The 254,482-nt window shown below is 48.9% G+C and overlaps 2 protein-coding genes, 1 non-coding gene and 1 pseudogene across 17 annotated transcripts; 1 reads left to right on the top strand and 3 right to left on the bottom strand.

The window, feature by feature from the left end:
• Positions 1 to 41,660: 41,660 nt before the first annotated feature.
• Positions 41,661 to 43,940, bottom strand: LOC144162215 (cullin-1 pseudogene; annotated as a pseudogene).
• A 27,946-nt stretch (positions 43,941 to 71,886) lies between these two features.
• On the bottom strand, positions 71,887 to 71,958 carry Trnac-gca (transfer RNA cysteine (anticodon GCA)). Its single transcript has one exon. It is a non-coding gene; the product is annotated as a tRNA-Cys (tRNA).
• A 3,070-nt stretch (positions 71,959 to 75,028) lies between these two features.
• Positions 75,029 to 141,181, bottom strand: Atg10 (Autophagy-related 10). Of its 4 annotated transcripts, XM_077692732.1 has the most exons (7): positions 141,030 to 141,181; positions 140,566 to 140,805; positions 94,092 to 94,232; positions 90,277 to 90,403; positions 81,969 to 82,066; positions 79,161 to 79,246; positions 75,029 to 75,579 (listed from the first exon to the last, which is right to left on the bottom strand). In XM_077692732.1, exons 2-7 carry the CDS (start codon positions 140,656 to 140,658, stop codon positions 75,453 to 75,455), a joined length of 672 nt encoding a protein of 223 aa, XP_077548858.1. In that variant the 5' UTR covers positions 140,659 to 140,805; positions 141,030 to 141,181; the 3' UTR covers positions 75,029 to 75,452. The 4 variants fall into 4 exon arrangements, with proteins under 4 accessions (XP_077548858.1, XP_077548857.1, XP_077548856.1 ...); XM_077692731.1 differs by lacking the exons at positions 140,566 to 140,805; positions 141,030 to 141,181 and adding an exon at positions 95,735 to 95,887; XM_077692730.1 differs by lacking the exons at positions 140,566 to 140,805; positions 141,030 to 141,181 and adding an exon at positions 95,086 to 95,263.
• A 229-nt stretch (positions 141,182 to 141,410) lies between these two features.
• On the top strand, positions 141,411 to 237,786 carry Ssdp (Sequence-specific single-stranded DNA-binding protein). Of its 12 annotated transcripts, none has more exons than XM_077692725.1 (21): positions 141,411 to 141,611; positions 142,103 to 142,175; positions 163,052 to 163,113; positions 179,353 to 179,437; positions 194,886 to 194,927; positions 202,490 to 202,576; positions 204,476 to 204,577; positions 210,535 to 210,624; positions 212,161 to 212,221; positions 213,516 to 213,545; positions 213,738 to 213,814; positions 214,962 to 215,035; positions 216,205 to 216,247; positions 218,042 to 218,080; positions 219,012 to 219,075; positions 222,024 to 222,083; positions 225,681 to 225,751; positions 227,857 to 227,947; positions 228,178 to 228,287; positions 230,517 to 230,577; positions 236,284 to 237,786. In XM_077692725.1, the coding sequence occupies exons 1-20, from the start codon at positions 141,556 to 141,558 to the stop codon at positions 230,565 to 230,567; spliced, it is 1,368 nt and encodes a 455-aa protein (XP_077548851.1). In that variant the 5' UTR covers positions 141,411 to 141,555; the 3' UTR covers positions 230,568 to 230,577; positions 236,284 to 237,786. The 12 variants fall into 12 exon arrangements, with proteins under 12 accessions (XP_077548851.1, XP_077548850.1, XP_077548845.1 ...); XM_077692724.1 differs by having other exon boundaries at positions 236,278 to 237,786; XM_077692719.1 differs by lacking the exon at positions 230,517 to 230,577 and having other exon boundaries at positions 204,479 to 204,577; positions 236,278 to 237,786.
• The last annotated feature ends 16,696 nt before the right edge of the window (positions 237,787 to 254,482 follow it).

Raw genomic sequence — 254,482 nt, 5'->3', positions numbered from 1 at the left:
CCGGACTGAAGCACTTAAATTTCGCCACAAAGGTCAGACACTTCATTCTTCTACTGCAGTTCTTTTTTCTTTGGTTGCAGGCAGGGAGGCACGACCGTCTTTGCCCCCCAGGCGGACCGAGCTCGCACAATGCCAGGCGGGGCTCCCCTGCTCGCTCCCCTCTCCAGCTCAGGAAGAGGGCTTTCGCGGCCGTGGGTGGCACAACATGGGGGAAGAAAGACAGGGATTATGGACAGTGGGATTTTGAGACACGGGGGGAGCGGGGCGGGAAAACTGCGACGGGGGTAATGTCGCATGGGGAAACGTGCTACACCCATGACGTTGTCTGTGTACAGCAAAAAGTATAAAATTACCTGCTGGTGATGTGCGCGGGAGAGCAAAAAAATTACATTTGTGTGCTAGCACAAATACACGTTTTCTGGCGTTGCTTGTTTTAATCGCTTGGGTTAGGTGCCTACGATATAAGAGCTTGTTATTTTAAGGACGGCGTGAAATTGTTCTTGTTTATCGAAATAACCTTACTTTGCCGTTCCTTTGAAAGCATTGTTGAGTGCACACGCCAATCTAATGACATTTATGTAAGCTTTCTACTGCAATCCTGCCCATGCATTTTTAAATTGTTTCGCTGCGCTATATTTTTAGAACGTAATCCCCGAAGAAGGTGACGCCGAAATATGGAACGCATAACAATAATTGTAGTTAATAAGATTACTGCTTATCTTATTTTATTAGCGTCCTGTGAGGTCACCGACCAGTTTTGTCCAAGTTAGTTGAAAAACTAGAATTGCCACCATTTCAAGTTAACTCAAGCGCCTAAGAAAGAGAAGTAGCATAAAAGAACTCTGTTGCATGTTTGGTAACGTTGTTATCTTAGCTCTGTCTTTTTTTTTCATAATTTTCGCTCATTTTTATCCCTAGCCTCCCGCCCCCCCACCCACTATTTTTTTCTTAAAAATGGTATTGAAGATCCGATGCCGCATGACTATATAAACTATGCTTACCATTACATAAATTGTCTAACGTCCTTAAAAGGGGAATTGTTTTCAAGGTGGGTTTTTTTTTTTCTCTGAAGGGGAAACTAAAAAATCCTTGCTCGCGAGGGACGTTGGCACGGCTAGAGAAAAGGCCTGATTGATTTGACATTTATTTGCCTCTAAAAAAAGCGTTTCACTAATATTTTCATATTTTCTTTTCACTGCAGGTGCTGTTGAAATTTCCCGCGTGGAGAATCCGAAGTACGAAGACTTTGATGCACAACGCTTCATCTGCGCTGGCTACCGAGGTGGCTGAAGGGCATTCATTCCTGCTGCTTAGTAATGGCAAAATTGGCCACTCGACTGAGGTGTACAATAAACAACTTTCAAACTGCCAATTTGTGCGCGTACATGCTGTTCCTTTCAGTCATTTGCTGGCCCGCATTCCGAGCATGGCCGGTTTACATTTTCACAATGGAGCATACCTTTAGCCTAATGCCTATTAAACTTTCTGAAACCACAATATGATAGTTTCTAGTTGAACGTTAACAATTCCCCCTAAGACACATTGCCATGGCATCTCAATGTATTTAGGTTTTATTTAGTATACACTAGTAACACATTTTGAGTATATTTGAAGCAGTATTTTCTGTGCATTTAAAATGCATTACTAATACATTTTGCACGTATTTAAAAATAAATTTCCTGAGCATTTTTAATGCATTTAAACTGCATTAAATATATATTTTTCATGCACTGCTTATGCATTTTTGAGGTACATTTTAAATACATTGTAAATGTATTCAAAATGCATTTCGAATGTGGACAAAATAATGCAGAATAAATACGAAGTTAATATATGTATTAAGTGCATTCAAAATACATTAAAAATACGGCATCTTTTCGCTAAGGGATGTTCGGACAGAACTGACATGTGGCATGATATTGAGTAGAGAACACAGCGTGGGAGAGTGTCATCAGCATCATAATCATCGTCATCGTCATCATTATCAGCCTGTGTGCGCCCACTGCAGGGCAAAGGCCTCTCCCATAGATCTCCAATTATCCCGGTCCTGTGCTTATAACTGCGACCAATTTATCCCCTCGAACTACTGAAACTCATCTGCCCATCGAACTTTCTGCCACCCCCTGCCACGCTTGCCTTCTCAAGGGATCCTCTCTGTTACCCTTAATGACCAGCGGTTATCTTGCCTTCGCACTACATGCCCTGCCCACGTCCATTTCTTCTTCTTAATTTCTACTAATATGTCTTTAACACCAGTTTGCTCCCTGACCCACTCCGCTCTCTTCTTGTCCCTTAATGTTACACCTATCATTTTCCGCTCCATTACCCGCTGAGTCGTTCTCAATTTATGTAGAACCCTCTTAGCGAGCCTCCAAGTTTCTGCCCCGTAGGTGAGTTTCGTTAAGCTGGAACTGTCATACACTTTCGTCTTCAGGGACAATGGCAGGCTGCTATTCATTATCTGAGAGTGCCTGCCGAATGCACTCCACCCCATACTTACCCGCCTTCTAATTATCTCTGCCTCATGGTTGAGGTTCGGGGTCACAACTTGGCCCAAGTAGATATATTCGTTTACCGCTTCCACTGCGTCTCCACCTAACCAACACTGCTGCGCCCTCCCGAGGTTATTCAGCATTACTTTAGTTTTCTGCATATTAATTTTCAGGCCCAAGGTTCTACTCTGCTTGTCCAGTGCGGTAAGCATGCTTTGCAATTCGTTCCCAGAGTTACCTAGCAAGGCAACGTCATCAGAAAATCTGGGGTTACTAAGGGTTACTGGGTTTACTGGGATTACTAAGGGGTTACTGGGGTTACCATTAACGCTTACGCCCAGCCGTTCCGAATCCAATGTTCTGTATACCTCTTGCAAACATGCTGTGAGTAACATAGGAAAGACTGTGCCTGCTTGCCTGCACGGTCTTCCTTATTAGCACTTTACGGTTCTCCTTATGGAGGACGATGGTGACTGTGGACCCATTGTAGATATCATCTAGTATTCTTACGTAATGCTCGTGTACACCCTGGTTCCGTAATGCCTGAATGACTGCTGAGGTTTCGACCGAATCAAATGCTTTCTCATAATCCATGAAGGCTATATATAGGGGTTGACTGTACTCCGCGCATTTCTCTATCACATTGATGGTGTGAATATGATCTATTGCAGGGTAGCCGAAACCCTGTTTATTATATGGGACCAGAAGCATTGACCATCTGCTCCGAGGGGAGTAGTAAGAGGGGACGTACACTCCCCCCTGCCCGCACCCGCCTCCATGTGGTGTCCCACGGGCAATGTCCGGCTCACGAGCCCGACGGCTAAAGGGGTGCGCGGCAACCGGCCTAAGCGGCCGTGGGGTGGAACCAAGGGTTTCAGGAGCGCCGGGCCAACTCAGCCCGGCGTCCAACAACCACACACCCGGGGTGCGGGTAATCCCGGACTTGACAACCACTTCGGCCTAGCCGGGGTGGCTACGGACTCGACCTACCCACCTAGCGGCTCTTGCACAAACTGTGTCACGGCTGACCTCTACCCCATCCGGGACCCCGGTGAGCAATCGGCCGGAGGTCTCCGTTCGGGGGAATGCCCCCCCCCCCCCCTAGACCAGTTGGCTCGTCTGGTATGACAGAGTTCGCGAGTGGTTTTACTCGGCCCTGAACACTACGTGGGTTTACGCCTGAACAGTATATGGGATGCGTCAGGTGTCTGGGTACTACTGCGCGCGCACTGGGAACTCTGCTGGAGGCTAGTCCTCAACTGCAAGTCTTCCTTTGCGCAGCCGTACAGGGAGCGCGTTCCATATTGCGTGTCCCGAGTAAGAGACGATGGGTTAGCCCTGTCCCTGCGATTCGGCAGGTGCGACTCCGGTGGGCAGTGCTGGCGCTTCGGGCAGCCCCCACCTCCACGATTTTGACCCCCGCACCCCAAGCGACCAACAACGATGTTGGCTGTGAGGTTTCCACCCATTTCCATTCAGGTGAGCGTATCTTTTTTCCCGAGAGTCTTGTGCTTCCGCCTTACCCATCCCAAATGACCGGTACATGGCATCTGGTTGGGCAGACCGGTCTCGTGGGTCCTCCTCGAGCCGGATTCTTTCTCACCGCGGGTGGTCTCCGCATTACAGCTCGTCGCTGCAAAGCGGCGGGCACATCAAGGTACTAGACTGAAATATCATGTGGCAGAAATTCTGAGTGTATTGTGGGGAAAAGTGTCTTTCTGAAGCCGTCGTAGTTTAACTGCGTCAGTCCCGGAGAAAGTTTGGCAAGGAAATGGATAGGTCCGTCAAAGTGGGAGGAAGATAATACCACCCTTTGTTTCTAACGCTTTGTAAAAAGGAACTGCACGGAAAAAATCAACTGCCTCTCTGTCGAAACGACAAGAAGGGAGAGCGAAACTTTCAAAAATCAAGTCCAGCACCACAACAACAAATCCAGAGGCAAGCGTACAGTTTACTGCACTGCGACCAGCGCTTTTCTGATTCGGGCATTCCATGGCTTTCCCTAGCGTTCAACCATCGTCGTTGTTGGACGGAGGGTGCAGGTTTTTTCTGCCTAATTTTGCACGTCCATGCAGCCGTCTCCAAATCCGAACTGATTCGACCGTACTTGAACGGCTCAACCGGATAGACGTCAGCTTCATAACGCGAGGGACCCAGTTTAATATTTCTTCAGTGTGTTAATATTTCTTCACTTCACCCACGATCATCACTGATGATGATGATTTCTATTGGTTTCCCCTTTGTATCGGGGTGATGACATGTCATCTGACCAAAAAGGACTAATATACCATCTACCGTCAGAGAAAGTTCGTCAGAGAAAGTTGGCTATCGTCAGAGAAAGTTGGCTTCCTGCAGTGCGTTGTGGGTGGACTACAGACGACATCTGTGGGAGGCTGAAAGCTTCTCTTTAAAAGGTTGGATACCAATGCTCCCCTTCTCCCCGCCCCTTCCATAAACGACTTCGCCCGCGCATGCTGGCTTGACCTTTCTGCCGGATCACTGCCTCAGGCTGATGGACGTTTGCTGCTCTGGCAAGTAGGTAACCGATATTTCTGGGAGCGCCCCAAGACTGTCTCTCCCTGCCACTCGTCTTTGTTCTGAACTTCAGAAATAAGGCTGATGATTGCTGACAAAGGGCGTGGAGCTAGTCATGACTGGGGTGCACAGCCGGCGAATAGAGAACAAGAAGGCGCGCTGAAATTCCTTATATTCACAGGATGAAGTTCATACCCGGTAATCGGAGTGCAGTCTGCGTCAGCTGGTCGAGAGGGCTGTAAAGGCGGCCCGTGCTCAAGGTGTCCTGGACGGCGGAAGCCACCCCGAAAATACCAATGTGTTCTCAATAACAGGGTTATCCTCTCTTTCTTTTTACGTCTTTTGTGACCGGGAAGTTGTGGGGTGTGCACGGCTTGGCATGGTAGCGTCCAGGTAAGCTCAACACAACTCGACAAGCTCCAGCCCGATCTATGCCTACTAGGCCCAGAAGGAACCGCGGTACAGGGTTAAGAAGTGAGATCACGTGCTTCCCGCTGGGAGGAGGTCTAACCTCGGGGTCACAAAAATAATTGCAGACCACTTTTTCATGGGTCTCTATCACCAAGGTTCTTACTCCCCTTTTGTTCAAGCCAGCCCTTCCCGACCTTTGGGTCGCGAAGTCTGGGTCGGTCTCTGCTTCTTAAATACAAGCACCGAACTTTCGATCGAAAGGAGCTGCTTCGGAAGCAGCATATTCGGCCAGAGCTCATTCACCTTTTTCTTTTCACCCTCTAGCGCTAAAACCACCCGCTCTCGCAACCGGAATTGCCCCGAAAGTTAGAAAAGAAGGCTCTTATTTTAGTTATGCACAGTTTCCTCCATATGTGCTGAACGGACGCTGGCTTACGTTGCTGGTGGTACCCGTCGACCTGGGCAGATTCCGAAGGCGCGACGGTAGGGTTGGCGGGAGCGTTCTCGACAGGCGGATTCCTGGGCCTCGATCTTTTCCACTTCTTCACTTTACTGTGGAGCTTCTTCACGTCGAACCGAGGCTTCGACCCGTCCACCTCCTCCTGGGCTATCCCTCGTCTCTTTCCGGGCTTCGGGGGGGTCGGTGGATTGAAGACTTCGGTGTCAAGCCGAGGCTGGTGATCGGACGAAGACACCGGCGGCGCTTCGGCTAAAAATTGCTCGAATGACTGTGCTAGGGACCCTCGCCACGGCTCTTTCTCGACCGATTTCTGTAACCGGCCTGCGGCTTCTCGGGAGGGCTGCTGTGGCGCAGGTCTTGCAGAGAGTAATGTCGCTGCAGGCTTTACAGGAACCGGGAGGGGCGCTGCAGGAATTTGCTTCTTGGAAACGCGAGAGCACTTGGAGGATGGTTCTGCATCCGAGGCTGACGGCTCCTTCTTTGCCGATGCGGCGGCGGTGGTGGCAGATGAAGCAGCGGGTTTCTTTGTTCCGGAACGAGATCGTGTGCTCGACACGCGGTGATGTTCTCCCGGAAGAGCAGGCCTCGCAAATGAGGTCGCGTTGGCCTGCGCGCGCGTTAGTACGCCGGCTTCACGAGGTTCTTGCCCTGCAGGAACTCCCCGAACTTCGGAAGGGGCATTCGCCGGGACGGCTAAGCCTTGAGGCTCTGCTAGTCCCGGCGCTTCGGGTGGGGTCGAGAAGGGAGTGCCTAGAGGACCCGGTAAAAAAGGGGCCGTCCTCTGTGCCGGGCCAGGGCCGAAGCCAAGTAGTCCGGGGACGGACGGGGCTAAGAGTGCGTGAATTTCATCGTGTGGTTCCTTCGGAAGGTTGCGAGGCTTGGCCGCTTGGAGTCCTCTAATACCGCGGCTGGTTGCGTTGGGCTCCGTAGATTCGCAGCCTATGGCCCTTCTGGGGACTCTGGTGCTCGAGGAAATCGTCGCGGCTGGTTCTGCAGCGGCGTAGAGGGGACGACGTAGGAGGCGGGTCTTCGGAGCGTCCGCTTCGGGCTTCTGTTCGATGGCGAATGGCTCCCGCTGCTCGAGTGGTGGCTCGCGCTGAGAGTCGTGAGCCATCGCTGGTTCTTCTTCTTCAATTTATCATTGCGCAATTCCCTGGTGACAGTTTTATAGCCATTCATGGCTCGCTGTTTAAGGCAAGAACTGCCGTAGGCATCCTCTCCCCTGTCAACGAAATAGAGCTCATTCTTCGTCATGGTGGCTGAACGCACAAATGCAGGGTAAGACTCACTGTCGCGATGCTCTCGCCTTAAAAGTGGCGACGACGACGACTACAATAATGATGGGGAGGGGAGGAGGAGGAGGACGTTTGTCCAATTGGCGCGTTCGCAATAGAGGAATTGACCAGTAAGGGTTTAAAAAGCATATTACTCGAGTTAAAAAAAATAATTTCCTGTACCATTAGGCCAATTGTGCTTCCGCTTGACTGCCTGTACCCCCGAGCAGTATTGTCGAAATGAAGGGGTTCTGCTCAACTACAATAAAAAAAGTAGTTCGGCACTTTTTTCTTTCAAGGTTGAGCTATTTCTTGCAAGAGTGGCTGCTTGAACGAGTTGCTCTGACATCATGGTTCCGGAAAGTACGAACTATGAGTACTGACATGAAATTTTAAAGCTGCGATACAAGGCTTCCTTTGTTACGGAGATATCTTCCAGCAAGTGTAAACAGTAACCGTTTAGTACAACATATTTTAAATCCGGTTCAATTTTTGCGCGAACGAGGAAGCTCAGAACGGATACTTTTTCGCAGTCGGCATCAGCATGACGCCACCTGCTCCTCCTGGCCCAAAACTGCCGACGTGAGGGCCCCCGTCACGTGACCAACGTTCTTGCTGCGGTTGGCCAACGCGCGCTACTCCGGTGTGTGGATCACGTAACGGTTCTGGGACTGACGTCATGCTGCCCGGGTGGGTGGACATGGTCCAGCTCGGCAGTGGTGCGACCAGCACAGTGACGTCCCGAGCACCGTCAGCCACCTCGGCGTTCGTTTCATCGAAACCGAAACTGACACAAATAAACAAGGTTGCAAGTAATTATTTAATTAAGCGGTGACCAACCGTATAATCTTACATTCTATAATTAGTGGGCTGGTAAGCACCCATATCAGCGAAGAAAAAAAACGTAACACGAAGATTTCGTATCAGTACATTTTGAAGTTCCGTTGAAGAAGGTGCGTCACGGTCTTGAAGTGGGACCGGTGCGCCGCACTCATTCGAACGGCTCGTTTTACAGTTATGCGCCGGCTGTTCAACGCCGCGGGATATTCTGATAGACTGATGGATGGAGTACTGGACTAAATTGCGCCTTATTGACTATTGAATTAATAGGTACGGATGCATGGTGGTGGCGTAGCCAGAAATATTAGAGAGTTTTAGCATAGCGGCTAGGGGAGGCTCACGCTACGGCGGCGGGATAGCGGGACCCTACTGCGCATGCGCGCGCGGGGAGGTGAGGAGGATGAGGAGGAATGCGCGGGCATGGCGCTGGCTCGCGGAACTAATCCCCCCTACCGGAACGAATTCCCGCCTGCCCGGTTGAGCCCCGCTACCGACCGCCGTGGCGTTAGCTGACGGAGCCCGCCATGCTAAAACTCTCTATTTTTCAGGTGGTGTTATACGCCGCCGGTAAACAAACAAACAAAAAGAAAGCGATCCCGCGCCCCCCAAAATTTGTCATTTTTCGCGTTTAATACACCGACGCCCTTTTTACTTTCGTTTTTTATCATCGTCGTCGTCGTCATCGTCATCGTCATCATCATCATCCTCAGGTGCCCTGCAGGACGAAGGCCTCTCCCACTGACCTCCAGCCGCTCCTGTCCTGCACTGCACGAGTCCACAGTTTACCCGCGAAGTTCCGTATTTCATCCCTCCATCGTGTTATTGATGTCCCCTCCCCCTTTTAGACCCATTTCTTGGTATCCACTCTGTTACCCTAATTGTCCACAGGTCGTCTCAGTTCGCCTCACCACATGAACAGCCCAAGTTCATTTCGTTTTCTTTACTTGAACTATGATACCTTCAACTCTACTTCTCTGATCCAGGTAGCTCGTTTCTTGTCCGTGAGTGTTATTCCTATCATTATTCGTTCGATGGCCCGTTTGGCCGACCTAAGTTTGCTGTGTAGTTATTTAGTAAGGTGCCAAGTTTCAGCTGCGTATGTCAGCACCGGCATTATGCACTGGTTGTAGTTTTTTTTTTTTTTAGTGACAGAGGTAGCTTAATTTTTATTATTTGGTAGTGATTGCCAAGTGCTCCCCAACGCACTCCTATTCCGCGCCGGATTTCTCTGTCGTGGTTGGGGTCAGCACTAACAATCTGTCCAAGGTAGTTTAGTTATTTTTATTTATTTATTCCAAATACCTACAGCGCCCGTTGGGCATTTTTGTAGGGGGGTTAATTATTAATCACAAAAACAACAAGTAATCATAGAAATGCAAGCTATATAATGGGAATACAGGTTTGTCTCTGTAATCAGAACGCAGCAGAACATAGCAACAGAACATAATTCAGAACAAAGCAACAATATACGGTCAAAAGCAGTAAATCAAATGTTAGCATTCAGGAAACACTTTCAAGAGCAGTCAAAACATTTGGCGAGCGCACAATTTCATTCGGGAGCACGTTCCAATCGTTAATTGTATTGGGAAAGAAGGAATGCTTAAATACATTGATGCGGCACTGGAACGGTTTAATTTTTTCTAAATTGTCTCTTCGTAGTTATATTCTTTTACTTCTTATGGCGCTTCGTTTCCTAAGCTCAACAAGGCATTTGTGGCACGCTTATTCCTCATTGCTTCAGATTTATTCATATATATATATATATATTTATCTCCACGGCCGTGCTTTCTGGTTGTAGCTTCTTTTCGTTTTGTAGTTCACATTGTTTGCATGTGTTTTGAGTCTCACTCTGCAAGACTGGGTAGTCCGCAAACCTCAAATAACTCAAGTATTCCCTTTTCATCCTTAATCCTGTTTTCCCAGTCAAGCTTTCGAAAAACGTCCTTCAGACATGCTGTGAATAGCTTTGTAGAGATGGTATCTCCCTGTCGTACTCTTTTTCGGGTTGGAAATTTATTGCTTTGCTTGTGGCGGGTTATCCTGCCCGTTCATCCCTTACACATGTCTTCTAGAAGTCTTATCTAGATCACCTCTATTACCTGGTCTTTTAGTACTTATAAAACAGCTGCGATGAGTGAAGAATCAAACGCTTTCTCGTAATCTACAAATGCCACGCAAAGGGGTTTAGTGTATTCTGCGGATTTTTCTATCACTTGGTTGACGGCATGGAAGTTATCCGTGGTTGAGTACCCTTTCCTAAACCCAGCCTGCTCTCTAGGTTGTTGCAAATCCAGGCTGTCACCTGTGCGGCTAACTATTACTTTGTTAAAGAGCTTGTAAAGAACGGAGAGTAGGCTGACGGGTCCGTAATTCTTGAGTCCTTGGGATCTCCCTTCTTATGAATCAGAATAATGTTGACGTTTTCCCAGGCTGTGGGCACTTTTTAACTCTTCAAGCGATCCGAAAATAGCGCAGCAAGCTTTTCCAGTACAATATCTCTTCCCTCCTTCAAAATATCTGCGGTTATGCCGTCTTCTCCGCACCTCTTCCTGTTTTCATGCTTTTGAGAGCTATAGCCTTTCCAACGTAGTCTTTAGTTACTAGTGGGACATCGCAATTTGAGTATTTACTCTCAGTAGTTTCCGCTGGTCGAACGTAGCTGGCATACAACCTAGTGTAGAATCGTTCCGATCCGTTTATTACCTCGTCCAAGTTGTGCGTAATGTTACCCTCCTCGTCTGTGAGTGCGTACATCCTGTCTATGCCATTGGCTAGCTTTCTCTTAGTTGCTTTCAAGCTTCCCCCTGTTTGCAGCATTTCCTCAAGCACTGCCATGTTATATGCACGAATGTCGTTTGTTTTACTTTTGTTAATTAGTTTCGACGGCTCCGCCAATTCAATCCTATCCACCGTACTTGACACTTTCATGTTCTTACGGTTGGCAATTAGTTTCTTCGTTTTTTGAGTTTTCCAGTTTGTTCCCTACTTGATGCCTCTCCCACAGCTGATGCTGATTCACTGAGTGCCAATGTTAGGTTGTCACTTAGCCTGTCTACACTGACCTCGTTCTGGTTGTTCAGACGCAAAAATTTGTTTTGAAGAGTGTTTTTAAACTTTTGTCATCTGGCTTTGACTGACTCCATGCGGGTTTTCTTAGTTTTCACGAGTTTCCTTCTTTCACTTTTGAGATTCAGCCGTAGCTTACATCTAACTATCCTCTGGTCGCACCCACCGCGGTGGATCAGTGGCTACAACGTTGCGCTGCTGAGCACGAAGACGCGGGTTCGATTCCCGGCCGCGGTGGCCGCTTTTCTAGTGGAGGCGAAAAACAAAAACACCCGTGTGTACGAGATTTCGGCGCACGTTAAAGATTCCCAGACGGTCGAAATTATTCCGGAGCCCTCCACTACGGTGCGCCTCATCGCCTGCGTTGCGTCAGCGCGTTAAACCCTTAAGTCAATCAATCAATCAATCAATCCTATGCTCGCTGCTCCGAATCTTACTTAGCACCTCTTCGTCTTGCACGATGTCCTGGTTGCGACTTAAAGTGAAGTCAATTTCGTTTTTGGTTGTACCATCGGGACTTTTCCATGGATGTCCATTTCCTGTTCTTTCGTTTGTAGATGAATGTGTTCAGCAGGCTTAGGTTATTTCTATCTGCAAATCCCACCAGTGTATCTCCTCGGCTGTTGCGATTGTCTATTCCGAAGTTTCCCGCTGACCTTACTCCCATTTGCTTTTTCCCGACCTTTTCGTTAGTCTCCCACCCCAATCGTGAACTGCGTTGTGGCGTTCTCCATTGCTGATTCGACGTCATCGCAAGAGCTACCTTCAGCTTCATCGTCACTCATAAACCTCTACTATATCTTTAACGTGTATCGCTTGCTTAGATTGATCACAACAGCCGCGACTCTCTCGCTAATGCTGAAAAACTGCTCCACGTTTTATTACTCTGTGGATTAAAAATCCCACCCCGTGCTCTTTGTTCGCTTGGGGTCCACTGTAGCATAGAATATGCCCGCTAGTGAGCTCCATGAAGCCTTCTCCTGTCCTCCTAACTTCGCTTAGTCCTATAATATCCCACTTAATGTCAGAGAGCTCCTCTAGCAGTATACAGCTTAGCTTCCCTCACTAGACATTGTAGTGTATTATATAGTATAGTATAGTATAGTATAGTACATTATAGTATATCTATTCGGCGTATAACTAGCATAAGCTAAATAAGGGCGAAGGAGGGAGGAGGTAGGAATGCCGCTCTCAGAAAATTTCGGGGGTGTGCTCTGTCACCGGAGCACCCCCCCCCCCCCTTTCCGGTCTACGCCCCCTTTACATGGTGAAAGGTATGCAATCAATGAAGTGCAAAATTTTGATGAAAATGCTCTCAACTGAATAAGGTTGATTGAACTTTCTGTTAGGAATAAACTGATGTATGTAATCATGCCTGAAGGACACTCAGATCGTATTGGCACACAAAAGATAGCACAAAAGCGAAAATAAACCCAATGAAACATCGTCGACACGGCGTCGACCTAAACGTCACGGAAGGTGCCAATAAAAGGGCGTCCTTTGTCCTGGTGAGAGCGACAGAGGGTTCACCGACGGAGACATTGTCGTTTAGTACCCGTGTGTGTATAGTGCCATCACCTGCATCTCAGGGCGAGCAGACGGATGAGAACTGTGAAAACACAATGAAGGAACCTTCACTTCGAGCTCGGAATTCTACACCCGCCACAAGGTCTAAAGGAAGTCGCAACTACGAGCGGCTGTATACGTGTGAAGCGTCCAGACATTCCTCAGCATTGGCTCAGGAAATGGACCACTATCGTTCACAGGATTAGAACTGGGTCGGCAAGAACACCGCACTTTCGCGCTACAAGATACGGCAGTCTAGATGATCCCTAGTGTTCACGGTGCTCAGCCAATAACGACATTGCCCATATCCCGTGGGACCGCCGTCGCTTTGCCGACTGTCGACAACAAACCTTCAAAAACGTAGGATTTGCAAGCCCGCCCAGCCTTAAAGGCCAACTGCACTCAAATTTCACCTCGGCCAAATTTATTTTTAATGCGTAGTAAGTACCCCCAAATAAGCTGGGACACAAGTGGTAGCCCCGTGAAACGCCTCGTTAATCAGTCAGAAGTGTTTAAAAAAGCTCCGCCGCAGGCCACTCTGCACCTGCCGGCGGATCGCGTAAACAGCCATGACGCGCCTGTGACGTTGCAGCCGACGGTGGCTTTTTCCTCTGACCAGCCACGCAGCGGGAGAACCGGTCGAGCTCTGCTGCCCCGTGCGCGCGTAGAGCTTGCACGCAGACATTCTCCTGAACTGCTGACCGTCCGGCCGCTCGCTGGACGGCTGCAACGTCACTGCAATGGCCGCGCTCTCCTCGGTTTCGGTTTCAAAATCGCCGATTTTCGCTGGCCGCTTGCGGCGTCTATGTGCGTATTTCAGCTGTTGTATTTTGCATGTTGCTTTCTTTTTAAGCAGACTATACGGAAATAGGGTTTTCAAGAAGTCGAAATTTTGAGTGCAGTTGGCCTTTAATGACTGGCTTTATCCGTCTTCTCAACCAGAGCTAAGAACGGCGCCTACTCACCGCTCTAACTGAAACTTCCTCGAGACATGTGGCCTTCACCATTTCCTTTAATTTCATACCCCATTTTATGTATCATACTTTTTCCCCAACTCCCATTACCTGATACCTCTCCACCAGACACACAAATTCGCTAAAGCGTAACATGGTGTTTTACTGCAAAGCAGTATTTGTCTAACCCCCCGGTTTTCATTCCGGTGTCATCGATTTACTCGGCGCCGCTCCGGGGCTACTCGTCACCACAGCTGGCCCCTCTCTCGCAACTATTTTCCCCCTCGCCTCCCGCGATGCCTCTTTGGCAAGTGGCGCAGTCGGCAGCTAAAGGCGGTAGTGCGGTTATGAGATGTTCGCGAGAAATAAACAGAAGCCCGGGTGGACGCAAAAAAATGCACTTACGATTACTACACTCCCTAATATAAAATTTGTGCGCAGCGCGAGCTGCAGTCTTCTCGGTCACGGCGCATTTCTGCTGCTTCTCAGGAAGTGTTCGCGTGATCAGCGAACGTGCGGCGGCGTGCGCAACTCAGCTGCTACCTCGCAGTGCGCCGCCGCCGCCGGCCAGTATGTTGCCAATCGTGTTTGAACCTCCCGCGCAAACGTCACGTGGTTCGGATTAGCCCCGCACAACGGAGCAGCGTGCATGTTGTTGCATATCGTGTTTGAACCTACCGCGCAAACGTCTCGTGGTTTGGATTAGCGGAGAATGGAACAGCGTTTGGGGAGTGTCAGGAGGAGGGTGCTCCTTGGTGGCGACGCATGGGACATATGTGAGGGAAAGGCAGTGAGAGTGATGACGCCGTAGCCGCACATGTCGTACTCCACTTCACCTTTCGATAGACGCTCCTCTCCGTTTTCTTTCTTTCGTCAGTGCTGCGTTCGCTCACTCGGTTACGCGAAAATAAGCTGATGCCGCTCGCGCGAAGCCCAGGGGCGGTATTCTCGTAACTGTCCCTTTCGAAAACGTCCCTTTTGCGTCCCTTTCATCGTGGCGTACTTCCGGTTAAGCAGTGGGCCTTTTATTCAAATAGCGTAACTGTTCTTGCAAACGCATTTTAAAGAAGTGAAACCGTATCAGAGTATCTTTTATGCGTTTATTGTTCCGCGAGCGAACTGCGACGAAAAATCGTCTGCTCCAAATCGTCTGCTCCGAGTAGCCACGGCTCATAGCTCCGCCGTGCTTGCATGGCGTCACATCCGGGTGTTCGCTTTTAGCCAATCAGGGCTCGCTCAAAAGGGACACTTTGAAAGGGACACAAAAGGGACAAAACACGGGAATACCGCCCCAGGTAACGGCTGACAAAGGGCTGCGCCCCCTAAAACGACCGAAACCCGCCGTCACCGTTTCCGCTCCAATTCACTTCGCCAAGTACCTGTGAATTCCTCCAGTTAGAAGAGAAATTTCCCCAGTTGGAACGCCGGCTTGAGCCCATATTTCTTTTTCAGCTTGGAAGGCCTCATGAGCGACATTTTCGCCGGTGTCTTTCACGCCTAAGTGTTCGTTTGGAGGAAGAAGAGCAAGAATTGAAGCGTTGGCCCGACCAGAAGTGTGAATGGGAGCAAAAAAAAGCGCCGCTGTTACCGCCTCAGCTCATCGAGTAGCGGTGAATCCCTCTCGGATGAACAGCGACTTGCCCGCTTGTAACGCCGGCTTGAGCCAATATCACTTCTTCAGAGGGTTTTCAGGGGATTTTTTCGATGGCGTCTGTTACTTCTAAGCACGCGCACATGACCGGTTACCGGTCCATGCGTGCGCAGGTTTATAGTAAATAGTGGTAGGGAGGAGGCGGGCGTGCACGCGCAGTTATAGGTTTCATGCCCGTACTGACGGATGGCATGTCCGTTGTGCTGGTGCGAGTTTGAAAAGCGGACGTTAAACGGCCCAATGGGACCTATCCGAAGTCCTTAGGGGTACAGCGGATTGGGTTTGCGTGTTATGTTATGTTCAGACTACCGACGCAAAAGCCGTATCGTCATCTACGGACCTAAAACAATAGCATGTCACGCAGTTCGGTTGGCTGAGACGTGAAGTGGCGTCATTCTTTACAATTATTACAACAGTTGCGGCAACAGTCTGAATCAAGTCTTACACAAACGGTAAGATGCTTACGACGCGGGAAGGACAGAGGCAGTTGCATGTTTAGCTGCAAAAACAAAGCTTGGATCCTTCAGAGGTTCATTCAGATAATTAGCTACAGAAGTGTGCTCCATCGCAAATTACAATAAACTTGTTTTGTTTCGTGCACTCCGTGGACTGCGTCCAGCTTTGCAGGTCATCGTTCTTCAGAGTGGAAGGGCAATAATTATTTGTATCCCTTGTACATAAAATAAATGCGTGTTACCACCACCACCGGTAAATCAGCTCCATGTGACAGAGCGCCGCTATAAACTGATATTTATTGAAAGCCAACACACAATCCACATGCCTCACACGTGAGAGAGAGAGAGAGAGAGAGAGAGAGAGAGAGAGCTCTTTACTAGAAGAAAGCAGAGAGGTCTGCAGGCATGTATTCGCCTACATGCTATAGTCTGCGGGGATGGGGTGAAGGGAATAAAGGCTCCTAAAGGGAGCAGGGCGACAGAGGGAGAAAAAGAAAGAGGTAAAAAAGAAGGCAACATGGAGTGTTCCGTGGGTCACGTAAAAGTCCAGGTGGACTCACAGGATGACGATGCATAGTTCTACATTGTCTCTGCGACGCCGATGTCGTGTAAATAATCAAACAGTGCATCTAACACTTTTCGCTGGGATGATGGAGATGACCATGGTCCAAGAAGAGCTTTCAGTGATAAAAGTCCGTTGTTGAGGCACTCGATCTGCGCGGCAATATACCCCTACTAAGCAGCCTCCTGCTGGCTGTTTCTTGTCTTCTCAGAGCCATAACGACGTGATCGTGCCTGCTGTCACGGCCTGTCTCGCCGCTACGGCAACATATGTAGGCCCTTCGTGGTATAGGCACTTCAGTGTCTGTACGTAATATACTTCATTCGAACAAACCGAATGAAAATCTCCCATGTTTACTTCTATCTGGCTGGCCATGCAACCTTTTTTTGCAGTGCAGAAAATTCCTACATGGGAGATACAGTTTGCGTGCTGAAATGCTATCTCTGGCCGTTATTCTGATCCCGTGTTTGCTGATTTCGCAAGCGACCCGTCCTTGTCAGCAAAAATATAGAGCAGATTCCGCCTTTATACACGAGTGCGTCGACAAACCGTCGCTGCAGCAGACAGCGGAGGGTCCGCTTCCTCGGCTTCGTTCGCGACGCATGTTGGGATTGCAGCCCGGTGCTCCATCGGCTATCTCGGTGCGTGACGGGGCAGCCAAAAAAATGAAGGAAGCTCACACTAACGCGTAAGGCTTGAAGTTAGCGAAGCTGTACGCGGCATTCCCGACCACCCACGAAGGTTTAAGTCCACGATTGCAGTCGATTTGCTTCCCATTCGCTCCCGCAAAAATCTTTACTCCATCATTTTTGCTGTAAGTGTGAGCTTCCTGCTTTTTTTTTTTTTAATGCGAATGCATTTCTTAGTCGGGGGTTGTCGTGCTCCATCGGCGTGCGCCCGCAGGTGTTATCTCTCCGCGCTCCTCCTCGCCCCTAGCGACAGCTGTGGCGCGCCTAGCAACCGGAGCAGGTGGTAGCTCGGGCGGGAGTAGCGGAGTGCAAGGCGAGAGGAGGAGCGCGCTCGGGCGTGTGAGGGCGCTCGCATCGCGGAGCTCGGGCGGAGTAGCGGAGAGTGAGTGGAGAGGAGGAGTGCGCTCGGGCGTGTGAGGGCGCTCGCATCGCGGAGCTCGGCGGGAGAGAGAGCTCGCGCGCGGGGCGGGCGTGTTGCGCGGGTCTCTCTCTCCTCTCCGCGTACCCTCTCTCCGCTCGCTGCGCTCAGAAAATGTATATAAATGCAGTGGAGCGCGCGCCTCTCTCCGTGACTGCTTGCCGACTGGCGCCTTGATAGCGATGGACGCCATTAATAATAATTACTCGCAGCGCACTCATCGGTGCACCCAATGCATTCGCATTTCCGCACGATCCCCTTCGGGGAGGTGGGGGGAGTTTTTTTTTTTTTTTTTTTTGAAGTGATAATTATTGGACATCACCTTGGAGGACGTACGCTATGACGTGTCTTTCTCGTTCCGAGCAACCGTTGCCCCGGTTACGGCGAACGCTGGAGTTGTTTTTTGTTTGTTTTTTGCCAATCTTGGCGGCCAATGCCACTAACTCGCTATGCCTGGCTTGACAAACGTGTGTTGGGGACGCTGGGCGGTCACCGCGAGGCACGCGCACACGGGTGCTCGTCATTATCTTTGTTAGTTTAACTACCGGGTGGCGTATTTCCAAACGCTTCGCTGCACAGAGCACCCACTTGACATGTCTGTTCGCGGGATGGAGAACGGTAATCAAACGCCGTCATTGGCTGCGCCCCAAACTTAAAAAAAAAAGAAAATAAATTTAGAAAAAAATTAGCGATGGGAAAAAAACTAAGAGGTGCACCTGCTGGGGCTCGAACCCAAGCGACAGCGCCATTACACGGTAGTCTACATCGAGGCCACGGAGCCAGAATTGTGTGCTTGTTTTAGCAGGCGCTCAAAAGAATAGCGCGCGCAGTGACATCACACATGTCACGTGGGTTCTCTGTGCAGCGAAGCGTTTGGAAGCACGCTACCGGGGTGGCCACCGCGAGGCACGCGTTCATGGAGGAAGCAAAAAGTTCACGCGTTCACGTGCGGTCGGCATTTTCTTGCTATTTTAGGGCGCAGCCTTTTGGCGCCCGTTCATTGGCGCTGAGGGGCGTCGCCGTTGGCAAGTCCGAAGAGTGAAATAAAGCAAATGAGGAGAGAGAGAGAGAGAGAGAGAGAGAGAGGAGAGAGAGAGAGAGAGAGAGAGAGAGAGAGAGAGAGAGAGAGAGAGAGAGAGAGAGAGAGAGAGAGAGAGAGAGAGAGAGTTTTATTTTTAACCAAAAGAGGGGAAATGTCTCTGTCGGAGAGCTTCATGGAGTCTGGGTGCCTCCGTCCAGGCTCCCACTGATGGCCTTCTCGATGAAGTCCACCAAGCCACGTTGCTCGTCCTTGGTCTTCTGGGTGGCCAGCCACTCTATAGTGTAGTGTCGTCTAATGTGTGCATAAATGGGGCACTCCCATAATATGTGTTGTTGGTTGGCGATCACATTACAGGTGCGGCATAATGGGGGTGTATCTGTCTTTCTACTTTGCATGAGGTGTAATCTAGCAGGTGTGTGTAGTGTACCGGCTTGTGCTTGTCTGAATGTAGTCTGCTGGTGTCTTTCTAGGTGTGGGTGCGGCTGCGGTAACTGCTGCCTGGCTCTCCTGTAATCTTTCAGGTGAAGCTGTCGTGGGCTTGATTCGGTTTCACCGGGAGTTTCGCCGCCGTTCCTGGGAGCCCGGTAGTGCGCTTCTCGGGCGAGTTCATTTGCTTTCTCATTACCCAGTACGCCAGCGTGACCCGGAATCCAATAATCTTTACAGTGCCCTGAATATATCGAAATAGATGTGCCGCAATTTGGGGGGTGTGTCCTGATGCTATAATTCGGCAGGCTTTCTTGCTATCTGTGTATATATTTAAGGGACGGGTTGGTTGACTGAGGTGAGATATCGCTTTTCCAATTGCGTAGATCTCTGCTTCTTCTGCCTTCTGGAAGTGCATGTTGCTCTGAGTGTAAGTTCGGTTGAGTATGTTCCAATATGTTACTGTCCATGTGTTGTTGGCTCCTGCCGCGTCTGTGTAGGCGTGCATTTGGTCCAGCTCCCTCTTCGGTTTTAATGGATCTTCTTTCTGTGTGCCGGATTGGATCCATATTATTCGGTATGGGGGCCACCTTGATTTTTTTTCAGTCTCGTGGGTGTATTTTGGCAATAGGAGGGGCCGCTTGGCTGACCCTGTATCCTAGAGACTTTAGGAGTTGTCGAGCGGCTGTGGTTTGGTTCAATCTTGTTAATTGGTTGTGTTTATGAACAGCGACTATTTCATCCACGGTCACTGTTGTCCCCATTTTGTCAAGGACTGTGTTGCTCGCACTGATAGGGAGACCTAACGATATCTTGACGGCTTTGCGGATTAGGGTGTCTATTTTTTTAAGCTGTGTCCTGGTAAAATTGGTGTATGGGGCTGCGTATCTTATTCGCGATATGACGAGGGCCTCGTGCAGTCTCAGCAGGTCATCCTCCTTAAGTCCCCTTTTCTTGTTGGAGATCCGCTTCATAAGTTGAAGAACCTGCTCCCCTTGCTTTAGTATCTGGTTGGTTGTGGCTTGTCCCCCTCCATCTTTTTGGAAGTAGTGTCCCAGTACTTTGATAGTGGATGGAGTTGGAATATTGTTGCCGTGCAGGGTTAAGTTAATGGGAGGATGTTTCCACCGTCTGTTGGCTACTGTTAGCAGTTCTGTTTTTTCTGCGGAGCATGATAGTCCTATTGTTGTTGCTGCTTGTTGTGCTCGATTGAGTGCTTCCTGTAGTTGCGTCTGGATGTGTCCAGGTGATCCAGTTGTGCTCCATATAGTAACGTCATCTGCATATATGAGGTGTTTAATGTCTTCCACTTGCGATAGTGCCCTATGGATCTTGAGTGTCGCTAATGTGAAGAGAGTTGGGGATAGCACCGCTCCTTGAGGAATTCCCCTCTGTGGATGAGGTATTGGTCCTGTTTCGTGATCCCCTATTGCTATAGTAAGAATTCTTTCTTGAAGGAATGCCTTTACGTAGTTATACATATTCGGTCCGCATTTTGTCGCCGCTAGTTCTTCGAGTATGGCGTCGTGGTCAACGTAGTCGAACGCCTTCTTGAGATCCACCGCCAGGATGGCTTTGAGTTGTGCCGAACTCGGTTCTGCCGTTACTTCCTCGTGGAGGGCAAGGAGTGCATCCTGCGTCGATAAATGTTGCCTGAAACCTATCATGTTAAAGGGAATTATGTTCATCTCTTCAAGGTGGTTTTGGAGTCGCTGGAGTACCATTCGTTCCATAAGTTTTCCTACGTTTGATGTGAGCGTTATTGGTCGCAAGTTGCTGACGGCTATTTTCTTTCCTGGCTTAGGGATGAATACCATCTTGCCTTCTTTCCACGTGATATGGAGAGGCTGCCTGCCTGTCCACACATCGTTCATGTTTTGTAACAGGAGTTGGCGATCTTCTTCCCTAGATTCCTGAGACACGGTGTGGTCATCTTGTCCGGTCCCGGTGCCTTGTTGCCAGTGCATTTACTGATTGCTGAGTTTAATTCTGCCAGGGTGAACTCGTCATCGAGGAGGGGATTCGCTGGACCGACATATGCTTGATACTCAGGGTGAACCCGAGGGGCTACGTAAGTTTCCTTTATAGTTTGTAGTAGCTGTTCGGGATCTTCAAATTCTTGTGTTAGTCGGTAAATTTTCTGTGTTGTCATAGTTTTAGTAGTAGTAGGGTTAATGAGGGCTCTTAGTAGGTTCCACGTTTTTCTCATTCCCATTGTGCCTTGGAGCTTGTCGCAGGTTTGCTGCCATTGTTCTTGGTATGCTCTTGTAGTGTACTCCCGGATGTGTCGGTTGAGCTCTGCTATTCGCTTTCTGAGGTTTCTGTTTGTCTTGCGTTGCTTCCATCGTTTGATTAGGCTATTGCGTGCTTCCCAGCAGTGGACGATGTGTTTGTCTACCGGTCCTTCGTTTTCATACTGCGTGATGTTCTTGGTATGTCGGTGCACAACTTTTAGCAGCTGCTCGGTCCAGTCTTGAATGTTATGATGTGGTTGATTAATGCGCTCTTCGCGAACCTCGTCCCATTCTGTAATGCGCGTTGTCTTCCACTTTACCCGTTTAGGAATGATATTGATTTTTACGCTGATGATGGCATGGTCGCTCCCTAGATATTCGTGCGTATTGCACCATTGCACGTCTACACCGCTTGATGATAGGGTTAGGTCTGGCGTTGTGTCTTTTTCTACTGAGTTGCCAATGCGTGTAGGCTGCTGCAGTTCATTATGTAGAATGTATTGATGATCTTGAATTTCCCTTAAGAGGCGCTGACCCTTCTTGGTATTTCTAGAGTAACCCCATGCTGTATGAGGTGCGTTGAAGTCCCCCAGTAGTACGTGCTTGCTCTTGTTGTTTGGAGGGTGCATTATTGTTTTTATATCGATTAGGTCATCCTTTGGGGGGCTGTAGAGGTTAGTAATGTGTAGTTGGTTGCGATTTGGTCCTATCTTGATGGTTAGGCTAATATCATTGGCGTCTTCTTGAGATGCTAAGAGATCTTTGCGAGTTAATGTTGCTATCTTGGGGGATGCTTGATGCGTGGTGTATCCCAAAAGCTTTGGGTTGTTGCCTGGCTCTTGCAGCGCAATAATATCTGGTTGGAGCTTGTTTCTTGTGAGCCATGAGTAGAGTTCTCCTTGCTTCTGCTTGAAACATCGACAGTTCCATTGTAAAATTAGTAGATTATTCTTACTGTCCATAAAGTTTCTGCATAATCATGTCGAGTTGGCGTCGCACGGCTTGTATTTGTTCTTGGAGCGGGTGGCATCGGTGGAAAATTTTTCCGTCACTCTGGCTTCTATCGTGTGGGTAATTTCTGTTACTCGTTGGTTCACGCATTGCATCTCGTAACGAATCTCCGTCATAAAGGATTGTAGGGTGCAGTTTAGCTCTTCTAACGTGACACTAGTGGTTGTTTCATTGGTTTTGCTGCGTTTGTTGTCGGGTTGGCTGCTGTCGTTCTCCTGGTTGCTCGTTTCCATAGAAACGTTGTCTGCGAGCTGTACGTTAGGAGGGGGCGGGGGTGCTGTACCTATGTGTTGTTGGTACACTTGCGCATTGTAGATCGGGGCTTTGGGTATAGTTAGGTGTGGTGTGAGTGCCTCTCTGTATGTCCGGTTAGCTTGTTTGTCGGAAAGTGGCTGGCTCACCTTTTTGGGCTGTTGCTGTTTATGGCGGTAAGGTCCCTTGTCGAGTTGTTGCTGCCTGTTGTGGTTGGGATCCTTGCTGGGCTGTCGTTCTCCGGGAGCCGGTTGACCTTGATGGGATTGCTGAGGGCTTGCTTGTTGTTTGGCTGTCTGGCTTTGAGCTGGCTGCTGGGGCTTCTCAGAAAGCTGTTGTTGGCTTCTAGATGACGATTCAGCGGCATGCTTACGTATGTTGAGCCTCTTGAGGTATGCCTGTTGCCGCACCACTGCGTCGGCTTCGAGTTTCTTTGAGCAGCTGGCGTCGTCCGAACGATGCGGTCCCTGACAGTTCACACATTTGGTGATACACGTGTGAGCTTCGTCCTTGTTGGCGTATCCACAGTTGGGGCAGCGAGCAGTCGTTGCGCGGGTGCACACATCAGCTCTGTGTCCTAGGCCGAGGCATTTGAAGCATATTTGTGCCTTGGGACGGTGCGGCTTGCATCTGTGGATGGCACCACCCAGGCTCACTGAGAGGGGTATGTATGTTCCCTCAAAAGTTATAATTGCCGTCGTGGAGCCTCCCATCATTCTTGCCGCGACAATGTTGAATCCGGGTGGGGCAGTAAGTAGTTGCATCAGAGTGGCAGGATCGGTGTTGCGCTCGACTTGATGGATGACTCCTTTGCACGTTTCTCGAGCGGCCGGTGCGTATACACTGACGCTGTGGGTTGTCTAGTCGTGGGTGATTTGCGTGATCATCAGAAGCTTGTTAATCGTTGATATGTTATTGCTGGTCATCACGACGATATTCTTGAAGGGTTCCACAGTAGTAGTCATACCTGCCGCTTCCTCTGCGGTGAGGTTGCTTGTGAGGACTAACGTTCTATGCAAGGCGAGTGGAGTAATCTGGCTAAGTTGGAGACTGCCTGGAGCTCGGAGAATGAGTTTGCGCGGTTCACCTGATTGGGTTTGTCGTACTGGGTGGTGCCATCCGTCTTCAGTGGTGTAGTACTTCATCGCTGGGCGTAGTCGGCGCCGGGTGGCACCGGGCGGGTCGGCGTGTTTGGTTAGGCTTAGCTCGGCCTCCCACGTCGGAGGCCGAAATTCGCCCTTAAAATCCCGGGAAACGGGCCAATATTCACCAAACTTTGTAGAACGTCGTCGGAAGTTGTTCCGTACTTGGTCGCGATGGTCTGGTGGGCTTCCAAGGCGTTCCTCCGGGATTTAGCAGGGATTTCTTTCAGAGCGAGACGCATGTAGACTGTCGAGAAATCGGGAGGGGAGGGCGGTTCGCCGTGGCAGCGCGAGACGCTTCTCCGAGAGTTTGCGGGCGGGAGGGAACACGAGACGCTTGACTGCGCGACACTTGGCGAAAACGCGAGGGGGTGCGCGTGGCGATGATGTGCTCCCGCTTCCTAAAACGCAGTTCGCGGTCTCTTCACCATAGCCGCCGTCGAAAGAACCCACGAGTGAGTGCTGCCTCAGCGCACTGCAGCCATCATGAGTGAGTGCTGAACTGCGAGTGACGCAACCGGTCGTGCGCATCTGCAGCGGCTGTGTTGGAACTTGGAACGCGTACATACGCTATCCCCGAGTTCCTACTGGCATGATCGATGCAACTGGTGGAACTGCGTCGTCTGCCACTGCTACTTAACGAGCTGCCAGAGCGGAGACTCCGCACCGCCGGCGCCAGAACTCCCGAGTGAGGTCTGAACAACGAGCGAGGCAACCGGTGCGTGTGTTTCGTCAGCTACAGCGAATACAAGTTTTCTGTAACTATACAAATATGTCCGTGTGAAACCTTTGCCTCAACATACTTCGCACAGTCAAAACAGCTAACAGCTGCGCCCCAAAGTATCGCACTGGAGTATCGTAATCGTCATCCAATTTTTTTAACTGAGGAAACAAAAACCAACGATTTGCTAAACAGCTTCGCTGTTAAAATTTCCCCGCGACGGTGCTCGCCGGTTTATTGAGGACAGATGGTGCGCACCGGTGCGGTTTATCGAGTATGGTATCCTCCATAAACGCGCACCGGGGTTGCCCCCAAAACCGGCGCGGTGCACAGTGCCCCGCGACGGTGCACTGTTCGATTCCGGAGCGGTGCACGACAACTGTGCAGAGAAATTTATGTGGTGCCTGTGCTCTGCACAGGGTATACTTACTACCTTCGATCCGCAAGGTAGCCTATTCACTGCACCGGCACCCAGTTCGTTCGAACCTTGCAGGTTTTATTTTAGCCGCACATATATAGGAATAAAGTTTTTTTTCTTACAGTAACCTACCCACAGGGCTTTATAGCCTCCTCCCTGAAATAAAGTCATTCATTCATTCTTACAGTAACTTGCCCGTTAAATTAAGACAACGCCGCCGCTGCAAATGGTGGAGGGAGGAGGGCGGCCATTTCGATTTGATCTGCTAAGTAGCGGTGTAAGATGGTAGCAGAAAGTCTTACGAGCAGTTTGCTCTCACAGATGAGGCACAAATGCTCCCCTTCTTATTAGAATGCTCCATACGCGCTAAAATGACTCCTCCTCCCAGTAGAAGTAGAGCACTACAGCGGAATCACTTTTTGCAGCGATGCTGTTAGCCCATCGTTGGGCGGGTTTTTTTTTTTTTTTTTTTGGGTCCACGTGTGCAGAAGATAGGCGAAAGTAGAAAGGAAGGGGCTGAGAAAGCGAAGAAAAAAAAAACTGTGACACAGGACTGGCATGCTAGATTTGCCCGCCCAAGAGGGGGACCAAGGGAACACCCAGAACCCGAAATCATCGAAGGCCACGCCAGGAACACGCGGACAGCCTGCCCCCCATACGTTCTATCACGGGAAACGAAACGTTGACCGTGAACTGCGCAATGAGTTCAGTCGTCTTGAGAACCACATGTTCTCATTGTGACCATTAAGATGAAGGGTATACTCAAAGAATCCCACTTCTGGTCGCTTGCTCTACTCAGTGAAGAGATTTCTCAGGTCTTAGATAGTTGCTGGGCTTTCGCGACGTCAGACCAGTACTGACACAAAATTTTCGTGTAACATTTTTTTTTCGCTGCTATGGGTGCCCACTAATCATAGAATGACATGTTATACGGTCGATCGCGGCGTAAATAATCATTTACGGCGTCGTTTATTCCGGTCAGTTTCGGTTTCAACAAAACGAGCGTCCGCCATAATAGGAGGGTGCACGTGACATCACCATTCTTGTCATACAGCTGACGGTGTGGACGGGGACGCCCTCTCCGGCCAACAACAGGTCGGGGTCATGACGTCACTGGTAAAAGTCACGTGGCAAAGACCTTTTACGTCACTTTCTTTATAATTTCACCCATTGTTTTGTGCGTTTTTTTTTTTTTTTTGGTACGGACGCTTCGGCGTTTGGCGTCTGAGTTGGTTTCTCTCAACGTAGATGCTATTCGCATAATACGTTGTCGTGGCCGGTTACTTAAATCGAGTAAGTGCACCGTCGAGCTATTAACACTCGTCTTCGAATTGTCTGCTTCCCTGAGCCAGCTGAGGCTGAGGCGGCGTGCTGAGCCCTCGCCGGCGAAACGGCGACAAAATGACACTGATCCGAAGTTTGTCACCACTAGTTCTGCACTCCCTATCCTACAAGCATGGTACGTCATGTTACTCTAGTCATGTTGCCATCAGTAGCAACGTGCACCAACACGCCGCAGAGTTCACCGCACGAAGATGTGCACGAAGAAATGCGGTGATGCGGAGCAGGTTAAATGCGGAAATGTGATGTGGTCGAGTTCACTGTGTCTACCGAGTGTACTCTGATATCGCCCTTCATAGGTCGCCCTTCATGCCAGCTCGCTCGGCGGCTGAGTGTGATGCTTGCACAGGCAGCGATTGTTGCAGGGCGCCGTTGTAGGCAACAGGCTTTGCTGCAATGCACTTGTGATGTGCGGGTAAAAGACAGGAGGAAAGGGCTGAAAAGCAATGAGCGCTACAAAAACAACGTACGCGAAAAACGAATGAGAATGGCGTACTTGTCGTCCTTTCTTCTCGTACTTTGTTTTTGTAGCGATCTTTTTTTATTATTTTGTCAATACCATAAACCAACTCGACCAAGAGCACGTTTTGAAGAGAAATGTGCTTTGGAGGAGCGCTTCAATTTAAGAAGATTTGTTCCTATTAGGAACTTTTCAAACAAAACAGCTTCAAAAGCAGAATCGTTCGCGCTCCCTCCCTTATTTTGTACAGACACTCCTAAAAATATAAAATTGAGAAAGTTGCGGGCTTTTAGTTCGAACATTTTGTTTTCAGTTAAAACCGCTCCTATTTAGTGGATGCAAATAAGACTTCTATAGTTTGGCAGACTTTACAAAAGAAAAAAAAACAAGTAGCAGAAAAAACGAAAAAGGGAGTAGCAGCAACTTTGACAACCTGATTTGATGCTGCAGTTAAAGTTGGGTCACGTTGCTTGGTTGTGGCAAACTTTATTAGCTCACGCTTCATCGTTTTGCACAAAAACGGAACCGATGGCTAAGTGAATGCCCTCCCCTGGTTTACTACGCCTACTTTGCATTCCGGCTGCCTATTTGTGAAATTTATCCTGGCATACATATTCTAATTCCTGAGTGGTGGTAGTGTTGTTTCTCGTACAACAATATTGTAACAATAATAAAGCCAATATGTAGGTTCCTACATAGCCCATTTAAAAGCATCACATAAGAGTCAATGAACGACAACTTGTGCCTTTCGAAATTTGCACTGCGGACAAAAATTAAAATTTGCCACAATGTGCTGCAAACACCTCAAAACACGTCAGAAGGTGCAGGTACAGGAATATTAAAGGGATCACCGATAGTTTTTATGTGGTGTGTTGACAATAGCTGACTTGTTTTTGTACCACCGTCACCAGTCATAATGAGACTGCATTCCCAGAAGGTAAAGCTAGCACTGCATGCAGTTTTTGTTTCTAATAAAACTTTTGCACTTTGTTGAGTGTAGGAATCATCACAACTGAGAGCCCACCCGCTTTGGTGTCAAGACAGTGCTGTGCTTTTCTTGTCAGCTCAAAAATGAGACAACCTTCGGTAAAACTTCACTGAAACAAACATTGAAATAAAGTTGTGGTCTGAGATCATCTTGCGCTCGATACTAACATTTTTTGGTAAATTTCAGTCCAATGAAGTTTTTGCCCAAACAGCCTCATATTGTTTTTAGTTTATTTTGTGCATATTACTCCTTGCTTCTGTTTCACAGATTTTAACTCTGGGTGGCTACTAATCTTCGTCGCACTTGCAGCTTATGGTCGATCTAATCTGGGAAGTACTGGATTTGTCATGTAGCCTTTTAGGCGAGTTTGTACTCAATTCCGCACACGTAAAGCACAACATTTGGGCGAGAGACAAAGGAGGGTTACATGAACAAGTGCTACTTCCAGCCAAGATTTAGTGGTAAAGATCACTCACATACATACAAAAACCCTGTGCACATCAGTAAAAAGGCATAAGTTTCAGCACACAAAACCAAGTATGCATGAGCGCATAATATTTGTGACACAGCTCATGCCCTGATGTACAAAATTTAACAACTAGAGATAGTAACCTTGGACAAAATGCCTAATTTTTCCTGGAGTTCCTATCGGGTCTTTTCAACCTATAAGCACAAACTGCGGGAATTGAAACATATCAATCGACTGTTTATCATGCCTATAAAAGCCTATTTTTAGGTTCGTGCATATATCGGCTTTTTGGCGCCTGAAAATGACTTCCTCGGGCTTGTTGCGTCCATGTTGTGCAATGTTGCCCCAAAATATATCATCAGAGTCCCCTCTTCACAACGTAGGCCTACTATTAATGTACAATAAGACGTCAGAAACTCTTCACAACCTATGCCTGCTGTCAATGTACAGTAAGATTCTAGGAAAAGTCGGAACTCGGTGAATCATACATACGGATTTCAGTGGACACGACAACAGATGCAACCGGAAGAGTACGTGTTTATTTCGTATTTGAAAACATTGACGCTGAAGGGAGAACAAAAGCTTTCTTGGTATGCTCGAAATGACAAAAAACAAGCATCCAGACTACCGCTTAGTTTGTGAACTCGACTGTTAAGGTATTGCACCCTTGCAGAACCCACGGCAATTTAGTTTGGCTGCTGCACGCAGATGCGGCATATTACATCTACAAAGCTGCTGTTTTTCTTAAGGTTTTTATAGCGAAACTGTTAGCCTCCTATTGGTCTCATGTAGTCAATGTGCAGAAAAAAGGTGAAGGTGAACTAAAATCCAGAGAGCAAAACAAAAAATCACCGAAAACCAAGAATACTTAAAATGCATCAGGTTCCCATTCCACATTCGTGAAGTTGTATCATATTTTTTTCTTGCCTTCGGTATGTAATGTGTGATGTGTATTACTTCATTGCTCCATGAAAGGTTCGAACTGTTTATTTGGTTTGTGCACCTATTTCACGAAAGTGTTCATCATGCGTTGGCCTCAGAGCCGCGTCTTGAGGATTGGCTTGCCTTTCACACCTTGCTCTCGGTTCAGAAGCCCAGAATACAGCGTTGGTTCTACGCCATTTGCAGGCATAATCCAAACATTGTGCCAAGCATGCCGAGACGCAGAAACATGCAGCCGCTGCCACCTCAACTTGACGTTACCCTGAGCAGCTAGGTGGCCATAAGCGCGAATGCATCACCACCACAGCCAATGTGGCCACCGACTCGGTTTGAGGTCTTTTTTAAGCACACTACCTCCTCGGTTCTATGTTCTTACATTGGTCTGTGTCCACAGCTTGACGGCAAATGTTTTTGCTAGTGTTCCCATGCATTGCTATTGCAATAAAAAGACAAGCAAGATAATGAACCCGAACAGCCGTGCACGTGCCCCTTAAGGGCAAATGCACCTCCCGGGAGACTCTGACGTGAATGTCTGTAACGCTGGCAATGAACCCGTGCACAGCCGGCCACTGATCACGGGGACATCACCAGCTGGGAAATCACCTGCAGCACGCAGATGGAACGGAGACAGAGTAATGGACCGAGCAGCTCGGCACCTTACCAGCGGTCTGGTTACGACGGCGGCTGTGCAGGGTAACTTTCAAAGACGTTTCGCAACCTAGTTCTACGGGTTAGCTGCAGACCCTTGTCTGCTGTCTAACATTGTTAGCCTGTATACAGTTACTGATGGTATCGTTCCCAACAGCTTCGCTGGCCATCCATTTCTGTAAGACATGGTGACTCCTCAATCTTTTTAGCTGGAACGAACAAATCGCTGCAGGGAAAGATGCAAAATTTAAAGCGCATTTGTGTCTTCGAGAGCACCCCGGAAAGCTCGGCTAAGGCAGTGGACTGCCTTCAAACACTGCTTGTACTAACAGCTTTGTAGCCGATCAGAGAATTGCAGCCAAGCCTGGGAAATCACCACATGAACCTCGTAACTTGCGCCCAATTGACATCTACGCTGTGCAAGCTGTTAGAGCGAATGCTTGCCACGCGTCTTCAGTGGTGGCTTGATACTTTTCAGTGGTATCACCCGGCGCAAATCGGATTCAGGCCTCATCTTGGTACTGATGATGGCTTGGAATACCTGTCATTTATGGTTTTGGTGGGAGGCCGTTCTCGCCGTGTGAGGACTGTGCTAGCCATGGACATATGCAAGGCGTATGACAATGTTAGCCATGCTGCCATCTTAGAGGTTCTAAGTTGTCTCCGGCTCCCAGACAAAGTCTGTGTCTTTGTCCTGCACTTCCTACAACACCGCTCTTTCTCCGTACGCATCAACGGTGGAAGTTTCGGCTCCTTTACACAAGTGCGCGGTGTGCCGCAAAGGTCTGTTCTGTCTCCACTACTTTTTAACATCGTCTTGTTGCCGCTAGCCTGGCACCTGGCCACTATTCAAGACCTGTATTTCCTCATGTACGCGGATGACATCACTGTATGGACAGTCCATCCAGACCTGCCAAGACAAGCTGACTGCCTCCAGCAAGCGTTAACAGACTGCGATAAATGGTGCGAGTATGTGGGTCTCACCCTCTCTCAAGAGAAGGCTGCTGCACTTACAGTCGCCAACGCATGGGGCCGTCGCTTCCTTGCAGTATCGCCGATCGTTTTACAACTGAAAGGTACCGCCATTCGCCATTCCCAAAGTGCGAGGGCCACCCTACTACAAATATTTGGAGAGGAACTTCCTCCTCCCGGGAACATTTCAACGAATGAAGCAGTTTCATCAGCAAATTACAGGGCAGACGTCTTTGAGCTAAAAAAAGTGAAACAACCTGAAAGCAGTGATTTGGCAAGCATTCAGGTAAGGCGGGCGGAATATGTGGCTCGCAAAGGGATGAACATTCAGGCTGTGTCCTTGCAATCACTGCATAAAAATCTCGAACTGTGAGCACGAATACTGTGGCGGACTCAAAGCATATTCCTGTTCCAGTGCTTCACTGTGCTGATTGAACTAGTGTACACGTGTGACCCTGTGTCGGAGAGCATCCACAGTTTTGACAGCACAACGTACAACGTGGAGTTCCAAAAACAATTGGAGTGCCGATTGAATGAGTACACGTGCCGTTTGACATCTCAATTGGCCAGGCTTGCAAAAGTGACTGTTCCTTCTCTCAGTGGAATGGCTGCTTCTGTGTGCAGCACGAAGTGGGCCTGAGAAACAGTAGTCATAGGTGTATGACGCCGTGGGAGAAGGTGTTTTGGTCAGGGGAGGCTAACCGTAGAAGTCAGTATACAGCTACGATCGCTCACAACAGGATGAACTTCACTTCTTGGCTCTGATTTACAAAGTCTGTGATGATGATGAGATGGGAGTGTTCCTGCACTAAGGAAATAGAGGGACACCAAAGTACCGCGTCAGTGCAGCTGGCTTATCTGTTAGTACCCTCATCTTGTAACGTCACTTGCTGTAATTAGGTCAGGTAAGGCAGTAGTGGTTGTAGGCTTCATTTGTTCGTGTGGGAAACCCTGGCGCGTTGATGCATCTTATTAGCTGATGGCAACGTGTCTTGTAAAACAAGGAGCACAGAACTAGTGGTGGCAAACTTAGTTCTCTGATGCTGATTTGATTCTTTAGGAGATGCATCGGTGCCTTCGTGTTGTCTCCGTTCTGGCGGCATTGTTCAAAGCAGTGCTGTCACTGCGGAGCTCGCCGGCGAGAACCCAGCACGCTGGCTTCACCTGTGAGTTGCCTCAGGCGAGCACGCAACGCGAAGACGAGCGCTAACAGCTGGATGCTGTACTTGATTTAAGTAACCTGCCACGACAACATTATCACACGCACAGTATCTACGTTGAGAGAAACCGACTCGGACGCCAAACGACGAATATTCTCAAATTGAAGCGCTCCCCCAAAGCATGTTTCTTTTAAAAACGTGCTCTTGGTAGAGTTGTTTTATGATATAAACAAGATAAAAAAATTATCGCTACAAAAACAACGTACTAGAAGAAAGGACAAGTACGCCTGTCTTATTCGTTTTTATCGTCCGTTGTTTTCGTAGCGCTCATTGCTTTTCAGCACCTTCCTCCTGTCTTTTACCCGCACATCACAAGTGCATTGCAGCAAAGCCTGTTGCCTGCAACGGCAGCCTGCAACAATCGCTGCCCGTGCAAGTATTGCCTCCGCCGAGCGAGCGGACTTGAAGAGCGATATCAGCGTGTAATCAGTAGATAGGCCTCAACACAGTATACTAGACCACATCTCATTTCGGCGTTTACCCTGTACCGCACCACACCATTTCGCAGCTATCATAACGCCCCGATGCACACAGTCATTTCCACATCACTGAATCGCAGCACAGCATATCTTCGTGTGGTGAACTCTGCAGCGCGTTGATGCACGCTGTTGCTGATGGCAACATGACTTGTACCATACTTGTAGGACAGGGAGCGCACGACTAGTGGTGACGAACTTCGACCTCAATTCTTCAGGAGGTGGGCCGGTGTCATCTCGTCACCGTTTCGCCGGCGAGGACTCAGCACGCCGGCTCACCCGTGGGCTGGCTCAAGGAAGCAGACAACTGGAAAAGGAATGTCAACAGCTCGACGCTGCACTTACTCGGTTTAAGTAACCGGCCACGACAACGCACGCACTACGCGCATAGCAGCTACGTCGATAGAAACCAACTCGGACGCCAAACCCCGAAACGACCATAGCAAAAAAAGGGCCCATCTCCCCGCGAGGGGGACTCGAGTAAATGCGTCGCATAGGGGGTGGGTGTATTGCGTTAACGTTTAGTGTTTGGGGAGTTGGTGGTAGTGAATGCGTTGTATTAGCAGCTTCTTGACGTGGTTTGAATGAGTCAAGGATATAAGGCGCGTTTGTAGCCTTTCATTCTGGGTCGGTTTTGTGGCGCAGTGGGAAGAGCACCATGTACCTCGCGTTCCGCCCACAGGTAGTGAATGCGTTGTATCAGCAGCTTCTTGACGTAGTTTGAATGAGTCAAGGATATAAGGCGCGTTCGTAGCCTTCCATTCTGTGTCGGCTTTGTGGCGCAGTGGGTAGAGCACCATGTACCTTGCGTTCCGCCCGCAGGGTCGTGGGATCGAAACCAGGCGCCGGTAAGTACTATTTTTTTATATAGTGTAGGGGGAGGGGTGCGGACCTGTTGTTGAGAGCGAGGAGGGTAGCGTGATGCGGGAGAGGAGGAGTGGGGGAGAGAGAGAGAGAGAGAAACACTTTATTGGTGAGACACCGGGTTCAGGTTGGGGCGGTGGCCTCAGCCCAGATGACCGAAGCGACCTGCAGCGCCCGTTGCGTCAGGGTCCGTTGATCCACGAGGCAAGAGCTACCTAAGGCCTGCTCCCAGTGGGTGGGGGTGGGGAAGGGGGGGTAAGGGTCCGCGGGGCACTCGCACAAAGAGTGGTATAGCGTGTCGAGGCTGCGGCATCTCGGACACTCTGCGGAGAGGAAGAGGTGTGGGTGGGAGTGCTGTAACTGCGTGCGATGTGGGAAGGAATGGGTTTGTAGAGTGCGCCACATCTGTGCTTCCTCTATCGTAAGTTTGGCGTTGGGCGGGGGTAGTGTTCTGCGGGTGAGGCGGTAGTGCTGTGTGATGTCTCGGTATGTGGTGAGGGCGTACCCAGTGAACTCGAGTGCGGATCCATGCGTAGAACCAAGAGAAGTGCTCGCCCGGGGTATTAAAGGGGTACTGACACAAAATTTTGAAGGCGAGATAACTTCGGAGATAGATTGGTTGGAACACATATACATCATCTGCAAAATATCAGCGGCGAATACAGCCTAGAACATATTTAAAATCAATTTTAAAGTGTGCGAAACGCAAACGAGCAGCCAGCAGAGAACCGCGCGCAATCGACATCCCGAGGATATTGTGTAAATAAACAACATACAAACACGTCACGAGTTTGTGTTTGCCGCTCCCGAACTGCCGGCGTTTTTCGCCGGCTCGCCCGGCTCGCCGCTCCAATCGGAGGGCCGGAGGGCGGAGCTTCTGCTCTCGAGAACGAACGACCCGATCGTTGGCGGCGGAGGCGCCGTGATTTCGTCAGCTCATCGGGCAGCTGGCCGCGACCAAAGTTCTACCGCGATTCCAGGCACTCTGTTTCTATTACTGTTTATTACCATTGGATGCGAAAACGCGCCGGAGGCACGAAAAGCCCACTGAGCTAGCTGCACGGTCGCTGTGCAGGCGGCGGCCACGGCCGCGAAGTGGCCCAGGCCGGCGCAAGTAGCTCGAGTGATAGCTTGTTACCGCTGCACGAAATTGTCCCCAAGTCCCGACCGTGGTGGCTTACATGAGAAAGGAGTTAATGATGCGATGGCGGGTTGCATTAAAAAATGTCATCTGCACCGTTTACGAGAGCGGCACTCGAATATCCGCCGCAGTGCTAAGCCGAACACATCTGTAGGCGGACCTATAGGCAGACCGGCCGGCTGCTCCCAGCGCGCGTCTCGCCACCCACCGTCTCGAGCGTCGCGCGTCGTTCTTTAGCCACCGTAACATTTGCACTCGCAGCGCCTGCGTCACATCCACGGTCGCTTTTTAATTAAGCGTCTCACGAGATCAGTACGTGGGGGCATTCGCAGAAACTGCCGTCGATGTGGATTCGACAGTGCTACGGCGGCTCTGCTCTGTGATATCCCTCCGACGACGTGGTCAGCTTTGTTCACACAAAATCCATCGTTTCGCGGCACTCGCTGAAACCGAAACTGCGACTGGCCGCATTTAAAATGCCTCTAATTAAACAACCGTCGCACGCTGAACCAAATGAGGTTTCTACAGGTTATAAGTAGGCCACTAGCTACTTCTCGCAACAAAAAAAAAACAAGATGCGAAATTTTTGTGTCAGTGCCCCTTTAATGCTCGGGCCTGTTCATTAGCTACCTCGTTGGTTCCCACGCCAGTGTGAGCCGGGGTCCACAGCAGTATCACGGGCTGGTCGGGAGGTCTTTTCACGAGAATTTTTAGGGCTGAGGCTGAGATGTTGCCCTTTCATAATTGCGTAGCGCCTGCTGTGAGTCTGACAGGATGACGGTCGGTGTTGGCGTCTTGGTTATGGCGAGAGCCAGGGCCGTTTCTTCTGCAGTGGTGAGGTTTGCCGTACAGATGGAGGCTTTGATTGTTGGTTGCGTTTCTGTGGCGGAGGCGATGCCTGCGATTGCGAAGGCTGCTCTGCCGGGGTACCGTGCCGCATCCACATACACGGTGTGTTTGTCTGGTGGGTAGTGCTGCGAATGGTACTGCGCGCGTGCCTCTCTTCTTCCCGCGTGGAAGGTCGGGTGCATGTTTCTGGGGATAGGTTTGACTTTGATTAGGGCTCGGATGTTTCTTGGTATCCTGGCCGGAGTGGAGTCGGTGTTGGGCGGTTGAATTTGGATCCGCCGCAGTATGGACCTGCCCGTCGTGGTCTGCGCCAGCCTGTGTATCTGTGCTGTCCGATGGGCATCGATTATCTCGCCTACGGTATTGTGAATGCCCAGGTTCGCAAGTCTGGTTGTTGAAGCAGAGTGGGGAATGTGCAGGGCCGTGCGGTAGGCTCTCCGAAGTAAAGCGTCGAGCGAATCTTTGTTCGATTGGGTTAAGTTCACATAAGGCAGGTGATAACTGAATCTGCTGACTACGAAGCCTTGTACGATCCTTAGTCTCTCTTCCTCTGTGAGGCCACGTTGCCTTGAGGTTATTCTTCTTAGCATTGAAATTGTTTGTATCGTGTGTGATCGTAGGACGCGTACCGTCTCGGTTGTTCCTCTGTTGGCCTGTATCCGTAGTCCTAGTATTTTTATGCTTGAGACGGTGGGTATGTTTTGTCCTCCGATGTCGACTTTGATGGGCGGTTGGATGGCCGGTTTCCTCCTGGGGGGATGAAGGATCATCAGTTCGGATTTTGTCGTTGAGTAAGTGAGGCCCGCCTTGGTTGCGAGTTCCGCGATGATTTCGGCGCCTGTCCTTAGTGTCTGTTCGATGCCGGCGTCGCTGCCCCGGTCAACCCAAAGGGTGATATCATCTGCGTATATAGTAGATCTTAGTCCTGGGATGCTGTATAATGCTTTGGCCATCGGTCGGATTGCGAGGTTGAAGAGCAAAGGTGAAATTACGGCTCCCTGGAGGGGTCCCCTTGTCTGGCATCTTGAAGATCTGTGTTTGGGACGTTCCTAGCTTCATCCTGGCCATCCGGCCTGTGAGGAAGGATTTCACGTAAGCGAATGTTATTTCTCCTAGCCCGAGCGTGGAGATTTCTGTGAGTATTGCCTTGTGCGAGACGTTATCAAAGGCTTTGTGGAGGTCAATGGCTAAAATGGCCGCGTTGTCTTTTTTCGGTGGGTGGTCCAATAAGTCGTGTTGAATCTGTAGAAGTGCGTCCTGAGTGGAGAGCCTTGGTCTGAAACCGAGTTGGTTGTGTGGTAGCATGTCGTTCGTCTCGAGGTAATCTACTATGCGGGAGTTCACGACCTGTTCCATGAGTTCCCCCACGCACGACGTGAGCGATATTGGTCTGAGATTTTCTATTTTTATTGGCTTGCTTGGCTTTGGAATGAGTGTTATGTTAGCGTGCTTCCAGTCAGGGGGCACTTCCCCCTCCCACCACACCTTGTTAAAGTAGTCTGTTAGAGTCTGAATCGCCGTCTCCTCTAGATGTCGTAGTATCTTGTTGGATATCTTGTCTTCTCCAGGTGAGGTCGCTCTTCTGAGTTCTCTAATGGCGGCGTGCACCTCTTCGAATGTGAATTCGGCGTCTAGCATTTCGTTGCTCGCGCCAGAGTCCTTCAATACTTTACTGGTCACGAAACTTCTCCGTAACTCAATGGGAGAGCTTCATATGCTGCGTTTGGCCGCCGCGCGGTGGCGCCACCCTCTCACTGAGGTCACTCGTCGGGCGGCGTTGCGCTGGCTCGAACGGCGGAGCCGCGGCGAGTTGTTTGTTTTGTGCGGGGAAAAAAATGTAATGTGCATTTCACGCTCTCGCGATGCGACTTAATTAGTGCAACGACGATGCCGAACATGTGTTGCGTCCTGGGATGTCGTTCCTTGTACAACGATACCACAGAAAATGTTTCCTTGTTCTGTTGACCGAGCGACGGGCAGCTGCGTGAGAATTGGAGGCGTGCCATTCCAAGGCAAGCAACGGGAGATTTCAGCTTCGATTATAAGTGTGCGACAGTGTGTGGAAATGCACTCTGTGTGAGAATGGAAAAAGCAATGTACCATTTTGAGAGCATCGTTGACCTAGAATTTTACAAGGCTAACTTAAAGCCGGATTTTTGTCATATCAGTCAGGTTGTAGCGGTGCTTCATTACCTGTTTGCAAACTGTATTACCTTGCGCTCAGGCTCGCGTGTAAAAGAGCTTTGGGACGTCCTTGTGCTTTTACTTTTGATATTTCCACGAATTATCCCTTAGGGTTCTTTTTTTTTTTTTTTTTTTTTTGTAACCGCGCGTGGCCGGTTCCGGTTTCTTATGTGGCGTTTCAACCGGAGCGCCCATTTGCACTGTTTGTCGTACGGCCCGTCGGGCAATATTGTTTGATATGGGAAGGATGCCACCTTGTCGCTAACTTGATTTTTTTGTTTCTTCGACAATGTTCTCGATCCTATTTCCATGGATCTCAAATTAATAACGTTCCGAGAGTAATGCATGCATAGCAAACGCCGCGCAACTCACTTTATCGACGTTCATCTGTGCACGTCATACTGCGGACAGCTTCTTCGACGTTTGTGTTTCATTCTAGTCTTTTGTAGTGCTGGAGATCGCTAGCTGGCTGCGTTCAGAAAAGCTTTGCTTCGTTCTTGGCTACGCGGAAACATTCTTTTTCCTCCGTGTGCTGCACATCGCAGCGCGAAAAAATAAATTTTTGTACGCTAGACCACGCTCTTTTGTCTCCCTTCGTAACATAAATTTTTTGTTGCGTGTGATAAAATCAGTTTTATTCTTTTTTCGCTTCCTGTTTTTGCAAGTATTGCAAAGCGTGGATGCAGAAAGACAAATGGTGCAATATATATCTCTTCGTGTTTTGATCCTTCGTGTTTGTTCAGTGTTTTTAGATATTCTCAAGTATGTACCCATTCATCGAAACGACAATACTATTGGGCTGCCTCTTTTAGCGTTCTGTGCATTCCAGAGCAATCAACGGATTCATGAAGCGTAGTCTGAACGACGCGTACTTGGTTTCTTTCAGTTTTTTTATTGTATTATCGATAGGCCCGCAGCAGTCCGTGACTAGACAGCTACCGTATATGTGGTAATTACAACTTTGCTTTAAGAAAAGAAGCAAAATAGATTTTAAAATCCGTAAACACGACGGCGCAGCGCTTGTGCCAGAACACACAGAAGCCGTTGCCGTTCGCGGCCGAAGTCTACGGTAATTTACTTCGAAAAATAAAACCCGATTGAAGGCAGGTGATATACACGATGACTGGACTATTCATCGCTAACTACTACAAAAAAAACTTAATCAGCGCGCAGACACCAAAAGCAGCAAGCGTGTGCACGCCAAGAGCTGGCCAATACGCCGCACGCGCGGAGGCTGGATGACCTTCGTGCGGCGGTGGCGCCTGTAGTGGCGCGCGCGGTCCCTATATGAAACGAGCGCCGAAGTTTCGTGACCAGTAAAGCATTGAAGGACTCTGCTCGCGCCCATATAATTCGGAGGGGGAGAGCGCATACTATTATTTTGCGTTGCGTATAGTTTAATAAGCTCCCCATGCATTTGTAATTCCGAGCCCTGGTAATCTTGTATAAGTTTCGTGATCTTCTTGGCCGATTGTGTCTTGTTGTTACTGGGGTCGAATAGTTTCCGTAGGATCGCCCACGTGCGCTTCATCGATAGTGTGCCGCGCATTTCGTCGCACACTTGGAGCCACTGTAACCGCGTCAGGTAGTCTGCGTGTTTGTAGCTTTCTTCTCAGTGCTTTCCTGTGCCGGTGTTTTTTCCATCTCGCTTCGATGCTGCGATACGCGTCCCACATGTGCTGTAGCTTAGAATCGACGTACGGGGCCGGGATCATGGGGTCTATTGGTGCGTCGCTGCCTTCTTTGCATTTTAAAATGTTCTGCGTCCATTCTCTGATGTTGCTTTCTGTAAGTTCTTTGGGTGGTTCCACTTGCGCACATTTCTGTCTGAATAGATCCCAGTTGGTGAGGGGTTTCCTTGGTGGCTCATGTGCCAGCCGCGTCGTGTAGTTGTCTTTTAATTTTATTATGTTGTGGTCGCTCCCAATGTTTTGAGAGGTGACCCTCCATTCTCCCGATACTATTTTGTGCGTTAGGGTTAGGTCCGGTGTTGTGTCCCTTTGTACGCTGTTTCCGATGCGGGCTGGGGTTCCTGGCGTATTGTGCATAGTGAGACCCAAAGTCTGCATTAATTCCTCTAGTTTCATGCCCTTGCTTGTTGTCTTATGGTATCCCCAAGCCTCGTGTGGAGCATTAAAGTCTCCTACTATTATCAGGGGTTGCTGTCCGGCTATTCTCAGGGCTTCGAGCAGAACGGGCTCGAAGTTGTGGGTCGTCTGTTTTGGAGGGCTGTAAACGTTGAGCACGTGGAGCGGCTGTTGTCCTTTCTTGACTGGCAATAGAGTGGTGAATATGTGCGGTATATTTGTGTTGGTGATTTCGCTAGTGGACGTGCATATGTTTCTGTTTACGAGTGTAGCTAGTTGCGGGTGATCGGGGTGTGTGTGTGCTGTGTAGTTGAGAAGTTTGGTGTTGGGTCCTGTCTCCTGTAATGCAATGACCTCGGGTTGTTCATTTAGCGTGGACAAGTGGGCTTGCAGCTGGCTTCTCTTAGCTCTGTAGCCCCTGCAGTTCCACTGCCATATGGTGATTTGTCTAGAAGTCGGCATCTTGCTCGATATCTATTGGTAGAGGGGTCATGCTTGCCTGGTCGGTTGGGTTGCTTGCCGGTGCCTTCGCGCTCGCCAGACCAAGTAGTTCCGCGCGCAGGGCCGTTATGGATTCTTTTAGGGTGGCGTTAAGTGATCGAAGCATTTCTTGTTTGAGTTCTTCCATGTCTACGCTGACCGTGTTGTCGTCGGATTTCGGGGTAGTCGCCGGCTTTCTCATGTTTTTGCGCTTAAGTGGTGGCGGGGTGGGTTCTGTCTCCGCGGCGTTGCTGGTTGTCAGCTTCGCTATCTGCGCTTTAAGGTTACTGTTCTCTGCCCTCAGTTGGGCGTTCTCGCTTCTAAGTAGGGCTATGTCGGCTCGCATATTTTGCATCTCTTTTAGAATAAGATCAAGTTTGCTATCCTGAGCTGTGGGGGGTGTAGTATGTAGGGGAGGAGGGGTGAAGTTGGGAGCGAAAAGGCCCTGGGTACTCGCCTGTGCTGGTGTAACCATTGTTGCGGTGCTGGTCGCTCCTTTGAGAACTTGGATGTAACTCCGCTTTTGCCCCAGTGGTGGCAATTGTTTCACCTGCGTCGTCTTCTCGGGGGGGTTGGTAGTCTTGTGGTTGCGGTTCCCCTCTGTCTGGGGTGGTTTGCCTTGGTTGGTGCTTCTCTGTTGATTGTTGGTTAATACCTTCGGCGTCTCGTTCTTGATGTGTGGTGGTCTACGCCTTGCTTGGAAGCGGCGGGGGCAACCCGCGGCACCCGTTGGGTGCGCCTCTCCCCACAGGATACAGTTCGGTTTGCACGGGTGCTGTTCCGGGGCTTGGGCTAGGCCGCACGCGGGGCATCTTTGGGTTGGTGGTTGATTGGGGCAGACGTCTTTTCGATGGCCCGGCTGCCAACAGTTGAAGCAGGCCTCTGATTTCCGCTTGAACGGTGGCAGCGGAGGGTGGCCGCCCTGTAGCGGACCCAGAATGGCACGTGGGGTCCCTGGAACAGCACTTGGACCAGGGTGGAGTTCCTCAGCCGCTTGGCGTCTAGTATGTGGAGGTCGTGGTTGTAGGCACGCCGACAACGCCGGGTGACATCGTGAGTTAAAGAAATGCTCTGCATTTAAAACAAACGCTCAAAGGAATCGGGTGAAAGTATGAAGGAAGTGACGAAAAGGTCTTTTCCACGTGATTTTTAACAGTGACGTCATGACCCCGACTTGTTGTTTGCCGGACAGAGCATCCCGTCTGGACGCGCGCGCGAGCGAGCGCACGCGCGCCCAGACCGGCCGAGGCCTTCACCCTCCCCACGCACCCGGGCAGCATGACGTCAGTCCCAAAATCATGGCGTAGTGCACACAGTGAACAAATGTAGCGCAGCAAAAACACAAGGGACAGAAAGAATACACACGGACGATTGTATTCTTTCTGTCCCTTGTGTTTTTGCTGCGCTACATTTGTTCACTATGAATTACCAACTAGCCCAGTCTACAGCTTTACGTAGTTCACACGGCGTAGCAGCGCGCGCCAACCGCAGCCGGCGCGTCGGTTACGTCACGGGAGCCCCGACGTCCAAGGAGGTTATAAGTTCTAGTATAACCTCCTTGCCGCCGTCGGCAGTTTGGGGGAAGTAGCAGATAGTGCCATGTGACATGTCGGCCCTCTGTGGGCTTTCTCGTGCGAGCAAAGATTAAACTGGATTTAAAATATGTTATACTAAACCGTTACTGTTGAAACTTGCTGGGAGATATCTCTTGATAAAAAGGAAACATTGTACACAGTTATCTAAGCTTTGAAATTTGTGTCACTACTCCTTTGAGTGCCAGAGGATTTTTTTTCCGAAATTTATTGTAGCGATCAGTGTAGCAAGAAAGGGTCACTGCTGCCGGCGCGAGTCGCACTCTGCTGCTGTGTCCAGGACTGAACGGGAAGGTTACGGCTCCGCCGATGTGACGATTATGCAACTGTCAAGGGAGGTAAATGCACGTGTCAGGCACGCCCTGCGCCCTCTCGAGGTACTCCTTATCTATCAGGATATGCACACATTCCTTGATCACGGCGACACTCGGTTTAAACTTCGAGCAGAGCTGGCTTATGACTTCGACGATGAGTTCCTGGTGGTGCATCGTGCGGCGCGTCTTCATTATTCGTACGATTGTGGCCTGTATGACCAGCATCCTGTCCCTGTCGACCTTCCTCTGGGTGTCTTCATGCTCGCCCTTGGCCTCACTCTTGAGTGGCACATTGATGTTGATGCGTAGCCTCTTGTTGTTGTAGCCCTCAAACAGGGATAGAACGGTGTCGCGCTGAAGTGGACCCTCGGCATTAGATTCCTTTTCCGAGCGAACCAGAAGCTTGCTTTTCAGCAGCGTTTCCAGGACCGGCTGCAAGACTCCCATTGCCAGGCCCGTACCTTCTTGAAGTTGCTCCACCGTGAAGGACAGACCGAAGTTGTAGTAGAGGAGCACAGCCATCTGAAAGGTCGACGCCTGGATGCTGTACCGATTCTTGAAGCAGCCAGTCACCAGCTCGCCCTTGGACAGGCTGTACAGCCACTGCAGCTTTCTAGAGGGGTGCTTACCACGGTAGAACTGCGTGAAGCGTTGAACGCAGCATTCTAGTTCCCGGGGAAGCGTGAGAGAGGACGACTGCGCGAAGGGCCACACGCCGGAGGTCAGAACCTGGATGTTAAAGTCCACCCCGAGTGTCTCGCCGGAGCTCTTCAGCCAGGTCACGAAGTTTTCGGTGACGCCTTTGCTCACCGTTATGTCTTGAAACATGCGCTGCAGTGCCCAAACGTAGTCTAAGCCGCAGGCCAACTTGAGCTTGGAGATCATGCTGGCCTCGGTGTCATCGCTGGCTGACAGATGATGCACTAGTCGCTTGGCCAACAGCTTGGCGTAGAACTTCTGGAAGACATCTTTGTCCTCGATGTAGCCGAATAGCTTCACCAGCTCGTCAAGCTTGTCGTCCAGCTGTACTCCTTCGTGGGTTGCAGAGCTTTCCCTCAGCATCATATCGGAGTACCTGGCGAGTAGCTCGGGAGACTTGCGAGATGACTTGGCCAAGAGTGTGGCGGCATTCTCATTTATGAACTTTGTGCAAGCCTTGTCTAAGAACTCGAGAAAGCCCTTGTCTTTGGCAAACGCCATGAGCACGACTGTGTTGTACTTGCGATAGACTCCGAGGATAGCCTCCACATAGAGCTTGGGGTCTTGGCAACCAGCCTCACCGAGGCGATCAACGGCCGAGAGACCTTGAGCACAGACGTGGTCCTCGAAGAGCGCTCGCAGCTCAGCAAGTCCATTGGCTGTTAGCGACACCAGCTGATACACTCGCGCAATGTCATCATATCTGTCTTCCCTTAACAAGACCTTGAACTCGGCGCAGAAATGTTCCAAGTGATGTTCAACAAGAACCTTCTGAAACGTGCCTACCAGTGGAGCCAGTGTCGACTCGTGAAGGTACATCGAAACCCGGCGCTTCTCTTCCTTGAGGCGCTGTTCAACCTTTTTTGTGTACTCAGTTGCGGAATTCCGGCTGAGAAATTCCGTCCCCTCCTGAATGTAAAAGCGCTCCGTGTCCTCCAAGAAGGCGCCTTCAAACGCAGTCTTGTACAAGGTCAGGCTGGGCCTCTTGTCGGAAGCGTCCTCTTCGTTCACTCCGAGCTCGACATAGCACTGCAGCACGCCGCGTATCAGCCGTACGTTCACCTGTGCGCCACAACGCTCAAGTTCAATCAACTTCAGCAGGGCCTTGGTCACCTTGGCATGCAGGGTCGAGGAGAATACTTCCTTCCAGGACGCCAGTGACAACTGGTACGTGTCCAAGACGCTTTTGTCGTACTTCCGTTCTGTGGCAAGCCAGTTCAGGTTGTGGAAGGAAAAAACATTCGCGACCACTTTGCTGGAGAACCGGAAGCGCTGCCATTGGTCGTTGTAGAAGCCCAGCAGTTCTTCGTTCGACAGGTTGTCTACCGTGCTGAACAGGGCCACCAAGTAATCTTGGAGGAAGGCCTTCAGCCGCCCGCACAGGTCGTATCCTGCAGAACGAGCACTGTCGCTCTTAGAGGCCGCCGGCGTGTTCGCTGGTGTGGATCTCGTGCTGAAGTCGCACACTAGTGTGTACAAGTGCATGTACGTGGTGGTAGTCATGGCCTGCTTGTCGGAGTAGATAATTTCGATGCCGTGCTTTAGGTCGCGCCACACTTTCTCCCGATCCACGGGCGTCATGGCAAAGGTATCCATCTCCTCGAGGCGGTGATGGTTCTCAAGGCTGTCCCTTCGTGGCTCGAACAACTGACTTTACCTCTTTTTCTTTCTCCTCCTTCTTCTCCAGCCTTATTTGAGTGAACTAGGCGGTTCGAACGCGCGGTAAAAACGCCAGCCAAAAAAGTCAAACCGTTCAGTGCCGCGATGATGATAACTATCATCATCATCACCAGCCTATATACGCCCACTGCAGGGCAAAAGCCTCTCCCATTATTCTCCAATCATCCCGGTCCTCTGCTAACTGCGACCAATTTATCCCCACAAACGTCTTGATGCCATCTGCCCATCTAACTTTCTGCCGCCCCCTGCCACTCTTGCCTCATCTTACCCTTAATGACCAACGGCTATCTTGCCTTCGCATTACATGCCCTGCCCACGTCCATTTCTTCTTCTTAATTTCTACTAATATGTCCTTAACACGCGCTTGCTCCCTGACCCACTCCGCTCTCTTCTTATCCTTAATGTTACACTTATCATCTCCCGTTCCATTTCTCGCTGAGTCATCCTCAATTTAAGTTGAATCCTCTTAGTGAGCCTCCAAGTTTTTGCCCCGTAGGTGAGTCCCGGTAAGATGCAGTTTTCATACACTTTCTTCTTCAGGGACAATGGTAGGCTACCTTTCATTATCTGATAATGCCTGACGAATGCACTACACCCCATTCTTATCCTTCTAACTATCTCTGCCTCATGGTTGGGATCCGGGGTCACAACTTGGCCTAAGTATATATATTCGCTTACCACTTCCACTACCTCACCACCTATCTCAAACCGCGCTGTGCTGTCCCGAGGTTATTGATCATTACTTTGGTTTTCTGCATATTAATTTTCAGGCCCACGGTTCTACTCTGTTCGCCCAGTGCGGTAAGCATGCTTTTCAATTCGTCCCCCGAGTTACTTAGCAAGGCAACGTCATCAGCAAATCTGAGGTTACTGAGGTATTCTCCATTAACCCTTACTCCCACATGTTCCCAATCCAACGTTCTGAATACTTCTTATAAGCATGCTGTGAATAACATTGGATAGATTGTGCCTCCTTGTCTGACACCCTTCCTTATAGGTATTTTACTGCTCTCCTTATGGAGGATGATGGTAGCTGTGGACCCATTGTAGATATCCTCTAGTATTCTTACATAATGTTCATCTACTCCCTGGTTCCGTAATGCCTGAATGACTGCTGAGGTTTCGACCGAGTCAAATGCTTTCTCATAGTCTATGAAGGCTATACATAGGGATTTAGTATACTCCGCGCACTTCTCTATCACCTGATTGATCGCGTGAATATGGTCCATTGTTGAACCACCTTTACGGAACCCTGCTTGTTGTTTAAGTTGACTGAAATCTAAGGTTCCAGAAATTCTGTTAGCGATTACCTTGGTAAGTACCTTGTAGACGACTGACAGTAGGCTGATCGGCCTGTAATTTTTCAAGTACTTCATGTCACCTTTCTTATAGATTAGGATGATGTTCGCGCTCTTCTAAGATTCCGGTACACTTGCGGTGATTAGGCATTGCGTATACAGGTTTGGCAGTTTTGAAGTACAATCTCTCCGCCATCCTTCAAGAGGTCTGCTGTTATCTGATCCTCACCAGGTGCTTTGCCCCCTTTCATTTCTCTCAAAGCCTTCCTTACTTCTGCTGTCGTTAGTGGTGGGATGTCTATCTCCTCTGAACTATTTCCTCATTCGGCATTATCTTGGATGGCCTGGCTACTGTGCAGATCCCTATAGAACTCCTCGGCTACTTTGACTATTTTATCCCAATTTGTGATGACATTGCCTTGGTTGTCTTTAAGTGCATTCATCTGATTTTTTTCCACGCCAAGACGCCAATTCACTGCTTTCAAGCTACCTCCGTTCTTTACAGCGTATCCGATCCTCTCCGTACTATACTTCCGTATGTCAGATGTCTTACGCTTTTTGATTAACTTCGAAAGCTCCGCTAGTTCTATTCTGTCAGCTGGGGTGGAGATTGTCATGCTTTGCCGTTTCCTAATCGATCTTTCGTCTCCTGGAAAAGTTTACCAGTATCCTGTATAGCCATCGTGCCCCCGACTTCTACTGCACACTCCGTGATAATGCGTGCAAGTTTATCGCTGGCTTCCTGTATTGTTAACTCTGCTTCCTCGGTAAGAGCGGAATATCAGTTCTGCAGCGCGATCCCGAATTTTTCAACTTTACGTCTTACTGTTAACTCATTTATCGGCTTCTTTCGTACTAGCTTGTTTCGGTCCCTTCTCAAATGTAGCCTAATTGGTGGTCACTACACCTTACCTTTCCGAGCACTACCACATCCTGCACGACGCCAGGGTTATCGCATAATATAAAGTCTGTTTCATCTTTATGCTCCCCATTAGGGCTCCTCCACGTCCACTTCCGGCTCTCCCGCTTGCAGAAGGTATTCATGATGCGTAGATTATTCCGTTCTGCGAACTCGACTAGTAGGTCCTCCCTGCAATTTCTACAGCCCAGATCATAGTTCCCAACTGCCTTGTCACCAGCCTGATTCTTGCCTATACTTTAGCATTGACGTCTCCCATAACTACGGTATACTGAGTTTTTACTTTAGCCATTGCCGATTCCACATCTTCATAAAAGCGTTCCACTACCTGGTCGTAGTGGCTGGATGTGGGTGCGTAGCCCTGTACCACCTTTAGTTTGTACCTCTTATTAAGCCTAATTACAAGGCAGGCTACCCTCTCGTTAATGCTATAGTATTCATCTATGTTGCCAGCTATGCTTTTATGGACTAGAAATCCCATTCCCAGTTCTCTTTTGTCCACTAGATCCCGGTAACATAGGACGTGTCCATTTTTCAGCACCGTAAAGGCTTCACCTGTCCTCCTAACCTCACTAAGCCCTATGACACCCATTTAATGCCCTCTAATTCTTCGAACCACACCTCTCTAGATTCGCCTGGCTAGATAAAGTTCTCGCGTTAAACGTTGCCAGGTTCAGATTCCAATGGCGGCCTGTCCGGCTCCAGGGATTCTTAGCACCCTCTGCTGCGTCACAGGTCTGACCGCCTCCGTGGTCAGTTGCTTCGCAGCCTCTGGATGATAACTACATTTTGTACAAAATTGACGGGAATGAGAAAGGGGACGCGGGAGGTTTTTTTTTTGTATTATTCCTCCGTTCGGCGCGAGCGGCAGCTTCGGCCAGTTCGAGTATACTTTGAGTTCTGCTTCGGGGTCTGAGCTGAGTGAGTGTGCCTGGATGAATGAATGAGTTTACTGATAAGAAAATGGAAAGGAAGGTCCAGCATCAGGCGTAATTTGACACACCTTGGAGTCGACACCAGAACGCCTGCTGGTGCGGGTAGGGGGGAAGGGGGCGTCCGAAAGGTACATAGAACAGGAACGGGAGATACAGGCTGCCCGATGATGCTGATGATGATGATAACACGCCCACGCACACACACACACACACACGCACCAGGACAGTTAAAAACAAAAATCGTGCACCTCTCCCTAAGGCTCGCACAAATAAAGTTTATTCCTCCTCCTCCTCCGTCTAACGACGAAGATGGTTGAACGCGAAGCTTCTCCTGACGGATTATTTGGTTGGCCAATCTCACACTGCGAGTATATGGTACTCTGGGATGCACGCATCACTTTTCTAGAATAGAGAGAGAGAGAGAGAGAGAGAGAGAGAGAGAGAGAGAGAGAGAGAGAGAGAGAAACAACTTTCGTTGAGCCCATTTCAGGTGACGCTCGCAGGCGTCAGACGGGGTGGAACCCTATTCACGAGTCCCATATGAGTCCAATAGCTCCTGGCCCCTGGACACGAGCTCCCCAGAGCGACTCTCGCGTGTGTACTCCGTAGGCCTAACGTTTGGGTATGTGGCATGTACCCACCCTCAGTCCGACAATTGACCGCCTCCTCATTCCGACTGACGGAAGAGGAGCACCGGGAGGTCCTCCTCCAACACATTGAGGTAGTTCTTGGGGGCGACTGGTAACAGCAGCTCCTTCCCCCAGCAACGCAGAAGCCTTTATAGAAGGGCATATAAATATGTTTTCTCTCTCTCTCTTTCTCTGCTGGACGTTCAGTGAGCAATTTTTTGAGTGGGTGCCGGTTTGAGGTGTTAAACCCCAAGATGCGATGTTAGGCCTAACATGCTAAACCTTAAAATGGGAAGTTAGGCCTAAGGCCTTGTGGCTAAAAGCCCTACGGCATGCAGAGCAATGCCACTCTTCTCGTTAAAGAGAGAGAGAGAGACGTTTATTTGAGCTTTCCCAAGCGGGAGTGGTTCCCTATTCCGGCAATCCATGAGGTGAGCAGAAAGCCTTCGCTCTGGACGCCAGGAGTTGCTGTACCTCCAGATGACCGCTGTTCACCAGGTTCTCCCACCGCTAAGGGGTGGGAAGAGGGGACTGGAGAGGCGGAAGTTTGGCATTCTGCTCACACTGTATTATAATATGAGGTAGAGTTCCGACAGAACATTCTGTGGTTGCCGCCCGAGTTTTCCAACCCGCTTCGACCATGTCGAAAACGCGAGGGACCCAGGTCCGATTCCGGCCACGAGAAGCGTTTTTAGGTGTGAAGCTCCTTAGGCGCTTTGTCCATGCCTTGGCGTCCGTGCACACAGCGTTGCGCATGCGCGAGGAGCATTGGATTGGGTTAAATTGGATTGGATTGAATTGGATTAGATTGGATTGGATTAAATTGATCGTATCGGATTGGATTGGACTGGGATTGTATATACTGTACATATGCGTTGTATCTCATTTACATGCGCGAGTGGGCAATGCCACGGGTTATTTACGCTAAGAACGATCCCCAGCGCTTCGCCCTCTCGTCATGATTCACGTCGTGGAGATGCGTGAATTTTTTTTCTTTCACTTTACCCACGACCATTCATCATCATCGTCAGAGAGAGTTGGCTGTCCTACAGAGTGTATTGGCGTCCTACGGCATCAGTGAGGACACTAAAGTTTCGCTTTATAACAAAATGAAATTTGTCACTGGAGCTTGTCCCACAGTCTTTGGCCCCTAGCATTCCCCTAGACACTGGGCATCGCCTCCTCTAAAAAGATGCCTGTCACAGCAGCCGCTGCCGCCCCGCCAAACCCTCTCCTGTTTCTCTCTCTTTTGGGGGGGAAACTGCCGCCAGAGGCGCTGGCGTCTGACACTATCCAGCCCACGCCCGGCCATAGGGGCCGCGGTGTTGTCGGTATTTTAAAGTTCTCCTCTCGCTGTGTTTTAGTTCGTCTTACTTACGCTGTGTTCACTTTGTGGCCGTAGCGACTGCTACGAGCGTAGGAGAGGGAGCAGCGGGACCTTAGCAGTGCAAAGCCGCTTTGGACGGCACGCCAGGCGGACGCCGCGACGCACACGCACACGTGCGCTCGCAGTTTTCGGTCTCCGCCGGGCGTATTTGTGTCGCCCTAAACAGATCTGCTGTTAAAGGGGCCAGGTGTCTTCTTTTACGAGATTCCCGCTGGCACTGACACGCACTAAAGATGATAGTGGTTTCCTCTCATGGTTGTCAGCAGTGACCGAAAGCACATCCACCCGAACAATATGTTCACGCTCGCCAGTTGACGACAGTAGATGATGAGAGACTGGAATGGCTTGAACTTGTGTTCCTTATAGTGGACCTCGAAGATGACAGTTGGACAAAAAAATTCCCTGAGCAAAGATGCACGCAACAACACAATCAAATGTTGCGTGCATCTGTTTTATTTTTGCTCACCGAGAAGATGCAATTCATCCTCCTCCGCTCCACTCTTTCTCACTTGGGCTGGTTGATTTACGCTCTCGGATTCACCGCGGACAACCCGTGCAAGCAATCCGGCATTCGTTTTTCAAACATATTTCTATGCCGTGTGAAATCTTCGGGCTATCCGTGGTGAGTGTGAGACTAAAATCGAGGAGTTACTTGCCTTCCCCCTCTTCCACTGCCCGCGCCCTCTCTATATTTTCTGGTTATCCCACGTCCGTTCAGAAGGCCGGGGCCTTGAATTTTTCAATTTATTCTCCGGGTTGGCTGCTGTGGAAGAGCGAGAGCCCGCAGTTCGTTTTTCTCGCGTAGCGACACATCACTTAATTTCATGAGGAATGCCAGATCGTCGTTGACTTTCTCTAGGCGGGCCCCTCGGGAGCCACGTGAGCTGCCAGAACCTCCAGAAGGTTGTTTGCCTGGCCACGGCCACTCGATAACGGGAGATCGAGCGGCCTGGTAGCCAGCGGGCTCGAGCCAAACGCCGTAAATCGGAAACTCGGTGCGCACTAACCTGCAGACGTGTTAGTGGCTGCTCGAGTGGTAAATGGGCAAATCAAAATTTTCGTGTTCACCTAGCCCAAGAAAAACTATTGAAAGTGCGTACCTGGGCCAGCTGTACAGCGCCGATTCGTGCTACACGCATGGGAGAACAGCCGAAGGTAGTGTCAGACGCCAGCGCCGCCGCGTGGCAGAAGAGCGCACCATGACGGCCGTCTCTCTTCAATGGGCGACCGGGCGAGCTGCCAGGCATCTTTTCCCCTAGACACTGGGCCATGAAGCGGAGTGCAGGAATGATTCCTGATGCGGACCAGGTAGGAGCCCAGGGCCGACTCCGCCCAGCGTGGCTCTCTGTGTGCACCCCTTTCAGTGACCTTTGTGGAGTTCTGAATAAATGTGGCTCAACCGTTACAGGATTAGGGAACGCATTAGCCTGTAGTCGACGCCAAGCTACAGACTAACGTCTAGTAAGCGTGGGATGCGCTGCGGGATGTTTCTGGCGCTCGATGCGATAACGTTGAGTGTGTCCCGGTAGGCCACCATCCTGTCTCTGGCCCCCTGGCGCAAGCCGGCAGCGTCGTCGGGGCAATCTCAGGAACTGAAACTTTAGGCCACCTCATGAGCTAGCTTGTCGCCTGGGAGAGATGCATGGGTCAGCGTCCAGATTATTTGAACGTTGCCCACCCGAAAGGCCGGACGGAGAGTTACTCTAGTTACACGGTGGAAGTAACCGCAGATAGGCTTAACCGTGGATACTGACCTTTAATTATGGTTATCGCAAACTGCAGTTTTTGGCTGTTACCAGCGAAATTCGAAGTGTGGTGACAGCGGTCACGGGGTTGTGAGCGTAACAAAATTAAATTAAGAAGTTTTTAACCTCACGATAAAATAACAAAAGAGAAGCAGTTTAGACAAAGGGAAATATCGTTAAAACAGTTGCTTCCGATCCAAACGCAACGCGTTAGTGCGCGGCGAATTTTAGTAGAGGGGCTTCCCCAACAGCTCGCAACCGGGGGCCGAATTCTACTGTGTGCCAGAAGGTATCCGGAAGGGCGCCGGAAGATAACCGGCGGGGTTATTTCCCGCGGGATCTACGTGACGTCACCTAATTATAGTCAAAACGTATTCACGTGACGCAGGCTGGATGGCGTTTTCGCTCGGCGCCAATCGCGTGAGTGTGTCCGTTTAAAGGGGGATTCACGCGACGGAGAAATCCAGACTTTCTCGTCCGCGGATCCCGCTCACGTGACCAGTTTTAGGCCCCGCCCCTCGGCTGAGAACGCCCGCGGATGCTCCGGGAAAGAAAATGCGTCCACACGTTTTCGCTCGACAGCGGCGGACCTCCGCGGCGAATGGAACCTGTTTTTGGCACTGCGCTCACGCCATTTTAGGTTGTACCAGGTGCGCTCCCTCTATTGAGAGCTTGGGTGTCTCGATGTGTGCCTCTCGAAAGCCGCCTCGCTTTCTCCGCGCTGTCGTCTGCTAGTTGCCCCGCACGTGTGGATGCGCCGCCAAGCCGGACCATCCGGTGACGCTGTGTTGACGTCACATGTCCGTCCGCCTCCTCGGGCCTCCTCATCCGTCGTGTGAATCCCGTTTAAATGGATAAGTGTGCCCGTGTTACTGTTCGACATGCAGTCGCTCGCGGCCGTAGTTCCGGAGAACGGCTCTGGATTCACTCACGATTGTTCTTGACGTGGTGGAGGCGCTCCCATTTACTCATTGTTACGCGTGAAATCACCGCATTGATGTGAGGTGGACGTGTGCCTGCAATTATATTTTCAAGCCTGCGGGCATCAAGTGCAGCTCCTGGTGCCAAGTAGGCAACAATAAATGTAAATCCCTGAGTCCCGAGCATAGTGGCGGCACACACATATTCCTCAGTGCCGTGAGGTTGGACGGGTACGCCTGCTGCTTGTACATCTCTCCGAAAACCAATGAACAACCGACTTACTCCCGTTAGGCGGTGCGAGTGGAGGAAATAATAATTTCTTAGCGGAAAGTGATCGCACACAATGAAATATGGGGAAGTGCACATACCAATTCTCGTGGAGCAAGGCTTGCTAATCTACTTATCAATTACGGTATCGAACCTCTCAATGACGGCAGCATCACCCACATAAAAAATACAACAATCAGCAGCTGTATTGACCGTTCCTTCGTGTCAAACAGCTTCATCCAAAAATTTGGTTGGCATACAAAGTTGGAAACGAGAGGCACAGATCACTTTCCGATTTTAATATCTTATCAATATGCAGCTGTGCGTCGACGTGCAACACTTTATACTTGAAGGTAACTCATTCCAAAAGGATATCGCACTGAAAGCGGAAGTTTTTTTCCCATAATTGGTATGAACCGGGGGTAACAGGAAATTTTTATTAGCCGCAAACCTGGTCACATTATTATTCTGCAAAGGGTCAGATGCGACGCGCTATCAGGTGACCATATAGATGAGGCGAATTCTAGCTGCGGGCGGACGAATGCGAAGTAAGACAATTTACGCGTGACTGATGGCGCGTTACGCAGGTTACGACGCAGGTGTCCCAAAGTTTTATATGCTTTTGCACAGATTGAAAAAATGTGAGTGGACCAGGAAAGTGTAGAAGTGAAATTGATACCTAAATATTTGTAGGTAGTGGCTCGTGATATTGCTGCGTTATTTAGACGGTAAGTGAAATCAGAGTGAGCATGCTTACGAGAAAAGGAGATAGTTTTGCACTTAGTTGTGCTTAACATCATTTGCCAAGTCGCGCACCAGGAATTCATTTGGCCGAGGTCTTTTTGCAAGGTAATGTGATCTTGGGCAGTGTTAATGACACGATAAATGATACAGTCGTCTGCGAAAAGCGCGCACGCATGATGAAATGTTATTTGGCAAGTCATTAATGTAAATTAAAAACAGTAATGGACCAAGGACGCTGCCTTGAGGTACCCCTGAGGTGACGCACGTTATAGTTGAAAAAGAATCCTTCACGACGGTGAACACCCTACCAGGCTTCACCTCTTTGACCGGACACCTTTTTCTCCACTTTGCCGCTTCTGCGAAGAGCCTAGTACCCTGAGACACATAGTGGGCGGCTGCGACAAATCTACCCTAGACCAAGGGGGAGACGGGGTACGGAAGGGGGGGGGGGGTCGTCGGAAGCACCGGGGCTTGGCCGACTGGTCAGGAGGCTGCGTGCTTGCCTTCCAGAAGACTGAGGCGAGGACGCATTACTTGGAGACGAGGTGCGGCCCGTCACTGGTCGGCAAGGGGGTGGAGCACAAGGCGGCACAGCGGCTTCTACGTACTATACAGCCATGTTTCAGAGCGCAGCTCTTAAGCGACTGCTCCCGTGATTTTGCGTACTCCCTGAGCGTCGGCATCTGTTATGTTGCGATCCCACCACTGCCAACCAGTTGTTACATTCAAGAAAGCGTCCCCAAACCAGGCGCCGTTGCTTCCGTCATGCGACGTAGCGTGGTGAAGAGCGGCCACCAAAAGTTGGTGCTTTGGTGATGACGACAAGGAGCAGAAGACAAACTTAACTGGCTTACTTCATGGCGAGAGATGAGCCGAAGCAAGACAGGAACAATGCCCTTACGGGTGAGGTTACAGTACAGGACTCGTGCAGAGCGACAGCATTGATTCGCTGTTTCAAAACAAATGAACTTCTGCGCTCGGGGCCCCGTATTTTGTGCCCAGAGCGCTAACGGTCAAACAACGTTCCCCCTGCTTTTGCACACGGCGCGAAAATAGTACAGACACACACAATGCTCTTCCCAGAGTTCGTGAGGCGTCGGTAGTAGCGGTGCACGCTGAGTCTGAGAGAGGAGAGAGAGATCTCCGTTGTGGCGTCCCCGTCCTTCGGCAAGTCGCTGCACGCAACGACAAAGCTCGAATCACCGACATCGATGCGCCCTTGCGCTGGCCGTTCTGCGGCATGTTGTGATCTGTCCGAGGCAAGCTTGCATTCGCAAAACTTTGCAGGACGCGCGGACGTGGTTGCGGCGCGCAAAATCGTATCACGTCGTAACCGAGAGAACGAAGAGGCCACCGAAGATAGAACGAGGAAGAATGTGGAAGATGAAAGTATGACGAAAGTGTGAGGGGGAGGGTGGAATTCCTACACCGCGGGAGACATGCTCCCCGGGGGGCACGCGCTACGAGATAAAGTACAAGCATAGCTTCCTGTATAGCGCGCGCTGTCATGCGTTCGCTGATTTCGCGATCATTTCCTGAGGCGCGGCAGCTATGCGCCGTCGCCGAGATGATGATGATGAAAAACTTTTATTTAGTACCAATCAATGGGTTTTTTAAAACCGTTGCTAGGAGTCGGCCAGTATCCCTTGGACCTGGCGGGTGCCTGAGCTTGATTGATGATTTTCCGTTGGGCATCTAGGTCTGAGCTATCCATCAGAGCCTCCCATGTGTCTATGGCGTGTGTGCCGTCGGTTATCTATGGGCCCGTCCATATCATGTGGACCATGCTTGCCAGGCTTTCGCAATGTTTGCATTTGGGTTCAAATTGACCTGGCAGAGTTTACTAAGCAGTAGCGGATTTGGGTAGGTTCCAATCTGTAATTTTCGCCAGATTGCATCTTACTTCTTGCTGAGTTTGCGGTCTGCGTCCAGGTATTCTTTTCTTGTTAACCTGTAGTAATGCGTTATTTCTCGGTAGGTGAACATCCTGTCTTTTCCAGACAATATGTGCCCTGTGGAAGGGGCGGCTGAGCCTGCCTGGAAAGAGAGTCCTCGGGCGAGCTCGTTTGCTCCTTCATTGCCTCTGAGAGCCTGATGGGCCGGGGTCCAGATTAGTAAAATCTGATGGTCCATTGGGTTTTTTGCAAGGTTTTTCCCGACTGCCTCAGCTGATATTCGTCCTTTGTTATAATTGTTTCTGGCGTTTTTGGAGTCGCAGATAATTACTTTGGTATTTTTGAACGTAGCGCTCTGCCAGCGCAATCGCCACTTAAGTCTGTCATAGGATTGTCACAACGGCGGAAGAATTCTTCCGCCGTTGTGACAGACCTATTTCTGATCGTGCAGTATGCGCGTATGATCATGTTCTCATCGGACGCTACCGCAATCTTGTCTTTTCTGCGATGGTATTCCGCAGCACCAGTGTATAATACATCGCACCGTCCTCCGTACTTCCTCTGTAGCGCTTCAGCCCTGCTCTGTCGCCTATCCTCATGGAACGCTGAGTTCATGTTCTTTGGAAGAGGAGGGATTCAGATATTGTTTCTTATGTCCGGGGGAATATCCTCTTGCGGGTCGGCTGTACGGGCTGTGGTTTCATGAGGGATACCCAGTCTGCTCAAGATATGCCTGCCTGCCTTGGTTGACAACAGTCTTTCGTGCTGTGCGAAATTCTTGCCGCCTCGATCAGCGCCTCTATGGTGTTGGAGACGCCTAGTTTCATGAGCTTGTCCGTGGAGGCACATATGGGAAGTCCTAGGGCAGTTTTGGTGCTTCTTCTGATGAGCGCGTCTAGCTTGCCCTTCTCGTCCTTGGTTAGATTTAGATATGGCAATGCGTACATGATTTTGCTGATCCCGAGCTCTTCAACGAGTAGGAGGAGGTTGTCTTCTTTCATGCCTGAGTTCTTGTTTGCAATTCTGTGAATGAGCCTACTAGTTTGTGGTGCATTGCAGTCTCTACGAGTTGTTGTCTCATTATTTCTGCCGCTGGCTTGAAGCCATAGGCCCAGTATGCGGATGGTTTGACTGCAGTTCGCGCTGCACTCAAATTTCACATTAGCGAGTATCGTAATCGTCAGTCAATTCTTTTTAAGTGCGAATGCACTTCTTAAGCGAGCCTGAATCGTCCGCCGCCGTCGTCCGCATAGCAACAGCTGCGGGAGCGCGCGCTCCTCGTCTTCCTCCTCGTCTTCCCTAGCAACGGGGGGAGATGGGCGCACGCTACTCTTCTCCTCCTCGCTCCGCTCAGTGACTGCGGGTGATGGGCGCCTCCTCTCCACTTCGGGCGGGAGAGCTCTCGCTCGCGTAGCGGGCGCTCCGCATTCCGACGCGTGAGGGCGCTCATGTAGCCCTCGCCGTAACGGCGGGTGCTACTCTCCTCCTCCTCTCTCCGCTCAGTGACTGCGGGTGTTGGGCGCCTCCTCTCCACTCCAAGATCACGATATCCACCGTAATCGCGCAATCAACAACCGTGCATTCGCACTTACACACTCTCCCCCTCGGGGAAGTGCGAGGGAATTTTTTTTCTTTCCTCAAGACAACAACTGCAGGGCGTGAAACTGCGGGTTTATGTGAACGAATAAAATTAACCTAAATTTTAAAAATGAATGAAACTAAATTAATAAAAATAAACTTGCGGACACAACGAGTAATGTATACCTTCACATTCACACACAGCGTAGCAATCTTATGCCGCCTGTCTCGAGTGTGAGTTTTCTCCGTCCAAATTTCTTGTTTTTTTTTAATCCTGTCCGACCGACTATCTCCAATTACGCTATTATTACGATTGCAGCTGTAGCTTTTGCGAAATCTTCATTATTGTGGAAATGTAGGGTGTTACACGGTTCGCCATTTTCCGTAATTAATTTATATTCAGTTTTTCCTTCAGTTTTGAAAATTTCGTTCTACCAATAATGTCTATTTACGCTAGTATAACGATTACAGGTGGAACTTGCGCGAAATCTGCATTATTAGGCAGTTTTAGCATATCGTTACCGAGTTTACGTTACCGTTTAGCGTTTGCGGGAGTAGACTGCGCAGCGCAGCGTTACCGCGAACGGTAACTTACCGGCACAGGCTTCACCGTCGCCAGTGCTTCCGGTAACACGGTAAACGGTAACGCAAACACGGTAACGATATGCTAAAACTGCCTATTGTGGAAATGCCATGCGGTATACGTTTTTCCATTTTCCGTATTTTTTTATTCGTGTTATTTTTTTAGTTTTTCAAAATTTCGTCCGACGAATTATCTCCATTGCGTTATTACAACGATTACGTTTAGAGGTTTCCCGAAATCTGCATCATTGCGGAAAGGCAGGGCGTTACACGGTTCGCCATTTTCCGTAATTATATTATATTTTTCTAATTTTTCAAGTTTTTCAAAATTTTCTTAAACCAGTATGTCTATTTACGCTTTATAACGACTACAGGTGGAACTTTCCCGAAATCTGTATTATTGTGGAAATGGAATGCGGTATACGTTTTGGCATTCTCCGTAACTTTTAGATATTTTCTTATTTCTTAGTTTTTTTTTATTTTAATTTCGTTCGACCAATTATCTCCATATACCTTTGGTCTCCTCGATTTGGCTACACTTTCTGCACCAGTTGAGGCGGTGTAGCACTCTCGCACTCGATTCGCCAGTGCAGCTCGCGCCACCTACACTTCGGCCCTCGATTTGACGCAGTGCTGCACGAGTTCTTCTACACTTCTGCACTAGCCTCTGTGCAAGTTCTCGTCTCGTGCAAGGTGCAGCGTGCTTTGGCGTGTTTTTGTTTTTTTTGTGTGTGTGTGTGTGCACAGTAGCAGACGGCTCTAACATGATACTTGTGTCAGTAAACGGAGTAGAAACGACAGCGTTTCCCGTTTTAGACGAGAATGGTAGTCACGTGCAACGAGATAGTGCATTTGTGTACGAAACACAAGGTGAGTGCAGGGTGATGCCATTAAAAAAAAACGCGAGCGCGCAAACACGGATTGCAGCAGACGACGCTTGTGCACTTTTGCGACTTTTGCCCTCGATTTGGCTGCTGCACGGAAAGCGCTAGTGTACGGCTGCATTCGCGCTGAAAGAATGGCGCTGCACTTGCACGACACTTTTGTGAACTAGTGCACAAAGTGCAGCCAAATCGAGGAGACCTCTTATTGCGACGAGTACATTTGGAACTTTCACGAAATCTGCATTATTGTCAAAATGCAGGGCGTTACACAGTTCGCCATTTTCCGTAATTATTTTATATTTTTCCTATATTTTTAGTTTTTTCAAAATTCGTCCGATCAAGTATGTCCATTTAAGATATTATGATGATCGCGGTTGGAACTTTCCCGAAATGTGCCATATTGTGGCAATGGCATGCGGTATACGTTTCGCCATTTTCCGAGTTTTTTTATATTATTGGCATTTTTTTCAGTTTTTCAAAGTTTTGTGTGACCAGTTGTTTCTATTTACGCCATTAAAGCGATTACAGAACTTCCTCGATATATGCATTTTTGTGGAAATGTAGGGCGTTACACGGTCCTGGCTGTGGGGGTTTTTTGTTCTGCGGTTTTTTGTTCAGTTGAGTTTACAAGACACAAAATACCCGGCGTAGGTAAAACCCTACAGTGCAAATCGTGATAGTGAAAGCACATATGCTACCTATGAAGCCAAAATAGCATCTGCTGGCTGGTATTTTAGCTGCATGCGCTACTCAACTACACAGCTTCCAATACGTCCTACCTTTTTGTGCTTTTTGTGCGTGGTAACGAAGCGCGCATCTCACGCGCATATGTCGGTGATATTATTTAACCCACTGTTCAAGCCCGAGCCTGGCCCGGGCCCGATAAATTGCGTGCTACCCGGCCCGAGCCCTGCCAGCGGGCCGGGCCGGGCTCGGGCTTTCGGGCCGGCCCGGCAGCGTATTCCCAAACCATATCCCGTAGGGGCCCAGGCCGACCACACCCCTAAAGCAGGGGCGCAGCCAATGAGGTTAAAAAATTGCAATTTTTTAACCTCCTTTGACGCAGCACCGTGACGTCTCTACCTATATGTGCGCGACTTCATGCGAGGTGGATTTTTTCTTTTTTAAGACGTGTGTCCCAACCCCGACCACCCTAAGTGCCCTGACTGCGGACTGAGTGACCCCCCAAAAGACCACACGTGTTCACCCAACTGCAAACTGTGCAATCTCCCGCACACCACAGCTGGCAAAGACTGCCCCAAAAAACTGGTTCCAGCTCGCCCAGTGTCCAAATCTCGTGCCTCCTCTTCCGGGGGCGCCCCACCATCCACTAGAGCCGACGACCCACAACAGGTGAGCTGGTCAGCCATAGCATCAAGCACTCCCACTGCTCATGCCTACCCTCCCCTCCCTACACGTTCGCTCCACCCTCCGCCTGTCACCCCTACCCCCCAAGCTCCCTCCGCAATAGAGCAGCTACTAGCGGAAATCAAGCAACAAAATGCCACTATGCTCGCACGCATAGAAGCTCTCGAATCAGCCAACCGCACCTCCCAGCAATCCCCAAATGACGCTCCAACCCCCGCACTTGCTACCACCTCCCCACATCCTCTAACGCCCGACCTCGCCACACGTCTCATCAACGAGAAAATCACAACTGAAGTCCTTCCCATGGTAGAAAAGCATATAACGGACGCACTGCTCACCATCAACAAAACGTTCAAAGAAACCACCGACTCCCTACTTCGTCTTACAGAATCCATCACCCAACGTCTTACTGCGCTCGAGCTAGCCAACCAGAAGACCGTCCATCCCCAGGTCAAGAAAGCCAAGCTCTCCCCAGAATACGATGCCAAGTTAGCCGCCAACACCCCCCTCCCATCTGATGGCCACTAATATTAACACAGTGACCATCTATCAATGGAACTGCCGTTCTTTCAACAGTAAAAAAGCCCAACTCGGTCACTACGTCACCCAATCCCCACCCGACATCATCGCGCTTCAAGAAACGGATACCCCAAAACCCCAACTATCCGGCTACGCCACGTTTACCCATGACCCCGGACACCGGACGGCGGTTCTGGTGGCGAAGGCATTAACCGCCCAAGAACATCCCATACCCTCGTCGATTGCCCATACTTTTGTAGAAATCATTCCTACGCGACCAGGGCAACCAAGTTTATTCATCCTGAACATCTACAGTCCTCCTCAACATCCCCTCCGGGATATCGATCCGCTCCTGAACGAATCAGCCAAGAGAGCCGGTCCAAACCCCCTGCTTTTGCTTGGCGACTTCAATGCCCCCCACCATTCATGGGGGTACCCTCAAGCGACCAAGAAAGGCACGGCACTCCTTCATGCAGCCCAACACCACATGTTTACACTCTGCAATGACCTCACCCTTCCAACTCGACTGGGAACAAGTGTCACTCGCGACACAACGCCGGACCTTACATTTGCCCGCAATGCACCCCATCTAGAGTGGGCACGCTTACCAGACACTCTTGGAAGCGACCATTACATCCTAGCCCTCGCCTTGCCCAGTCTTCCCCTTCGACGACGCATCGGACAAGCAACGCTCGTAGACTGGTCATCTTTCCGCAAGGATCCTACATCCCTTCCTCCTGCGGACGAAGATCTCGAACAATGGACGGCCCGGCTAACTGCTCTAGTGCGAAAACATACTAAAATCATTCCCCTCACAACTGCCAATCCTTCAGTCGACTTCTATCTCGATCATCTGTGGGGGGCTCGGCGAGGCCTCGTCAACAGATGGAAAAATAGAAAACATAACCGCTCCCTCAAACGCAGGATTGCGGAAATCACCCAGCGGGCCGCTCAATACGCTGAGGAGCTGAGAACCCAGAACTGGCGATCTTTCTGCGACAAACTTGGAGGCACGTTGGGCACCAAGCGCACATGGCATATTCTGCGCCACCTCTTGGGGTCCAAACCCTCCAAAACAACAGCGCAGCAGCAGCTACAACGGCTCATTCACAACCACCCGCATCCACATAACCACTTACTAGATGCAGTTCGCACAAAACTTTTTGGTTCCCCTGAAAACTCGCCTATTCCCACGATCTTGCCATACCTCGGCCGTCCTAACCCCGATCTCGACGCTCCCTTCACAATCCAAGAATTGGAGCAAGCCCTCGCTCGCTTGACACGCAACACCACGCCGGGAAAAGACCGCATAACAAACAAAACGCTCCGAAACCTAGATGATGAAACTCTCTCATCCATCCTTACCCTCTTTAACAAACACTGGGAAGCCGGAACCCTCCCCCAAGAATGGCGGCATTCGGACATTATACTAGTACCGAAGCCCCACAAACCTGTAGCCATCGACAACCTTCGGCCGATTTCTCTTACTTCGTGCCTGGGTAAGCTGTTCGAACATATGGTGCACTATCACCTAACAACCTACCTCGAAGACAACGATCTCTATCCCCATACCATGTTCGGCTTCCGTGCCCACCTATCCGCTCAAGACGTACTCCTCCAACTAAAAGAACAAATTATCGATAACCTAAGCAAAACCCAGCCCAGCACCATCCTCGCTCTTGACGTCCAAGGGGCCTTTGATAACGTCACGCACGAGGCCATCTTGCAAGGCCTTCAAACAACGAACTGTGGAGCGGCGACGTATAACTTCGTCCGAGCCTTTCTGAGAGATCGGACAGCCACAATACGCCTTGGAACCATACAGTCTGACCCTTTTCCCACGCCGGCAAAAGGCACCCCTCAAGGATCCGTCATTTCCCCCTTACTTTTCAATATCGCCCTCCTCCAACTTCCAGCCAAACTCTCCACAATCCCCAATCTCCACCACGCATTTTACGCTGATGACTTGACAATGTGGACCAACACCGGATCGGCGGGACAACAGCAAGACAATATACAGCAAGCCATCGACTACACGCTCGAATATCTACAGCGCCGAGGCCTCACCTGTGCACCCCAAAAATCGGCATTGCTGGTTCTTCGCGCACGCACACGCGGCCGTCCTCCACAACCAACCCCTGACCCGTCCGTCACCATATCCTCCGTTCCCGTCCCGCAAGTGACCACTCTTCGAATTCTCGGCGTTCCCTTGCAAGCCGACGGCTCGGGAGCCGCTCTTCTTCCGCAACTCCATCTAACCGTCACGCAGCTTACGCACCTCATTCGAAGAGTCTGCACTCAGCACCATGGCCTCCGAGAAAAAGACACCTGCCAACTCATTCATGCGGTCCTGATAAGTCGCATCATATATGGGGCACCGTACGTCCAACTGAAACCAAAGGAACACTCCAAACTCGACGCACTCATTCGCAGAACATACAAAATTGCTCTTGGACTCCCTGCATTCACTCCTACCACGCACCTACTCCGACTCGGCCTCCACAACACACTGTCTGAACTCCTAGAGGCACAGCAAGTCGGCCAGCTCGCTCGCCTTTCCCTCACCCCCACGGGACGCACCGTTTTGACACACCTGGGCCGTCCCGCTCCTACTGCATTGGACGCACCACAACGCATGCCCACCCAAATCCGCGCACACATCAAGGTCTCGCCAATTCCGCGCCATATGCACCCTACTTACAACGTGGGTCGAAGACAAGCACGCGTTCGTCTCCTGGAGAGACGATACTCCAACGATCCCAACACCCGATACACGGATGTCGCAACCTACCCAAACCGAACAGCCCATACAATGGTTGCCCTCAACGCTCAAGGCTCTATCCTGACATCCGCCACCATCGCTGATACCAACACCACTACTGCCGAAGAGACAGCCATAGCCCTCGCCGCCACCACAGCACCTACCGGCTATGTAACCATTCTTACCGACTCACAGCAAGCTTGCCGGAACTTTCTGACCGGATGCATTTCACCTCCCGCCCTCAAGCTTCTCCAGACAATAAAGACCCTGCCCTACATCCAAGTTGTATGGACCCCAGGTCATGCCTCACTCCCAGGGAATGAGGCGGCACATGCCGCTGCCCGCGATATCTTACTCCGGGCATTCCCATCAGGGGCGGGCAACTCGGCTGCATCGTCCTCCAACCTTCCCGTTCCCAGTCGCTACACTGATATACTGCACCACTACCGTCAGAGCCGTCTCCATTACCCACCCCCTCATCCCTCCCTCAGCACTTGCGACGCCCGAATATGGCGCAGACTCCAGACGGAAACTTATTTTAACACTCGTATTCTTCACCATATATCCCCCACTACCTACCCTTACAACTGCCCTACCTGCTACACTCCCAATACGACGTACCATCTTGTATGGGAATGCGCCGACCACCCGAACCCCCTCCCTTCCCCCACCCCGGAGCAGTGGGAGTGCGGGCTGACCAGCTCTCAGCTCGGGACTCAGGAACGCCTGACCTCCCGGGCTAGAGCAGCAGCAGTCGCTCGCGGCTTTCTGAACTGAGAAGAGGCCACCCACCTTCTTTTTTTTTTTTTTTTTTTGTCGGCTCAAATAAAAACGTTTTTTCCTCCTCCTCCTCCCCTCCCCTCGTTTCGGCTGCTCTGCGGGCGGCCGATGGTTTCGCTCCGTGGGCAACTTGTGTTGTACTATTTATATTTTTATTCCCGCTATTTCTTGTTTATACATTTGTATACCTTTTTGCGTGTGTGTGGCTTACAGTTGAGGCACGAGCTGTGACACAATGCTGGCGAATTAAAATGCCAGACACTACAGAAATATATATATATATATATATATATATATATATATATATATATATATATATATATATATATATATATATATGTGTGTGTGTGTGTGTGTGTGTGTGTGTGTGTGTGTGTGTGTGTGTGTGTGTGTGTGTGTGTAGCTAAAACTGCGTCGCAGGAAACAGCCACAAACTGCTCATCTATACCCATCAGTGGATCTCTAAAAGTGACAATTTTTTTGCCGCTATTTGGCCTCCCAGATAACTATCGCAAAAATAGTGCGCCAAGGAGATAACTTTTTTACTTAGTTTTATCTCTGCTGCGACTACCGTGACTTCAAGCTCACGGGCAACTACTCATTAGTCCCAGCGAAAAGAATATACGTATCTGAGTGAGTGTAACAATGCATTGAATGAGAGGCCATGGGGCCCTGGGGGAGCAAGGATGAGGAGAAAAGGGGAAGGTCACAACTCGAACAATGAACACAGTTGCAGTCTTGTGGTCCTAATCGCAAAATGAACACCTTAAAATCAGTCAGTGGCAGCAAAACGCACAGTTCCCACTTAAATGTACAGTTCACACTGTGAACAATGCGGTTCACACTGAAAACAGTGCACGCTGCAGACAGTTCACATTGTATACCGAACGGGGAAGTCGGCCAGGCTGCTACACCAATTTGTAGAGTCTGTTTTCAAGGGCGTACTCGGTAATTGCTTCTAGTGCGGCGGGATCGTCACGGACCCGACGAACATGTTCCTGTTCAGTCGTAGGGGCGGGACCTAGAGTTAAAAGCTGGTGGCGATTACGGTCGAATAATGGACAGAGCCAAATTAAGTGGTAACGATTTTGTGTGCCTTCCCGATTACAGGGGGGGGGGGGGGGGGGCATCAGCACCATCCGGATCCTGCTGGAGCTGTCTATTTATAAATAACGTATCTTATGCAGCAAAATCTCTGTGTGCATGAAGCACAAATTGTTGAAAATAACTCATCGGCATTGGCAACAGCGTAAGTGGTAGCACGCATGATTACTGATATCAAACTCGGCCTGATGGCTTCAGTGAAGAGACTGTGGTCAATAGCCCTGTACAGAAGACATATATCAAACTCCTCGAGTACTTCAGTTGCTGTACAACCCAACTATTACTTAGCCCTTGGTTGGTATATATTTTCGATATTGTTTCCCTAAATTGTTATGACCAGCAGTGCAAATTATGCCGAATTCATGACCGAGTGTAAAACGTGTACGTTTGAGCTGGTGTCTCTCCTATCAATGTATCATCCTTGCAAGAACGATTCACACCTTCCAGTGCTGTTAACAAAATGTCAACGTTTTCCTTAGTGGCACTGTTCCTGAAAAAGAATAATGCAATGAAGTTAATGTTAACGAAATTCAATGTAATTGTGCTTATGAAAGTGACAAAATGTAGCAGCTCATGCAGCTGTAATATTTCGCAAGAGTAGGACAGTTTCTAAATGTAGTCAAGGGTAATTGGCTGCCTTTCTTGTAATCCTTACCTGAAGCACCGAATCGTGTTTTGAGGTGTGTATATAGTGAAAGAGCACCCAACTCAATTGTATACCCTTCTGTGTGCTGTAGGATGAGCTTTGAATGAGGGTGTTTGCTTTCCGGACCGTGTATAATTGCCACATGCGCGTGAAAGCGTCCATCCGCGCGCGCGCACTTCGAGCACCGAGTCGAGCGCTTATCTAGGAACACGATCGGAGGTCAGCGTCAACTTGCAGGTGCGCAAGAAGAGCGCGGAGAGATCAGGGGCTCAGGTACAAAAGGTTAGGTTCTACCACATGTGCGTCAGCTTCCCCAGCGCTGCAGGCCAGCCCCGCCCACGGAGCGAAACCACCGGCGGCCTGCCAAGCAGTCGAAACGAGGGGAGGGGGAAAAAAGAAAAAATCCACCTCTCATGAAGTCGCGCACATATAGGTAGAGACGTCACGGTGCTGCGTCCAAGGAGGTTAAAAAATTGCAATTTTTTTAACCTCTTTGGCTGCGCCCCTGCTTAGGGGGTGTGGTCGGCCTGGGGGCCCTACGGGATATGGTTTGGGAATACGCGGCCCGGCAAGCTGCACTACAGCCGAGTGCCAGCTGCGCCGCTTTCTCCCGGATGCCCCGCACCAACAGGGAGTGCGAGCATTTTAATTAAACGGTCTCACTATTCATGATTTGCACATCTTAAAATCTGTTGACGTAGGAAGCAACGTATATAACCGCCTTACTTGGCCTAGACACTCCTTGCATAATCGAGAAAAAAAAAGGAAGGGGGCACCCGGGTTTGAACCGGGGACCTCTCGATCTGCAGTCGAATGCTCTACCACTGAGGAGTGCGAGCATTTCAAACGGTCTCACTTTTTTTTTTCTTTAATACATGGAAATTTTAGAGAGAAGTCAGCCAAGACAATTGACACACAATATAAACACTAACAGACAGAAAAGGGTAAGCCCGTTAGTCTAACAAAGGTCGGCACCAATTCAAAACTCAGGCAAGCAAACGCACGCATCCAAAAGATGCAGCCACTCTGGTGGATCACTCTGCGCGACGTAAACGCTCCGTACCAACGCCGCCTGTTCCCGAAAAATGACCTTGGTCGGCCTAGGGGGTTCAGCATGCCGATCAGTCATGCGGCACTTCCACAAGCTAAACAAACCTAGGAGCACAAAAACGTCATACGGCACCCGATTAACGTCCTCAAATGGCAAGAAGCGAATGGTGTATGGGGTGATGTCAATGTCCTTTTTTAGTGTCCGTTGCAAAACGTCCCAGAAAAACACCGCGTCACGGCACAGCACAAAACAGTGGTCAATAGTTTCTGGTTGGTTGCACAAGCGGCAATTGTCTGACCAAGGGATCGACATTCCTTTGTCTCGCAGCCATGTTTTAACTGGAAGCGTTTGCGAATGAAGCTTAAAGAAAAACGTTTTAGCATTTGGCGGCACGCACATACGCTTGACACGGTCTAAAACATTATTCGTATGGTCCCGCAAGTATGGCTGGCGATAAAGAGGCACGGGGAATAGATTATGAATTAAAGTGTTCGTCATAGCTGTCCTTGAAAGACTAAACAGGTACTCCAGAGAAAACCGCGCAGTAAGGAAATGAAAAGTATCTACAACTTCTTTTAGAAAACCCCATGGCGGCTTTTGGTTGACCTCACCCGTAGAAACAAGGAGAAACGGCAAATGGTAACTTATGCGCTCTTGAATTACAGTACGTAAAAATGGATGCTCCGCCGACTTGTAGAAGAAAAACCGAGACACAAGTTGGTGCACAAACAAATGCATTAACCCAACACCACCAGACCGTAAAGGAAGAAACAAATTATCTCTGCGCATTGGCTCCCATTCAGATCCCCACACGAAGGTAGCAAACACTCTGTGTAGAGCCTGGACTTTCGCCCGCGCACAGTGCAGTACCTGAAGCACATAAACAAGCTTTGCTACCAAGAAGACATTGCAGACTTGCGCACGGGCAAATACAGAAAGTTCTCGCCCCATCCATGCCTGCGAGGCACGCTTGACATGCGTGAGTGCTGAAGACCAGTGTGGTCCTGAGTTCCTTATTTGGTGCAAAGGCACGCCAAGGTACTCAAGCGGTGTGCTGTCCCAATTAATACCTGCAAATTTGGAAGGTTTGGTTCCCCACAGGCCAAGCCAAAACCCCTTAGTTTTCTCCATATTCATGACCGCTCCAGACACGTCACAAAACTCCTTAGTCAATGCAAGGGCTTCGTGAACACTACGCTTGTCAACACAAAAATAGGCAATGTCATCAGCATACGCAAGAACTTTAACTTCACATGACGCTAACGAAAAACCACGTACTCTTTGACTCTTTTGTATGCTAACACAAAGAGGCTCTATGTACAGTGAAAACAGTAGCGGCGATAGAGGACAGCCCTGTCTAACAGACGATCTGATCTGAACTGGCTTCGAGAGGATGCGATTGACGACAAGTTGTGTAGTGCAATTCTTGTAGCAAAGCTGAATGCCTCTATATAGCACATCACCTACATTAGCCGCTTCCAAAAGTGCAAATAAAAAGTCGTGAGACACCCGATCAAATGCTTTCGCAAGGTCAATTTGGATAAGGGCCACCTGTTCAACCGAATCAGACACGCATTCCAATATAGAACGAGCAATATGTACATTCGTTTGAATACTTCTGTTCCGAATACCGCATGTTTGGTGAGAACCAACTAAACTAGAAATTACGTGTTGAAGACGGTTAGATAAAACTTTGGCGAATATTTTATAGTCAACATTGCAGAGAGAGATTGGCCGATAGCCCTCTACAGATCTCAGCTTGTGTTCATCCGCAGTTTTTGGTATTAACACTGTGTGCCCTAAGTAAAAGGTAGGGGGTAAAACACCGTGATCGTATGCGGCTATGAATATGTCCAAGAGGACTGGAGCGAGGATATCAGAAAACTTCTGATAAAATTCCCCGCTCAGTCCATCCGGTCCAGGGGTCTTGTTTGTCTTAAGCGAAGAGATGGCAATCTTAACCTCTTCCAGTGTAATAGGGCCGGAAACCCCGGCACACTCATCATCCGCAAGCCTTGGAAGTGCCCCAATGAGAGAATGAAAGCCACGCTCTTGACCCACGACATTGGACCCACCAAATAACCTGCTGTAATGAGCATGGAATGCACCGGCAATATCAGCTGAGTCAGTATACCTAGTACCATTATAATTAATCTCAATTATCTCCTTTGCAAGAGCCGATTGGCGCTCATCACACAGCGAACGGCGAGTGGGATAACTGTCATAAAACCTTCGTGTTCTGGACCGAATTAATGCACCGTGGTATTTTTCAGTAACATATTGCTGCAATTGTCCTTTAGTTACGCCAATTTCATCTATACTTGATCCAGGCATTGCTGCCTCCAGTTCGTGAAGGTCCACCAGTGTACGGGAAAGTTCACGAACATGAAAGCGTTTTAGAAACGCAAGACGAGCTGACTCTTCTATAGCCAAGTTTCGCACCTCTTGCTTAAAAAGATCCCAATGTTGATATAATGAAAGCTCAGCTATTGCAAAAGTGTTGTGTAAACACTCCGAAATACGTCTGCAAAAGATTTCATCGGCCAATAAGGAGACGTTGAGCTTCCATAGATCCCACTGAGGCAGCACACCACGCGGCTTTGAGCTACCGAAGTAAACAGATACCATACAGTGATCGGTGAAAAAAATAGGGCGCACAGTATAGTCGGAAATCCCAGAAACTTCTTCTGCAGAAATGTAAATTCGATCCAGGCGTGCATTCGAGGTACACTGAAAGTGAGTGAAGTGCACGGAACTCCCTTTCCTCTCTCCAACATCAACAAGACCATGCTCGTGCACTAGATCAGCCAGGATGGCTGCGCTGCGGTCATATTGCACGCTAAGCCTAGAACGATCCTGCACATTACATACACAATTGAAGTCCCCCATGAGGAGGACTTTTCTTTGCGTACGTAGAAAATCCCGAACCGACAGAAAAAACGACGTACGCTCACGACAGTTCACGGGGGCGTAGAGGCAAATGACACGCCACTCAACACCTGCAATGACAAGGTCACAGCAAATAAACCGCCCCGAAGTATCGGTGCTACACGAGAGACAAGAAAACCCTATGCCCTTGCTGATGAAGACAAAGCATCCCCCAGACAAGCCTGCGGAGTGGCTAACACAAACACTGTACTGCTCTAAGAAGGGCTCTAATGCTGCCGATATGTCCTCATCTCCACAGAGCTTTGTTTCCTGAATGGCCGCAATGCTCACGTCCATCCGTTTAAGGAGGCGCAAAAGCTGGTACTGTCGTCTCCTGTTCCTCAAGCCTCTCACATTAAGTGTGGCAGCGTGCAGTGCTGTGACACTTGCCATACTGTGGGAGCATCTCACGTGTCCTTGTTACCTCCAGATAAACCACCCTTGCGGATGGCCTTGGATGACAGTACCTTTCCTGGCTTCTTGGAACCAGCCAGCGGCACAAGACCACTAGCCAGAACAGCAGCGTCGGAGGAGTCCAGTACGGTGGACGCCTGCTTTTTGCCCGCGATGGATGCCTTCTCGCCATCCACAGGAGCAGGCCTTTTCATCGGCCCGCTGCTACCACCCGGAACGTCGTCAGGCAAAGCCACAGCATCCGCCCAAGATGATGAAGCAATCTCCATGGGGCAAGTAACGGAAGCATCGCCCCCAACGTCACCGGGAGACAAGTCGCTCCTCTCATCATCGCTGGCAGGCAGTGGTACTGAAGCATGGTCTTCCTCCAAGGCGTCAATGGGAGTCGCGGAATCCATGCCAATCGGCTCCCCCTGCTCATCACTTGTCGATCCACTTATCACTTGACCAGGTGGCACCGTATGGGGCTCCACTTGCTCACTCTTCCCCGCTGCAGGATTTGTTGGCACAGCCTCGGGAGGTCCAGCCAACACTGGCTGGTTAACTTCCCCCGATGCGTCCACTACCTCCGTGACATCCATGATATGAGCGGACACATCTTCATCAGTTGGTAATTCGTGACCTTGTCGGAGCTTGTCCGCATATGTCATGACACACCTTTCTGCGGTGTGGCCATACCGACGACACTCGGTGCACCGTGGGGTACGACACTATTCATGATTTGCACATTTAAAGGGACACTGAAGTGAATTTGTGAAGCTCCCGTTTTTGCTTGCACTGCGTAGACTGGCTCAAATTAGCACACTTTTCATCATTTATCCGGTTGACTAATCGGTAATTATTTTACAAAGCGCGAAAGAAGAAAAACTACCATGCGCGGTTTGCGGCGGCAACACCAACTAAGCTGTGACGTTGGGAGGAGGGGGCACCGTGATTGGACGATGCCCAAGGTTAGCAATCAAACAAGTTTCGGTTTCGGTTTCGGTTCTGTAAAACAACATGTTTGACATCCGATGGCATCGTTGGATGGGCATTCTCAATATCACAGTAATCGTAGTACCACGCTTCTGCCATGTTGTCGACTGTAAAATGCATAAGATAAGCCTCCCAGGACGGCTTGGAATCGTAGCATTCATTAGCTGAGCCCTACGCAGTGCATGAACGCCCTCCGCGTCCCCGCAGACGCTCAAATGCATGCGCTTTTCCCCCATATTTGGAGCTTGCCTCACTCATGCCTGTATCGTAAAAAGCGTGTTCGCACCAGTCCAAGGGTCTATTGATTCTGGCCTGGGCCCACTGACTGCATGCAGTCGGTGCATATGGCAACAGCACGCCAACGAGAACTCGCTAGCGCGCCAGTGCCATCCTGCGCGAGTTCTGTGGACTAGTTCGTGGAGCAATGAACGTTGCGGCCCAAAAAAAGGTGAACCCAGTATAGAAAACATCGGCGAAAAAGGAAAAAGTGAAGTTATAAAAAAAAAAGTATTACCCGCGGGGATTCGAACTTGTGACTGGCAAAATAACTCGGGTGCCATACCTAGCGCTCCAGACCACTGGGCTACAAGCTTTTTTTTTTTAACGGGCGATCCCGGTGGTAGAAATATTAAGCTATATAATGTATAACCAGTTTACACTTTTATTTAGTTTTAGTATTTCAAGCAGCTTAGGTGACTATTTGTTGTATTGCGCTCGTGCAGTAAGCGTCCCCCGAGTTTCCACAATAGCTCACGTCTAGCAATTGCATTTCGTAGACGGAAAAGCGTTCGCAGATGCGTAGTCGTGCTGCTGACCGCTGTGCTTGTTCGCCCAGCGCAAAAAAAGTGCTTCCCGCAACCTAGTTTTACGCTGTACGATAAAAATATCAGTTGATTTTATTTCCTTAGTACCTATATTGACTTCGCTGACTCTTCTCCCCCTTCAAGAGGCCTTGTATTTTCCTACTGGCGTACCAGTCAGCGAAGCGTCGCATGTGCGCTTGTGCAGCGCTTGTGTTAAGCGACCTTGACTTGGAGCTAGATACAGTGTACAAACTAACGAAGAAAAGAAAGGCACATTCTTCCATTCCCAAACGTGTTGTGGCTTAGTTTCAACTGATCGAGCGAATTGCGACGATCCGTCGGCGGCCGGCGGACTAAACGCTGGGCCGACTGACTCGGTCGCGGACAGTAGCGCAGCGCGGACAGTAGCGCGGACATTAGCGCAGCCAATTGCCAGCTCCTCTCTTGCTGACGTCACACGAAAACGCCACAGAAAATGGGCGAGCGTAAAGAGAGGAGGACAGCATTTTCGAATTGATTTTTCTACTAAATAAATTCGCGTAAACGCGCTCAGAGTGGTCGAAACAGGGCCTAGGGACTCCGGACTGCAATTGCAATTTGCGCTCGTAATCCTGCATTGTTTACAAATCACTTCAGTGTCCTTTTACAATCTGTTGACGTATGAAGCAACGTACATAACCGCCTTACTTGGCTTAGACACTCCTTGCATAATCGAGAAAAAAAAAAGGAAGGGGGCACCCGGGTTTGAACCGGGGACCTCTCGATCTGCAGTCGAATGCTCTACCACTGAGCTATACCCCCGGACGTCCGTCAGGCTACGAAGTGGACCGACCAAATCGTGCACAAGTTCATATATATGTGTGCGATTGTCGCATGGGCATAGATTTATTTCGTTGTTAACATCAAATTGCTGCAGTCACTTGTAAAGCCTGCTGACTCAAGCGCACAGCTCGCTTACTTGCGGGCTCTATCACCACTACAACAAAGCTTGTACCAATAGTCTAAGAACGTTAGCTTGTACAGGGTTGGAACTTCTACGAGCTAGTTTTATTTGTGCATGATGGTCAAGGTTACACGCTGCCTTATTTTGCTTGCGAACGGACTGTGTACAGGGTTTGTTGGACTGGAATGAGCTTGCGGGTGCGGCAGCGACAACGCTACCATTCAAGGTAGCATAAGCAAGTTAGGCAAAGAGCGGTTCATTCAAACGCACCATCGCGTCACGTTGCTTCCGAGTAAAATATTAAAACTGAGCGTGGCATTATTATAGTTCACCGAAACTTCCTTGGTGAATTCAGCGGCGGCAGGATTAACAGCAGCTTTAAACTGTAATAAGCAGAGCTAGAAATATTTTCGTACAAATGTCACATGGCCCTTAGCAAAAAAGTTCGCGTAAAAATTTTATTTCCATGAATTTACTCCGGAATGGAGACAAGGGGACGCAGTACTTCAGTCGATGCGTGGCTTCTCTGCTGTGCTGTGGCCATTACGCGCAGGGTCCTTTCTTGTCCATCTGACGCTAGCGATCAGGACGACGCGCGGTCCTCACGAAAGGACTCGCCGCTCTGCGCGAAGGAGAAAGCCGGCTCACCATGGCGAGAAGCACGTCCCCCAACAACGAAAAAGTTCTTGTAATAGCTGGCAGGAGTATGTCGTGGGGACCCGGCGCCGACGCGCCGTTGAAGCGTCTGACGCAATCACACGGCTCCTCTGTCGCAACCGGTACCCACAGCTTCACCATGTCATCGGGTACCTGTGGCGTAAGCCTGGCTAGGCCAAACTCTCGCCAGGTGTACGTGCGCGCTGATGTGACTCAAGACTATGTTCGCATTCTCTCACATTACACCCTCACCAAAATTAGCCAAACTGCAAGTTAATTAACCCATCTCGATCTATATATCCCATACTGGTCGTTCTGATTTAACTAAACTTGGCCGCACTGCACGGACCACTAGCGAAGCCCCCACGCGCATCCGCTTAGACATTAGTAACATTAATACACTTGTCTCGCCTGTACCGGAGCACATGCACCCCACCTAAGTACAACCAAGGAAAACGACAGGCTTGCGGTTTGGTCTACGTAAGTCAAAATATTGCACCAAGCCTGACACTCACCACTAGGACGCTGCTTAATCGATACCCCCATCGACTGGCACATGCACTGGCCGTAAACTAGAACAGTAGCGTCAGAACGGATCACCCTTCTAGATGAACACCTCAGTCACCACTGGTGAAAAAACAGCCGCAGCCTCCACAGACTTCATGACCATTCTTACAGACTCGCAGCAAGCAGGCCGCAACTTTCAGACAGGTCGCATCTTTTCCTTGGTTCTAAAACTTCTCAAGGAAAACAAGAAGCTTCCCCACCAGAAACTGATAAGGACCCCCGGTCAATTCCTTGAAAGGAATGAGACGGCTCACGCTGCTGCCCACGTCCCAACGATCTCGGCAATTCCACCCTCCCATCCCACCCAATATATTGGAATCCTTTACCATTACTGCCAGTCTAGACTAGAGTACCCTAGTGCCACTAGGTTAGTCATTCGGTGGGCGAGACTACAAACCAATACTCCTGTACTCCCCAACGTCTCTGTTTCATGCCCCTACGATTGCCCTGCCCGCAATGTACTGGGACCCACATAACACCTCGTGCACTATTGCTCCCCCCACCCACATCCTGTACCCATCCCATTCCCTAGAGCAATGGGAGAGCAGGCTGACCAGCTGGCGACTTGAGGAGGACAAGGCATTCCTGGTCAGTCAAGCCTGAGCAGCAGTGGTATACCGTCTCATTTTCCCCCCCTATTCCTCCCCACGTACGTGGCGCACACACCCACGCTCGGATCCGAGATCAAAAATCTTCGTGAGCCATTCCACTCCGTGAAGGTGAATCACCAGAGAAGCCTGTTAGCACACGGCATAGAGGTTACACAGAATTTAGCCAAAAGGTATAAGGAAATTTTCTTTCTCTTGAGCGTTGATGGCGGTCATCCCTACGCGCGTGCATACGTGCACACGCACACACAATTTATTGTGACTCTTGCTGATTTTGAAAATGAAGCGTCTTATTACCCTAGCCTTATAAGCTTCCCCGAAAATTGGTCAAACTTGACATCTACATGCTATAAAGGTCAGCCTGTGCACTTCACCGATGGAAGATTCACTTCTCCATTGCATGAAGCAAACGGCTTCCTTGAATCAAGGCAAATTCTACTTGTGTGTGCATGCGTGTGCGTTTGAGGATTATATATTTGTATGTATGTATATATATATATACATACAGACACACACACATACATATGAGGAGCTTTTTTTTTCGAAACGAGTCAAATCCACCCGAACAGAATTTTAGAAACAAACGAAAATGTAAAACAAGTCATCTAATAGCTTCGACAGCATTGAATTTAGGCGAAGTCACCAATTTTCGCTTGTTTCCGAAACTCTGTATAGGTGGATTTGACAAAGCTCCTCGTAAATATCTACGTACAGTGAAAGCTCGTCAATTTGAACTTCAACAATTCGAATTTATTCGTAGTGCAAACTGTACAGTTTGGTCCGGCCAAGTCTCCGTAGAAGTCTATGCATGAAGAAGCCCATTAATTTAAAGTGCTGACATGCCCCATTCCTTCCCCCATTGCAGTGTACTGTTGTTATTGGTCACTTTCATTAGTTCAAACTTTCGTTAATTTGAACTGAGATGTTGTCCTTTTGCGGTTCGCATTAACGAGTTTTGACCGTGTATACATATATGTATGTATATATGGAGGGGAAATATGCGGGGGAACGTGCACTGATGAACAACTAATGCAGTACGCGTTTGCTGCTTTTGTATCTTACCTTTTTTGCTTTGCGAATATAGAAGAAAGGAATGTGAAAAAAATAGTTTTTTATTCGTAACTGTACAATAAACTTGCCGCACGGGCAAGCAAGTTTTCATCAGCAAAACAAGGAGAAACCGAGAGAAAGGAAACGGTTACAATCAAATGAATTTTCAAACGCATTCTCGTTGTCCCACAGAAGAAAAGCAATGAACGAAGAGATACCGCCAAGCACTTCAGTGCAGCCTATTTTGCTTCCCAAACCCAGAAGGGACAACCATAGTTTAGAATGCACAGCAGTTTTTTTTTTTTTTTTTTTTTTTTCTGTTTTTTTCCTCCGGAACTGGTTTCGTTCGGATTCCTCGCTTCCCAGCAGCGCAAAGAACACACGGTCGACAAGAGAAACATGAATTTGTTTCGGGCACCCCAAAGCGCATTAAAAGTCTCACTGGCCGTCTAATGGCCGACCAATAGCCGTCACGTCCGGTTGATGTCACGTCCGGCGGCAGCAAGGCCGGCAATTGTGGAATACTGGATGGGCATTTCAAGTCCGACCACAGGAGCTATTGTGCTGAGCCAGGTGACGAGGTAGTTGGCGTGCTTACTGCGAGAAAGGAAAAAGAGTGAAAGGATGGAGAATGGAAGCAAGATGCACACCACGCCACCCCATTGAAGGCGGGATATGGCTCTTAGACAATTTCTTTTAATGGTTAAGCAAGCTCTGTGAAACTTGTCAGTCGTGGTGCTTTTGCCGCACTGATTTCAAATATGGCATTATTTTTTGAGTACGTCAATTAGTTACCCAGATAATTAGAGATAATTATCCATTTTCGGAGGAAGAGTAGACAAAGCAGGGTTAGTCATAAAACTGTAATCTTTGCATTTTCCAATACTATGAACCCGGGTCAGTGCAATGTAAGAGAATCTGTTTTTTGATGCACCGCTTGGAACTAATTTTACAGCTCATTAAACTTTGGTGTTCGAAATGCGCACTCAAAATGGTTCCTTTCCACTGGTGCCGCCAAAGTTTAATGAGCTTCAAAATCAGTTCCAAGCGGTGCATCGAAAAACAGATTCTCTTACATTGCACTGACCTGGGTTCATAGTATTGGAAAATGCAAAGATTACAGTTTCATGACTAACCCTGTTTTGTCTACTCTTCCTCCAAAAATGGATAATTATCTCTAATTATCTGGGTAACTAATTGACGTACTCAAAAAATAATGCCATATTTGTAATCAGCGGGGGAAAAGCAGCAAGACTGGCAAGTTTCACGGAGCTTACTTAACAATTAAAGGAAGCTGTTTTAAGAGTGGTGCCTTTAAAAGAGATTATGAAGATAGCAAACAACTTTGCTTCAGGCAAAATACACTCGTGGCAGGATAACAAATGCGTAAAGTTTACCGCAAACTGCATTTAATAATGCTGAATAGTTAGTAAAGCCGAATATAGAAGGCGACCCCTTCAGCCATTTCCACCCTAGCTGGTTAATGCCACAGGGAAATGTTCACTGGCTGGCCTGTACGGGTCGACTTATGATGGCATGAATGCAAACTTGAAAGGTGGGGCCAAGGACACAGTGTCGGCATTGTGACAAAGTGACATGAATGCATTCATTCATTCATTCATTCATTCATTCAAGATAAAAGTTCAGAATGGCCTGTTGGGAAAGGGGCATCAAGGTTCAAGGAAGAAGATTCGAAATAATGTCTGTCCATGGTACTTCGAATGTGCACTTGATTGCGCACTTTAAGGCAGGTTACGCCCACCCGGAAAAAAAAAATCAGGAAAGCTTAGAGGACATTTTTTCAATAACACTAGTTGAGTGCAGCCGCTCAAAAGTTGTCCTAGCCAAGCATAAAAAAATTCTGAGCTTGCCGGTTCATCGTTGGAAATGGGCACCGAACCCGTGGCCACCGATGAAACGTTCAACTGGGGTCAAACAAACGGCGACAATCCGGCCGGATTGCAATTATTCGCATCTAGCCGGCATACCCACTGTCAACCTTTGTCTGTGCTGCCAAGTACGTCACAAGATTTCTTGTAGGTCATAAGACTATTTACGAGCAAGTACTCTTAAGCGCATTCCTCCAAATGCTAATTCATTTGTTAATCAAAGCATTGCTTTGAATGGGAAAAAAATCTATAGTAAGTTATTAGTTGCACAATTTTTCGAATAAAGCGAAGTTGTATACTGTCTTTTTGGCACCTTGAGTTAAGCGCAAGTAGAGCAATTTATTTCGTGATCACCTCTGCAAACATCCTAACAACAACTATTACATTTTTTTTTTTTTTTTTACAAAAGTGACCCACTGGCTGGTGTCCATGAAAAGATGTTCACAAAGCAGCTAACCCTCAGCACGTGCTCATTCTTAATTGGCCAGAAGGTGTTCCATACCAGTGTGTGCATAAAAAAACGTAAAACACCAAACGCTGAGCACATACTCAGTTCCTATTGGCTGCATCGCTGATCCACAGTTGGCATCAGAGAAAATAAAATAGAAAAAATAAAAAACACCACCTTACACACTCGATTCCCAATTGGTGCACCGCGTTACATAGTGTGTGCATCAAAGAAAATAAATCACACATAAAAGTGCATGCGTAACAAATCTCGCTGGAAATCCCGGTTTACCTCTAGCGTCTGTGGAGGCTCCGTTACAGTAGCCCAAATAGTGATTCTGCAACAAGTGGGTGCAGCGAGAGTCTGATTTGGAGGTTGTACGTTACAGCCAAATCTTCTCCCAATGTTATAACAATGGGAGAAGATTTGGCAATGAACCTATTGCCAAAAGACCAGATTCCACGCTCTCATCTCATCAGATCGTGCCTACAGATCCTGCAACTTTTTTGTTGGCATGAGGTGCCCTGCAGACAAAATACACGTTTGTTTTATTCGAAAGATTTTGTGTTTTTAGTGCCCCATCGCTTGCCCGGCACCAAACGGTGCCGTATTCAGTGAGAAATCAATCAATTTGGGTTAAAATTTCGATTCTCCCGCCAAATCGACTGTTTTCGCGACGTTAGCAATGAAGTCGTAAGTGCGCGTATTCAAATGAACTTCCATTGCGTCATTCGGCTCTGCCGCCTTGCTTGCTATCAATCCTCCCAGATGGCGCTACCTTACACTCATCCAAGGAACAATGTCCGCCGTTGCTTTGTTTTTGACCGTACTTGCACCTGGCTTGTTTTTGTTACAATAGAAAGTAACCATTTCGTGAAACATGGGGTATCCTCGACAAACAGGCTGTCACGTAAGAAAACGTCGCTTAAACCAATCGGGCACTGTCGTGTAAAACAACTCCAAAGCGGCGGACTGCTGTGCAGCTAAAACAAGCATAGCGTGCCCAGTAACAACAACAGTGCGCATCGGTATTTCTATACTTGCGTGCATTTTTGTAACTTTTCTTACTGCTGTAAAATGAATATGCATTACATTTAAGCGCAAATCGCTCATGCGGCAAGCTTAAGAGCCGTGCCTAATTTGCGTTTGCTTTTGCCAGCCCCAGCCAATCACACAGCTGGGCACGTATGACATCACAGGTTCTGTTGCGGGAAATGGGCTAGTGGGTCGCATGGCCATTCCCTTTTTTCCTCATTACATAGCTCATTTGAGTGAAGTGTGTGTTAAAAGTGGTGTCAGTATGATTCTAACGAGGCAATCTTTTGAACGAATCAAACTTGTGTTTTGTCTGCAGGGCCCCTTTAAAGACACGGTTTTTCAAAAAACACATTAGGTAGAGAAAAATGAACCCATACTTCAGGCGAACTACTGGTGGTGACTGTTGACATTCGGACGAACACGCAAGTACCCTGCCCTCATTCCACATAAGGGCACATGGCCAGTTAGATGCACAACAAGATGAATTTCCAATCTCTGATGCACAAACAGTGTTTGCACCAAACTTCTGTAAAGTCTGCAATCCTTGCCAAGTTTTTGTCATTTTGATTCAGTTAACTTTTCAAACTGGTTGAGTCTGTTCAGTGTTATGTCTGGCTTTGCTTTTCATGCGTGCTTCCTTAATTTCGAAGCTGCCGACAGCGAAGCAGCAGCGCAGATGTCCCAGGATACCACTGTTTGAACTGCAGTTTCCCTTTGTCCCCTCTTCAGGTGTAAACATGGTCGGGGATAGGAGGAAAATTTAGGGGCACACGTGGGGTTGCGAAGCTCTGGAAGAGGCTCACGTGTCTTTGGGCAAAGTCTGTTCCATGAAGTGGGCCGTCTTGCACGGGTGAAGCTGGAAGTAGGGAGTTCCCTGGATAGGGTGTTCCTGAAACAAAGAAATCCGGAGTGCAATGTAGGTACGCTATCTAGGTGCCGTACACTACCTCACAACTTCACTGAAACTTCAGAGGTATGTGCATTCATTGCTACTGGAGCCGTGACAGTATCCAACGCCAGCGAGCATTCGTAGCCGTGATCACTGAACATTGAGCTGATCCGACTGGCTGTTTGAATTTGGTGCTCTTTAGTTAAAAATGGAGGAGGAGGAGGAGGAGGAGGAGGAGGAGGAGGAGAAGAAGAAGCATTTATTGGAGCAGAAAAGACTGTTGTGGGTGGCCTTCCTGGTCCAGATAGCCGCCCAAGACACAAGGTTAACCTGCGTCTCTAGCAAGCAGCTGGTCAGTTTGCACTGCAGGCAGCCATGGCCGGACATTATTAACCCCCTCCTTTAACCCTGCGGCCTCGAGCCATCCCAAATAAAAATATTTGTCTGTGTCTATTAGCACTGCCACTGCTCCGAGGAGGGGGAAGGGATGGGGTTTGGGTGGTAGGGGCAAGCACAGGCAACGTAGTATGTGGTGTTGGGGATTTTGCAGGATGGGCATTCATTGGGGTACATGGTTGGGGATATGCTGTGCAGAATTGTTGTACTGTAGTACGTCTGGGTTTGTAGTTGTAGACACGGATGACAGGAGGGGTAGATGGGGCAATTTTGACGGTAGGGGTATAAGATGTTGGTGTAACGACTCAGGACTGGGAGGTGATTGAGGGATTCTGGTGGGTCTTCTCTGGCTTCAGGGAATGCCGGGTAGTTAATGCGTGGGCAGCAGTGTGTGCCGCCTCATTCCCTGGTAGGTTGGCATGACCTGGTGTCCAGACGATGTAGTTGGAGGGCAGCTTGTGTATGCGTCGTAGTATGTTGAGGGCTTGAGGTGAGATACATCCTTTTTGATAGTGGTGGCTTCCTGAGAGTCTGAGATGATGATGATGTGACCTGTCGTGACTGTGGTTGTGGCTAGAGCTATGGCAGTTTCTTCAGCTGTCCTTAAGGTGGTAGTGGGTAGCGTGGCGGACGTCAGGAGGGTTTCTCGTGTGTTGAGGGCCACAAGGGCGTGAGTTTGGCGGTTATGGTATGTAGCTGCGTTGGTGTATCTGGTGTCGGAGTTCTTTGAATAGTGTCTCTGGTGATAGCGGATCCGAGTTGCTCGTCGGCCTTTGTTGTAAATAGGGTGTAATGGGGGCTACTTCAATGTTGGCACAGATGTCGGGATGAATACGAGAGGGTGCTTCTGTTGGAGCTGTGACGTGGCGGCCAAGTCTCATGAGAACAGTGCGGCCTGTAGGTGTTAGAGACAATCGCGTGAGTTGGTTGTCTTGTTGGGCTTCCAGAATCTCTGACAGTGTATTGTGGAGGCTGAGTTTCAGGAGGTGCTCAGTCAACGTGAAGGCCAGGAGTACAAAGGCTATTTTATATGTCTTTTGGATCAGAACATCAAGTTTGGAATGCTCTTTAGGTTTCAACTGAACATATGGTGTTCCGTATGTTATGCGGCTGGTCAGCAGTGCTTGGACGATGCAGCATGTGTCTTGTTCCTTTAGGCCATGGCGCTGGGTGCAGATGCGTCGAATTAGATGAGTCAGTTGCGTGGTTGTGTGGTGTATCATTGTAAAAGTGCCGCTCCTGATCCAGAACAGAACTTGTAGAAGTAAAAGGGCATTGACTTCCAGTACGGGAGCTGTGTTGATTGTTACGGATGGGTCCGGAGCAGGTTTGGGGGTCGACCGCCTGTTCTGTCCCGGAGTACGAGAATGATGGATTTGTTTCGGGCCCGGGTGAGTCCTTGTTGCTCTAAGTATCTGAGCATCACGGGAAAAAAAAATTTTTTTTCACTAAAAATGCTGCGCAACAAATGTGTTTGAAGCCCCTGTGACTTTATAAATAAAAAAACAATCCGATGCGTTTGCATGTGGCACAGTAGCCACCTTGTATGTTCTAACAGGATGAAGAAAAAAAAAAAAGAATGGGCCTGATGGGGGAAAGATGCAAATAGGACTGTTTTCCAGCCATATTGAAAAAAAAAGTAGAAGAAAACCACGAAAGAACAAAATACAGTCGCTGACCGATTTTTCGGAGACACTATTTTTTGGCCCTGTCAGAATATCCAGACTTTGCCATGGCACTGCGATGGGCTCCATAGAGGCAATTTACAACGCTGACCAAAATTCTGGACATTTCAAACCCAATTGCCGCTCGATTTTCTGGACATTTTCTTTTAATCGAGAGTCAAAAGCTGGTGACAAGGCAAACATTGCTGCCATTTTGTTTTTCTGGAGCCTCCAACCCACACTGCTTGCGTATTGCCAGCTGATCTCGCATACAGCCTCAATAGCAGGCACCACTTGCTGCATTGTCCCGTAAGGCGAATTGAGGAAGGAAATCAGTCATCAGTCTTCATGGTGGCCGTTTAGTTGCATATGGTCACAGAATGTCACCTTCGCCGACGTGCAAGCTGCCCTACATATTGGTACAGCAACCTATTGCCTCGCAAAAACGGATCGACAAGTTTTTCAAGCTGCTTGGTAAATAAAGTGACTTTTTTTGTGTGAATTCGTTTTTTCTGACTGCTCGATGTTCCGGAGATGCAATTTGGCCCCTTGAGGGTCTGAACCATCGGCTGGCAACTGTACAAAAGTACGAACTGCGTGCAAAATCATGTGCAACAAATCTAAAAAAGTTCAGCAATGAAAGTATTTGGTTGAGCATGCACCTGCTGCGTGACAGTGGTCCAGCGGAGCTGAAGAAGTTGCTCTTGCAAACAGTCGGGCATCAGGGACCAGATGTCACTTAGCGGGAGCAAGCTGCCATCTGCATCAGTCACCGGGAAAGCAGTACTAAGCATCAGGATCTCTTCAACGCTCACCACTCAATGCATCAGGTAACGTTTTCCGATAGACTCTCCCTAACGACGACACTTGTCATGGCCACACTAGTGCACTGCACGGGCCCGGGCCAGCCCAAAAGCCCAAGCCCGGCCCGGCCCGTGGGCCGGGCTCAGGCCGGGTAGCACCCAGTTTCTCGGGCCCGGGCCGGGCCCGGGCTTGAACCAAAATTTGATCGGCCCGAGCCGGCCTGGGAAGGCCCTGAGGCCCGGTAATCCTCTGCCACAAATTCTACATTGTTCACAACAAAAGGATTTCTTGTTGATCGCTCAGGGTTAAGTGAAAACAAAAAAGTGAAGGGCAAATTCACTACGGTGCCATTAAAAGATTAAAAAAAAAAGACTACTGCACTTAGAAAGCCTTTCCATCAATAAAAAATATGTCTGGGCCCCATCAGCATAGTGGGAGAGTGGGTCAGAAAATGAGGGCACTCCAGCCACAGAGTACAACATGATTGTCTTTTCCTCTGCTTTTCAAACTAAAACAAACAGAGCAAACATGACCTGGACTTTTCACTGTGAGCAGAAGTTGAAGGAGCCATTTTTGAAGCAGAGCCCATAATTGTTCGGGTGAGAATCATTTTAAAATCATGATTGCAGGCAAGAAAGAGCGGAAGTGCAGACAAAATAATGCTGCCAACATAAACACGGAAAGAGAAAAATGAAGTGCTGAAACCGAATGCATAATCTGCTCGAATTTCAGTAAGGGATGGAACAACGGAAGGCGCAATGTCTGTTGAAGGATTTCAATAATAAAAAATATTATCCACTTGTTCACAATCATTTAAGGTATCCTCGTTTGTGGCGTGATTTTGGAGAGTGGCAAATGAAGTTCCACGACTACCGAAAATACACCTTATAAGGGATGATGTTTAAGTTGTACAAAGTTCGGTCCATGTTCAATGGAAAATTAATTCCAAAGTAGTCGTATTCGCTTTGTGCTTACGCTTTTTAGGGTAACAGCAAAATTCTTCGAGGTCATGTTTATCGCCTGTTGGACTAGGGATGATATATAACAACAGCCTGGCGGGCTCGTGCTTATTTTATTGAAAACTGCCAGGCTCGGGCAGGGCTCGGTCTCACATTTTAGAAAGTTGTCAGTCCCGGGTGGGGCCGTGGTCGAGTCTCTGTCGGGCCATGCCTAGAAATTGAGGCCCGTGCAGTGCTCTAGGCCACACTATAAAAAAAAAAAGCTTCCTTTACAAGCTGCCTGGCTTAGGACATTCGTACTTTCCACTAGCTATGCTGAGCATCATAGCAGTAAATATTTTATGGTGGCATAACAACTTGGTACTTCAGCTGATTACCTACTTCAATTATTACCTAGGTATATCTACTCGTCAATAGTTCTGTAACCAGCATTAGGAATACAAGATCAGTAGTATTGAAATAGCAGCACTGCGATTGCCATGCTTGTTTTAAAATCCTGGCATTTCTTTTCGTAGCCAGTCCGCACACTGTGAAAATTTTGTGACGATCAGCCGCGAAATGAATTGTGCGAGTTTTAAATGCCAGTCAAGTCAAGAAAACACAGAGGGGTGCTCATAATAGGATGGAAAGCAGCGATGAAAAATTGCCACATGCCTCATCCTGTTCGTCCGTCCATCCATCCATTCATTACTTCATCCATCCCATCTGCTCTTTCCCCTTACCCGTTTCATGCGCCGCACTTCCAGGTGTGCAGCTAGATCAAATTCAACAAAAGTGGATCGAATCATCCCCCGTTTACACTACACCTCCATAGGTATACTCTAGAATAGGTATACTCTACCTATTCTAGCTCAGCCTAGGGCACAGCCCTAGGCTGAGCTGGGTGTGAGGACGGCCAAAAGTTTACGACCGGGGTAATCGTGTACCCGTGTGTTAAAAACGTTTATAAAAAAAATCCCCGGCCATCTCCACTAACGTGAAACCTGGGGAGGGGTGAGGCATGCAGTGTATAAGTGTATTCATGGTGCCTTGGCGTTTTTGCCAACGGAGATGAAACCATTGGGGGGTGGAGGTATACAGCTTTGCTGTAAAAGTCTCTCGTCTTTGAAGCACGAAGCTCTCTAGCGCGAGATGTAAACGAGCGTCCCGGTTTTCTTTAGGTACACGTTATGTTGTGGCACGAGGCATGAACGAGTTTCCCGGTGTTTTAGTATCGTGACTACATGGGTTGACGATTATGACGACAGCAGGAGACGCCAACAACCGCAGCCCCTAAGGGGCTTTCCCCATAAAAAACGACCTCGGCCATATGGTCTTGTATTGAGCACAGAATGGAATATGGCTGAGATGCAGTGACAAGGCCAAGGACTGGGGCGCCTCCTGGGAACACGCATTCCTCGACACTTGTGGAATTGAGTAGGCTGGCATTTGCCGACACTGCACCCATACTCTGCGACGGTGCTCTGTGCGGGTGAAACAGTCCCACAGCAACTGGTTTTGAGCACCCAGAGGTTCGTTGGAGCAATGTCGGCAGGCGGAAGTATTCCCGTCTTGGCTGCGTAACCAGTGACACGCAGTGTAGCGATAGCGGCCGTACGTAATCGGTGTGCAGTGACTCTTTCCCAGCGTTTGCACCCAGCCAGTACTGGTGTGCGAGGATTTTGTGGCATACGAGCGCATGGCACCAGCCTATGTGCGGCTGTGAGGTCCATGGCAATTTTGAGATCGAGGTTTCGTGGTGCATCAAGCAACAAAGACGTTCTGAGCTGCACGCGGATGCGGCCAACATTGCACCGAACTGCTTGCACACTAAACACAGCCACTGAAAGATGTGTGAGGCGGCCCAACACTGCCTAATGGTTGGTGTGGATGCCCACAGCCATCTTGGTGTAGCCATAGGGATGGTCCGGCTACATGCTCGAGGGTTGCAGCAATGGCAAAATTTACAGCCGTTCCACCCAACGTGAAAGCTATGAGAAGTGCAGAGCATTGATTCGCCATATGGGCTGTGGCGGTGTTATCCACTCGCTGCTACCACCCATCACACTCCTCACCACCCTGTCTCACTTGTCTCCTGATGAATTGAACGGAGGTTTGTCCAATGCATTTCAAATTTCCCGCCTTTGCAGTGCTCACCTAAAACAGTGCAAGCGGGGGTTTTCCGTCTTTCTTTCTTTCTTTTTTTTGTGTGTGTGTGTGTGCTTGCGTTTCACTTCGCACACGCCGGCGCCTTACTGAACAGTTTGAAACGCGTCATTTTTTTTCCTGCACTGCCACATTTTTTCCGCTTACTATTGTAAAAACCAGCCCAATGAGCACTTCTAACTAAATGAACACGGGGGCTGCCAGTTAATTACATGTATTTTGCCACAAATGCACCTGCAGTTTTCTTCGCACTAAACAACGGGGAGATGTATGACAAGCACCAGCAGTTAAATAAGTTTCAAGCGGTTATGACTACATAAACCGCTTGTTTTTCGAAGCTTGTGTGGGGCACCGTGACGACGGTACACCGTGGGGCGAGCTACGACGACAAGGCGAGCCTCTAAAGTTCTCTGCACTTAAAAATCTGAGCTCCTAAAATAGACAGACTAGCAACGATGCCATGAGCACCCAAGCAGTGGGTTCTTAAGATGTAACAAGTGAGCCCTGTTGCCTCAGGACCTAATAAAGCATCTGCATACGTGCACCTCAGTTGGCTTGCCTTTTTTGGTGATCTGTTGATTGTTACATTGACCAAATACAATTTTGTTTTATTCAAAAGAGCTGGTGTTTCATAGTGCCCTCAGCAGATACTTGTCTGGCAGCAAACGATGCTTTATTTACTGAGAAGCTAAACATTTCAAGCCAAAATTTCAATTCTCCGGTTAAGTCATGTTTCATATTTTCAATCAATCAATGTTTCAATCAAACTTTATTTCAGGAATGTATACATTTACATGAATAAAATGTTACAGTACAGAGGAGGTCCCGAAGTTAGAAAACTGTCGGGGGGACCTCCGTTAGAGAATAAGTCTAGTGCAACATGATGATGTCGACAATGACATATCCAGGGCAGGGCCTTAAACATAAAGAAAGTATGCTGACCAGGGCGGCTATTATCTCACAGACGGCTGTTTGGTTACCTTGTTTATCGCTCACGTTCATAGATGGTGCTGCAATACCGCTGAAGTGCCAGTGTTTGCACTTTGCTTCTGGCCGGACCTCTACGCCTGCCGTATTTTTATTAGGGTTCTTACTAACCGTTCCCTAAAAGATAAGCTATGACTAGACAAACACGTTCATGTAAGTGACCGTGCCGCTTATGTCAGTTGGTCGGTGTTGTGTCAGACAAGCACAACGCGCCCGACGGCTGTGTTAGGCAGTGTCAGCCGGCAAAGTACCGCACAAACTGCTTCGATGTTTACAAGTTAATTCTGTAAATTCCTCCGTTGACACCACCGTTCTTGCTGCCGTACAAAGAACGTGCACTAAGTTAAAAATGCCAATATGTAGCTCGTTCTGCAAGCTTATAGGCGCTGCTTAACTCGCATTTTGCCGGCCTCAGCCAATCGCACAGCTGCCCATAATACGTCATACGGTAGGTTTTAGCGTGGGAAATGAGCTATAGTGGGTCGCATGGCTGTTTTTTTTTTTTTTTTTGCTAATTCTATATGTAGCTCATCTGAGCGAAGTTTGTGCTAAAAGTGGTGTCCGTGCTATTCTAATGAGGCAACCTTTCGAACTAACCAAACTTAAATAAGTCTTCACAGCCGCTGCCGTGTCGTTCAATGTCATCAGAGCCAACATGATATGGTTTGGGGTCCACATTTCTACCTGCTGCAGTCCGAGAGGGCTCGGGTTAAGGCAAAAGGGGAGGTTGTGGTTTGTAGCATGTGAAGACCTTTCCTTGAAGACCATGCCTTTCCAGGACTGAAAGATATTGTATCTAGGTTTTGTGATGCTATTTAAGAAGCTTGGCAAGGATTCGACAGGCGCCTAATATACTGTTTGAATACCTATAGCCTGTTTAGAGCCTCAAGTTTGATTTCTCGTTTTTCCAATGTCTTCTGGATGTTAATCGACCAGATTTAGGGGAAATCCTCAAGGCGGAGTAAGCTTCTGCGAAGGAAAGTTTGACGGCCATCCCGATGCAGCCGTATGGCTGCAAAGGAAAGCTGTACAGCTTTCTCGGAAACTTCGAAGTTGAAGAAAAATTTGTCCTGGCGCTTTCCTGGATCTTTCCTTTGTAGCCGTACGGCTGCCTTGGGGTGGGTGTCAAACTTTCCTTCGCAGTATTCTGGATGTACTCCTCGGACAAGTGTCACGAGTGTTGACTACTAAATACCTCAGTTTTGCCGTGGAGTCCTGGTGCCGATATTAGTAAGAGCGGCCTGGCACTCCTTAAAGGAGCCATGAAGAGAAAACACAAGTTCGGTTCATTTGAAAGATTGCCTCGATAGAAACATACTGACACCACCGTTAACGCACATTTCGCTCAAATAAGCTACATAACTAGGAAAAAACGGAATGGCCATGCGACCCACTAGCTCATTTCCTGCAACAGAACCTATGATGTCACACGAGCTCAGCTGTGCGATTGGCCGAGGACGGAAAGAGTAAACGCAAATTAGGCACGGCTTACAGGCTTTCCAAACGAACTATTTGCGCTTAAGTGTAATGCATATTCATTTTACAGCAGTAAGAATGGTGCGGTAAACAATGAAAGTTGCAAAAACGTACGTAAGCATAGAAGTACCGATTCGCACTGCTGTTGGTACTGGGCGCACTATGCTTGTTTGAGCTGCACAGCACTCCGCCGCTTTGAAGTTGTTTTACAGGGCACTGGCCGATTGGCGTAAGCGGCGTTGTCTTACGTGACCCTGTTTGTCGAGGATACCCCAGGTTTCATGAGACGATCACTTTTTACAGTAACAAAAACAAGCCAGGTGCAAATACGCTCAAAAACAAAGCAACGGCGGACAACGGTTCATGGATGACTATAGCAGCGCCATCTGGGAGGGCTGACGGACAGCAAGGCCGCAAACCCGAATGACGCAGTGGAAGTTCGCTTGAATACACGCGCTTCTGACGTCATTTGTGACTACGAAACCTACGATTTGGCGCGAGAATCAAAATTTTAACCTAAATTGATCATATTCTCATTGAATAGGGCATCATTTGCAGTCGGCCAAGCACTGGGGGTGCTATAAAACGCGAAATCTTTCGAATAAATCAAACTTTTATTCTGTCTTCATGGCTCCTTTAATTGTATTCAATCATGTTTCATCATTCTTTCCGGCATCTAAGTGGATACATATCTGTTTGAGCAAGTGGGTTGCCAGGCTGAAGCGGGGTTTGCAGGAAACATACTGTCTCTTCGTAGGCCAACTTGTCTCTGAAAGCAACAAAGCTCTGCTTAGACAGTGCCTGTGTGAGGCTCATGGTTGCAAGGTAAGCAGTGATTATGTCACGGCCCGAATGATATCCTGTCGCGTACTGTGAGTGAGACTTCGTCCAGGTGGTCACGTCATCCATACAGGTAAAATGTCATAACCGGCGAACACCAGCCAGTAGTGCTGGCAGGCCTGGCATCGGGAAATTGCAAAAAAATTGACATTTGGTGGCGTATGCCACCAAACGCCATGCCACCTTTTTATACACTACGGCAAAGCTGTTGAATTCCACCCCCGTGTGCATAGCCTGCAGGTGTCCCCAAGGGGGAGGATGTTGGCTCGCTGCTGTTCATGTTGGGGTCACGGTGCGTGTACAAGTACTATAACTGCGGATGGAGAAGGGGGGGGAAAGTGGAGACGCAAGCACACATTCACATGGCCTGCGCTTCTGTGGATTTGCAAAACTAGGATGTGCATGTTAGAGCACTGCGAGAAACCGGGCATGGCAAGATGCACGAGACGGAGCACTGTAAAGTAAAACCTCATCAGACACTGTAGTGGTTTTGCAACAGCTTCGTTAGACAACCGCTTTAATTTTTTTTTTGTCCCATTACAGGGGCCATGCAGACAAAACACAAGTTTGGTTCATTTGAAAAATTGCCTTGTTGGAATCATACTGACACCACTCTTCACATAAATGTCGCTCAAATAAACTATATAATAAGGGAAAAAGAGAATGGCCGTGCGACCCACTCGCTCATTTCCCACAACAGAACCTATGATGTCATACGTGCCAGCTCTGCGATTGGCTGAGGCCGGCAAAAGCAAACACAAATTAGACAAGTCTTGTAAGCTTGCCGAACGAGCTGCTTGCGCTTAAATTTAGGGCAAATCCTTTTTGTAGCAGGGAGAATGGTGGGGTAAACAGTGGAAGTTTTGAATAGAAGTACTGATACGTACTGCTGTTGGACAGCACGCACTACGCTTGTTTTAGCTGCACAGCACTGCGGTGCTTTGGTGCTGCCTCAGACGACACTGGCCGACTGGTGTAAGCGACAGTGTCTTACGTGACCATAATTTGTCGAGCAAACACCTTGTTTCACAAAACCATTATATTCTACCTTAACAAAAACAAGCCAGGTACAAATACGATAGAAAAAAAGCAAAGGCAGAAAACGGCTCGCTGCGAGATGGTGGCGCCATCTAGGTTGACTAACGGTAAACAAGGCTCCGCTGCACACTACACTTAGGTTGAAGATCTGTTCTTGTGATGTCATTGCAGACATCATGGAAGCACACGACTTCACGAGGGAACCAAAATTTTAACTTAAAATGATTAATTTCTCACTGAATAAAGCATCGTTTGCTTCTGGACAAGCACTGCGTGCACTGTAAAACACGAAATCTTTCGAACAAAACGAATTTGTATTTTGTCTGCGTGGCCCCTTCAAGTGTCCCAGTGGGTTATCAACAGTGTGCTTCTAATTGGGGCAGAACTTGCTCGTATGACCTGCATCTCAATGATGACAGCAAAGCGGTCGCTGTTCACTAATCGGCACCATGTCGCTCGCTCGATATTTGGCTAACACCCACGCCACATCAGGTGTAGTGTTGTCTCCTTATCAGATATCTCCCTGCATTCGTGTTGGCTGCACACGTTGGTAAATCAGGGTGATTAATAATCGTGTCAGTGAGATTCTGACCACAACAGCTTATAGAGCTGAAGCTCGGTGCAGTAAGGCAAAAAGACGTTTATCCGACACTGTTCGCGACACCCGAATACACCAGAGGCTTTACAAGCCACAAAAGAGAAACACTTCAAGTAAACGTACTTTGCCTCCAGACGTTAAAGTACAACACTGGCACTCTGTAGCTCGAGCTGTACAGGACATGGTACACGCAGTGAAGGATTTCAGCCCCGCTTCCCGTTTCGGCACATCCCCGATCTTCCAGTCCTTCCTGTTTCGAAAAGAAACAAAAACGATAATACTTTTTTTTCCTAAAGTTCTGGCACTAATTTTCAGGAGGCACATATATTTTGGCGAGAAACGCCACTAACAGCGACCTGTTGGAGCCATATTTTCCGAGAGAGCTCAGGTCACTGGTGTTCTACGCACGTCAGGGTACAAGCACTGGAGCCGTCATGATGCAAAAGAAACAAAATGAAAGATGCATTTTCAACCACTCACATAAATTCACCACATCAACTTTCACGCAGTAAATGATACACAGTACGGATGTACCCGCTATACAATCCTGAAGAAACAATAATGAAAAGGCATGCTGCTGCGAGGAAAAAGTGAAACGTTTAAAAAATGCGTTGGCGCTCGCTTGCCAGATGTAATGAATGACCGACGTGGCATTAAACAAGAACTTGCGAGAGGTCACTGACATAAAGAAGTTGCTTAACGACAGCAGCCTGCTGTGGCAAGCCTGAAGCAGCAACAGCTGTGCACTTGACTCTGAATCAATATGATACAACACCAGGATGCCTTTGCACGACTTGTTCATGCCTCTGCAGCTTTCGAGGGATGCACTGATTTGGAAGTAACCTCACACCATACACTTCCTCTTTCGGACCTCACCAAGCAAGAAGAAACCACTTTATGGCGCATACAAACCAGCACTTTCCACCACGAGACATGCCAACACTAAAGAATCCTGACGGGCTAGTTGGTCTGACATAATGAAAATAAACTTCGCGCTACAAGGACGGGATGAAAGAAGAGGACGCACCACACCTCTGCGCTGTGTGGTGTGTCCTCTTCTTTCGTCCCGTCCTTGTAGCGCGAAGTTTATTTCCATTATGCCAACACCTTATGTTTCCAACTCAGTATCATACCCGTGCCACACGTACATGAAAAATGACATTAAGTGTTTAATTAGGCCTCAAGATTCAGAATGACATCATTTGGGCGGGCTGTGGTACACGCAAAAACGCGAAGGCATTAAAAGAGTTAGGCATGACGGTGACAATGACCAAAAAGAGAAATGCACTCACATTTTAGAAGTTTTAAATGTGGACAGAAACGTTGTACAAGGGTAAAAAATGTTTTTTTGTGAAAGAACAAGTTATGAGAAATAATGTTTTTCTAAAAGTGGCTTCAGCTACTGCCATCCCCTGTCAGCGGTGGCCAAATCCGAAAAATTCGAAACGACGAGTAACACGATGTTTTGCCTTTTGCCACTGTTTTAGTGAACTTCGCCCCCAAGAGTGCACAAAAAATCGTCTTATTTCAAAGTTCAGCTACGTTTCCATGTCAACACTCTCGGGCTGAGAGTTTCATTGGTTTTGTTTGGTGCTTATCGCGTTCAAGAGTAGGCAGATATTTAAGGCATTCGTGAAGGCGAATGAGCTGTGCGGAACTTCATAAACCAGAAATGGCATTAGAGCGAATGGAATTAGATTTTTCCGTGTAGCAGCGAATGAATGGCACTAAAATGTAAGGCATTAAGCACTGTCATTTTTCGTGTACGTGTATGTAAGGTAGCACTTCTTTGCACCAGACGCGGCTGCAGCATACATGCATGGTTTAAGAGGCGGAAAGGAGGTCGCTGCACCTTCAGCAATCTGGTCCGCACCTGTGGTCATTGGTAGGGCAACTCTGCCTGCCCTGAACCTGTCACGCTGCCTCTTGACTGAAGTGGCACTTCGCACCGTTCGCCCCCACTCACGCTGCCTGTGCCATGACACCGGTGACAACACTGGCAGAAACACTCCCTATGAACTAATCGCAGCTATCACAGTAACTCTGCATGCTTAGGATGCTAAGAGGCCAGAATGGTCCTGCATGAAGGTAGGGGAAAATTTGCTAGTAAACTGGGGCGGGCCAAGTTGATGCATGATGCCACTTGGTAAAAACAGCGCTAAAAACGATACAACAGGAAACACACTGTTTGTCGTTTCTTTCTGTTGTATCATTTTTAGCGTTTTTTTTTTTCTTCTAAGCAGCAAATTTTCTAGGCCGCAGAAAAAGTGCCTAGACCACAGAAAATTTAATGCAAAAGCCCCACATTCAAGTGGGGTTGAGCTATTTTACGACAGTAAGAAGAAAAGGCTCTTTTGCCAAATTTCTGCCATTGAACATTTCTATCTCACCGGAGAAATAAGCTTACATTTTGAATTGTTTGTCACCTACGAACTTTCCGCATGGCCTGGAAACTTTGGACAAAGACTGTATGGGTCAATTATTAGGGCTGCCCTCCTAGGAACAGGAACCAATGCCGATATATCGAACTAGCTGGTCTACCTGACTAACAATTTAATTAGCAAACAAACAATTTAGTTTGTAAATTGGGTGCATACAATGAGCAATGAATCCAAGTATGTTTTGTTTCGTTTTTCTCTTGGAGCAGAACTGCTGTTCTGTGCGAACTTTTGCATCGAACTGACTTGCAAATTTTCTCCCTTCTGTTTTGTTTTACATTAATTTACGCTCAGCTTTTTTTTTTACTTTGATTTGATGCCCTGCTGTTATCTACTTCAACAGGTTTGTTTCTTTGTAATCTTCAAAATGGATTTTCCTTAAAAATGTTTATTTGGCTTTAACTTGGTTTGTTTATTTTATATTGACTTCAAACCTGTCATAGCCTAGCTGGTATAGGTTTTGTTCTTCACATTCTTTCCTCTTTTTTCTTTTTTTTTTTTTTAACGGAGGGCAGCGAAATTGGTCCAGTGCTGCCGTTGATATTTTTAGACAAGTAAGCCATAAAATTTGCAAGCAAACTCTCGTACTTCTTTGGCCGGGATAACTATTTTAATCGGGGTGGGGGCGATGTCAACAGTGACACTCCCAAATCCCTATCTGTATCCGTATACGTGGCATCCCCTGGTACTACCAGCTGCTCATGCTTCATGGCACTGTGGTTCCATCAAGTCAAAAGACCTTTAATGACACAGTGGTGGTTTAAGACCCATTGCATAGAAAATTCCAAACTCTTGAAAGCCCTATTTGTGTACAGCCTGCCTTAAAGGAATGCAAGAAACACAATATGAAAGCTGAAATAAGGGCATGCACGGCACAAACAACCAGCAAAAGTCAGAGATTTTGAAACTGAAACTGAGAAGAGCACGGCCATTATGATGACCAGGTTTAAGTGACGTTGCAGCTGGCAAGCAGGCGGCCGATTAGTGTGAGCAAACTTGCGCGAAACCGCTTTGCGTACGTGGCAGCCCTAGGAGAAGCACGCCCAGCATAGCTGGACCTCTTCTTCTGGTTGGCCGGAGGACCAGGCACCTGACCGGCCAGAATGTCACATCCGCTTCATAGCTGTTTGTGCGATCTGCTGGCAGATGCAGCATCGTCTGCTACTTCTAGCTATTTCAAACTTTCCTAACTGGTTGATTGTAGGTTTTAACGTGCTGATGCAACGCAGGCGATGAGGCGCGCCATAGTGGAGGGCTCCGGATTAATTTTGACCGCCTGGAGATCTTTAACGTGCGCCGAAATCTCGCACACATGGGTGTTTTCGCTTTCCGCCTCCATCAGAAAAGCGGCCGCCACGGCCGGGAATCGAACCCGCGTCCTCGTGCTCAGCTGATTAACTATGCATTTCACAAGGTTGGTAGGTGGGGTACGCACTGTACGTTTGAAATGAATTTGGCCGAGGTGAAATATGAGTGCAGTTGGACTTTGGGTGTACGCACCTCAGTACCTTCCACCCACTCTTCCCCCGCTTGCAGACCAGGTGTAGCCACCTCTCCAGACCAGGAAGAAATGTGACCAGGCGATGAACGGTGCGACCGGGTGCACTTCTTCTCCAGGTATGTGAAGCCCGGCTCACCTTCCTGCAAGAGAACAGTGTTCGGCACGTGTCTAGACATTCTAACGTTCTTGACTAACGGGATGAGCGACATCCTCAAACGCTGAATTGCTGTGAGGTAAGTTGCACAATGCTGCTTTTGAATAACCGTCGTGCGAGGCCGTGAAAGCAAAATACAATTTCGAAGAGCACTTTGTCTCGAGAACAAATATGACACCCAGCCGAAAAGAACCACTGGAAGTCCAACTGGTCCTGTCCTAAGCACCATTGAACTGCAATCGGTTCCGCATGGTTAGGGCCAATTGGACTTCCAAAGGTTTTTTTTTCGGCTGGGCAACTTTGTCGCAAACTTTTTACAAATAATTGAGATATTGAAGAAAACAGATGAAGTAGTGGAGCCACCCCATCCACTCTGAGTGGGTGAGTGAGCGAACTCTCTATGACGTCACAGAAACCTGTTTGCGCGATTGGCAGCCCCCAACCAATGCCAGCGCCGAGAGTCATGGTTGCGCAATTATAATGGGGCCTCTAGCTCCATTTCATCGTATATCGTAAATGCCAAAGGGCAGTTAACACACCGGTAAAAACATAATGAAGTGCTGGCCGCAATTGCGCCACAGTTGTGGCGCGAAATTTGAAAGCTTTTCTATATTTCTTGCTCTTTATCTCTCTCTCTTAAAAAACGTCCATCGAGGGCGGAACGGATCGTAGTAAGTTAACAAAGCCTAATTCTTTCAAACTGAAAGAACCAGGCTGTGTTTGCTTTTCACAGCCCTCTACGACAACTACGGCAACAGAGGGACCAAACGCACAGCTGATGGAGTAACTTGGGCACACCTTCTACTATACTTCTACACCCTCAACTGTTTTCCGCTTACGCAGTTTCGCACGTTACTGCTGCACTGGCGGAGATAAACCCTAGGTGCAAGATTAAATAGAGGGGACGTGACGTCACTGATAGCACGCGGTGCAAAATCGCCGAAAGACAGGGTCTGAACCGTCTGAACTGGCCGAGCCATCGACCATCTTGCCCACCGCAGCAAACAGCCACGTTCAGTCTGTTAAAGCTCTCATAGATGTCGCCACCGATCAACTCAAGCACGACGTAATCCACACGTTTTGTTTCATCGTTTTCTTTTTCCTCTCTCTCTCTCTCTACTAAGCCGCAGGTGTACGCGCTTTCAGATTTTAGTCCACGCTTTAAGCTTTATCGTTATTTATACACACCATTTTTTCTCCTCTCAATCCACACGCGCTGAAACTCACACTTTTCCTTCTTCGCCCCCGAAAGCGACGAAGGCGACGATCTGACCGCGAGTAGCCACCTAGCCTCGCAGCAGAAACAACATGCCCCAGAAGCCGGCACGCTAAAGCAGACGAACGCACAAACAGCACGGTGCGCGCAAAACACGCTAAGCAGACAAATAAGAGTGCAGAAGATAAAAAAAAAAAAAAGAACAGACCGAGCAGACGACACAACGCTCTCGGGCAGCAGACGATAAAAAAAAAAAAGCGAAAACCACCGACCGGCAGCGTGAATCGAGCACACTCGCATACGCACACCCTCGCACCCGCCGGGTGTAATAAACTTTCAGCGAGGGCGCAGAGGGGGTCGGTACGCTGCAAGGTATACGCCAGATATAGAGCGCGCATGCCCACATAAACAAGCCGACATAAACACACAAAGTGGGCGCTCAACGAGTGAGGAGGCGACGCGGCCACTTTACAGTACAGACGCACGCAGACGAGCGCACGTCAAGAGAGGAGGAGGAGAGCTTTCCATGCGCGCACCAGATACAAACACACGCGAGCACGTGCCGTCTCAAAGGCGGCCGTGGCAACACCGCTCAGACGACAATGCCTGCGCACTGGACCGCCATAGAAGGAGCGGCTGTGGCAACCGAGTAATCTGAGGTGTTCATGTCAACCCAACAATTCGTGAGCTTAAGTACGGAGTTACAGTTTACTACCTTGTTAAATAAGGAGGAGGCGAAGGAGGCGCTAACGGGCCTCAGCGTCTACAAGAGGACACGAGCGTAGTCCCTGCGCGTTACGTCTTACGTTCAGCACATGCGCAGTAGGTGTTTCGCGTATGCTGCCGGGCGGGCTTGCCTTTACGCTGTACGAGAACTCCCCGCCGTTTCTCTCTCCGCCTTTCTGTCATTGTTTTGTTCTTCTTCTGTTGGTCACTATTTCTCTGTTTCGCCGAATTTTCTCGCCTTCTTATTCACATTCTTTCGCCAGCTGGGCAAGGGGAGCTCCATTCGGTTGAGGTGGCGGCGGTAGCTTCCTCGACGACGGTACACGCAAGAGTTGGGAGATACGGATCCCCCCAACCGCCGTTTTTACTACGTTCAGTTGTACTCGAGGACGTTCGCGTCCGATTTCGCTTCCGCGTTGATGCCGTTTTCTGTTTTTCTTTTTTGGCGGGAGATATAAATATTGGAGGGCTAGTGATCGGCGTGTCGTGATCAAAACACTGATGGCGTTCCGCACAGCGGCCGGTGGTCACGCTTTTAGAACGCGCTGGGCACACATGGACCACTTACTGCAAGGCTACGGAAGATGAATTAGCCTGGAACCCACCAGAAAAGCTGCCCAGTAGATCTTCTCAGTCGTTAAAGGACCATTAAGACAAAATACAGCAAACTTTCTTGATAACGAAACCCTTGGGACAGGTTTCGTTGTAAGCGATACTTAGTTAAAAGCGGGAATGACTTGTTCTCTTTACACTGCAGTAGACATCGTGAACACTTCGAATAAAGCGAAATTTTGGATAAAGCGGGTTCGTTGCGAGTGTTTACTGTAAAGACTAGCCTTTCGTAACCCGCTCAACTGCATACCGGCCCCGAAAAAGGCTGGTTTCACAGAAAAACACGCACAAAAATATTGAGGAATTTTCAAGTTTCGCACTACTCAGCGTCCCGGGACCATGGCCGAAAAAAAAAATATTGTAGGTCCATTTGGACCTGCTGAAAACACAATTGGTTCAATTGGAACCAATTAGAAATGCAAATGGTTCTAATCGTGCTAGTTGTGTTCTCGGCAGGTCCAATGAACCTCCATTGTATTTTTTTTTTTTTGGGGGGGGGGTCAGCTATGACGTAATAAGGGGAATACTAAAACAATGTTTTGAGTGTGTTAGCTCCGAGTTACCATTCAAGTGGGGCGATAAACCACGCGAAACACGATAAAATGGGGCCATAAAACACGCAGCCATGTTTCTTGGCTACGGTAGCTTTGGGGGGCGGCTGCCAATCGCAGAAGCCCTGTGACGTCACAAGATCCAGGCGAGAAACCGGCCGGTGAGTCGCCGCTGCTGTTTGAAGACTGCGTTAAAAGTTGTATTATTGGGGAAAAGCACTTTTATTAACAAGCCAAAGTTGTATTTAGTCTTCTGGCTGTTTTAAGGACCACCGAAACGCATTGTGGCCCTCAAACTGCAGCAGAAACACGTCGACGGCGCCCGCGCCCTATACAAAAAAATAAGCACCCTTCCAACCCGTGAAGAAGGATGTCCAGCGAAGCTGGCGTTCCGGTGGGATCTGCTGTTAGGGTTTAGCTAAACTGGGGATTAGTTAAGTTGAATTGTAACGTTAAAGATACCCAGGAGGCCAAAATTAATCCGGAACCATCCACTACGGCGCGCCTCATCAATCTAAGCTGAATTGTAAGGATAGTGACCCGATCTCCACGTCGCAGTCTAAGGGCACACGCGGTTGGTGGGTAGATGCAATGACGCCTTAGTACAGCGCGGCTACGCCAATCACGGCGCAGGTTCCAGTACGCCGCACAGGTGCAACGACAGGGGAGAGAGAGATGCCGCGCGTGGCGAGGGTATTAAAGGGGCACTGACACAAAAATTTTGCATCTTGTTTTTTTGGTTGCGATAAGTAGCTAGTGACCTACTTATAACCTGTATCAACCTCATTTGCTTCAGCGTGCGACGGTTGTTTAATTAGAGGCATTTTCATGCGGCCAGTCGCAGTTTCGGTTTCAGCGAGTGCCGCGAAACGATGGATTTTGTGGATTTTGTGTGAACAAAGCTGACCACGTGACCATCCGAGGGTTATCACAGAGCAGAGCCGCCGTTGCACGGTTGCACTGTCGAATCCGCATCGACGGCAGTTTCTGCGAATGCCCCCACGTACTAATCTCGTGAGGCGCTTAATTAAAAAGCGACCGTGGAGGTGACGCAGGCGGTGCGAGTGCAAATGCTACCGCGGCTAAAGAACGACGCGCGACGCTCGAGACGGTGGGTGGCAAGACGCGCGCTGGGAGCAGCCGGCCGGTCTGCCTACAGGTCCGCCTACAGATGTGTTCGTCTTAGCACTGCGGCGGATATTCGAGTGCCGCTCTCGTAAGCGGTGCAGGTGACAATTTCTAATGCAACCCGTCATCGCATCATTAACTCCTTTCTCATGTAAGCCACCATGGTCGGGACTTGGGGACGATTTCGTGCAGCGGCTATCACTCGAGCTAACTGCGCCGGCCTGGGCCACTTCGCGGCCGTGGCCGCCGCCTGCACAGCGACCGTGCGGCTCGCTCAGTGGGCTTTTCGTGCCTCCGGCGCGTTTTCGCATCCAATGGTAATAAACAGAAATAGAAACAGAGTGCCATGAATCGCTGTAGAACTTTGGTCGCGGCCAGCTGCCCGATGAGCTGACGAAATCACGGCGCCTCCGCCGCCAACGATCGGGTCGTTCGTTCTCGAGAGCAGAAGCTCCGCCCTCCGGCCCTCCGATTGGAGCGTCGAGCTGGGCGAGCCGGCACAAACTCGTGACGTGTTTGTATGTTGTTTATTTACACAATCTCCTCGGGATGTCGATTGCGCGTGGTCCTCTGCTGGCTGCTCGGTTGCGTTTCGCACATTTTAAAATTGATTTTAAATATGTTCTAGGCTGTATTCGCCGCTGATATTTTGCAGATGATGTATATGTGTTCCCACCAATCTATCTCCGAAGTCATCTCGCCTTCAAAATTTTGTGTCAGTGCCCCTTTAAGTGGAGCTGTGTAACGATATTCCCTCCGTGGATAACCATGCTTCGCTGCGCAACACACAATGCGGGAAAGCCACCTTACAAAGACCAAGCTTACACGATGATGGTGATGATGATCGATAGTGGTATCCCCTTTGTAGCGAGGTGATGACGCGTCATCTTACCAAAAAGAAACTAATGTATACCTACGTCATTTACATTCAATACCAGGCAGGCACAAAAACTTATTAGGCACAAAATACTTATTTTTTCTGTTACATTCCCCACGGCGGGAGAAGACATCGCAATCGCACTGGCTATCGACCCACATTCCCCACCTTCAAACAACTATTATCCGTGACTCTAAATCAGCCGTCCTAAATTTCCTTTACGCAAGAGTTTCCCCGGCAACTTTACCAGTCCTTTTGAAGGCACAGAACATTCGATCCCGCTCTTTCACTCTCGTCTGGGCTCCCGCCCATACCGCGGTATACCTGCAAACTCAGCGGCCCACGAAGCTGCTCCAGCTTTGGTCTTCCGAGGGCTCGATGGCGCCGCCAATGATAGTGAGGTATTCACTTTACGGGACCGGCTGCACACATACGGGGACATCCTCGCCCATTACCGCTTGGAGCGTGCCATTTTTCCTCCTCCTCACCCATCTCTATCCCGATCCCTGGCGGTCATCTATCGGCAGCTCCAAACCCGGTCCTTCCCCACCCCTGCCATAATGTCTGCGACCTTTCCTGACACCTATATAGACGCATGTCCATATTGTTCGGTTCCTCACGCATCGTTATCCCATATCATATGGGCCTGCGATAGCATCCCACTATCCAGGCACCGATCCAATCCCATTCTCCTTACCATCACCAGCGAGGCGCGCTGGGAGGCCGCCCTGCGTGACCCAAACCCCCAAGTTCAAGAAGACCTGGCCCGCTTGGCCGAAGGCACCGGACCCCAGCCCAAAAGGGGCCCGGCTGCCCGACGGACGACGGAGAAGACGTCGCCGGCCTAATCGCCCCAGCTGTGGCCAAATCAAGTTGTTCTGTCTGTCTGTCTGTTACAGGTGGTAGCTGTCCTAGGCAATATTCCCCTCTCTACTTTTCGTCCACCAGCGTTATTTTCGTCGCCTCGACGGCCATGGAGTAAACTCCCTCTGTTCTACCCTTGAATCCTAGGGCTTCACGCGCGTGTGTGCGTGTTGTCACCGAGTGCTTACCTTTCAGAGGAGTCCCTAGTAGGATTCATCGTTGTTATTCATTGAATGTGCGATGCATGAGCGTTTATTTTTTAGGTGGAAACAGATAAACAACAAGCACACGCGCGCGTGAAAACCGCCAGCCTATATGGGAGGCCAGGAGAGCTGTCTAACCGGAAGTGGCGGGGCTGCGCGGGAGCGGACAATGCACCCATGAGCCTTTGCGCTTTTTACCGGTCACCTATGGAGTCGCGCGGACATGTAGCTTCCGCAACGCTTGTTGCTCAGACAGTCTGCAGAGGCTACAGCACAGAGGCGCGGGCTGAAGCCGAACGACCCCGCGAGTGGCCTGCACAACCTTTGAACATTTAAATAACCATAAATACGATGACCATTCAGCGAAAATATCGAGTCGATATCAATCACGCTTATGCGATTCAACTAATTCAGTAGCTTTATAGAACGGGTCGTCATCGCAATGAACTTCCTTGTCAAACGCTATACATTGAAATTTCTGGCAGAAACTGGGTATACGATCCCGTAGGGCAGTGCTTAAGCTGTCAATAATCACATATAACGTCCCTCAGGATTAAACAATTTACAATGTTCTTCAGACATTATTTCATTATTACCCGCCTCGGTGGCTCAGTGGATAGGGCGTTGCGCTGCTGAGCATGAGGTCGCGGGTTCGATTTCCGGCCGCGACGGCCGCTTTTCTGATGGAGGCGGACGTTAAAGATCCCCAGGTGGTCAAAATTAATCCGGAGCCCTCCACTACGGCGCGCCTCATCGCCTGCGTTGCGTCGGCGCGTTAAACTGTTGGTTAAACCCTACTATCAATCATTTTTTTCATTATTAGCATGCCTGACCCTTTCTTATACTGAAACGTGCGCGCGCCGAAACGTCCGCATACTTAGTTGTCCGAGTACCGAAAAGACTACCGAAACGACCTGTGCCGAAAAAGACCGGGGCCGAGCTCGGGGCCTTTTTTATGTGGATTCTTAGGCCCCGTCAAGCTGTGTACCCACGACTTTTGGTTCAAGACGCCTTCTCATAAGCCTCAGGAAAACAAGGAAGAGGAGTAGAAATAACTAAATTAAATTGAAATGGACTCGAAAGTTGCCAACCATAACGTGAGGGGCCCCCCACTCCTCCCCACCTGTCACGTGTTAGTCAGATTCGGTGTGAAGGTGAGGTTGAAGCTCCTACCTTCAACTTTCAATGCGGGCAGCGAGCACACTCAAGATATTTTTTTTTTTCATATGATCGAGCGGGGCCCCTGACGGCTGGGGGCCCGGGGCTGCAGCCCCCGTAGCACCCACCTTAATCCGGCCCTGGCGTTTGCCACAGATGAACTGAGCGTCAGAAGTGTAAAGCGAACTTTCATAATTGGAGATGTAATGTTCGTATGCACCACAGAGTGCGCAAAAGCGAGGTGAGGGGAGACCAGCCCGGAGCATATAAAAGTTGAACATAGGAACTCTATCTACATAGAAAGCTGGTTAACGGGACCTTGCACCGGTGAGATTTAGAAAAACTGTCGTATTGCCGCGTGGATATAAAAACACGTATAAAGGTACTGCTTTCACAAACTCGTTGGGTCGTATTTGGTCGAGGTAAGACGGCGCAGTAGTTATAAAAACTACGCTGAAAATGCTAATTCGCTTAAAATAATTGAAATAACTATTCTAAACAAATTACGCGAAAGCTTGCCGCTAAGGCGACCATAATATTACGCACATGAGAGGAGGCGAAGCTAAACGGAATCTTTGTAAAGACAACCCACAGCTCGGCTGTTTCAACGGGTTTCACACTAGGTAGACCCCGGTTTACTTTTCTTGGTTGTGACGTCACGTAAGCCTGCGGGAGCCTGCTCGTTCACCTGGCGCAATTCCACGGAGGCACACAAAGGACGGGGGCCTATTGATTGCAGAAGGCGCGCACGGGCAAGTGGGTTACATCATCGTCTGCATCAGCGGACACTGTTAGCTTTGCTCCAGGCTGCAAGTTCGATATTGGCTTTGTATTAGGCTTCACGATTGGCATTGCTCTTTTCTTTAAAGGAGCCATGAAGAGAAAATACAACTTCGTTTAATTTGAAAGAACTAGGATTCATTATCTCACTCAGCTCCATTACAGCCACAAAAGATGTTTTTTTAACGAAAAAAAGCAAGAAGTATTTAAAAACTTTCAAATTTTGCGCCACAGTGACGTGTTATGAGCAGGAATGACGTCATACGGGCCAACAATAAAACAATTTTCAGTGCGTTAACTGCATGTTAGCATTCAAGTGATGCGGTCAAATGGAACTAGAAGCCCCATTACAGACGTCCAGTCATGTGTCGTCGCGACAGGTCAGTTAGGCGGCCGCCAATCGCACAAACAAGGTTCCGTGACGTCATAGAAAAGTTGCGGGAAATTGGCTAGGAGGTCGCGACTGCTTCACACGTTTTCTTTAATATCTCCGTTATTTGTTCGAAGATTGCGATGATATTGGTATCATTGTTATCGGAACTAAACAGTCTTTCTAATAAACCCAACTTGTATTTTGTCTTCATGGCTCCTTTAAGGGGACAATGTTCAACCTTGCCCATTTCGAAAGAACAAGGCTTCAGTACCTCACTCAGCTCCATTCTAGCTACAAAAGGCGCTTTCCAACCGAGAAAACGCAGTAAGTATTGAATAACTTTCAAATTTCGCGCTACAGTGACGTATTATGGGCAGGAGTGACGTCATATGGGCCAACACTAAAAACATATTTATCGGTGTGTTAAGTGGACGTTAGCATTCGAGTGATTCGCTGAAAACTAGATAGAGGTCCCTCTGCAATTGTCTAGTCATGCGTCTTAGCGATGGTCTAGTCGGCGGCCGTCAATCACACAAACAAAATTCTGTGACGTCATAGAAAAGTTGCGAGAAAGTGGCTAGCCAGTCGCCACTGGTTAAAATGATCGCTTTAATACCTCCATCATTTGTTTGGAGTTCGCGATGATTAGTAGCACTGTTACCGGGACAAAGCATTCTCCCCAGTCTAAAATCACAACAGGAATACCGCAAAAACCTGACAGGAGTTGCTGTCGTACGACAAAAAAACTTTGTTGTGACAACAAAAGTCCTGTTGTTGCGACACACAGTTCTGTCGTAACGACAAAGTAAATTTTCTCTACGACAAACATTCCTGTAGTCACAAGAGAACTGCCCGTTACGCTACTCTTCACAATGGGCAATAATATTCAAACCATGTGAAACTACTGATGGAAAATCAGGATCACGACAAGACAGGAATTCGGCACGACGGAACATCAAAATCACGACAGAAATACGACACACAACAGAAAATCAGAATCACGACACGACAAGAATACGACAAGACGACAGTGCGACACGCGAAATTACAACGAACTATAGAAATTGTTGTTGTCGTCACTTCCGACTCTAATGAACCAAACTTGTATTTTGTTTTCACGACCCCTTTAAGCTGCAGGCTTGGTATTGGCTTTGCTGAAAGCCTTGGTTTCGGTATTGGCAGTTATCCCAAAAATTGTCACGTCAATTAGCCGGGCAAACCGGCTGCAGAAAAACAAGACGTTTAATATGGGAGTACTCTAATGCGCACGACGCCACACAACACCACTCCTCATTGCGGTAACGTTAAAACGTTCTGGCTGCAAGTACAATAAACAGTTAGCTTTGGTTCTAGCTGTAATCCGTGTACGGTCCGGCAGTCGACCACCACTTGAGAAGCTTGCAGGACACGCTGCCGGAGCCCAGGGTGCGTAGCCCCGGGTGCCATGGGGAACTTGTCTCGGGTGCACAGCCCGAGCGTTCCAGCCAGGCAGCCCCGCTGGTGGTCGTTTCTGAAGCCGCCAAGGGCGCGTCGTCGCGCTCAGGAGGCCGGCTGGGCGCCTTTCCAGGTTCGGTGCCTACAGCTTCCGCCCAGGCGTCGCCATCCCTCGCTCTCCTCACTCCACGCGCCTCTCTTCCTCTTCCCCTTCTTCCAGTCCCCTCCTTCAGGGGGTTGCACATGTCATTCTCCATGTCTCCTTTTTCCTCCTCTTCGTCTACTAGTCTTCTTCGAGAAGTTGGTCTCTTCGGGGGATTGCTCATGACACATTCGTTAAAGCGGTGATTTGGAGTAGTTGGTGCATACCCTTGGTTGCAAAGCTGGCTTTATTGCGAAAGTGCTTAGTCACGAACGGCCGTCACCAAGAAAGGACAGAATCATCTGGTGGGGAATCCGTGGGGGATATTTGAGCTACTTCGGATTTGCCGACGACACCGCCTCGTTCAGCGAGTCTGGAGAAGACCCGCAGAAGACGGGCTTACGACATGTACAGTGAAAGCGCAGTCATGGGCTCAGATATGAATAAATTGAAAGCAATACTAAACAACCAAGCCGTGCTGAACCATCCTATCAGCCAAGGTGATAAAGTATACCAAACGAGGTGGAGATGAATACAGTCACCTCGGACAAGCTGTCAGCGATGATTAAAACAACGATGAACAAATCAGGAGCAGAATGAGCGTTGAGTATCTCGTATTCCCGTCCGCCTCAACTAATCAATTCGGATGTATCTGAGTGTTTGGGTCTCAAATGCACGGAGCTCTTTATATGGCACGGGGCGAATTTTTCCTTCTATGGTCGTGTGACTCCCGCCTGACTCCCGTGTGACTCTCGTGCAGATGCCCGGTGCTGGCTACATCTCGATGGTCTAAACTCAATTGACGCTGCAGGCGACGGTCTCCCGTATACCCGTGCAACACGACATCTCGATGGTCTAAACTCAACTGACGCTGCAGGCGGCGGTCTCCTGTATACCCGTGCTACACGAGCGTTTCGAAGGCCTTTGAATCGAATGTCATTTGAATCAAATGACACCTTTGAGCTGCTACACGTTTTTCAAAGGCATTTGGTTGAGATGGCATTTGAGTCAAAGGAGCCCGACAACTGACTTTTGTGAATCTCAAAACCCTTTGAAACGCGAACTTTTGTACTCTCGCACGAAGTTTCTGCATGCCGTATTTACAAAAATAATTATTTGCGAGTAAAACTCGGTTTTTAAAGAGCACGTTCTTAATCGTTTTTCTTTTTTGTTGTTGTTGTTTACTATCACTCGGTCTATATTACAGTAGAATCTCGATAAACGGAAATCGCTTAAACGGAATTGCCGCTTAAACGGAACAGTAGCCTGTAAGTTGGTTGGTTTTGTATTCAGATAACGTAAAAAAACTCTCGGTAATCGGAACGAAAATTTCCGTGTCACTGTGTAAACGGAACCGGAAACGGAACTTCTTGTGGAACCCATTGGCATGAGAATCAGCTTTTTACGGTTCCGGCTGTTTCGTTTTCTTTTTTTTCTTCCTCCATGTTTTTTTCTACGTTGGCCTCGTAAGACTCGTCTCGTTAGTGGTCAGCCATATTAGCGCAACGAATGCAACATCGCAGTTCTTGTTCCAGTCGTCCACTCTCGTTTCAAGACGCCAAGGTTACAGGGCTTAGCTCCTGTCGCCTCGTTCGTGTCATCGTGGTGTTATTCGTGCTTCATTACAGCGTTGCCGTCTTCGAAATTCGGTGGCTCGTAAGCTCTCGCGAAGTTGAGGCCTCTAGCCTCCATGAAGATTCAGTTGCAAGGACTCAAATAAGGCTCATTTAATACTGCTAATACTACTCAAATAGAAATAATCGATGCATTTTGAAGTGCACAGTGACTCATTGTTTCCAAATCAACTTTGTGACTGCTGTGCCTAAACCTCTTGTAGTTTTCTTGCTTTCTGAAAAACTATCAGCTACATTCACCTTCCAGTGCTTAGAGTTCTGTGAAATGGTATTAAGAGTGTGTACGCAGATAAATTTGCACTGTCACACATCAGTCTCAGTAAACGGAACTCCTGTTAAACGGAACTAATTTTTTCGGTCCCTTGAAGTTATCGAGTGTCTACTTATAGCAAAGCAACTTGGTACCAGGTACTCTCGACACCAGCGGTGCAAAAAAAAAAAAGAAAGCAAGAACTGCATATTTTGTACACGGTGTGTTCGTGTCTATAGGTTATAATGAATTTTATTCCTCACAAAGGTGGTTTTTGGTCTGACATTACAATATTTTTTGCAAAGTTATGGAAACGAAACTGGGCGGCAGCTGCGACACCAAAACATGCCGGGTGAATGCGGAAACTTTCAACTGCCTTTGAGAATTGTCGCGAAGATCGGCAAAACTCCTTCCACTTCGAATGGCATTTGAAATTTCGAAGGCCATTCGACTCGAATGTCCTTTCAGACGCTCGTGTAGCACAGGCATTGCACAGCCACAACTGAACCAGGCTTCGGCAGACCGCTGCGCAGAGCGCAGGCGCACGTACACAGTCAGTGACGTCGGCGTTCATGCGAGGCCGAACGAAGCGGGACGCGACGAGCTTCGGTGTCGCTCCAATGCCGGAGTGGGCCATGACGTGCGCATGGCGCCGACGGAGAGGTGCTGGCGCGCTGCGGGATGCCACGGGGGACCGGGGAACCCCAGCTCGCGTATTGCCGAACTTGTGGCCCTCTTGGACCATACGCCACCGACACACGCCACAGATACACAGAAGTTGCCTTGGCTAGGCTACGGATAGGGCACACACATGCAACAAACTGCTGACGGGATCTTCAAGACCCCAGTGCAGCAGGTGCATAGGGGCCTTATCCGTAGTTCACATACTCATTCAATGCAAGGCACTCCACACCACACGACACAAACATTTTCCTGAACTATACATACAACACATCCCACTGCACCCATCGTTGTTTCTGGGTGACGATGCTACGGTTTCCGTTAAAAGTGTTTTTAAGTATTTGTCAGATGTTAAGTTTTTAAGCCGCATTCCCTACTATGCATAATCAATACTGGCGCTGTACACAAAGCACCGCTATTGTCTTCAACTGATCTTTCGTTCTTATTGAGCGATTTCAGTGTTTCATACTTCACTCCTCATACATAACCACTGATTTGCCCCCGTTGGCCTTGCGCCATAAAAATCCAACCATCATCAACTTGTGGCCCTCGATGCATTGTCATTTCTACACGACGCCTTCGCTATAACGCAATCGCATTTCATACGAATCCTCGCTTTATCGAAGTTTTCCCAGGGATTGATTATTAGGTTTAACGCGCCGGCGCTACACGTGCGATGAGGCGCGCCGTAGTGGAGGGCTCCGGAATAATTATAACCACCTGGGGATGTGCGTCCAAATCTCGAACACAGGTCCGGACTGTATAGTGAAATCTCTCTCCGCTTTCATGGAAATACCGCTCATAACAAAGCCCGTTTCTTGCCACACCCGCCGCGGTGGCTAAGGCATTGTGCTGCTGAGCCCAAGGACGCGGGTTCGATTCCCGGCCGCGGTGGCTGCTCTCCAGATGGAGGCGAAAAGCGAAAGCGCCCGTGTGCTGTGCCGAAAAGACCCCCCCGTGGTGGAAAATATTCCAGGGCCCTCTACTACGGCGCGCCTCAGAGCCTATAGCTTCGGCGCGTTAAACCTTACAATCAATCAATCAATCAATCAATCAATCAATCAATCAATCAATCAATCAATCAATCAATCAATCAATCAATCAATCAATTAATCAATCAATCAATCAATCAATCAATCAATTAGGCTTTGGTCGCCGTCAGCCAATCGCACAAGATCATGTGACGTCATGGAGACATCGGCATTGCTGCATGTTTCTAATGAACAAAAAAATTAGCAGTGGCTTAACTCGGCTATGCCAGGATATACGTAGCGCGAGGTAAGGTTCAGCAATCCAGTCCAATCCGGTCCAATCTAGTCCAGTCCAGTCACTGCTCCTCGTGCATGCGCAGCACGGCTCTCCAGGAGCCACGCGCAACGACCATCAAGCGGCTTCGGTCAACGCCACCTAGACTTCGGCGCACCGTCAGACTTGGCTACTGCAGAAAGGAGGCGCACAGCTGGGCACGCGCCGGCGCCAGTGCGTCTGCCGCGGCTATGACGTCACTCCTCTGGAATGCACAGACCGGCAAATGTGCAGACCCAATTCTCTACACACCCGTACTCCAACTGGATTGGATTTCCAATCCAATCCAATGCTCCTCGCGCTTGCGCAGCACGGCTAGAGTGAACTAGAAGTTTTAGAGTGGCCCGACCGGCCGCCCGGAGAGGTGCTCGTTTCGCGCAGAAAATAGCGGCGGCGCTGTAGTCAACGACCATTGAAAGCGAAAGCGGCGGCTGGCCGCGCGCACGGCCGCGCGCCCAGCCGGGCCAGGAAACGCTTTACGCGTGGAGCGCTGGAAATGTTTTCTGCGGGTCGTCCAATAGCTGAAATGTACTGTAGGTACAGTGGACTGTGGGTAACGAAATGAAAAATAAACGCTGCAGCTCATTTTGCGTTAGTTTTGCCTTTCCCGCTCGACAACAAGGAAAATTACGGATTTTCCTTCAGTGCAGCATTCGTAACGGATTTTAAATAAAGTAATTGCAGCGACATTTTCGCTATTCCAATGTCCTATAAAAACGTATTTTGCGTTGAATTGACTAATATGAACTAGTTTATGATTGCTTTGTGATTGTGTCCTTATTGGGCTGCTTGATGGACATGACACGAAAAAATATGAGGACTGGGATGACAGCTTCTCAGAACAATTTCTTAGTGATTGTCTTGCAATTTACGCTCGGACTGCAGTTATGTGGGTTACTATAGTAAGTTGTTGCGTTTGTTTTTTATTGCGTGAGTTGTTATTATAGCAGTATTTAAGCAGTGGCCCGCTTGGGATAATTACGGGTCACCGTGGTGGCCGAACAGAAAATGACATGCGCAAGCGAGAGAATTTTTTAGAGTGGTTAGCTCAGTTAGCTCAGTTGTCCCAATGACCGTCTTTAACAGAACTATTTTCGCAACGTTCTATTAATGGCACCACCTTTCACCTGATTCGATCAAGAAAGGAGTTGAATCAGATAAACACAAATTTAATTCGCAAGTATGCTGAGAGTACAATTACACGCACATAAAAAAAATGCAAAACATAGATAAGAAGGTATATTGACCGCGACAAAAATGAAATATAACACCTCTACTATAGAGGTAAAGGTTCAAGAAGGCTAACATGGAGGTTCAAATAAACGGAACTGGAACAAATACACATTTTGTTTTCATTTTCAATAGCCCAGCACATGAAATGTAACGCGGGAAATCATGAGCAAAGTCCACACATGTAAAGGTTTAGGAATAACGGTAACATGGAGATTTAAATTGACATTTTTGGTCAACGCATTTTTATAATTCGCCCTCGATCATTAGCGACGGCTAAGTTTAAGATGTTGCTCCCACCTCCGCATGTAATCAAGGAACTTGTTTAAACATTGTATGTAGAAATGAATCCGTGTCAAAATGTATACAGAACCAAACCAAATTTGCGGTCAAGGTCTGACGTCCTGGTCGCAACCAACGCCGTTAAGGTGTTTGTTGTGAATAAGGGCTGCAGCACATCCATAACGCTGTCATGGTGGAGCTCCTTGTCGCTGAAGCAACCGGTAAAAACGTCCTAGAGATCGCTAATAAACTTTAAAAAGTGCGCGGAAGGATTCAGAAGTCCCCCCAAATTACAAGAGGCAGTAAACACAGCGGCATCGTCCCCTGGCATGCAGGAAGCAGTAGTTGGTCCCGCAGACTTGGCACTTAGTTTTCAGTACACACTTTCTTACCAAGTGCCTGCGACAAAGTAGGTTAATAAAATAAGCCCACTAACGACAGTACACGCATCAACGGTAGGGGTATCCCAGCAGAAGGCTTTTGGTATTTTCGTTCCAAATAGGAACGTAAAAAACAGTAAACTTTTTGCAGCATAGAATGTGCGCTCCGCCGCTTTTGCTTCATGCGCAGTCAAGAAGGGGAAGGGAAGAACATTCCTGGTGTCTGTCCGTCAAATTAATCCCTCGTTAACTCGAACTCTGCTATATCTCAAAATATCTTCTCGAAACTTTTTCTCACCGTGTTTACCTCCCATAGGCGCTACGCATTTGCCCGCTTTATCTCAAAACGTTTTTCGGAGGACCACGGATGTCTCGAAATACTGGCAGAGAGGACACAAGGCAAAGTCCGCTGCAGGCAGCTGATAAGGTCCCCGTTCGAATGATTACTCCCACTACTCGCCGAACGCGGTCGTGAAGTGCAAGTTTACGCGGACTACGCGTCCCCGTTACCGGAATTAATGCTGTTTGGCGCATAAGATAGCTGTGGACGACGCAGCTGATCATGCGGACGAGGAGGAGCCTCCAGAAGTGCCTACAACGGCAGAAACAACATACATGCTGCGTCTGCTTTGTAACAAGGTAGAACGTAAGTAATAGTAATAGTTTATTTTGTAAGTTCTTAGTAATAGTTTATTTTTCATAAACTGTACAAGGTTATGGGGAAAGAAAGGGAAAAAGTTGCACATAAGCAACTTGACTGGCCCTTACAACCCGGTGGCGACCACCAATTCATGCGATGCGTTGAGAATTCTCGGGTACGCTTTTCTGGGATGCAGATGCGAACGCGAATCAGCCGAGCGTAACACAGCTGTTTCTTTCTTCTGCAATAATAAAAGTTTCTTTTTCCTGCGAATTATTTTGCCTTTATTACGAAATCTCCCGTGTGCAATAGTGCTGTTGTTAGCAGCACTATATATATAGCTGTTATTTCAGGGACCTGGCAACAAATTTTCTGCATTTGATTTAACTCGAAACTCCGCGCTTATCTGAAAATTTTCAGCTAATTTTACGACTTTGAGTTAACGAGAGATTACTGTATATCAACAATTTACGTTTTCAGAAAACGCATACAAAATGAGAAAGTATCGTTGGGGGGGGGGGGGGGGAGGGAGGAGGGGAGGTCGATAATTTTATGGCGGGTCGTACTAGTTTAAAGTTTGCTCAAGCGGAGTCATAACGTTTCTGGGTCTACTTTCTAAGCCAGCTGACCAAAGGCGCAGGATCGATTCCCGGCCACGGCGGCTGCTTTTGTGATGGAGGATAAAAGCGAAAAACGCCCGTGTCTTCGAGATTTCGGCGCACGTTAAAGATCCCCAGGTGGTCAAAATTAATCCGGAGCCCTCCAGTAGCGCTTGCCTCATCGCCTGTGTAGCGCCGGTGCGTTAAACCTCATAATCCAAAATAAATCAGCTTCGCAAGCGCAAAACACCGCAGCGAGCAACGCAAATATTGCCGCGCGCAGCCTGGGAGCTGGTGCCGGGGAGCGCCGGCGGTTCAGTTGTTGACGACAGCAGCGCCGCCGCTATACCGGTTTTATTTTCTGCGCGAAAGTCGACCCGGCGGAGCAATGGGAGAGGCCGCCGCTCGAGCCACTCTAAAACTTCTAGTACACTCTAGCACGGCCCTTCAAGATCCACGAGAAACTGCTCAACCTCGGCCAGTGTAGCTTACGCTACAAAACATATTTTGTATTCTCGGCGTCTTAAACGCGATAAGTGCTTTTTGGACTGGGTGTAAGGTCTCCTGTATGCTTGTTAATTCTCGCTGGTTTTGAAGAGGATTGTTTACGCTTAGTTTATTCTCTTTCGTCGGTTCTTATGTACTGTTAACGTAGGCACATGCGCGTCATAATCATCATCATCATCATCGTCAACAACAACAACAACAACCTGTCTACGCCCACTCCAGGACAAAGGCCTCTCCCATTAATCTCCACTTATCCCGGTCCTGCGCTAACTGCGACCAATTTATCCCCGCAAACTTCTTGATCTCACCCGCCCAACTAACTTTCAGCCGCCGCCTGCCACGCTTGCCATCTCTAGGGATCCACTCTGTCACCCTTAATTAATGACCAACGGTTACCTTGCCTACGCCTTACATGTCCTGCCCACGCCCGTTTCTACTAATATGTCCGTAACACGCGTTTGTTCCCTGACCCACTCCGCTGTCTCCTTGTCCCTTAACGTTACACCTATCATCTCCCGTTCCACCCGCTGAGTCGCCCTTAATTCAAGTTGAACCATTTTAGCGAGACGAGCAGGTTAAGGGTTATTAGTAAGAGTGGGCAATTCGTCGATTAACTTTCCGGATAATCGAGTAATGCTTTAATCGCGATTAATCTTTTTAATCGGTTAGTCGGTTGAAGTGTAGTGCGCCACGGAAGAAAGGCTTGCCGTCTTTAAACCTGCGTGCGACTCGACGTTTTTTTTTTTTTTTTTGCGTTTTTCACGTTCCACGTACCAGCCTTCCCCTTTCCATTAGCGGTCGCCACCCTGAAATGCCGCGTTGCTTTTGTCCAGATCGTCGCTGTCTGTTTAAACGATCTATTGAAGCCGCGTCCGCAGGCGAAGGGAGAATACGTGCTGTTCACGCCGCGCAGCTCTGAGAAGAAAATGCTCTTTGTGGGTTCGTTTAACCGAAACAACATGCTTCCGCATCGCGGAACCCTCCGAGCTGAAGCGATATCGGTGGCGGCTGTTTGAAGAATTTACACTCTCAAAGTCATTAAGCAGATTGTATACAGCACCATTGTACCCTGGCCAACGAACCCTGCGTCCCAAGATGTTTTCCCAAAAAGACCGCCTGTCTCGTCTGCCACCGTCCTCGTCTTTTAGATGCGACGCTGAGAGGAGCATCTCTTGCCGGCGGCCCTGTCCTGCGTGCGTCGGCGTCCGCGTCCGCACAGCTGCGTCTCTCCTTCGCTCACCCCCTCTGCTCTCTCCGATAGCGAACACTCTCTCTCTCAACATCTGTGGGCGCGTGGCGCAGGGCAATCTCACTCCGCCGGTGGGCGGCGCTGCGCGCATGTGCAGTACTCTCTCTCCCGCGATCTCCTCTCCTTCGGGTGCGCTGCGCATATACGCGGAGTGCCGCGCTCTGGCCGGTCTCTCAGTCGACGGTCGTCCGCGTTTGCGCTTGCGCCCACCTCCCCTCGCGGGAACCCAATGATGTGATGGAAACGCAATGGACGTTCACTACGCGTTTCACGCAATTCGACTAATCGACCCAACGGAAACGCCAATGGAACCCCCCTTCAGCGTCGCGTCACACCAAGGTTCCCGCGAGGGGAGGTGGGCGTAATTTTTTTGCGCTAAGCCTCCTATTCGACAGAGATCACCGAGAACATGTGCGGGAAAGGCTTTCTCAGCTGGAAGTTAAGTCGCCCATCACGCCCACCGAAAATACTCCCAGCAAAAAGCGAAAGTACCATTTTGCGGCGGAAAATCAAGAACGAAGCGCACCTTGCCAGGAGCCGTTATACCGCTCTATCCCTTTCAGTCACCGTGTCTCCGTATGGAGTCGCGACTTTCTTCGTCGTTTTCCTCGTGAAAACGAAATGAGTTCATGCTGTAGAGCGGTGCGGCTGATGTTCGAAACCCGCGGAAGTGAAAGGTAGCACCATGTGATGTGGAATGCCGGAACCGCACTCATAAGCATCGTTTCAAAATGTACGCCACCAAGTTTTGCGGGAACTCCGGTGTGTTGCCGTCCTAAGTTCTCTTTTGTTGCGGCGTAAATCATTTATAAAGGCTTAAAAACACCTCTTTCATGTGCATAAATTATTATTTCACCTCCTTGTTTGCAAACTGCCTCAGGATATTTATTATCTTTTACAGGGAAAAGCAGGATTGAGTAATGGTGTCTCGGTATCAGGACACGACGCCATTTGCGTAATAAGCATTCTAGAGAGACTGAACCTTTTTTTTTTCTTACCCCCAGACACTTGACACTGCTAAACCTCCAAGTATGGAATTTTTCTGCAGTAAATATAATAATTCGTGACTGAAAGGGCTATGGCACATGTAGCCGACGACGATCTGGATCCCTTGGAGTGGGGGAGGGTGCAGAGCTCCCTCCTTCCAAAACTAGCACCCGTTGTAAAAATGCTACTGTATGTCCCGGTAACCTCAACGCCATGCGAGCGTGTGTTCAGCACAGCCGGGATGACTGTGAACAAGAAAAGAATCTCTCTGCCGCCTGAAAATGTTAGCGAGCCTGTTTGTCTCCGCAGCTGGCTAAATTATCATAATTGTATAAAACGATTTGTACAAACTTATATCGACAGCGCGTGAAAATAAAAACAACCGTCAGGAAAAGCTGAACATTCTTTGTGTTTTAAGCCTTACTCATCTAAATGAACGCATCCGATTAATCGAATAATTAACCGATTAAAGACATCCGATTAATCGGACTAAGATTATTTGTCGACGCCCAGCCCTATATTAGTGTTCCGACTTGCATTGCATGCATGCGAATCCTGTACTTTGCCTGCCTTTATAAAGGTCGTTTTGTTACTGAATTCGGGGATCTGTCTCATTCCGCACATTGCAATACCGGCGAAAGATGGACGTCACAGACCAACCCATTTACGCCCGTAATCTTCCGCGGATGAAGCCAACTTGAACGCTCCTAAACGCACCGGCCGCCCGGGGAAGCGACGGGCTGAAATATTTCATTTCATTTCATTTATTTTACTCTCAGGGCCGTTCAGGCGTTACACAGAGGAGTGGGGTAAAAAAAAGAGCAAAGTACATAACAAACAATGGAGGGGTTAATAAAAATGATTGGCAAGTGCAGACTTGAATTTTTCCAGTTCTTTTGTAGACACGATGGCGGCAGGAAGGCTGTTCCAGTCCACACTGGTTTTCGGGAGGAACGAGCCAAAATAAAGGTTGGTGTTGCTGCTTGGCACGCCTACTTTTATACGGTGGTCAAGGCGGGAAGAAATGTGTGCAGGGGGGCTGAAAAGAGACTGTTTTAGAGTTTCGTTGTTGTAAAAAGAAATTCGTGGAAGAGGCACAATCGTGAAATGCGACGTCGAGTAGTAAAAAATGGAAGGTTTATATTTTTTTTTTATCAGTGATGTGCTATACCTGTACGGGCATAATTAGATAGAATGAATCGTACAGCGCGGTTCTCTACAGCTTCGAGTTTTTGTACAAATTCGTTCGAATTTGGCGCCACACCGTTGGATTAACCGCCAGCCACACCGCACCCCTCCCAACATCCACGCTCCTGAACATTTAAGCCGGAATTATCGCCAACTGCAATTCCAACCATCACACCCGTATTACGGGGTTGAGCTCAGAATAATTAAGCTATCAGCGCTTTGCACTCAAGAAGCGTATGGTTACGTGACGCTACAGTCCTTGGTTGGTGCGTGGAAAGGTCATGCCCTAGCGCCGTGATTTTACCTCAGTGAGCATAGAACAGAATTACGGCTAAAGCGAAGCGTATCTAATGTCGGCAGAGAGTTCAACGTGTTAGTATAATGCAATGACCTTTCGCGGGAATACAGCCCCGGCTCTACTGCACTAGAGATATACGCACACACACGCAGCACAAAAACCTAAATAAATAAGAGCGATTTAAATCGCAGAAAAAGGAGGGGGGATGGCTTCGAATGGAGAGCGAAAACAAGCTCGGAGGAAGCGGAGGAAGGCAGGGTCGAAGCTCAACTATAAGCCCGCGGCCAATAAACAAAACGCACGCAGTGCACATGTCGCTAAAACAGGAAAAAGAGAACGAAGGAGAGAGGGGAGGTGAAATAGAGAGATAGTAGAAGTATAGCTGAACAAAAAAAAATGAATTTCGGTTTAAGAAAACGGCAAAAAGCGGGAATAAACGCGCCAGAAAAGCCGCTTCGCTGCTATGGGCCGTCGTCGTGAACCATGTTGGGAGAGGAGCCGAAAGAAAAGAGTAGAGGTGCGAAGTAACGAGAGTATATACAGCGCAAGCAGCGCCGAACGCTGCATGGAAGCGCGTAAAGACAAAGAAAATAACCCCGGCGAAGGATTCGAGCTCTCGAGTGGCAGGCGGGAGTTGGTGGAATGAAGGACAAAAAAAGAAAAAAAAAAGGATCCACCGCGGGTCTAGAGAAGCCGAAACAAAATTGTACCTTTTTTTTTTTTTTCTGGGAGAGACTTTGCTCGTTTTTTCGTTAGGCAGACAAAGGCAATGAGGGAGAAATAAAAAAAAAAGCAAGGAGCGAGAAAGAACGGGAGAACGAGAAAGCACGAGAAAGCGAGTTTCCAGGAGGAGCAGACGATTTCTGGGATATAGGGATGGGAGCGCTAGCAGGGAAAAAAAGAGAGAAAAAGATGGCCTGCCGGTGGCAACACACCACTACCGACAGGTGGGGCGAGGGAAAAAAAAAACGAAGCAGTGGAAATACAATTAAAGTTGGCCCATGCGAAGCCAAGATGACTGCTGCATCGAAGAAACAGAAGGCGCTTCGCAGACGACACTATTTACCTTCAATAAAAAAACAAACTAGAAAAGCTATTCAGCACATACACCACTTGCGAAACTCTGCTTCACAATCCGGGCCCCGCGAGTTAAAGAAAGTCCCTCGATAGGGAAATGGGCATTAGCTAATGTAAAATAAACGAAGAGCGCGCTGTTGGCGCGGCATAACAACACAACCGTTAACGTTATATAACCTTTAACAAAAAAAAGTTGTTCAATAATACCTGCTTTTCAATTTAGAAACTATTTATCAAGAAACGTTTCCTGATGTTTCCAGGACATTTGCTCCATGGTTAGCGAAAGCAGCCGTAAGCAGCTGATAACTGCTTCAGCTTTCTGTCGACACATGGCAGACCAATTAGGTTGCTCCGGCTTGCCCCCAAGGCAGGGAGGGGGGGGGGGGGGGCAAACTAGGCGCATTGGAAAATTTAGCAACTACATACATTGGGTAACCCTGAACAAAACGAACATGGTGTTAGAGAAAAAAAAATAGATTCTGAAGGTGTACGTAGAATAAATAACGAAACAGGAGATGAAGCTTCGAAAAAAAAATTACCCCACCTTCCCGCGAGGGGAACCCTGTGGAGATGCGACGCATCTTGGGGGTTCACTTGGTGTTTCCGTTGGGTTGATTCTCTAATTGCGTGAAACGTGTGAGGAACGCGTATGATGTATTCTTTATTTCTTTGGCCGGTGCTGGAACGACCGCGGCTATGACGCAACGTGGCGCGGCTATGACGCAACACAATCCAACACAATCCACTTTAATCCAATCCAAGCCAAGCCAATCGAATCCAATCCATTGTCCCTCGCGAGAGAGTGTTCGCTATCGGTGAGGAGAGGGGGTGAGCGGCGGAGAGCGCAGCTTGTGCGGCGAGATTGGGGGAGGGGTGCGGACGGACAACAACAACACCGTATGGAGGGACAAGGCGAGTGAATGAGATGCAGTCGCATCTAAAAAAGACGCCTAATCATGCACCCGGGCCCTCAGTCTAATGACGACGATGGTTGAGCGCGAAGCCTTCTCGTGATGGATGGATCGTTTGGTTGATCAATCCCCTAACGCGAGCATGTGCTACTCTAGAGGCACGCAGTGCACTTTTCTAGAATACCCACAGCGACTCTCGTGTGTGCACTCCGTAGGCCTAACGTTTGGGGTGTACGGCGCGATTGGGTATACCTGCTGCTTGGCGTTCGCATCGAACATATATCGAAATGGAGCAACCGGATATAGACGCCGGCTTCATAAGGCAAGGGACTCAGGTCCGATTCCGGCCGCGGAAAGCGTTTATCATTTTTTTTTCCACTTCACTCACCGTCATTATCATCCTCATCGTCACAAAACAGAAAAAGTTTGCTTTCCTGCAGGACGTATTGGCGTACAACGGCGTAAGTAGCTTCGCTTTAAAAAAAAAACAGATTTTGAGAGACGCACAGTCGCGCTTTGTATGGCCCATTACGCTCAATAGTGTTCACACGATTCTAAGTCCGCTTAGAATCGTGACCTCATGGGCGCATTAACAGACGCAGCAAGCTTTGATACCGATTTTATTCGTGAACGCATACGAACTCACTTTTAAGATTCGCGGCGTGTATGTGTGAAGCCCGCCAATCGAGAGCCTGCCCCACCGGAAAATAGAAATGCCGCGTGTTTCAAATCACCGCCGCCATGCGTCGGCGGTAGCCAAGAAAGGGCGTTGCTGGGCAACGCCGCTCTGGCGTAGTGTTAAAGGAGCCATGAAGAGAAAATTAAAGTTTGGTTCAAAAGAAAGGCTGCTTTGTCCTGATAAAAATGATACCGATTTCATCGCAAACTTCGAAAGAATAACGGAGATATTAAGGAAAACGTGTGGAGCTGTGGCGACTCCCTAGCCAGTTTCCGGCAACTTTTCTATGACGTCACAGAATCTTGTTTGGGCGATTGACGGTGGCCGAACTAATCAATCGCCAGAAAACACGACTGGACGATTGGAGTGGGGCCGCTAGTTTCGTTTGATCGAATCACTTGAATGCTAACGTGCACCTAACCCCTGAAAATTATGTTTTTAGTGCTGGCCCATATGACGTCACTCGCGCCGATAACACGTCAGGTCACTGTAGCGCGAAATTTGTAAGTTCAAAGTATTTCTTGCGTTTTTATTAGTTAAAAAACGTCTTTCGTGGCCGGAACGGCGCTGAGTGAGGTACTGAAGCCTAAACCTTTAAAGTTAAACAAAGTTGTATTTTCTCTTCATGGACCCTTTAAGCCTATCAAGGTCGTAGAGGGAAAGAATGCCGCGCCAGCAAGTAAAGGCGTTGCTAGGCGACACCCAGAATAGTCGGTGTGTGGCGCTGCATGCGGCAGCATTGAGCGCGCGTCGCCTGCTACCGTGCATAAGCAAGCAGCACTGCCCCGAGTCGCATATGGCTGCGCTAAAACGGTTTCAAATTTCGCGCGCGAGCATACATGCCCTAACCCTGGAATTTTACGTCGCGGGTGTATGAAGTCCGGCGATGCAAGTTGGCACGAAGCCAAGAATGAAGTCAGCGGCGCAGCTGTCACTAAAGAGCAATTACGCACGTTATTATGCTGTCTTTGATTGCACTGAAGAATCAAAAATAATTAAACAAAGTAAGCAGTAAGCTAACAAGAGTACATCGATAAACAATTGTGGCAGAAATTATGCAATGCACGGTCATGTGAATACGGATTCACTTCGTAGAATGACGGAATAATTTTTAAAGGCCCGTTTTGTAACTATCATCGACGGAATGTATACAAGTGAGCGTGAGCGTAACAGGTCGAATTAATCACGACGGTTCGCCGTTGACGCTTTAACAGAGAAACCGCAAATTATTCAACTCATCACGTAACCGCGTCGCGTGTGACGTCGCATTCCATCGATGCTCGTAAGGGGTACATCTTCTACATGCCATACGTACTTAATGCTGCTTATTCGGTATAAACGGTTATAAATGCTTAAATGCTTATATGCTTAAATGCTTATGCTTAAATGCTTATGCTTATAGCATATATAATGCTATAAATGCTTAAACGGTATAACAGGCGAGCGAATGTTGATGTTCAAAAGGTATAAAGCGCAGAAAATCACCCGTGTAAACAAAACGCACGCAAAAAAGGAGTCAGACCGAACAGCATAAGCGTACTAGCGGTAGTTCTAAGTTTAGGTTAAGTTAAGGCCGGTAAGTTTGATGTTGAACAGTCAGGAAACATCCCGTTTCTACGGAAGACCAAACATTGAACCAGTCATCATTCGCCTACTAAGCAAGGCTGACGAGTCCAAGCTCTAATACCAACTAAAACATTCAAGGATCGAAAGCATTTGTTGACGACGTATCCAACCTGTCGAAACCAGCATCGAATGCTTCGACGTTTCTGCACCATTTTGAATGCTTGCTTTAGTATCGAAAGGGGGGGGAAACGGTGGATAATACGGTACTCGTTGAAAGGACGAAGTAAGGGGTGAAGACGAGAACTAAATAAAGAACAACGGGAGAGGGCACACGAGGGAGAGGAGGGCGCCCCGAGTGTTGCTGGCGGGAAAAGTCCACGTGGTTGGTCGAGTCACGAAAAATTGAAGAAAGAACGTCGCCGACGAGCGAGCGGCGCGCGCGCCCTACTCTCGGCGCAGCTCCTGAGCCCGTGGTCTCGTCTGGGCGCCACTCCGATCGATGCGCGCGCTGCCGATAGTACGCCGGGGCCGGACCCACGACGCGCTCAGTGGGGAGGTCCGGACCGCGGACCGGAGCCGGGCCCCGGCGGCGCACGCGCGCGAAAAAGCGCGCGCTCCCGCTACGGTGGCGCCCAAATGCGCGGGAGACTTTCGCGCCGGGCAGACCAACCGATCTCGCGCCGTCTCGAGGCCAACGGCGCATGCGCCGAGGTCGATCGGTGTTCCCTTCTCCCTTATTCTGCCGCTCCCCGCGCCAACGCTCTCGCCACCTTCCTTCGGAAAACTCCGGGCGAGTTTTCCGACTTGGCCGAAACTTCTCCGCCCTTCCCTCACATTTCTCTGCACATATTTATACATACATCTATCCTCTCCCGCCCTCTCGCGCGCGATCTCGTCACTTCTCGCTTTCACTCCCCCTTAATAACTGCTCCGTCCTTTGCTCTCTCTCGGAAGATCTCGTTGAATCTCGCCTCGACCTCGCTCTCCGCCTCTCCGAAAGAACGAGGGGAGCGGAGAGTCCGAAGGTGACAGCGAAAGAAGGTCGACGAAAGAAGTGAGCGGGTCGAATGAGCGCCGGCGAGCGAACGAACGCAAAGCAATCACAGACAACGCTAAACCGGAGACGAAGAGGGAGCGGGGCAAAGTCTATGCAAATCTATAGAGGAGGTGTAGCAGCGCTCCAAATAGGTAGCGGAGGGAGAGGCGTCAACAGGGAAGGAAATAATGAAACGAGAGCGAGATATACAGAAAAAAAGGAGAGGGGACCCAGTCGTAGTAGCTCGCTCGCTAGTAGAGAGATGAGTGGAGTGAGAAACAAAAGCAGACGACGAAACGGGCGAGGGTACGGAGCAGACGAGAAGGAAAAAAGCCGCGCCGCCGCTCCGTTATTTTCTGCCCCGACGAGAGAGTTGGTTGCCTGTGTCGGCCGCGGTGCGACCTTCTTCGCGGGCTAACTTGATGCTTTATTTTTGCTGCCGGCCGCTGCCTCTTTTCTGGCCGTTGCGTATTTTGCGAGCCTGTGCTTTACGCCTGCGAAGGAATTCTCGCTCCCCCTCCTTCCCTCTGGATTTTGTGGATTCGTACGTTGTTGTTGCACGCCCGAGGTGTTTGCTCTGGATCCGGGAATGTTTTGATTCTGATACGCTTGTCCCCGCCGGTATTTCCGCTCTAGTAGACATCGCGTTTTCTTTGTAACGTTTCTCGGATTTCGCTCTTTCAAGCCTCCGGTGACACTCTCAGGTTGTGGGGAAGCCGTTCCCTGTTAGGTGGCGCGCCGGAGCCGCTGATAGTGGGAATCACTGCTGCCGTGGCGCGCGTGACTCCTGCGTTACGGACTACGCACGCGCAAGGAGCACTCAAGTGAGAGGAATCGCCCACGCGATTGACCCTACAAGGTCAGGAGATTGAGGCGATTAACACCGAGACGTCGTGGGTCGCCGGGCAAGCGTTTATCCTTCGTCTTATGAAAGGAAAAGGAAGGGGGGGGGGGGGGGTGCTGTTTATTATTCACAAGGGAAAAACAACCGTGGGGAATTGTAAGATGTCCGGTGACGGAGACGTTAAGACAGAACAACGCAGTTTTTCGGTAGCTATTGTTCTTTAAACGATAAATATGGCTTCAGAACCGAAACAGACGCAGGAGCGAAATAGTTCATTTCTTGCTCGCAGCCGAAGACATGCGTCCTATTCTAAACAAACGAACAAAAAAATAACTTAAGCGTCAGAAACCCTAATTATTACACCTATTCCATCGTACACGCGGTAATCTCTCGATATAACAAAATCCGCCAAACAGAAACTGACTCCGCTGTAAGCGGAACTTCGTTAAAAGCGGGTTTAAAGTAATTTACTGTTGCAACCTCAACCAGCTTGACAACGCATGTAATAGTCACACGAAAAAAAAAATATGTATACGCATAAATACGACATATAGCACAAATAGCGCAATAAATATCCCACGACAGGACCGCGATTTGGCCCTACAGAGTCGACACTTCAGTACACGCATTTTGAAACCACGCCGAGAAAATAGCTAGCAGAAAATAAATGCAGGAAAACCGGATAGAGTGACTGCCGTGGCGAGATCAAACCGCACAATTTGTGTACGTTAGGTGGAATATAATAACTTGTCGCACAAGGGCTCATTGTATGTACGTTGTACAATCCGAGAAAACAAAAATTAGGCATATTACTTCTAGTGTTACAATAGGTGACTTGTAAAAACCGAAAAGGCTCATGGGTACATTGTCTGCTCCCGCGGCGTCTCGCCACTTCCGGTTCGAGAGCTCTCCTGGCCTCCCGTGGGCCTGCGGCTTTCTCGCGAGCGTGTGCTTGTTGTTTATCTGGTTGCACCGAAAAAAAAAAAAGGGTCACGCATCGCGCATTCAATGAATAACAACGATGAATCCTACTAGGGGCTCCTCTGAAAGGTAAGCACTCTTTGACAAAAAAAAAAAAAAAAAAAAAACACGCGCACGCGCGCGTAAAAGCCGTCGGCGTACGGGAGGCCAGGCGAGATCTCGAACCGGAAGTGGAAAGAGCAGACGACGTACCCATGAACCTTTGCGCTTTTTACCGGTCACCTAGTACCCTCGTCAACTGAAAAGACCAAAAAATCAACAAATGCCCGTAATTCGGCGCATTTGTGGCATTTGGGAGAAATTTATACCGCCATAAAGGCAGGACCATACCCAGCTTTCTCGCTCAAAATTACAACCTCTCGGGAACCTAGAAAAACCACTTCAGGAAAATGATATTTGGCATAAAGCTATAAGTCAACGTGAAGATTAAAACGCTAAAAGAACATTTCAGGTTTCTGAATATTTTGTTGGGTAATTCGCTGTCAAATCTAACTCCCCATGCATTTCTATGGGATAGTTCCCATGGCTCAGGAACCCAGTCGCGCAACGTGCGCGACTTGAAACTTTGCACAAAGCAAGTATTCACCTAAAATATTAGCTGTGCAAAATAACATTTTCATTTCGCTAAAAAATTGCAGAGTAATCACTGTTGAAAGGACTGCCATGAGCGGGAAAGCTGCACATGGAAGTCCTGAAGACATTGATCCTGCCCAGTCTTTGCAACTCGTTTTCTAAAGAACGAAGTGTGCGAAAGATGTCGACTGCTTTCTAATCGTACACGATCCCCACGCCTTTCACGACGACGCTTACGCCGAAATGCAAGATCTGGCCTGCACCCTACGGCACGCATATCTCTCCTTCGCCTGCGCGACGATCCTTGGACACTGCAGCCCGCATACGCCAATAGTTTCAACAGAAGAGCTGTTGAAGCATGAGTTCCGGCCGTGCGGGGCGTCACTCACAAATCGGCGCAGAAAAGTAGAGAGAGGGAAAATGCCAGGCCAAGAAGTGTGAAGGGAAAGTGGCGAGGAGCCGACGAGCAGGTGTGGGGACTGCGCGTCGCGGCGCAAATGCTCGGGTGGGGAGGCGCGCGTCAGGGATTGGCTGCGCCTAGGGATGACGTAACACTGACGTGTAGGTGTTCTCCTAGTTGAGAGCGATGACGTGCGTTCGTCGGAATCAGTGTCCGATATACCGATAAGATTGGCAGACCTAGGAAAAGCCAAGTTAAAGCTAGCGAAGACCACCATGCAGCCCTGCTGTTTTCGCAGTCTTCACATCTCAAGTGCGAAGGTGACCGAATTCTTTTTTTTTTTTTTTTGTATTCGGAGCGTAGACGTTGAAACGAGGCCGTTTACGTAGATTATGTATGCCTGTTGGTAGTAGTAATCACGTAAAGGTGTATTTGCATAGTTGCAGACGTCATCGCCACTGTGATGGCCGCTTCTTCGGCTTCGACGGTGCTTCTAGTTCTTCTAAAGCCGACTGAACTAATATGGACGCGAGGCCACGCAAGGCTCGACGGAAACCAGCGAGCACACGCTACAACCCGAGAATGAACCCTCTGGGAACCGCACTGGTGACCCCGTGACCGAGAGCCCAACCAGCCGCCGTACGCTGCACTTCTGCAACACCACCGTTTTGCAAGATGTTCCTACCCACCACCGCACCAGAAGCTTACCCGATAGGAGGCCGTATTCTGGCGGCATGCTGCAGACAAACACATGTCATCGCCATAGCTTCCTGCATATCATACACCCCACCGCATATCTACCAGCACTGCAACGGACGTCCAACACTGTACCATATCACCTGTGCTTGCCAGACGTACACCAGCACCTCCCATCATTCGCAACCCAACACTCGAGCAGTGGGAGGCCGCGCTGTCCAGCCCGGACTCACAGGACCAGCGACAGTTGGTGGACCCGGCATGCAGGACAGCAGAGTCGCGGACTGAGGGCTTCTCACGTTTAGGGCGCCAACCTCCTTATGCCCATCCTGTGGAGGACACCCGAACCTTTACCATACCACATGGGAATGCCCCAAACCCCCAACCCAACTGCCTATACCCAGCCCCTCACCCTCCGGATGGGAAACCGCTCTTTCCAGCTCAGCCTTGGACGACCAGCGCCGACTGATCGACCGGGCAAGACGGATCGCAGCAGCAAATGGGGCCCTGGACTAACGGCACCACCCTCTGAGAGCTAGATAGCCTGACTTTATAATAAAGTTTTCTACTACTACTACTCCTTTTACATGAAATAAAGTTTAACCACCACCACCACGTCAACTGTCGGCGAACCTGACGTGCTATGGCTGCGCGACTCTGAGGCGAGCGCTCTTCGGTGGCTCTAGCGTCACTAAATTTTTTATACACTCTTAAAAAAAAGTCGGGGCATTCACTAATGGAATACTAACAAGTTACTTGTCCCAGTATACACTAGGTACTTAGTAACTGGAGGTAGTAAATGTAGCACTTGTCAGAATTACTAACCGAAGCAGGCAGTAAGCAGTCCCAGCGATAGCACTCTTCTGAGCTACATGCATTTACTAACTGGCCATGCACAACCTAGTCATAAGCACGACCTTAATCTAGTGCTACTACTTCCTACACTCAGTTAATTTACTAACCACGCAGTTGTTAGTGGCACAGCCTACGTACAAAACTGCGGGGTAGTAAGGTTCGTAAGGAGTTAGTAAATACGGCCGTTACTACCTTTTTACGACCTTTTTTATTAAGAGTGTAGGCTTATTTAGTGACGCTCGGTGGCTCCAAGGTCACGTGGACTATGATGCGTTAGCTGTCGCACCTTGGGCGGTCTTGGTTTTGTCCATTTCATGTTCGTTTCTAAGCGCCGATTTCGGGCGATCCGTGATTGGCCGGAAGCAGACGACCCGGATGTGACGCAGAGCAAGCAAGGCGGGGCGTCGGTTTCTGGGCACGTAATTGGTCAGATGATTCGCAAGTGCAACTGCGTCACGGCTGAAATTGATGCACAATGGACATTTCTGAAACGGACACAACTCATAACTCCGCCCGCTCTTGGAGAGAGTTACTTCCTATGCCATTTTGGTGGGGAGTGAGCGGCAGTTATCTCGGGACACTTCCTTTTAACAGCTTACGCCGTAGAGGGGAAAAAAATGGCTCCAATCCACGCTGTGAAGGTGGTTGGAAAACAAAGCTTTAAACGACACCCACAACAATTGCCCATGCGACGTCACTTGGATTGCCACACGTGGCTCTACAAAGAGCGAAACCAGAGATTCGGCCAGCCGTTACCATGGGATTCGCGAGGGCGGCGTCCCAAACGCAGCAGCGTCGTCCACGGCCGGGCTAGAGCGGCGGACATCGTCGCTGTAGCCCAGCCGTGGGTCGGCAGAAAGAAAACGGAGAGAAGCGCCTTTCGAAGGGTGAGACAGCGGAACCTAGCCATCCTGATGTGCTAGCTCGGGGCTGCACCACCGCACGACACAAGTGCAGACACCGAAGCAATTCGGTATGTGAGCTTAGTTATTCCCATTTATACCGATTTAAACTCAATTGGTCCTTTCGCCTTTTGCAATACCTCTTCAAACACAACCGAATTGGTAGCATTTCTCTAGCGTCCAGATGCCTGTACGTGGTCTCTACATTTTGTGTTCCCGCCGTGCAAACCAATCCTTAGCGTATCTTTGCCGTACGACCACTTAATTCCCTCGTGTCGGGGTTACCCGGAAGGTGCTGTCGAACAAGTTAATCAAGCCGTGCGAAGGCAGCGCGCAATGGACGCGAAGCTGCGCCAAAACAGGCCCAAAACAACCACCGCTAAAGCAGACGACAAAGCCGACGGAATGGTTCCCGCCGGCGCGCAGGGAACGCTGGGTAATAGCGCGCGTTCGCCGCGCCATCCACACAGTGCTCCGTGAGTGAAAACCGCCCTCCCATTCAGCCGTGTTGGGAGTTTCTTGTCCCGCACGCCGAGAAGGAACCGTTGGCTGGAAGAGGGCTCTCTCTCACATAAAGAAGTGCTGCCGAGAAAAGCGCAGTTAAACTGACTCTGCAAACCAGGTGCCACAGCTTCAGTTCACCTCACCCCTCTGCTGGCTAGCGCCACGTCTTATGCCAGCTTGCGGCTCCGGTGAAAATTACGTCGCCAGCGTACCATTACCAGGCGCTGCAACTTTGTTACTTCTGCACGCTTCACATTACAAAAATTAGCAGTGGCATAGCTCGGCTATGCCAAGGTATACGTAGCGTGAGCTAAGGTTCAGCTGGTTATTCTTAGGTTTCCTGGTTGTCTAGGATTAGCTGATTTTCATGGTTACTGCTGCTAAAACGATTTCCAATCCAGTCCAGTACAGTCCAGTCGCTGCTCCCCGCGCATGCGCAGCACGGTTCTCCAGCAGCCACGCGAAACGGCTATCAAGCGGCTCCGGCGCAGCGTCAGACTTGGCTTCAGCGCCACGGAGGCGCACAGCTGGGCACGCGCCGGCGCCAGTGCGTCTGCCGCGGCTGTGACGTCACTCCTCTGGAATGTGCAGACCGGCGAATGTGCAGACCCAATTCTCTACACACTCGTACTCCAATTGGATTGAGTTTTCAATCCTATCCAATACAATCCAGTTTAATCCAATCCAAATCCAATCCAATGCTCCTCGCGCTTGCGCAGCACGGCCCTTCAAGGTCCACGCGAAACTGCTCAACTTCGGCCAGTGTATAGCTTACGCTACAATATTTACCGTGTCAGTGTTTGGACACCCACCGCTAGCCAAGCAAAGCAGGCGACCTCAACATCGGACTTTTAGGGGCGAAGCTCCTAAAGCCATGGGTCTGTACATCCCTTGTGTCTCGTGGTACGTGACCGCCGCATGCTTTCGGAGATGTCGCAAAGTGGGCCGCGTTGCACGCGCAAGAACCGGCTGCAACCGGCAGCGCAAACTCGGCACCGGGAGCGCGAGCTTGTCTGTGTTCGCCAACGGAGGCGCGAGCGCACGTGCACTGCGAGGGGGAGATCACGCAAGAAATCACGCCACGAACGCAGGCAGTCGTTCTCGGAGATCGAACGAGACGCAAGGACCTTTGCTCGTTTCCTCTCGTCTTGTTCGGGCACAAGTTCGCCCTAAATAAAAGTTCTTTCTTTACCGTTGTGTCCCATCCTACGTGACAAATTGTGGTTGAGGTGCGGGGTAGTCCTCGATGGCGCGGGGTCTTTCACCAGGTCTGGGCCTGGGAGCATTGACTCCGAAAATAAAAGTTGATTTGTACAATGTACGCACACAGTCTTACGTCTTTCTTAATGATGTAATGGGCGAACTTTCACGGGAGAGTTACGGTTACCAATGATCTCCCCCTCTCGAGCTTCGCCCCACTTATCATAATTCATTCCGTGTATATGGTGTGATTTTTTTTTTGCTCCGTGTTTTCGCCACGCGGCATATGAGGGGACGTTTAAAGATGTGGAGAGAGAAGAAAGTATGAAAGCAAGACAGAGGGGGAGGGGCACAAAAGGCAGACTAGTCATGAAGCCGATAAGTTTTCGAGTCTACAGCAGCGTCACTAAATAAAGGCTTTTAGAGCATCGGCACTCTTTTCTCTCATTGTTATGTGCAGCTGCAGTATTTTCAATGGTCGGTCGGCATCACGTGATATTTGTTTACATACGGGCGCAGCCATTTTGTTTCTGGGCGCTTCTCCTTTCTTTTTTAGATGCGAAGCATCTCATGCTTGGGGCTGTGTCCCTCCCTCCGTCGTTGTCCGCCGTGCGCACTCTGCTGCGCATGCGCGTCTCTTCAGCTCCGTCAGCGTTTGGGTTGACGTCAGCGCAGTCCACTATGAAAAGAAATAGCTAGGAGGCGCCCGGTTTCAACGGGAGGTACGTGGCGCTCTTCCCACTGCGCTACAAACGGAGACGGGAGCATGTGCTACAAACGCGCCTTATGTCCTTCACTCATTCAAACTACGTCAAGAAGCTACTGATACAACGAAGGCACGCGAAGCTGAACGTCAACGGAAACGACGAACTGAAAACTAATGGGAACTTCAGTCGACCCCATGGCTGCTTCGCATACTACCCAGGGTTCCCCTACGGGAAGATGGTGTAATTTTTTTCTGCTGCGCGGACGCTAGAGCGTCCGGTCACACTCTGCCCGTCACAACCGGCGACGGTTTCGTTGGGAGAGATGGCAACACTGCAAGCCAGAAACAAAATGGCCGCCAGACGCTTCCGGGTGCACGAAGTGGCGGTAGCCCTCTTAAGCATAGCTTATTTAGTCACGCTAGTCTACAGCTAGGCATGCACTCCAGTTACATGCCGAAAGTCCATCAGCCACCTGCAGTATCCATCTTCGTGCACCAAGCGGTTGTAGTCATCCGGTTTGCCCCACCGGAGACCTGCCCCTCTGAGCGCGTCTTCCCGAGCTGTCCTAGTTCCCGCGCACGTCCACAAAAGATGCGTGGCATCAGCTTCAGCCGCCGGAGCCGGATGCTTGGGACAGGTCCCTGGGTCTTCCGGTGAGTGTCCCTAATATCAAACGACTGAAGGTGTGAGGGCCACCCAAGCCCGAAGCCTCCTGAGAGAAACTTCCTCCACCCGGGAAAGATTAGGGGGCAGGGAGCAGGCAGGCACACGGGAAAATTATGTCACGTGTGTCCCTCCTCAGGGAGTGTTCCGGGCTAGAAGACGGGAGCGAGGATCACCAGGAAGGGGTCTAGGGGAGGATTCAGGTGGGGAAGGATGGTCCGCTGGTTGGTTCAGTCGATTATGACCATGCCCCTTATGTACACGGACCATTAGCCATGATGTCTCGTGGAGGCTGTGAATCTGCTGGCAGATCAGAGGAGTCTTCTTCGATTGCTCCAGATGCTTCACAGCACTAAGCGAGTATGTGTATATATGCGCCTCCGTGATGTTAGGGATGGCGCTTGCAGCATTGACTGCGTCATCTACAGTCTGGAGCTCTTGTAGCAGCGGGTCTGGAGTTTCGGTGGGGTAACAGGGCGAGGGTTTAAGTTCCGGCCGTGCGGAACTGACCAAAGCGGTTCGTCCTCCATCCGTCAGAACAGCTGCGTCCGTGTACAATACGCAGTGACCTCCAGGGACCGTGCTATCGGAGTTTGGCGCTGCCTGGTTGCGGCGACGAAGCTTCGTTGTATTATTGGTTGTCATTGTTCGGTACCTCCGCGCCATGGTGGAAGGTCGTCCGAGGTTCGCCACGGGAGGCACATTACAAAAATGTGAATGAAACGCGGCGGCCATGGGATATTAAGACTCTTGAGCTTTTTTCTTCTTCGCGCCGTTATGTATTAAGCTAATAGTGTTCTGGAATCGGGGTGAGACGATGTGCCGTGATGGTGCGCATGGCCTCTCTGTTTATAGCCTCAAGTTTCGCCCATTGTTGCACGGTGAGTCTGTGGAATTGTGCCTGATAGAGTATCTGAAGAATAACACGTATACGAGTTGTCTAGCCGCCTCCGTGCGGGCTCCTCCACTCCGCGCTGCAATCCGGTGTATCAAGTGTAAGGTTGACGAAGAGTCTTTGCGTGCCCTTCGGAACCAGTGGATACCAGAACTCGACTGGTGGACCAGAAGTCGGAGCACCTGCAGCTCTTCCTTGGCTAGTATGGCAGCTGAATTAATTTTAAGTTGAATGTTAGCTATGGAGGCTCACTTCCTCCCTGCCTTGCTAGTCTTTTGAACGAAGCAAGACTCCTCAGCTGAAATTTCGAACCGGCTGATTGCGCAAAGGCATGAAATACATAGGGCTTGCTGGAGATGACGACACTGCAAACTGATGTCTCGGTTTGTAGACCACAGTGTGATATCACCCGCGTAGATGAGAAATCTCACAAAAAGGATGTCTCGTAGCTTCCTTGCCAGGGGTGCAAATGCGATGTTGAACAGTAGAGGTGCTAGCACGGTACCCTGTGGTACACCACGATTCGATGTAAACAGGCCGACAGGCCTCTCGTATGCTCTACAAAAAACGGCCTTGAGAGCAGGAGGGAGTGTACCTCTTTGGTTGCATGAAGTGGAGCCCCCAATGACTCCATGTTTCTGAGTATTGTCGTGCGGTCCACATTGTCATAAGCTTTGGAAATGTCGGCGGCCACCACAGTCAGCACAAGATAGCTGTGGGGTAAACACTGATTTCTACAATACTCAACATTCAACAGGTACTGTCGCTTTCTTTTTAGTATGCGGCTGGATCCTGGACGTTTACTGAGCAATTAAAGACATCCTTTGAGCCGGCAGAACTGTCGCCGCAAAAAAAAAAGGAAAGAAACAAACAAACGAAAATTCCCAAGTCATCGTTTGAAAGACTTGTGGAGTAGCGGCGACGACATCAGATTCAGACTTCATACGCGGAAGCGGCGATTTCCAGCATGTCCTTCAGTTCTTGCGGACAGGTCGTCCATTACAACCCCGGGAGTGGTAAGGCGGTCTTTGTCCACAGGCTTAATTCCGTCGCGTGAAATGCGCGTAGCGAAGGTTACCAACTCCCGGCGTTACAATAGACAGAAAGAACACAAGCCGGATAGGCGCGTCCTGTAGAGCATACACAATATCTGGGATCACGCGTGCGGAAGCAACATGCTCATGAGTGTCACTAGAAAGCTTTGCTACATTCGCGAACTGGTGGAAGATTTATCCTATGCGATTTGCCCCCCGCACAGCGGCTCATTGTGCTGAACCCTGGAAGAGCTGTCGTTATCTGTGAACCACCGACTCTCTCCAAGTGATGATCATAAGCACTCAATGCATCTTCAGAGATTTGGGAACTGCTGATCACGGAGGTGGTGGTGGTGGAAGCATTTACTGCACTTTTTGGGTGCGTAAAGAGTACAGTAGGGTCCTTAGGCCAGGACTCCAATGGACGATGCTATCCGGCGGGCCCGCTCGATCAGCCATTGGTGGTCTTGCGGGCAGTGCTGGGCAGAGAAACCTTACAAGAGGAGAGGGTGGGGATCTGTATTGGGTGAGCCAGCCAGGTGGCCGCGGGCACTCCCATACTGAATGGTAGATGGTAGGAGTGGTGCTGTTAGAAGCTGAGCAGTTGCTAAGCCAGTGAGTGGGAAAGAAGAGGCGCTTGTGACGAAACATCCAAGAGAAAAATTCACGTTACGGAACAACCTGTATGTTTCTCTCCAAAAGTTGCCTACTAATAGTTTTTTGAATGAACTACCAAACCATGTGTTGTAAAATATGCGAGGTTCTTGGTGGCGACCTAGCCAGTTCTCCGGTGTAGGCCACCACGCTAGCTCCTGCGGCGTGTCAACCATGCGGGCCCCCGCACCTACGGCAGCCCAGCGAGGTTTGCCGATACGAGAACGCAGTAGACAGTAGTGCCGAAGTACAGCCGTTTATTTGCGAACTCCCAAAGCATGCGAGCACAAAGCTCGACGGCGTTCACGAACCACGTCGTCCGGGTCGTGATCGCGAACAGGAGGCAGGCACTTACGGCGCGCGACAACAGTTCCCGCCTGAGATACATGGTCCGCCGCCGCCGTGCTGTTCCTCCGAAGTGACCCAGACCGGCTCTCCGATCAGACTCCCTCTGTCTTCCGCGCGCAAATGTTCGCGCAGCCAGCGCGCCTATGCAGCGCACGGACCGGTGGTGCCATCTCTCGGGGGCACCAATGACCCAGCGAAGCACAGGACCGGTTCCAGCGCTTCGCGTCTCTCCCCGAAGCGCGCACCGGCTCGGGATCACGGTTCTCCACGATGCCCCCAGTGTTTTGTTAGTTTAGTGCGTATTCACTGTTATGGACCCACTCCTGCAATGTCTCGAACTGTGAGACACCAGTTGTTGTATGGTCAACCTCCCATGTCGATTGGCATCCGCAGCAACATCGCGGGCAATGCGCGTGAACTGGCAGCGCGAGAGATTTCTAGAACAGTTCGCTCTGGTAATAAACTGGTGACGCGGAGCTCCCGGGTCTGCCTCTTGCTTACGGCGTACACCTGCGACCGTCCTTAAAACACCAGTATTTGTAAATAAAAAAATTACACCATCTTCACGTGGGGAACCCTGATGAGGATGCGAAGCATCGTGGCGGTTCCGTGTGTTTCCATTGTGCTGCCGTTATGTTGAGTGATCTGGTTTTCACTAGTGCCAGAGGGAATTCCGCGTCCGGGTCCACACCGGTGGCAAAGGCACGCAAGTACTGTTGTGTTACGGTGAGTCGGCGGTGGTTCTCGAGGCACCGAAACTCGTCCATCATGTTCTTGTCGATGTTGTCGTCTCTGTGGTAGAATCTGTAGTCTCCGTAAGCGTTAGTGAGGTAAAGGTTGTTGACGTTGGTGCACCGGCTGAGAGCAACGTACACGCCCTCCTCTTCGCAGCTTTGTCTTCTTCTTCTTCAGCGGTTCCCCTACGGGAAGACGACGACGGTGGTTGAACGCGAAGATATCTCGTGGATTCTTTGGTCGGCCAATCCCTAGGGGCATCCTTCCACAATCATCATCAGAGGCGCTGCGGACGGGGCACGGACGCACGACATCCCCCAGAGCAAGAGATGCTTCGCATCTAAAAGCTTAGAAACGTGAGTGTCTGGAGCTGCCACCATGACGTGGCGTCCGCGCGGGATAGTGAGTGGTGGGGCGGAGGTAGTGTTTTGTAGCGTGAGCTAAACTAAACTGGCCGAGGTTCAGCAGTTTCGCGTGGCTCCTGGAGAGGTGCTGCGCATGCGCAAGGAGCAGTGACGTCTGACGGCGCACAGCTGGCGCGCCGGAGCCGCCGCCGCCGCGACTGGATTGGATGGGATTGGATTAGTTTGGATTGTATTGGATTGAATTGGAAATCGTTTTAGCAGCAGTAACCATGACAATCAGCATGACAATCAGCTAATCCTAGATAACCAGGAAAGCTAAGAATAACCAGCTGAACCTTAGCTAACGCTACGTATATCCTGGCGTAGCCTAGCTAAGCCACTGCCAATTTTTTTGTAGGAGCTTGTCCACCCCCCCTCCCCCCTTCACCCGGAACAAAAAGAACCGTAGGGAGCAAGGTGTGGACTGCAGGGAAGGTGAGAGGCCAGCCACACTGGACTCCAGGAAGGAATGAATGAATTTGCTTTATTATAAAGAAGGCACGAAGCCCTCTGAGGGGAAGAAAGTAAGTACGAAAAGCCTCGACTCTCGCGGGCCGACGCGTTGTCATGGTGGAGCAGGACTCCCCGCCGTTCTGTTCTCGGTCGGTCCTCTTCAATTTCCCTAAAGGCTAGCTGCTGGCCGACGATCAGTCGCACTCCGTTGTGCAGTTACTATCCTCTCGCTTTCTCGAACGCACCCGAGGCAACGTGAACACTTGCGCTTTTCAATTATTAATCACCAGCTGGCTCTTCACGTATAAAAGATTGAAACGTATACGATTGGCGTTTGTTTCTTGGATCGTACCGGCGTACCCAAGCTCCCCTCCCACCACTGCCATGACTAAGGCTGGACGCCGCGGTCAAAAATTTTAAACCGATTAATCGCCTAATTTAATCGGTATGGTATTCGGATTATTCCATTAATCCGATTACCGTATTACAATGTTAGAAAAGAAGAGGACGTTGCTATAAAATCCGAACGGAAGTTACAGAACGTCCCGATTAATCGGTTGGGTCGGTGTAGGAGGGAAATGACAAAAATAATACCTTATTAACATTCACAATAAAATAATAAAAATAATATCGATAACGTTGTCTGCCTGTTCGCAGACATCCCAAGTGCAACCCGCCGCGGTGGCCACGTGGCGGTGGCTCAGTGGCTAAGGCGCGTTGTGCTGCTGAGCATGAGGTCGCGGGTTCGCTTCCCGGACGCGGCGGCGGCTTTTCTCATGGAGGCGAAAAGCAAAAACGCCCGTGTGTACGAGATTTCGGCGCACGTTAAAGGAGTACTGACACGAAATTTTCGTGTTACGTTTTTTTCGCTGTATGCGTGCCTACCAGCCCACTAATCATAGAATGACAGATTAGACGGTCGAGCGCAGCGTAAACATTCATTTACGGCGTCGTTTATTCGTGCCAGTTTCGGTTTCGACTGAAAAACGCCGAGCGGCCGCCATAACAGGATGTATCACATGACGTCACCATTCTTGCCGCATCGCTGCCTCTCTGGAAGCGCGCACGCGCGCGCCCAGACCGGCCGAGGTCTTCGCCGTCCCCACAGGCCCCGGCAGCATGACGTCAGTCCCAAAACCATGACGTGTACACACGCCCGAGCAGCGCGCGCCAACCACAGCCAGCGCGTCGGCTTTGTCACGGGAGCCCCGACGTTGGCAGTTTGGGGCAAGTAGCACATGATGTCATGTCGGCCCGCTCTGGGCTTTCTCGTGCGGGCGAAGATTAAAATGGATTTTAAACATATTTCGCTGAACGGTTGCTGTTGAAACTTGCTGGGAGATATCTCCTGATAAAAAGGAAGCGTTTTATACATAGTTATCACAGCTTTGAAATTTCGTGTCAGTACTCCTTTAAAGATACCCAGGTGGTCAAAAATAATCCGAAGCCCTCCACTACGGCGCGTCTCATCGCCTGCGTTGCGTCGGCGCGTTAAACCATACAATCAATCAATCAATCAATCAAACACCCCAAGTGATGTGAGCAGGTCATCATCGTGGCGCTGATGCGGGCGAGACGCTTATCCCCGCGTTCGTCACGGACACTTTTCTAAGATTAGGAACACCGGCACTCAAAGTAATTGTAGGGGGCGCGGATTAATCGCCGTTCACTTACAGCAAACTGATTGATTGATTTTAGGGTTTAACGCGCCGACGCAACGCAGGCGATGAGGCGCGCCGTAGTGGAGGGCTCCGGATTAATTTTGACCACCTGGGGATCTTTAACGTGCGCCGAAATCTCGTACACACGGGCGTTTTTGCTTTTCGCCTCCATCAGAAAAGCGGCCGCCGCGGCCGGGAATCGAACCCGCGACCTTGTGCTCAGCAGCGCAACGCCTTAGCCACTGAGCCACCGCGGCGGGTACTTACAGCAAACCGAGTTTACATATACGACGACCGAACGGTGCGAGTCCCAGCTCGCAGATTTTCGTACCTGTAAACTTGTATTAGCCATTTTCTTGTCTGTCTCGGCCATAAGCTTTCGGTTTTAATCGCTACCATCTCTAAGCACACTTGCATCGTTTTCTGATCTGACGTCAGGCGGGTTATTTGAACATGAACATGATCCTCGACACGCCTGTGCCCAACTTCAACACCGCACTCTCGTTTTATGACGCGAGTTGCATGGATTCCCGGGCCGCGGCGGCCGTTTTTCTGACGGAGGCTAAAAGCAAAAAGGGCCCGTGTGTACGAGATTTCAGCGCACGTTAAAGATCCCCAGGTGGTCAAAATTAATCCGGAGCCCTCCACTACGGCGCGCCTCATCGCCTGCGTTGCGTCGGCACGTTAAACCCTACAATCAAATCAAATCAAATCAAATCAATCAATCGTTTTGATTGATTTTAGGGTTTAACGCGCCGACGCAACGCAGGCGATGAGGCGCCCCGTAGTGGAGGGCTCCGGATTAATTTTGACCACCTGGGAATCTTTAACGTGCGCCGAAATCTCGTATACACAGGCGTTTTTGCTTTTCGCCTCCATCAGAAAAACGGCCGCCGTGGCCGGCACTCTCGTTTTAGTTCGCTCCGCATGACTTGCAACCGATGAACCAGTTAAAAAAATAATCGCGACTAAAGCATTAATCGATTGATCGGAAGGTTAACCGATCAATCGCCCACCCCTAGCCGTGACGCTGTCTTGTTGGGTCCCCGAGAGACTCCTTTTAGGAAGTGGTGTTGATTCATGTGTATCCCGACAAGAGAAGGTGGCAATGCTGAAATGCCTGGCGAAGTCGCCCCGATGACCTCATAGGACACAGCCCTCCCAATGCAGCGACGTCTCCGGAGGTCTACCCGTCATGCATCGGTGCTCGTCTTCCACGGAAGTGCGGCGGCCACGCTTCAATTCACTGAACCGGAGAAGAGAGAGAGAGAATATACTTCATTTCGAGGAATATCGGTGATGAAGCACCTTGAAAGCGGTGGCGGTGGTTAGGTGGCGTTGATGGCTGCCAATGTGAACTGATCAGCGACCTCGGCAGCCCTGGCGACTAGACGGGCCCGTAGGTCCGGGTCTGAGCTGCGCAGACCCGGTTCCTCCCACTGTTCCTCGGATGGTAGAGAGTTTTAGCAGTCCGCCTGTTCCGTCGTATACGTATAGTTGCCGTGTTGACCGGGACCCGTCTGGGCACTTGGACATTCGTCACGGTGGGGTGCGCCTCCTCGTCCTTCTGCGCGCGCAGGCGCAGTCGGGTCCCGGTAAACACGGTAACTACGTAAACGACGGAACAGACGGACTGCTAACACTCTCTGGTATACCGGGAATGGGGTCTTTCGGGCAAGCTCAGATGATACGGGATAGTGGCATGACCGCCACATAAGCAGCAGGCCACAGTACGGTACAGAGTTGGGTGGATGTGCGTCAGGACTCAGGACGGCAGGATTGGGGAAGGGGCAGCTGTCTGAAGATGTCGCCACGTGTGGGCCTTAGAATTTAGCTGTCCTTAGAATTTAGCCTTAGAATTTAGCTTGACCTGTCCGTCGGAGGACAGGTCAAGCGGGAGAGGCGGTAGTGCTATAGTTTGGTCGTGAAAAGAGACCAGGCCGTCCCGCGCGGATCGCGCCCCACGGTTAGGGATAGCGGCTGGGCCCAGCCCGGATCGTGAGTCCTCGGACGTGTTCATGGGCCGCCTCGTTCCCTTCGAGGCCGGAATGCGCGGGCGTCCAGGTCAGAGCCGGAGAAAAACGAAAGCACGCGACGGGTGCACTGTCCCTTGGCTGTTCCGATGACTCGATTAGATTAAACCGCTTTTGAAGTCGTAAAGCGTCACTCATCGCTCTTCAAGCCGAGATCTGTGGCGCGGCCGCAGCTGGAGCGATGTTTGGTCTTAGCTTGCCGAGATTATCGCCGACACTAAGCGGAGTTGCGCTAGTTAGCGATAGACTGCGTATACAACGATAAGGTGATACTTGATAATCGAACACGTGTTTCCTGTTTCCTTGAGTCATATTGAGCTGTTTATGGGCTTGCAGTGTTCTGCGATGATGCCCGTTACACCAGTTGGAGGTGATGCCCGTCACGCTAGGCGAAAGTAGCCCCTTGGGCCGACAGATGGCGCCACCGCCTTGACGGTCGCTGATGCGCGATCTCAGTGCGGCGCAGGTCCACCCTCCATTATAAGCGGCGATAAATTACCAGACCTTCATGGGTGAGCTTCGAGTGCTTCGGGTACGTATATACCGCGGCGAGTGGAATTGTTTGTGAACGTCGACACTGCGGGAGGGGGCCGCCAGCGTGCCGAAGTCACCAATTCCACTGCCGTAGTCGAACGAAAGTTTGCCGCACGGGAACCGCACTTCTGCTCCCAACACGATGCGGCGGCCGTACAATGCGCGAATTCCGCTCGTGCGCCTGGGCACGCGGCGCATTACTAGCCCACATATATGCACCGCTAAACTACCAGACCTCTGTGGGCCAGTTTCGAGTACGCGCATACCGCGGCGAGTGGCTTTGTGAGCGACATCAGCTTTTCGGGGAGGCGGCCGCCGGCAGACTTGGCAGTAATGAAATTACAGTAATTAAATTAATTTCTGTTGTAAATTAGTAATGTAATGAATTACTTTTGAGTGTTGGCAATTTAGTAATGTAATAAATTACTTCGGGCCAGCAATTTCGTGAAAATTACTCATTACTTTCCCTATTACTTTTGACTACGATATAGGCTTCCGGCTCCTCTTACGGCATAAAAAGTTGACCAAGTAGAGTTCCAATGACCAGAGAGTCCCTGGGCATTGGAACTCTACGAACGCGAAGGGAAGAACGCTTCGATGAGAGCTCTGCCTGCTTCCTCGTGCCTCTTCGTTCCCTTTTCTTGCATTTCAAAGTAATTTCAAAGTGATTTCATTACCTTTGAAAAGTAATAGTGATGTAATGTCATTACTTTCGTCCACCTGTAATTCCAAAGCAATTTATTTACATTTTAGAAAATTCCAGGAAAGTAATGAGTAATGTAATTTAAGTATTTTTAGAAGTAATTTTGCCATCTCTGGCCGCCAGGGTGTTCCAGCAGATATGAAAGGCGTAGAACTGGCTTTATTATTATTATTTTTTTCATATCGAAGAACTTTAGCAGTAACCCTTCTATGGGCTACGGAGACACGTAGCATTGCAAGGCATCAGATGCCATTTCCACAAAGCTTACGCAAGGTTGCCTTCACAGCATCGCCTCTGTAAAGGGAAGTTGTCAGTCCTTCACAGTGTTTGTGCGCCCGAAGGACTCGGCAAAGGAGCTACGCGAAGCTGATTGTCCGTTTACAGCGCTGTTTGCACGCATGAAGCCTTCACAACCATGCCACGTGACCACACGGGGACAGGCTTGAAAGGAAATCAACCTAAAAATTCGGTTCTGATTTATCTTTTTACATCGTCTGCACACGCGAAATCCTCCTTCACCTGCATCACGTTTCCAGAGACGGAAAGGCTAGGGATAGGGATCTTTGGTTAATTAGCACGTCGGTTGTGTCAGTTCCGCGCGAGGCTTAGCGTAATCGCCGAATGCCGACAAGCTATCTCGAGATAGCGCAGCCAATCGGAGCGCGCCAGCGTTATCACATGATATCGGTTAATTTTATTATACCGAGCTCGAGCCGCGTTGCTGAAACGGGCTATGGCGCGTCCAAAATTCAAAATACCGTAAACATCAATTACAAGGAAATCGCTTTGTTCGAAACCTCAGTTCGTTTAAAAGTATCCCACAATCCCTACTGTAGTGCAGTGAGAAAATCGTGCCTGTTTTAACGAAGAATCGCTTATAACGAAATACATTGTATGTCCCGAGGACTGCTTTACAACGGCGGTTTACTGAGCGTTCTAGTATATTTACGGAAAGGCTCTCATAACCCAAGAACATTTTCCAAGGGCTGGTGAAACCGATAACCTTAATTAATCATTAAATAATAATTTTAGTCAACCAGTCAACGCTTTCTTTATTACAGCTTACGAATGGGGAGGAATATACCCGCAGAACGAGGTAGACCAATGCTTGATAATATTGCTAATCAGATGAATACCTTGAATCAATAAAAAAATTCACTAAAACAGTTTCCCCCAATAACTTATTTCAATCAATGGCAACTGCAGTTGACGCTGAAATTCGCACCACCCTTGTGTGGTCGTGTTTTTTTTTTTTATGTTTTGTCAACATACGACAAACTTCGAAGTTGTATTCCTAAGGCAGATAAAATTACCAGAACAAATTGATGCTATTTTCAAGCCCGTTCACCATCGTGCATGTGCATCCCAGATTCGTTCCCGAATAAAAACTCCTATTCTGTTCCCAGCACATGCGGGGTCTCTGACAATGGGTGCAACTCCCGAGTGCAACTCCCCTACATTGCCGAGTGCAACTCCCCCACATTACTGATCGAGTTCTTCCGGAATTTACGCAGCTGAAGAATGATGCGATACGAAAAGTAAATTATAATTAAATAAAAAAAAAACAGACAGAACGTTCGGAATTGGTAGGAGTTGCGTTTGGCGAAGAGTCGCTGGCGTGCCGCGGCGTGCTTCGGAAATAGCGGCTGCTGCTTCACAGATTTCGTAAAAATAACCAGTCTTCCTCCCCGCGCGATTTCCCAATCGCGCACTCGCTTGCCAATCTCCATAGCAGCGAGCCGAACGGCTTGGGCGTGCTAAGAGAAACAACCTTTCTTTTCCCCCAACGAGCCGCTGAACGACGCTGCTACGCACCGCAGAGCACACGAGCAGACGACGGAAGTGGACGGGCTTGTTCCCTTTCTCTCTTTTTTTTTTTTTTGCCTTCCCCGCGCCCTTGCTTTTTGCGCGCTTCAACTCTCGTAAATAAGTTGGTCGCAGCAGAAACGGAGCGTTATGGGGAAAACTGCCACAAACCTTGGCGACCACGTAATGCCAGCCGTCGTCTAGCGTGGTCGAGACGGCTTCGAGCTCTTTGCAACAACGTAGAAATTCGTCCCATTCCAGCATTTTTTTGTTGCTTCTCTTCTTCGGCACAGACGAACCGGACGTGACGTCACGGCCTCGTCCAATCTTCGATAACGGGAGGGGGAGGTTGCAGGCGGCAGTCGCTCCGGCTGCGCTGTTTATTTAGACGAAACTAGCGAACATTGTCACCTACACGGGGAACGGAAGAAAACAGAAACAAAAACGGAGTTAGCAGTTGGTTTCGATGACCGCAAAACGACTTCAGGTTGAAAAGATTTGCACAGGTGGGCAATGTGCCCTACAATGAAAAGTGGACATGCGAAGAGCAACACAATCGTTACGAACTCCCCGCAAGAAAGGCGTCGGGCCGCGGCTTCTAAAATTTGTTCGTATTGTAAGGACACATGGGTTACCTGGCGCTCGGCCCATGAAAAGAAAGAACTAGAAAAGCGACTCCCGTAGGGCCGCGAAACCAGCCTGGAATCGCCGAAACAGCGAGAGGAAGGCGCGCTCCACTGCTGCCGCAACTTTTCTCTCGCGGCTGTTCCGCCAAGCGGCCGCACTCCCCGTACACCAATAAAGTTCACGGCCGCGTTTTGTTTTCGTCGTAACCGTTACCTCGCTCACTCTCCACTACATTTTTAAACTTTATTGCATAGAAAATAAATTGCGCACAAAGCGGGAAAAATATGAAAATTTGCGTTTTTCTCCAGCTCCGAATACGTTTCTGCAACATGGCGGCCAGTAATGACGCCGCGCGGGCCAATGGGAGCGCGCGCGTGGGTGACGTCACGATCATGCCCAGGGGGAGCCCGTGCATGCTGGGGGGTGAGCCCAATCACAAGGCAGTCTTTGACAGATCAATTGATGTTTCTATGGTAACATGGTCGGTGTCGTCCTGAATGTCGTGACAGGTGTGTGACTGTTCAAATCCACAGTATGTACGCGAAAGGAAAAGGCTCAACAGTACCTTCGGATGCTCAAGCACGGGAAAAGTAAGTGAGACGCCTACCCTGGCAGCCGCCGCAACGGCGACCATGTTCCATTCCGTGCCCGTGCCGGCAAAACGCGGCGGCGCCGCTCGCGGCGCGACCCGGCGGCTGCACGCTCGCCGCGTCCTGCACATCGCCGCGCTGTTTTGTGGCTGGCCCGAGAAACGTGTGCGTTCCTCTCGGGCCGCGCGTTCGCCGAGCTCGTGTGTGCTTTGCAGGCCGCGCGATCGGCCCCGCTACGAGCGGCGACCAGTGTTTTGGACGCGGAGGGGGTTTCGGGGACGATAAAAAAAACACGCGCAAAAAGTGCGCCGCGTTTCGCGACGCGAGCTGATCGTAGGCCTCGGGCATATGGGCGGACCGACTCCATTCCGGCGGCCGGGGAGGGGAGAGGAGGGAGCTGCATGGCGGCGGACGCCGCGATGATCGGCCGCCTGGAATGCCGTCTGCTCGAGCCCGGGTTCTAACCGATGCCCCTGTCTCCTGTCTCGCAGGCTAGCGCTGTACGTCTACGAATACTTACTGCACGTCGGCGCCCAGAAAGCCGCACAGACGTTCCTATCAGAGGTGAGATGCGTACGCTTCCGTTTCTCCCTTTCTTTTCTCCTCTTCGCTTTTGTGGTTCGCTTTTTGTTTTCGGCGCGGCCCGCTTGGATCGCCGCTTCACGGGTGATCGCTTAGTTGCGCCTGGAGCGTGGCGCGAGCGGCTGGTTTTTCTGCGAGCGTCGCTCGCACGGGGAAACGGTCGGCTGCTTTTGCGATGCTAGCCGGCCGGGCTGCCGCGATCGGTGCTACTCGTGGCCGATGAGCTTCTCGCGTTGTGTTTGCGGCGAATTCGCAGCAGATACATCCACTTGTTTTAGGCCTGAAACCCCCGACGCCGTGTTTTGGGAAAGGCTAGCAGACGGTCGTCGCCGGCCGTGATCGAGGTGAACGCGAGGTTGCGCAAGGGTGGTGGTGAACAGAGGTGCGAGATCGGCGCACGGCGTGTGAGGGGCTGATGCTTTGCAACGCGTCGATAACGTAACCGGCGCTGCTGCATACTCCGCAACGGTGCAGCTGCGGATGACGGTGTGAACGAAAAATACAAAGCATCGCAGACGGCGGTCTTGTAACCAACCGCGGTCGCGTTTGGTAGGCGAGGATGGAGAAGCGAAGGAAACAAAAGAAGCGAAAATGAAAAAAAAGAAACCTTGGCTTCGAACAGCAGCTGTATGCATGCTGCGCGCGGGAAGGTCAGACGCTGCTGCTGCTTCTGCGGTTGGCGAAGCTTCGCTGCAAACTACGATTCAGATTTTTGCGACTTTTTTTTTTTTTCCTTCTCGCGTTCCGTTTTCGCAAAAAATAATAAAAAAAAAAGGCGCGCGCTTAAGGGTCGTGTCGCGACGTACGAAGTGGCGGTGGCTGCTAGACTCGAGAGCGACGGACCAAGTCGGGAACGGGGAAATGGAAGAAAAGGAAAAAAAAAGAAAAAAAATGTGGCCCCGCAAAATCGCCGACCCAACCGCGGATTGCGACGGTGTTTCGTTGTTTCCTGCCGTCGTCGTGGTTCGCGTAGCATGCGCGCGTCTGGAGTTGCGAACCCTTCCGGTTTATTAAAGGCGTGTGCAGTTCCACGTTGGGTGAAGAAAAGCGATCGAACAGCTTCTGCGCGCTTCGGACGTCTTTTGAAGCGGATAAACGCAGTTTAGAAGGTGGATTTTGCTACGCAGTTGCATTCCAATAAAGCGAGCGTGTGTCTTGTTGTTTCCGAAGTATTCGTGCCGCCAGAGGCCTCAGGGTAGTGTTTGTGTGCTTTACTTCCTGGTTGATAATGTTCGGAGTTGCCTCGCTTGGTGAAAACAGTGTTTTTTGCTCTGCCCTTCACTTGTTAGGCCAGGGATGGTGTGATGTATTGGAGCAATGTTTCTCTGATGTGCATTTTTGTCGTAATTGACCTGTATGCTGTGCGGCGCTTAATACTCCAAACTTTTTTGCACGCTTCCAACTGAAGTCAATGTTTGATCTGGCATGGATGCAAAAATTGCAAACTTTGCGAATTTGCTTCACAACACTAGGCAGATCTCTCGGACAATGCATGTGTTGTGGCATTGATAGCTTCTTTTATGCATTAACGTCGTTCTCGTTAGCGTCCTTCCATGGCATTTTGCCGGCATGAAATGTTCCGCAGTTGCTGTTTTGCTGTTAAATATTTCGTGTGCTGTTATTTCGATGGCAGAAGCAGTCAGAAATGCCTGCAAATCGGAAGTGCCATTGCATGCTGGACGCTGGCAGCTTGGATTGGCTTCGTTGCGATTGAAAGCTGTAGGTGGTCATGTCTCCGGTGTACTCTCGTTGATTCCGCCTTGAAATAAAATTCTGTCGCAGAATTCAATCAAATGCCCCCCTTTATGGTGTGCAGCTATGCATACGTTCAGTGAACTACCATTTGGGGTGACAAATTTCTGTCATGGTGCCGCCAGGGTCGAGTTAATGAGACTTGGCTTGACTTGTCTCTGAGAGGAGGGTCTAATCCAAAAGCTTGAGTAATAGGCACCTGCTTCAAATAGTTGTTGCGGATATTTATGCAGTGTGGTGTGTTGGCTTGGCAGCCCGTTTCGCCATGTTCACTGTGCCGACTTTGCATATAACTAGCAGCGTCCGATTTCAATGTCGGTTGGGTAACCTGTGTTTGTGCAAACATTTCATGCCCAGACTACGTAGTGCTTCATAATAGACGTGGATCGTAAGGTGGATTTCCAATTTTTGCGCCATTAGTCTTTCTTTTCTTTGAAATTACTTGTCTGTTATCCCCCAAAATGTTTGGTTTTAATTTAACGCCTGTTTGTCTGGTTATTCCTTTTGAACATACCTCCCATCTTTACTACGTGCCCCATTTCAAGGATAAGAAAGAGTGCAAAAATATCTTCGATGGTGGGAATTGCGAGCTTTATATAATATCGAGCTGCAGCCTAACTGGAATACATTTTTGATGCATCGTTGATTTTAGCATTGTACAGAGTTTCAAAAGCTGCTACTCGTGAGATTTGGAATGGGAACCTTGATGGCCTAGTGGGGCAGCAGCTTTCCTGCACGGATTCGGCCATTTGATGCTCGAGTTTTGCAAAAGCTATAGTGTACCATAGGCTTCTGTAGCCTGGAAATTGCGCTTGGTCTATCCGGCTACAGCAAAAGTTATCATCAATCTGGTGATGTAACATCTTTGGTAGCTTACATGCGAGGATGAACGAGCCTAGTAACTATATATCGTCATCATTTGATTTACTTTTTCTTGTGAAGCTGCAAAAAATGCCGGCACAACAAGCAAGAGAGTGAAACTGCGGTTGTGTTTTTTATTTAAATTTTTGCACTCGTAACGGTAATTTCATGCTCACGTCGATACAAGCCTGCTACGGAGCACACGTATCGCGCCTTCTTCTACAGTAGGCAGACGTCGGGTTTCATCAGCCAACTTCTTTGTTGGCCTCAAGAAGTCCTGTACTGTTTAAGAAAGGGACTACTCAAGTGCCTGAAAATGAAAGGGAGTCTATAACCCCAACTTTATAGTGTCGCCGTGGTTTTGCTGCCGTATGTGCCCGTGCTTTCGCAACGTGGGTGTGGGGGGTTATTTGGAAGCATTCTGTAAATAGTGAAAAAAAAATCAGCTTGGTCACACTGTGCTTTGTAACGGTCCCCCGAGAACTGAAACTAAAATGAAATGCCTTTTTGTTATTAAGGCACTCAATAACTCTCGTACAGAAAAGGAGCCGGATTCTCTGTTTCTGACTTTCTGAGGGGCGAGCGGTGCTCATTGGCTTGTTCGCTTGGAAGCTTGGTGTTTATAGAACCGGTGCAGTGCAGATTTGAAGCTTTGAGCAGTGCTTCCTTCTCATGTTTTCAGTGGGGAGAAATAATAGTAAAAGAACAGTGAAGTGCACTTAGGTGATGGTTACTAAAAAAAAAAGGAATCATGCAATTCTGTCTAATGACGGCGATGGTAGAACCCTGAGTTTTCCCGGAAGGGATTCCTTGATTGGCGTCGCGAGTTTGAACTTTGACATGCGCACAGTATTGACTTTTGGTCGCAGCAGCAGCTTTGACTTTGACGTTTTGCCATTTGATTTCGCATGAAGAAAGCTTCGCATCCAACCATGCATCCAAAAAAAAAAACCATGTTATACAGGGGGGGGAGGCATGATTTTTCTGTCTCATTTTGCACGTTCGATTCCAACACGTTCGATTCCAACCACGGGAAACGTTTTTTTCCTTTCACTTTACCCGCGATCGTCATCGTAGTCTTGAGAAAGTTGGCATTCCTGCACATAAGCTATCAGTGACACATGGAAAGCTTCGCTTAAAAAGCTTGGTATTGTGATAAAGCTGCTCTTCACCCTGTGGTGGCGCAAGCACCAAAATGTTGTAAACATCTCTCACTCTTGATGTGGCATGCATGCTGTTTTTAGGTGAATTTGTTTTGCAAAGGCGAAAACAAAAGTGACCGTCCAGTGACCATCGAGTGCACGGACCATGAATGCGGCCGTCAAGTGTCACCATAGCTGCGAGGTTTGTCAGGAGGAGTGTGTAGATTTTTATGTGGGGAAAATGCCTATCACTCGGGTCGATTTTTAAAGGCAGGAAGAACTGGTGCATTCGGAGCCTCCTTCCCCTATTTCAGCTGCGTGTGTTGGAGGCGAAAAGTGAAAATGCCCGTGGGTCAATATTTCGGCGCACGTTGAAGATCCGAAGTGGTGGAAATTAATCTGGAGCCCACTAACTACGGTGCGCCTCATATCCCAGGCATCACGTTAAACCCCATAATCAATCAACATACCTGCCAGGTTTCCCGAATTTTCCGGGAGACTCCCGAATTTTCATGGTTTTGTACGATTGTCCGCCTGAAACAAAAAACTCCCGAAAACGCACCCGTCTTCGGCTTAATCCTTTTCCCAGTATATCCTCAATGCGCCGGAGGTATACCTGACAATCCAACCCGACACCAGTTGGCATCGTTATCAGTGTAGTGCTTAAAATGCATAGCCAGCCATGTGCAGACGGTGAACCTGTTCGTCCCATTGTTAGTTTACTGTTTATAGAAATGCAGCGCTGCCGCCGCTTTCATTTACGCACAAGCACGGCCTTACTGAAGATTTAGCAAGTCTCCAGTGGTGTAGCTTGTTAGTTTAGACGAAACAACAAAACAGTTGAATTCCTGCTGTTTTGTATTGCGCTTGCAGTACTATTTCCAGGACTTTTTGAAACGGGCGGCGTTAGCAACGTTGAACATCTAAGTGGTGTAGCTTGTTGGTAGTTTGGACGAAGAAACGGTTCATTTCCTGGTATCTTGTAAGTAAAAAAAAATTACCCATTTTGTTACCCAAAAAAGTTACCCATTCTGTTGTTGCTACTACCCCCCTCCCCGCCTCCGCCTTCGCCCGCCCCTAGTAAGATCTCCCTGATGCCATCCGGGCAAACCTGGCAGGTATGAATCAATCAATCAATCAATCATATTTAGTTGCCACAGCAGGATTGTTGTGTCTGCTATATACATAGGTCTTGGGTTTCTGTCGTTACGGCCACAGCAGGATTGTTGTGTCTGCTATATACATAGGAGGTCTTGGGTTTCTGTCGTTACGGAACTTGTATTTCTCAAAAAGGCCAAACAATGTGGAAACAGCTGCATGCTTGCGATTTCAACACCCGTAAACCCGTACCGACGTCTGTTGCTAGCCCACAAATAGCCCGCAATCAATAGATTCGAAGGATCGTTTCAAAGCTTTCTTGCATGCCTCACCATCTGTTGTGTAGTTTGAAGAACACGTTTTCAGGTTCAGCGTGGCATTTGGATGTCACAAGGGTCTGCAGATGTCGAGCCAGATGCAGAAACAAAGGGACATTGGGGCCAAAGATGGCTGGCTATGCAGTTGCTGCACGCGTCCACAGATTTGTTTCGGTTCGCAATTGATATCTTTGACGATCCCAGCAGCAGTGGGCTTTAATGATGATGATGACGACGCCCAGCGGTTATGTTGGATTTGAAATGAGCCGCCAACGTTGGCAGCAGCTCGTCAGCTAGTGTTACTTTCAACAGTGGGTTCAGACTTTAATTTAAAACGAAGCTTTCAGCCTGCCACTGATGTCGTCTGTAGTCCACCCAAAGTGCACTGCAGAAAAGCCAACTTTCTTTGACGATGGTGACGATCGTGAGTGAAACGAAGAAAAATTAAGCACTTCCCGTGGTCGAAATCGAGCTCGGGCTCCTCGCGTTATGAAGCAGACGCCTATCCGATTACGCCGTTGTGACCCGGTCGAAGCATTTTAGATTTGGAGAGGGATGCGTGGATGTGAAAAGTTTGACAGAAAATGCACTCCTCTGCCTAACGGTGGCGATGGTTAGAACGCTAGGGAAAGCAATGAAATGCGTGTTTCAGTGGAGCACTAGAGAGCACAATTGCAGTGCGGTAAGTCGTGACAATAAACAGAAGTTTGCATGAAGAACGCACAGTCTTGCATCATACCAGAGTCCTTCAATGCCTTTCTGGTTATGAAATTTCGCCGTCACGCTATGGGAGAGCTTCGTGCGCTGCCGCGCCACGCCGCTGGTGTTGATCGGAGGGCAGCCGGGGGTGTGGTCAGAGCGCATTTGGCAGGGAACGGACCACGCAGTAAGATAAAACAGACGACCGCCGCCTTATCAGCAGTGCGCTTTTGCTTTACGTGTCGTGGGCCGCTCAAATGGACTCGTCATTTCGTGAGTGGCAAAAAAAATGTGGTGCGAACGGTCATGCAGCTACTGCGTTCCTGCCTGCCAGTCTAGCTACAGAGCAGCGGCGGCCGCCCGATGCCCTCCGATCTGCGATGGCGCCACTTGCGATAGCTTTTGTCCCCGTACGGAACTTGGCTGGGAGTTTCATGACCAGAGAAGCATTGAAGGACTCTGATCATACTCTCGACCAGTAGGAGGGTCCGCTTGCTTCTGGGTTCCCTCGTTTGGTGTTGGACATGCTTTTGGAAGGCTTCGCGTTCCACCATAGTCGGCATTTCGGCAACGGGGTATTGTATTTTTGTATTCCTTTTGTTGATGTTGCGAGTCTCGTTGACGTGTTCGCATCATGTGGGCATTTTCGGTCCGTGCAACAACAGGTGCCTTCTGCTCACATAAGGCGACCTCTCATTGAATAAGCGCTCTGCATCAAGCTTTTGCAGCTTGAAACAGTTTAGAATTTCATACTCATTTTTTGCAGACTTGTTTGCGGTCTCTTGGTTGGCAGGTTTCCAATCTTTTCTTGCTGCAATGTAGCCACTCTTTGGTAACTACCTGAAATTGTTCGAGAATTCCGTACTTGCGGAATGAAAAATTTCGTTATTGTGTTGCTCTCATAGTTGCATTGCATAAGAATTTAGCTTTTAAAATAGGACAGTCTAGAACTAGCACATGTTATCTCCGATGGGGAGAGTTAGGGGCTTTAAACAAGCTTGACCTGTTATTTTGACCCTGTTAAGTATTGTTGTGGATGAGCTGAGGTTTTCTGCTGCGAGCTTTTTGTCTAAATGTGGTTTGGATGATTTTCAATTTAGTTTTTTTTCCCTGCATGACGTAGATGGCAGCACACTGTTGGCATTTGAAGGTGGCGTTTGTGTAGTGAGTGGGTTCTGGGAACTTAGACGACGGGGAATGGGGGTGGGGGTCGGGATGTTGGCATCATGCATGTAGCGTGGGCAAAAAGGCTATCGAATTCGTAAAAGCGATGGTGTTAATGTGAAGGGCAGTGTTACTTTATAATTCGTACATTTGCTGCCGCGGTAGAAGTGTGTGTGTTTTTTTTTTTAATTCCGAATATAACTTTTTTTTCTTTTTGTAAAAATGTTGATTCAGTGTATAACGCAGTGTGCTGAAATGTAGATAATCGAATGCTTTTTTTATTTCGATGATTTCAGTCTCGAAAATGTCTGCTTGGACAAAAAAATTGGCAAAATTAAAAATATTTTGTCCACCCTGAAAAAAGTAATAAGGAAGTAGTTCCATATCAAATCCGTTTATGGCAAAATAAATTTGGAATATACGTAGTCTACAAAGCTTATTAAGTACGAAAAAAAAAATGAGGAGTTCCTCGATTTCAAGCATTTATTTGGGGGGGTCCCCTTGCAAGAAATCTGGAGGATTTTCATTAAAACAAAACTTCTCAGTGACACCACAAAATTTTGCGGCCAGCACAAAATTTCCAGACAAGAAATTTGGTTGGAGTTAAGAAGGAAGTTTCGTGGTGTGCATCTGCTGGTGTTCATTTGAAGTTCATTAAATTTCGTGGTGTGCATCTGCTGGTGTTCATTTGAAGTTCATTATGCTGAACTGTCAGACCTTACACTGATGTTCACTGCCACTTTGTGACGCACAATTAGTTGCAGAAATGGGCTGCGTCTTGCTTCAATTGAGGCCCGTACGTTTTCACTGAGGAGCTGTCGCGCAATGGAAGTGGTTCACCCGCCGCAGTGGCTCAGTGGCTAAGGCGTTGCGCTGCTGAGCACGAGGTCGTGGGTTGGATTCCCGGCAGCGGTGGCCGCTTCTCTGATGGAGGCGAAAAGCAAAACCGCCAGAGTGTACGAGATTTCGGCGCACGTTAAAGATCCCCAGGTGGTCAAAATTAATCCGGAGCCCTCCACTACGGCGCCCCTCATCGCCTGCGTTGCGTCGGCGCATTAAACCCTACAATCAATCAATCAAATCAATCAATGGAAATGCTCCAGTAACAGTAGTCCTCTTCATTGCAGCGCTGCGTAAATTTTCCAAAAATAAATCGTTCTGACTTTGCAAGAATAGACAGTTTTTCTTCAAACTACCACTATACCCCTAAAAATACCTGTGAATTTCGGCAAGGGCCATTCCTGGCTGATTTGCCCTTGTCCGAACTGATATCCGTTGACTGAGTGTCATCTTTCGACTTGCAGCTGGAGCTCTTTATCACAGCAATGAGGTGGGGATAAAATCCTGAGTGGAGAAGCCTGTATTCAGTAGCGAGGCACGCGTGCAGGCAACCATGTGAGTGTGTCGTCACTGGTTACGTCGGGCTCCGCGGGATGGCGGCACTTGTCCGTGCTAAGCGCATGACATGGGTTGGACATTCCAAGCTCTAGCGCGCCGAATGCAGAGTAATGCCTCGACTGCAATGTGAGTGCGATTAATAACAACTCTGTTGACACCACCGTTGAGAATCGGGTTGAAACGGAGCAGACGACGCACGCCGGTGTTATTTTTTCCTTCGGCGTGTGGCCGCACTGGCACTAGCCGCGCCATGTTCGTGGCCATTTCAATGTTGCCAAACAAAGAAATTGACAGCTAAACTTTTCAATGAATACTGGCTATACGTTTTCTTCCCCCCCCCCCCCCCCCCCTTTTTTTTTCGAAATACAGTAGCTTTGCAAAATGGTGCCGCGTTGAATTGGCTCACATTTGGGTAACCACGTAGTTTCCGCAAATTTGAAATTTTGTGATGAGGAAACAAAACTTAAATTGTTGCGAACTATGCGCGAGGTGTCCGGACGACATTTTTTTGATAATAGGACCTTCAACAATGCAGCTAATCGCAGTCAAACTCGCTGTCAATGGAGCTAAACGCAGTCAAGAGCATACATTACTTACGTTCTCCTGTCAACATTTTCAGCTGGTTCGACTAACTAAACCATCAGAGTGCAAATTCGATGATTCAAAATCGCATTCACATTCATTATTAGTTCTCTGACAAGAACCAAATGCTGGTGCAACGTAATTACGAGGAGCACTTTTTTTTTTTTTCCCAGAAGCGGTGGCGCGCAGCGGCCACGCCTAATTTTCGCTCTGGTGCAATGCAAATTTGCTCCAGAAAATACTTTTTTGTTCGGTAAATAAAAATTTACTGATTCTGAAAAGGCATCTCTTAAAATGATAGCCAAATTGCTTTACTCGTGTTAGGGAATACCTCGAATGCGGTGAAGCTGGATATCGAAGTGGTCGATCAGCACGGTCGATTGTGAATAGGCCCGACAGCAGAGAAGTTTTGGGGAAAAGGCAAAGGAAAGTGTCGCCCTCGACTCAAGCTTCATCTGCGGGCGATTCTGGAGGTAGTGATGTAGCGATTGAATGCTTAGAAAACACGGAGGCTTGCATTCGGTGTGTAAAACAAAATGCTAAAGTTAACTTACTCATTTCTGACTCGACTCTGAGCAAGTACTTTTTTTTATAGGCGTGATAGAAAAGCAATGGGTGTTGGCCAATACATTTCAGCAGTTACACGAAAATGGCCGACTACTCATCCAAACTTGAAGCGGCATGCTGTTGGCGCCGTGGAGGCTTCTTTAAAGGAGTACTGACATGAAATTTCAAAGCTCGGATAACTATGTAAAAAGCTTCCCATGTATATGCAGATACCCCTTCAGAACTTTATACCGTAACTGTTCAGTGAAACATATTTTAAATCAATGTTAATCCTTGCGCGCACGAGAAAGACCTTCCGTGCCGTCGAGCAAGCTCATGATGTCACCTGCACTTCGACCCTAACGGCCGACGTCAGGGCTCCCGTGACAGATTGAGGCAGCTGTGCTGCTGTTGGTGTGCGCTTTTCCGCCTTGTGCATCGCGTCACAGTTTCTGGGACTGACGTCACGTGTGATTACGACCAGTCAGGCCGGTCGGGCGCATGTGCGTGCCAGGCCGGCATCAGCTGGGGTGCGACGAGAACAGTGACGTCAAATACGCCTTCCTGTCGTGGCGGCTGCCTCTATGTTCACTTCACCGAAACCGAAACTGACGCGAATAAATGGAGCTGTTAGTAATTATTTACGCTCTGTTCGACAGTCTAGTGTGCCGTTCTACGATTAGTGGGTGCGGGGAAAAAAACGTCGCACAAAAATGGAGTGCCAGTACTCCTTTAACGAGAGTACCGTAGCCACGGCTATCCACAGCCCCAGCCAACCAAAGCGTAAATGAAAGGTTCTTATTTGTGGCCAAGCATGTTCGGTATCAGCTGGGCAGCACAAGTTCACCTGCTAGGTGCAATTGCATTGGTAGCAGGGCCATTAGAGTGCCACCCTTTTAAAAGGGAACTTGTCGAGCCTCCGGGCAGGGTGGTGACCCAGCATTGATAAAAGAACCCTCTCTGTTGGAAGAGGTCTCCAGGCATGCCAGGCATGACATCCCAGAAAGCTTGGCCACAGACTCATTCAAGCAAGTTCACGTTCACTCGAGAAGCAGTTCCTGAAAAGTCCGAATGCGAAAGCTTTAAAGGGACCCTGCAACACTCTTTGAGCAGTGCAAGTAAACCTGCGCGACGTTTAGATTACACTGCCAGGAATACCTGAGCCAAATATTACACGTGCACGTGAAGCGGTGAGCGCGCAAATCGATCTGAAAGACGCGGAAAAACAAACCGCTCTCTCTTCAGTTGTCCTCATTATGCATGGCCTAAGGGACGTCACATAGGCCATGGCTGCCCGATCGGCTGTCACTGGTCAACTTCGCGGCTAGATTCTCCCATTTCCGTCGTCGTCATCGCTGTGTACGAACCTCTTCTATGCCTGAACCTGTAGGCACAGTTTTGCCGTTTATTTTGTGTTTTGAGTGCGCGCGGAGTTTGAGTGATGAGCTCAATACTTCCCTTTCAACGGGACCACTCGACTACAAACGTTTATTGCTTCAAAAACGCCCTACCAGCCCGAGCGCGCACTTGCGAGCAGGCACCCATGCCTGCTTTTTTGTGGCACCAGACCGGAAATAGGCCCCTCCGCGTTGCGGAGAAAAGGAGAAAACTACCCGGCATGTGATATATCGAAGGCCGCCGAAGAGAACGCCGCGAGCCGCCCCCATCTCCGGGAGAGAGCGCGCAGCTTTCGTCGCCTTGTCCGCGTTCGAGTTGAGAGGGAACGATTATGCGCGATTTCTCATCGCGCGTAGTTTCGTTAATTGTGAGCGGATTTTCATAATTCTTGCGGGAGGAGATTTCTGGGACAATAGACTTTATCCCAAAATACAGTACTAGTAGTTGATGGCTAGTGTTGCAGGATCCCTTTAATGTTCAATTGAACGCTGGAGACTCTGCGCGTCCGGATTGCGTCGTTGGAGGGCTTTGTCTTGTTGCTTTGGCGAGTTCTGCGTCAGCCTCTTTGCTCAAGGAGTAAAAGTTTCTGCTCACCTCCTCTCATCGCCGTCCGTTTCACGCTTTCGAATGGCTTTAGTCTGTCTCGAACGCATTGTGCCACAGTGAATTTCGCTGCTCGTACTCTTGGCTGCGTTCTATTGGTTCCTTATTTCATCAGCAGTGTGTTATCGCATGTGGCCACCAGTTGCAAACTGCCTCTATGGAATGCCTCTTGCTGTGGAACGCTTCAAAAATATGTGATTGAGGAGCCATTTTGCTGTGGCAGATGCCAATGCGAGATGCCTTCTTGTTCACTCAATGGGCATTTTAGTAGTGCTTTCATATTAAGAGCACAGCATTTGCAGATGCACTTGGCGGTACTGAAGATTTGTTCACTCTATGAGGGTGATGTCTGCAAGGACAGTAACAACGAAGCCAGTGAGAATGACAGCATTGAGTGAACTGAGCAGGTCTGCTGCTTTTCGACTGGCTTGCGTTTGAGGAAATTCGCTTTTACTTTCGTGAATTTCAGAGGTTCGGTCAAAATCGGGGTCTGCCCCGATTGGAGTAAATACGATGTGGGGCCACAGGGGGGGGACATCGCAAAAGGCATGCTCATCTACAAAAATAAATGACGATAATAAATTCGAAATATACATACCATCTTATAATTTCCGAGAATATTCTTCTGGAAAAAAATAGTTGCGCAGAAATGTAAATTCCCCCAACGTTCATGCAGGCTTGACTGTTCTGAACAAAAAGAGAAGGTTCTTCAAATTAAAAAAAAAAAAAAAAAAGCGTTCTTGGTGCTCAGGCAAAGCCGTACCGTAGCCCATGACATATTTTGGGTGGCCTTCTGGGGGCAAAGTGGAGTCTTCTGTCATCATTTCATTCTCCCCTCTGTCAAGTTTCGTCTTCTCGTGTTGCCAAAGCAAACACAAGAGCCCTGTTAACCTGGTTCTGTGTTCTTGGCCCACACGAGATTGCTCGACATGCATTTAAGGCCACCAGAGCTGTGGGGAGTTGAGGCCACAGACGAGTGGTGAGTGCCTGTTGCCGTTTCAGTTTATGCTGTCATATCGTATATTGTATGATATCGTACGGTACTGGCTTAAGACCAAGGTTCTTTGCAGTGAGGCCTTCAATGCTCGTCCCGACAGCTGCAAAGACTGCCAAACCGTGCCCCGTGACGTCAAATCAACAAGTTCCCAAACAACCACCTCGCCGTCTGCGCATCCAGTGCTGGCAGATGCAGCCTGTCGAATGGCATGGATGCCAGAATCATCTTCAAGCCTGACTGATTCCGTCATGTCCGAGTACCTTCACCGTCAGACCAAATCTACGTCCTCCGACCAAACAAACTGCTTTTGGTTATTGTAGCACTGTTACAGTCATCGGTGTGCAGATCCAAAGATGAGTAGCCTGGAAAGATCGGGCAGGCGGTCTAGAAGTAATCCCAAGAGTAGTGCTTTGGCAAGATGCGGCGGGCAACCAACCGATGAAACGTAGTATGAAAAGTTACAACCCGGTTAGCTATATGGAGGTTCCACTCGCTGAAGGCCAGAATTACATTTCTGCTTTCCACAGCGCAAACAAAAATGTGACAAAATAAGCTGAACAAGATGCGGCACAGCTGAGGAAGGAACAGTTTGTATGCTTCCAAGTGAAGGACTCGTACAAAGCAAGGAAGAATGGCTGGAGATGGACACAGTAAAGAAGGCTCCAAGGGTGGGCATCCCCGTCCATGCGACCAAGGGAAAGGAGGGTGGTGAGCGTTGGAGTGGACATCTCCCCAGACACATCAGCATGGGGTAGTGCTATCCGAAGAGATAACAAATAAACAAAGAAGACCCTTGAAGCAGTCGTTCAAGACACCAAAAGCAAGAAAGAGCTTGAGTGCACAAGTTAGTGTGCTCCTTTCGGGGAAATCGGCTCGAGAATTTTCCAAAAAATGCAAAGGCAGGGTGCACTCCTGGCGGCCAATGATTGGTTAGCCGTGACCGCTCACAGCCGGCACTTTTTTTTTTTTTTTTTGTGGTTTTTTTTTAAAGGAAGAACTGCCACCTTTGATGGCTGTGCATTCAAGCTCTCCAAGACGTCGAAAGTGCTGTGCATACTAGACGGGCCCCCCACACAGACGGCAATAAGTGCGAACAATTTATTTGTCAATTTTAAGACTCCCGTGCGAAGCAACGACATATTGCCGCAAAACTTTCGCCAGAGCGGTGGGCCCTGTTGCCAGTTTTGTGACGGGAAGTGGCCTTTGGGAAGTAACGGTAGGGAGAGTGAATCAGCACGAGAGAGGAGGGGGGGGGGGGGGGGGGGCTGTGTTGTGCGTCTTCACCTCTACTGTACAACATGTGCCCATTTCGTGTGGTCGTGTAGATCGTCAAGAGCCGGATGTCCCCCTAATAGTTGGTGGCAGTGGCTTCCTGCTGGGGGGTTGCCTCGAGGGACACTTGGTCAGCAGGGGTGGCATTGTCACTTTCGTTAGGTATCTGTTCCAGAGTGCCCACTTTGAGCGAGCCTTGATTGATTGGCTGCAAGCAAGGAACCGGATGGGGTGCAAGACAAGCAAGGCATTGTTTCAGCCAGGGTTATGCAGAATTTCGATTTTGGGGGGTGTCGGTGGGATGTTTGGGGGGGGTGTTGTATAAGTCCGTAGGCAGGGTGCTTGTGGTTGTGGATTCTTTTTGGGGGGGGTGTCAAAGTCCTTCTGGGGGGGGTGTTAGGGGGGTGTGTATAAATCCCTGGTTTCGGCGCATGCCATTTTGTCAGAGGCCCCGCAAATGCAGCCATGTCACGACCGAAATCAATAGATAATAAATTACATGTTATTAAACCTAAAATAGAAAAGCCTCCTGCTGAGAAACACACCAAATTCGTGGAGGCGGCCCTATGCAGGCTTAGAATTGGCCACACACACACACACATCACGCATTCGTACTTGTTAACTGACACAAACAAGCCACAGTGCCATCGACGTGTGGGGGTCAGCTTTCTGTCCTTCATATGCTTATTGAGTGTGATATGTGCAACACTGAAAGGAAACGCCATTTTAATGAAGCTTACATGTATGACATTCCCTTGTACCCTTCATTATTTTTATCAGACCATCCCATGTTCTCTTTTAAAAAAGTTTTTAGTTAACTAGCAGATGTAGACTTTTTAAAATACATGTCATAGAGCCCATAACCTCACCTGTGTTCAGTATGTGTTTTAAAACAGTGGCAGTACCTGAGGCTTTACACCTAGGTGCTTGCACTCGCTGTTTTGATACGACCCTGTACACCATTTCTCTTGTATACTCAACATGTTTTAATCATGGCCCTATACACCAACCCTCTTGGTAAAGTTTTTTCAACCAGTGCCTTTATTACAAATCCTTCTCATCTCGTACACCATTGTCATGCTGCTCTTCGCCTTTGTGGGCCTTGCGCCATTCAACCCGAAATCATCATCATTAACGCAAAATGGACATTTTTGGCAAAGACACAGCTCCAAATTCCACCCCAGGTCGCTGCCTCGTCTGGTCAAACAAGGGCTGCCACTGTGCTCCACCCGCGTCTTTGCCAATTCATGGAGTTGCTGTGAAGGGGTTGTATCTCCACTTGAGAAACTCGGCATTGCACCACGTCTTCCTTCGCCTCGGGGCTTTTAAAGGGGCACTAAAGTGCATTTGTAGTGAGGGAGCTTCTTCTGTTTTCCTTTTCAGGGGCGAATTTTGCAATATTGTCCCGATTTTTTTTTTTTTTTAGGGCTTCGTTTACTCTGCTTTGTAGTGTAACTACACGGACGACCTTCTCTTTTCACGCCTTGTGTTGACCTGTGAAGACTAATTTGCAGTGTGTCTCTCAAACTGTATTGTTATGTAAATTTATTTTGAGGGGCACTGAAATGTGGGTACAAGTTGGGAACTATGAGTAGATTACAGTGCCATTAATGCAAATATACCACTTGCAGCGGCAGTAGTTGCTTACTAACACGGAAAGCGCGAAATGCGTGCAAAGTGGTACGGCCAGCCATATGCTTTCCGGCACTGTCTGTTATGCTTTAAATCGCAAATGCCTAGTGAAGTGTAGTTGGCACAGCTTGTCGAAGTATAGCCTCCTGAAACAAGCGTAAAAGGAGGAGGTACGTGTAAATGCAGAATGCGGGAAACTGGCTCAGCACATGCTTTAAAAAAAGGTGCAAAATTTACATCTTGGACATAAGACAGCTTAAACTTGCTACAACTGCTGGTCAGATTTCGGTCAGTTTCGTTTTCCGTCTGAAGTTTACCGTAGTCTCGCAAGTATTGTCAGAAGGCTTGTGATGCGAGTGAATGCGTGACTTATTACCCCCCCCCCCCACCCCCCCCCCCCCCCCTTTTTTTTGTTCATGCTTATACATGACAAATGAGCAGCTAAACTCCAATATCACTGGCCAAGCAGCACGTCCAGTTGTCAACCGCTGGGCTGGAAAATCGGGTGCCTAGTTTCTGCTGTTTGTCCCCAGGCAGCAGCACGTCCATTGTTTGGAATGCCTCGAATAACTTTCTAAGCAGTCCCACCACGCGATGTGGGGCGTGATGTTTTCTGTCGTGTACAGAGAGGAGAAAGACGAGGGAGAAATAAGAGCTTTAAATATTTATTTTTAAACAAACTGTTGTTTACATTCAAACAAAAGCCGAGGGAGCTACGTGGTGTGTGATTTTTTTCTGGTAAAACAAGAAGTCACTCGGCCTTTAGTGCTCCTTTATTTTCAGCTTCATTGTGCGACACACAATGTTCAAAATTCATTTAGTTTTGGTATTCACGTACATCCAGTTTTTTGGTCGCAGTCTTTTTCAATAGGAACAGATGTGTAGTGGTTGCGAAACACTTTTTTTTAATAGTCGGCATTTACAATGGCAGATCAGTGCGTTGTACCGGCCAACTGTGGCATTATTTATAAGCATATTATGCACTGGTTTTGTTTGAAGCTGCAATGGGCTGCTTTAGATTCTAGGGGGGCCGTTAAGAAAGCCCTTGCGATGCCTTCCACACCAAGCACTGGAGAATCGGCGTCGAGGATCGTTCATGATGGTGGAGCCGGCCAATAATTTCGGAGTTCATCCTAAAGCGTATCGCACTGCATGAAGTGGCTCCTGGAAAGCGGGCTTTATAATTTATTTAATCTGCAGTGCAGTGCACATAAACAAAGGTAGGCCATCCGGTGGGTATTCTTGGGTGGGGGCATTTGCCGCGCCTGGCTTATACCACACCCCTGCCTTTATCTAAAGCACGTCAGTCAGACAAAGTTTTGAGTGCCTTGCCAGAAGCGATAAGTTGAAGTCGTTTGCTGCCTAAATTTGAGCAGAGCAACTTTGATAACTCTAACCATGCTATCCTGTCCCCAGTAGCCCCCCTGACCCGGTGTATCCGAAACTATCGTCGTCTGCCTCAATTGTCACTTGAAGGACAGTTGCCACAATTGTCAGTGGCATAAATTTTACCAGCATGTCTTTTTTTCCCCCCCACTTTTTGGATTTATTTAAAGAGGTGCGGTGCCTTGAAAAGTGAGCAGCAGATTTTGAAGTTGGGAGTCTGCCATTGGGGTTGAAGTTTGCTCGTCACAGGCAGGTTCATCACAGGCTGATTGGCTGTTATTAATAAGGCCAGTAGGAACACGGGGTAATTTGTCGTGGAGTAATTTCTCACAAAGGGCGAATCGTCATAGAGACTGAATTGAATTTCTGCCTGTTTCTCCGTGGAACTTTCAAACGATGTGCAGACCTTCACACAAAGTGAGTTGCGATGCAATTGTACTCCTGTTCATTTTCGCTTCATCGAGGGTGAGAAAAAGGAGGCGGGAAAGGCTGCTGGAAACCCAATTTCTTCACTTTATTACCTTTAGGGCCCGCTGATTATAAAGCTGTGCCTTTTAACTCTTAATTTTCTGCCTAATCCAACTACATTTTAACAGTTCTACGTTTGTCCAAATAATGAAAGCCTTCCACTTCAATTGTATTGCAGCGTTTGCTTTCTTTTATAGTGGTGCGCTCCGTTTCGGAACTGACAGCAATCAATGTGGGGAACAAAACGTGACGTCTTTTTTGTACCGTGTAGGAATTTGCGATCCTAAATGGGCCCTTGAATTCCTTGGTATGGTAAAAAGCAGGAAAGATTTTAGGCTCAAATCTGGTGACCTAGTAAGTTCTCTGTTGTTAACTCCACAGAGGAATTTCAGGTCGCTACTGCGTCCAGCTTGCACTTTGCGAGTCAATTTTCAACGAGAATGGCGTACAAGGAACATTGCAACAGTACGATCAGGTACAGATTTGGACTGATTGGCGTTTTGGGCTCAAGTTGGGATTGCACATGTGGTAATAAATTGTGAATCTGACTTCTGCTGTCTTCAGTTCGTATCCTTACGGTGAACAACGTACAAAACAACGCAAGTTGATCAGTTCGAAGCATTAGGTGCTAATTATCAATGGTCTGCAACCATTGTGAAATCAGACAAATGTACTGTATTGTAGAGCAAATTGTTGAATTTTAGCTGGCTTACTGCATCTAATAATTACTGCAACAACAACAAACCAGGCTTTGCAGACAAATACCGCGTGTCAAGGTTGGCCTCGTTTCAAAGGCCATGTGTGCTGACATTTTTTGTTCAGGCACACGACCGATGTTCAGCGAAGGATAGAAAAGAGTGTGATTGCATGGGCTGTTGCTGTTCTTAACTTGTTACTGAGTACAGTAATTTTGCGGTGCACATACTAAAGGGGCCCTGCAGCACTTACCATCAACTACTAGGAATGTATTGTGGGGTAAAGTCTATTGTCCCAGCAATCTCCTCCCACAACAATTGTAAAAATTCGTTCACTATCACTGAAACTACGCGCGATGAAAAATCGTGCATAATTATTCCCTCTGCGCTCTCTCGCCCGGAGAGGGGGGCGGCTCTCGGCGGTTTTTTTCCGTGGCCTTCGATATATCACAGGCTGGGGAGTTTTCTCCTTTTCTCCGCAACGTGGAGGGGTCTATTTCCGGTCTGGTGCCACAAAAAAGCAGGCATGGGTGCCTGCTCACAAGCGCACGCTCGGGCTGGTAGGGCGTTTTTGAAGCAATAAACGTTTGTTGTCGGGTGATCTGGTTGAAAGGGAAGTATTGAACTCATCACTTAAACTCCGCGCGCACTCAAAACAAAAGAAACGGCAAAAGTGTGCCTACAGGTTAAGGCAGAGAAGAGGTTTGTTCACAGCGCCGACGACGGCGGATCGTCACAGGAAATGCAAAAAATTAGCTGCGAAGTTGACCAGTGACATCCAATAGGACAGCCATGGCCCGAATGACGTCTTTTAGGCCATGCCAGGGGTGCATAATGAGGAAAACTGAAGAGAGTGCGGTTGGTTTTTCTGCGTCTTTCACAGCGATTTGCGCACTCACCACTTCACGTGCACATGTAATATTTGGCCCAGGTATTTCTGGTAGTGTGAGCTAAGCGTCGCGCAGGTTTACTTGCACTGCTCTAAGAGTGTTGCAGGGTCCCTTTAAGGTACTAACTTTTGTTATAACACCTAACTTGGTGGCTTCTGGGATCAAATTGTAACGAGTTTTTCTTGTTTTTAATACGAACGGGACCAGGTTTGGGATATCAATCTCTAATGGTATTGTTTAGTGCGAAATGATTATTAGTGCACCTCAGCCGATTATGTGGATGTAAGAAAATCATTCGCCCAGTTAAGCATCATGCTTTTCCCAGTTTTTAACTCGCTTGGTCAAAGGTTGCTGTGCAGCAGAATGAGGAGGGGCCATGTAGCGACAGTCCCGACGCTGGCTATAACGTCTCGCTTTGAGGTGTAAGGTCGTTGAAGGGACAGCCAACTGATTTTTGTGGAATGCATGTCCTCTATCTCATATGAAAGCCAGCGTTTTATGTAGTGGGCTAACCACAAGAAATTTGAAACAGTTATAATTTGGCACTGAACTTTCTAAGCCTAAAAGGTGGCGCCATGTAGTGTCTAGACGGGACACTACCGTTTGTATACAAACAGCTTCGCCAATTTCAATGCGCAATTGAAAAACTGTATAAGAAATATGAAAGACTGCTGCTTATTATTGTTTAGCTGGGAGCAAGTTTTTAGGTACATCTTTTCATCTCGGGTTCAGCTAAAAGCGCGTGGCTTACGGTCAAGGTTGCTGGCATTCGTTTTGGCATCAGATCGTAGGGCTGGCAGATTTTGAAATTGCACTTTCACACATTCTAGGGCTCCACCAGGGAAATTGTTTCGGTTGAAGGTCTTTCAAGTGATGCCCTTTCATTTGGGACACAAAGCATATACTCCACAAAAATCGGCTGTCTGTTAACTGTTACTTGCAGCTTATGTACAGTGAATATGATGTTGCTTGGCATGCTGCAACCCTGAACTTGAAAAAAGGTAACGCTGACTCTTAACTTAGCGTTAGGACTAACATCGTCAACCGGCACTTGCTGGAGAAAGGGCTTGTTGAATGTCAATCCACAAGTACAAGCTGTGCGAGACCTCAAAGTGAAACATTAGGCCTAAGTGCCGGCGCATACCCGACAGTTGCTGCTGTTACTCTAGCGAAGTGACACATACAACGGTGCATTTGGAAACGCTTCATACAAGGGGGAACGTATTCTGCTTTTGTGTAATATTCTATGACCAGCAAAGCCATACTGCATCTTAGTTATTTTAATTTCCTCCACAGTGTTTTATGATTACCACTTTGCCTGGTAAGACTCTCGAACATAAACGCCAAGTGTATGGAGTAGCGAAGCCGCTTTTGATTTCTGAACATATCAGCAAGCTTTATTCATCTCTCCCAGTGCTGTGTATGGGCCACGTGCGGTGGCAGCATACAACGCGGGTGGAGTTGAGACTCGCCGAGGTTATGGCTCTCGTGCAAGGTGTAGAAATGCCCGAGAAGTTGTTCGCCCAAAGGAGGTGGAGGAGAAACTTTTATTGAACGTGGTTTGAGGTGTGAGTGGCTCCTCGTCTTCAAAGCCTGGTCATGAAGGAGCGAGCTAGACAGCATGGTCTCCGACTGTTCGGCGGTAGGGGAACAGGGAGGGGTGGTAGCTCTGTGTTGTCCTTGCACTCTCAGATTATGCGAGAGAGTGTAGAAGCTAAAACCTGTTGCCAAACTCAAACAGAAAAGTTTTGCATAATCGTTGAACATGTTTTAGTGAAATGAGTGAATATTCTACGAGGCCCGATCCTTGTCACAAAATAAGCACCGTGAAAACCCCATTGTTCCGTGCTCGTAAAAAAAAAGAAACGAAACTCCTTGTTACAGCCCTGTTGCGCGACATGTTTCATGTTTCTTCGAGAGGGAGTAACGTTTATCTTTATTTGCTCCTTTCTTTCCAGATTCGATGGGAAAAAAACATAACGCTAGGAGAGCCTCCCGGGTTTCTGCATTCATGGTGGTGGTAAGTGTTTTCTTTGTTGTTGTCACTCGTTTCCTTGCGGATCTTCCCAACCAGTCATGCTTGCATTTCCTACCTCAGATCACCTGCCTTGCTGACGCTAGGCGGGACAAGGACGAGGATCTGCACACACAAATGAAGCATGTGTAGATCCTCGTCCTTGTCCCGCCTAGCGCCAGCAATGTTCCGAGTAAAAAACCAACTAGCCCCATTTCAAGCTCAGGTTCTAGTCACATCGGCGGTACAAATGATACATGGGTCAGTGAGTGTATGTAGGGAGAGGAAAGAACTATATACTCGGGTACAACTTAAGAATGGAAATGAAAGTTTCCCCTGCACCTGATCCCCGCAGCTGAATGTTCCTCCGTGTGGTGCAGTGAGTAGTACTTCATCTGCTTACAAACTACTGCAGCGAAAATGAAGAACTACGTGAGAAAAAACAGACGATGTCGCACGTTAAGTGCAGTCTCCTTTCAAAACGGGTGCGTGCGTTGACAGCCGGGTCGGTCGCTTCAGCGGAGTGATCCACTACGGGAGCTATTGTCATTCTTATTTTGTAAACGAGTTCTAGTGCCAACACTGACACTTCAACTAGTGGAACGGGCACCTAGAAGCCATAGTGTAGAAAACGAAAGAGTTCGCTCTGACCGGATGGAGTTTCAACGTTGAGCACTCCAAACGAGCACTCTAACGGTTTCGGCACTGATCGTTGGCTAGGTACACATTTGTTGACGACTGTGTCTATCCCGTGCCCGCTTTGTGCTGCAGAGCCCAAGGATGCGGGTTTGATTCCCGGCCGCGGCGGCCGCTTTTCTGACGGAGGCGAAAAGCAAAAACGCCCGTGTGTTCTAGATTTCGGTGAACGTTAAAGATCCCCAGGTGGTCAAAATTAATCCCGAGCCCTCCACTACGGCGTGCCTCATCGCCTGTAAAAACGTCGACGCGTTAAACCCTACAATCAGTCAAATCAATCAATTCTTTGCCTCCTGTGAAATGGTTCATGTGCTCAACACAATAACGGTAACTGCTGTTACCAGGGCTAATTGTTTACGGCTGGGACAGCCAGTTTATAGTAGCGCACTGGTATGCGAATAGTCGCCCACTTGAGATACATGTGCACTAACTGTCAGTGAAAGTTTGTAAACTAAGGGATGGCCGTGTACAGAGACTCGTGCCAAAAGTAGAAAACTTCTGGTACACCTACCTGTTCGTTTAAGCCATATGGTCTGGAAAACTTTCACGTGCAGATGCTTCCAGGCCATTTCAAAGAAATTCTCTATATCGAAGCTACCACGTGCAACTAATTCTGACGACTAGATTGTCTTAATCTCATAGCAAAAGTAAAAGTGGGTGTGCGGGTGCTGCATTTCTCTATTCGCACCAACTGCACCTTCTGTGGACATGTGGCTACTTTATTGGCGTCTGATAAGTCGCATCTTGAAATCTAGACTGCTCGGGTTCTGTTGACCAGCTTCTTCAAGCAGTGGTATTTCCCATTCCCTCGGTCTTGGATTAATTCTTGCCTCCAGCCTGCAACGAGAGATAACAATGTGGCTCTGAATTATTGCAAATTGATTGTGAAAAAGCTATTGAATCGGTAAAAGCAGCCCTCGGGCACTGGAACAGTGGCGAACGTAAAGCTGCCATCGACTGCTACTCTTGCCGTGCAAACATTTGTGGGAAAGCATTGTATTGGAGTAAAGCTTGAGAACTGCGAGGCGCTCTGCTGGTCGGAATGTCAAATCAAGTGTGCGTGTGCTCTCTCAGTGGTGGGTGACAAGAATTGGGAATGGAAACAATTAAAACTATAACGCAACACGAAAGCTACGTAAACTTTGACTAGCTTTATGCGAGCTTTCAGTGTGCACTGATGTGAAACGAAAAAATTCTGAGAATTGCTCACCAACCTATTCTCAAGGTTCGCACAGGTCCTTGAAAACCCTTGAATTTAGAAGTGTAAATTTCAAGACCTGGAAAGTCCTGGAATTTTTAAAGGGTCCTTGAAAACCCTTGATTTTTCTGGAGATAACCAATGGCCCTATCTTTTCACAAGAATTTGAAGTGTTCGTCGTGGATTTTAGGTGTTGCAAATGTAAAGAAACATTGTAATAATCAAGTTTCAGTGTATTGCGTGAAATTACGAGTTGTGGATTCTCATTATTACGAGGCAACATTGGGAAGCGCCGGTCATTCTATCGGAAGCGCCGGTCACGATAGAATCCCGTGATAGCCGGCTTCTGTTCTCTATCTTGCATGTTCCATCTCGTCTGTGGACGGCCTTTCATTGCATGTTTGCTGTGCCTAATTTGCTCCATCTGCTTTTCCTTTATGTGCGAATAGTGGACGTGTGCATAGTTCATCCTGCCTTGCAGCAACACTTGCTGAGTTAATTTCAGCTGATACTCTTGCTGACAAAGCACGAGATGCAGGCATGGCAACATTAACTACGTTTTGAAATCAAGCAGCCTCAGCAAAACGCCAAGAAAAAAGAAAAACCTCTAAATATAAACTATGAAATAAAAAAAATAAAGCTGGGGGAGCATTCATGAACCCATAGCGCCTATCTAAATGTGCCTTAATATTCTTAGGTATTAGGCAATAGCAAAATTTTGCATTTTGTTGAAAAAGTTATAAATAATCCCAGATAAAACATACGATGGGTACCTTGAAAATGTGTTTTCTGGTCCTTGAAAGTCCTTGAAAACCCTTGAATTTTTGCTTTTGAAGCCTGTACGAACCCCGATTCTCCAACCCTGATCTGATGATGATGATGATGAAACATCACTATAATGTCCCTTATCCTCTGGAAATATGAAGGGTAAAAGGAAATGAGACATATTGCAAAGGAAGCGACGGCTAAGTCGGGAAAACTGGAATGCAAGAAGCTGACAGTTCTTACAAGTCCCTTAGCATTATTTGATCAAAGCTCAGAGCTATGCATCATTCTCGCCATCAAACATAGTGTCACGCTCTTCACTCTAGTCTGCATTAAACTCGCCATTATGCTTTCCTTAAAAAGTATACTATTGTCACAATTGACACCTGCCTTGTCACATTTCCTGTCACTCTTTTGGTCGAAACCACTTATCGGAACACTTTGTCGCAGTCTTGTGGTGCGTCAGCATTTGGCGCATATTCCTCATTGTCACGACACCTCGTGGGGCTCCCCTCACTCTACTGTTCTTAATCTTCTCATCACTCCTTTTATCGATTTATTATGTTACCCACTCGGTGTTTAAAGGGGTCGTGAAGACAAATACATGTTTGGTTCATTCGAAAGATTAGAATCATACTGACACCACTTTTAACGTAAACATCACTCAAATAAGCAAAAACTAGGGGGGAAAAAAAGGAATGGCCGTAGGCTGGGCTTATAAGCTTGCCGAGTGAGCTATTTGCGCTTAAATTTAACAACAAAAGACAAGCCAGGTACAAATACAGTCAAAAACAAACCAAAGGCAGGAAACGGTCTGATACGGTTTGGTGGCGCCATCTAGGTTGACTAACGGCAAACAAGTCTCCGCTTCCCGCCAAGTTTAGCTTCAAGACCCGTTCCTATGATGTCATTGCAGACGCTGTTAAAACACACGATTTGGGGGGAGAATCAAAATTTGAACCTAAATTGATGAGTTATGTAGTGAATAAAGCGTCGCTTGCTTCCGGACAAGCGCTGGGCGCACTATATAGAACACGCATTCTTTCAAATAAAACAAATTTGTACTTTGTCTGCATGGCCCGTTTCAAGATTAGGCGGTCAAAATTTATCCGGAGCCCGTCATTATGCTGCGTTCCTCAATCCCTGGTGTAACTGCGGCCTGTTAAGCTGCAGTTATCTTTATCGTTATCTTCATCACAATCCTCTTTTTTCTGGTCTGGCCAGTTATTGAACTGTCTGTTCCAATCTGCTTCTTCTGTCCTCTTTAATTCAGCTCATCCACCACTCATTCTTCTTGTCACTGTAATTGCAGCACTTATTGCAATCCTTATCGTTTTCCTGGTCGCTGTGCAAGTGCTGCGTCACTCTCACAGTCAAACTTCCCCCGTCTTTTGTCACACCCTTCATGCCGTTATCATCTCACTGTTGCAATCCTTGTCATTTTCTCAACCACTTGTCCAAGTCCTCATCAAGCTTAGTTTGAACTTTTCATTATTTCTGACTTTTTGTAGAACAACCCTCTTGCTTGTCTTTCTTGTGGTTCGATAAGCTGTGATAGCACTTCTCTAAGGCAAGGGGGTCGTAGTTCCTTTTCACCGTTTCTTAAATTTTGCTGTTCCAGGTTTTTCTTTGTTTTATTTTTATCTTTGTTGTAGCTGTATCTGCACACTTAAAATTTGCTGTTCCAGGTATTTCTTTAATTTACTTTTTTTAGTCTTTGTTGCAGCTGTATCTGCCACAAGCTTTCCTGATAGCTGTAGCAGGCCCCAAGGTTCTTTGTTCCCTTTTACGGAACTCAGATCATCTACGAAGCGTAGAGTAAAAGAATCTTTTATTATGCCGCTTAATCGCACTACCTTTTTTCGTTGCATAATTTTGCAACAGCTCTCGTTACATTTTGATGTGTTGGAGTTTTTTTTTTTTTTTTTTTTTTTTTTTTTTCAGTTTGTTTCGACTTCAACATATGCCAGCAAATTTGAGACGTACAATAGTATTTCTAGTCGTTTCTTCTTTTCTCTTTGTCTATCTGCTGGGCGTTATTTTTGGAGTCCCATCAATTTCAGTCGTGGTGTCTGGCCTGGCTTCACTACCATGTAGCCACACTCCCTAGAAGGTCAAAAGTGCGGCAAACTCCGCACACGCAGCTGCGCGCGCAGCCGGGCGACGAGACGCATGGCTTTGGTGGTGCTCTTGAAATCCCTTTTTTGTTTGTTTGTTTTGTTTCGTGCGCACGTAGGTCCAGGTATGGAAATCTGCGCATTTAGTGAGGCCTGCCGAAACGGACGCACGTTGCGCCCGACACGCCCTTTTCCCAAGGTAGGCAGGCGTCAGGTCGGGCGTTTCGGGCTTTTTGTGGCTGTTGGACAGGATGTGTCTGAAAAACGGTGGGGAGGGGGGAATTCGGAGGTGGCTGCTTTATGACCCAGACTTCGATGAAGCATCGTCGTGTGGCCCTCTCCTCCTTTTTAGGCTTAATTTTTTTTTTTCGTTCTTTTTTTCGGCATTATGAAGCGCCGGTCTCGTGAATTAACCTCGAAGGGTTGGGGCTGGCTGTGGGTTTCTGCCTTCTCCCTCTCCCCAAACCTGCTGCCTTCATCGGCGCGTCGTCTCGTGGCTTCTTACCCTTGTCGCTCGCGGGGACGGAAAGACCTCGGGACGTTTGTTTTCGTGGAAAGGCGACAACTTCAAACGTGCCGCCACTTGTCGCATCGCTTCTCGCAAGGGAATGGTAATGGGCGGGAGACAAGTATCATATGACGAAGCTGATTTTCGGAAAGCCTTGATTAGGACGGAGATCGCTGGTGTGCGTCCTCCACAAGTTCAGTTGTACGCGCTCGTCCGGAGTTGGACGTGACAGCCTTAGCTGGGAGCTGGAATAAATTTGCTGAATGATGTGGCGTTATTATTTCCCTGTAATCGTGCTTGGAAAGGTATCTGTGGCTGCATTCTAAAGCAGCTTGGAAAAGGGGAGGGAGTTTGCATGGTCGCAGTCACTTGCCAGTTTGCTGCTGATGAGGTCGTCGACATTAAATAGAGGAATTTTTGAATTCCTCCGTCCTTGTTCGACATGGTCAAAAGTTTTCACATGAGCCGTGAAGTTTTCACTTCTTCCTGTCGTCTACAAAATGCCGATATTTTTGTCGACATTTTGCGTTCCTGATCTTAAAGGAGTACTGATACAAAAATTTTATGATCCATTTTTATTGCTTTTATCGATTCGTAATGGTCTGGTGAAGCTGGCACAGCACTTAAAATACTTCAGCGCATGATGATTAATTACATTGAAGGGCCTGAAAATCGTAGGTTTACATTTCCTGCGTTTCAGCTTGAAAGGCGCATATGACAGAATCCCGGCATGACCTCACCGCTTTGTGCAGATGTCAAAGCACTGCGGAGGGCAGTGGGGGCGTTGTTTCGACTGCGCCACCGTTGGAGCTGAACGGCTGGGCTGCCTGAAGGTGCTAGGCCTACCATTGTGACGGAAATTCGATGGCCGCTTTCAATACAAGTCCTGATGGTGACTTCTATTGCGATTTCGGGCTAAATTATCGCTTCCTTTCCCGTGTGTGGAACTTTGTTTTTGCCAACAGTGTCTTTCTGGGCAACAGTTATGCCTGTAGCTCTGGCTACATGTACCCGTTTGTGAATGCGCCGGCACCCAGTCACTGCTCGCGGGGCCGCGCGTGTAAAGTGACGTAACGAGTTTTTGACGAGCGGTGTCCGCGTCACTTCTTCTGGCTACCACGGGATGTCTTGCTGATGTCTATTTGCTGAGTGCCGCTCCGCGTGCTTGTTCTGTCGGCATGATAAATGAGATCCAATTAAAGTATGTTCTTCGCGTCGCAGGCCGCTCATATTTCGGCCAGGGTATTCTGCTGAGCAAAGGAAATGAACTGTGCGATAATGTTAACGCCGAAAATTGGTGTCAGTATCTTTTTAAGCCTAATATGAACTCTTGTGGTTGTTTGCAAGTGCTGCGATTCACACGCTATCATAAGAAAAAAAATCTTGGTTAACTTTAGTGTAGTGTTTTGCTTTGGCACTCACGTGCAAAAGTTCAACTCTAAAGAATCATTGCAGTCAGTGCAGGCCATGTACTTGCTTCCAGGTACTTAAACTGTGGAGCTGAGAAACTGTGTCATCGTGTCTAGCTTTCAATGGGAGGGGCCCCTTTCTTTCCTTAACTATTGTATTTTCCGGTCTATAAGTCGCACTTTTGTATAAGTCGCAACCCCTCAAAATAAGTTTTTTTTTTTTTAACGTATATAAGTCGCACCGGTGTGTAAGACGCACTGGTGTACAAAACACACTTGTTAATTAGGTAAACTCATAGACGATCAGTTAGAAAGCGCGGCGAAAGTGCATGGTTGCGGCCGCCGCTTCTGAACGCATCCCCCAGTAAGCAGTGCTAGACACGTGCATCTACCGCCCAAAGTCTAGACAGAACTCACTTCTCAAAAATGGTTTATTGGTACACACAGATGGCATTTAGGCAAAACCATCGAAGCCTTCTTTCTCCAACTCCCTCACAAATAATTCATTCATTTAGACCACAGAGCTGTGTCTATTAACGTGCGCTTACATCACGCAGCCCACAGGCACCTTTTCGAGTGCGGACCATGCACGGCCGACTCTTGCCGGATTTATCCCGTACATAAGTCGCACCAATGAAAATTTCGGAAAAAAACCTGCGACTTATACACCGGAAAATACGGTAGTTAACGGGCACCTTGCAGAGTGCAACTTCGGGAGAATGTTGAAATACAAGTTACGTTCATTGACGCAAGCACCAGAAAATGCATGAAACTGTGAATTGTTCGATGAACAAAAAAAAAAAAGGAGTGGAGCAGAAAACCAGTGTTCTCTGCGATGCATGTGTGGCCAAGCTATGTTTCGGGGAACTGCTTTACGCAGTGGCACGAACCCCCACTAGTGGTGACATTTTTCTTTGCAAGTCAAGAAATTTTAGTTAGGCGTTTGACATTTGCAGGAGTTTTGCACCGATAGGATATGTACAGATTGTATGTCTTAAATTTCTTGTGTATTTTTTTTCTCTGTCGAGCGACACTGATGTTCTTGCTTATCTTTTTGTTTGTCCCAACTCTTTTCTGTACGGCTGTTTTTCTCTTTTTTTTTTCTTCAAGTATAAGCATTTCTGTATGAAACAATCACCACTGCAAACGAAATTTACTCTTCTGCAATTTGATACACCATACACTTACATTTTATAATGTTCCATATTTTTTGCGACTGGGATAAAATTGTTTGCTAGACTGCCCAGAATCACTGCTTTTCCCATGGCAAAAAAGAAAGGGTTAAGGTTTGAGGCAATAAAAATGCGTCCTTGTGCGCATTGCATAACTGATTAAACGCATAAAAGTACAGTGCTTGGAGTGCGAGCGTCACATGCATTAACCTAGGTAGTTGTGGTAAAATTTAACTTCGTGGAATGCCACTTGAATTCATATGCCTGCAGTTGACCGGAACACTGAAATGGAAAGTGCCTTGGGTCATGCTAAATTGATAATATACAAACAAAAAAATGTTTTTTTTTTTCTTCTTGGCGTTCCCTGTCGAGCCTTGTTGTCATTTTGCGCAGTGCAATGGGGGAGGCGGGGGGGGGGGGGGGGGGTTGTACTCTACGCTTGTTGCATCTTTAATGTTGGCAGCCTGTGTGTCCACTTTGGGCAACATTGCTGGTTTTAAATTTGAAGGTGTGTTGTGCAAGTCGTACCATTTTAACCCAGCTGGAAAAACTAAATCTTATACCCCTGCTACACTGGGGTCTAAATGTCATTTGAATCAAATGTCATTTGGCTCAAATGCCAAGTTGTGCTGCTACACTAGGTTTTTAAATGCCATTTGGCTCAAATGACATTTGAGCCAAATGAGCACCGAGAGAGACATTTAAGATTTCAAATGCCATTTCCAGCACTCTCGGACGCAGCGTCTTCGATCGGCAATAAAAAATATAATACTTCCGTACGTAAAACAAACAAAATATTGTTGTTTGTGAAACTTTGTTCACTGTTTATTTACTTAAAATACGAAATCAACATATTTAATTTTCATACTCTCAAAACCAGTGGGTCAGTTGCAAAAACACAAACAAAAACAACGCAAGACAGCCATATTTAGAGTCAAAACTGGTGTCTCTTCTAATTTGATATCATTTTACTGCCACGGACTGCTCCTAAGTTAGATTGTTTAGTGTACGAAAACGAAACAGGGCAACAACAGCGCCACTACAGCACAGCGAACAGTTGTGAAAGCTTTCAAATTCCATCGAAATTATAGTGTAGCACGGCGGATTCTGAATGGCATTTGAAGCAACCCATTCGAGTCAAATGGCATTTGGTTCAAATGACATTTGGACCCCAGTGTAGCAGGGGTATTAATTGCATTTTGGATCGAAAGCAATTAAATTAGCACGGCAAATGTACAGACGTTGGGGCAGCAAACTGCCTGTTCTGCTTCGGCGCCCAGACTTTGCACAACGGTATCATTTTACGGTCTATTTTGTTCCACACAGTTGTTGGTGATGGCGTTTGCCTGGTTGTTTATTTAGACGCCAAATAAAAATGGCTTTTGCTCATGAGTGGGTACGTTGTTGAACACGACAGGAAAATGAACGTCGTGGAATGACAGCACACTGGCTGTTAATTGGGAGGGTTTTGTAGTTTGTGGCACGGTTCTTGCGTTCACAGCGCAAGTCTTGTGTAACAGTTCCATGACAGGAAAACCAGCAAACCACTGATTTTCGGATACTCGTTGTGCTCGTCTCATTAAACTTGCCTCTGTATATTTAACTCGGGTTAATGACTTTTAATGCTGGTGGCATAATGGAGGTATTCGTAAAATGCTTGCGATTTCCATGTATATGCGCATTTGTGTTCTATACGAGTGGCAGAAAGGTTGGCAGGTGTTAAAAGAGGACCTTTTAATCGCATTTCGTACGGGGACACCTGTTAGCATTTGTTGGATCAACAAAGTGGCAAAGGCCAGTCCCTCGGCTGAAATGCCATTCAAACACCTCCATTTAAAATGAGTGGACAAAAAGCGTTCCATGAACAAGCTTATTGCTGCTGGGAACGTGGAGGCAGAGTAAACAGTTGTGAATAAAACCTTGCCGCGTTTTCTTTGACGGACTTGAGGAAAAGGGTTTTGGTTTCAACTTTGCAGAATAAGATGATGAAATGTTTCTCAAACGGTCAAGGGGGAGGAGGAGGGGTTGGCAGAATTGACAGTGGAATTTCAGAAACACTGTAGCACCCTGGTTTCTTTTAAATTCTTCGCAGTGGCCACTGAAATCTACCTTTTTTTTTTTTTTTGACATACTCTGAGGAAAGACTTCAAGCTCCCTCTAGGGGCGATTAGGAGGAGAAGGGGTTATATGGATGAGTAAGTGCGCATTGTACTGATGTGAAACTTGTGTTCAAAGCTACAGGCATACCAGATGGCATGAGCGTTTGTGCAGCCTTTGGACGGACGTTCACTGCCATTGGGTGTGGGGCAGGAGTCGGGACTAGCGCCTTTTACAACTGTAAAATACATACGTTTATGGATTAGTGGCATGTTTGTTAATAAAGCGGTACAGCCGAAAAAACCACTGTGCCGAGACTCTGGCGCACGTTAAAGATCCCCAGGTGGTAAAAAATTAATCCAGAGCCCCCCAACTACAGTGTGCTTCATGGCCCAGGTGTAGCTTTGGTGCATTAAACGCCCAAAATTTGAAGGAAAAGAAACAAAGGTCTTTAACAATGCGCGCTGCTGCAGCATTCATTCTTGTTCATATAGCCCTGTCCCGTGAGCGTGTATATTTTCGCTTAAATAACAGCATCAATGGCCAAGAATAATGCACTGGAGGAGCTATTCTGCCGCCCTTCAATATGGCGGAAATAGTTTTTAGGGTCTTCCGGAGATGGCGCCAGCCACCCGTGGGCGGTAAACTCGATGTACCTTATCAAGTCGTCGTTGGTGTGCTGCTGAGCCCCGAAAACGCGGATTCGATTCCCGGTCGCGGCGTCCGCTTTTCTGGTGAGGTGAAAAGCGAAAACGCCCGTGTTGTCGAGTTTTGGGCGCACGTTAAGATCCCTGGGCGGTGGTGGTAGTGAAATATTTGTTCGCGCTTGAAAGCGGGAGAAGCCCTCAGTCCAGGGCCGCTGCGGTCCTGTGGGCCCGGTCCACCAACTGTCGCTGGTCCTCAGGGTCCGAACTGCACAGCGCGGCGGCCTCCCAACGCTCGAGGGTGGGCGTACGAATAATGGCCAAAATTAATCCGGAGCCCTCCACTACTGCGCGCCTCATCGCCTATGTAGCGTCGGCGCGTTAAACCGCATATTAATCAATCAGTAGTGGACTGTGGAGAGAGTGACGTCGCTATGGGGACATCCGTCGAAGCGCGGCGTCTCGACGGGTCCCGCGACTCCCTCCACCACGTGTACGCATCGTGGAATTGAGCTTGTAGCCAGGGAAGGCCGGCAGAAGGGGAGGGTATGGGAATGACAGCGACGAAATGGCGATACAGTTAGCGGCAGGCAGCCGACGCCGCTGCTAAAAGGGAGCGTGCGTGACCACTGGGGTGGCCAGAGCGCTAAGCCTTGTTGGCACATTGTACGAGAAAGTTACTCCAAATCCCGCGTCGTGGAGGCGCGCAAATCGGACCGAGCCTCAAATAGGTTCGCTGTGAACACATTCTCTCCCTCTCTTTCTGTGTGTGTGCGTGCGCGTAAAATTATTGTACTAAAGTAACGCGTGAGAGTCGTCTTTGCGCCGTCTTCTGTCTGCAGCTGCCGTCGAAGCGGGCTTTTTCAGTTCCAATACGCGTGTTCCCCTTTTGTAATAGTATCTTCAACGTACCCGCCACGTGCGAGGGCCTGTACGCTCCTCGTGGTGAGGCTTGAGAACGCTGCTACTTTCCAACGACGCTGGACACTGTATAGCGTTTCAGTGGATTCCCGGTCACTTTGGTGTTCTAGGAAATGAGAAGGCGGATGCAGCTGCTCGCAGGGGCCTGGATATGCGCGATGTGAGGAAGTTTTTCTTCACTAAGCGTGATGCCAAACTATGGCGAAGGCGTTCGTTTTAATGGAACGGAACCGTCTCTGGTCCCTTCCAGATCACCACCATGCCTTCCTGAGCCACATAGACCCTGAGCTCAAGATGAGGCTGCCAGAGGTACTTCCGCGCCGATTAGAGACGCTATACCACCGACTTCGTCTCAACGCAGCGCTTACGAAGTCATACCTTTTTCGGCTTGGTATTACGAAAAACCCTTACTGCGACAACTGCGGATCGTTGGAAACCGTGGAGCATCTGCTATTGGAATGCCCTGCATGTATCAACGCAAGGTGCAGCCTTAAGCAGGAACTAGAGCGCCTCTTCCCATGGACCAATCCTTGTCCATGGTCATCCCCACCAGCTCAACGCGAAGTACTGTCGGCGTTGTTCGCCTATCTGGACAGGATTGGCGTCATTGCAGTGATTTAGAGTTAAAAATGAAAAACAGACTTTTCAATCACACTGCTGACACGAACTGAACGTCACCTTTTTGTTATTTTTCTTTTATTTTCTTCTCTTTCTTCCGGTAATCTATCGGGCCTTTTCTTTCCCCGCCGAGTAGCATGTCGGTGTCGAAACATCTCGGCTTTCCCCTCTAATGAAAGCTCTCTCTCTCTCTCTCTCTCTCTCTCTCTCTCTCTCTCTCTCTCTCTCTCTCTCTCTCTCTCTCTCTCTCTCTCTCTCTCTCTCTCTCTTCTCTCTCTCTCTCTCTCTCTCTCTCTCTCTCTCTCTCTCTCTCTCTCTCTCGAGTCAGTCGTAGCTGGTTAAAAGTTCCAACAGATCATCGAGCGGTGGTGCGTACATACCGAAGCGTTTCACGATGAGCAGCTCCCCACGGTTGCAAGCGGACTACATTTGTAACAGAGGAGGGCGATGAGGGACCGTTTATTAAGATAGCGAAGCGGAAGAGTCGGTTGAGCCGTTTCCACGCGCGGGCGACGTCCTTAGTCCAGGGTGTCCTTGGCACGTGCAGCGCACAGCTGCTGCGCCCGTCGAGGGAGTTCGGCTCTCGCACCTGCGCCGAACAGCTCGTGGCCGGCGTAACGCGTACGTTAGCTTCTTGTGCGGTTTGAAAACAAAACAAAAAAAAAAGTTGTGCCGGTGTCGCGAAGGACGACGCATGTGCGATGTCGCAAACAGCCAGCTCCCGCGGATAAAATCGCGAGCCGCGCGAAATTCCGCGTGGCCGCCATGTTGGAAATGGAAGCGGCTGTCGCCGCGTGGTGGGCGGGGCATCACGGGTCGTTGTCCTGAGTTTGCGACGTCGTGGGGGGAAAACTTTGATACGTGATCGCTTTACACTCGTCGCTTCGACAGAATTGTTTATGCGGATTACTGAACCGTGCTGCTAGGATGTGTTGTACTATCTGGTTGGGTAGGCTTAAATTTAGTGGCCCGAGTTGAGAGCCAATGGATTGTAAAACATCCGTACGAAAAACAACCTCAGTCGTTCGTTGTGGGATGAAGCATTCGTGAGGCGTGAACAGTTTGCATTTTCTCTAAACGAAGGAAAGGAACATAACAGCTAATTTTTCTTGAGCTAACTTGTTTCTGGGTTGTTAATAAAACGCGAATCAAGCAGCGCTCCGTGAAATGCTGCCGTGCCTTGCTGTTTGCGCGTGGCCTTCGACGAAGTTTAGTGCGTAACCGTTTATTGCGAAATACCAAGTTATTTCTCAGGAATTCTGGTGGAATATTTTCGACACTTGACGGCATCTAGACACGGGCTATGTCTGGTATTGCAGCGTCGTGATTGAAACTGTTCTCGTGCAGTGAAAAACAAAAGTTCATTTGGCAAACGGGTAGGTTCGAATCCCGTGGCGGAGCGTCTGGCGAAAATGTGAGGGTGATGGCGGCACGCGCTGCAATGGCGTCATCTCTCACTGCCTGCCCCTCACACTTTTTTCAGACGCTACTCTTCCTTAGTAACGTTTATGTCTGCGCTAGTTCGTTCCACATGCTTAAAGGAGCCATGAAGAGAAAATACAACTTCGTTTAATTTGAAAGAACTAGGATCCAGTATCTCACTCAGCTCCATTACAGCCACAAAAGATGTTTTTTAACGAAAAAAAAGCAAGAAGAATTTAAAAGCTTTCAAATTTTGCGCCACAGTGACGTGTTATGAGCAAGAATGACGTCATACGGGCCAACAATAAAACATAATTTTCAGTGCGTTAACTGCACGTTAGCATTTAAGTGATGCGGTCAAATGGAACTAGAGGCCCCATTACAGACCTCCAGTCATGTGTCGTCGCGACAGGTCAGTTAGGCGGCCGCCAATCGCACAAACAAGGTTCCGTGACGTCATAGAAAAGTTGCGGGAAATTGGCTAGGTGGTCGCGACTGCTTCACACGTTTTCTTTAATATCTCCGTTATTTGTTCGAAGATTGCGATGATATTGGTATCATTGTTATTGGGACTAAGCAGTCTTTCTAATAAACCCAACTTGTATTTTGTCTTCATAGCTCCTTTAAGCTACAGCGCAGTAAAAACACACACACAAGGACAAGGACAAGAAAGGGACATACGCAGCGCTGTCCTTGTCCTGTGCGTCCTTGTAAGAACATGCTTGCCGTTGGCGGCGCCGCGCAGCGAGATAACGGCGTTGTAGGGCCCGCCCGCCGTGCATTCGTTGATCACGCTATCACTTCCCGAGACGCAGCAGATATGCGCCGTGACCGAGACGACTGCAGGTCGCGCAGCGCACAAATTTCGTATTAGGGAGTGTAGTAATCGTCAGTGCTTTTTTTGTCTTCGGGCCATTGTAAACGGAGCAGGTAAGGTAAGCTATGTTAGCCTCAAAAAATAGTAGCAGAGCTGAGCAAGCGGCAAGCCCCGTATAAGCGTTACCAAGGCATTTGCGCGGTGAAAAAGAGAACGATTTTTCAAAAAAAATCCTACGGTGGAACTAGGATACGTGACCCAACGCGGCTCCTTCGTTCTCCGTCCTGGTCTAGTTACACCGTGATGGTTTTTCGGGCGGCCACCCGCGTCCCCGTTTTTTCTTCGTTTATTTTTAGTTTCCTGTGTAAACGTTAACCGCACCTTTGGGTGCCCCGGCACGAGAAGGAACTTCGTCACGCGTTGGGCGCTTCTGTGCAGCGTACGGCCGCGTGCAACGAAAGGACTGCGTAGCTGCTGCTGCAGACGACGCGGGATGCCGCGTCGCAGGAGCAGACGACCTCTTTCGTATCGTCTGCGCGTCTTTGTGTCTGTTCTGCGCCCCAAACGCGCCAACGGCGGAGAAATGACCTATTTGAGGTGTCGACGCCTCTGTTTGAACCGCTTTCCTTCGCTGACACTTGGAGCAATCAATCTTTTTGTTTGTCGGTTAAGTTTCGTTATCTGGTGGCGCGGGAAAGGTCCCCGAAGGTAATGTCTTCGACACTCGGTGCAACTGCATAGTCCGTGTCTTTCGTTTGATTACTTGATTACTTCCGCTCCCAGCAAGAACCGTTTGACTCCTCTGGGTGCTGTTGTCGAACCGTGCACGTTAGAGATCCCCAGGTGGTCAAAATTAATCCGGAGCCCTCCACTGCGGCGCGCCTCATCGTCTGCGTTGCGTCGGCGCGTTAAACCCAGCAGTCAAACATCAATTTGTGGTCGAACCGAGCTTTTAGGTGCGGAGGACCTTAGGACCGCACAATGTCCGTCCGCGTCCGTGCGAACAGCATTTACAGTCGCAAAAAATCACACAGGCACCGGCAGGATTCGAGCCTGTGTCTGCTAGACTAGACAGAGTTAGTGTCGGTTGTCTTACCCATTCGGCTTCGACCGTGAGTCAAACCGGCTTACTCCCTCGCCTGTACTGATGCGGAGTACTTTAGGATCTCCCAATGTCCGTCCGCGTCCATCCGTGCGCACACCACCATCAAGCGAAAATCAACCGAAATTCGATTTGAGCCATGAGTTACAGCTTCATTTAGGGAATAATCAAGGTGCAACTCACGGCTCAAATCGGATGTCACTCCGGGCGCAACATGGATTTCATCACGAGTCCCCGTACTCTGCACCCTCGCCATCATCCACGGAGCGGAAATGCTGCCATTTTTTAAAGGATTGCCTTCCGATACAAGGATCCCGTGTGCTGAATGTGTTTTAAAAAATAAATAAAAACCGCGCAACGGACGAAGACAGAGAAAGCGCTCGTCCATTCTACTGTGTTTCTCGGCCCTCGTACATTGCGCTCCTTTTAATTTTTTTTTTTTTTTGAAGCCATGAACCGACTCGCCCAACAAAGCACTCTTGCAGTATGTGTTCTTGTAAGTTCGGGCTGTTTTTTGTTTTCCCCTGGAGAGTGCAATTCGGACATGAATGGGCATGGTGGATATGATGATGGTACCACTTGGAACGTTTTGGCGAACGCAGCTTGGCTGTCCAGGCTTCCGCCTGCTTTCTTGTCGTAAGGACTGGATGAGCAGCGGATTTAATTTTCAGTTGCTGGCATTTCTACCAGTGTGTGTCGCGCTACCCGGAAATTGTTTTCGTTTTAAAAGTGACCATGTCTTCTTCTTCTCTCCCGCAGCGTGTTCTGGGACCTGTACTGCGCGGCACCGGAGCGGAGGGACACTTGTGAGCACTCCAGCGAAGCCAAGGCCTTCCACGACTATGTAAGTCCCTCCAACCCTCCCTAATCTCCTCCTTTATCCCTAGTTCTAGGTTCTTTGCAGGGAGTTCAGGGGGTGGGGGCATGCTGGGAGATTGAGGCTGACGTCGCCTAAGCGCACCTTCCGCGGTAAACATTAATCCAGAGCTGTCTGCAGTGTTCCGTCTCGTAGCTCACGGGTCCGCGCGACCACCCCTGGTGAGCAGCAATCATGGGGCATCGCCAATTACCGAAGTAGCAATGTTCCTTAGTGTATTAGGGAACGTTCGAATTCGAGGCAAGCGTGCCGTGATCTCCGTGGGACGTCAGCAACTTTGTGCCCCTTAGCCGAGGAGAGCGCCAGCCGCGGGGATCGGTGACGTCAGAGCCACGTGATGCGCCCTCCGGGGAGTTGGTGGCGTGAACGTAGCTAAAATCGCCGCAGCGAAGCTGCTTAGCAATTCCTTGATTACGGCGTTTTACAAAACTCAGTATAACAGTACAGAAAAAAAAAAAAGAAATCCGTACACCGGCAGGATTCGAACCGATGTCTAAAAGATCGACGGAGTCAGTCGTCTTACCAACTGTGGTACGGCAGTGTTTTTTTTTTTCTTTAATGCATGGAAATTTTAGAAAACTTCAAAAGACAACACTTTTTTTTCTTTATAGCCTGTTAACCATACAGACCGAAACAAACACACACACACACAAGCCAACAATCTGCGACCGCAAGTTAATTAACTCACTCGCTGTGACTGTGAGAGAGAGAGAGAGAGAGAGAGAGAGAGAGAGAGAGAGAGAGAGAGAGAGAGAGAGAGAGAGAGAGAGAGAGAGAGAATAAACTTTACTGAGCTCGAAAATTCGATGGTGCGCGCAGGCACCAGACGGGGGTGGTTCCCTATTCAGGGGACTCGTATGTCTCCAGCAACTCCTGGCCCCTGGCCGTCAGTGCTAGCTGAGTTGGCAGGGCGGGGCTGGACAACAAGGTCTCCCATCGCTCGGGGGGTTGGGGATTGGGGGTGTTGGGGGGAAAGGGAGGTGGGGGGTTCTTGAGGTCTTTGCACTCGGCTATGATGTGTGCCAGAGTGCCTCTTTCCGTTTTGCAGAAAGGGCAGAGTGTGTCGTGCTGCGCCGCGTACATTCGGTGTAACAGAACGGGATGCGCTAGCGATCCCGCCTGCGTGCGCCGCAGGATCGTTTGCTGTTGCCTGGTTAACTGTGGGTGCGGTTCGGGAAGTTTGCACCTCGCGTTTCTGTACATCTGAGTAATGTCTTAAAAGGAGCCTTGAAGAGAAAATACAACTTCGTGTAATTTGAAAGAACTAGGACTCAGTATCTTACTCAGCTCAATTACAGCCCCAAAAGATGTTTTTATAACGAAAAAAAAAAGCAATAAGTATTTAAAATTTTCAAATTTTGCGCCACGGTGACGTGTTATGAGCAAGAATGACGTCATACGGGCCAACAATAAAACATAATTTTCAGTGCGTTAACTGCATGCTAGCATTCAAGCGATGCGGTCAAATGGAACTAGAGGCCCCATTACAGGCGTCCAGTCATGTGTCGTCGCGACAGGTCACTCAGGCGGCCGCCAATCGCATAAACAAGGTTCCGTGACGTCATAGAAAAGTTGCAGGAAACTGGCTAGGGGGTCGCGACTGCTTCACACGTTTTCTTTAATATCTCCGTTATTTGTTCGAAGATTGCGATGATATTGGTATCATTGTTATCGGGACTAAGCAGTCTTTCTAATAAGCCCACCTTGTATTTTGTCTTCATGGCTCCTTTAAAGCTGGTCACGGGATACTGTGGGAAGAGTAATCACGTCACCTGCTCGACGCAGAACACGTGACAGGGTGCACGTTCAACCTGCGGGCGCCTAGTTTAAGTGTGCGCGTTCCGTCCGTTCGTTCTGCGTCTTTTTCGCCGTTATAGCAACAAAGGTGGAGTAAATGTTGCGCAGCGAAGAAGAAGCAAATTGTCTGCAATCGTGGACTTCAACGTCGCGATAGTCGTGAAGGTTGCGCTTCGCCACCTTCAAGCATTGCGCGTCAGTGTGAGCTCCCTTCATTTTTCTCGTCCTTCGCTTGTATCGCATGTTCAGCCTCAGATGGCCGGATTCGCACTCGCGACCTCGTGCCTAGAAGCACCGCGCCGTGTAGCCACTGTGCCACCACAGCTGGTACGCATGGTTCGTTGTCGGCGACCCTGCTAATGGAAAGGATGCATTTTTCGTTAAAATAGCTGAAGTTGGTTCCGACCAGGCGTGCTTGCGTACCTTGCCCCGTGGCGCTCGCTCCTCCCAGCCGGGGCTGATCCAGGTGTTGCTTCGCCGCGGCCTTGAGCGCTCGCTCCCCGGGAGCGGTTGGTCGCGCGGCGCAATGCGTGTGCTTATCTCCTCCCCCTTCTCCCCCCATCCCCCGCTGGATGCCTGTAGCCGCGTTTACATGAATGCGACAGAATGCGATAGCAGCGCGTCAGATTTCCTAGAGCATCACGAGTAATGCGATGCGCTAGCGTTTTCATGTAGCGCATTACCTCTGGTGCGATGGTGGCGCCATACGGTGTCGCACATCGAAGGTAAAGCAGCGTTTCTGGCGCTTTCAAAGCTTCCGGCACGGCTGGTTCTGTTCTTTTTTCACGACTCGCCTTTTCTGGCGTCTTACAATCGATTTAGACGTTTTTAAATGCAAAGCTGCGTTTGCAGGGCTTACTTTTCTTGTCGACATAATTTCTAATGCGATGCGCTCGCGTTTACATGCACTTCGAAAGTCGACTTACGCGTCTCAATCCACCCCGGTCTGGCGCATTAATGCGACGCGCTTTCCTAGCGCATTAGCCCCGTTTACATGGATGCGATGCGCTAGAAAATTGATGCGATGCGATGCGATGCGCCACTTGTCGCATTCATGTAAACGCGGCTTGTGAATGCGCCCGTGCAGTCAGTTGCGTTTTCGCCCTACTAGCGCCGTAACTGCGCCCCCGTGTTGCGTCGCGTAATCCTCGTGCTTTCTTTTTTTTTCCAGAGTAGTAGTGTTCGAATCTCTCTGTGCCCGCCTCGCTTGGTATTGGCTGTCTTAGTTTCTTTTCTGGTACTAGTTCGAAACCCGGCCTGTGGCGAGTCTCGTTCTTCAACAGACGCTCCTAACCCTTCCTCTCAGCTGCGATTAAAAACCACTAACCCCTGCGTTATTTTCTGCAATCCCCTGTTTTTTTTTTTTTTTGGGGGGGGGGGGGGGGGCTGTCTTATCGAACGCGGTCTTCTTCTCACCGCCAGCAGCGGAGTGGGCGCGCCTCTAGCCAGCGTTCGACCCCCGTCGTTTCGGAGCGGCCTTTCGAAGTTCCGGCGTCCGCTTTTCGAACGGGAAGGTTACCGGCTACTTCCGTGCGCGCCCTTGATGAACGGAGTGCAGTATGGCATCACGCAGGGGCGTAGCCATGGGAGAAGAAGGGAAGGGGGGGGGGGGGGGGGGGGGGTTCGGTGTCAGAACACACCGCCTCCCCCTTCTTTCGGTCTTTTTTTTTTGTCATGCTATTTACGCACCGCATCGATATATTGAAATGTGAAAACAAAAATAAGAAGGGTGTGAGTCCACTGAAAAATGTGGTTCTTCAGAGTCCCGTATGCACTCATATTTTTATACAGACATTACAGCCAACGAAACAATTAACCCTTAAGCACGATAATGATTATTGTTCAGGCGCAGGATCTTTCTTTTGATTTTGTAGCCTAAGCTACACTGGCCGAGGTTGAGCAGTTTCGCGTGTACCCTGAAGGGCCGTGCTGCGCAAGCGTGAGGAGCATTTGGTTGAATTGGATTGGAAATCCAATCCAATCGGGGTGCGGGTGTGTAGAGAATGGGGTATGCACATTCGCCGGTCTGAGCATACCAGATGAGTGACGTCATAGCCGCGGCAGACGCACTGGCGTTGGCGTGTGCCCAGCTGTGCGCCTCCGTTGCGCAGTATCCAAGTTTGACGCTGCGCCGGAGCCGCTTTATATCCGTTTCGCGTGGCTCCTGGAGAGCCGTGTTGCGCATGCGCGAGGAGCAGTGACTGGACTGGACCGGACTGGATTGGATTAGCCTGGACTGGATTGGATTGCTGAAGCATAGCTCACGCTAAGTTTATCCTGCATTGCTGAGCTAAGCCACTGCTAATTTTTTACAGGTTATAACGCCCCCTTCCCCCCCCCCCCTCTAAAAAAAAGATTGTGGCTTCGCCACTGACGTCACGCACCCACTCCTTTGTCCAAATAAAACAACGAAGTCTGTGCGGCGCATCAAATTAACAGTTGCGTAGGGGAGAAGAGTTGTCAGGGGGCCTTGTCGGCCCTAGAAGGGGGGGGTTCTTCCTCCCCAGATTTCTCTCACCCTTCCCCGCCCCTTGTTTTCCGGGAATTTCGACGCGTCGTTCTCTATCCATCCGCTCTGCATGTCGCGTAACCGAACTCCCTTTTTTTCCCGTCTTCCATCGAGGACTTATTGTAGTACGTACGAACGGTGCAACCAGTCTCCCTGTGGCATTGATTTTTCCCATTTCCCGGCAGCCGTATCCTTGACGTTTCTTTCTTTTTTTTTCTTGTCGTCGCCGTTGGCTCGTCTCTCAGTGCCTCGTTCGTGTGTTTGCCTTGGCGCCCTCTTCTGGGTTCGTCTTCGTTTTGTACCTTGTTTCCCGCGTTCTCTGCGTTCCCCTTCTCCATTGCGCGAGGGTGGCATTCTCGTTTTGTTTCCTCGCTGGTGTATTTTTTTTTTTCTCTCTCTAGGCAGCCTCTCTGGCGTTCGTTTCGCGCTCGTCGTCCTGTCCAGCACTTATATAAAAAGGACACTGCGTCTTGCAGTGTTTGTCGGTTCCCCTTCCGTCGGCCGTATTTTGATTCGTGCCCATTCGCCAGTCCTCTTTCCCTATTTTCCCTTCCTTTCCTTAGTCACCGCCGACATGGGGAAAAAGGCCCGGGGATGTATGACGTGGCGATACTGTAGGCGGGATGGGGAAACGTAACGCGTCGCAAAGGGGAGGAGGTGGCCCCGATCCTTTTGTTTTGTCCCGGTGGTGACGTCGACGCTCTTTCCGACCCCTCCGCTTCCCATTTTCTCGCACCGTTTCTGGGAAACCGGGTCCTTCCTTTTTTCGTATGTTTTTTTCTTCTTCTTACCGTCTCATCGTCATTTCGCCCCGTCTCCCTCTCTCTCTCTCTATCTCGCTTCCCGCATGCGGTTTTGGATCACCCTTTTTGTTGTTTGTCCCGTCTCGGATTTCCTTCTATGCGTTTTTCTTTTCTGGCGCCCACGTCTCTTGTTGCGCGGTCGGCTTGTTTTCTCGATGTCTCAGTCGTTTTTCCTTTTTTTGCCTCTTAATTATTGTAGGCGGGCGCGCCTCGTTCCTCCCACTGTCCTTTTTTATCCCTATTTCTCCGGAGCTGATTCGGAATGTTGGGGATGCGTTGTTTTTTTTCTTGGCTCTCTCCCTATCAGCCTTCTTCCCTGGCGGCGACCGTTCAGCTGCTCGGCTGTGGGGGAGAGTATCGTCCTTCTGCGCCAGCGTTCGATTTTTCTGGGGTTTTATTTGTGGGGGCTGCAGCGGCTCTTCTTTTGGCTGCCTCCCCCCCACTTCCCGGTTCCCTAGGGCATCTCCCCACTCCCCCATCTGATGGCGCGTTTTCTTTCTTCGCATGATCTCCCCCGGCGCTGTGCCGTCGTGTGCCCTTCGATGTTCTCCTACGCAACCTCTTGCCCTTTCCAGACCCCTGCCACGCTTTCCTGGATCCCCTCCTTTTCTCCGCCTGCCGACGTACTCTCGTTCCCTGTCGTCTCTCTCTCTCCTCGCGAAGCGTTTGCCGTCGAGGGTTTCTCTTTTTTGCGTTTTACGTTGGCGATGTTTTTCCTCTCTCATCGCTGCCGGCGAGGGTTGCCGGTGTGGGTGGGATATGTTTTTTGGCGCGCATTGCTTGCTGTTCGTTCGTTCGTTCATGCGCGCCGCGTGAGTTCTACAACGGCAGCTTAGTTTCGTTTTACATTCTCTTTTTTTTTTTCTCTCTCTCTCTCTGCTTGTTCCAGGTTGGGTTTATCCCGCCCGAAACTGAGTTTCTTGGCCCCTCATTTTCTGCGCCTGTATATTTGACTGCGCAGTTTTTTTTCCTTCTCGATGTCGCGTCTGCTTTCCCTGTTTCTGATTCATTTCTGTTTGTTTTTGTGCTTTTATCAGCCGGGCGGATGCCTTTTTTTTTGTATTGTGTGTTGCACCGAGGGTCCCGTACAAAGAAAAAAACAACCGAAGTGCGTGTTTTTTCTGGTTTTTATGTCTCGTTTATTTGTTTCCTCCATTTCTCTTTTATTGTTCGGTGTTTAGCAGGCTTCTCCGGGAATTGGCGTCGTTGTAGTAGCGTATATGCGATCGTTTTGCGAAGTGGGTGGCTGTTAATTTTCCCCCTACCTGCCCACGGCCGTTGTTCGTCCTCGCATCGCGAGTCTCCTCTGTCCACTCGTGCATAAAAGAAGCGTCTCACTCGCGTGAATTACGTCTCCGAGCGCTACATTTAGTATAGTTCCGTTACTGGCTCGCTGTCGAGTAGTGAACGTCGATAGCGCGACCGCTGGTTACTACTTACGCGCAGGTTTTTGTGGCAGGCTAACAGCGTTTGAGATATTGCACTTTCTAGAACGTTTCCGCGAACCTCGCCGTGTTATAAAAAGGGCTGTCAGGTCTGAAAGTTGTTGTTGCACTCAGCTTGACGGAGCTTTAGAAGCAGTTTGCGGGGAAATGGAGGAGTACAAAAGAAAACGCGGGACGAAGGAGACAACGCGTGCACTGGAACGGGGTATATATATACCGCGGATCACCGCGTGTATCACGTGTGCCGTGGCGACGACCTGCAACTTTGCTTTGTCGGTGGAAAGATCGAGCACTCCATTCTCTTTGTCACGAAAGCGGCGCATTTCGAATTTCCCGCTCTTCATTTAGCACAGTATTGTGCAAACTGAGTTCCCGTAAATATGCTGTGTCGACGACATGCAACTTTGACTTGTCTGTGTAAAGATCGAGCAGTTCATTCTCTTTCTCAGGGGAGCGGCGCATTTCAAATTTCCCGCTCTCAAGTTTAGCACAGTATCGTGAAAACCGAGTTCCCGTATTAGCTGTCTGTGCGTAGCCTTCTGTATTAGTACCTGAGAGAGAACTTTACTTCATTAAATGGGGCCTCATTCTTGTTCTCCAAGAGGGCCCATTTCAAATTTCCCGCTCTTCGTTTGGCACATATCGTGAAAACCGAGTTCCCGTATTAGCTGTCTGTGCGTAGCCTTCTGTATTAGTACCTGAGAGAGAACTTTACTTCATTAAATGGGGCCTCATTCTTGTTCTCCAAGAGGGCCCATTTCAAATTTCCCGCTCTTCGTTTAGCACAATATCGTGAAAACCGAGTTCCCGTATTAGCTGTCTGTGCGTAGCCTTCTGTATTAGTACCTGAGAGAGAACTTTACTTCATTAAATGGGGCCTCATTCTTGTTCTCCAAGATGGCCCATTTCAAATTTCCCGCTTCCTCCGTCATACTGTGGCGCCGGCAGCCTTGATTGGGCACGCTTTGGTATTGCCTTTCATCTAGCGGCCGTGGTATTGCTTTGGACGGCGAAAGCTTTTGCTCGGGTCGTTCGCCTAGAACACGGCCACTCTGTCGGTTAGTTTGTACCGACGGGACCGTAGCGAATTGCTGCGCCGCTCGTTGAGTTGTTGTCGTTCGTTAATTATCCATATCGCTTGGTGAAGACGTCAATTCCAATTTCAAAACGCGGTGCGATTTTTCAAGCCCATGACCTGTTTTTAATTTTGGGCTGCTTTCAGGGCCAAACACACTTGCGGAGAACGACGCGTTTTCCGCACGCGTTTTTTTTTTTTCCTCCTCCAAAACCGGTGCTGTAGCCTTCGTGCCTGTTCTTTTAAAATTTCTCGTCGTAATTAAACGGGGTGTGCGTTTAACTCCGGAGTGGCACTCCGCCTTCCAAAGCGAATTTGTAGCTCGTCTGGCTTATCAATAAACGGTGCCGGGCAGAGTCGGCGCTTTCGTCGTTAGATGGAGCCTGGCGGTGGAGTCTTCCGCGGGCGGGGCCGACGCACGCGGCAGTGTTGCGATGCGTATGTTCCGCAATGAATGCCTTGGTAACAGGGAGCGCGGAAAAACATCGATGTTTCGGATAACCGCGGCCGTTCTGGCAGCTCTGTGACGATGTCCTCCTGTTTTAGTGTTGTCTTTTTGCTATTTTTCCGAGGAATGACCGTATACGCGCTGCACAACTCGAGGCAACCGTTGGCAACTTGTAGAGCCCAATCCTTAGGTTCGCCAGTTCGTTTTAGGTAGCCACTTCGTCTACTCATTCATTGGGCGCGCGTTTGTGAGCCACTTTGTCGTTAAGTACGGTGGTTTCGGATTTCCGCACAATATCCAGCTCCAATTTTTTGTCACGCCATGCTCCTTCTGTTAGTTGCACAACGCCGTACAGGCTGCGCAAAATAGTCCTTCGGCCACGGAGTGACGCAAAGGCCTCCTTTCCGACTTGCCTGGCTTCCTTTTTTTTTTTTTTTTTCTTCTGTTTGCATGTCGATCGTCCGTTCCCTTCGAGTTTTTTTTTTTTTTAATTTTCCCGCCCTTTTTCTAAACGTCTTTTCCTTTCCCAACCCCCCTCTCTCTCTCACTTCGACTGTGCGAAGTAGAGAGAAAGGGTTTCGTTTTAGGCGTGCCGGAGCTATTTTTGCTTCCCTTCGACCACTTCATGCGACGTTTTGCGTCACCACCGAAACGGGGAACAACCATTCAGTTACGTCATCAGCCGGCGGCGTACGGGGGGGGTGGCGTTCTCAACAAGCCCCCCCACGTGCGCCGCTGCTGCTGGGCCAGAAAACGGCCTATCGATTGGCGAAGGAAGAACCTGCGGATCCCCGTGGCCTTGCCCTCTCTCTCCCTACCGCCGGTGCCCGTGGCTCGTCCCCGCCGTCTTTTTGTTTTTTCCCTCTCTCTCCTTTTTGTCTGGTGTCTACCTTTTCTACCTTTGGTCCTTCTTAGCACAGCGCTGCCTTTTTACCACTTCTCTTTCCGTTTCGTTGCCCGTCTCTCTCTCTCGCACTCTCCTTTTTTGTCTGGCGTCTACCTTTCTTCCCTATAAATACAGAGAGCGCTGCCTTTTTATCCTTTCTCTTCCCGTTTCGGTTTTCCCTTCTCTGGGTCCTGTCGTTTTGTTTCGTGTTTTTACACTTATTCGCGCAGGTGCGCGTTCTTTTTTGCTTGTGCGCTCTGGTCTGAAATCCCCCCAGCTAAGAGAACGCCGTTATCTCTCTCTCTCTCTCTCTCTCTCTCTTGCTACCTTTCCAGTCTCCTGCGTTCTCCTCCCGTCGTCCACATTTGTTCTTCGATTCGAGCCGTGTTTAAGGGGCTGGTGCTTGGTTGTTTGATCCCTTTTCTCTGATTTTCTGTCCCCTTTCCCCTCCTGTACTTAACGTTCGAGCTGAGTTTGTCTAGTTTGATCTTTTCCCCTCTTTTTTTGTTTTTACTTCGGCTTCCGTGATGTCACCCCTTCCCCACCCCCTCGTGTTTTTAAAAACCCTCGGGTGCAGTTTTTTTTTGTGTTGTTATTTTCGCGTGCCGCTAGATTATTCCCAGTAGTATTACGGCGAAATGTCCTTTTCTTCTTCCTTCCCGTTGAGTTCCTTCTTTACGGCATGCGCGGCTGGGAATAATTCATTCCGTCTCCTTTGCTGTGTGACATTTTTTTTTCTGCCACCGGCGTGGCGCGAGCATTTCTTTTTTTTCCTTTTCCCGGTCTCGGATAGTGGTTGCTTTTAAATTTTCCTCCGATGTCGTCGCACTCGGGTGCTCTGTTTTTCCTTGAGATGATTTACGTCACTCTTCAGCACGTGCTCTTTTGCTTCTCGGTACTTTCGTGATTTTGTTTTCTTTTCTTTTTTTGGCTGGGCAAATTGTAAAGACATTTAGAAAACACATTTTTTTCTCTTTCTGTGCGCGTCGCCTGTCTTTCTCCTTTTCTGTTCTTCTGCCTTCCGTTATGGAAAAAGTAAGACTGAGAAAAAAGGCGTCGCCGTGTGTTTTTTTTTAATTGTTCGCGTTGTTTATTTTTTAGGTCGCTTTGTTTATTGTTTTAAACGTTTTCTATTATTTTTTTAAGGACTGCCTCTTTGGGCGCGTACTTGGCAGCCGTTGGCGGTTTCGGAGAACTTTAAGTAGTAACGGGCGAAGTGGCGCGCTTAACCATCACGCGGCCTCTGTGTTTGTCGTCACCAAATAAAGGTATTTAGAGTATCGGCACTATTTTCTCTCATTGTTATGGGCCGCCAGGATTTTCATTGGTCGGTCGGCACCACGTGATATTGTTTACGTATGGGCGCAGCCATTTTGTTTCTAGGCACCTCTCTCTCTCTCTCTCTCTCTCTCTCTCTCTCTCGCTCGCTCGCTCTGCTGCGCGGACGCTAGAGCGGCCGGTCACACTGCCCGTCACAACCGGCGGCGGTTTCGTTGGGGGAGAGAGAGAGAGAGTCTTAAAGGAGTACTGACACGAAATTTTCGTGTTACGTTTTTTTCGCTGCTATGCGTGCCTACCAGCCCACTAATCATAGAATGACAGATTAGACGGTCGAGCGCAGCGTAAACATTCATTTACGGCGTCGTTTATTCGTGCCAGTTTCGGTTTCGACTAAAAAACGCCGAGCGGCCGCCATGACAGGATGTATTACATGACGTCACCATTCTTGCCGCATCGCTGCCTCTGGAAGCGCGCGCGAGCGAGCGCACGCGCGCGCCCAGACCGGCCGAGGTTTTCGCCATCCCCACAGGCCCGGGCAGCATGACGTCAGTCCAAAAACCATGACGTATACACACGCCCGAGCAGCGCGCGCCAACCACAACCAGCGCGTCGGTTTCGTCACGGGAGCCCCGACGTCGGCTGTTTGGGGCAAGTAGCACATGATGTCACGTCGGCCCGCTCTGGGCTTTCTCGTGCGGGCGAAGATTAAAATGGATTTTAAATATGTTCCGCTGAACGGTTGCTGTTGAAACTTGCTGGGAGATATCTCCTGATAAAAGGGAAGCGTTTTACATAGTTATCTCAGCTTTGAAATTTCGTGTCAGTACTCCTTTAAGCGTAGCTTATTTAGTGACGCTAGTTGCCACCTTACGGAAACTCGCGTGAGTTAACTACAGCCACGCGCGATCATCATCGGCCGCCGAGGGCCGAGACGGGGCGACACGTGACCGCGACGTTCCGCTCGGGCTGTCTTTCTCCTTTCGGGAAAGGCGAGCCGGAAACGTGTTCGCTAATGGCCCCGGATACGCTGGCGCTTATCGGGCACGTCTCCGTCGTCTCGGCCTGGTATTGCGCGAACGAAGGTGTACGCGTCGAATAAAAGGGCTCCCAAATGGCTTCGAGCGGAGTAGGAGTCAGTAGACATTTTGTTTCAGCTATATACATGCCCTTGGTGTTTATAGTTTTCCCCAGTCCTGCTGCTTTTTTTGTTTCTGGAAGCGTGGTTATTTCGTGTCCTTCAGCTCATATTTCCCGCCATTTCGCTTTCGACCTTTCCGTTTTCGGCGTGTTATGCTTCCGTGTGCGACGTTATCGGCGTCTCGCCTCCAGTGCACGCGACCCTGTGTAGAGAGATGTTCGAGCCGATTTCGCGTCTCTCTCCCTCTCTCTCTCTCTCTGTTAACCTTTTACGCTTGGGGGGTTGTGCCCTCTCTTTCTCCTCTCTTCGCGACCCCTTATAACACCTGTGGAGTAAACACGTCGACGGCCATGTCGACGGCGCTGTGCGAGTGTCCGACGATAACCTTTGCCTGTTTGCCTACGTGTTCCGCCGGCTTCGGGAATGTCGTTCGAACGCGATTGTCGTCAGCTGTCGTCGGCCCGTAGAGGCGAGCGTTTGATGCGTTGCATTTCGGTTTATTCATTTTGTTCTTTCACTGCAGCGGCAGGTTTGTGTCGCCTAATGTTTAGTTCAGGCCATCTTAGCGTTGAGCACGTCGTTTGCCGATTCTTGGCCTTGTTTATCGCGATGATCGTTGGAAAAAAAGAGAAGTTGTGGAGGGAAATTTCACGCGCGGGCCTTTGACGGATACACTTCGTTCCCCTCTCCCAGTGGTCTACGCCGAGCTTGGCGCCAAATTTGAATGCGGACTAGGGCCATTTTTTGTCAGTGACGCATTGCTCATCAACTCAAAGGGATCGCGAGTTGCTGTGAGGTGGCCTTGTCGAGCATGTTGCAGCCAGGCGCTGTTAGTCTGTCAGAAATAGCCTGTTATCGCGGTTACCAATATTGACCGCGAGAGATATGGGTAAGGCCTTGCACGTCAGCGAGTTCTGTGCGCATGGAAAATGTGAAATTATTGACACGTCGCCGAAGTTCTCCGCGCCTGCCTGCATGCAAATGGGGGAAATTGTGTCGCTGACAGTTAGTATTGTTAATTTTTGTACTTAGCTGCTGGTCCACTGTACTTCGTTGGCGGCCGTTTGCTGTGGTAACGCAGAGAGGATTTCAGGGAAGTCGATTTCGGCGTAGCCGTTGCGCTGCTAAGCTAGAGGTCGCGGTTTCTATTCCCGGCCGCGGCGGCCGCTTTTCTGATGGAGGCGCAAGCAAAAACGCCCGTCTGTACGAGATTTCGGCGCACGTTAAAGATTCCCAGGTGGTCAAAATTCTTTTCTTTTTTCGCTTCGTCCCTGGGGGAGGTACTACAAACGTATGGGGCCCGTAAAGGGGAGGGCAGTCCTGGTCTGGCAACCATGGTAGCCCCTCGAAAAAATGGCGGGAAAATTTGTGGGTACGCCAGCCGAAATGCTACCCAAAATTAATCCGGAGCTTAGAAGAACTTATTGTTGGGCGAGTTGGTGAATGAACACGAGCTTTGCGCACTACGAGCCCTCCACTACGGCTCGCCTCATCGTCTGCGTTGCGTCTGCGCGTTAAACCCTACAATCAATCGATCCGATTTCGCCGCGTTTACAGTAGTTGTAGTAGTCTCCTTTATTAGAATGAAATTTCGCCGCACGAAACAGTTCGCGTGAAGTGGGTTCCTGATTTGTTTTGTAACGTCCAAGGAAAGAAAGCTCGGAACAAACTGAGTGAAGGCAGTCCTTTCTCCACGTAATACAAGCGCGGCACGCTCGTTCGCAGCCATTCCTGAAGGACGCATTCGTGAACGCTAATTCTGTTGATAGGGTTTGTACCGGCTTAGAGCTGTTATTACCCTCCCACCCAGCGCTCTTCACCCGGTGTCCGTGTCCTTCCCTACTGTAGGCCGTGCGCCTGTTTGAGGCGGATTATGGCGGGCTTATCAGTGTGCGATCGTATCTCGCCTCGCGTGGATGCCGGGGTGACGTCACCCTCGTGACGTCGCTGGGCAGGGTGGCGAGTGCCGCTCGCCCCTTCTTCGTGTCCGCCGGGCTGTTTTGTTGGGAACCCCATTGTCAACCTTCCCGTCTCCTCTCGTTTCTCGATCTACTTTGCCTTCTTTTGTGATCCGCCCGAGGGACGTCCTTTTACCGTTGCCGCCTTTCAGAGTCCGTTGTGCAGCCGCCTTCTCTGTTTGCTTTTCTGCGCCCGCTACTAACCGTTACTCGGACGCGGGGGAGGTTTTGGGAGAGGGGAGCGCTGTGACGTCATCGCGGACGTCACCCGGTCACGTCGCGGCGATTTGCCGCTCCTTCCTCCCGCCTTCTGCGACTTTGGGGATCGAGCGAGTGCGCGCGGCTTCGTTCGCATTCGCAGTCTGCTGGAGTTCCTTCCTTTCTACATTTTGTTGTTCCAGTATCGTCTGCTCGCCGTTTTTTTTTTCTTTTTTTTTTATGGGGCTCACTTTCTTTATCGCGCGCGCGCTCTCTCTCTTCACTCAAAAGGTCAAGGTCACCTCGTGACAAACGTCACTCTTCGCATTTTTTTTGTTGCTTTATTGCTGGTTAAAACTCAACCATCTTTCCCCGCGGCTTTGCATGGAGCAGCCTTTTTTTTTTTTTTGGTTTCGAGAACGCGCAGAGCTCGGAGTGTTATTTTAAGCCAGTCTTTGGTACACGCCGCTGTTCTATGCATTCCCCTGTGGAGGTAGCTGTGAACCCCCTTATTCTTTAAACTAAAAGCGGGGCTAATAGCTCTAGCGTAAACTAGATAGGTGCAACCACATTAAAAGGTTCTTCTGGGACGGAAACGGCGCACCGTTCGTTCATCAGGACAGGATTTGACCAGCCTGGTGTAGTACTCGTTTGAAATCCCCCCTGTTTTGAGAGGCCGTCTCGCTACAGTGATCGCGATGAACGAATGGAATACTGCTTTGCAAATAGGAAATTTAGGCTTCAGAAGTGCCCTGACAATTTGTGTTATTCCTTAATTGCACCGAGCAGAGAAACAGATGTCCACTTTGTAATCGTCCGAACATCTATTTATTTGAAAGCAGAGCAAGATTGACGTTGAAACCAACACTATGTGGAGTTAGGTGCTGCGGTATCGGTGGGCTTAAATGTGCTTAGCGTGCAGCCAGTGATACTGGCCACGTTGTGTATCACTTTGCGAGTGAAGTGCTGTTTTTCCCGTATGCATTGCTATCATGTCACCCGTGATGGTTGTGTTATTGGTGTTTGCCATGTCGTTGGCCTTTTTGCGACTGACGGGGTAGTTCCGCAACGCTAAGCTATTGGCTTAAGTGCAGAGCACTTTAGGGGCTCACCTTGTCATCGTAGCTCGCTCGCTGGACCCAAGTAGAGCCACAAGGCATTCAGTCGTCGCGGCATAACCCAGAAGCTTCGAAAGTCAAGCGGTTTATATAGTCGTAACCGTTCGAAGCTCGTGAACCGCTGGCGTTTGTCATACGTCTCCCCGTTGTTTATGCAGGTATATTTGAGGCAAAATATATGTAATTTACCAGCAGCGCCCGTGTTTGTTTCGCTAAGAACGCTGGTTGAGTTGGTTTTTATGACAGTAAGCGAAAAAGTGTCAGTGCAACGCCGCCACTTGCGGGAGGAAAAAAAAAGCAAGCACAAAAAGAACAGAACTCCCGCTGGCGCAGTTTCAGGCAGGGAGCGTGCGAGCACTGCGAAGGCGGGAAATTTGAATTGCATTGTGTGGTAGCAGCGAGCGTATAACGGCGGTACAGCCCTTTATGGTGAATCACTGCTCTGCACTTCCGACAGCTTTCACGTTGAGTGGAACGGCTTTAATTTTTTAGATCGTGGTAGCACGATAAGGAAGGGCAGGGTATAATAGAAGCACACATCACGCTTCTTTCAAGTTCATTCACACAAGAGCGCTAAAGGAAATTTTGATCCGCGGAGGGCAAGTCATTGGAGCTTGCGTTCTTCACTATTGAATGAATGGCACTGCAAGAGTTGCTGACCAATTCAGTCGCTGCATGCTTTGAGGGGCGCACCTGTTTCCTGTTTGGAGAGTTTGCCCCCGGAGCTAAACCATTTCTGTATTTCTCCTCTCTTTCCAGGGCTTCGTCAACTCTGGCTACGCCGTCAACGGCATCGCACACGTGAGTCTCCTCGTCACATTCTTTTAGAGCACTCGCAGCTACGGGAGTTATCTTTTCACCGAAATGATGTTCGTCTTCTCAGCCGATCGTCTTAGAAAACGGGCGAGCTTTGTGGGGCCTACGATCGCGTTCCCATCCTAGGTTCGACCGGACTGATGGCATCTGTACGTGTGCTCAAATGTACGAGCAGTGAAAACGTCATCTCGTTCACGTGGCTTTTGCTCGGATCGATGAGGAAATTCGGAGCGTTCATTTACGGGGAGATTGTGTCATTTAACAAATGGCAAAGACGCTGACAACTTGACAAGGACATGGGGAAACATTCATGTGCAGGTGCGACCCGTTTGCAACGTTAAATAAATGCCAGAGCAAAGTTTAATGTAGCTTAATTCCTCGCACACTGTGTGAACCGATGTCGCATTGACCGAAATAAGGGGGGCTGGAAATGTGTTGAGAAGTTGCAGTCGGACGCGGGGAATTTGAGTAGAAATAAGCCAGGAGTCAAAATTGAAAGGCACAATAACGCCAAGACGCCAGTTTAAAACACTGTAAAGCCAAATGGTCCGAAACGTCGCTGGACGAAAAAACGGGAGGACGGACGGAAGGAGCACGAGCTGCGTATTTACCCTCAACCGATTGATTGATCATGAGGTTTAACGTGCCGACGCCTAAAGGAGCCATGAAGACAAAATACAAGTTGGGTTTATTAGAAAGACTGCTTAGTCCCGATAACAATGATACCAATATCATCGCAATCTTCGAACAAATAACGGAGATATGAAAGAAAACGTGTGAAGCAGTCGCGACCCCCTAGCCAATTTCCCGCAACTTTTCTATGACGTCACGGAACCTTGTTTGTGCGATTGGCAGCCGCCTAACTGACCTGTCGCGACGACACATGACTGGACGCCTGTAATGGGGCCTCTAGTTCCATTTGACCGCATCACTTGAATGCTAACGTGCAGTTAACGCACTGAAAATTATGTTTTATTGTTGGCCCGTATGACGTCATTCTTATCCATAGCACGTCACTGTGGCGCGAAATTTGAAAGCTTTTAAATACTTCTTGCTTTTTTTTTCGTTAAAAAACATCTTTTGTGGCTGTAATGGAGCTGAGTGAGATACTGAATCCTAGTTCTTCCAAATTAAACGAAGTTGTATTTTCTCTTCATGACCACCGAAGGATCTTAACGCGTGCCGAATTTAGACAGGGTGGAACAAAATGGCCACCTTGATTATAATCTACACCCCAAGATTTATTGATCGCACGAAATTTGTACGCAAAATAGTACTAATGATTAGCGCACGTTCCTTCTCATGCAGAGTGATAGATGTTTGCTTGCTAGCTCCCTAATTGTTTGGTCATCTTGCCAAAATTATCGAGCTGTGGCCGTAACACATTTTCGCGCCTTTACAAAACGCTCTTAAATTCCGATTGCGTACTGGCAGCGGAATAGAGGGAAATGGGTGGCGGGGGTATGTCCCGTAGCACAAAGTTTTACGCTTGTCTCGGGCGGCTTCAGAGGCGCGACAACTTTTTTCCCGCAGCCACTTGACTTTTCGAGGTGTGATCGCGCACGGTCCCTCTACGATCAAGTGCCTGGTACGAGGTGTTGGTGGCGGGATGATTTCGTCCTCCGTGTCGTTGTTTCGCTGCGTAGATTCTTCGTTTTTTTTTTTTATTTTTTTTCCTATCGCTTCGCCCCGTGCACTTTACTCACTATTGTGCGCGCTTCATTCGTTCCCCCCTCCCTCCCCCTTTCCGAGTTGGAGGAGTCAGGGGGGGGGGGTGCAAACTGTGGGGCGTTGCCTTGGCAACGACCGGTTTGGTGGTGTTGGTCCCCGCCCCTGCCTTCAACTGGCTCCTCTCCCTTCGTTCTCTCCTTGTACGTCCCTTTATTTTTAGGTTTCCTTTCTTCGTTAGTTGCTTTTCTGAACTCGTTTCGCCGTAGTCGGGCCCCGACGTGGCCACCCCGTCGGTTCCGTTCGCCTGAAACCGTCGCGCCGACTCGTTCGTGTGTTGTTCTTGACCACGGACGTCGTGGGTTCGGTTACCTAGCGCCACCAGGGGGCGGGCCCGCTCTTTCGCGGGAACGTGCGACCTGGCGAAATTAATTCGGGGTAATCGCCCGGTGGCAGCGCCGCTTATGAAGCGGTTCTTCGAAAAAAAAAAAAAAAAAAAGGCTTGCTTGCTGATGCTAAGCTAGCGCGAATCCGAAAATGACTGCTAATGAAAGGCGCAGCCGTGACACCGTCGTTACTGGAGGTTGTGACCGTCGTGCTGGCAGCTGCATTTGGTCAGCGTCGGGTAGTCATGCCGATACTTAATGAGTTCGGAAGCTGTGTTTGTGGGGCTTGCTTCCAGCAAGTACTGGTTGAGAACGACGGACCGTCAGTCCACGATTGTGGAGATGGCTACGTCAGCTTGGGGATGAATCTGGTGTAACCCAACGTTAAACGTTGGTTTAACCCGATTCTGCTGAAACATGTTCGGGGTGTAAAAATGGAGTAAAATCGGGCTTTTTACCCGAAGACGGAACAGCCCTAACGATAACGTATATAAACAAGGATGTGTAAAAAAAACTATAGCGAGCGTTTCGTGAATAAAGTGTTTCATTTCTTAGAGGTTTCATTAGTGATTCATTTCCAAACAAACGCTAAATTTCGGAGAGTATTTGCTAGAAAACCCCGATTACCAGCCTGAGAAACACTAGGTTTAAAGCGTTTAAGTTAACGAGCTAGGGATACCTTCTGATAAAATTAACTGAGTGCTCACTCGTACAGCTAGGTTTAACCCGAAAAAAACCTGAATTTCGGAATGGTTTTACGAAAAAAACTTGATTTCTTCCCGGATATGAGTTTGAAAAATAGCCCCCGATTAAAAAAGCATATAAAACCCGAAAACGGACACTCCATTCCCACCCCTGGATTGAAATTAGAAAAAAAAAAAACCCTGTTCAGTTTTTCAGACACCCATCCTCCAAGTAAAGAACGCCTCGGGTATCTAGTTAGTCGGACAAATGTTGTCACATTTACAAAAAGAAAAGGGAGGGGGGAAGGGGTCGTTCTCGTTGGTACGTTCTCGGTTCGTACGATTTCTCTGTTGATACGCTGTCAATTGTGAACACGAAAAATTCCACATCGTAATTTCTTTCCGGATTTCTTACGTTCCTCACGCGGCGGCCGCTTTTCTGATGGAGGCGAAAAGCAAAAACGCCCGTGTGTACGAGATCTCGGCGCACGTTAAAGATCCCCCGCGCGTTTTCTTTTAAACGTATGAAGGAGGTCTGCTGTACTTTTCTCGTGGATTGGAGTGCCCTAGCGGGGGATGTGTTGTCGCGGCGCGGCTGCGGCGAAGGGGTGGTCGTGAGGCGAGAAAGACAAGGGCGGGCGACGTGCGCGCGAGCGGTTGTGGGGTCGCCGACGGCGGACACCAAACAAACGGGTCGAATGCGACCGCCGCTGCTGGACTGGTTTTTCTCCTCTCACAGCCTCCTCTCGCTTTTTTTTTTCGCCCTCGCCGCGGGAAACACCTCCGAGAACAGCGAGTCGTCGATAAGGGTAGGCGTGATGTGTGCGAGCTTTGCCGCTGCGACCACGTCGAAATTTCCGCTTATCTTTGCCGGGCTGATACCGGATTTTACGGCGCCGTCAAGTCAGGCGTTGAAAAAGAGATGGGAGTGGCAGGATAGGTCCCCCTTCAGCCTACGGATTAATGGGATTTTTTTTGTTGATTCCATCTACGCGAGGAATCCGAGGTCCTTTCGACTCGGCGTTTTCTCGTATGGCACTGACGTTTCGTCATACCTACTCGCCGCTGCCAGCGGAGAGCCCCCCCCCCCCCCCCCCCCCCCTCCTTCCCCCCGCGTCATTTTGTGACGTGGATACGTGGCCTTGGATTATGGGGCGGTAAAGCTGTTTCAGCTCCCACGTCCGCGTTTCCCTCATTTACACCGTCTTTTTTTTTTTTTGCTCAAAATACGTCGTTGTTGGGACAGTACTTTCATTCTTCAAGTATAATTGTGTTCTCACTCATGTAGTATGTAGTAGCAGTAGTAATGAACTTGATTATCGGAGCAGACGACTTGAATTCCGTCGTTGGCGTAATTTTTTTTTTGTTACTTGTCCGTCATACGTTCGGTTTTTTTTTTTTCAAATCCACTCCAGCGGGCCCTCTATTTTTTCTTTGTTTTTCGATATCTGTCGACGGCGACGGTCAAGTTCCTCTTTTTCTCCGACCGTGACAGTGTGTATTGGCCATTCTAGACTCCGGGCGGTGACGTTTGCTGCGCTCCTAGCCGTTCAGACGGCGTTGAACCTGGGCCTCTTCTAGCGACGCGGCTTGGCGGCTTTTTTTGCTTCGTCTGCGCGTGTGTGCGGGAGAAAAAAAAAAAAAAAGAGGGAGAGGAGAGTCGACGCGGTCGATTGTTCTCTCGCGCCCTCTCCTTCTCGTGAGCTCTTTTCTGTTTGCGCTTTTTTTTTTCTCCCTTTTTGCCCTCGTTGGGCTTTCTCTCTCGCTCGTCGAACGCACTCCGGCGTGCTCCTCCTCTCCGCTGTCCTCTCTTCCCCCTTCGCGGAAAAGGAGAGACGAAAACCGACTGAGGCCGGCCGCTTGCCTCTTTCTATCTGGTGTGGTCACCCTTGGGTATTTTATTCTCTTATTCTTCTTCTTACCTTTCGTCGCCCCCCCCCCTCTCTCCCTTTTTTATTCTGCTCCAGTTTCTCCTCTCCCGCTGTTTTGTGCGCCCGGCTTTGTTCGCGTGCTTCCTTCTTTCATGGCCGCTCCTCTCTTCTCTCTCTCTCGCACGATGGCTGCTCCCTGTTTTGCACTTGCAGTTGTTTTCGTTTATCTCCCCCCTCTCTCTCTCTTTCTGTCAATCGTCTCGCGCAATTTTTCGGTTGTATATAATATATATATATATATCTGTTCCCCCTTTCTGGCGAAGCTGTTGCGTCTTATTGTGGTCGTGCCAGTTTTATATTGTTTTACACCCTACTCTCCATCGCCCTCTAGCTCTCCTCCCTCCTCCTCCTCCTCCGCCATCTCAGCTCTTGTTCCCGCTTCTCGCGATCCCTATGGTTGCAGTTTTCTTGGCTCCTTGCGTGTTTCTTTTTTTGTCTTGTGGCTCCTAGTTGCCTGGGTTCCGATCCAACCGCTTCATTTTCTGTTTGGTTGGTTGCCTGTTGCGTGTACTACGGCCCCCACTCTCCTTTCTCACTTGGGAGTAAGGCGCGTCCAGCGAACTGGTCCCTTTCTTTCACTGCTGAATTCATTGATTGCTTCTTACTTCGATCCTCTGGCGTTCAAGAGCTCTGCGTCCTCGGAGTGGGGCCAGAGGAAACCTGCAGATGGTCCAGAGAAAACCAGATGAAAAGTTCGGAAACGGGTCCAAAAATGGTATCTTGGAGGTCTTTTCAAAGTGCGATGACAGCTTTGTAAGTGTGGCAGATACTGCTGCTGTGATATTTTACGCTAAATTTACGTCGTTATATAAATAAAAACTACTACTTTGTCTTTCACTGCTTTCCTTTCTGCATCTTTTGTCTCTCCCCGCTGCATTCTTTGCCTTCTTTTCTTGGGCCTCATTAGTGTACTTGCGGGATTGATTGCAGTAGGCTGGTGCGGAAACTGGTGATGCATTCGATTTAGATGCACTTCCCATCGGGTACCTCCTTCATCCCGTTTACGCCCCACAATCGGCGTCCTCCGTGGCTGGGATGCACCTGTTCTTACGTGTTCGGTGAAGCACCGCTTACTGCCTCGCAACTATTGCTTTTCCTGACCGTTCGGCGACCGGCTGCGGTGGCTCAGGGGCTAAGGCGTTGTGCTGCTAAGCCCAAGTGGCTGCAGTGGCTGCTTTTCTGATGAAGGCGAAAAGCCAAAATGCCCATGTGTAAAGACTTCGGCGCATGTTAAAGATGCCCAGGTGGGCCCAGTAAACCTCGAGCTCTTCACTACAGCACGCCTCATAGCCCGTAAGTCTTCCTGGCCTTTCGGCAACAAAAAGCAACAGCAAGCCTTTCAATGTAATACCGGCCCGTGTTTCTCCGTGAATAAGGCAGTGTGAATCAGTTCCCTTCCAAGCTGCAGTGGTGGTTCTTTTTTGTGTTTCTCGGTGCATGTAAAATTGAAGGCGATTGTTTGTTTGGTATTTTGGCACTCGCTTAGAGTCGTCAGGCGGTCTAAATCAGCCTGTAGACCTCAGCTGTGGCGCACTTGCATCCAAAATGCCGTTTTGGCTCCGTAAATCCCAGCTTCAATCGGTATTGCGTGTACCTTTTTTTTGTTCCGAGGTCCTACGCAGAGGCTGGACTGGAAGCATCTTTTTGCTGGGCGTTCTTCTAGTTCGATGTCCTTTTCAAGAAGCTCACTTGTGCAGGGGGGGGCTTTGTAGAATGTGTTCTTGTTTGTGCCTACAACTTTTGGCGTTTTCTTTTTTCTTTTTTTCCAAGCAAAGATCCACGTGGCTAGGGTCCCTCCCATGCATTTTTTTCTCGCCTTGTGCTGAGAAAAAAAAATGTGCAAAGTCGCCTCGTGGCAAAGCCGACTTTATTGCAAATTCTCAGCAGAGAATGGCTGCAACTCTTGTTTTAGCAAAACTGTCTCGGCAAAAATTATATACCAAAATTGGCCGCTAAAACTACTTATTGGTATGCCGAGTTTCATCTGCTCCTGATAATCAATTAGTTCGCGGGGAAGTTGTAAATGTTACAGAATTCCCATGTGCTGTCAGTACGGCCGTCCATGAAGGGAGCATAGTTATGGAAAACAGCTGTAACCCTTGTTCAATAGAAACTATCTCAAAACAAATAACAGTCGACTCCCGGCAATACGAAGTCCACGGGGACTGCAAAAAACTTCAAATTATTAATCAAACTTCCAATTAAACAGAACGTCATTGTCGTTAGCACATTGCCATTGTCGTTAAACAGAGAGTACATTGTCGTTAGCTTCCCATCTTGGTTTTGTTCACAATCTCGACTTCCATCAGCAGTTCGAACGTACGACACGGTTTGCCTCGATAGCTTAGACTTATTGCTAAATTTAAAGCCTGAAGCATGCACCACCATACGAACCACTTTCACGGAGCTGTGCGCAGCAAAGAAGGTTAAGGACCTAAACACTGGCACAAGTCTCGACCGACCTGCCGCTTTGTGACTGTGCGCTGCCTCAGTCGCGGTGGCGCTAACATAGTGCAGAGCACCAGGATGTTTTGGTGCTTAAAAATTCTGAAATTTCACCGAGATACGATGGTCACCTCGATGCTTTTTGTTCCAAATAACTTCGAATCGATTGATACTATGTTTGGTCTCAGCTTTGAATTATCGAGTGATTTCTTAATTGAGTGACTTTGAGTAGTCGACCGTATGTGACAGTTGGCTGCTAAGATTGGCTGTTGTCATGCCGATTTTCGTTTGCTTGTCCCTAGTTGGTTCACAATAAAAGAGTTTGTATACCCTTGTTTAAATCTCTGTGTCCAGTGTTAAACAGCTTCGCTGGTCATCCTTGTTCACAGAGTGGAAGTAGCTCACTATCCCCTCTTTCTCTACCCCTGTTTCAGAACCCTTCGGCGCCTAGCCCATTGGGTCAGATGCCGCCCAACGAGGGCATGCCGGGAGGACCGATGCCTCCAGGCGGTTTCTTCCCTGTGAGTACTCGGCCCGCTTCGTCTTTTTTTCCCTTATGCCCGCAACCTTTCCTTGCATACTTTGACTAGAGCCACTGCTGGCCTATTTTCGAAGAGTTTCTTTAACCACCTGTGCTGGCAGGCTTGGCAATGTTGCCTGCCTACTCTGACTTTTAAAAGGTTGGATGTAACGGGAGCTGCCTGCTTCACAGCTAAGTTGCCACCCCTCTGTAAACGTTGAAGGGGGGGGAGTTGTCACAGAGGAAACTCCCAAGTGTGGGGAATATCGGCACAGGGCTTGTGAGATGACAGAACAGATTGCAGTTGTCAACTTTACGGAGCAGAGAAGGAAACGTCGTTTGATGTGTCAGCAGTTATTGCTAGCAGCAGTGAGAGGGAGCTGTTGGCGCACTTCCCGGCCATCTTCAGGCAGCCTTTTGCAAGTGCTCCGGTCGACGCCTTGTGTGCGCGTCTCGGGTGGGCTACTTAGAGCTTTTGTTTGTGCACCCGTCAGTATCGGGATGCTTCTTGATGCATGCTTGGCAACTTTGTATTGCACCAGGCTTGCAGTGTTGTGAGCTGTAGCTATTCTGGGGGCTGTGTGTGCCTGCGTTTCTATTCCCATACATCACGAGGCGAGGTGCTGTAAGTGTAGGACGATCGTAAGGCTGAGTAACCGCAGCTTTTCACACCCATGTGGGAACTGCGTGTGTGCTTGTTTTACGGAGCTTTTTGTGCAGATGTTATCTAAGAGCGGGGCTGGGGCTCTGTTGTGCGCAGATGTAAAGCCTCGTTAAGTATCTGCATGACTGGAGTGCTGTGTGTCGCGCCGACCGGCGCTTGCTGGGGTAAATGTTAAAGAAACTTTGGTGTGTGTGTGTATATGTGGCTGTCAGCTTCGATGTAGCCATGTGTGTGCGTGCGTGATGCTGCAGTTGGGGGGAAGAAGGAAAATGCGAGAGGTGTCTGAGGCACCCTTCTCTCTCTCTCTTCTCTTTCTCTCTCTCTCACTCGTCTCTTTCCTCTTCCGTTTCCTTTTGCTCTGTTACGTTTCTCTCATTTCGCCTTTGTTTTTTCTTCCCTTTCCTTCTTTCCTCTCCTGCTGTGCTGCCTCTACCACCACCCCTTGCTCTCCTTGTCACTCAAACTGACTGCTGGCATCCTGGTCTCAATCCGATCACTGCAATCTTTCCTACCCCTCTCTCTCTAACCCCCCTCTCTCTCTCTATCTCTCGCCCCCCTTCGTGGCGCCTACCGTTTTTTTTTGGGCAACAATAATGGCACCGTGGTGTGGGTACATGCACACACATTCCCGCTTTCGTGCTTGCTGCTGCTTCCGCCGCCGCCGCTGCCGTTTTTTGTCTGCTCGGCTGTTTGTTGCTGCTTGGGGAAAATGCTGCCCCTCGTTCCTCCTGCTGTGGCCATCCCTAACGATTTTTGTTCCCTCCTCCCCCTTCCCTCCTCATTTCCCCTCCCTTGTTGCTGCTGCTTGACCCCCTCCTAACATCCCACCGGCATGATGTGCAACTGTGTACTTCCTCGCAATTCCATAACATTTCCCCATTTTCCCTATAATTCCCTGACACTCCCTGGTTTTCCCTACAATTCCCTAACCTTTCCCTGTTGTGTGCGGGATTCTGCTGACCCGCTTGTTAACCCCAACGCTCTCTCCCACATGCCCTCCCTCTCTTGCTTTGTTACTCTCCCCGCCTGTTTTCTACGATTCTGTTCTGCTTTGTACACTTACGACAAACCTCACCTGTACTTTTTTTCCCCCTTTCCGTACGGCACCCCCGTTTTCTTATCTCTTTTTTTTTCCCTCCCCGACCTTGTTTTCTCTGCTCTGTTTCTCCACCCCCTCCCATGTGGCCGTCACCGTGGTGTGCTGCCCCCCCATCCTCCCGTCGTCCCCCCTACCAGCAGAACTCGCACATGAGGCCCTCGCCGCCACAGCAGCCTGCCAATCAACCGTCCCCTCACCCCCAGCCCCCTCCCCCTCACAGTCAGATGATGCAGAACCAGGTGAGGAAGACGTGCCGCCGTGTGCGTGCGTGTGTGTGCGTGTGTGCGTGCTGCCGCGTGCCGCTGCCTGGCATCTCCCCTCTTTACGCCGTCCCCCCTCCCGTGCCTCCCCCTCGGTTTTCTCTCTCTCTCTCTCTCTCGTTTGAGTTTTTTTTTCCGTCTTTTTCACTTTTTTTGCTCTTTCCGTTTCATTTTGTTGATTTGTGCGCACAATTTTTCCTCCCCGCTGCTTTTGTTTTTTTGCCCCCTTTGATCTTGCTCGGAAGACCATTTGCCCATGGGTTGGCGCTCTTTGGTGTGTGGGTAACACCTGGGTCGTTTTGGTGCGGCGCTGTTCGTAATGGGACTTGTGGGGATTCGGACCACGTAAATGCGGAATCCGTAGATGCCTTGGATTCCTCGTAGATGCCACGTAGAAGCCTTGGCTGTTGCATTAATGAAAAAAAAAAAAGGCTGGTAAGAGTGGAATGTGCATCAGCGTCCAAACGCTGCGTCCTCCGGACACCTGGGGGAGAAAAACAGCGCACCACGAAATGATGAAGGTCTGAAGTGGTGTGGGAGCAGCCGTTCCTTCCGCCTGCTCTGTCTGTTGCTTCGCTTTTTGCACTGCCCAGCTATTGCGCCGAATGGCTTGCCATTTTCTCAGCGGAGTGCAATGGCCGAAGCATCCCCCGCTAAAGTGAAAAACAGTAGCGTTGCTGGAGCCAGTGAAAGCCTGCTGCTCGCAGATACAAGTTGTGTGTGTTGTGCTGAAACTCCTTTTGGAAATATTTTTGTGGCCTGTTCATTGAGACTGCTTTGGGGGGTGCTGTATAGCCTCGCTTGCATGTGACAGCTGTACTATTCGAGGAAGGTCGGTCATGTTTGCAGCGACCCGAATGCTATCTAGTGTGTTGACGTAATCGCTAGCGACCGTGAGAGAAAAAAATCGGTGAAGGGAAAGTTCTGTAACCCCGTCTTACGGCGGGCGTGCCAAATTCAAACCTCTGGGACGGCGGTAAAGCACTGCCCCAACAGATGGCGTGTAATGCAGCAGACTGGTCCTGATAACTGTATCGTGTTCCACGTGTAAAGGCAAAGCTTACGCTTACTGCAAATTAAATTCTTTGTCTTTCAATTGTAGGGTTTATTAGATTCGAAGCATGGAGGTGTCTTTTTTTGTTGTTTTCGGACCTCCCTCATTCAAACACTGAGAGGGGGAGGGGGGAATGGCTTAAAATCAGGGTGGTCAGAAATTTTTAAAAATCGCTGTAATCTAGAATGCTTCGCTTCAGCACATCAAGTGGTTGTGGGCAAATGGTCTTCTCTCTCTCTCTTCATTTTCCAGTCTACTTTCTAAATTTTTTTGTTTTAAAATTGTATTGTAATATTTTAAAAACTTTTAAATGCTTTTGATCGCTGTTTTTCCTCACACACCAAAACACACCTCCCTTGTTGCAGTATCAGTTTGAAGCCTGTACTGCCTCTGTCTGTCTCTCTCTCTCTCTCTCTCTCTCTTTGTTGCGGTGATCTTGGTATTTTTTTATTGTTTGTACTCTCACGTGTGGAATTTGCAGCCTGCCTTCGCATTATATTTTTCTTTCTTCTCTTCAGTTTGTGCAATTTCTCGCGAAATGGTTTGACAGCGACAGACAGAAATGCCAGGTGCCTTCTATTAGAAGGGCTGCCCCTAATCTGGGATACCTGCAAAAAAAAAAAAGCCCAGTCTCAAAGCCTTGACGAAGTTGTTGCATAGTTCATTTTGTCAAGGAGTTCGGTTAGCCTGGTAGATGACCCGTAACCTCTCCCTGTGACAGGGAATCAGTTCCTCTGTGACATTGTCACCGCAGCTTTGGCGTAAGCCGTTTTACCCGGAGATGCTTGCTGTGATGGAGTGTTGTGCATTTGTAGCGGTACTGTACTGGCGGTACTTGCGCAGCTGGGTTTGGAGAGATGGGATGAGGTTTATGGGAGAGAGGACAATTGTAAAACTGAGTCCCAGATGTGGAGAGATGATATGAGGACAGGTGGGGCACTACTGTAATTTTGTTTGCGAGTCCTGTAGTTTGGCCGGACACTTAAAGGAGCCATGAAGAAAAAACACAAGTTTGGTTCATTTGAAAGATTGGCTCGTTAGAACCATACTGACACCACTTTTAACATAAACTTCACTCAAATAAGCTATATAATATGGAAAAAAAGTGAATGGCCGTGCGACCCACTAGCTGATTCCCCAAAACAGAACCTATGATATCATATGTGCTAGCTCTGCATTTGGCTGAGGTTGGCAAAAGCAAACGCAAATTAGGCAGAATGAGCTATTTGCGCTTAAATTTAGGGCACATTCTTTTTATAGCAGTATGAGTGTAGGGGTGAACAGTGTAAGTTACGAAAGTACACATAAACATTGAAGCACCGATGGATGCGTACTGCTGTGGGCACTGTATGCACCATGCTTGTTTTAGCTGAATAGCGCTGCAGCGCTTTGCGGTGGTTGTCTCAGACGACATTGGCCGATTGGCGCAAGCAACAGCGTCTTACATGAGCATATTTCTTGAGCGAACACCATGTTTCACGAAACGATTATTTTCTACCTTAAAAACAAAGCAAAGGCAGAACATGGCCTGCCGCGGTATGGCGGCGCCATCTAGGTTGACTAATGGCAAACAAGGCTCCGAAGCAGCTTGAAGACCTGTTGTTGTGATTTCATTGCAGATATTACGAAAACACACGATTTGGCGGGAGGATCAAAATTTCAACTTAATTTGACTAATTTCTTTGTGAACAAAGCATTGTTTGCTTCCGGACAAGCTCTGGGGGCACTATAAAGCACTCAATTTTTCGAATAAAACAAACGTATTTTGTCTGCGTGGCCACCCCTTTAAGCACAGCGGAGTGACATATTCTAGCTTTCTAAAGTCCAATGTATCGAGTGTCATATTGGGTATCATGCTTGCTGTAGTCCCCTTTACCTCTCTCTCACCTGCTCTGGTTTGCAGCTTTTTTAAAAGCCTTACATGGAGTGATAGAGCACGTGTGGGGCTTAGTATTGCTATTTTATTTTATTTTTTTATTATTATTTGGGGGGGGGTTCACCTGGCAAAACTTTTTTGAGTCATTGCAGCAACGCGCGTGCTTTTTGTTTTTCGGGTATGAACAAATATATTCGAGGTTTGCGAGGTAGGGAGAAAATATTTTGGTCGTTCAATCTGCATTCGATCCAAGGAGAAGTTACCGGAAATGCCCAGACCAGCCGGATTTCCAATGCTTGAAAACGATTTTTTTTTTTCGACGAGACTGGGCGTGCTTTGGTCGACACAGTGGCTGCTTAAAATACCTGGCATCACTTTTCGGAAATTTGGGTATTGGTTTTGCAGTTCACGGACTTTATTAAATTGTTTCCTTAACGTAGGGACTACTTTCTGTTACAGCAGGTGGCCTTGTCAGGGGCGGTAATGAACCGCCACAAGCCCATTGTGGCAATTTTGGGTCGGCAACTCTGAAAGCAAGGATATATGCCTGTGCTACAAATTTTTACCCGAAAATTAAATGTTTTATTCGCAGCTAAGCTAACACGAGGGCTGGGAAACATTCATGGCCTAGTTGTTAACCCTGCCTCTTACCCTTTCTTTTGTGTTTGTGCTTTTTTTTTTTTTGACGATGAAGAAATTGTCGGTGCATGATTTCGTAATTTGACTCAGTTTTTTTTTTCTTGTCAAATACTCGTATTGAGTGCAGTTTTAAGGTTTCAGTATTCACACACCGCTATTTTGTTTCGTCGTCGTGTTATTTTAAGGCTGTAATCATAAAATAAGTGCTAAGGATTTACTCGCTTGAGCGCTACCGCGACATGGTGCAGTGTGTGGCATCGTAATTGCTTTTTGAATCTTGTTTATCGCACTCATTAGGCACGCGTCTAATGGCTTTTGTGGGCGCCTTGCGGTTAGATCTGGATGCGGGTTTTTTGTTCAGGGCTGCTCTCTTTTTGCCGCCCTCTTCTCCAATGCGGCACTTTTTTTTATAAATTAGGCAGGTGTGTTGTTACTCTTGCGGCTAGCTCATGCAGCATGTGTGGAAGAGACGAGACAAGCCAAGTCATATCGTGGAACACAGAGCACGGGTTAGGTGTGTTTGGGATATGAAACGAGTTGGTCGTAGTGACAAACTAGCGCGTGTTTGAAAAGGTGGCAAAACCTGACATCTACATCTCCACTGTCGAATTACGCACGAGAGATGGAGACGAAGAAAAAAAAAAGTGTAGGCACAAGTTGTTGTCCACAACAATTTGTGGTTTGTAGTACCAGTGTTCTGCTATGAGCGTACTGTAGATGAAGATGAGTTTGCTTGGCATGTGTACGAGTCCTTTGGCTTGGGGCGTCAGGCATTAATTTGTGGGCCTTTGAAATTGCGAATAGTGCTCGAAGAAAGGTGACTTGTACGAAAACTTTCGACGCCTTGCAGTCTTCTGACAGCAACATAAGCAAGCTCAGAAGGGCGGGTTGCTTTTACAGTTTATAATTTATCTGGAGAAAACGCAATTACAATAGTTACGTGGGGGGAAAAAAAAAGAAATTTGTCGGGAATACATTGTTGTACACAGCACAACCTCGTTACAGCAGACCTGGATAGCGGTCATGATTTCAGTGTGCTACAAAAGAATTGTGAACAATCCAAATACTGTTACCACAGACTTTTATGGAATCGTAAATAAAATCTGTTATAACGAGACTTCGGACATTTTAACTGTTACAAACGGATCAAACAATAAAGGTATGCTGGTCATTTCACAAGGTTCAGTTTCAACTAGAACAGGTTGGTAATTAAGGCCGACAAACATTCAGGATAACTTTGGTTTTCCAGTGGTTTCAGCCTCTTGCGACACCATGAAGCACGCCACAAAATCACACGCGTGAATATTTTTGCACACTTGCTGGGCTCCTGCTGTACGGCGCCCCCTCAATCTTCTCATTCACTCATACTATTATTACTCTCTTTGACTTCTTCAACGTACACTTGCATTTCCATTGTCTCCACATGAATATAAGCGTAGTGAAAGTTAAGGCCTCATTGCTAAGCTTGGAGATTTAGCCATCTACATTGTATGGGGGCATAATTTTTTGTTTCAATGATGGTAATTTTAAATCCTATCACTTGACTGCCAGGATATCGAAGTTACGCATACTGCAAGTGTATGAAAAAAAGTTTCACTTCTAGTAATTCACAATCATTTTTCAATGTTTCAAGTTGTTTTCATTTGATGACTACTGTAAGGCAGAAATGCAAACAGTGCAAAAACACATCAAATGAAAAATTGACAGCACTGAAAAAAATTCCACTGTAGAGGTGAAAAGATGGGCTTGCGAACCTTTTAAACTGATCTGTTATATCTGAATGTATGTTGTGAAAGTCCACAGTAAAGGAAGTTTAATCAATTTCACAGATAGAAATACCAACCGAGCATCGCAAATTGGTGTGCTGTATCCAAATATCTGTTGTAAGCATATCTGTTGTAATGTGTTGTAACGGGGTTACACTGCATTATTAGAGATCCTGTGTGGCCTTGGTTGCAATTGGCGGCGTCTCGTTCTGCGTCTTCTGAAAACTGAATGGTAGCACTGGAAAATTTCTGCCTTATTTGCTTGCTCCCAAGCACCCTCGGTCACGCAGCAAATGCCGGGGAAGCCTTAAATGCCTCCCCCGTCTTTGTGACAAAAAAAAGAAACCTGCCTTGCCTCTGATGTTCTCCTTGCAAAAAAGTTGACATTTGGTGGACCAGGTGTCCTCATCTGGTGACTGGCTGGCCACCTTTGTATTCGCCGCCACAGGCAGAGGGCCAGTCGTGGTCTGTTGTTGTTTACGGGAGGTTGCCCCGGTTTTCCTTTTTTTTTTTCCCTTCTTTCGCTTTTGTGAATGCGTGCATGCGTGTGAGTGTAGCATGCCGGCCTGGGAGGCGACGCGTGCTGGAGGTGTCCTTTTAGAGGGCCGTCTTTTCGCAGCCGTTCATGTCGCCGCGGTACCCCGGCGGGCCGAGGCCGGGTGTTCGGATGCCACAGCAGGTCGACTTCAACGTGAGTACAGCCGCCACCCCGCAAGCTGGCTTCGAGCCTTCTTCGTCCGTTGGTCTCGTGTCTTCTCCCTCTCTCTTTCTGTCTGTCCGTGTGCGTTTCTGCGTGTCTTATCTCTGTTGGTCCCGATCCGTCCTCGTTTGAGAACTAGTGTGGGAACGCTGTTGTCAGCTGTGAGGTGTCTTCAGTTTGGCTGCATTTGCTGAACTCGTTCACCCGCCACTGTGGCTCGGTGGCTGAGGCGCCGTGCTGGTGAGCAGCCCAAGAATGCTGGTTGCTGCACGACGCTGAATCCTGAATGGGTTCAGAAAGTGCGGGCCAAATCGAAGAGACCCATGGTTGTGGTGTGGTCATGTTCGCGTAGACACCTTTTAATACCAATGTGGATCTGACATGAAATTTCTAACCTGAGATAACTTTGCAGAAAGCTTCGCTTGTATGTGGAGATAGCCCGCCACAAAGTTTTAACCGTAACTGTTCAGCAGAGTATTTTTTAAATCACTTTAGTTCTTTGTGCACGCGAAAAAGGTCAGAGCGGATACCCTTTCAACATCGGCATCAGCGTGACGCGACGAGCACCGCGCACCAACCTGTTGGCGTCAGGGCTTTCGAGATGTAGCTGAGGCGCTGGCTGACCCGCAGGGTGGCTCAGTGGCTAAGGCGTTGCGCTGCCGAGCACGAGGACGCGGGTTAGATTCCCGGCCGCAGCGGCGTCTTTTCTGATGGAGGCGAAAAGCAAAACCGCCCGTGTGTACGAGATTTCGGCGCACGTTAAAGATCCCCCAAGTGGTCAAAATTAATTCGGCGCCCTCCACTACGGCACACCTCATCGCCTTCATTGCGTCGGCACGTTAAACCCTACAATCAATCAATCAATCATTCAATCAAGGTGCTGGCTGCTATTTGTGTGTGCTGCTCCACCTTGTGCATCACGTCACAGTTTTTGGGACTGGCATCATGCTGCCCGGGCACGCACGACGAGAACAGTGACATCAAGAGCGTCCTTCTGTCATGGCGGCCGCCTCTGTCTTTCTTTCATTGAAGCTGAAACTGACATGAATAAACGAGGCCGCAAACAATTATTTACGCTGCAATCGATCATCTAATGTGCCATTCTGTGATCAGTCGGCTGGTAAGCACCAATAGCAGTGGAAAAAAAAAAACGTGACACAAAAATTTCTGTTCAGTAATGGCCACGTTGTGGCTGCGGTTCTCTGAAAAAGGGGGAATAGAAATGCCCATGTGACGAGACGCTGGCACGAGCGAGTGATCCCCCAGTGTCCCAAGTTAGTCCCTAGGATCGCTCCATGTCCCTAGTTAGTCCCTAGTTAGTCCCTAGGCATGGATGTGGTGCCTGTAGGCGTACCGTTTATGCGTGCATAATCTCTCTTTGCTCTAATCTGTCAGCCGTAGCTAAAGCTGTCGGAGTGTTTGTGCAAGGTCGGGCTGTTCTTCCTTCGCTGTCACGTATTCGCAAGTGATGCCGATGATGTTGCGCGGCTAGTTGTTTCTAAGGGAGACCATGGTTCCTCTCTCCAGCCCCCTGGTGGCGTTCCTGGTCAACCCATGATGCCGAACAGCATGGACCCAACGCGGCAAGGTATGCACTTGTTCCTGTTCAAAGCGTGCACCGATTGCCCAGTCTGTCATCACTTTCTGCCAATTTCTTCGCGGGAGAGGACCAACTTGATCATGTTAGCTTGGAAAGGACATTTGGGGCAGATACGATGGCTAGCAAGAAGGGTCGCCTTGTTGTCACTTTCCGCCTTTTCATTAGATGCGGTAGTAATGTGAGATAAGCACACATTGGCTTTTTATTTTAAGTGCAGAGCACTTTAGGGGCTTGCCTTGTCGTCGTAGCTCGCTCGCTGGACCCAAGTAGAGCCCCACGGCGTCCCATCGTAGCGGCTGTCATCGCGGTGTCCCACAGAGGCTTCTAAAGCCAAGTGGTTTGTAGTCATAAGCGTTCGAAACTCGTGAACCGCTGGTGCTTGTCATACATCTCCCCATTGTTTAGCGCCAAGAAAACCGCAGGTACACTTGAGGCAAAATATGCGTAATTAACCGCCAGCACACGCATCCATTTAGTCGGGAATGCTCGTTGGGTTGCTTTTTCCGGTAGTAGTGAAAAAGAGTGGCAGTGCAACCAACGCCGGCACGTGCGGGAGGAAAAGCGAGCACCCACTGGTGCAGTTTCAGCCAGGGGGCGCGTGAGCACTGCGAAGGCGGGAAATTTGAATTGCATTGGGGGGTAGAAGTGAGCGGATATTGGCGTCACAGCCCATATGGCGAATCAATGCTCTGCACTTCCGACAGCTTTCACATTGATTGGAACGGCTTGAATTTTTAAAAATTTTTTCCTTCAGCCCCAAGGGTCACCAGAGGTGTGCTTACAGGACTTTTGCCGCGTACCAACCTCCCCTTCTGTGCATTACAGTTTTTTTTTTTGTCCAAACACTGCTGTAATGCAAAAAGCTGGATTTGCCACAAGCTGAATTTTGGTCGCATCTCCATGCAATGTGTCCGATTTTAATTTGATTCAAGAACTACAAAACACATGCCAGAAACCTCAGACGTGTGAAGTGTACAAACAATACAAGAGGGGTATTTACGGCCGGGCAAAAATGAAAGGTCGTTCGCTGACAAAAATTCTTGTTGTGCAGCTCATCGTAATTTATCTTTGACAACCTGCTACCTTACCCGGCTGTTGTAGTCCTCGGATTTCTGCTGTGTGTATCTTGTTGCTGGGTTGTCCGTAGGAATTGTCTTGGAAGGCTGTTTCAGCACCCGTTAGGGGGAACGTATGAAGGTTTATGAATTAAATTGCCCTAATGAAAGCTCACCCTGCGTATTAGTTTATTTATTTACCCAGTTTTCTTCTCTGGCTCTCGCAGGTGACGGAGGCGAGTTTGCTGGTTGGCAAGGTGAGGGAAGCCTTTGAGCACGGTCGTGACATACTGTCTTGCGTGTTGCGTTTCTGTGCTCCGAGAACGGAGATGGGGAATGGAACAGTGTTAGGTTGTGTTGTGCCTGAATGCAGAAGTGGATGGGTTTGTGAAAGACTCTGTCCCCTCTCCCTTTTCTGACCCCCCCCCTTCCCCCCCTTCGCATTGCAGGACCTCCTTCGATGAACCCCATGAACCCTAGGATGAATCCTCCCCGGGGACAACCTCTCGGGCCCATGAACCCCGGGGTGAGTAGTGGGGCTGCTTCTACAATTGCCGCTTGGGATGTGACGAGTGCACTAGAGTAGGGGTAGCCGCACTGTTGGGGTAGTGCTAAAAGTGGTGGGGTGAGAGGATCAATTGCTGTGCACATGAAAGCGCTGAGAAGCTGTCTTGGCAGTGTGACGGGATGGAATTTTTCAGGTGTCTTCCTTCGTTTGAAGCCACGAGGAATTTATTTGTTTGTTTTATCGCCGCTTGAGGCACGTCTCATGTCTGGAAGGCATTTCTGTGCTATCTAGACAGGCGCGTTTGTAAATTAAATTAAAGGAGAGGCGTGGGTGCCTAACTGAATTCAAGTTGCAAACGTGCTTGAGCTGTTACGAGCGGTTTTGAAAGAGGCGACCACCGCGGATAGCTTTGTAGTGCGGGTTAACACGTTCACTGCTTCGTGGGTCACCGGTGGGTCACTGCCTGTTCTCCTGCTACGTGGCAGCGAAGTTACGAGCCTGCATCTGCTTGCGGATGCGATAACTTCATCAGACTTGAATGCCGAGGTACGATTCTTTCTTTATTCTTTTTGAACGACGTTATAAATAGCCAGAAGAGTACTTTTCTGGTGCTAAATGCTGTGACCCGCTGGTGACCCACGGCGCACCCAGTGAGAATGTTTTCATGCTGCGTGCAGTGTGACTAACCGGTGACCCAGGCGTGAAAATGCTCCATGACGTGCCGCCACCCGAGTTCGAATATGCAACGGATGTTTATTTATATATTGCATTGGATGTGGGGCGGCGCTATTGTTTGCAAGGAGCAGAATGGCAGCCTATTTCTCTAGTCTGTCACTTGCCAACATTTTGCCGCAGTTCTTGAAAATACGTTTCGCTCGTATTTCCTGCCGCCCGCAAGCATTTTAGCATTTTTCAATTAAACGCCCCAAACGCCAGCAAGAAAGGTAGCAGCGCCATCTCTTTTGGAGCAAACGAAACGGGCATAGACGCGTGACCCGTCCGGTGGGTCGTTGCGCTGCACCTGGGAGATGTGCCAAATGGCCCACGGGTGGGTCACTCCGCACGTGAAACAACACCTCAAAAAAGGCATTCCGCAGCGAATGTGTTAAAGGGGAGTAGGCAACTGACTGCTGTTCTGCCTCTTTTCTGTGACCCTTCCGTGCAGAACTACGGAGGCATGAGGCCACCACCCAACAGCACGATGGGTCCTGGCGGCCCCAACATGCCCCCCATGTCCATGTAAGTGCCCCCTCCGCTTCTGAATGTTGCTGTCTGCAGCATCTTTCCACTGCGAGCCGGTTTGTTTTGCCTTGTTTTTCTAGCGCAGTGCTGGTTTTTCACCCAGCAGGGGGCGATTTTTAGATCGCGGACACAATGCCAGACGGTGTTGGTTTTCGCACTTGACAATTGGCAGTATGGTACGACATTCAGGCTTACTGTAATCCTCAATGTATTTTGTGTAACAATATTCCTAACAAATGGGCATGTTAAAACTTTTCCTGTGATAGGGAGGACCAGAAGAACCACGCACGTGGTGTAACCTTTGAAATCTAACATAATGTTGACTTGCCGAAGGAGTGCTGGTTTAACAAGCAATGGCGGGGACTGGGAATTGTACTCGGGTAAAATGGGGTGGCCAGCGGTGAGTGTGGCAGCCGCCATTGATCTACTAGCCGCCTGTGTTCGATCGAAGGGGTCACCCATCGTGGTGACTCGGTGGCTAAAGCATTGTACTGCTGAGCCCAAAGACACAGTTTCGATTCCTTGCTGCAGCGGCCGTTTTTCTGATGGAGGCGAAAAGCAAAACGGCAGTGTGTTTGCGATTTCGGCGCACATTAAAGATTCCCAGGTGGTCAAAATTAATTCGGAGCCTACAGCGCGCCTCATTTCCTGTGTAGTGTCGGCACATTAAACCCCACAATCAATCAATCGATCGAAGGGGCTCGGAGGGCACCAGTGTTTGCCAGAGGGTGTGCTGTGTAAGAGCTGCGTCTCGTCTGGCGTGCACCTCAGAAATTGGAGCGGTATCTCTCCGCAGGATTGTGGAAGCGGCAGCGACGGTGTTGGGTGCAGTTCCCTGTCCCTTTCTCGTTGGGTGGTTTCAGACCAGTTATGGAAAGCAAAATGTATTGGCATTAAGGCGCTGCGACAATTCCGCGTCTCTCCCAAATTCTACGCTTTGTTTGGAAGCCCTGTGGCATTGGTGGGAAATTGACACTCTGCTGTGGGAAAACTAGTACAATTTTGGTGAGGGGTTTGAGGTTCCTTTTGCGAAAGTTCTTGTGTGTTAAAACAGTGGGGCCCAATTTTGGGGTACTTGTAGACCGGTTTAACTTTAGAGGACACGAGTGTTGGCTCTTCGTTGCCGAAGCATGCTGAGTGTCTTCTCGTTTCTTCCCGGTTCCCAGGCCTGGCCCAGGAGGCAGACCGTGGCAACCTAACGCATCATCGGTGAGAGTTTTCTACACATTATTCGACCTGTGCAAAAATACCTGCAGTGTCGTTGCTTTTGGCATGGTTTCATATGGTATTGCGAACCTGGCTTCGTCATTTGGCGTTTGTACTTTCCATTCAGTCGTGCTGTCATGCGTCGTCTTCCGAGATAATTTGCACAACAAAAAAAAATGCAAGCAATGGCTAATTTCTTCTTGCCATCCTTGCACCTGCTTACAGTAACGAAATGGAATGACCTTGTGCAATACACTTTCCACCAGGGTGGGGGGGACTGGACAACATTTTCTGCTTTGGCATTTTGGCGGGAAGAGCATAGAAGTGAGTGTGCACTGAGGGTGTGTTGCGCAAAACCACCGATAAAGAGTACTTGTAGTGTTGCACCAAAGTGTATTGTTGCACCAAACCGCATTCGGTGAATTGGCCGTGCTCAACGGCGCATTTATTGGTATTGCCACAAGGCGGTTTGAAGACTTGGAAGACGAGAAGAAAGGTGCCGGCTGCGGTTGTGTGTCACGGGGCGGCCTCTTGAGAAGATGGTGACGAACTTTTTGGCTCGCATGCACTGTGGTCTTCTGCTGCTACCCTTAGCTCTAATTGTAAATAGTGTAAAGGTATTGTGTGTTCCTTGCTTTCTCCCCATGACGATATTAACCTTCTAAAATACGTATTGTACTGCTCGTGACCTCACTTTGCCTCATTACCTGTCGCAAAACACGGACTGTCGTGATGTGTTTACATCTGACAAAACTACCTTGGCTTTATGCACTAACCTTCTGAGCGAAATGTACTATACTCGGTGACAACTTAAGAACGGCACGGGAAGTTGCCGCTGTGCCTTATCACCGTAGCCGGATGTTTCTGTGCGCGGCGCAAGTAGGGCGTTACTGGGAATATTTTGAACATGGCGTGAGCCGTTCCCGTGATTTTTTTTTACTTCATATGCTTATAAACGACTCCGGTGACGACAAACAAACTGCGTGAGACAAGGCAGACGATATTACGCATTCATAGCAAACCCCTTTCAAAACGCGCGCGCACTGTCGTCACGGGTCCGGCGCTTTGGCGGAGTGATACACTACATGAGGGGGTGCCGTTCTTGAGTTGTAACCGAGTGTAGAACCTTTCATCTCGGCCCTTGTAGAGGCATTGCAGGAACCCCTAGTGTCATCGTTGCGTCCTTCTTTGCGACATGTAGATCATCTTCTTAGGCCATAAAACCCTCAGTAATCATCATTGTAATCAGACGCTGTGCACACCCTCTTAAACACAGTTTAAGATGCGAAAAAAGAAAAAAAGAAAGACTTGTCATGGACCAAGCTCACGGAAAGGAACACTCCACCTTCATGTGGCACCGTTGCAAGGAAGTAACTTGGGAGATTTTGGGATTTCTGTCGCATTCTTTCTGGTTCTTTTGGGGCGTTGTTCAATTTCCGTTCCTCCGTGTGCGCATCGCTTGCTTCAGTGCGTCACTTTTTGTTGACAGCCATTTTTGTGGAGGGAATTTTGTGGTCACTAGATTTTGTCCATTGACGTGTGGGGAAGGGGGGTTGTCGTCTGCGAGTTGAGGCGCCTTCATATAGCCTTTATTAGCCTGAACGCTTTTTTTTTTTTTTTTTGTCCTTGACAGTTACCTTGTGCAGGCTTAAAAAAAATGTTTTGTAAGATTTTCAGACCAGGGCAGGTGTTGTTGTGTATGTGGTGTGTGTGTTGCCAATAACGTCTGGCAGCTGTTTCACTTAGTGACACGAAGTTAAGCTCCTTTCCTCCCCCTCTTTGTTGCACACTTTTCAGATGAACTACTCCTCAGCGTCGCCTGGCAGCCATTACGGGGTGCGTAGCACATTGCCTCAGCTTCTTGAACCATGTGCTTAGTTGCGGATAAGCTAGGGATTTCCGTTAATTAGGGAAAAAAATGGATTACGTCTGTTTAAGCTGCGCAGTGCGAGCCACAAAGACAACTTTGCAGATTCGAGCTTCAGTGCTCCTTTAACCCTTTCGCAGCCAAGTTTTTTTTATGTGTGGCCCTCACTTCCTGCCATTTTTTTTTTTTTTTTCCCCCGTGTTCTATCAGTGGAAATGTTTTGACAGGGATGCACCACGATGCTCTATGGGACATGTAAGCACTTTATTCAGGATTACTTTGTCCAATAAATTGTTGCGTGGAATACAAATTAACGGTACCTAATTGCAAATTAACATCGAACGTTTTTCAAAAAAACATTACCTGCCAAGTAGGATGACCACGTGTCTTGAAAACCTTGCTGGGGCATTCTTTAAAACAACTCGCCGCACAAACCGGCAGCTGGCAGCTAACATGCACATGGTGAGACCTTCTTCACTGCATTGGTCGCATCTGGTTTGCCATGGCCAACATGGCCGTGCTGCTGAGGTAAGACGAGGCGGCGCGGACGAAGAAACGTGTGTTCCGTCTGTTGTCTGAAATTTATCCGACACGATCTATTCATTCATGTGACTTTTCAATAAATGGCGCGACATGCCCACAACAACATTTTTCCACAAGTTGTCTCGGAAGCAGAAGAGAGTTGGGTAAAAAGGCAACAGGAATGCACTCAGTCGTGGCAGGGGGTTTGCATGTGTGGTTGCCCAAGTTGTCCCAGGAGCGTCATTGAAAAAAGGGTTAAAATATAAATTATAAACCAGCAAGAGCAGGGACGTGTTTTCAGTACGACGGCTGGCTCTGTCTTGGCCTGTCTTAGGAGTGAAGCAAATTTTAATCTTGATTTCTTTTTTCCTCCACTAGGGTCCCCCGGTTTCCGCCTCTGGACCCCCCGGCCCCGGCACGCCTATCATGCCCAGTCCACAGGGTGAGTGCTCGTTGCAGCTTGCGTCTCGGACTAGGTGCAAAACACATTGCCTGGACACCTTACCTTCCATAGCATCATCGATCTTTTCTTGTCCCATTAACTTGCACTCTTTCGTACTGAACAGTGATGCCTTCGCTCTTGTTTTGTATTTTTTCTTGGAGGTTTCAGTTACCTCTAGTGATTCATCATTTCTCAAGGAAATATAAGTTCAGTAAGAGGTGCACGTTATTTGCAACAACGAAACACTAATGTCCTGGTGGAGTGATTCTCGTTTTGTGGACGTCACCATTGGGTTTCGCAATGTTGTTATTTTGTAGCACTGCCAGAGGAGCACACTAGCATTGGAACCAAAAGGGGACCGACGCTGTCCTTGTGAGGGATTGCAACTAATCTTTGATTTTGTCGGCCACATGGGTCGTCTCTTAAGAGCTATAGATTTGTGCGACTGCTATCACAGTAATTTAGAGGCAAACATGTCTTTACTGTTTGGCTTGTACAGTCTAAGTAGGTTGCAGTGCAAGAGAACGCAGTTCTTTAGTTTACCGTGTATTTTACAAAGTGCCATCATTCTGCGGAAAGCTGTAGTAGCACCTTGTCGAGTGGCGGCAGGCAGGAGTAGAGGAACGTTCAAATGCCCGTCCTGTTTTCCCCTTTGTAGCTTCCCATTTTCTGCTGTTCGGAGCTCCTCTGACCATCATTGTGCAACAAGCAAACACACACGAGGCGGTATTGCAGCATCCCGCATCTCATGAGCTGTTGCACCTTTGGTAGTTGCAAAAGCTTGGCCCAGCTTTGTATTGCATTTTAGGCCGTGTGGCATATCCCTTCCTCGTTTTGTGTGTCAAGCACCTTTCAAGCTTGAATTAGGTGCCTGAGCACATGCTAAATAAAAGCAGTCCCGTAAGATTGCTCGAGTTGAGCATTTGAGATTGTGTGGCTGGTCTGCAGGCAAACGTGGGAATATTTTTCAAGATGCACAAAAGGCCGTTAATCGTCCGTGCAGACCGAAAGCAGCCTACTGCACCACTTGGCCACTTTCATGGCCTCCTGCTTCCAAGCAGGCATTGTGGGCAATTTATCGCACCACGGCGCGGCCTCGATGTTTGCCTGCGTGCTAGCAGGCATGGTAGCCACTTCTGTCCCGCTGCTTCCTAGCCGGCACGTTATCCGTGTCAGCGTCCTCCTGCTTCCCTATCGCTCTACAGGCATTTTATCCTGCGTGCAAGAATTTTCCACTTTTGTCCTCGTGCTTAGAAGCTGGCATGGCAGCCACTTCAGTGTCCTGCTTCCGAGCCGGCAGTTTATCGCACCACGCTGCTATGTCAATGTTTGCCTGCTTGCTAGCAGGCATGGTAGCCACTTTTGTCCTCCTGCTTCCTAGCCGGCACATTATCCATGTCAGCGTCCTCCTGCTTCCCTATCGCTCTACAGGCATGTTATCCTGCGTCCAAGAATTTTGCACTTTTGTCCTCGTGCTTAAAAGCTGGCATGGCAGCCACTTCAGTGTCCTGCTTCCGAGCCGGCAATTCATCACACATCATCACACCACGTTGCTATGTCAATGTTTGCCTGCTTGCTAGCAGGCATGGTAGCCACTTTTGTCCTCCTGCTTCCTAGCCAGCACATTATCCATGTCATCCTCCTGCTTACCTATGATTATTGCTCTACAGGCATGTTGGCCGGTGTCCCCCTGCTTCCAGGATGCTAGCCGCTTTTGTCTTTGTGCTTAAAAGCGGGCATGTCAGCCACTTCAGCGTCCTGCTTCCAAACAGCCACGTTTGTCTTTCTTCCTAGCCGTCATGTTGTCCATGTCAGCGTCGTCCTCCTCATTAGCTCTACAGGCATGTTGGCCAGTGTCCTCCTGCTTCCAATCGAGCTGAGCCGACATTACGATTGGCCATTGGGTTGACCAGGGGGTCACAAGGCTCTTGCAGCTAGCAGTCAAGACTGTCCTGCCCCAAACACAGATGGAAGAGCAGTGATGTTATGCGTGCAGTTTGTTGAGATTCGAAAGGGGCAAAGCTTCACAGTCAGAAAAGGGAAGTTCTGGTCTTGGTAAACAGCTTGCCGTGCGCTGATAACTTTTGGCGTGTACTTTTTTTTTGCATTCTATAGCATTAAATTACGCTGCTGCCCTAGTTCGCACTCTGCATTTGTTAACCCCTCCCAAGAATCGTCACCCGCACAACGCAACTTGGGCACCTCCATACATAAAAGCGCACAAGACAGTTACCTCTTTATGCAGGTTGCACACAGATAGTGCATAGTGTTTCCCTCCTCCTGCTTCCAAGCAAAGCAAATAGACTCACTACTTGCAAGTTCATTTAGCTGCATGATGTAACGTGGTGGTGCGACATCATGCTTTTTTTTTTCTTCCGAAATTGAAATAGCGGGACAGTTGAAATTGTGCTGCAAGCAAGAGGAGTTGGCTTTCATGGTGACCAATCGCTGTGCTTTCTTGTCCGCATCCTAATTTTGGGTATTTGAAATAAGAAATGTGGCCCTTACACATGAGTGTATATTGTATTGCCTACCAAATCTAGAGCATTAAGACTCCGTGCGAGTCACTTCGAAACTACTTCTAATGCTGGCAGTGCCGCCAATTACTCGAAGGAGCCATTTTTCCACTTTTGTTGTAACCGCCTCAACTTACTGGGCACCACAGAGGTGACGACTTGTGGAGGTTTCGGCGCGCGTTAAAGGTCCCGAGGTGTTCGAAATTGACCTTATATCAACCCTATAGCTCCGGTGTAGCCTCGATGCGTTACACCCCACAGTCGGAGGCGACACCTCGCTGCACTCGTCGTCATGCATGCAAGCACGCGTGCTTATTGCCAGTGTTTACCTTCGCCGCCCTCTACTCTGCGTGCGTGTGTGTGTTTGTGCTGTGCCCCCTGCCCTGCACACCCCCTCAGTGGCCCCCGCCCCCGTGGCGTGTGTGTTTGTAGGTACCCCTGGCCCCTTCTCCCCCGCCAGCCATCGAATGAGTGCCCCCAACGCTAGACGAGGTGATGACCTTTGACCCTCCTCCTGCTGCTGCCACTGCTGCTGCCGCAACCAACCCATTGTTGCCCTACTTCCCTGCCCGATCTCTGTGTGTGCACGCTGCCGCCGCCGCTTTTGTGTCTCCTGCACCACCCACCCATCTTGCCCCTACCCTCTTGTGTCACGGAAGGGTGGTCGTTCCGGCCACAGTCAGTTTGCCGTCGTTATGCCGGATTCCTGTAGGTTGCAAAACATTTTTTGTTGTTGTCAGTGAGGCCCTGTCGAACTAGCCCATGGTAGAAGTCTTGACACTGGTGGCCACAAATAAAGTGAATTTTAAATTGATTGACACCTACTTTATTCCCCCTCCCGCGTCATGGAGGAGTGGTCACGCTGGCGTTTTGGCCACAGTCAATTTGCCGTTGTTATGCCGGATGCCTGTAGGTTGTCCACCTTTTTTTATTGCTGTTGGTGAGGTTGTCCGAGAACTGGCCCTTGGTAGAAGTTCGAGATTGGCAGCCACAAATAAAGTGAATTTTAAATGACTGAAGGCTGCTTTATTCCCCCCTCTTACGTCACGGAGGGTTGGTCACGCGGGCACTTCGGTCGCAGTCAATTTGCCGTTGTTATGCCGGACTTCCGTAGAATGCCCACCCTTTTAGTTGCTGTTAGTGAGGCCCTGACAGACTAGCCCATGGTAGAAGTATTGATACTGGTGGCCACAAATACAGTGAATTGTAAATTAAATTGATTGACGGCTATCTTATTCTCCTCTCACGTCAGCATTTCGGCCACAGTCAATTTGCCATCGTTATGCCGGAATCCTGGAGGCTGCCCACTTTTTTTACCTGCTGAAGGCGAGCCTCTGCATTGCTAGCCTGTGGTAGGAATCTTGATATTGGTGGCCACGAATAAAGTTAATTTAAATTGATTGGCGGCTACTTTATTGCTCCTCTCACACGTCGCGGAGGGGTGGTCACCCTGGCGTTTCGGCCACAGTCAGTTTGCTGTTGCTATACCAGAACCCTGTCGTTCGTTTCTTACCTGCTCTAACTACTGTCGGTGAGGCCCTGGAGGACTAGCCTACAGTAGAAGCTTGAGATTGGTGACCACAAATAAAGTGAATTTTAAATTGACTGAAGACTACTTATTTGTGCGTTCTCGGCCCGAGCGGGGTCGGTGCCAGTGCCAAGCCTGGAGGACTTTTGTTGCCCTGTTCGCCGTTTCACCACCAGGTGGAGCACAGGCCTTGGGGGCTGCTGCGTTTTTACATTGGCATCTATGAAGTAGCTGTAATTCTGTTTTGTTTGTGTTTTAGACATTAGTACTAGAAGAGAAGAGTACTAGTGAAGATGTCATTGTTCAACATGAATTATGTGCTGCCACAAGATGGGGCAAATTCTAGGACAGCAGGTTTGCTGGTGTAACTGATATTTTATTTTGGTGGCAATATCTTCACAATTTCAGTGTGAAGGAGGGGGGGGGGGGTGGGGGGCACTTTCCCGTTGTTGTACTGTAAGAGCAACTTTCAGTAAAAGTAAGAAAATCAGTTGATAGTCAGCGGTGTGTCGTGTATTCCCTGTCCTCCTTGGTTTGCGTAAATGGAAGCCAATTCCCACCGGGTAACTTTCACATTTAAGATCAAGAACTGATGCATGCTGTTCTAGAGCAGGATGGCTTCCAGGGCAACAAAAGCTTGCCGTTTGCTTCTCCGTCCGCTAAGGTTCAGAGGTTGGGGCCTAGCACCTGTATGTTGTACTATCTTATGTGTACAGGTCGCACCTTTTTTCCGCACCATAGGCATTACAACTTGTGGATGGAATCTTTGACAGGGGGGGGCTGCTGTTCTTGAGTAAAGTCTCAACAGCCATTGCAACGCAAATAATGGTGCGACTTAGACACCGGAAAATACGGTACTCCCTTGTCACCATTATGCACCTGGGCCAAGGTTTGACTGGAATGTTCGCAGCGAGCTGCTTATGCTGAGCATGAAGGCAGAGTTCAGAGGTTTCCCCAGTTGTGTCTGGAAACTTGCCCGTTAAGAACGTTCTTTACTGGTATCGCCTTTGTAAGCCAACACAGTAGTATTTCAGCACCTGAAGCAGTTTGCCGTAACTTATTTTTTCCCCCTAGTTCACTGCTGCGTAAATGTGCGAATTGCCGAAGTGTGTCCTACTCCAGTGTGTGGAGCTTATTTACCCAGAAGCACGGCGAATGTTTTAGGGGCTAAGCAGCCACTAATTTTTATTCCGCGCTCAATATTGTCGCGAAGTCAAAGATGATACAATCGTCTTCAAGGGAAAACAAGAAAACAAGTTTATTGGAGCGAACTTGTGCTCCCCTAACAACTCAAAGAATGCACAGGCGGCGAAGCAGCAGTGTATGGGAAGCAAAACGAAATGATTAGGTGTATGGTTAGTGTTGTGTTAGTTGAGAGTGGACTTATGCTACCGATCTGTCTCTAGTGGGGCCACTATCGGACATCTCACTCTGGTAAAGTTGAAAAAAAGAGGGTGGGGGTGGGCATGTTTAGTACATTGAAAAGTCTTTGTCTAAATGACACAATTGTAAATTTTGTTGCTGGTGTTGGTAATTTGTGTGTAAGTGGTGGGCACTTCTGGCCCTGGAAGTGTGAGCGACTGTTTCGAGCTTTTGGAATGACGAAAAGGACAGAGCTGCAAGCAGTGGCATATGGCCGGGAGCGTTGCGTTGTGATCTTGTCACTTTATGCCAACGCGAAAGCTTGATGCAGTGCGAAGGTAGGGCTGGAAAAAAAAACACAAAAAAGGTTTGGAGTGTAGAAGCGGGTCGTAATGTTCGCATGATCTTTGTTGCCATTGAGATGCATTGCTAGTTTTGCATCGCAGAGGCTGTCTTTTCTTCTGTGTAAGTTTAGTGGGTACAATTGTAGAAGTGTTATGACTTGGTGAGGGGGAGGCGTTGAAAAGAAAGAAAAAAAAAAAGGTGCATGTTTCATAGCGGGCGAATTGCTGAGCACGAAATCACTGGCCGTGTTTCTTGTTGCCGAGAATGAAATACCACAGATGTTGAAAGGGTTGAAAAGAACTCTGCCGTAAAGAAAATCCCCGCTCTCTCATTCTGGTGTTAGCAGTTGTACGACATTCTGTGCAAACTTTGCCTCAAACTTTACAGAAACCAACAAGGAAGAAATAAGTAACAGTCAGGCCCCGAATGACTATGGTGACTGGAAAACAAAACTAGTTTACTGGTACGATGAAAGCTTTCATGGAGAGAATACATTATTCTGGCTTTTAACCAGTGAGATGCATATCTACTTAGTCAGGGGCGAGTTGAGAAATCAGAGGGCGAGCCTTTTTCAGTCCGCCGTTTTAACTTGGCGGGTTGTGGGACTGGCCGTTCTCAGCTTTCTGAGCTTAGGTCATCTGACTAGGTTTGGAGATGGGTGTGAATGTTGGTGTAGTCTCACTCTGACACCCAGCAGTTCGGTCTCAAAAGGTTCGCTGTGGCGGAGAGGGGGGAAATCGGTGAAAGTGAATGAATTGGGATTGTTGTTGGCTGCGCTGCTGCTGGTGCTGCTTGTATGTACGAAGCCTAACGGTTGTTTGTGCCCATCCGGCTCTGCCTGCCGTCGTGCGCAGATTCTTCAAATTCGGGAGGTGATGGAATGTACGCCATGATGAAGCCCGTTCCAGGCGGCGGGATGCCCGGCGTAAGTCGTCGTCTTCTTCTTTGCCGCTTCTGAAGCTCTGCCACGCGAGTAGTTGAAGACGTTGTTAGGCGCGCTGTTGTCTTTGTTCACCCTTAAAGGAACGACGTAGACAAAATACACGTTTATTTTATTCGAAAGATTTAATTGTATTTTAGTGCTCGTAGCGCTTGTCCAGCTGCAAAAGATGTTTTTATTCACTGATAAATTAAACATTTAGTTAAGCCGCAATTTAAATTCTCCCACTAAATCGTGTTTCACGACGTCGACAATGACGTATCCAGAGCAGGCGCTTAAAACTAAAGTAAGCCTGCTGCCATCTCACAGATGGCCGTTTGGTTATCTTGTTTATAGCCCACATTCACAGATGGCGCTGCAATACTGGTGAAGGGCCAGTGTTCGCACTTCGCTTCTTGCCAGACTTGTACACCTTCCGTATTTTTATTAAGGTTCATACTATTCATTTCCTAAAACGTAAATTGTGACTCGATAAACATGGTCATGTAAGTGATTGTGCCACTTATGTCAGTTGGTCAGAGTTGTGTCAGACAAGCCCAGCGCGTCCGACACCTGTGTTATATTCCTGCTACACTAGCGTTCGAATGTCATTTGAAAGAAATTTCATTTGACTCAAATGCCAAGTTGTGCTGCTACACTAGGTTTTGAAATTCCATTCGGCTCAAATGACATTCGAGCCAAATGAGCACCGAGAAAGACATTTGGGATTTCAAATGCTATTTCTAGCACTCTCGCGCGCAGCGTCTTGGATTGGCAATAAAAAATATAATGCTTCCGTACGTAAAACGAACGAAATATTTTGGTTTGTGGAACTTCGTTAACTGTGCATTTACTTAAAATATGAGATCAACATATTTAATTTTCATACTCTCAAAACCAGTGGGTCAGTTGCAAAAAAGAAATAATAAAACTAGGCAAACAGCCACCGCATTACAGTAAAAACTGGTGCCTCTTCTAATTCGACGTCATTTTACTGCCTGAGACTGCTCCTAAATTTGATCGTTGTATTGTACGAAGACGGAACAGGACGACAGCAGCGCCACTACAGCACGGCGAGCAATTGTGAAAGCTTTCAAGTGCCATCGAAATTGTAGTGTAGCACGGCGGATCCTGAATGGCATTCGAAGCACCCCATTTGAGTCAAATGACATTTGGTTCAAATGACATTCGGACCCTAGTGTAGCAGGGGTATTAGACAGTGTCTGGTGACAAAGTGCCGCACTAACTGCTTTGGTGTTTACGTGCTCGTTTGTAAGTCATATCGTTTACCCCACAATTCTTACTGCTATAAAAACAATGCGCTCTAAATTCAAGTACAAATAGGTCGTTCGGCAAGCTTATAGGCCCTGCCTAATTTGAGTTGGCCTTTGCCGGCCTCAGCCAATTGCAGAGCTAGTGTGTATGACCAAGGTTCTGTTGCGGGAAAATGGCTAGTGGGTCACATGGCCATTCCCTTTTGCCCTAAATATATAGCTTATTTGAGTAAAGTCTACGTTAAGAATGTTGTCAGTGGGATTATAACGAGGCAGTCTATCGAATGAACCAAACTTGTGTTTTGTCTGCATGGCCCCTCTAAGCTGTTGTTGGGGCGTGGGTGCGGCCAAGTAGCGTCATCAGTCAGTCCGAAGTACACCTGGTAATGAAGCTCTATGCACTGCTGCACCCAGCCCTTGGCCCTTGAGGTGTCTTTGGCCAAAAAAAGGTCTCTTTGGCCGTTCAGGTGTCTTTGAGGGCCATTGGCAAGGAAACCCTCTTGTTTCAGCTTTTTGCTGTGGCTGTTTGTTCGCACATTTAGTGCCTGGTCCATTTACCGTTACGCTACTGCTTTGAGGTCATCAAGAGGGGTGGGGGGCTTGGACAGATTGGGCGCGCGTGCCAAAGAAAAGCATATCCGCGTACAGTAGTTGCCTTAGCTTCTCTCAATGTATAAGATTCGCTGGAGGAACTTTGACTTCCTTCTCGTTCAGTACAAGCCTAGTGGCTGCGATCACTTGCCACTTCTCGTGCCATCTGGGAGGGAAGAGGGGATGGAAATCCTTCCCAGCCCGCGTCTCACCTGGCCGCGTTCTTTTCTCCCTCTCCCCGTCCAGTTCCAGATGGGACCCGGGGGACCGGAAGGCCCCATGGGGTCCATGGGTCCGGACATGGGTCCACCCGTCATGAACGGCATGTCCTCAGGAGGTGAGCCAACGGAGGGGCTTCGCTAATAAAGGCTGCCGCATTTATTTGTGTGGTTGTGGGTGGTGGGGGAGGGGCAGTGCATGTTGACGTTTGCGTTCACCTGGATTGGGCAGTCAGTGTGAAGAGTGTGATGTGTTCGCTAAAACTTCATCACTTTGTGGCTGCCGCAGATGAGGGCAGGGCGAGCGTAATGTTCCCCTCTTTTCCCCCGACCCCTGTGCTCTTGCCAGGTGACGGCCTGGACGGCATGAAGAACTCGCCGGCCAACGGGCCCGGCACGCCGCGGGAGGACGGGCCTCCCATGGGCGATTATGGGATTCCGGGCTACGGCCAGGAAAATGTGAGTACCGGGCTGCCCATCTCTCCTCACTCTGTTCCGCCGTCTCTCTCTTGCTGTGCGGTGAACGAAAAGAAGTGGGAATGGCGAATTGTAGTCTAGCGCTGGAGCCATCCCAAAAAAAAAGGGGGGGGGGGGGGGGGGGGTATCGTTCAAAAAATGCGAATAAGCAGCCCTTCAAAGCTCTCTGCTCTGAGGCAGCCGCAGCTGATGATGGCGACTATTTGTTCGACGCAGCTTGCTGCCCTCTGTAACAACATAAGGTGCTGATTTACTTGGGCTTCAGGTGTTGGGGTGGGTGAGCCGTGCCCGCAGGTATCTAGTTAGGGTTAACGGGCGGTTGTGTCTCGGGGTAGTTACGGTGCGACCATCAGTGCTGCCATTGGCAGTTGTAATTTGAGCACTTGGGCTCAAAGGCGACCTTATTGCATCGCATTAGATGTGCAATATAAATAAAAGCTTAGAATTTTGTGCGGGGCACTCTGCTATAATGTGTCTTAGATGCCACGTTCTGCTTTGTCGTGATGAGCCGCGAACCGTAACAAAGTTGTCAGAAGCAAGTCCGGGAAAGCGATTGCAAAAGTTTACGTAAAAAACGGGCCATAGCATCCGACTTCCAAAAATGGGCTTCGAGGGTAATTCGTGTAGTGGCGCGTTCTAAATTGCGCGCTCACCCACTGTAGAGTTCCCCTCTTTAGATCTAGTGTTCCCCTCTTTTTTGTGCTTTTCTTCCCACTTCCGCTTGATTTCTCATTTGTCTTTTGTCTTTTCTGCATTCGGCCCTGTTTTGTTGGCCAAAAAAAAAACAACCCCAACCATCATCATCATCAGCCCTAGCAGTAGGGAAGAATTGGACACAAAAAGAAATGGTTGCAGTTACCTTTTACTAGCTTACAGTGTTTCATTGAAATCTCAAGGCAAAGCTCTCGGGGTTAGGAGATATATAGATTGCAGCGAGTGTGGTGTTCTCTTTATTTATTAAAAACCTGCAGTGCTTAAGTATCTGTTGGAGGCTTGATGCATTGACTTTGCTTGCATTGGGATATAGACTGGGGTGGGTTTTTCAACCGCGGGGGTGCGATAGCAAGATCGCTTTGGACTAAACACTAAACGTCTTCGCACCAATAGGCAGTGCTAAAGTTTAGTGCTGATGCTAAGATCAGCGAACAGGGGAGGGTGGTCGCAGTCGTCTCGGGCCAAGCAAAGCACCCAGGCGGGAAATTTAAGCTCAGATTACCCTACAAACTGAGGCGTCAGTGCTTCCTTGCACATAAAACGCGACAGGTGATGTTTAGTTCTCTTTTCTTTTTCTACCGTAAAAATAAGCCGTGTGTCCGCGCATTGTAGCGGTAACGTTAGGATGCGTGACGTATGCAATAAAATGCCAAGAGAAAGGATTATTGGTGGGGTAGCAACCCTGCTAGGACGTTGGCAAATGTGGCCTGTATAAGCAGCTGATAAAGTGTCTGCACTTTGTAATCAGTTCTCATCATGGTGTGTGTGCAACCAGTCGTAATTCAGACGTAGCACGTTTAAGGTTCCCCTAAGTTTTTAATGAGCGCCTGTGAAGTCAGTAACCCAAGCAACCATCGGACCCCTGCGTGGTGGTTTGTAACGACGTCTTTAGCATGTCCTTTTGGGACGTTGAAAATTGGGACGTTGAATTGGGACGTAGATGTGTTATTGGGAAAATTGTTATTGGGAAATGTGTTATTGGGAAAATTGGGACGTTGAATTGAATTGGGACGTTGAATTGGGTCGTAGATGTGTTAAGTGTTGCGCTCGCGTAACCATAAACCTTCCCACAGCTATTTTAAGGAGCACAAAATGGTAAAAACGAAAGTGGCGTGGTAGTGTTGCTACTGGTGTGGTATTTGAAACACATGCTTGTATGTTGAGAATTGCATCTCTCTTTCGTGCATTAAAATTACGACATCATCGCTACGTTGACAGGAATAAGCTCTGGTTGTGGAATATGGGTAGGGTTGTGTTGCTGATCTCGCCTTGGAAGTCACCTTGGACATCCGTGGTTGCTTGGGCGTAGCCAATCTCCTCGCCGTGTGAGATGAACTGAAAGAAAGACCGTACTTGATCGCTGTGTAATGCCCTGGCTGAAAGGGGAGCGGTACGGGGTGGGGTGGGGTGTTTGTGGGTGGCGGGTGGGCAGGGGGTGCTTTTGTGCTGCTGGTGTTGCTGCTGATTTTTGTTTTCTCTGTGGTGGCTGCTGTGTAGGTGTTTCACCAGTGGATTGATAGTCAGGTTCAGGCGAGCTGCCGATGCTGAACGTTGCTGCGTAAGAATAACCATCTCTCTCTCGTGTGTGTGCTGCTGCTGCTGCTGCCTGCCTCCACCGAACACCCCTCTAGCCTCTCTTGCACTGGCTGCTGCTGCTGTTGGCTGAACATCTCTGCTCCTCTTCCTGCTCCTCTCTCATCTTCCTCTTCCTTTATCCTGATGGGCGAGGGCAGCACTACTCGGCACTTGCTCTTCTCTGCAGCCCGTTGATGGCGGTGGTGGGCGGTGATGGTGGCTTGAAAATCATGCATAGTATACAGGAGGCACGGGAAATATGGCAGGGGGGTAACATTTATGTGGCAGTCAATTAATTAATCCAGGACTTTTTGGGTGCCTTTTTTTTTATCCGGCCAGTCTCAAGTTGGGCCGTTTTTCACTAGAGCTAGCTCTTGATATGGATAAATGTGTTTCCTTTCAGGCAGACAATTTCGCGGTTCTACTAATTACCCCGTCTCAGTATTTGGAAAGTCTAATCGTGCGTTACAGCAGTCAAGCGGTCGATGAGGAATTGCTTCCCCGAAAGGACCAGAAGAAATTAGCTTTGGTTCAGCCAGGGAGATTAATCGTAGTCTCAGGGTTGATACCAAGTTTGGCTTTTGGCAATTCTAGCTACCCTGCTTTGTTTCGGTTTAGGGGGGGGGGGGGGGCGTGGGGTCGTTAAACTTTGAGCGGTAACTACACTAATGATTCCACACTCGGGACTTCAGAATTGGGCAATATTTAAGTTTTGTGTGTTTCAACTTGCTTTCAGTGTATCGACATCTTGCTTTCAGTGTATCGACATGTCTATCTGTGGAAGTACCGTGCTGGTGCAAATCTAACCTTTGCAAGGGATACAAGCAGTGTAGCTTCTTTCAGTTACGGGACGAAAAGAAGTGTACTCTTGCTACATACGCCCATCGCTCGCTTGTTGAGCACGAGTGCTGGAAGCACTTACGGGAGCACTTTGGCGGAAGTCAAGCAAGCTCTTTGAGGAACGAACAAAAGTTAGCTAGGTGTCACTATCTTGGATAAGGAGCAAGGGATCTAGAAGCCAACTTGTTGTGAAGACATTTTACGCCAAACTGAGGGAAGAAAATGAGAGGGGGTGAAAGAAAACCTGCAGTGGAGAGAACAGACTTAAGAGGACAGGGGAATGTTTTGAAGCCTGCGGGACGGCCCGATGGTTACCCTTACTTGACCCTCCCTGTGCCTCCTGCCTAACCAAAGGTACCTGTTTCCAGTATGCTATGGCAGTGCATGCAGTTCTCAGCATCGCAATGGTGGTGGTTTGTTTCTCGGGTGTCCTTGCAGAGGTGGTGGCCGCGGGGTGGGTTTTTTTTTTTTTTTTTTTTTTTTTTTTTTTAATGCCATAACATTTGTACGGCTCTAGTGGGCAAATTTTTGTTGCTGACCACCAATAGTTCTTCTGCTCGTAGGCAGTACAGTTATCATCACTGACCCTTCAGATAGACCGAAAGGGAAGTGCTAAGATGCAAGGAAAAAAAATTTGCTTATATTTCTAAATATCTTTTTTTTTTTTTTTACGTTCAAACAATTTAGGAAATCATTAGTTGGTAAAGTGTAATGGCTTTTGGGAACTGAATAGGGGTCAACAAAGCTGTAATTTTAACGACAGAGGGTGCCTCTCCATGCTTGCTGATGATACATGAAAGTGAAGAGCAAGAGTTTGAGATTTCATAGTATTGCAGCTCTGATTGGGAGTGTTCTGAACCCGTCTAAGTAAGCAAAGGTTCTACAGGGATGTCTGAACGATGTTATCGCACTTGCAAGGTTGTTCAGAATCGCTAACTTCAACAATTTTTTTCTAAATATGTAGTTAACTTTATCGAAACGAAAGTGCCAGAATTGATTAATTAAAAGAATGCTTGGCCTTGTAAAAGTAATTTTGTGCCTCTCTCTGGCAACCTCGTTCGTTGAGGCATGCTTTTATCACTGCCGGGCTTTAGTAACCATTTGGAAATGGTGCATTTTGATGGCTGTTGTCACCTTCAAAGGGTGGTGAAACCGGCTAACAAGCATGTGTGCAACTGCAGGACTAACAACCTGATTTTCCCAAGTACTAACCCATTAGGCAACTTGGTAGAAGTCGGCGAAGAATCAGCTGAGAATGTAGCCTGACACTTGTCGAAGGAAGAGCAACATCATTCCAGGGACTGTTCGAATTCGCCACCCTTAAAAGAAGTAGCGAAGGGGACAGGTAACTGGCCCCGATTCCATTAGTGACTTTCGCTGTTCAACCTGTTGGTTTTTCGAAAATACTCGCAGTTTCAATTCTCAAAGTTCTCTGTACTGATGTGATCCCCGTATGTGTAAGGAAAAGGGAGTGTACCACTGCGTCTCGCCGCGGCATTCAAAAAGCACGCGTTTATCTGCACTGCCTATTAATACGAAATGTTTTTACAGTTAGAATGAACTGGCCAGGCACGTAGCCGTGGGTTTGCGACTGAAAAAAGCGTCGTTCTGGTCCACTCCTTTCAAAATCTAGATTCTAATGATGCGTGCAGTTGTTGCGAGAAACGCTGCAGGAGCAAAGCGAATTCAGCCGCTCACAAAACGGACAGACATCCTCGTTGGCGAGCTGAGTGTCCCAGATGAGGATTACTGGAGGTTTTGCTTCCCCTGCGCTCACAAAGGTGGAAGCACACGCTTTTCTTTCATTTTTTCATCTCGGGTACCCGGCCCGTTTTCCGTTTTGAAAGAGGTTTCTGTTTGTGCAAGGCAGCAGTTGCTTTGGCGTGCACCACTCCTTGGTTCGGTGTGCCATTGGCTTCTTCTTCTGGCTGTTTCACCGTTCTGTTTCATTTTTGACCCAACTTCTTATGCGGCCGGCCCCCTGGTCTCCGGGGAGCAGTTCCCCCTCGGGGTTTAGTCTCAGCACTGATGAAATGATTTGCGTGTGTGTTTGTGTGTGCGTGTGTGTGCAAGAACTCACAACTGCAGAGGGGCACACACACGGTCCTCTCGGTCACTGTTCACCACGCCACACGTCACGCGTACACTCCTGTTTCCTGGCATTGTCCTCGGATCGTGACCGCCACGATTCTGCGGCGGTCTCGGTGCTGTGGTGTACCCAGTGTGTTTGCAGTGAATGGGATTTGTGAACAGGTGCGGTTTGCTTGCGGCAATGCCTTCAGGGTAGGTGGTAGGTGGGCCGTGTTATCTTTCAACAGTATTCAATGCTCCTCATTGGAGTCCCAAAGTATGGAAAGCTCCCTGGAGAACTGCGCATAGTATAGAAGACAAAAACAAAAATAGATCCAAGTTGTGCCTTGCTTTTTGGCTGAGGGTTTTACTGTGTCTTAAGGCTCAAGTAAAGGCATGTGTGTGGTCGTTAAGTCGCAGGCATTTGCAATGACTGGGTTGTAATCGTCCGAGTGTCAGCATTCTCAGCATACCAGTAGATGCTGGGCATTATCACGTTTTTTTGTCTTACTTTGTGCGTGCTTGAATGCAATAAACTGCGGAAAAGTACTTAAAAAAGCAGTCGTTCGAAAGGTTGCCGGGCATACCAGATAGCACAAGTTGGTCACACCCCCTGTTCAGTGTGTCGGCAAAGGGTCGACAAAGTGGCTTTGCCTTTCGTGTTCGCTCGTATGTTCAGGTTAAATTGTAATTGTTTATCGTAGGCTGAACTCCTCGCACCAATACAGGGAAGGGTGTACAAACACGGGCACTAGGCAAGGTAGTCAACGTTCGGTAGCTGCCACTCTTACTTTGAGGGCATGTTGTCGTTAGGAGTACTCCAAGTTCTCCAATTCCCGAATTGGCTGTCCTGTTGTACTGGGTAGCCTTCTTCCCTTGTTTTCAGACAATGTGAAACCTGGTGTTGCGTGTAGTATCGGGGGCAAGCCTCTGTGGAGCTTTTTGTGCCTGGCATTATAAAAGTGCAATCTAGCTGTGATGGCACAGTGGGCATGGGTGTTTTTTGTGGTCCTCCGTGAATCTGAAGGAATTGGCCGGCGTGTGTGAGCAAGAGGATGGTCCAAGGTTGCCTCCGTACTGGGCATAGCTTCGCGATGTTTGCGTGTGGTCGCTTGAACCAGGTCGAGGGGAGATGCTGTTGCTTGCCACTTGCCTTGCGGAAGTTTTTCTATTCAGTCCATCTTTTTAGGTCGTTGCACTTAAAGGGGCCGTGCAAAGTACAAGCTTGTTTTGTTCTAAAGGTTTGGTGTTTTGTAATGCCCCCAGCGCTTGTCCGGCACCAAACAATGCTTCATTCAGTGAGAAATTAAACAGTTAGAATTTCAGTTTTCCTGCTAAATCGTGTGGTTTATGATGTGTGCGATGACGCATACAGGGAAATTCCGTAAGTGAAGGTAGGTAGGTTGACTAGGGCTGCAGCGAATGGCAGAACGCGTTCTTTACCATTAGTCCTCTTAGATGGCGCCACAGTACCGCTCAGGTGCCTGTCCGCCCCTGCGTTGTTTTTGACCGGATTTACGCTTGGATAATTTTTGTAATGCTAGATAGTAATCGCTTCATGAAATATTGGGTATGCTCAAGGCAAGGCAAGGCAAGACAGAAGGCAATGAGCTGCACGGTGTGCAGAGCTGACAAGCATAGTGTAGTACTATGCACTGGGGCTTCGATATTTACGTGTGCACCCCTAACTTCCACCCTTTACCCCACCATTCGTTCTGCTATAAAAAGAATGTGCATTACATTTTAGCGTAAATAGCTCAACCTGCAAGCTTATTGTAAGACCTGCCTAACTTGCGCTTGCTTTTGCCAGCGTCAGCCAATCGCGAAGCTCTCAGTAATACGTCATAGCTTCTATTGCAGGAAATGAGCTAGTGGGTCAATTGCCATTCTCTTTTTTTTTTTTTTCTAATTACAGTAAGACCTCATTACAAGAGACTCAAGTAAACCAAAAAAACGTGTTTCTTGTAACCGAGGTCTCTTGTATGTGACGTTGCTAACATGGCAAACATACGAAAACTAACCAAACATTCTCAATTAAAATGTCTCTTATAACCAAGTGTCTCTTGTAGCGAGGTTTTACTGTATATAGCTTATTTCAGTGAAGTTTGCGTTACAAGTGGTGTCAGTGCCATTCTAACGAGGCAATCTTTCGAATGAAGAAAACTTGCATTTTGTCTGCATGGCCCCATTAACACCAACTAACAAAAACTGCGCTGAAAGACTGGAATGCTAAACTACATTTTGGGACGCCACCAATTTGTCGGACACGTAGGGTGTGCCCCGAACATCAAGTACAGTGGACTCCCAATAAGACTGACTGGAAGGTGCCGCGAAAATTTGTTCGTGTTATCGGAAATTCATCATAAGCGGAGGCTTTTTGCATTGTGGACGTCACAAGAGAGCGAAAGCGTTGTTCACCTCAACCATGGAGTTCGTCTTAACCGGAGTCTACTGTCTGAAGTGATTGGCCAGCACTTGCACTCGCTCGCGTTCACCGGTTTATTACTACCGCGAGAGGAGAGAATTGTGGTTGCAGGCACGTAGGGGGTGAAGCTGCTTCTGCGGGCGGCGTTGGAGGCATGTGTAACCGCGTTTTGTTGCAAGCCAGGCTGCGTGTTTGTGTCTATTCTTTTTCGAGGTGTGTCGCCGCGTGAGTACTGATCTCGTCGCTCTCTCTTCCTTCCTTCCTTCCTTCCTCCCTCCTCCTCCCTCACTTTCCTCCTCCCCTCCCCCTCTGGTGGGGGCCTTCGTGCTGCGTGGGCGACTGTCGCAGGATCAGACGGAGTCAGCAGCAATACTGAAGATCAAGGAGAGCATGCAGGAAGAGGCCAAGAGGTTCGAGAAGGACACGCCTGCCGAGCCCCCGGACTACTTCATGCAATAACCGGGGGCCCCCCCACCACCCCCGCCGCCGCCGCCGCTGCAGCGCGCACGCGGCCGAGCCAAGCCGAAGCCGCAGCCCAAGAAGAAGACCGCCGCCGGCACAGCTGCCAGGGGCCGCGGGAGGCGGCGCCAGCCACCGTGACCGCCGCCGACCACCAGAAGAGTTGAAGGGATTGGCACGACTACAACAGCGCCAGTGGGCAGTGACTTGCGCCGCCTCTTCTGGGAAAGACACTCCCCCCTCCCCGCCGAGTTGTCGCCTCTGCTGTTGTGCCCACCCCTTTCTATGCGCCTTCCCTTACCTGTGAAACCCGACTGACGCCCTGTATCCGTGGTGACCAACAAAAGTGCGTGCGTGCCCTGTGATGAGAGGTTTTTTTTTTTTTTCCCCTCCTCTCAATCTAAGGTTTTTGTGTTTACTTGGGGTGTGTGGTGGCGGCTGCGTGCGGGACACGGTGTTGCCTGCGGCTTCTGGCGGCAACGAGGAAATGGCTGCAAGCCACGTGTGCGCGTGGCTTCGGAAGGTTCAGCTTAGCAGCTGCCCGGGTAACTTCATCTTTGTTACAGTCATTCGCTTGCCGATTGTTTACGCGACGCTTCTTTATTCCTCTCAACTTGGGACCAGTCTCTCCGTGCACCAGATTGCACTCGATTCAGCTTTCTCCCACCAAGAAAAAAAGAAATTCGAACGAAGGGCCAGTCTTTTAAAAACTGCCGCTGAACCAAACGTGGCAGAAACTGCATTGATTGATGCGTTCTCAGCTGCCAGAGGCGACTGGCTTCACCGTGGCAGCAGGCCGACTTGTTTCGCCCGCACTGCGGCACGTATTTTTGTTCCCTCCCCCACCTCTGCCAAGTGTTCCTCCCTTCATCCTTCCCCCACACCTAGAGCACTGCTGCGTTGCCACGGAAACGAGGTGTGCGACGCTGTGTGCGGCGAGGGGGGGCTGTGCTGCTACCTGGCTGGAACTGTCTCTGCACTCTTCTCTCGGCTCGTGGAGGGAGAGATTGCAGTGTGGTGCGGCGGTCGTACTTTGTCCCCACTCTGTCGCACAGAAAAAAAAAAAAAAGGAAAACGGTGGCTCCGCTTTGTCGCTGGTCGTTGAATTTTCCGTCTGGAAGCGCTTCTTGGGAACGTGCTTTAATTTTGCTCCGTTTATCCCTGGTTTTGTTGAAGAAGATGAAACTGGGGGAGGGTGGTGGGCTGTATTTTTGCGTGTGCGGCACATTTCTTTTCTTTTTTTTTTTCCCCCTTCCCTCTCATTTTCTCGATGATAGAAAACCTGGGGCGGGGAGCCAGTGGCATTGGCTGATTGCGAGAGTTTTGCGTCTGCATCCAGGTACACCGTGCTGCTGCGGTTTTCTCTCTCTCTCTCTCTCTTTTTTTTTTTTTTTTTTTTTTTTTTTTTTTTTTTTTTTTTTTTTTTTTTTACCAAGTCGGGGCCAGACACGGCGGGGGGTTTTGGGGCAGGGGGCACATTTCGCCAAGAAATGGAAAACATGAGCCACGGTGGTATAAAGCAGTCTTTTCTTTTTCTAATTTTTTTTATTAGGGGTGGTGGACAACAACCCTTCTTTGCGTCTTCAGAACTATTTTTTCTTTGTTGGTGTTTTTTTTTTACGGAAGACACGTCTTCAGCCAAGGGAGATGCTGGGGAGTTGACTAGGCTGCAAGTTGCTGGCGGACGCTCGCTCCAGTTACGAGGGTGGGGCGCTTGGTTGTTGGTTCACAGCGCGACCTGGAAGTTTTGGTGTCTTGTGGTACGGACGAGTGGCGAGCGGCGCGGACGAAGGGTTTGAGCGCCACGTGGGCTTTGGCCGGCTACTAATGTTGCGGCAGAACGTCGGTGGGTGGGTGTGTGTGTGTACCTTCCGTGCGCGGGCGGTAGCAAAACGACTAAAGCGGGTGCGTAGTAGAGTTTGGCAGCACATCATCCAGTAAGTTGGTGGAAGCTTGCTTAGTATTGTCGGTGGAGGCATACAACGTTTGTCAGCAACTGTTTATATAGCAGTGTCTTTTTTTCCCCTTCCCCTGTGTTTTTTTTTTTTTTTTTTTTTATTTCTCTCTGCAAGACCTGTATTGGGGGTTCTGAGATTCGTGTCTCATTGGATTTCAAAGAAATTTCTTGTTCGTCGCTGGCTGCTGTCATGCAAAAAAACTTTTTTTTTTTTTTTTGGAACGTCTCAATTCTACTTTGCGCAAAGCGTCGGCTGGTTGTTGGAATGTTGTGGTTGTCTAGAGGAGGACTAGAGTGTCTGTGGGAACTTTCTCTGGTTTATGTGAGATGGTGTTTTGGTAAGATGGCGTAATGAGATGCGAGAGGGCCGCGGCGGTTTGCGAGTGTTTTTGTATTTAATTAGTCGCAGTTACGTTTATTTCGCCAGCAGTACAGCAAGATTGTGATTTAGGACTCTGAATTTGGAAACTAGAGGTTTCGGTGACGGTTTAACGTTCACCAAACGTGATGCGTGAAATTTCATTCGTGACGCTGCTTTGTTTTTATATGTGGAACACTCGCTGACATGTGGAGGGGGAAAAATGTAAGCGGAACCTACAGTGGGCAGGCGCAGGGAGCGGGCTTTGCGCCGCTTAACCGACCACTCGCTGGACAGACTATTTCTGGGAGGGTGTTTTTTTTTTTTTTCGTTTTTTTTTTTTTTTTTAATTCTCCTATCTCTCTGTAGGAGAATCTGTAGAGAGTGAGCAACTGATACTGAGTAAATGTCGTGAACGGAACGTGCGTGACTTGACGAGCGATTGTGTTGTGTGCATGCGTGTTTGAGCTCATACGAGTGATTATTGTGTGTGAATGCGACCTGACTTGGTTTCGGGGGATAGATTGTGTGCGTGTGTACATAATATATGTATATGTAGGAGTATGCAGATTTTTTGGAAGGTGTGTAAAAGAAAAAAAAAATTTAGAGGAGACTTCTCTGCCGCAATGTTGCATTTTTTCGAAGGCTTTCACTGGATGTGTTTTCCTTTTTGTTTCCCGTCACTCTTGGCTTTCTTCTCACCCGAGCTGTCATTTTCTCACGTGACTATGCCCCCCCCTACATTCACAACACGCCGTGTCTGTTTTTTTGTTTTTTTCTCTCTTTCGCGCATGTTAAACATCTCGAGAGCCCCTTGCGTCGTGTTCATATCACAGCGGGAGGACGGGGAGGTTTTTGCACGTGTGAGTGAATGTTGGAACTTTTCTGTCGACATCGCTAGCCAAATTTGTTTTTCACCCGTTCTGTTCGCCTTTCGCACGCGTGCGTGCATGTCGGGAGTTTCAGTTGCTGACGTGACTGCCCAGTTAAGCGTCGCGGAAACGTTGGGCCCACTGTCGAGTCACGTGACTACCGCGCCATTTTGTCTTGGTGTCACGTGTGTTGCGTGTGGCCCGACAGCCGCCCGCGGCCAGTCACGCTGTTCCCCTGGTTGTGTTACCGACGCTCTCAAAACAGTGGTGACTGGCGCTTTCGGTTAGGGCCTGTCCCTTCGTAGGCAGGGGGTGTATGTGGGGTTTGGAGTGCACTGGCCACTTCATACTAAGAGGCTCTAATTTACGCAGTTCTTTTTTTTTTTTTGTCAATGGGGAGGGGTGAGTGTTGGGGGTGTGAGACTTTAATCGAGACAGGGGTGAAGCAAACACTACATGCTTTGTATATATATGCATATGTACACATATATAAATATATGTAAGCAGGCAGGTGAGGTTACAGAGGTGAGGTCAACGAGGTGTGCGTGCGTGTGTGCGTGATATGATGCCCGCTTTCGTTATTTCTTCTCTCCCTTTCCTCTGCGAGAGGGAAGCACGCCACCTTTGGGGGGGGACAAGAGACATGGCTTCGCTGTCGAGGCAGGCGGAGCTGAAAACTACACAGAGGGTCCTGTAACTCTTGGTTTAATTTATAATACACAGAGATCTCCTCTCTCCTCGTTTCTCTCTCTCTCGCTCTCCTTCGCCTGTATATCACCTCGTGCGTGTGTACTCCCCCCCAAAAATCGTCTGAAACAAAGTGTTTCTGTTTATGAAACGTCTCGTGTGCTTTGCTCGCCGTATTGCTTGCAGTCCTCTGTGGCTGCTTGGAATGTCTGCCTACAAGAACGCCTCGTCGTCATCCATCAATGGACTGGTAAAAAGACGAGATGTGCAACTGCTTTACTTGAAAGATGCTATTCAGCAACAGCTAGAGGTAGTACCTAATAGTAAATAGTAATAGTAGTAGTTCTTCATTAGGAAAGGGAAGGCCGATTGGCCAGAGGGCACAGAGTAGGAATATATATAGGGCGCGAAACAACCCATTGCAGTGAGCAAGCGACCAGATAATGTCACAATGGAAACCAGTGCGGACAACAAAGCTTTTAAGCTGCGACAGCAATGCAGAGGGTAGCAGCACCTGGCGGACAAAATGACAGTGCCCACGATTCATTTTAGGGCAGCGCAGTGGAATGCGGATCACAACGGCTGCACAGTTTCTTTTGCGACAGATGCTGCTGGGTTAACCTAGGTGGAGCTATTGTGACATCTGTACGCCTCCTGTCTTGTTCTTACTCCATGCCAGGAGGGACGAAACAGAGTTGCAGCACAGGAAAAACAAAGAAAGCTTCCAGGTCTCCAGTTACCAAGCTGGGCATAGGCCCCACCAGCTCGCACCACTTGTGCCATGCATCAAGGGAAAGGGGTCTATACTTGGTGTCCCTAATCAGGCCAATGCACAAAATGATCAGACCATTGCAAGCTTACCACTGCCTTCACTAGAGTCACTGGCATGCTCCACTGGGCCTCGTCTACATCACAGCATACCCACTTTGCCTTTGCATGCTCCACTGGGCCTTGCCTACATCACAACATACCTAACTTTCACCAAAGGCAACGCTAAAGCCATGAATCGTCTCTACCATGAAGCCATTAAAACAGCACGGAACCTCTCTGTCTTCTCTTTGACGACTGCTACTGCAATCAGACATCCAGTACTCAGCCTTGCAACTTGTTGAGAGGTATCTCGAGCCAGCAGCCTTGCAACTTGTTGAGAGGTATCTCTTCAGCCAGCATCATCGCCTTACTCGAACGGTTACTAGGCTGGACTTTTAACAGCGGAGTTGTTGTACAAGCCGTAAGTTCACCGTTGCAGGAAAAAATAGCCAGAAAGTGCGAACACTCGTGAGTGCGTGCCCCGCGGTGACCACAAGCATCCCCTACACGTGCAGTGGCTTTAGCAAAAATAAAAACTGGCAAAAAACTCCGAGGAGTTAGAAAATGCCCAGCGCGTGCCTTGCGGCGACCACCAAGTTCCCTGCTCACGCAGTGGCTTTAGCAAAAAAAAAAAAAAAAAGCTGTTAAGCGCTACCAGGCATGTAAAAAAAAAAGCGCTAATGCTAAAGTTGAAAAGGCACTTTGCTCGAGAGAGGTCACCGCGGCCGCAATCTCTAGAAGCCATTGTGGATAATTGGAGAAATGGCTACGAGTATGCCACTCCTTCCCAATACGACTTGCACATCCCGCCATCACTGCTTCGAGTTGGTGACGAAGAGCTGGCGGAAGTCTACAATGCTGACAGCATCCACCACTCGCCAGAAGATGATAGCTTCTTCGATGCATGTGGCCACGATTACTAGCACCGCAACTGTGTAAATAAACAATAATACTGAAACTTTACTGTATCCGGCAATGCTCGCAAACAACAGCTTCGCCATTCAGGTCTTGAGCGGAGGTGCAAGCTTCCGCGAATGCAATCCCTGAAATCGTGGACACCAAACTCTTCACACATCTATAGCATCGATCAATTCGTATCTACCACCTGTACAAAAAACGTGCTCCCAACCGAAGTCCAGCAACGTATATACGACACAAACCCCAATGTTTTCCTAAATACCAGCTCTTACTAGAGTCCCTTCCATCACTTGGTCATTGTGAACACCAAGGAAAAGTCATTGTAAGTCGTCATTGTAAACACCTGTGCCCTCGCTCAATACCACATGCATCTACCCGGACTGCAGAAGAATCCGCTGTTGCCCTCGCAAGTAAAACTCGTAGTAATAGTGATCGCCGACTGCCAAGCTGCCTGTCGTACCCTGGATACTTCAAACCAACCCCTACCCTTGACCGGCTTGGCTACATCGCATGTACTCTGCCTAGTATCCTGCCACATACCAGTACTGCTTTCACCCAGGTACCCCAATTCATATGGTTTTTGGGGTGTGCCATTAATCGAACCCTGGCTTCTACCTTCACCCACCACTATTCTCCCCGAGCTGTGGGAGAACCTGATGCCCTGCAACTCTTATGTCTCCACAGCTTAGACAGCACGCTTGTAGCATGGGCTCCTGGAATGAGGGACTGCTTCCACATCAACGGGCTTAAAAGTTTGCAACAACAACCACGGGGAAGAGAAATTTCGATGAACTATCAGGAGCCTGCACATGCAGCACGTTGACAAATTAAATTATGTAAAGTCGGGATGGAGTCCGCTGAGCAGTAGGGGTAAATGTGGGGAGAGTGATTTCCTGGGGTGAAGCTGTTTTCAAAACTTTTCCACCCCTATTTAAAAATGAGAGATGCATGAAAGCTTTTCGAAATCAAAACTGCGTCAAAACCTTTGCTGAAAGTGCGTCCAATCTTTTTGTCCATCAAGCCTTCAAAGACCCAAATCGCAAAAAACAACGAAGCCCTACGACGACCTTTGGCGCACTAAGTAAATGCGACTAGTAATGATATAAACGTATACGTTGTATTCACTGGCGTGGAACGCATGCGGGCAACCATGTGTGCGCGCCGTCACTGGTTACGTTTCGCTCCGCGGGATGGCGGTATTTGTCCGTGCTAAAAAATGACGTGTGCTGGATTTTCCAAACTCTACCCCACCGAACGCAAAATAATGCCTCGACTGCAATGTGAGTGCGATTAATAACATCTCTGTTGACACCACCGTTGAGAAACGGGTTGAAACGGAGCAGATGACGCACGCCAATGTTTTTTTTTTTTTTTTTTTTGCGGCGTACGGCCGCAGTGGCACAATCCGCGCCATGTCCGTGGGTAGGGTGGCTAGAATGCATGGAGGAAAGACTAGAATGGGAAGGTGTGATGACCGGCCAGGAAAAGCTGGCCCCCGTTCGCGTGAATGCCGCGCGGCGGCGCTGTCCTCAGGGGCGCCGTCAGCTCGCGCGGCCGCTCTGGCCGTTATCCGTGCTACGCGTCTGCCACGACTCGGCTGGGACGCGTTACTGAGCTCTAAAAATTTTAGCTGATACCGCGGTTCCTTAGACAAGGCAAGGCTTGTGTTACGCTACCGCCAACATGGGGTTTGCGACATGGCTAAACACATCCAAGTTTTACGCTGCCAGGAAGCAAGCAGGCGTTTGAGAAATGCCACATTAAAGCCGCTGAGCGGGAGCTTATGTGTGGTAGAGGGCTTTTTGCAGGGTTTATGTGAAATGTTTTTTTTTTCTCCGAGGTGAACGCTATATATATTAACTGCTAGGATCACGCGGCATGTTTATTCTTGCCGCTCGTATTTTTTTGCTGTTGGTGGGCGTAATTACGCACGAAAGTAGATAACTTCGTTTACACCAGCCAAATCAACGTGAAATTGTGGCATACGTTGTAATGCTACGTCCTGGAGTCATTTCATTCCCAATGTAGTTCGAAAACCAAATAGATGCAACATGTTCCTGGGCGAGCAAACTTTATTGCGTGAAGCAGAATGCAGTTCAGTTCTGCTGCTTCTTTTGCGTTACGCAAACCTTTGTTTTTTTAGATGCGACGCATCTCTTGCTCTGAGGCATGTCCCTCCTGCGTCGTCGTCGCGCCGTCCGTCCGCACCCCTCCTCCGTTCTTCTCTCCCACAGCTGTGTGCAACGCTCTCACTCCGGCTCATTAGCATACCACAGCTGGCGCGCTTGTTTGGGCGCGCTTCGCTGCGTAACGCTGCATTAAGCGCTGGACACATGTACGATTGGTGCACGCGATTCGCATGCGACTGATCGTTACGACTGTCACCACGACTAGTCGTACGCGTGAATTTGAGACACATAGCCCGATGCGCGTGTGCGATTCGTCGTCGGCGCCGCTCCGCCCACTGTTTTTGCTCCATGGTCAACTACGACGATCGCTGAGCTGAATTTGTAGATTCCGCGCGTGAAGCGTTTTCTGCATCGGAAACAGTCCGCGCACACGCCGGCCGCGCCTGCCAGCTCGGCACACTCAGCGGCTCGACCCTGCGCAGACCACGGTAGCAATTGCTTGTCGCTGCTCTTCCGAGTCAATCTGATCGCTGAAAACGAAGTTCCACATGCGAGAAAGTAGGTGTTAGTGTGTTGAAAAATTGTGCTAGGGATTGTTCTGAGGGCTCATTTTAAAAGCGGCGATCAGATATCTGCCGCGATGCAAGCCTATGCTGACCGGCCGTGGATGCCGCGGCGCGCGGTGCGCCGAGCGGCCAAGAGATGGCGATACCTGCGCGGAAGCATCGAAACAGGCTACGCAGATGTCTCGGTCACCGATCGCTCAAACGGCAGTTGTAGCTCAAATAAAGTTTCACATGCGAGAAAAGGGATGATAGTGTGGTGCAAAGTTGTGTTACAAATTGTCATTCGCAGTTGCACAGATAGCGGAGATCAAATATTCGCCAGGACGCTAAGCCTAAAGTTCCCAACACCCGAGCCGACCACAGCAACGCAAGCGGTTGCGGGCTCAGCGGGCTGTCATTGGCTGTGGCCTCACGACGATGGCAACGATGGCACGACTGCATCTGGCTTGCCAGTCGCACGTCGTGAGCCTCCTCCGACCAGCGAACGAGACCAAAACAGGTCCTAACGATCAATCGTAACGATCAGTCGCTCCGGCGCGCGCAAGTGCGCGCTGCGCGTCTCTCCTCCATTGTATCCTCTCCTTCAAGTGCCGTGAATATAAAGCGGGTATCGCGCTGCGGCGGTTCAGTCAGCGCTCACTCTCGCACTTGACGTGACCTTGCTTGACTACTACGTGCTTGACTTGATTCTTCCGATGAAGACGTGATGGAAGCGACGGTCCCTTGAGTGAGTGTTGTGACACAGCAATTACGCCCATCGTCCCGCGTATAGGAACACCCGCATGTGATGGAAATGCATCATACGCGTTCACAACACGTTTCACGCGATTTAGAGGATCAACCCAACGGAAACACCAATTGAACCCCCCGATGCGTGGCATCACACCAGGGTTCCCTCGCGGGAAGATGGGCGTAATTTTTTGCCTTTGCTCTCGTTCGTTCTATAATCAAAATGCAAGTAAAAATGAAAGATGTGTAGCACACAATAAGCGGTGCTGCTTCAGCTGTGGAGCAGTTTGTTGTACCACGTACTAGATTTAACCGCGATAAGATACTACAGCCGAAACTCGATCTAACGAACAAATTCTGATTCCCCCGCAGGTGCCTATACGACTCAATGCTTCTATGAACTTGAACTAACGAAAGATATTCCCCGCCACTCCCGATTTAACGAAGTATTTCGAGCAACATCTAACAATGAGAAATTTCGAATGTGTTCGGACAGAAGATGATTGGGCAACGTCAGAAAAAAGAGGCATATAGTTTTGTTTTCACGGAACTTTACGGGATAAATTACTCAACGATCCCGTGGTTCATGGCGCCCTGGCCAGCACGCTTTCCACAATCTTGAAGGGAAATGACGCCATCATCCATGCCAATTCTTCTGGAATTGCGTCGAAGAAAAATAACCCCAAGAACACGTATATCCTGCAAGAGAAACTGGACGAAGCCCTGTTTACGTGGATCATCAAGGATATGAGAGCCAAGAATGGTCCGCTCGGCGGGAGGTGGTACAATAGAAAGCCCTGTGTTTCGCGTGGTTGCTGGGGTGCAGTGACTTCAAGGCAATCCCCAGCTGGCTCATTATTTTCACCGCGCACTTTTAGTGCATCGCTTAATTATCGTCAGGCGAGCGCGCCACAATTACGATCTAATGATAGCTGCTGGGATGCGACTCCCTTTAGATATGGAATTTAAAAAATCAACTGCTTGTAAAATTGCAGTCCCGATTTTAGGAAGTTCTCGATTTAACGAAATAATTCGCGGTTCTCGGTGACTGCGTTAGATCAGGTTTTAATTGAATGACATACTAGACCTACTCATCTCGCGTCAAAGTGTTTTGCGCAAACAGCCCAATTGTCCTGAAGCGTCTTGTAGGCCTTCGGAATAGCACGCGACCACTTCAAAATCAGGTCTTGACGAGCCGGCGCACGGAAGATGGACACTTTCGGAACAAGGTTTGTATCCGGATCCGAATCACATTCTAGCACGAAACACCACCCCTGAGTTTTTTTCTTTGAAGTAGAAGACATATTCGCCACCGCACAGCAGTGCAGTCATACACGAAACATGCAGTAATCTTCAGCAAAACACACAGCGACTAGTCCGCGCCCAGGCGCTGACACAGAGGCTGGCCACTGGACTGGCTTTCCCCCGCGGAAACGCTGAAGGCGCCCCTGACGACAGCGCTCTGTTTTGCCCTAACGGCAGGCACGCGCCGGGGAACACCTGCTCTGCGGGAAAGGCGCCGCGGTCATCACACCTTCCCATTCTAGCCACCCTACCGTGGGGCTTCAGCCATAAGTAGGGTGTAAGGGAAGGAACGGCTGGAAACGCTGATTGGTTAACAGAAATCAACGCTCAAGAAGGCGATCCGTCTACTTAGGCGGCCCAGGGTGCCTAGGGAACCAAAAAGTTCAGAGTGACCACGATGTAGCGACAAAGTTATTTCTTTTGCAGTGCGCAGCCAGAAGTGGCGAAGACTGGAGATGCCGAGCGGAACGCGTTCCGCTCCCCGCTAGCAGACGACGCTCGCTTTCCTAGCGCAACTCGCAACCGCAGCGCCGCGGTGGCGAGAGTCGCGGCCGGCCGCCTTCTCTCCACGGCCGCGGCGGGGAGATACGGAACTGAAACTAAAGCGTGGCAAACTGTTCGCATGGCGACGCAGTGAAACATCCCCCTCGCGAGGGGCACGATCAAATGCAGAGCATTTCCGGGGCACGTTACGTTAATGTTGTTGCACTTGTGGCAACTGCTGACGAGAGAGCGCTCGTCAGCAGTAAAATTGGCAGCCTCGGCGCACGTTGAGTCCGAGAGAGGGGAGAGAGTGTCCTTGAAACGTGCCTGGGCGCGCTATCGAATGTTGATCGCGCCGATAGGGAAACGTCTGAGCCGGGCATGTCGAGGCGAGCGATGCGGACAACTACGGACGCCAAGAACGGGTGACAGCGTGAGTTAAAGAAATGCTCTGCATTTAAAACATGAGTTTAAGTACAGGAAATAAATGATAGAGCCGCCATCGTTTGAGTTGAGTATATCGTACTTCCAGAGCTTATGAAGGGTGAGTCCTTACCGGATGCTCGTGGAGCCCGATCAGCTCAAGCCGTCGAAGTAATGCAGGAACTTGCAGTCATGCGGGAAGCTGACTTGTTCTAACTCACTGAAGTTGGAAAAGCTGAGAAACCTTTGCTAATTACTCTAGTCGCATGCGAGGAGGCTACGAGACCTGTTCGAGAAGCTACAGAGCCGTATTCTCGGTTGATAACCACGAAATTGAACTCATTAGAAACAGATATTACACAAAGCGAACCAAAGGAAGGCGCCAGACTGATTTGGGAACACCGCTCGACACAATGTGCCAGACCTACAGCAACAGCGAAAATTTCAGAATTGCCCGACAAGACCGTCACTACAATTTCTATAAACATACGGGACTCGAAACGTTTCATCGAGCTTTGGAGCACAGTTTGGTTGTCGAAAGCTTCATATTGGCGCCGCTCTGCTGTCCTGAAAGCTGCGAGACGGTGTATTCGCCGCTGGTAGCACAAGAGGTGACAGCAATTCAGGGCAGATTTCGAAGGAATGACCTTATGAAAGGAAAACCAATATATTATGATTACGGACTAATCGTTCACCCCACAAGGATTTTCTAGCGGATGGGAGTGGGGAATAAGACGAGCCGTTTCGAACTGACGAAATTCAGCTACCTGTGGAGCAACAGAGAGTCGTAGCGTCGCGGTCTTGCGCACAAGAAGTATTCGTCGTTCCCAGCTGCTCATCCGTCGGAGAAGAAAGCATAGCCATACACAGTGAGGGTCAGAGCAATCTGCGAGATAAGCTGAAAGTTGAACAGCCTGTCACATGCTTCGCCCCCGTTTGGCTCCCTTCGCCGTACCAGGCAGCAGAGGCGTGGCACAGCGCCAGCTGGTGAAGCTGTTGAACAGATAGAACATTCGGTGTGTGGTAAATCGTTTATGTTTAAAGGGAAGGTGAAGCGGTTTTAGAATTAAAAGAAAAGTTGACTAGCAGCAAGTACACATTGAATAGTTCATGTGTACGAAATATTTTCGCAATACATGCAATAGAAGCGGCGCAATGAGCAAACAAAAGTGGCCCGATGCCCCGCCCCCATCTCGCCGCGCGATGCCGGAAGACCGAAGAGCGCGGGCGAAAACCGGCTGAAAAACGTCATACCCGGACTTCCGGCCGAATCGGCCGCCTCGGCCATGCTCTTTTCGCCGTGTTTCCTTGTGGTTGATAGCACTCATTTGTACAATTTTTGTGTTCAAAAAGTATGCACGAACGCCAAGCGAGGCATACGTTATCATGCCGTATTCCTAAGCAGAATAATGCCACCCCGGGATCCTTGATAACACACGGAAGCGACAGCCGAGGTGGCTGTGCTTGATTACAGAGAATATATTACACTACGTTAAATACTTTTTAAACCGCTCCAATGCATCTTTTTTATGCGACAGGCGTGAATGTTCACATTAGGTTCTAGATTTAGGAAGGATGGGGCATACTGCTGTATTTTGACCGGGGATGTTTCGTTCCGTTCCAGAAACCAAGTCACATTTGTTCAGGAAATACCTGTTTCGTTAAACGCATCGGTTTTCTTTCTCTATGGGCTTAGAACAGTGTTAAGAAAACAATTTTTGGCGAAACTAAAACAAGGGGCCAATCCTGATAGAAGTTCTCTCCCGGCTAAGAGGTAAAATGTATTCCTACAAAGTAAAAGAACCAAGAACACCACATTACTTATTTTGCAAGTATACATGTCACGATAAGGGGATGTTTGTCTGTAATTAAAAAAAAAACACCACTCCGAACCACCACCGTGCCATAACTTGTGTTGACTGCGGGGGCCTAATTTTTTGCCCAAGATTCTGGGTGGCTGCATATTATAACCTGGCAAGCACTTGTTGTCGCTGAACCTCAACTGTACTCCAGTGATAGTCGGTGATACAGTCGAACACGGATATATCGAACTCCAAGGGGATCGCGAAATAGTTCGATATATAAAAAATTCGATATAAAACATATGGGCTCTGAGACCTCACCTATTGCGGACGAGCACTTACCGATCGTTGCATTCAAGAATGACAACTAATTCCGCACTCACGACGCAACAGGACGCTTTATTTCCGTGAAAAAAAAAAAATTCGCTGACCTTGGCCTGCTTCTTCGTCCTGGAAATTAAATTAAAGAAGCTAGTATCGATCTTCTCGAGGCTGCACAACTACAAAATTCCAGCAGTATGCTGCGCCTTCGCACACCATGCACAACACGCACGCAAAAGAAGAACAGCGCGCGCACCACAAGAACTTTGAAGGTAACAATTCCAAGGCTCTCTGAACGGACTCCAACAAAGCGCTCGCGATGGTCATCTTCAAGAGAAACAGTGATCTCCGAAAGGTGCGGGACAACTCGCCAAACAGCAGCAACAGCAGCAAAATGCAAAAGAAGGAGGCCGCCAGCGCCTTCGTTCCCTCTTCCCTTTCCCGAGACGACATCGGGGGAAGACAGAACCAGAGAGAGAGAAAAAAACCCTTTTTGGCAAGCCGGGGAACGTACGCAGCCGCAAAACAAAAAAAAAGGACGTGCGCTTGTGTGCCTAGTGTGCCTAGAGAGATTCAGCATACCGGGCTCCGTCCGCTAACGCTACGGCGGCCAGTAGCGGGGCCCGACTGGGCAAGCGCAAATTCGTTCCGGTAGGGGGGATTAGTTCTGCGAGCCAGTCTTCGCCATGCCCGCGCATTCCTCCACATTCTCCTCAACCTCAATCTGGGGTGCAGCGACCGCCGAAGAGTACCTTCCAGATCGCGCGGCGTTCGATATAGGCAATGTAGGAAAAAATACGGTTCGATATAAACGTACGAATTCCTATACTTTTACACAGAATTTTCAAGGGGATAATTTATGAGTTCGATATAGACAATAATTCGATATAGCCGTGTTCGATATATCCGTGTTCGACTGTATATATAAAGATGATACTAAAAAAATTAGGAGCGAAGAGTAAATATACGGCCTCTGTCCGACTAGCGCGGTAAATACTTAAATCTAGAAATGCGGAAACAGGCCAACGATTCATTATCACGAACGTTTGATGATTTTTACCCAAAGTAACATAACTACAACGTAACTGCCTTGTCCGACTGGTCTGTTAATTATAACGAGGTGGCAGTAATATTGTAGCAGAATGCGCAACGCACAAGCGAAAATCAAGCCCTACTACAGCCAATACTGCTGAGCAGGCACCAGTATGCTACAGTGTTTTCAGAATAAATGCATGTGAAGCAGTAAGACGCCACTAATCGAAGTGCAGCTAGCAATCGCGGAGGCGCTGTAGCGCCGCTGCCGAAATGGCGCGCGCGCGCGTGTGGGTCTGTGTAGGGGTATGAGTGACGGCGCTGGGGTGGGCGACAACGAACAAAGGAAATGCGGAAGCAGAGTACGCTTGTTGGTTTATGCATGTACCTGCAAGATATATCTCGCATATACGTTTACAGCGCATGAACGGTATTTTTTCGCGCAGTGCACGTATGTGCTTTTCGCTGGTAGATTGTTTATAAAACACCGCTTAATCTTCGGCATAAATGGTTTTGTATATAATAACAAACAGTTCAGGCAGTACCTAATATTGCCATAAGGTATAGACTCCCCCCCCCCCTATGCTGGTTGCCTAATTCCGAAATATTTTGACGGAACCCTCTAGCCGACGCCACAGTCGCTGCTTTGGTGTTCTCTGCCGTGTAAAGAAAGTTTAAGCTCCAAGATAATTGAACCAACAGCACGGGAAGTAATAAAATTAACTTCCAGTCATGTGCGAACATTAAACTGCAAGCTAAATTGCCGCAAAGGCAACCGTGTGATCGTTCCCAATGCTTCCGACAACCCGCGCGGCCGAAGGGTGTCCTCCTTTGACGTCATGACGGGCGCAACCAATCAGGGGCGTCAAAAGACGAAAAGCGCGCGTCTTTCAAACGGGGCCGCGCTTTTTGCAAGATAAATGCCACTTGGACTCATGTACGATAAATTTCAATGTGATATTCGGAATCAGCGCGCAAGAAACTATATAACTGTTAATCTAACTCAAATTTTTTGGAAAGCGCTTCAGCTTCCCTTTAAAGGACAGACAACCGATTTTTGTCGCGTATACGTTCTCTAGCTCATATGAAAGCCAGCGTTTTATATAGCCCGGTAACCACAAGCAATTTCTAAACAAACTGGCGGAAATAATTTTAATTTGGCAGCAAACTTCCTGAAAATGGAAGGGTGGCGGTTCGTAGTGTCGAAACTTGGAACTACAATATGTGTCCCTGTCACGTGACCTGCAAACCTAGCAGCTACTGTAACTGCTAAAACGTTTATTTACGTATTGAAAACCTTTTAACACAAGTATTTGTATAAGGTTAAATTGTATATGTATTTTTTAGCATTATTTTGAAATTTTTTTTAGACACGCCGCCCGCCGCCGCTGGGTTGCTCTCAGTGTGGCTAACTGAGCCTCCATGCCCAGAATCAACGGCAGCGTTCAGTAAACAGACCCAGTGAAGGAGCTTTGACGATTCTGCCTGAGGCAGAGGCGTTTGTTCTGCCAAAATATTTGATTTCAGTTTCCAAATACGCCAACGGCAGCTTAAAAAAAAAAAAAAAACGTCGCGCCCGGGGAGCATCGAACTTCCCGCCTCCACAACGTGAAGCCAGATTCTACCTCTCGTCTATCCCAACAGATGGCGCATTCGTGCAAAATAGACTGTTGCATTAAAAAAACACATACAGGAACAAGAAAGCCTGCGATTCCAACTTTTTTAGCTGGGAACAAGTTTTTAAATATCGTTTTTTATTTCGCATACAGACAAAAGTATGTTGCCGAGCTACTCTATGTCATGGTTGCCAGCATTAGTTTTGGGAGGGACACATACGGCTCGTAGATCAAACAATTCGATTTAAAAAGTTCTAGGGCGTTATCAGCAAAACCGTTTCTCGTCAAGGTGCTTTAAGCGATACCCTTTCATTTGGGATAGAGAATATATACTCGACAAAAATCGGTTGTCTGTCCCTTTAAAGGGCCCCTGAGATGGGGTTTTTTGGGGGGTCGATGGTATCGGAGCGCAACGGCTATTTCTTGAACTAATCGTGACGTGTTTGTGCGCTCTTGATTTAATCAATTTTTTACGAGCGTAAAAACATCAGAAAGCTACAAAAAACATATTTTGTGTGTGTGTGCTTTTACACAGTCGCACATATTTGTTTTATACCGGAGTATAAAGCACTTACACACCGGGCCAAACCGGGCTTGACGCTCCTCCGTTCTCGGCGGAAGGATACAGTGAGCGCAGCGCAGGAGCAACGACGCTTGCAGCCAGCGTGATCGCTCAGCGCTCCGTGTCTGGTGTTAGAGTATCATCAGTTTTCTTTGCATTTGCTTTCTTGGACGCTGTACCCGAAATGATTCTTTGCGCCATTGTGTTTCGAGCTTAGCCTAAGACGTTGTTTCAGTTACGAGGTGGTAACGAACGGAGCGCCGCGCCGACGACGAAGGCGGAGCTCCGCAGGCAGCGCTTGGACGACGCCGAGCACTGCTCGTGATCACGAGGCGCACGCTCAAGTGCGCTCACGCGGGCTGAATAAATCAGTTCAAGCCCAAACGCTGTCGCAGCTGATTCTCTGCGGCGGTCGCGACAAGGGCAACAGCATGCTCATCCCGTAACAACAACTGCCAAAGAGTTTCGTTTCATTGCTTCCCATCAAGTCATGATCGCAGGAAAGTGTGGTTTGCTGCACCGGCCTTCTGAATGAACCTGTTGCCTAGTGTCCTTAGCGCGCTTTACCGTTTACCGTGTTAAATGAAGCAAGAGTAGCCGTTTGCCGCTGAAAACGAAAGGATTGCACTCTGCGGTTTCTGCATTCCGGCTTACCGGCTCTGCCGAGTAGCGACATCTGGCGAATTTGTCGCAAAGCAAATGACACAAACGTTTGTTGCCCAGAACTGTTCGCTTACGCTTGAAATGGCTTGAATCTTAGACGTCTTAGATTGAACTCTCACAATACAATAATTTTTTTTTAAAAGAGCCGTATACTTCTACTGTAGAGCTTAAAAAATCGAAAACATGACGTAGACGCCGCCATCTAGTGGGAAGAATTAGGACCAAGTATTGCATTAACCAGAATTCACGCCACCGATAAATATTTCGATATAAAATGAGTAAGATATATTGTAATGATTCCGCAGTTACCTATATTACCTTGCCCAAGACGATTTTGAAAGCATAAGCTATGCTAGTCCATAAAGGCATCTGAACCATTGGAAGCGTGGGAAGCTGGAGTAGGGGCGGAAATTTTGCTCGCTCATTCTAAAAAAAATTGTCATTTATCGTGCTCCTGATCATCATTTAGCAAGAATGTAGTAAACAACATCAACTAAGATTGCTTGCATGAAGCGCAGAGCACAGCGCATTTGCTGTGCCGGAAAGTTCCGGAAGAACGCCCACCCAAATTTAAGTACAGTGATATCAAGTGAAAAATACGAGATGGGCGAAATTTCGGGTCAAGCGCGGAAAGGACGAATAAGTGACCGCATCTACACATGAAGAGATGATTCGGGTTTGTTTTGTTCACTCATCGGCGCTAAAGCCATGGATTTTACGGGGTGGGTGCGCGTCTTTCAGTAAATTGAATATTTCACCCGTAAAAGGAGGTGGGCGATGTTTCGGGGGAGGGCGTTCACTCGGAACTTTCCGGTAATCTAATCAAAACGCGAGCGTACATTTCGCCGGCGCAGGGGGCTC

Source organism: Haemaphysalis longicornis, unplaced genomic scaffold, assembly GCF_048455015.1.
Source record: "Haemaphysalis longicornis isolate Haplotype H1 unplaced genomic scaffold, Haemaphysalis longicornis Haplotype H1 scaffold_12, whole genome shotgun sequence".
In the NCBI taxonomy this organism is placed as follows: domain Eukaryota; kingdom Metazoa; phylum Arthropoda; class Arachnida; order Ixodida; family Ixodidae; genus Haemaphysalis; species Haemaphysalis longicornis.
The sequence above is the reverse complement of the archived record's forward strand: the minus strand, read 5'-3'. Positions and strand labels throughout refer to the sequence as shown.

Excerpts from the sequence above, each read along its gene's own strand:
- Atg10 (XM_077692730.1), bottom strand. The coding sequence starts at position 95,226 with ATGGCTCGGCCAGTTCAGACGGTTCAGACCCTGTCTTTCGGCGATTTT. Across the intron at positions 90,404-94,091 it reads AGTGGGTGGAAGGTACTGAG|GAAGGACTGGAAGATCGGGG; the intron begins GTGCGTACACCC and ends TTTTCGAAACAG. Across the intron at positions 79,247-81,968 it reads GGACCACTGTCACGCAGCAG|GAACACCCTATCCAGGGAAC; the intron begins GTGCATGCTCAA and ends TCTTTGTTTCAG.
- Ssdp (XM_077692718.1), top strand. The coding sequence starts at position 141,556 with ATGTACGCGAAAGGAAAAGGCTCAACAGTACCTTCGGATGCTCAAGCA. Across the intron at positions 163,114-179,352 it reads TTTCTGCATTCATGGTGGTG|CGTGTTCTGGGACCTGTACT; the intron begins GTAAGTGTTTTC and ends TCTCTCCCGCAG. Across the intron at positions 216,248-218,041 it reads GGCAACCTAACGCATCATCG|ATGAACTACTCCTCAGCGTC; the intron begins GTGAGAGTTTTC and ends CACACTTTTCAG.